This window comes from Furipterus horrens, unplaced genomic scaffold (assembly GCF_987537825.1).
Source record: "Furipterus horrens unplaced genomic scaffold, mFurHor1.1.pri manual_scaffold_7, whole genome shotgun sequence".
Lineage (NCBI taxonomy): Eukaryota > Metazoa > Chordata > Mammalia > Chiroptera > Furipteridae > Furipterus > Furipterus horrens.
In genome coordinates, this window is record NW_028327177.1 from 140,273,886 (window position 1) to 140,492,256 (window position 218,371).

General features: G+C 57.4%; 15 protein-coding genes, 1 long non-coding RNA gene and 1 pseudogene across 24 annotated transcripts; 5 read left to right on the forward strand and 12 right to left on the reverse strand.

Annotated features, from left to right (window-relative positions):
- The first annotated feature begins 417 nt into the window (after window positions 1–417).
- On the forward strand, window positions 418–26,602 carry BSN (bassoon presynaptic cytomatrix protein). The gene is made up of 10 exons (XM_090284753.1): window positions 418–1,302; window positions 8,842–9,288; window positions 9,704–16,366; window positions 18,536–20,612; window positions 20,899–21,719; window positions 21,852–21,951; window positions 22,398–22,529; window positions 22,745–22,799; window positions 23,165–23,257; window positions 25,255–26,602. The coding sequence occupies exons 1-8, from the start codon at window positions 448–450 to the stop codon at window positions 22,783–22,785; spliced, it is 11,136 nt and encodes a 3,711-aa protein (XP_090140879.1). The 5' UTR covers window positions 418–447; the 3' UTR covers window positions 22,786–22,799; window positions 23,165–23,257; window positions 25,255–26,602.
- Window positions 4,319–6,004, reverse strand: LOC150005457 (small ribosomal subunit protein uS2 pseudogene; annotated as a pseudogene).
- A 4,592-nt stretch (window positions 26,603–31,194) lies between the features above and the next one.
- On the forward strand, window positions 31,195–39,697 carry APEH (acylaminoacyl-peptide hydrolase). The gene is made up of 22 exons (XM_090284754.1): window positions 31,195–31,263; window positions 31,339–31,471; window positions 31,992–32,118; window positions 32,487–32,580; window positions 32,670–32,745; window positions 32,834–32,997; window positions 33,164–33,301; window positions 33,397–33,488; window positions 33,566–33,606; window positions 33,691–33,812; window positions 34,320–34,380; window positions 35,387–35,484; window positions 36,183–36,234; window positions 36,782–36,870; window positions 37,322–37,460; window positions 37,946–38,029; window positions 38,110–38,190; window positions 38,558–38,646; window positions 38,758–38,948; window positions 39,040–39,142; window positions 39,230–39,336; window positions 39,427–39,697. The coding sequence occupies exons 1-22, from the start codon at window positions 31,252–31,254 to the stop codon at window positions 39,530–39,532; spliced, it is 2,199 nt and encodes a 732-aa protein (XP_090140880.1). The 5' UTR covers window positions 31,195–31,251; the 3' UTR covers window positions 39,533–39,697.
- Window positions 39,698–40,097: 400 nt separating this feature from the next.
- On the reverse strand, window positions 40,098–45,149 carry MST1 (macrophage stimulating 1). 4 transcript variants are annotated; one of them, XM_090284756.1, is made up of 18 exons: window positions 44,669–45,149; window positions 43,858–44,005; window positions 43,668–43,780; window positions 43,473–43,587; window positions 43,255–43,391; window positions 43,062–43,178; window positions 42,800–42,918; window positions 42,445–42,613; window positions 42,160–42,290; window positions 41,977–42,079; window positions 41,723–41,859; window positions 41,603–41,638; window positions 41,358–41,515; window positions 41,149–41,226; window positions 40,873–41,019; window positions 40,686–40,792; window positions 40,447–40,586; window positions 40,098–40,331 (listed from the first exon to the last, which is right to left on the reverse strand). In XM_090284756.1, exons 1-18 carry the CDS (start codon window positions 44,760–44,762, stop codon window positions 40,170–40,172), a joined length of 2,211 nt encoding a protein of 736 aa, XP_090140882.1. In that variant the 5' UTR covers window positions 44,763–45,149; the 3' UTR covers window positions 40,098–40,169. The 4 variants fall into 4 exon arrangements, with proteins under 4 accessions (XP_090140882.1, XP_090140883.1, XP_090140881.1 ...); XM_090284757.1 differs by having other exon boundaries at window positions 41,395–41,515; window positions 42,796–42,918; window positions 44,669–45,148; XM_090284755.1 differs by having other exon boundaries at window positions 41,395–41,515; window positions 43,058–43,178; window positions 44,669–45,147.
- A 707-nt stretch (window positions 45,150–45,856) lies between these two features.
- On the forward strand, window positions 45,857–71,805 carry RNF123 (ring finger protein 123). 2 transcript variants are annotated; one of them, XM_090284760.1, is made up of 39 exons: window positions 45,857–45,937; window positions 47,426–47,703; window positions 47,948–48,062; window positions 50,753–50,832; window positions 50,964–51,058; window positions 51,414–51,468; window positions 51,576–51,661; window positions 51,911–51,997; window positions 52,213–52,280; window positions 52,435–52,560; window positions 52,918–53,032; window positions 53,118–53,222; window positions 53,641–53,766; window positions 53,892–53,984; window positions 54,055–54,128; window positions 54,875–54,992; window positions 55,153–55,252; window positions 55,455–55,516; window positions 55,657–55,728; window positions 55,943–56,063; window positions 56,651–56,752; window positions 57,904–58,010; window positions 58,269–58,467; window positions 58,794–58,939; window positions 59,239–59,322; window positions 60,001–60,108; window positions 63,501–63,678; window positions 64,500–64,574; window positions 64,726–64,813; window positions 64,913–65,000; window positions 65,086–65,170; window positions 66,386–66,525; window positions 66,632–66,820; window positions 66,900–66,975; window positions 67,181–67,265; window positions 70,763–70,905; window positions 71,054–71,148; window positions 71,282–71,367; window positions 71,470–71,805. In XM_090284760.1, exons 2-39 carry the CDS (start codon window positions 47,622–47,624, stop codon window positions 71,588–71,590), a joined length of 3,975 nt encoding a protein of 1,324 aa, XP_090140886.1. In that variant the 5' UTR covers window positions 45,857–45,937; window positions 47,426–47,621; the 3' UTR covers window positions 71,591–71,805. The 2 variants fall into 2 exon arrangements, with proteins under 2 accessions (XP_090140886.1, XP_090140887.1); XM_090284761.1 differs by having other exon boundaries at window positions 47,978–48,062.
- On the reverse strand, window positions 68,039–71,253 carry AMIGO3 (adhesion molecule with Ig like domain 3). Its single transcript, XM_090284762.1, has one exon. The coding sequence runs from the start codon at window positions 70,072–70,074 to the stop codon at window positions 68,557–68,559; it is 1,518 nt and encodes a 505-aa protein (XP_090140888.1). The 5' UTR covers window positions 70,075–71,253; the 3' UTR covers window positions 68,039–68,556.
- Window positions 71,775–74,147, reverse strand: GMPPB (GDP-mannose pyrophosphorylase B). Its single transcript, XM_090284763.1, has 10 exons — window positions 74,034–74,147; window positions 73,771–73,904; window positions 73,590–73,670; window positions 73,449–73,497; window positions 73,195–73,337; window positions 72,861–73,019; window positions 72,698–72,776; window positions 72,497–72,624; window positions 72,229–72,411; window positions 71,775–72,145 (listed from the first exon to the last, which is right to left on the reverse strand). The coding sequence occupies exons 2-10, from the start codon at window positions 73,897–73,899 to the stop codon at window positions 72,014–72,016; spliced, it is 1,083 nt and encodes a 360-aa protein (XP_090140889.1). The 5' UTR covers window positions 73,900–73,904; window positions 74,034–74,147; the 3' UTR covers window positions 71,775–72,013.
- Window positions 74,148–77,132: 2,985 nt separating this feature from the next.
- On the reverse strand, window positions 77,133–107,726 carry IP6K1 (inositol hexakisphosphate kinase 1). Its single transcript, XM_090284764.1, has 6 exons — window positions 107,532–107,726; window positions 90,278–90,626; window positions 85,149–85,359; window positions 80,717–80,898; window positions 78,549–78,724; window positions 77,133–77,809 (listed from the first exon to the last, which is right to left on the reverse strand). Exons 2-6 carry the CDS (start codon window positions 90,498–90,500, stop codon window positions 77,276–77,278), a joined length of 1,326 nt encoding a protein of 441 aa, XP_090140890.1. The 5' UTR covers window positions 90,501–90,626; window positions 107,532–107,726; the 3' UTR covers window positions 77,133–77,275.
- Window positions 107,727–108,668: 942 nt separating this feature from the next.
- On the reverse strand, window positions 108,669–117,108 carry CDHR4 (cadherin related family member 4). The gene is made up of 20 exons (XM_090284967.1): window positions 117,060–117,108; window positions 116,572–116,762; window positions 116,285–116,447; window positions 116,116–116,207; window positions 115,527–115,637; window positions 114,765–114,868; window positions 114,403–114,539; window positions 113,923–114,106; window positions 113,673–113,826; window positions 113,347–113,440; window positions 112,859–113,062; window positions 112,641–112,780; window positions 112,256–112,406; window positions 111,945–112,165; window positions 111,566–111,708; window positions 111,023–111,079; window positions 110,834–110,921; window positions 110,617–110,647; window positions 109,853–110,109; window positions 108,669–108,905 (listed from the first exon to the last, which is right to left on the reverse strand). Exons 1-19 carry the CDS (start codon window positions 117,106–117,108, stop codon window positions 110,054–110,056), a joined length of 2,370 nt encoding a protein of 789 aa, XP_090141093.1. The 3' UTR covers window positions 108,669–108,905; window positions 109,853–110,053.
- A 3,064-nt stretch (window positions 117,109–120,172) lies between these two features.
- Window positions 120,173–121,872, forward strand: INKA1 (inka box actin regulator 1). Its single transcript, XM_090284765.1, has 2 exons — window positions 120,173–120,257; window positions 121,037–121,872. Exons 1-2 carry the CDS (start codon window positions 120,207–120,209, stop codon window positions 121,829–121,831), a joined length of 846 nt encoding a protein of 281 aa, XP_090140891.1. The 5' UTR covers window positions 120,173–120,206; the 3' UTR covers window positions 121,832–121,872.
- Window positions 121,873–122,046: 174 nt separating this feature from the next.
- UBA7 (ubiquitin like modifier activating enzyme 7) lies at window positions 122,047–131,094 on the reverse strand. The gene is given in 25 exon segments (XM_090284766.1): window positions 122,047–122,254; window positions 122,723–122,823; window positions 122,898–122,990; window positions 124,589–124,780; window positions 124,873–124,965; window positions 125,227–125,309; window positions 125,822–125,978; window positions 126,214–126,288; window positions 126,361–126,541; window positions 126,633–126,697; window positions 126,777–126,976; window positions 127,056–127,221; window positions 127,315–127,470; window positions 127,550–127,630; window positions 127,786–127,908; window positions 127,911–128,045; window positions 128,047–128,250; window positions 128,626–128,772; window positions 128,854–128,951; window positions 129,149–129,278; window positions 129,368–129,458; window positions 130,014–130,120; window positions 130,231–130,365; window positions 130,461–130,629; window positions 130,712–131,094. Coding segments are annotated over 25 exon segments (3,219 nt in total). The 5' UTR covers window positions 130,768–131,094; the 3' UTR covers window positions 122,047–122,073.
- LOC150005467 (uncharacterized) lies at window positions 130,875–131,866 on the forward strand. The gene is made up of 3 exons (XR_016512454.1): window positions 130,875–131,033; window positions 131,218–131,336; window positions 131,744–131,866. It is a non-coding gene; the product is annotated as an uncharacterized LOC150005467 (long non-coding RNA).
- Window positions 131,867–139,011: 7,145 nt separating this feature from the next.
- On the reverse strand, window positions 139,012–158,881 carry TRAIP (TRAF interacting protein). Its single transcript, XM_090284767.1, has 15 exons — window positions 158,677–158,881; window positions 153,675–153,732; window positions 153,074–153,157; window positions 151,163–151,202; window positions 150,519–150,646; window positions 149,216–149,310; window positions 148,623–148,736; window positions 147,824–147,911; window positions 147,121–147,210; window positions 146,643–146,731; window positions 143,191–143,346; window positions 141,317–141,365; window positions 140,917–141,066; window positions 140,750–140,800; window positions 139,012–140,535 (listed from the first exon to the last, which is right to left on the reverse strand). The coding sequence occupies exons 1-15, from the start codon at window positions 158,772–158,774 to the stop codon at window positions 140,416–140,418; spliced, it is 1,410 nt and encodes a 469-aa protein (XP_090140893.1). The 5' UTR covers window positions 158,775–158,881; the 3' UTR covers window positions 139,012–140,415.
- A 2,040-nt stretch (window positions 158,882–160,921) lies between these two features.
- On the reverse strand, window positions 160,922–171,809 carry CAMKV (CaM kinase like vesicle associated). Its single transcript, XM_090284768.1, has 11 exons — window positions 171,626–171,809; window positions 164,405–164,513; window positions 164,191–164,322; window positions 163,924–163,998; window positions 163,597–163,735; window positions 163,329–163,449; window positions 163,111–163,186; window positions 162,880–163,016; window positions 162,641–162,719; window positions 162,377–162,464; window positions 160,922–162,104 (listed from the first exon to the last, which is right to left on the reverse strand). Exons 2-11 carry the CDS (start codon window positions 164,497–164,499, stop codon window positions 161,562–161,564), a joined length of 1,485 nt encoding a protein of 494 aa, XP_090140894.1. The 5' UTR covers window positions 164,500–164,513; window positions 171,626–171,809; the 3' UTR covers window positions 160,922–161,561.
- A 3,343-nt stretch (window positions 171,810–175,152) lies between these two features.
- Window positions 175,153–178,932, reverse strand: LOC150005470 (uncharacterized). The gene has a single exon (XM_090284770.1). It carries the CDS (start codon window positions 178,780–178,782, stop codon window positions 175,153–175,155), a length of 3,630 nt encoding a protein of 1,209 aa, XP_090140896.1. The 5' UTR covers window positions 178,783–178,932.
- Window positions 178,933–187,199: 8,267 nt separating this feature from the next.
- Window positions 187,200–200,131, reverse strand: MST1R (macrophage stimulating 1 receptor). Of its 5 annotated transcripts, none has more exons than XM_090284775.1 (20): window positions 198,607–200,131; window positions 195,367–195,552; window positions 195,158–195,286; window positions 194,796–194,966; window positions 194,340–194,500; window positions 193,814–193,979; window positions 193,564–193,700; window positions 193,002–193,163; window positions 192,815–192,908; window positions 192,462–192,671; window positions 192,215–192,361; window positions 191,974–192,136; window positions 191,703–191,804; window positions 191,423–191,629; window positions 190,993–191,073; window positions 190,659–190,840; window positions 190,451–190,560; window positions 190,019–190,184; window positions 189,482–189,618; window positions 187,200–187,763 (listed from the first exon to the last, which is right to left on the reverse strand). In XM_090284775.1, the coding sequence occupies exons 1-20, from the start codon at window positions 199,846–199,848 to the stop codon at window positions 187,508–187,510; spliced, it is 4,209 nt and encodes a 1,402-aa protein (XP_090140901.1). In that variant the 5' UTR covers window positions 199,849–200,131; the 3' UTR covers window positions 187,200–187,507. The 5 variants fall into 5 exon arrangements, with proteins under 5 accessions (XP_090140901.1, XP_090140900.1, XP_090140899.1 ...); XM_090284774.1 differs by having other exon boundaries at window positions 191,423–191,626; window positions 192,462–192,674; XM_090284773.1 differs by having other exon boundaries at window positions 192,462–192,674.
- A 3,693-nt stretch (window positions 200,132–203,824) lies between these two features.
- MON1A (MON1 vesicular trafficking associated A) lies at window positions 203,825–213,163 on the reverse strand. Its single transcript, XM_090284776.1, has 6 exons — window positions 212,891–213,163; window positions 208,139–208,278; window positions 206,440–206,925; window positions 205,083–205,848; window positions 204,209–204,356; window positions 203,825–204,109 (listed from the first exon to the last, which is right to left on the reverse strand). Exons 2-6 carry the CDS (start codon window positions 208,263–208,265, stop codon window positions 203,969–203,971), a joined length of 1,668 nt encoding a protein of 555 aa, XP_090140902.1. The 5' UTR covers window positions 208,266–208,278; window positions 212,891–213,163; the 3' UTR covers window positions 203,825–203,968.
- Between the last annotated feature and the right edge of the window lie 5,208 nt (window positions 213,164–218,371).

Consider the following 218,371-nt stretch of genomic DNA (forward strand, 5'->3'; position numbering starts at 1 on the left):
CTGAATACCTGTTGTACCGGGCACGGCTAGGGCTCCCTTCCGTCCAGCCAGTAGGACAGTGGCACGGGTTGGTGAGGCGGGCTCTGGGCTGCGACGCCGGGCACAGAGCTGAGCCATAGCCAGCGGGCAGCGGGGAGGGCTCCGGAGCGGGCAGGGGGGTGGCAGGCAGTGGGTTCATGGGTGTGGGAGGGAGCAGCGAGTGTGTGGCTGCCTCTTCCCGGCCCCACGCACCTGGCAGCTCCTAGCGGACGGGCGGTGTCCTCTGCCCTCTCAGCCCAGCCCCCGGGCGGCCCAGAAGCACCTGAGCAGGCCTTGGCGCTCGTGCCGGTGCTAGGGGCGGGCTCGGACTGCGGCGGGGGCTGCCGTGGCCCGCGCGTGGATGCCCCGGGCCGGCTGACCATGCTGCTTCCTCCCCAGGTGAAGGAGTGGCTCTGTCTGAACTGCCAGATGCAGAGGGCTCTGGGGATGGACATGACCACGGCGCCTCGCTCCAAGAGCCAGCAGCAGCTGCATTCCCCGGCCCTGTCCCCTGCCCACGCCCCAGCCAAACAGCCCCTGGGGAAGCCGGAGCAAGAGAGGTCACGGGGCCCAGGGGGACCGCAGCCTGGCCCTCGCCAGACTGAGACAGCCAAGGCCACCTCAGTGCCGGGGTCTGCCCCAGCAGCCGCCCCTCCAGAGGCGGGGAGGGTGTCTCCTCAGCCCCCTCACCCCATCAAGCCTTCCGCAGCTGAGCCCAGGCCACCCGTAGGAGCGACCCAGGCCAAAAGTGCCACCACAGCACCCTCCGGGCCTGGTGCTGCTGAGCAGACCCAGGAGGGCCTCACTGGGAAGCTCTTTGGCCTCGGGGCGTCGCTGCTGACCCAGGCGAGTACCCTCATGTCTGTGCAGCCTGAGGCAGAGCCCCAGGGCCAGCCTACGCCCAGCAAGGGGGCGCCCAAGATCGTCTTCAGTGACGCCAGCAAGGAGGCTGGCCGAGGACCCCCAGGCCCAGGGCCCAGGCCTGGGCCAGCACCTGGAGCCAAAACGGAGCCTGCAGCTAGAGCAGGTCCTGAATCAGGGCCTGGAGCCCTGGCAAGAACTGGGGGAACGACCAGTCCAAAGCATGGCAGAGGAGAACCCCAGGCCGTCTCCAAGGCTACTGCCAAGCCAAAGACCATGCCGAAGGAAAGGGCCACCTGCCCGCTGTGCCAAGCTGAGCTCAACGTGGGCAGCAAGGGCCCAGCCAACTACAACACCTGCACCACCTGCAAGCTCCAGGTGTGCAACCTATGTGGCTTCAACCCGACACCCCACCTGGTAGAGGTAAGAGAACCGGGGTCGGGCGAGGGGGGCACAAGGGGAACGGGAGCCAGAATGAGCAGCAGGGCTGGGCCCGCAGCGGCCGCACAGTTGCCCCTGCCCAGCTGATGCCGCAGAGCGCTCTTTCTTCTTGCCCTGCCCCAGGCCCGGCCTGCCACTCAGAGAACCAACGGGCACGGTGGGCGGGCTAATGGTGCCCACTGCCTCTGACTGGCTGGCGAGTGCCCTGAGGCTGGTCCCAGAGGCAGCCAGGCTCAGGAGGCCCTGACCTGGCCTCCCCATTCCCAGCCGTCATGGGCACTACCCTGATGAGAGATGCCCTTCTCCTCTGCTCAGGTGGGAAGAACTGAGGCCCCACCCTGCCTTTAGCCTGTGACCCTCACAGAACTTGAGGGCAGTGCCCCGTGCCCAGGGGAAGGCAGAAGGTTTTCTCACCATAGGGCAGGCTACGCCCCACTGCCAAGGCTCCAGCCCAGCCAGGTGGCATCCACCCTCCATCCCTTTCTGAGGGTGCTGATGTTTGCTGGTCAGAGCCACAGCTTTTGGGCCTGTGCTTCCCGTGGGTGGGCCTGGCTCTCCTTGGGACTGCTCATGGGGAAGCTCAAAGATGCTCTCCTTACCTGTAGGAAAGTTTGAGGGAGTGCTGGGGCTGGGGTCTGTCTCTCTGCAACCCCTGCTCCAGGGAAAGCGACTGAGCACTGTGCAGAGCTGGGTCGAAGGGAGTAGGAGGCCCGGTGTTCTCTCAAAGCTTGGAGCCCCACCTGGGAGGCTCAGCTGGTACAGAGGTACCCTGGCAGAGCTGGACCAGCCCCGGCCCTGGAGCCTGCTTCTGATCCTCCCCTTACCCATTCTGCCCTGCTCAGGACCGCCAGGTGAGGCCTTCCTTGGCTGCCTTGGACATACGTAGCTGGCTATGTCCCCTTCTGGCATGCCTTGGGGTCTGTGATTGGCTCACCCTGCTGCCATGTCAGGAGATGGCCTCGCCAAGGCCCCTCCTCCTGTACACAATCAGCCAGGAGAGCCTTTGGGGCTCCAGGGCTGAGCCATACATGGCTGATGGCAGGCAGGGGAGTGTGGAGCGCAGACCGCTGCTGGCCGAGGATGGGACAGTAGAGGAGAACATGGTGTGGCCCTGGTCTGTGTGGCACCTGTTCTGACTTGCCTTGGGCCAGGCCTCTGTGGGCGCCCCCCAGTGTGATGAAGAAGACGGCTTGGGCAACCATACTTTCCAACCTGCAGGGAGGGACAGCCGGAAGCAAGCCAAATGACAGCCTCATGTGATGCCCGTGTGACCCTCTAGTTCCCACACTGCCACTTTCCCAAGCCCTAGGCCCAGCAGCTCATTGGAGGACAGCTGGCCTGGCTGACCGGGGTTGGGAGGGACACCGGGGGATCACCACAGGCCAGGGGAGCTCCGGCAGAGGGACTGCCAGGCACTGGCTCACTGCCAGCCGGGTGGGCTGCCCCACACTGAGGGACTGTGAACACCCTTGATGGCTGAGCTGGTGCAGCTTAGAGGACCCTCATTGCCGAGAGGCCCCTGGCCTGCGTTCCCTCGTTAATCAGGATATGCACAGAGAGGAGGGGAAAACTGTTTCTGTCTTGGAGTGTAAGCGTTCCAACAGCCCCTTTCAGCAGCCCCAGGGCCAGGCCAGGGGAAGTGCTGATTCAGCCCGAACAGCAGTGTCTCAGTCACATGCTGGCTGCGGATGGGCGTCTGGACTCTGACCTAAATCTCTCATGAGCTGCATGGTTTTTGCCTCTGGAGCCCAGAGCACCGGCCTCTGGATGGCCGGCCTTGCCCCTGGCCCACCACCTCCACGTCCTGCTGTCTCCCTGTCCTGCTCCATGGCTGCCTCCTGGGCCAGGGCCACCCTCGCCTGCACAGGACCTGACGGCAACGTTGCTCAGCATCCCGGCCCCAGCTGCTCCCCACCCTGTGCCCTGTCTCCTGCTCACGACAGTCAGAGGGCTGCCCAGCGTCTCCTTCCTTCTCCTCATGACTCCGCCTGTTACTACCGCTTCCCCCAGGCTGTTCCTGGGGGACGTGTGGATGGGCAGTCGTGATGCCTGCTCCCGTGGTTCCCACCACGGAAACCGGAAACTGTGCCACCACCCGCCATCAGGGACACAAGCTAGCAGCCTGGGGTCATTTCCAGCTTCCTTTCTCTCACCAGCATCCAGTCGGCGGACCAAGGCCCGCTGGCTCCTCCTCCCCACTGTTACTAGAGCCTGGCCTCTCCCCTCCGTGCTCATGGCCACTGCCCTAGACCAAGCCCTCACCAGGCAGCGACCGAACCTTCCTGCAGCTCTGCCTGCCTTGGGCCCTGCCAGGGGCTGGCGGGGAGGGGCTGGCGCTTGATGTGTCTTCCCCCCCCCCCCCACCAGCCTTGTCGCTTTTCTCTGCTGAGGCCCTGACCAGACCTTGGGCTGTCTTTGACCTCACCTTAGCGCACTGCCACTTGGCGTTCGGAGCCAGTCGGTGCTTCCCCGTGACCTACTTGGTGTGTTCTTGGTGAGAGGCTCCTGATTTCTCAACAGGTGCCCCAGACACATCCTGCCTTGGGAGTGAGGTGGCAGGGCCAGCAGGTCCTTCTCCAGGTCCAAGCCTTAGGTCTGCCCTGGCTGTCCCTCCCAGACCTTGCCTGACCAAGGCCGGCCTGCTGTCTCTGCACAATGTGAGGGAGGGACAGTGCTTGCTCCCCTCGGGCCTCTTAGAGGCTTGAGCCCAACTGTCTGGGCTGCCAGGCTGGGGATTTTCAACATCTCTGAGCTTCAAAATCTTTTTATCTTCCCTCTAGACAAAAAACCAGAGCACACAATAGAAAAGGCAGTAAAGCTGGGTCCCTTTTCCCATTGACATACTCTCTGGAAAAAAAATAATGCTATTTAGTGAGTCATTTTATAATTAAGAGTTGTTCATTCCAAATGTTTTACCTGTCTATCTTTTTCAAGGATAATAGTACCCTCTGGCTTAATTTTTAATTGGCTTTCAGTTCAAAACAGAGTTGGTGAAGAAATTAGTGGAATTGGAATGGTTACAGTAACACTGCCAGGTTCTTATATTATTATAATTACCAAAATGCCAGCTGTGCCCTTGAGAAGCTTGGCCTTCCTGGGCAAAGGGCCTGGCGCCTGTGACATGTGGGGCTGGGCTGGGCTTATTTGGGGCAGGGGCTGTGACAGGAGCATCAGGAGAGAGGCCAGCAGTTGCCGCTACCCCACACCTGTCTCAGGCTGCCTCTGGGGGTAGTGACCTCATGGAGCCCCATCTCTTCTGCGTGGAGTGGGGCAGTCGCAGTCCTGTTTAGGTTTCTGGGAGAACCGGATCAGATGCTATCCTTCTGATACTTATCCAAGGTCCAACACACTGTCAGCTCTTGAGCCAAAGGATTGGGACCAGAGTGTCCTAAAAGAGAGAGTCTGTGTGGGGAAGAAAGGGTCCCCACCAGCCCCCGACTATCTGGATGTGAATTGACCCTCTGGTCAGTGAGGGATGTCCCACTGGGGATGAAACATGTGGTCCTGGAGCCAAGCCCAGCCCCAAAGGCACATGTCAGGGTTCAAGGGATGATTCCTCTCCTGGGATCCGAGGAGGCAGAGGCCCAGAAAGGAGGAGCTTAAGCGTGTCTGGGGACAAGGAGGGGCCACAGGGTCAGCACCAGCGATGGCCATGCCTGTGAGCCCTTTACTTCTGGGCTCCCTTTTCTTTCTCTCTTTTCTTTTTTTGGAAACTGTTCATTTTCCATCAAAGTTATTTCCATCCTGTTAAAGAGTTTGTGGAAGACCAGCTTAAGACCACTCAGTGGCCATTCCTACCCACTCAGTGGCCTTTGCACGTGGGCTGAGCGCTCCCATCTTCGGCAGGAAACTGCTGAACAGGCCCAGAGGGCACCCCCGCCTTCAGACCAGTCTGCAACCGCAGGCTGAGCAGCAGCAAACTCAGGAGCCAGGGCAGCGCATTCACCCAGAAGTGCCTCCTTGGTCACAGCCTTTGCAGCAGCGGCCAGCACTTCCTCTTCAGTCTCTTCAGGATCCCTGTAGAAGCAGAGATCAGGCCTGACCTCCCACGGGTGTTCACGGGAGACGGTGCCACGCACATGCAGAACTCCCCGGGCCAGCGTCCATGTCAGACCCGAGTGAGCCCCCTTGTTGCAGTGGCACAGAGGAGAGTGTGTGTCACACAGAGCGATGGTGGGCGGGTTAACATAAGATGCCCCGTGAGAGGCCCTGGGACCGGTAACCACCAGAGGTCTCGGCCCCCGGAGGCTGCCTGGATCTGGTTAGTGAAGGTCCCAGGAGTGGGGAATGAAGTGGCAGCAGTAGGAGTGGCCTCAGGGGCAGCAGCAGGCTCCAGCACAGCTCGCTGGCCCGGATTCCTGGACGATATGACACTGACATCAGCAGGGTTTTCAGTGGCAACAATGGCACGAGCTGCCAGCAGAAGCTTCTCCCGGGTTCTCTTCAGATTTCTGATGTAGCTGCCATCACTTTTCCCTTTGTAGATGTGCTGTTCCATTTGGAAGGCAAGGTTGGTGCCACATAGGTGGGTTCCTGCTGCAAGGACTCTGAGGACAAACTCCTCCTGCATTTGCAGGACATCAAGGGCTTGGGACAGTGTGAAAGTTTCCCTTGAAGTCACGTGGGAACCGAGAATAACGCCGTGTGAGACCCTCTCTGGGCAGCGTAGAAAGGACCCGGGCATCCTTTTTCCCGGAGTTCTTATCCACTGCCCCCCTGTCTGGCTGGGGGTACGCTGGGCCAGGCAGCCACAGGTGTCAGTCAGGCTGGTGTCACTGTAACGAGACTGACACCTCGGCCAGCTGCTCCTGTAAAGAGATTGCATCTGTGGGGTCATTCAGCCGATGGCGGACGGTGCGGGGAGGAAGCCAGCTTCCAGTGCGGCCCTGCCAGCTCTCCCAGGCCACTCATTCCCCTTCCCTCGCCCGCAGCTCAGCTAGCTCCGCCCCGTGGTGCACTCACCTACACCTCTCACCTTTGGTGCCGACTGCCCTTGGGGGTTCCTCTCTTCCTGCCCCCAGGGCAGAGGGAGGCAAAGCAGGAGTGGTCCCCGGAGCCTCCCATTATCCTTTCCCAGGTCCAAGATCATCCCATGCCTACTTGCGAAGGGGACAGGCGAAGGGTCAGCAGGCAGCAGCTCCCCGAGGGCTGGGGCTGGGTGCGGGAGGCTATGAGAGAGAGTGTGCAAGTGAATGGCCGAACCAGGGAAGGGGTGAGCAGTGCGGGGTGGGGGCGTGTTGGTGGGGGGGCAGAGATGAGAGCAGCGAATAAGGACATCGGGGGCCGCAGCAGCAGCGTGCAAGCCCCCAGGCACAGAGGTTCTGCGCGGCCTGCCTCCCACCCCATCCTCCTTCCCCAGGAGATTCGGGCCTGGGCCCGATCGCCCCTGGCTCCACCCCTACTAACCCCAATGCCCTATAGCCTTCTCCCCTTACCCCGAGAAGGCTGGAGAAGGGCCTTCTGCAGCCAGGTCAGGTGTTTATTTTTAGCTCTTACCTCACAGGCCTCCTCCTGCCTGTCTTCCCTCTCTCCCTTGCCGCCCGCTATGGCAGAGCCAGGAGCAAGGGGGCCGACTGGGCAGCCCCTCCCGCAGCCCCGCCCCCTCCATGAGTAAGAGCAAGAGGGAGCAGAGCCCTGGGGAGCATGTGACCATGGAGGCCATGCTCCGCTGAGGGCTCAGGCAAGCAGGCCGCCGCAGGGCCGGCTCTCGGCCCTTGGCATTGAGTCTGCCTCCTCCATCCAGGCCACCCTTCCGAGGTGCCCTTGCTTCATCTGGACTATTGCTTCCAGGGTGGGATCTGCAGACCAGAGGGAGGGGTCAGAGGTTTGCCATGCCACCAAGGTGAGCCAGGGAAGATGACCTAACCTTGAGAGGCCTAACCTGGGAAGGCTGTGTGCAGGGTCCAAGGTGGGGTCGGGGCAGGGCTGCCTTGGGCCAGCCCTGCTGTGGGCCCAGATCCTAACCCCATTGTGCTGATCCTGGGGCTGGGGAAGGGGCTGTTTGCTTATTTCCAGAACTCTCTCTTGCCCTCTGCCTACACTCCTCCCACCTGTTCAGGGTCTTTGTGATCTATCACACTTCTCTCTGACATGGGGGCATTTTCAGTCCTAAGGTGATGCTGGGGGCATGTGGGTGGGATTCTTAGCTAAAACTTTGTGCTTATATCCATCTCAGGGCTTGGTCTCAGTCTGTCCAGCACTCTCCCTGGGCCCCTCTAGGAGTGGACCCTGCCAGACCAACTAAGCCCAGGGCCCAGCAATAGCCAGCACCCACTGCCTCACTGGGTATGAAGCCTCAGATAAGGTCTGAGGGAGTCAGCAGCAGTGTTTGGGGCTGGGCACTGCAGGGAGCAGGGTGAGTTCATGGAGGACCTGTGGGCCCCTCGGCCCAGGACCTGGGTGTGGGATTGGGCCTCAGGGCAGAGAAGAGCTGCAGTCTCAGGGGAAGTGTCTCGAGGCCCTTGGTAACAAGCCCATGGAGCAGGCCTCCCCTTCCGTGTACACCAAGGCCCTGCCACCTGCCGGTCCTGGCCTCTGCTGGGACCCAGGGCAGAGACGTGGCATTGTCTCTGCTGGGACCCAGGGCAGAGACGTGGCATTGTCTCTGCTGGGACCCAGGGCAGAGACGTGGCATTGTCTCTGCTGGGACCCAGGGCAGAGACGTGGCATTGTCTCTGCTGGGACCCAGGGCAGAGACGTGGCATTGTCTCTGCTGGGACCCAGGGCAGAGACGTGGCATTGTCTCTGCTGGGACCCAGGACACAGACGTGGCATTGTCTCTGCTGGGACCCAGGGCAGAGACGTGGCATTGTCTCTGCTGGGACCCAGGGCAGAGACGTGGCATTGTCTCTGCTGGGACCCAGGGCAGAGACGTGGCATTGTCTCTGCTGGGACCCAGGGCAGAGACGTGGCATTGTCTCTGCTGGGACCCAGGACAGAGATGTGGCATTGTCCGTGGGGCTGTGGGCAGGAGAGACTGCTCAGCCCCAGCCTGCCCCCAAGCAGAGAGCCTCCGTGGGCCCCAGGACTCTGCACCCTCCTGCACAGTCCTCGGGAAGGGTGTGGGGCAGGAGAGTGTCTGAGGCCTGAGAACTAGGAGGTGGGGAGGGGGCCCTGCATCCAGGGGGTGCCCCCCTGTGATGCCATTCCTGGCCTACAGGGGCTCCCCACCACTGGGCTCCACACCAGCCTCCCACTCCCCGTCTTGTCGAGACCCTGTGCTGCTCGTAGCCTCCCCTCCCCCCAGTCTTCCTTGTCTGGCCAGGGAGAAAGCTTTCGGTGGGATGAGGAAGGGACCCTTCTTTTGGACTCCTCATTTTAATTCTTTATATGTGCATTTAAAGAATGGGGGAGTCTGTGATTGGGGGGCAACAAATCGGTCTGTCTTTTTCCCCCTGTGCCTTTGGTGTCATGCTCTGGAAGACTTTTCCCCCTTAAGGCTGCAGAAATAGTCGTGGAAATGCTCTGAGTACTTAAGTGTTTTCATGATTTCAACTCCCCTCCCCTCCCATCTCCTTACAGAAAACCGAGTGGCTCTGTCTGAACTGCCAAACTAAGCGACTGCTGGAGGGCAGCCTGGGAGAGCCGACCCCCCTACCGCTGCCCACCTCCCAGCAGCCCCCTGCAGGGGCCCCTCACCGTGCGGCCGGAACAACCCCTCCGAAGCAGAAAGGGCCACAGGGCGCGGGCCAGCCATCAGGCCCTCCGCCTGCCAAGGCCAGTCCCCTGCCCACCAAGGCCAGCCCCCAAGCAAAGCCCCTCAGGGCTTCTGAACCCAGCAGGACCCCGAGCAGTGCCCAGGAAAAGAAGACAGGAGTCCCAGCTAAAGCTGAGCCTGTGCCGAAGCCGCCTCCAGAGACCACCCTGCCCCATGGGACTCCTAAAGCAAAGACCGGGGTGCGGAGGACTGAGCCCGCCAGTCCTGTCGTCAGGGCTGTTCCAGAGGCCCCCAAGGGTGGGGAAGTGGAGGTCAGTCCCATTCACTCTGCAGCAACCCCAGCTCTCTGCTGCACCAATCTGGGGAAGGGCTTGGCTCCCTGGGGGCTGGGATGTAGGCCTGGGTCAGGCCCCTGGGGGCCACAGAGGAGGGCAGGGTTGCCTGGATGAGGCCCTGGTGGGTGTGGAGTCTGTGAGTTACAGGCTAGTCTTGGGTTTTGCTACCATTAGATCTAGTAAAGTTTCTCTTTGAGAACCTAGGGCTTCTTGGGGTTTGCCATGGAACCTGCAAGTCATTCAAGGTCAGAGAGATGGAGAGGGCAGTGGGCTCTGACCCCTGGGAGGTGGAGGGACCCTCCCCTAGGGCCCTGGGGTTGACAGAGAGGGCTGGGCTCCTGGGTCAACTGTCTGCCACAGAGAGTCAGGGTCCGCTTCTCCCCTGCTGCAGGAGCTGGTGGGCAAGCCTTACTCTCAGGACCTGTCTCGGAGCCCACAGAGCCTCAGCGACACCGGCTATTCTTCTGATGGCGTCTCCAGCTCCCAAAGTGAGATCACAGGTGTGGTACAGCAGGACGTGGAGCAGCTGGACACTGCGGGGGTGACAGGGCCACGCCCGCCCAGCCCCTCCCAGCTCCACAAGGTGGGTAGCATTCGGCCTTCGCTGCAGGCCCAGGGCGCAGCCCCCAGTGGCGAGCGGAGCAAGCCACCCTCCAGCAGTAGTGTCGAGGAGCAAAAGCCGCGGCCCCACTCCTTGTCCATCATGCCTGAGGCCTACGACTCTGATGAGGAGCTGGAGGACATCCTGGAAGAAGAAGACTCTCTGGAGTGGGGGCGCCAGAGGGAGCAGCAGGACACGGCTGAGTCCTCAGACGACTTTGGCAGCCAGCTGAGGCATGACTATGTGGAGGACAGCAGTGAGGGGGGCCTGTCCCCTCTCCCACCCCAGCCCCCGGCCCGGGCAGCAGAAATGACTGATGAAGAGTTCATGCGACGGCAGATCCTGGAGATGAGTGCTGAGGAAGACAACCTGGAAGAGGATGATGTGGCCCCCTCGAGGCACGGCCCAGCCAAACATGGCACCCAGAAGGGCGGCCCCAGGCCCAGGCCCGAGCCCAGCCAAGAGCCGGCAGCACTACCCAAGAGGCGCCTGCCCCACAACGCCACCACGGGCTACGAGGAGCTGCTTTCCGAGGGAGGCCCTGCTGAGGCCACCGATGGCACCGGGGCCCTGCAGGGAGGGCTCCGCCGCTTCAAGACCATTGAGCTCAACAGCACAGGCAGCTATGGCCACGAGCTGGACCTGGGCCAAGGCCCTGACCCCGGCCTGGACCGGGAGCCCGAGCTGGAGATGGAGAGCCTGACCGGCTCGCCCGAGGACCGCTCCCGCGGGGAGCACTCCTCCACATTGCCGGCCTCCACGCCCAGTTACACATCAGGCACCTCTCCCACCTCCCTGTCCTCGCTGGAGGAGGACAGCGACAGCAGCCCCAGCCGCCGGCAGCGGCTGGAAGAAGCAAAGCAGCAGCGCAAGGCCAGGCACCGCTCCCACGGGCCCCTGCTGCCCACCATTGAGGACTCCTCGGAGGAGGAGGAGCTGCGGGAGGAGGAGGAGCTGCTGCGTGAGCAGGAGAAGATGCGGGAGGTGGAGCAGCAGCGCATCCGCAGTACCGTCCGCAAGACCCGGCGTGACAAGGAGGAGCTGCGGGCCCAGCGGAGACGCGAGCGCTCCAAGACGCCCCCCAGCAACCTGTCACCCATCGAGGACGCCTCCCCCACAGAGGAGCTGCGGCAGGCAGCCGAGATGGAGGAGCTCCACCGCTCCTCCTGCTCGGAGTACTCGCCCTCGCCCTCCTTGGACTCCGAGGCCGAGGCCCTGGATGGCGGCCCCTCCCGACTCTACAAGTCGGGCAGTGAGTACAGCCTCCCTACTTTCATGTCCCTCTACTCGCCAACTGAGACACCCCTGGGCAGCTCGGGCGCGCCCAGCACCAGCCGGCCCCTCAAGAGCGCCGAGGAGGCCTACGAGGAGATGATGCGAAAGGCTGAGCTGCTCCAGCGGCAGCAGGGCCCGGCGGCGGGGGGCAGGGGGCCCCACGGTGGCCCCTCGCAGCCCTTGGGGACCCGCACCCAGGGTTCCTTTGAGTACCAGGACACCCCAGACCACCCCTATGGCCAGGCTGCCCCACCTGCCTCGGAGGGCGCACCCGCCGGCCTGGGAGCAGCTGTGTACGAGGAGATCCTGCAGACGTCCCAGAGCATTGCCCGCATGCGTCAGGCCTCCTCACGAGACCTGGCCTTCGCCGAGGACAAGAAGAAGGAGAAGCAGTTTCTCAATGCCGAGAGCGCATACGTGGACCCAATGAAGCAAAACGGCGGCCCGCTCACCCCTGGGACCAGCCCCACCCAGCTCGCTGCCCCTGTGCCCTTTTCCGCCTCCGCCTCCACCTCCTCGGACAGCAGTGGGGGCCGAGTCATTCCTGATGTCCGAGTGACTCAGCATTTTGCAAAGGAGCCTCAGGACCCCCTCAAGCTGCACAGCTCTCCTGCCTCCCCCAGCTCTGCCTCCAAGGAGGTCGGCACATCCTTTCCCCAGGGCCCTGGGGCCCCAGCCTCCACAGCCGTGGCTTCTGGTCCAGCTGGCTCGCCTCGAGGGCATGTGCCTCCGAAGTCCCCGGCAGGCTCCGAGCGCAGCCCGTCACCATCTTCCACAGCCCACAGCTATGGGCAGACCCCCACCACTGCCAACTATGGGTCCCAAACTGAGGAGCTGCCCCAGGCTCCCGGTGGCCCTGCTGCAGGTGGACGGGCCGCCAGAGAGAAGCCCCTGCGTGTGAGTGATGGCAAGAGCGGCATCCCCCAGCCCTCCCAGGGGTATTCCTACTTCACAGGCTCCAGCCCACCTCTCTCCCCATCTTCTCCCTCCGAGAGTCCCACATTCTCCCCTGGCAAGCTGGGTTCACGGGCCACAGCAGAGTTCTCCACACAGACACCAAGCCCAACCCCTGCCTCAGACATGCCACGGAGCCCTGGTGCCCCCACCCTGACCCCCATGGTGGCTCAGGGCACACAAACACCGCACCGACCCAGCACACCTCACCTGGTGTGGCGGCAGCCCTCTCAGGAGGCCCCCATTATGGTCATCACACTGGCATCAGATGCCTCCAGCCAGACCAGGATGGTACATGCCAGTGCCCCCAGCTCCCCAGTGTGTTCCCCCACTGACACCCAGCCCACCGCCCACAGCTACAGCCAGACCACCCCTCCGAGTGTGTCTCAGCTGCCCTCAGAGCCTCCTGGGCCACCTGGCTTCCCGCGGGCAGCCAGTGCTGGTGCAGATGCGCCCCTGGCCTTGTATGGCTGGGGCGCCCTCCCTGCCGAGAACATCTCCCTGTGTCGGATCTCCTCCGTCCCTGGAACGTCCAGGGTCGAGCCAGGCCCCCGGACCCCGGGCAGTGCCGTGGTGGACCTGCGCACGGCCTTCAAGCCCACTCCCATCATCCTCACTGACCAGGGCATGGACCTGACCTCTTTGGCTGCGGAAGCGAGGAAGTACGGTCTCGCCCTGGACCCAGTCCCAGGACGGCAGTCGACTACTGTGCAGCCTTTGGTCATCAACCTCAACGCCCAGGAGCAGACTCACGCCTTCCTCAGCACTGCCACCACCGTGAGCATCACCGTGGCCTCATCTGTGCTCATGGCGCAGCAAAAGCAGCCTGTGGTCTATGGAGACCCCTTTCAGAGCCGGCTTGACTTTGGCCAGGGTGCAGGTAGCCCCGTGTGCCTAGCCCAGGTCAAGCAGGTGGAGCAGGCCGTCCAGACAGCCCCGTACCGAGGTGGGCCCCGGGGACGACCCAGGGAGGCCAAGTTTGCCAGGTATAACCTACCCAACCAGGTAGTGCCTCTGGCCAGAAGGGACGTTTTGATCACTCAGATGGGCACTGCCCAGAGTGTTGGCCTCAAGGCAGGACCTGCGCCAGAGCCTGGTGTCGAACCCCACCGGGCCACCCCTGCAGAGCTGCGGCCTCACGCTCTGCCAGGTGCCAGGAAGCCCCACACAGTGCTGGTGCAGATGGGAGAGGGCACAGCAGGCACTGTGACCACACTGCTCCCCGAAGAGCCAGCGGGTGCCCTGGACCTCACTGGGATGAGGCCTGAGAGCCAGCTGGCGTGCTGTGACATGGTCTACAAGTTCCCCTTTGGCAGTAGCTGTACCGGCACCTTCCACCCTGCCCCCAGTGCTCCCGAGAAGAGTGTGGCAGATGTTGCCCCCCATGGTCAAAGCAGCGGCCCCTTTTACAATCCTCGGGACCCTGAACCTCCTGAGCCCCCCACCTACCGGGCGCAGGGGACAGTGGGGCTTGGGCCCCATGAGGAACAGCGGCCCTACGCACAGGGCCTCCCCGGCAGGCTGTATTCCTCCATGTCCGACACCAATTTGGCCGAGGCGGGCCTCAACTACCATGCCCACAGGATCGCACAGCTCTTCCAGGGCCCTGGGCGAGACTCAGCTGTGGACCTCAGCTCGCTGAAGCAATCCTACAGCCTGGGCTTTGCAGACGGACGCTCCCTTGGGCAGGGCTTGCAGTATGGCTCCTTCACGGACCTGCGTCATCCCACAGACCTTTTGACTCACCCACTTCCCATGCGGCGCTACAGCTCAGTGTCAAACATCTACTCAGACCACAGGTATGGGCCTCGGGGCGACGCAGGTGGCTTCCAGGAGGCCAGCCTGGCCCAGTACAGTGCCACCACGGCTCGCGAGATCAGCCGCATGTGCGCGGCGCTCGACTCCATGGACCAGTACGCAGGGCGGCACGTCAGCCGCAGCGGTGGCCCCGACCTCATACAGTACCAGCCCCAGCCCGGGCCCGGGCTCGGCGCCCCGCAGGGGCTGGCTCCCCTCAGACCTGGCCTCCTCGGGAACCCCACCTTCCCAGAGGGCCATGCAAATCCTGGTACCCTGGCCCAGTACAGGCCCACGGCAGCCCAGGCAGCAGCGGTCAGACAGCTGCTGCCGTCCACAGCCACCGTGCGTGCGGCCGACGGCATGATCTACTCCACTATCAACACCCCGATCGCTGCCACGCTGCCCATCACCACCCAGCCCGGCTCAGTCCTGCGACCCCTGGTGCGCGGTGGCGTGTACAGGCCTTATGCTTCTGGTGGGGTCACAGCTGTGCCACTCACCAGCCTGACACGAGTGCCCGTGATTGCCCCGCGGGTGCCTCTTGGGCCCACAGGGCTATACCGATATCCTGTACCGAGCAGATACCCCACGGCTTCCAATGTGCCGCCTGCCGAGGGTCCTGTCTACCTGGGGAAACCTGCTGCTGCCAAGGCACCAGGGGCTGGGGGCCCAGTGAGGCCAGAGCTGCCAGCAGGGGCTGCTCGCGAAGAGCCTCTTCCCACAGCCACCCCTGCTGCTGCTAAGGAGGCTCCAGCGGCCCCAGCTCCAGCCCCGCTGGCTGGCCAGAAGCCGCCAGTAGATGCTGCTCCTGGGGGTGGCAGCAGGGCGCCCAGCCAGCCAGGGCTTGAGAAGGAGGAAGCGTCGCAGGAGGAGAGGCAGCGGAAGCAGCAGGAGCAGCTGCTGCAGCTGGAGCGGGAACGGGTGGAGCTGGAGAAGCTGCGGCAGCTGCGGTTGCAGGAGGAGCTCGAACGGGAGCGTGTGGAGCTCCAGAGGCACCGGGAGGAGGAGCAGCTGCTGGTGCAGCGGGAGCTGCAGGAGCTGCAGACCATCAAGCACCATGTGCTGCAGCAGCAGCAGGAGGAACGGCAGGCGCAGTTCGCCCTGCAGCGGGAGCAGCTGGCACAGCAACGTCTGCAGCTGGAGCAGATCCAGCAGCTGCAACAGCAACTGCAGCAGCAGCTGGAGGAACAGAAGCAGAGGCAGAAGGCTCCCTTCCCTGTAGCCTGCGAGGGCCCCGGCCGAGGGCCTCCTGCCGCGGCCGCTGAGCTGGCTCAGAATGGCCAGTACTGGCCGCCCCTGACCCATGCAGCCTTCATCGCCGTGGCGGGCCCTGAGGGGCCAGGGCAGCCTCGGGAGCCCATGCTGCACCGCGGCCTCCCCAGCTCCGCCTCAGACATGTCACTGCAGACGGAGGAGCAGTGGGAGGCAGGCCGCGGTGGCCTCAAAAAGCGGCACTCGATGCCACGCCTGCGGGACATCTGTGAGCCGGAGCCGGTGCCTGAGCCCTGCATGGTCAAGAGGATTGCAGACAGCAGCGTGCAGACGGATGATGAGGATGGGGAGGGCCGCTACATCCAGACCCGGCGGCGCCGGGCCCGGCGGAGTGCGGACTGCAGCGTGCAGACAGACGACGAGGACAACGCCGAGTGGGAGCAGCCTGTGCGCCGCCGTCGGTCCCGTCTTTCCCGCCACTCAGACTCCGGCTCGGACAGCAAGCATGACGCTGCCGCCTCACCGTCCACCGCAACCACGGCCGTGAAGGCCATGAGCAGCGTGGGCATCCAGACCATCAGTGACTGCTCTGTGCAGACGGAGCCTGACCAGCCGCCCAGAGTCTCCCCAGCCATCCACATCACAGCTGCCGCTGACCCCAAGGTGGAGATCGTCAGGTACATATCGGCGCCAGAGAAGACCGGGCGCGGGGAGAGCCTGGCCTGCCAGACGGAGCCGGAGGGGCAGGCCCAGGGAGGAGCCGGGCCGCAGCTCGTAGGGCCGGCCACCATCAGCCCCTACCTGCCGGGCATCCAGATCGTCACCCCGGGGGCCCTGGGCAGATTCGAAAAAAAGAAGCCGGATCCCCTGGAGATTGGATACCAGGCCCACCTGCCCCCGGAGTCCCTTTCACAGCTTGTGAGCCGCCAGCCTCCCAAGTCCCCTCAGGTCCTCTACTCGCCAGTCTCACCCCTGTCCCCACACCGGCTCCTGGACGCCTCCTTTGCTTCCAGTGAGAGGCTGAACAAGGCTCACGTGAGTCCCCAGAAGCACTTCACAGCTGACAGCGCTCTCCACCAACAGACGCTGCCTCGCCCCATGAAGACCCTGCAGCGGTCCTTGTCTGACCCCAAGCCCCTCAGCCCCACCGCGGAAGAGTCTGCCAAAGAGAGGTTCTCCCTCTACCAGCACCAGGGGGGGCTGGGGAGCCAGGTATGGGCACAGGGGCTGGGCCAGGGTGGGACAGGGGTCTCTCTCTGCCTAGCCTGGGGGGCCCCACAGGGCAGGGCTTCTTCTGGGGTGGGCGTGGAGTCACCCCCAGCTCCCGAGGCCCAGAGGAAGGAGTGGAGGGCCGCACCTGCCCTGAGGCACATGTGTGGAGTCTGCAGCCTGGCAAGGACATCCTAGGCAAACACACTTGCACACGGGCCCCGCAGCCATCACCCAGGCACCACTAGAAACCTCCGCCTCTCCTTAGCACGGCTCCTCAGGGCTCATATCTCGTCCAGCCCCTGCCACCTCCCCTCTCAGCGCTCCTTAGGCTCCAGTCTGAGCCCTTCCCACTCCAAACGTCTACTGCGGATGTTTCCTGAGAAAATCAGTCTCACAGAGCTGTGACTGTCCCCTCTCCCTAGCCCTGGTCTAGCCTCCATTGCCCCACACGGAGCCCAAGCACATCGGCGTAGCACTGAGGGACCGTCCGATGGGCTGCAGCGTGCTCTGCCACTCCTGGAGCATACGCTCACCCTTGTCTCTGGCTTTAGTTGCCAATGATGTCCTGGGACTCAGAGGCGGCCTACCGTGGGCTGCTGTGGAGGGGAAGTGGGGGTGGTGAGGGCCTAACACCAAGGACTTTGGGTGCCAGGCTGAGGAGGGTGGGCTCTTTTTGAAGGCCCCCGAAACCTCTGGAGGTTTAGGCAGGTGAGACAGGCCAAGATGGGTATCTTAGAAAGCTTCCTGGGCAGAGAGTGGGCAGATGGGCTGAAGGAAGGGACTGCAGAGCGGCCCCAGGGAGGAGGGAGGAGCCAGAGGCATAGAGGCACACCTGCCGTTTTCTGGGTGCGGGGCAGAGAGGTGGGGCCTCGGGGTGGGGCTGTGGAGGTGAGGAGCTTAGGCAGTGGGGAGCCTGGGGGTGAGCAGGCCAGATGGGTGGTGTGGGACCAGGAATCTGGGCTGGCAGGGAGGGCCGGTCAGAGAAGCAGGTGGCCTGGCTCCAGGCTAGAGTGGACACAGAGGTCCCACGGGCTGGCCCTGTACGGCCAGGCCACAATGGGCACTCGTGGTGTGCAGTAAAAATACAAACGAAAACAAACAAGATAGACAACAGAGTGAGGCGTTCAGAAAGTGAAACATATTCCATTGAAAGCCTACCCTTCATTCTGAGGTTTTGGGGCACACTAGTTCATGATGTACAGTGAGAGTAGGTTTTTATGTCGTTTCTTGGCAAGCTGAAATGTACGAAGCCCATTGTCAGTCCCCAGTCAGTCCCTGGTGTATTTTTGGGATTTCTGTGGTCCATAAAAGTCCAAAAGCCTGGGGCTTTCCCGGAAGGCCATGAGCTATAGACAAAGGGAGGACCCAGGGCAAACCTTCCAGTAATGTGGACTTTCAGGTAATGGCACTGGGCCCGTAAGGGGGGCCCCATGGAGGGCAGCGTTCAGGAGCCTGGACCAGGGAGCCATGCAGCAGGAGACGGAGCTGGAGAGGCTCTAAAGGGGGGCTGGCAGCCCAGAGAGCGGTGGGCTGGTGGGGCTGTGGAGGGAGCTGGGGGCCAGGCCGAGGGCACAGCCCAGAGGGTTTGGCAGAGGGTGGTGCCGGGCAGCTGGAGGAGGTGGGCAGACAACGGAGTTGCGTGTCACTTTTAGAGAGGAGGAGGGCAGGAAGCAGAAAAGGACCCAGAGCCTGCAGCAACTGACATACAGTCAGCATGTGCCCCTTCCCATGATCCTCTAGGAAGCCTGGTAGGCCCAGGACCCACTCCACTCCGGTCCATGTCCCTCTACTGCCCTTGGTCCCCACCAGCTGCCAGGACCTCAGTACGCTCAGTGGGAGGTGGAGGATAGCAAGCCCATAGGCAGGGGTTCTCAGAACCACTGTGCACTAGAGGTTCTCAGGGTCAGGCCAGTATCAGACCAGCACAGACAGACATCTGCTTCTTCCCTCCCTCCCTGCGGCTCAGAGCACAGTGGGGGAGAAGGCCTGTAAAATGATCACAGGCTAGCGGGTGGGCCAGGCAGGCCTGAGGCTGCCTGGTGACCCAGGGCGCCGACAGTACAGAACCCAGCCTCTGCCCGAGATGCAGCCAGGGCTCTTCCACCCTGTGCCCTTCCAAGCCACCCACACCTTGGGTCTCAGTGCTGCCCACCCTTCCCTCTGTCTCAGGTGTCGGCGCTGCCACCCAACGGCCTGGTCCGCAAGGTGAAGCGGACACTGCCCAGCCCTCCTCCCGAGGAGGCTCATCTGCCCCTGGCTGGCCAGGCCCCCCCACAGCTGTACGCGGCCAGTCTGCTGCAGCGTGGGCTGGCGGGGCCCACCGCTATCCCTGCCACCAAGGCCAGTCTGCTCCGGGAGCTGGACCGGGACCTACGGCTGGTGGAGCATGAGTCCACCAAGCTGCGCAAGAAGCAGGCAGAGCTGGAAGAGGAGGAGAAGGAGATCGACGCCAGGCTCAAGTACCTGGAGCTGGGAATCACACAGCGCAAGGAGTCTTTGGCCAAGGACCGGGGTGGCCGTGACTGCCCACCCCTGCGTGGCCTCGGCGAGCATCGTGACTACCTGTCGGACAGTGAGCTCAACCAGCTGCGGCTCCAGGGCTATGCCACTCCGGCCGGCCAGTATACAGACTTCCCTGTCACTGCCGCTGCTCCCGCCACCCTCTCCGGCCCCACTGCCTTCCAGCAGCCACGATTCCCACCTCCGGCCCCACAGTACACTGTAGGCAGCAGTGGGCCAAGCCCAGCTGGATTCCCAGCCCACCAAGCACCCACGTACCCTGGCCCCAATGCGTACCCAGCGACTGCCTTTCCTCCTGGCACCAATTACCCTGCTGAGCCTGGCTTGCCAACCCAGCAGGCTTTCCGTCCCTCAGGCCATTATGCGGCCCAAGCACCCATGCCAGCCACACAGAGCGCCCTTTTCCCGGCCCCGGCCGACAGCCGTGCCTCCAACCAGAAGCCACGCCAGACCTCACTAGCTGACTTGGAGCAGAAGGCGCCCACCAACTATGAGGTGATCGCCAGCCCGGCTGTGGCCATGTCTTCGGCCCCGTCGGAAACCAGCTACGGTGGTCCGGCAGTGAGCGGCAGCTATGAGCAAAGCAAGGCCCCTGAGCTGCCCCGGGCCACGGACCGCAGCAGCGTGAGCCTGAGCCCAGCCCCCGCCTACCCCTCTGACTCACACTACACCAGCTTGGAGCAGAACGTCCCTCGGAACTATGTGATGATCGATGACATCAGTGAGCTGACCAAGGACAGCACCTCCACTGTCCCTGATAGCCAGCGCCTGGAGCCCCTGGGGCCGAGCAGCGGTGGGCGTCCAGGGAAAGAAGTGGGAGAGTCAGGTGTACTTGAGGGGCCCACACTGCCCTGCTGCTATGCCCGAGGGGAGGAAGAATCCGAGGAAGACTCTTACGACCCCCGTGGGAAGAGCGGCCATCACCGGAGCATGGAGGGTGATGGTCGACCGGCTAGCACCCACTACTACGGTGAGAGTGACTATCGCCACGGGGCTCGGGCCGAGAAGTACGGCCCAGGCCCAGTGGGGCCCAAGCATCCCTCCAAGAGTCTGGCCCCGGCTGCCATCTCCTCAAAGCGCAGCAAGCACCGGAAGCAAGGCATGGAGCAAAAGATCTCCAAGTTCTCGCCTATTGAAGAAGCCAAGGATGTGGAGTCAGACCTGGCCTCCTACCCCTCCCCTGCAGTCAGCAGCGGCCTGGCTGCTCGAGGCAGGAAGTTCCAGGAAGAAATCACCTACGGGCTTAAGAAGAACGTGTATGAGCAGCAGAGGTACTACGGGGTGTCCAGCCGGGACCCAGTGGAGGAGGATGACCGCATGTACAGCGGGAGCAGCCGGTCCCGGGTGGCAACGGCTTACAGTGGGGAGAAGCTGTCTAGCCATGACTTCAGTGGCCGGGGCAAGGGATACGAGCGGGAACGGGAGGCTGTGGAGCGACTTCAAAAAACAGGCCCCAAGCCCTCCTCCCTGAGCATGGCCCACGGTCGGGCCCGGCCCCCCATGCGAAGCCAGGCCTCTGAAGAGGAGAGCCCCGTCAGCCCCTTGGGACGGCCCCGCCCTCCTGGGGGTGCCCTTCCTCCTGGAGACACCTGCCCACAGTTCTGCTCCAGCCACTCCATGCCTGACGTCCAGGAACATGTCAAGGACGGCCCACGGGCCCATACTTATAAGCGAGAGGAAGGCTACATCCTGGACGATTCCCACTGCGTAGTTTCTGACAGCGAAGGTAATGGCAGCTGGGGGTGATTTCTGCAGATGCTCAGCACCTGGGGGCCGTCCTGCCCACGGGGCCCTGGGCCCTGAGATGTCCCGGTGCACCCTGGCGTGGTGCCGCATGCTGTGGGCTCTGCCTTCTCCACCCACACCCTGGTCCCGGTCATGGGAGGGTGGGTGGGGGCCTGGAGTCTTGCTTGTGGCTGTGGTGCCTCTGTGGCTTCCTTGCATGGCTTCAGCTGGGCCTCCCCCTGCGGCTGACCCGGAGGTTGATGGTGTTCTGTTTTTGGTCTCTGAAGCCTATCACCTGGGCCAGGAGGAGACAGACTGGTTCGATAAGCCCCGGGATGCCCGCTCTGACCGGCTCAGGCACCATGGGGGCCACGCAGTCTCCTCCTCCTCCTCCCAGAAGCGAGGCCCTGCCAGGCACAGCTACCATGACTACGATGAGCCTCCTGAAGAGGGCCTGTGGCCACATGATGAAGGTGGCCCTGGTCGCCACACCTCAGCCAAGGAACACCGACACCACAGTGACCATGGGCGGCACTCAGGCCGCCACGCTGGCGAGGACCCAGGCCGGCGTGCTGCCAAACCACACGTTCGGGACATGGGTCGCCATGAGGCCCGGCCTCACCCTCAGCCCAGCCCAGCCCCAGCTATGCAGAAGAAGGGCCAGCCTGGGTACCCCAGCCCGGCTGAGTACTCACAGCCACCCCGTGTCCCGTCAGCATATCATCATGCCTCTGACAGCAGGAAGGGCTCCCGGCAGGCCCACGCAGGGCCACCCACACTGCAGGCAAAGCCAGAACCCCAGCCGCAGCCACCACCACAGGGTCGGCAGGCGCCTCCAGGGCCACAGCAGTCACAGCTGCCACCATCCCGGCAGACGCCCTCAGCCACAGCATCGCGCCAGCCGCAGACACAGCAGCAGCAGCAGCAGCAGCAGCAGCAGCAGCAGCAGGGCCATGGGCTACAGCCCCCCCAGCAGACCCTGTCACAGGCTCGGCTGCAGCAGCAGGGCCAGCCAGCTGCCCGGGGCCCAGCTGCCGCTGCCAGCCAGCCAGCAGGGAAGCCTCAGCCAGGCCCGGCGACAGCCACAGGCCCCCTGCCAGCGGGACCGGTAAGTAGGGCACCAGTGCATGGATCCTCCCAGGGAGGATGCTGTGGCTGCAGCTGGGGCACCCCCTTAGTTCCAGACTGGGCACGGGCAGAGGTGACCAGCGGCATCTCAGCCATGGGTTCTGTGTTGCAGCCACGCACAGAGCAGACAAATGGCTCTAAAGGGACAGCCAAAGCACCCCAGCAGGGGAGGCCTCCTCAGGCTCAGCCGCCACCGGGACCTGGACCTGCAGGTGAGCCTGGCCTTTGGTGCCCTCCACTGAGACCCAGGGAACCTGGGCTGCTCTCCCTCCCCTCAGGCGCCCTGAGCGCCCCTGTGCTGTGTGCCCTCACTGCTCCCTAGGAGCGTGCCCATGGGCTGTAGACCTTCCAGGTGGCCCTCTGCAGGGAGGCTGGAAGGGACTGGTGAGCCTGGGGCTGGGACTGTGATTCACTCCCGCCTTCCTTCTCCTCTGCCCTTTTCCCCCTGTCTCTTTACCTCCTCCACCTTCCTTTGTTCTGTGTCTTCCCACTCCTTTTCTTCCTGTTCTTATCTTCCTCTCTTTATTCCTCTGTTCTCCTCCTCACCCTGCCCCCTCCCCGGGCACTTGTGTTCAGATACCCTCACAGGCTACTCTCCCACTCCGAGCCTGAAAAGCCCGGTTGAACTTGGCTCCTGAGGGTGCTTTCTTTCCCCCAGGCATGAAGGCTGGAGCCAGGCCTGGAGGGACCCCGGGGGCTCCTGCCGGCCAGCCAGGTGCCGATGGGGAGAGCATGTTCTCCAAGATCCTCCCTGGTGGGGCAGCAGAGCAGGCCGGCAAACTGACAGAAGGTGAGCCCTGTGCAAGGCCAGGTCCCCCGCCCAGGGGCTGGCTAGCCCAGGCCCCTGCTGTGGCAGAGACAGGTCTGGGAGCAACGCCAGGCTCGGTCACTCGGGTCCAGGCCGGGCTGGGGGTTCTCAGGCTGGGCTAGCGTCGCTGTGCCAGGGGCCCTGACAAGGAGGGTCTGGGGCAGTTTCCTGATGCCACTCTCCCTCTTCTGTCGTAGCTGTCTCTGCTTTTGGCAAAAAATTCTCCTCATTCTGGTGACCATGCCCTGCAGGGTGAGTATGAGCTGCCTGTCCCCAGCCCCCCCAGGAAAGGCTTGAAGTGCTCTTGTGAGCACTTAGTCCTGCGGGGTCCTCTGGGAGGCACCGGATTCCAGCGGCCTGTGATGTGGCCAGAGCTGCGGTGTCCTCCTGTGCGCGTGGCAGAAGGGGGTGGACAAGGAGGGGCCCTGTGCACAGAGGCCCCAAATGGGGCCAACGCAGTAGAGGTCCCCAGCAAAGGGACGCCAGGGTTCCCACCCCCTTGTCCTTCTCCAGCACCCCAGTCCCACACAGGGCTCTCACAGCTATGGGCTGGCACTAGGTTGGGGTGGGGGCTGGGATGCAGCTCCTCCCAGCCCTCCTCTGTACGTGCTCTACAGGCTCTTGAAGAGATGAAGGGAGATGGTACCATTGCTGTGGAAAAATCTCTGGAGTCAGAGGCCTGGGCGCAGCTCTGGACTCTGCGTATAACAGTGAGTGTCAGGGCCAGGGTGGGGTGGGGCAGAGCAAGGGGATGAAGGGCCACCCAGTCCCTGCAAGTGCAGACTAGGAGGGGCCTGTTGGGCTTCCTTCAGCTGTGATGGAGTCCCCTGGGCATGAGGTCAAGACACTGTTGGCTTCACAGGCTGAGCTCGTGACCCATAAGAAGGAAGAACAGAATGAGTACAGAGGCAGAGAAGAAAAGGACAGAGAGGAAAGGAAGGTCACTGGGACAGCGGGTCTCAGCCCCCAACCAGGTCAGCCAGGGAGAAAGTAGAAGGACGGCAGGACGGGAGCCCTGGCTCTGTCTGGGCTGCATCACCAAGGCAGGATGAGCTGCCTCCCACTGGAGCCTTCTCTGGCCTGGGCCCCTCATCTGTGGGGCCGGAGGAGGCATGTCGTCCAGGATGTCAGGGAGGGTGGCCTGGCAGTTGGTGCGGCTCTGCGCAAGCCAGGACCCCCCGAGGGCCTCTTCCTCCCTCCTCTGCTGCCTCTCAGGTTAAGGGGACAGAGGTTTGGGTGCTTCTCGTGGTGGGCAGGGATGTGTGGCAGGACCAGGAGGTCGACAAGCCAGTCAGAAGGAGCCCTGTGGCCAGGCCTGCTGGTGGCACAGAGCTGGGGGTAGTGGCGAAGGGCTGCCTGTCTCTGGAGGAACAGTAGGGGGACTGGGAGGGTCCCGTCTTCCATCCACTTACTCATTTATTCCATAAGTAGTTTGCCAAGCCCCGATCCAGGCACGGGGGATATAGCAGGGAGCAAAACCAAGTCCCTGTCCTCCGAAGCTGACAGTCCATTGAGTGGCACAAAGAATAAATAAGTTAAAAAATAAAAGTTAGATCAAAAAGGTCATTTCCGCAGGCGATAAGTGCTCTGAAGCCCGTAAAGTGGGGTTCTGGAGCGGAGGGGTCTGCGCGAGAGAAAGTGGGCAGGGTGCCGTAGGGCTCCAGGGGAGGAGGCGCTGCAGCCGTGCCAGGTGCGGGAACAGCGGCAACAGAGGCTCCGGTGGCAGCGGCCGCAGTGGGGCTTCAGGGACAGACAGAAGGTCAGCACAGCCAGAGCCACAGAGGAGGGGAGCGGCGGGCAGGGCCGAGGGCTGAGGCGCGGGAGCCAGCTGCCTGGGCACCGAGTGAAGAGCCCGGAATTTATTCTAATTACAGTAGCCACAGTGCAGCACCCCAGTGCTCTTCCTGCCTCCGCCCCCCGACAGCGGGCTCCCACCACTTTCCTGCTCAGCTGGATGTCTCCCGGAGTTGCCCTGGAACAGATGTGAAACCAGAAGTTGTGCTGAGGAGAGGGGCAGCCCGTGGCCAGTTTCCTGGCAGTGCCCACCTGGCTTTAGGGTCAGGGCGCCATCGCTGGGGAGGGAATGGAACCACGGGCATGGCTTTGTTCTGAGTCCTGCCAGACAACGTGGTGGGGGCGGGGGCGCACGGAGACAGTTCACTTCCGAGTTAACTCAACCTCCCTCCCGTGCTGGCACCTGGCTGGTGATCGGGCCAAGCGCGCAGCACTTGTGTGGGTGTCTGTGTGCTGGTGTCTTTCATGGCAATTTCCCGAGCCGGTCGGGAGAGGCTTGCCATTTTAAACCAAATCCCATCTCCCTCACTCTTAAGCAGGACAAAAACCAATCTGTTTTGTTAAAGAAATGTCCCTTCCTGGCCCACGTGATTCTTCTTTCCTTCCTGTCCTTCTCTGTGTGACATCACAGCTGCCAAGCACCCTCTCCCCAAGCCTCGTGGGTGGGATCCTGAGGGTGAGGAGGTCATCAGCATGTGGCAGACAGCTGAGAGGGTGCGGGGCAGGAAGCAGCTGCCCATGGCGTTTGACAAAATCCTTCTTCTTCCCTCCCTCCCTCTCTCCTTTCCTCCCTCCCTCCCTCCCTTCCATCCTTCCTTCCTTCCTTCCTTCCTTCCTTCCTTCCTTCCTTCCTTCCTTCCTTCCCTCCTCCCTTCCTTCCTTCCTTCCCACCTCCCTCCTTTTCTCCTTCAAGCATCTACAACCTGGCGACCCCTGGCCCACAGACTCACCAGGTGGGGCGCGGCGGGCGGCCTCAGCTGAGGCGGGATGTTTTCTAACAGCATCTGCCCAGCTGATGCAACTGCTGGACAAGTGGGACCACTGGCCGGGGACCTTTGTCTGTCTTTCCAGAAAAGACTCTGCTCTCCTCAGGGTGCCCCTTCCAGGCAGAGCCGTGGCTGGGAGGGTGGAGCTGTCTTTGGAAACCCTGCGGCCACACAGTCTTGCTGCTCCTCCCGCAGCCGCCTTCTGCGGCCTGGCCAGCCAGGCTTCCAATGCGTTATACACAGAGTTGGGGCACCTGCTGCCTGTTTTTGACGGACGCTGCCCTCCATGATGCCAGAAGTTTTTCCACAGCCTTGGAGAGGGGCTTTGACTGAGGGCTGGGGGCCCTGGGCTCCGTTTTCTTCACATTCCAGCTGGCCCGGATCCCTCTGCGGCCATAGGGTCCTGCTCCCCCTCACCCTGTCCTCCGGGTGCCGTGGGAGCAGACGGCCATGTGGCCAGCGCGGGGTTGGGAGAACTTTACAAACATTAGGACCTAACACTGTCTCATTGCTGAAATAAGAGGCCATAGCACCGAAGAGCAGCGTGGGCACCAGCTGAGGCTTCTCCCAGCCCACGGATGGCGGCGCGCTCGCACGCCGGCCACCCTCTCAAAGCCATCTCCCGAGCCATCGTGAGCATCCCAGCGGCACCGCCATTGTCTTGACCAGCTGGCTCCTCCTTCGTACACCTGGGGATTTCTTTTGATTTCAAGAACAGCCTTAATCATTTCAGTTTGATTTACATGTATACCTCATAAACATTTTTCTTTTGTTCCTCCTTCTCCCCTCTGCCTCTTCTCTCTTCACTCACCTCCTCGACTCTCCTGCCCCCCACCATCCCCTTGTGACTGATGGTTCGGCTTCCTCTCTGCTCTGCCCCTGCTCAGCACAGGAAGAATGTTGACTCAGAAGCAATAGTGGGCAGCAGACCACCAAGAGCACAACCCCAGGGCGAGGTCTAGGGTGGCCGCTCAGCCCACCTGTTTACTGTGCAATTCTAGTCCTTCTTAAGCCATCAGCAGTGGGAGAGCTCGGAGCAGGGGGGCCAGGGCTTCGGCCAGTGGCGGGAAGGACCCAGCGCCCTGGGGCGGGGAGTGCGACCCCATTCGTCCACCTGGTGGACTGGGCGGCCTTCCTCCCCAAGGCCCTTCCCTTTGGGACTTCTGTTTCCCTTGGGCACAGCCACAAGTCTCATCTCTAATGTTCTATGCAATGAAATATAAACCCTCAAAGAGAACTGTTCATATTTAATAAATCCCATGTTATGTATAAGGAGTTCATTGCAAACATGCAATTGAGAAACTGGGTAGATATGCTCATATCAAGCCCCCTACCCCAGCCCACCCCGCCCCCACCGTGTGTGTGAAATTCTCAGTCTGTGGCATGTTTGACCTGGGGCAGGACTCGCTGATGCAGGGCGAGTCGCCGCCTGTCCCGCAGTGGAGCACGCACAGCTCGCAGCCTCTTTGCACGACTTCATCCATTTTAAGTGCTTGACCCTCTTGCTTGGAGTTCTTTTTGCCTCAGAACCTCTCCTTCAGGGGCACTTCTGACGTCTGCACGAGCTAGTGAGGTCCTGCCAGACTTGTCGCCTGAGCATGCCGGGCTGTGGCAGGCAGTGTGAGGCCCCGCCCGCCTTGCAGGTGTTGTCTCTGACCAAGATGGCGGGTGAAAAGAAGTCTCTGGAGTGGACATGCTGGTGAGGCCTCCACAGGACGTGTGTGCGTGAGCATTCAGAAGGTTCGCTGTGACATTCTGAAGGTTTTCATCTGTAAATCACTCCCCCTCTTGCCCCAGCCTTGAGCCAGAGGCATGTGGCCGTCCCAACACAGTGGCGCCCTGCTTAAGGGCAGAGCTGGGCCACGTCTGTGGTCAGACCGGCCCATGGCAGGGCCTGACTACGTGCTCCATGCCTCTCCTCTGTGGCTGGGAGGCTCAAAAGCCTGTGAGCCAAGAGGTGGCTCCAGGGGGTCAAAGGGCGCTCAGGAAGAGCTAGACATCTGGCACTTGTGAGGACAACTGAAAATGTCACCTTGGCCCAGAGCAGGTGTTCACATAGACAATGGCTTCAAGTTAAATTTCTTGGGCGGCTTCTCAATAGCAAAACTTAAAAGGCCTGTTGTGATTATCTCTGCCTCTGTTCCCAGGATCGAAAACTCCCTGCCCACCCTCATCGCTGAAGCCCAAGCATCCTGCTGCTCATCAGCTTCTCTACGACTGAGCCAGGAGTGTGGCAGGCAGTGGCTGCCCGACCAAGGCCTGGCCTTCCTCTCTAGTGCTCTGGTTTGCACCATGCATTTCTCAGGGGCCACCTTTCCTTGCTTTCCTCTAAGGTCCACACAGCCCCTCAGAGAGAGATCCTGGCACACCGCTGGCAGCTTTGGCTCAGACAGGAGGCTATCAACCTGTGTTGGGCCTGAGACCCTGGTCCTATGGGATTTGAGCCTCACCCATCCCATGGGACACATGCCTCACTTGAGATCAGGCCTGGGCTACGTGAGGCTACCTGAGCAAGGGCTGACGGAGGCCACCCTCCACCACGCCTGACGACCCCGGGCCAGGTCTGTGTGGGGAGGTGTCTGGTGGCTGGATATGTGGGGGCCCAAGGCAGTAATCTTTCCCACTAAAAGCCAGAGGATGGGACAAGGAGCAGGAAACACAGGGTGGTGACAGTAGGTCAGTCTCTATCAGACTCAGCCCCAGACTCTAAAACACTAACTTCCCAGCAAATTTCCTTTCTGGCCAAGCCCTCCAAGTTGGAAATGTCTGACATCTGTCACTCTCCACCTCCCAGCGTGCCCAAAGGACCCATCTGTACCCATCACTCCTTGTGAAGGTGGTTGGAGCAGGCCTCCGGGCCGAGGGCGTCCTGGCCCTCGCCTGGGTGCAGCCGGAGGCTGAGGGGCCAGCATTCAGTGCTATGGGCAATGGGAGCGTTGGGCACATGTCCAAATAGGCAAGGGGTCTCTGGGCCGCAGGTCAGGACTTTTCCATACCTGCCTGCCCTGTATCACAAGCAAGGGCTTTGCCCCTTTGCCCAATCCAGGGCCCGATACACTCGTTCACAGGGATACCATCCCTTCCCCACCATCTGCTTGGTCCTTGGTTGGACTGCGGTCTCGGGGCCTATGCTGAGAGGCAGCAAGGACAGCAGCCGTGGCCTGTCTTCAGGAGCCTGTGGGGAGTTTTCTAGGCAGGTCCTCTGCCAGGGCAGCATGGTCCTGGCCTGCTGGCCCCTGCCTGCCCTTGTGCCCTCCTTCCCCCATTTTGTAAATACTTGTCATCATGGACTCCAACAGGGTCAGAGTGACAGTCCTGACCAACTGGCAGTCCTCAGAGACGTCACCTCTGTCTCCCTGGGTACCTGCAGCCCTGCGGCCATGGCCCTGGAGAGCCATGGAAGTCGTGACATATTGTGCGGATGCATGTGAACAAGCGTATGAGTGGGTCTGTGTGCGTGTCCGCCTCATTCCGCCTCTGGGATCAAATTGGCTCCCGTCTCCAGGGGCAGTGCCCTGGAGGGTGGGGCCGCCCAGCGCCTTTCCTCTGCTGGCTTCCATGTCTTGTTTTTGCTTTCCCTCCCTCCTCCCCTTCCTCCCTTTCTCTCCTTCCCTCCTTCTTTATCTGAGGGGGGAAGAGTGCTGTACAAAGTCAAACAAACAAGTTTACAGTTGTAAGTGCAATGACCCGAGTCCTCCACACGACCTTGTAAAATGTGTGCCGTCCTCCTGTGCTCCGTGAGAACTCGTGGTACTTCAGTGTCCCCCCCACCCTGTATTGTGACAAGGTAATTCTGTGGTATCAGAATAAAAGGACTTGATATAAACAACCTACAGACTGTCTCTGGGATGGTTTCTGAAATGGGAAGGCTTAGCCCGAGGACCAAATTCCCAAACTTGTGATAATCCAGCCTGTTGATAGTTATGAAGTTGCAGACGTGCTGGCAAAGCCAGGACCGCAGTGTCCACACCAAGCTGTCCAGACAATGGCCCCCTACACAGGCGCCCAGTGCTGGCCCAGGCTCGGCTGTGGAAGGAGCATCCATCCGTTCACTGTGCAGAGTGCTGAGGGCTGGTGCTGCCTTGGCCTTGTGAGTAGTGTCCAGGCTGCACCTTCTGGGAAAGAGGCGAGCAGGTGCTGCCCCCTGGTGCTGCCAATAAGCCCTGCACCTGTCTGCCTTGCTGTGTCTAAACCAACCCCTGAACTCGGGGGGCTGCCAGACCTTAGTCCTTCATCAGGATGGGATAACCTCCTTACTAACGTATCCCAGAGTTGCTAGATAATTTTTAAAACACAGATAAACAAAGAGAAGATCAGCCTTGCCTCTGGCCTTCCCCCAGAGTATCTTGAAGCATGTCCTTCCTGCTTGTGTTTTTCTACTCTTTTTCATTTTAAACAGAAGTTAGAAGGTGCGGTACCACGCATTTATTTCTACATGTTCATCCCGGGTACTTAGATGGTCATCCTCCAATGCCCAGCCTCCAGCGAGCTGCGCCATGAGTTTACCACCGGTCTACTGCACATGCCCTGAAGGACAGGCACCATGTTCCTGGCTTTCCTATTATAAACAACACCGGTGAACGTCCTAGTTCCCACCCTTTCCAGCCAGATTGGTGGCTGGGGCCCCTCTTGCTGCTCCCACTTCTGGCCTTCACATCTTGGACACGCTGGGTACTCACAATGTGAGGGCTGTTTTCACTTAACTTGCCCAATATGGTTGATGGGGAAAGGGAAGCTGCTGGCCAGACAAGTGGGATCTCGGTCAAAGGCCAGGCAGGGCGCGGGGAGCCAGGGCCCTGAGGTGTGGAAGACCAGCCAGTTTCAGGGTATATTGAGAAGGAGGACATCCATGCCTGTCCAGCCTCTCTGGCCCTCCTTTGCCATCAGAGCCCACTCAGTCCTGTGCCCCTGTGCTGAGGAAGCCTGCCTGCCTGCTCAGCTGCTTTCAACAGGAAGTGCTCTGGTTCTGGGTGGAGCCGGACCCCACCAGGCCCTCTGCACCCAAAGTCTTGCGCTGAGGCCTGGGGAAGCAGGCAGAGGCCCACCGGCTCAGGATCCCCAGCAAGGTGCCACTGAGCCGGGTGGGTGAGGGCTGCAAGGACAGATAGCTCTTGAGGTTGGCCTGGTAGCTGATAACCCCAGGCAACACCCTGAGAGCTCAGCAACCCGCCCTTTGCCCCCCACCCCAGCGCTCTGCGCGCTAAGCGGCGTAGATCTCGGTCCTTCTTTCTATCTGGCTGCGAGCCCCACCCAGGTCAGGGTCTGACACCGTCTGGTGAAGGTTTGCCCTGTATTGTACCAGAAGGGACCCGACAGTGAGCCTCAGAGCAGTGGTAGATTCCTGCTAGCACAGGGGCCGGCTCGCACCCCGCCTCTCCAGGCCGCGACCCTCCCCCGCGCCATTCCTCGCTCCTGACCCTCACCGGCTCAGCCCCGCCCCTCTCGCTGCTTGGGGCCCTCCCCGCCGGGCTTAGCTTTTGCCCCCAAGACTGGTCTGGACTCAAGCCTCACCCGCTTCTCACTTGGGCCCTGTCGTCACTCACCGGCCACGCCCCAGCCCGAAGACCCTCCCCTGTATTCCGTTTCCACAGCGCCACCTCCTCGGAGATCCCATTCTCTCAGGACTGCGGCTTGGCCCCCCAACCCCGCCTCTCACCAGCCTAGTGCGCCCCTCAAAGGCCTGCGCCTCCCCTCGAGGTCCCTGCCCCTCCCCAGCAGGACGCCCCAGGGTCCGAAGCTGCCGCGTCCTCCTCCCGGGCCCAGCACCTCCCCGCCGAGGCCACGCCCCTCTGCTAACGGTCCCCGCCCACTTGTCGGAGGTCCCGCCCCGAGGCCAGGCTGCGCGGAGACTCTGGGCTCCGCCCCTCAAGCCTCACTTCCGGGCGCCAGCACGCCCCGCCTCGCCCCGGCGGCCGACAGCGACCATGGAGCGGCAGGTGAGGGCTCGGCCCGCGGTTCCCGTGGTCCTTGCAACCCGGGCCGTGCCTGACCCTGGTGTGTCCCCTGCGCAGGTGCTGCTGAACGAGCCCGAGGAGGCGGCGGCGCTGTACCGGGGCCTTAGCCGCCAGCCCTCGCTGAGCGCCGCCTGCCTGGGCCCGGAGGTCACCACGCAGTATGGGGGCCGCTACCGGACGGTGCACGCTGGTGTGTGTATGAAGTGGACTCGGGCGGCGAGCCTACTCGGGTGGAGAGGAGGGGCCCGCTCGACAGTCCGCACGTGTGTGTGGAGGAAGACGGGGCTTGGAGGGTGTGGGGCGGACGGGTGCACCCCGCAGAGGCCCGTGCACACAGCGGCAGGTGGGGGCTGTTCGGGCGCTAGGGGACGGTGCCCAGGCGGGCGCGGGAGTAGAACTTAGACCCGGGCGCAGGGCGCAGGGTGCGGGCCTTGTGGGGCTCGTCCCATCACCCTGTCTCCGATGGGCCAGGACGCCCTCAGCTTGTGGGTCGCTGCTGGGAGCCGTAGTGGTTTCTCTCCGAGAGGCCGCCCTCGGCGCAGGCTCGCTCTGGAGGCCCAGATTTGAGTGGTGGCTTAGTTTGTCCATCTTGGTCCCAGAATTCCAGGGGATGGAGGGAGGGAGGCGGGCTGGGCCCTCTGGGCTGGAGGTGGGGGGGGGGGCCTGCGCGGGGGCGGGCGGGGAGAGCAGTCTCGTGCCTCTCCTCGCAGAGTGGACCCAGAGGGACCTGGAACGCATGGAGAGCATCCGATTCTGCCGCCAGTACCTGGTGTTCCATGACGGGGACTCAGTGGTGTTTGCGGGGCCTGCGGGCAACAGTGTGGAGACCCGGGGGGAGTAAGTGTGGGGGAGAAGCTTGTGGGCAAGGCCCCAGCGAGGCTTTCGTGAATGCCCACCACGTGCTTGTGTGTGGGGAGGGCTCGGAAGGGAGGCCAGGGGCCAGGTCTCTGCCCCTGGGAGGCTCATGCAGTCAGTCTCTGGTGACATGGCCTGATAAGCACTGGAGGTTTGCCCCAGACTTTGGCCTGGAGTGGAGCCCACGGGAGGCTCAAGGAGGCTGGGGAGAGTACAGCCTGTGCCCCAGGGAGGGGAAGCAAGGGCTAGAAGGGCTGCAGGTGCGGCTGTGGGGCCACCGTCTAGGGGGCGGGACGGGGTTATCCTTGTGCGGGAGGTGACCCTGACTTGCTACCCCGTGCCCTCCTCAGACTGCTGAGCAGAGAGTCTCCTTCGGGCGCCATGAAGGCTGTGCTGCGCAAGACTGGAAGCACAGGCTCGGGCGAGGAGAAGCAGTTCCTGGAGGTGTGTCTGCATGGGACCAGGTGGTGGGGCTCAGTCTGCAGATCAGGATCTGTCGGGGGGCAGGCAGCCTGACGCCCAGATGTCCTCAGGTCTGGGAGAAGAACCGGAAGCTCAAGAGCTTCAACCTGTCAGCGCTGGAGAAACACGGGCCTGTGTATGAGGACGGTGAGGCAGCTGGCTGGTGAGCAGGCCGGGTGGACAGAAGGGGCAGCTGTAGCCCGGGGCTCCCCCTGATTGGCCCTCCCTCACCCAGACTGCTTTGGCTGCCTGTCCTGGTCACACTCGGAAACACACTTGTTGTACGTGGCAGAGAAGAAGCGCCCCAAGGCTGAGTCCTTCTTTCAGACCAAAGCCTTGGAGACCAGTGGCAGTGATGACGAGATGGACAGGCCGAAGAAGCCAGACAAGGCCATCAAGGTGCTCAGGGCCGAGACCAGTTGGTGAAGGGCCCTGCAGGGCGGCCCTGGGCTCAGTGTGCTCCCTGCCCACACTGCGCCTGTCAGAACTGGGGAGGCAGTGGCTTCTAGGGGGCAGGGCCGGCTCTTGAAAGATGGGCTGGGCATGGAGTATCTTGTGTTCTCAGGGGCATCAGTTTGTGTTTTATGAAGACTGGGGAGAAAACATGGTTTCCAAAAGCACTCCGGTGCTCTGCGTGCTGGATATCGAGAGCGGCAACATCTCCGTGCTTGAGGGAGTCCCGGAGAATGTGTCCCCTGGACAGGTTAGCAGTGACTCTGCATACACACTCCTAGAGTCTGGGGGCCCTGCCTGAATTATTGCCCCTTGTTCACACCTGTCCTGGGCTCCTGTTCACAGGCGTTCTGGGCTCCTGGAGACACGGGCGTGGTGTTCGTAGGCTGGTGGCATGAGCCTTTCCGGCTGGGCGTCCGCTTCTGCACCAACCGCAGGTGAGGGAGTGGGGCCTGGCAGGGGGCCTTGTAGCTCAGGCTGGCCTCGAAGCTGAGTGTCTTTCTTGCGGTTCCAGGTCAGCTCTGTACTATGTGGACCTCAGTGGGGGGGAGTGTGGTAAGTGCTGGCGCCCACCTGTGCTTTGCTGACACGCACGAGCCCTGCCCGCATGCGCGATGCTCACGTTTTCGTCTGGTCCAGAGTTGCTGTCGGATGACTCTCTGGCTGTCTCTTCTCCCCGGCTGAGCCCGGACCAGTGTCGCATTGTCTACCTGCGGTACCCGTCTCTGGGTCCCCATCATCAGTGTAGCCAACTGTGCCTGGTGAGCTGGCGTGGGCAGGGGCAGCTGTGCAAGAGAAAGGGGTGGTGGGTGAGAGCTGAGGTCCAGCCGCGTCTCCCCGTGGGCCCCTCGGGACCTCCTGTCCCGGGTGCAGCGATGGCGTGAGTTCTGCCTGCCCTGGCAAGGCAGGACCTGGAGGCTGAGAGTGCTGCTGGCGGGGGAGCTCTGCTCTGTGGACGCTCCCGCCTTGAGCGCGTTCTCTGTTGCACGTGCAGGCTCTGCAAGGGGCTGGGATAGCGTGGGCAGTTACAGAGTCTTAGTTACAGGCTCCTCTCCCAAGAAGAGCTCTGGGCCCCTAGTGAAAGTTACAGGCCCCTCCAGACATCTGGCCCGGGTCACCAGAAAGGAGGTACATTAGGCTCATCGCAGGTACCCCCTCCCTTCCCTGAGGCTACCCAGAGTCATCCGAGAGGAGGGCTGGTACTGAATTCTGTGCCCTGAGCGCACTGCCCGACCCCTGGTGGGCCTGAGCATTGTGTTCTCCTGCAGTATGACTGGTACACCAAGGTCACCTCGGTGCAGGTGGACGTCGTTCCTCGGCAGCTGGGAGGTAAGGGGCATGTGGCTGGGGTAGGGGGTGGGGGGCCAGTGTAGCCTGCCGCTCTTTCCCTGCCACCTGTTACCCTTGTGCAGGGCCAGCCACCTCAGCTCTTCCTTCCTGGGTCCCCTCTGAAGTCTTTCTCCTTCCTGCTGGGCCAGTCCCATGTCCAGCCTTCCCCGGGCCTGGGATCATCACGTAGGAAAGGGTCAGCTGGCCCCAAGCGGAGACCAAAGTGGCCCAAGCTGGCTGAGGGTTTAGATACTTTTGTTCCGGTGCTGCAGCCCCTTCCAGGGTCTCAGAGCCTACGCTAGGTTGGAATGTCCTTCCAGAGAGGCTCTGAGCCCAAGGGTGCTGCTTTTTCCCTCTCCCAACCCTCACCCATCATCAGCGTAGTCCAAGCCCTTAAGTCAGCAGGGTGTCTGTGAGGGTGGCTCTGGGCGACAGGCCTGTCACGGTCTCAGTGCTCACAGCTCTGCTTGGGACCCTGGACCATCCCAAGGACGTGAGCAGGGACAGTCTCTTTTCTTAGGCCGCCTGGGCAGTTCTAGAGTCCAGTAGACAGGGGACGGCCTCTTTCTCTCCCCTCTGGGCTGCAAGGATGCAGCAGTGGGACCCAGCCCGGCCTCCCTGAGCTCCCATTTGTCCCACTGTGGTCGGGGTGGCTCTCCCTGCCTTCTGCGTGGGGTGGTGGTGAGGGTGGGACAAGTGATGATGACAAAGAGCAGGGTCTGTTCAGCCTCCTGTGCCACGCCCTGTGTTCAGCACGAGAACGGGCAGGCAGACACACGTTCGCCTGGTGCCAATAGGGCAGGTCACAGGGAAGCCAGAGCATTTCCTCTGCGCACCTGCGGTTCCGTCAGCAGCCCCTGGGCTCTGCCGCTCAGAGGCCCCTGCTCCTCAGCCCCCGCTTCGGGCAGCTCCGCACTGCCTAGCGCGTGTGCCCCTGTGTCCCGGCAATGTCTTGCCCCCCATACCTGCATCCTGGATGCAGCCCCCAGCCCTCTCGTCTTCGCAGAGAACTTTTCTGGGATCTACTGCAGCCTCCTGCCGCTGGGATGCTGGTCAGCCGACAGCCAGAGAGTGGTTTTGGACTCTGCGCAGCGCAGCCGGCAGGTAAGGGCCCCTGACCGCGTTGAAAGGCAGCCCCTGTGACCAACCCCCAGGGCCTGGGCCTAGGACATAGCTTATGCACGCCTCTGGGTGGGACACCCAGCTGCACGGTCTCACCAGCCCTTGAAGGCCCTGCCTACCGCTGCCCAGGATTCAGTTTTTCTTGGGGTGCAGGCAGCGCGGGGGGTGGGGGGGGTGGGCGGTGGTCTGGCTGCCCTGGCGGTCTCAGATGCCATCCTTGGTATCTGTAGTGTCCGCAACAGATTCGTTGGCCTTTTTTCCTGAGGCCTGGCCGCAACCCCTCCCCCAGGCATTTCTAGCTCAGGACAAGGGGGCTGGCACCGGGGTGAGTCCCTACATACTGTGTGGGGAGTGACAGAGATGGGGCAGAGGCCTTCTCCCAGGGATTGGGCGGGTACACCCACAGGGTGCCAGGCTGCTTTTTGGTGTGATAGCATGTCCTCATTCTGGCTCAGAGGGGCTCAAAGGCATTCCTTACCTTGCCCAGGGTCACTCAGCAAGTTGTGGCAGGGCTAGGATTTGAACCCAGGCCCTCAGGCCACTCCCTACTGGACTGAGTAGCCATCATCATAAGTGCTCACAGCTGTGGCCTGGCCCAGGGGTCCCTCAGAGGAGAGAGAGGAGTGGGACTCACAGGGCCTTTGGATATGACACCACACGTGGACTCCTTTCTGCTTCAGGACCTGTTCGTTGTGGACACCCAGGTGGGCAGCGTGACCTCCCTGACGGCTGGTGAGTGGCGCTGCCGAGCGAGCCACCCGGGGCCCAGGAGAAACCCTGTGTTGGCTCCTCCTTCTTCCTCTTACCCAGGCCTGGTGATTCTGCCCCTAAAATGTCCTTTGAGTCCTTCTTCCCTGACTATACTTACTGCTCCTCAGAGCTACCAAAGGATCGTTCCCAAGCTGCATCTCACCACATAGGTCCTGTTTAGGAACCTCCTTGGACCCTACTGCCCAGAATCAGCACCGCCCCCCCGCCCCCTGGACCTAACAGCCACCGCTGCAGGCTGCAGTCATCAAGTGGCGATGGCTGTGGCGTGGTGGTCTGGGGCGTCCCCAGATCTGGCAGTTCCCGGGCACAGCCAGTGTCTGCTGGCTGAACAGCGGGCTGACCAGGAGGCGCACCCAGGGCCGTGTACACTTGGGTGTTTGTGATGGTCCCTTCGTGGGCATCCCTTTGCTTCTCAGGGCGCCTCTGGCCTGGGACTCTGGCTCTGCAGGGAGTGGGTGGGAAAGGTGGTGGCCCCTGCCGGGTGCTTAGTGGCATCTGCCTTCTCCAGGGGCGTCAGGTGGAAGCTGGAAGCTGCTCACAATTGACCGGGACCTCATGGTGGCACAGTTCTCCACACCCAGCCTGCCCCCAAGCCTGGTGAGTGTCGGTGGTCGCCAGGCCAGGAAGCAGAGGTCCTGTGCAGGCAGAGCCCCCCAGGACAGAGAATTGACCCCAGAGTCTGACTGTGGCTGGTCAGCATGTGAGGGGCCAAGATGTGGGCCCAACTGAGCATGGTTCACGGGGGTCTGGCACCCATGGGAGGAACTACCAGGCCAAGGTCTGCTCTGTACAGAACAGAGTATCTGGGAAAGTGCCTAGTCCTCTGGCTTAACAGAGTCCCAGGAGAAAGCAGATCCTGGAAGCTGAGGAGGGAGGGGTGTGTGTGAGCACCTTAGTATATAACAGCACACAGTGGGAGTTCATACCATACCTCTTGGAGGGGCAGAAGGCCCAATGTTGTGAAAGCTGCTGCCCTCCCACTCTGGGCAGAGGTGGAAGGGCAGGGAGGCAGCCAGGGCCCCTGTGACACACTCTTTCCCCTTGGCAGAAAGTTGGGTTCCTGCCTCCTGCAGGGAAGGAACAGTCGGTGGTATGGGTGTCCCTGGAGGAGGCTGAGCCCATTCCCGACATCTCCTGGAGCATCCGGGTGCTACAGCCACCCCCAGAGCAGGAGAATGTGCAGTATGGTGAGCTGGGCCAGAGACCAGGGGTGCTTTCTCCAAGTCCCCCAGCACACAGCATCTGTGGTCCCCTTTCCTGCCTCCTGCCTCACACTTGGGGTTTCCTGGGATCACTTCCAAGAGGTTTTTTTCTTCCTCTTGTGGATGGTCATGGGGAGTGTAGTGTCCAGGCTCTGGCCGCCTGCTCTGGGTGTCAGAGCTTGGGATCACCAGGCCCAGTCGTCTGCGGTGGGACTCCAAGGCCCAGAGAAGACAGGCCCTATATGAGGCCTGTGACCACGCCTCACCCAGAATGCTGTCCTTGCAGAGTGGGGTTCCCTGGCTAGGGCAGGAGTGTGAGCGGGCTGGCGTCCGTGTGTCGCTGTGAGGGCTCCCTTGGCCAGGTCTCTGTTCTAGAGGTCAGCCCCAGGCTGCAGCTAACAGCTGAGGTCTCGGCTGGGGCAGCCCCTGGTGGTGGCACTGGCTCTACTGACTGCTGCCTTCTCCTGCAGCCGGCCTTGACTTCGAAGCGATCCTTCTGCAGCCCAGCGACCCTCCAGATAAGACCCAGGTGCCCATGGTGGTCATGCCCCACGGTAGGCATATAGCCTAAGAGCCCCTGCCCTCCCCACATCCCTCCTACCTGCCTCTTTCACCCTCTGCTCCCTGTCTGCAGGGGGACCCCACTCATCCTTCGTTACTGCCTGGATGCTGTTTCCAGCCATGCTCTGCAAGATGGGCTTTGCAGTACTGCTAGGTGAGCGAGCAGGTCCCCGCAGCTCTGGGAGGGCTGTAGGGCGTGACGGGTGGGCCTGGTGTGTGCAAGCACCACGAGTACCCCCCTGGTCTCCAGGCGTCTCTGTGGCCTGGACCTGGTCACCACTACCAGGCATTGCCAGGCGCTGTCACTGGCTCGATGACATGGTAGTAAGGGGAACTAATGCGGGCCTCCCACACAAAGGGTGCTGTGGACACTGAGCAGGAGCCTCAGATCTCTTGGCCCCTTCCCACTGGTAGTCTGCGTGCAGCTGGCCCCAAGGCCTACTTCACAGATGGGTGTAAAGGTGTCCGGGGGGCTGGGAATGTCACTTGACCACCCTGTCTGGTCCCTTCCTGGCCTCCAGTGAACTATCGTGGCTCCACGGGCTTTGGCCAGGACAGCATCCTCTCCCTCCCTGGCAATGTGGGCCACCAAGATGTGAAGGACGTCCAGGTAGCAGGGGCTGGGGCTTTGGCTACTGGACAGGCTGGAGGGTGGGGTTGAGGGTGTGGCTCCATCTGCTGGACAGGCAGCTGGTAGCGGTGTGCTCTGCCCCACCTACAGTTTGCAGTAGAGCAGGTGCTCCAGGAGGAACACTTTGACAAAAGCCGAGTGGCCCTTATGGGTGGTTCCCACGGTGGCTTCCTGTCCTGCCACCTGATCGGTCAGTATCCAGAGACATACAGGGCCTGCGTAGCACGAAACCCTGTGATCAACATCGCCTCCATGATGGGCTCCACTGATATCCCTGACTGGTGGGTGTGCCCTTCTCCTGTCCACCCCGAACCCCACGGAGCAGCCCCGGCCCCAGAGCTCCAGGGGCGGCATCAGCTTAGTCTCTTGCAGGTGCGTGGTGGAGGCTGGCTTCCCCTACAGCAGCGACCGCCTGCCAGACCTCAATATGTGGGCTGAGATGCTGGACAAGTCGCCCATCAAGTACACCCCTCAGGTACATAGTCCCCCTGCCCCGACCCAGTGTGTCATCAATCCACCCTGAGCCCAGACCTCTGCTCACCATCACTCCCTGTGCACCCAGGTGAAGACACCGCTCTTACTGATGCTGGGCCAGAAGGACCGACGTGTGCCCTTCAAGCAGGGCATAGAATACTACCGTGCCCTCAAGGCCCGGAACGTGCCTGTCCGGTGAGTGAGGCAGAACAGCCCTGGCAGCTGGCGGGCAGTTGAGCAGGGGAGGACCCTCCAACCTCAAACATGACTGCCCCACTCTTACAGGCTCCTGCTGTACCCCAAAAGCACCCATGCACTGTCAGAGGTGGAGGTGGAGTCAGACAGTCTCATGAACGCTGTGCTCTGGCTGCGCACACACTTGCAAATCTGAAGCCCCGCCTCTGTGTGAGCTGGTTGGCAGATGGCTCACTGGGCTCTTGGAGAGCCCCAGGGTCTGACAGGGCAGCTAGAGGCTTCCTGGGCTCTGGACTCCATGGATGGGTGAGCCAAGAAATGAGGACTATATGGTTATAATAAATGAGGACAGTGTCTGGTTCCTGCTGGTACTTTGTGCCCAGCCATGCCTAATCCCAGTCTTACCCTTGAGGTTCAGAGACCTTAGGCCCTGGGTCTACCTCCAGTGTGAGGGGCGGGGGGAAATAACAAGGAATTCAGCCACTGCTTGGCCTGGCCAGCTGGGATGCCACCAGGCTAGATCCCTCTGCTGCAACCCCTTTTGTTAGAAATTGCCCTTCACCACCCTTCTCCCAGCATTTTATGTAGGGGACCAGTGAGGCCCTGCTCTTTCACAGCCCCCACAGGCTGAGGTAGCCTTAAGGGTCAGATCACCCAGCCCAGGGTAGCAGGGCTCAGGCCACCCCCCACCCCCAGGCTGTAACAAGGAGTTGCTACCTCATTCCCTAGAAGCAGAGACCAAGAAGCACCCTGCACGGGCATAAAGGGGAAAGGTGGCTTTATGTCTGACAGGAAGCTTCATCCTTCCCAGGGTACATGGGGGTGAGGCCGGCCTAGCCCAGCCGCATGACCTTGTGAATCCAGTCCACAAACACAGAGACACGCATGAAGACGGCTGGCCAGCGGGGCCGTGCACACACTCGGTTGGGAATTATCATTCCCTCCAGGACCCAGCAGTCATGGGTAAAGCAGGCAAGGGGGCCTCCGTAGTCACCCTGGTCGGTGGGAGAACTGGTGAGGGGCCAGGGCCGTGGCAGAGACTAGTCCCCTGAAGTAATACACTGTCAGCTTCCCATACCCCTCTGGCTTGCCAGGGGCCCTACCACTGACCTCACAGGCACCCACGGGGGCCAGCAGTGCCTTAGTGCACATCTCACTCTCCCGTACGCGCCCACGGTGCTTGACGTTGCATTCCTGATTGGATATGACATGCAGCGAAGCCACATTGAGGACCATGTTGTTCCCTGTATCTACAGTAAGGGAATGAGAAAGAAGGGAGGGCCTGTGGGTAGGCCCGGAGCTGGGCCTCCTGGCCTGGGGCAGTCCATGCTCCTGCACGGAGCTCCTACCTCTGGTCTCACCCCAGCCTGCGATCTCACACTTGGTCCCTGGAGGCACCACATACTGCTCAGGGGGCAAGCAGATCAGGGCCACGCGCTGGTTCAGGGTCACAGGTCTTTAGCAGAAATGAGGGCGCTCAGGGCCTGAGGGCACAAGGTCCAGCCCCACCTCACACCCTCTAGACTTAGCACGTACCTCTCCAGCTTGAGCAGAATAAGCTGGGAGCCTGGGGGCCCGCACATCATTTTGGCTATCGGGACCCGCTGCAGGCCTGGGTCAGTGGGCTGTGGGTTCTGGAACATGGTGCCCAGCCATACCTCATAGCCCACGAGAGACACATGGCTGGGAGAGAAGCTCTGCTCAGTCATGACTTACAGTCTGCGGCCCCGAGGCTCACCTGCTGGCTTGCCTGGGGAAGATGAAGGCAGGAGGGGGGGACTGGGTGGGTCCCCAAACCCAAAGGAGGCTCACCAGGAAGGAAAGCACTGCTGGGCAGTCAGTACCCACTGCTCCTTCACTAGGGACCCGCCACAGAAGTGCTGGCCCTGCCTGGAGGAAAAGGGGTTAGTACAGCGAACAGGGAGTCCTGGCACACAGGCTGGACATGCCATCTCTCGGCCAGGACCCCTGGGGTGAGACAGGTTCATACCTTCCCCTGGCATAACCATCAAGGATACAGCCTCAGCCCCTCTTGGGAAGACGGGCAGTTTGCCTCACCGGTTGCGCACGCTGACTGTCCAGGGTGAGTTGCCCGGCTGGCCCCCCACCACACGCAGCTTGGAGAGATGCTGGTCCGGGCGAGGCACCCTCTTGCCACACTTCTCAAACAGAACCTGGTCTGGGGATAGGATGGGCCTGATGGGACCACCGCTGTGTGCAGATAGGAGGCAAAGAGCCCCCCACCCATACCGGCCTAAGTGTGTACCTGGGGGCTCCAGGATGGACGGTGGTTGATCGTCATCTGAAAAAGCCAAGCTCACCCAGTTTAGAAAGCCAGCCTTCTGCTGTGGAGTTGGGGGTGGGGCGGAGTGTCACAGGGACTCACCGCAGCGTCGCAGTGCACAGTAGTCGAACGGAGTCCTGGGGTCCATGGTGTAGCACCAGGGCCCGTGGCTGTCGCCGTCAGGGTTCCGGCAGAAGTTCTCCTCCAGGTGCGCGTGGGGTGCAGAGGCAGGCGTGAACCTAGTGGGAAGGGGGTGCGCATTCTAGCAGAGTAATCTCAAATCCCCGCCGGGCTCCAGGTTGAGAGGCCAGGGACTGTGGCGTTAGGGTTTGGGCCGGAGGCAACGACCAACTCACTGCGACTTGTGTGGCGTCTCCGCGGACCAGCGCTGGCACGCGACGCCCTTGCGGGTCTTGCTGACCGAGCCGCGGTACTGCTCCCCGATGCCGTAGTAGCAGTCTGCGTGGGCGGAGGCGGCTGTCAGCCGTTTCTCGCTGGAGTCCTGGGTTAGGTGCCTCCAGCCCCAGCTCAGGCCTTACCCTCAGGTCGCATGTCGTTGGTGCAGCGCCGGATCTGGTAGCAGAAGGCGACCCGCATGCCAGGCCGCGATGTGAAGCACCAGGGCGCCTCTGAGCCATCGGGATTTCGGCAGAAGTTCTCCCGAAGGTCCCTGGGCAGGAGGAGCTCCAATCAGTGTAGGCGGGTCCCAGCCCTGCCTCCGGCTGCAGCCCAGCCTCCGACTCCGCCCCAGGTCACGCCCTCCTCCAAGCCCCGACGCGGGATCTCCCGCCGGAGCGCGCCACAGGGACAGCCTGCCACCTCACTTGCACGGGTATTTCTCGGGCGCAAAGCGATGTGGATGCGGACTCTGTGCGTCCCAACGCTGGCAGGGCACGCCCGCGGCGGTGGTGTTGGCCGTGCCCCGGTAGCCCTCGCCCTTCCCACGGAAGCAGTTGAGCGTTGTGGCTTCTTGGTGCAGCTGTGCCTCGGGCCCTTGGATGAACCGAGGTCAGAAGGAGCCCGAGCCAGAGCTGAGATGGGGCTTGGACTGAGGTCGAACCCCACTACCCAAGGCCCCCCGCCAGGGCATGCCCAGCTTGGCCACACCCCCTTTCCCATATAGCCACGCCCCCACCCTTCCCAGGCACCTCTCAGGCCGGGCCCTTGCTGCCCACCTACCGCAGCTGGGGAGGTCGCAGAACTCTCGTTCCACCTGAGGGTCGGTCGTATAACACCAGGGCCGCTCCGAGCTGTCAGGATTCCGGCAATAGTTGTCGTCCAGGTTTTTGTCAATGAACCTAGGGACCAGGCGGGAACAAGGTCCTGGGACTTAGGCCATGTCTGGCCCCGTTCGACTGCCTTATAATCGAGACCCCTCCTGGAGTCCAGGGCCCTCCCCTAGCCTGGCCCTCAAGGCGCTGAGCCGCCCATACGTACTTGCCCGGCTCAAAGGGGTGCGGGTGCGGGCGCTGCAGGTCCCAGCGCTGACACTCGCGTCCTGACTCTGTGTGGTCCACTGAGCCGCGGTAATCCTCGCCATTGCACCAAACGCAAGCGGCTGGAGACAGGGCAGTGGGTTTGTGGTCGGGTGTGGGCCTGCTCCTCCCACCCTGGCTCTACCTGGAGCCGCTTACCCTCCCGGCACGACTTAATGCCACAGCTCTGAAAGCGCACAGCAGGGTCTGTCGTGTAGCACCAGGGACCCCCGGGGTCCCGGTCAGGATTGCGGCAGAAGTTCTCCTCCAAGCCATTCTGGAGTGTGGGCGTGTACCTGGGTGCAGAAAGCTGCAATACAGTGCGTGCTGGGGGCAGGCGCCCACCAGCAAGGACAGAGAGGAGGTGTCCCTCTCACTTGTGGTCATTGGGGACCCTGTGGCTCCAGTGCTGGCAGGTTAGGCCACCCACGGTGACGGCCACGGTGCCCCGGTACTTGATCCCATTGTCCACGATGCAGGTCCGCACATAGCCTGGGAGCGATAGACCCACGTCAACAAGGTCTGAGGCCCCAGCAACCCATCCCTGGCCGCTCTTCTTGGCAGCCACTCACCTTTCTTTTGGAAGAGATCGCAGCGCCCTGAACGCTGCAGCCGTGTGTGAGGTGAGTCCTGGGTCCATGGCAGCAGCTGGCACCCATGGCTGCTTACATTGTAGTGGAAGGCTCTGGGAAGAGGAGGCACAGCGTCACCCAACATCCAGGTTCCTCTGCCCAGTCTCACCTAGGTCTGATCGCCACTCACCTGCAATCCAGCAGGGGCCCGCAACGCCAAGCACATTCCTCAGCATCTGCCACGTCCTCTTGCCAAGGCCCTGGCCCTGCTGCATGTAGCAGGTGTCGCAGCTCTGTACCCCGAAGAACCTGGAAGTCATTCAAAGGCGAGCGCTGCCCTGAGGGGTGGGCATGCAAGTGAGTTCATGTGTATCAGCACATCCACACTTTGCTCATTCAGGGGATCAAAGCTACAAGGCTCTGGGATGGACTCTGTGGACACATTCAAGGGTGGGACCCCTGTCCAGGGTGGCTGAAGCAGGCCGACATAGTAGTTATCACCTGCACCCATTTTGTGGGCAAGACACCAGGCTCAGATCTAAACCACATTCTATGAGAGCAGTGGGAAATGTCACTTGCCCAATAGAACTTCTTACATCTCTCAGCTGAGAATGCCAGGCCCAGAGCTGTCATACTGCCCAGGCAGAGGCCCAACCCAGGCATTCTGACTCCAAGTCTGGTTGGTCTCTCACCGGCATGAGGGCATGTGCTAGGTTAGGGGGGTAGATCAGGCTGGTGAGGGATAACTGCCCGTATGTGAGCCTCTGCTCGGTCCCAACCCTGCCTCAGTGCTACAGCAGACATGCTAATGCAGGCCTGAGTAGGCAGTGTGTATCTGTATTCCTGGGGCCGCCCAGCTCTGTGCAAGAAGCCAAGGTCACTCAGTGTTCCAAGCCCAGTAGGAAAGGGAGCTCCCGGCTCAAATAGCAGGATGGGCCTGGGGCTGACCCCTTCCCGAAGGTATATGGGAATCAGTGAGGGGCAGGGGAGAGCACACTCACCAGGGGCCCATGAGCACTGACTCAGAAGGAGCAGGAGTGGAAGCCACCCCATCCTCCTAGTTAGAGGCTGCACTGTGACCCACCACAGCCCCATCCAGGAAATTGTGAAACCTGTCCCTATGGGATTGGGTGGCTCTGGCGCCACACCCCCACTCCAGGCCAGATGGGCCCTGACCTGAGACCCAGGGACAGGAATAGGGGTGGGGCCAGGCCTCAGGCCCCCTGAGGGAGGGGCAAGGGCCCTCACTCTGGCACAGCTAGCCCGTAAAGTTCCTTCCTATGTAGTGGGCAGGTGTTGAAAAGGTTCAGCGGGACTCCTGAGGTGTAGCCCCCCAGCAGCCTAGGCTGCCCTTAAGGGAAGGGCAGTGTAGACACCTTTGCTGCCAGAGGCCTGGGTTGCAGGCCCTGGGCGGTGACATTAAAACTTTTTGAGCCTGCCCGGCTGCTGTGGCTCAGTGGATTGAGCGTCGGCCTGCAAGCCAAGTGTCGCTGGTTCGATTCCCAGTCAGGGCACATGACTAGGTTGCACGTCAGGTGCCCAGTTGGGGGCGCGAGTGAGAGGCAACCACACAGTGGTGTTCTCTCCCTCTTTCTCCCTTCCCCTCTCTCTGAAAATAAATAGGTGAAATTTAAAATAAAATAAAGAAATTTAAGTCAGCAAAGTTGTCAGTCTTCACAAATGTGAAGCATTTAAAACAAAAACAAAAATCTTTTTGAGCCTGCTTCCCCTTGGAGAGCGGGAACGTTCCCCAAAGCAGCCTGCCCTTTCGGGGGCTTATCGGCCCCAGCTGCAGGCAGACGGGCCCACGCCCCTGGCAGCAGAGCCCGGAGAGCACACCCTTGCCCCACCGCAGCGGCTGCCGCAGGGCAGGTGAGCCAGGCCATCTGCCCGGACTGAAGGGGGGCGGGGGTAACACACAGTAGGGACCCGGCAGGGGCGGCCTGCTCGGGGGACGTTTGGGCCGGGCCCTCGAGTCCGGGTAGGAGTTGGGAGAGGCGGCCCGGGCGCCCGGCGAGGACGCTGCGGGCCCATCGGCTAGGCCAGGCGCTCTTCCTGCGCGGGCAGCGGCCGGGAGCAGCGGGGCGGGCGGGTGGCCGAGCGGCGCAGAGGCCCGGAACCAGCCCGCCGGGGGTGGCGGAAGGGCCTCCCGGCGACGGCCCCTCGCCGGCCGCTGCGCGTGCGCGCGGGCGCCTGGTTTGACCCCGGCCGCGCGCCGTAGCCGAGTCCGGGCGGATGTTGTGAGCCGGGCGCCGCGGCGGAGGCTGGGGGTGAGTGAGGGGCGGCCCGGCTCCGAGGCTCCGAGCCGGGCGGGTTCCCCCGGCTCCCCTCGCGGCCAGCGCGGGCTGGTGCGACAGTGTCCCGGGCTGTGGTGCGGGGCCCCGGGCCGGAGCTGGCCTGGAGGAGCGTCCCGATCTTGGGGCCGGGCGGACGCGACTTGGGGGAGACATGCACTGCCCTCCGCGCCCTTGGGCTCCGAGGTGCGGTCGGCTCTGTTCCGACCCGGGATCTCCCGGTGGGGCCCGGCAGGGCGCCCGTCGCCCCCCCTGCCGCCCCCCGCCCCTGCCCCCGAGTCAGGGTCCGCCTCTCACCTGGGTCCTTAGCACGTGACACACCCAGAGTGCAAGTCTGGAAGGTTTGCTGACCACATGACTGCCCGCATCTGATCTGTCCGGCTCCTGCTGTGGTGTGAGAGGGGCCGTGGTCATGGACACCTGTGGGGGGTCTGTGGGGGGCCCGTGGGGGGCGGGAGAGTTGCTTTCCCGAGGGGCAGGCGTGGTTCGGACCAGGAATGGGCAAGGGCGTGTGCTGGGCGCCGAGGAGCTGCTGGGGGTGAGAGAGGAGCTGGGCTGCAGAGAAGGGAGCGCTCGGGGAGTGCCGGCAGGCCGGGCTCTAAACCAGTGCCTGTCCGAAGAACTTTCTGGGATGAGGGACGTGTTCTGTATTTTCAGTGTGGAGTACAGTAACCACTAGCCACATGTGGCCACGGAATCCTTGAAATCTGGCTAATATAATGGAGAGATGGAATGTGAAAAAGTTTTAACTTTGCCCTGGCTGGTGTCTCAGTGGGTTGAGCGCCGTCCTGCGAACCAAAGGGTCGCCGGTTCGATTCCCAGTCAGGGCACAGGCCTGGGTTGCGGGCCAGGTCCCCAGTTGGGGGCGTGCGAGAGGCAACCACACAGTGATGTTTCTCTCCCTCTCTTTCTCCTTCCCTTCCCCTCTCTCCTAAAACAAAACTTTAAAAAAAATTTTAAACTTTAATTCAAATTAGAATGGCCACATGTGGCTGGTGGCTACTGTGTTGGACAGGGCAGCTTTAGGCAGTGAGGTGGCCCCGGTGAGGGATGGAAGGCAGTGGGGAGGCCAGCAGGGTCTGCCATGAGGACGGGGCGAGGGTGGCGCTCTGATGGGCAGCGAACAAGAAAACGAGCAGAACTTTGGACGAGAGAAGGGAGGGTCCTGGCCCTGGGTATCAGCAGGACTTGTAGCTGACGATGGCACCAAGCCCCGGGGGGTGGACTACACTTGGGGGAGTGTGGTGTAGGGTATGTCATAGCTTCTGGATATGAGCTGGACCCACTGTGGCTCAGGACTGAGAAGGATATAAAGGCTCTGCTCCTAGGCCACCTCACTTTGGACACTTTGGACTGATTTTCCCAGGGTTGAGGCATTTAGCTTGGTCCAACAAACATATATCTGGCACCTGTTCTGTGGGGCCCTGTCACGTGGGGTCCTACATACCCTCCCTCCCTGTGCAGGAAGCTGGGAGCCCCTGCTTTCCTCTGCCTCGCGTCAGTACGTGTGTGAGTGTACGTACACCTGGCCTTGCCCACTCCCAAGCCCTCCGGCCACCCTAGGACCGCGGTCAGTGTGGGAGCCCTCAGCTGACTTCGGAGACGGCCTCCGCCTCTGGCTCAGCCCCCAGGACCACTGGCTGCTCACAAGAGATGAAGAATGGCATCCAAGGGGGCCGGCGTGTCTTTCTCCCGCAAGAACTATAGGCTGACCTCAGACGCCGAGAAATCCAGGGTCACAGGTAAGCGCCGGCAGGCCTGGGAGGAGGCTCCTGATGTTGAGGGAAGGAGAAGGAAGAGACAGAGGCAGCAAAGTCCCCCGTCCAGTGAGTCTCAGGCTGAGCTGCACCCATGTGCCTGTCAGCCAGCTCCTCTCCACCAGGGGCCGTGGAGGGGTGCCCCCGATATCACTGCTCTTCTCACCCCGTGGCTGGCCTAGGACCAGGAGCCTTGGGGGCCAGCCGCTGAGATGCACTGACTGTGCAGCCCTTCTCTCCCCTCTGACCCGCGGCCCAGGCATTGTGCATGAAAAGCTACTGGATGACTACCTGCACCGTGTCTTTCCCTCTCCGGACCACGCACCCACCGCAGCCACCAGCAGGTATGGCCTGGGGCGTAGGAGACCAGAGGCTGGAGGCCGTGCGTGGGGAGGGAGGCCTGGGCTCTCAGTAGGCTGACCCGGTTCCGTTCTCACTCCTGCTCCTGGCTGTGACACCTTTGGCCAGAATGTCTGCCTCCTGGACCCCGATTCTTTCTCTCCTCTGGCAGTGCTAGTGCCTTCCTTCCGAGGGAGCTGTGGGGGTCAGAGGGGCTGTGCCCGGTCAGCACTCAGCGTAGCCTCAACACCACAGTCAGCACCTGGTCCTGTGGGCGTCTGCCCACGCCTCTCCCGGGCCTGGCCCTGTGGCCTTGGCCTGAATTTATAAAGTACAAACCTCACCATCCCCTTTTCCTTGCAAGTTTAATGCATTTAAGTTTAATTCATATCAAAGCTACAAGTGTGTTTTAGCAGAAGAAAAAGCACCTGTCATCTCATTCTTGCGTAACTATTTGGGCAGGACTTTTTTTTAATCTCACAACCTGTGTAGTTTGGATTATGCTGTGTAAAAATTTTTTTTAAAAAATTAAAAAAGTTTTTGTTACCATCAGTATAATAAAATGCATATATTTAAAGTGTTTTAATATCTGGTGAAACCACTATCATCAAGATAACAGACATATCCCTCACCTCCAAAACTATATAGAAGTTTAATTCCTATTTTTGTCATCAGACGGTATCCCCTGGGTGTTTTACTACATTCCAGATTGATCCTGGTGGGTGTCTCTTAGGGTCAGGAGTCAGCCCTTAGCCATGCCCTGGTTTGGAGGAGCGTTTGCCAACGCTGTGAGGGAGCCCAGGCTTGGACTCACGTGGCACAATATTTGAACTGCAATCACTTGCAAGATTGTTGCTAAATTACTTCTTGCAAATTCTACTCCCTTATGCTCAGGAGGCCCGGATGTCCCTACTGCTCAGCCTCTTGCTAGCCTGGGGTCTTCTGTCTTTCACAGTCCGTGCTCTCTGGGCAGGCACAAAGGACAGCATTGCCACCTGTTCCGTTTAAATGGCTGTGGTGGCCAAGGGGTTCCTACTTCTGGAGAGCTACTGCCCACCTCCACCCCAGCCCCAGTCCTGGCCTGTTCCCAGGGCCACCTGATCCCTACTTCATGTGATACCACAAATGGTCCTGCTGCCGCTGGTGCTATGGCTGCCAGGAGAAAGAGCAGGTGGCAGGGCCATCAGTCAGTGGCCGTGTGGATGGAGAACCATGGGCTAGGACCTGGGCAGGCAGTGCTAGCGTTGGCCAGATGGGCAGTGCTACAGGCACTTGGAGAAGCTGAGTCTCAGGTCGCCTGCCCACAGCTGCTCTGGCGAGCAGGCACAAGACCAGGGCAGCCCTCCCAAGTGTGGGCCAGGAAGAACTATTGAGGAAGCCTCCTTAATCCCTGGATCATTGACTGGGGTGCTCGGAGATGAGCCTGGCTGCAGCCTTGACCACTACTCTCAGAGCACCCTGTTATATGGCCACCCCCACATCGTTCTACAGAGAGGCAGCTTGGCTCGTCTCCGCATTCTGCAGCTCAGGGTCAGTCGTAGCTCCCAGCTGGGGGACCATGTGGTCTCTGAGCCTGAGCCTGGGTTGAAGCTGCCTTGCCAGAGAGCGGGTGCTTTGACCCATCTATGCCCCCTTCGAGACCCTGCTTTCTAGTCAGGTGAATGGGGTGGGAGCTGGGGTTGGAGGTGGAAGAGCAGGTGCCGGCCCTCTGTGGCCTGGATCCAGATGGGCACTGGGCCTCTTCTCTGCCCGAGACCTGCTAGTTTCCACCCCCTGTTCCCCGCTATTCTTAGCAGCTGAACTCAGGGCAGAGCTGGCCGACAGGAGACAGAGCCCTTTCTGCCCTGAGCATGGATGCTGGGCGGGTGACGGGGTCACTCAGACAGATTTTCCCAGCCCTTTGCCTGGACTGGGTGGCAGATAGGCAGGCCACATGCTCTACTGGCCTGTACAGGTTGGTACAGCACAGCCAGCCAGCAGCACAGAAGGCCGAGCCCTGCATACCCCCGGGACATGTCTGATTCATCACTCAGGCTTCCCTGGCGGGGCGGTGAGGCGACTGGGAGTCTGCTCCCAATGGAACCTCAGGGCTGGGGCCAAGGGCTGGACTCGCTGTCCTTGAGAGCAGCTGCCTCAGGGACCCGCGCTTCTCCTAGCCTGCCTTTCCCAGGCGTAACCAGCGCACCCCCTTCGAGAGCGGGGCGGGTTGTGGGCTCTGCGGGGAGCCTGACTCTCCCCGGGGCCTTCGCAGCGCTCCTGGCGTGCGGCTCTGCTCCTTTCTGCGGACGAGAGAATTAAGGCTTAGAGAGGGCTCTCTTTTTTTGTTTTTTTAATTGTTCTATTACAGTTGTCCCAGTTTTTCCCCCTTTGCCCTCCACTGCCCCGCCCACCCCCTCTCCCACAGTCTGTCCCCGCCCTGTCGTCCGTGTCCACGGGTCATTTGTACCTGTTCCTTGTCTTTTTTTAAACAGTCCAGAGGTGCACCAAATGGGACTGGTCATAATTTTTAGTTTAGCAGATAATCTGGCCTTCTGACCCCCAGCTTGCCAGAACCTAGGACTAGGCACAACCCTTTTTCTGGAGTCTAGGCAGCCACCCCCTGAGGCTCAGGGGACAGGGAATAGGCGAGGGGTTTAGTGACATCTGGCTGATTTCAAGGACTTTGGGGCCCCTCGCAACCTCTTGCTCTCCTCAGGAAGCCCCTGAACTTCCAGAACCTGCCAGAGCATCTGGACCAGCTGTTACAGGTGGACAGTGAGGATGAGGAGAGCCAGGGTATGTGGCAGCTTCTGGGCTGGGACTGGCGGGCCCTGGGGGCTGCCCTATGAGCTCACTCAGGGTGCTCTGTGCACGCCTGTCAGACCCCCTGCGCTGTCTGATCCCACCCCCGCCGCCCCTCTTTGCAGGGCAGGTGGAAGGGCGGCTTGGCCCCTCCACTGTGGTCCTGGACCACACAGGAGGCTTTGAAGGGCTTCTTCTGGTGGATGATGACCTCCTAGGGGTGAGTGAGGGCGATGCCTGGGGCCTCGGGGCTGAGCCCCTCTGACAGACCAAAGCTCCTCCTGATGTGGCCCGTTGAGTCCTCAGCCCCCAGACCCCCCTGACATAGCCCGGAAACCCTCTAGGAGGTGCTCCAGCCCCAGGCTCTTCCCAGCATAGCCAGGAGCCCCTCCCATCATGCTCCTGGCTCAGCATCCCTGCTGACACAGGCCCGGCTCCTGTTCAGGCCCAGTGCAGTGCTGGCCATGACAGGCCCACAGCCCACGCCTCCGCGGTGGCTGGGTTGGGGGCGGGCTGTCGCCCCTCAGAGGGCCCTCTGCCCATGCGGAGGCTCACCACCCCTGCCCATCACGCAGGTTATTGGGCACAGCAACTTCGGGACCATCCGCTCTACCACGTGCGTGTACAAAGGTGAGACCCTGCCCCCGTGGCCCAGGGAGTCAGGAGGAAGTTGGGGGCCCAGGCCTGAGGTGGGAGGCAGTTTGTCTACCTGCTGGGCCTGACTTGGCTTTTTTCAGGGAAGTGGCTCTACGAGGTGCTCATCTCCTCCCAGGGGCTCATGCAGATTGGCTGGTGCACCATCAACTGCCGCTTCAATCAGGAGGTACGTGCAGGAGGGGGCCTCCCAGGGAAGTCTCGCCCTGCTGCAGCCCCCAGGCCCTCACCTGACGGCCCTCTGGAGGAGGAACGTGTCCCACCCACTGCAGGGCAATCCAGCCCCAAAGCAGCCCTCACTCCTTGCCTCAGAGCATCAGCTGCCTTCTCTAGTGGTGCGGGTCCCAGGTTGGTGGCTGGTGGGCTCTGGCCCCGCCCTGGCCCACCTCCGCTGGACCTCACAGACCTGCCTCCCTAGGAGGGGGTCGGAGATACACATAACTCCTATGCCTATGATGGCAACCGGGTGCGCAAGTGGAATGTGACCACGACAAACTACGGCAAGGTGAGGGCCAAGCCACCCCCAGCCCACCTGCCCCACGTCCTTTTCCACAGCTTGTCAGGAGCCACTGGGCAGCTGGGGGGGACTCTAGGGCCCCAGGAGAGGGCAGGGACTCAGGTCTCTTCTGGGTGGTGGTGGAGACGCAGCGCAAGGGGCAGAGTGGGCAGGTCGCCGGGCTCCCGCGCGCCGCGCATCAGTAAGGCCTCCTCCCCTGGCAGGCGTGGGCCGCGGGGGACATCGTGAGCTGCCTGATCGACCTGGACGATGGCACTCTGTCCTTCTACCTGTGAGTCTCCTGCCCCTCTCTACAGACCTGGCCTTGGGCCCCCCCCCCCCCCCGGCTGCCCTCAGTTTCCCAGGCCCTGTAAGGGGCGGCCCAAGGGTGGATGGCCCCAACAGGGACCTTAGCACTGGCTCACAGGCCCTCCCTTCTGCTCCAGGAATGGCGTGTCGCTGGGCACTGCCTTTGAGAACTTATCCCGGGGCCCGGGCATGGCCTACTTCCCAGCCATCAGCCTCTCCTTCAAGGAGTCCGTGGCCTTCAACTTCGGCAGCCGTCCTCTGCGATATCCTTTTGGGAAGAAGCCTGTGGAGCTGCTTGGAAGGGCCTGGGGAAGCCGAGAGGGGGCTCCCTGCCCAGGAGTGAGCGCGGTACTGCTCTGGTGGGGGCCGGGGACAGCAGTTCTGGTAGCCACCTTGGGAGGGGGCACCATTATCGTCCCAGTTGAACTGACGAAGAGTGCAGAGTAGCAAAGGAAGTGTCACGCTGCAGAGAGTGCGTGGAAGAGCGATCCACACAGGCCGTCGGACTGCACAGCCGTGCCCTGGAGTCCAGGCCCCCCTCAGGGCCTCAGTGGCGGGGGTGGGGGCCACAGCGGTGCCCGAGCCACAGATGCAGTAGTGTTGGCTTAACTCTGGGACACCTACCCGGTCGTGGGCTACCGGCCCCTGCAGGACCCGCCGCATGCTGACCTGGCGCGCGCCCAGAAGCTGCTGGGCTGCTTCCGGGCGGTGCTCAGCGTGGAGCTGGACCCCGTGGTGAGCCAGGGTCTGGTCTGGGGGAGCCGGGGGCCTCGGCCGCCCTCTGCCCTCACAGTCCTCTCCTCCCCCCCACCCCCCACAGGAGGGGCGGCTGGTGGAGAAGGACAGCTCTGAGTGGCAGTTGCAGGGCCAGCCCACTGCCCTGCTCACGCTGGCCCACATCTTCCATCGCTTGGCTCCCCTGCTGGTGAGGGGGCCTGTGGGAGCGGAAGAGGCAGGCCGTGGTAGAGGTGTCTGTGCTGGGGGCGGGGGGGTGCCCAGGTGGGTGAGCTCTGCCCCTTCGCGTGTGACCAGAACCCTCAGGCCTCGAGGCTGTCACCCAGCAAAGGAGGAGACGCTTCCAGCTGAGCGTCTCAGGGGATGTCCTAGGAAGAAGGTTGGGGGGAAAGGCCAGGGGAACTGCATGGGCACAGTGCAGGTGCCGTGACAGGTCCACGCCAGCAGGGCTGTGGGGCGGTTGCCCTTGTGTCTCAGTCAGACCCCAGAAGGCGCGTCTGTGTCTTGAGGTTGCTTAAGGGGGCCCGAGGGCCCATCTCTGCCTGTGGCCTTGGCCACGTGCCACGGCCCGGGCGCCACCACCTCACCAGTGCCCGCCCTTGGAGCAGCGCAAGGTGTACCTGGTGGAGGCCGTGCTCACGAACTACCTGCTGGGCGTCATGGAGGTGGGCACCCCCGCAAAGGCGCAGGCCGTGGTGCGCCAGGTCCTGGACCTCCTGTGGCTCTTCATGGAGGTGAGGCTCCTGGGCTTGGGCCTCAGGCAGGGTGTCGGGCTCCCCTGGGATGGAGGGTCTAGGAAACGGCTGTCCGGGGGCCTGCCCTGGGCCCGGTGGGTGTGCAGCCTGGCGTCTCTCCCCAGGACTACGAGGTGCACGACTGCCTCAAGCAGCTGATGATGTCCCTGCTGCGGCTGTACCGGTTCTCGCCCATCGTCCCGGACCTGAGCCTGCAGGTGGGGGCTCGTGTCGCTGCCCTGAGCCCCTGGGCCTCACCTGCCCATTCTGAGCACCCCCTCCCCACAGATCCGCTACCTGCGGCTCACCATCGCCATCCTGAGGCATGAGAAGTCCCGCAAGTTTCTGCTTAACCACGTTCTGTATCCTCCCCCTTGCTGCCCGGTGGGCCAGACGTGGCCTCTGCGGTCAGCAGAGGCCGGGGGGCAGTGTGCCTCTGGCCAGGGGTCCCCAGGGAGGCTCAGGAGGACCAGAGCCATCCAGTATGTGAGTCCTTGGTCCAGGACAAGCCCTCCCACACCTCTACAAAGCAGGGAGGGCAGGGCAAAGGCCCCGGCTGGCCGGCCAGCCCCAGCAGGGGCCTCCAGATGGCTGGAGACCGGGGCTACACAGAGGTGTCGGGCACCACCAGGGCCTGCCCCTTCAGCCCCTGGGGCACACTGCATTTCTGTCTGCGTCCCAGGTCAGGGGTGCCCCGAGATCTTCTAGAAATCAGCTCTTCCTGTTTCCCCAGAATGTTGAGAATGCTCGAATAGAACAGGAGGGAGAGAGGAGTTTGGGGCCCCTGGCTGGGCAGCCTGTGCTAGCAGCTGCCTTTTCTCTGGGGTCTTCTGCCTCCAGGAGACAGAAACAAAGCTGGGCGACAGGGAGGCCACCAGGCCCTATCTCCAGACTCCCCGCACTTGCTGGGGGTCGGGTTTGGGAGGCTTGACAGCCACAGCCCTTGCGGGGCTCACGGAGAGACAGGCGCAGAGCGGCAGTGGTACCCGAGGGGTGGGCGCGCTGTGGTGAGCCTGTCGGAGGCAGGCAGATTTTGGGCTCCCCGGGAGGACTCGTGGTGGTGGGGTGCCCTTGGGTGAGCAGAGCTCTGCCTTGACTAGCTATATAGCTTCGACGTGCTCCGGTCCGCGGTCTTCTTCCACATCAAGAGCCCCCTGCGCGTGGAGGAGGCTGGCCTGCAGGAGCTCATCCCCACCACCTGGTGGCCCCAGCGCTCCGGCAGGGAGGTGGGCGGGCCCGGAGGGGTGGCGGGGTCCAAGGGAGGCCGGCCCAGGGTTTCTGAGCCCCCGGCACTCCCACTCCGCAGGTTGGCCGGGTCCTCAGCCCTGGCCCAAGGTTGGGGACGGCGGGCTAGCCCTGCTCTCTTCCCTCCCTGCACCTGCCCAGGGCAAGGACGGCCAGGAGGCCAAGGATGAGACAGCCGAGGAGCGGCTGCGGAGGCGAGCCTATGAGCGGGGCTGCCAAAGGCTCAAGAAACGCATCGAAGGTCGGGCCTGCCTGGGCTTGGGTGGGCTGGTGGGTGTGTGCGCATGTGTACTTGGGGGCACTTGGTAGTGACCGTGCCCAGGCTGGGCTCAGGGTCCCTGGTGGTAGAGCCCCATCCAAGCCTGCTCCCCCCTCCTACCCCTGGGAGCCCGAGGGCAGGGCCCTGCTGAGGGCTCACTTCCTGTTCCCCACTTCACCCCCAGTGGTGGAAGAGCTGCAGGTCCAGATCCTGAAGCTGCTGTTGAACAATAAAGATGACAATGGGGTGAGTGGCTCTCAGGCACCTGTGTGGGTCCCTGGCTCAGGTTCCCATGGCAGATCCGGGCTCAGGCATGGCATTGAGCTAGTCCAGTCTGGGGCCTCGGTCCTAAGCTCACCACAGCTTCCTTTTTCCTTCTCCTGAAGGGTGAAGCTTCTAGGTACATCTTCCTGACAAAGTTCCGAAAGTTTCTGCAGGAGAATGCCAGCAGCCGGGGGGTAGGTGTCCACCAGCCCCTCCCACCACGGGCCCCTGGCTGCGTTGCAGGGTCTGCATCGTGGGCTGCCGCTGCCTCTCTGCCTGCCTCGTTCCTACCTGGCGCTGGCCCTCCGCCCTCCCTGCACAGCGCCTGACCCTGGGGCAGGCCTTGGGTGAGGAATGGGCAGGGCTCTGGGCTGAATCAGCCGCGTGTTTTCCGCCCTGTGCCCACAGAATATACCCCTGCTCTGTCCGCCTGAGTACATGGTCTGCTTCTTGCACCGGCTCATCTCTGCCCTGCGTTACTACTGGGATGAGTACAAGGCTTCCAACCCCCATGCCTCCTTCAGTGAAGGTGAGTGGGGCCAGGGCCTCGAGTCTTAGAGCCTGGGCAGAGCCAGGCACAGGGCAAGCTCTCGTGTTGGTGCGGGGTGCTGAGCTGAGGGTGGGGGCGGGGGACTGCTGTCCCAGGCCTTCTGCCTAGTGAGTCCTACCCCACCTACAGGTGGCTTCTCCGCTGCGGCAGCAGGAGCCCTGCACTCTAGGACTGCCGGGCCCATGTTTGTGCTGACTGTCCCCACGGGCTCCTTTCATCGGTCCCAGCCTGCCCAGCCCTCTGTGCAGTCCTTTGTAGGGGATGCCTTGGTTGGGCTCGGAGATGCCAGGGCCCTGTGATTTTGTGGGACATGGTCCTCAAAGGTCAGGGGAAGCCCTATGTTGGGAGATACCCCACAGGGATGGCCCAGGGCTCACTCATTTTCCTTGGAGCGACCCACAACCGAGAACGCCCCCTTCATCCCAAGCTGTGTAGTTGCTGGTGGCGGGCAGAGGAGGCAGGAGGCCAGGCTGTGTGCCTGCGTGGGTGGGTGACCGGCGCCGGGGGGCGGCCTCTGCGAGGCCTTCCTGCCGGGCTCTAACTGCCGGCTTCCCAACTTCTCGCAGAGGCTTACGTCCCGCCCCAGGTCTTCTATAACGGCAAAGTGGACTACTTCGACCAGCAGCGCCTCGGAGGCCTCCTTTCCCACCTTCGAAAGACCCTTAAAGGTGAGTGCAGGCCTGTGGGCAGTGAGCAGGTCCGGCCGGGTGGGGGCCGCTCTCTGAGCCAGCCCTGCCGAGTGTGCGCAGCTGTCCTGTGTCCACTGGAGGGCGCACGAGTCTGGACCCGCTGGGGCCGTGAGATGCTGATGGGCCCACTCCGCCTCTGGTCTTGGGTCCAGCTCTCCCTTCCCATGAGCACCCACCCCCGGGGACGCCTGGGAGCCCTGTAATGAAGTGGGGGCGGGTGTGCTGATAGAGAGGGGACCACTGAATCTTGGCGAGGTCACCAGGACGGGAGGGTACGTGTGCCGTTGCTGCTGAGCTGCTTCTTGGGGTGAGCGCAGGCGGCTGCAGTGCGCAGGGCTGAGAGCACAGCCCCGCACAGGTGGGCAGCAGCTGGTGCGCGGAGAGGCAGGGCCAGGCCGGGCGCAGGGGGAGTGAGGTCTGAGGGCGGGGGTGGGCCTCTCACTCGGCAGGAGCGGGGGGTCGGGGGTCTGCGTTGTAAGACGCTCCCTCGGGCTGCTGCGGTGCTTAGAATGGGGTGCAAAGGCCAAGAAAGGAGACAGGGTGGCTGGTTGTCTGGGCAACAGAGGAGGTGTGGAGGGGGGCATGGGTGAAGGGGAGGAGTTAAGGAGGACCCCAGGTCCCTAGGCTTCTTGCCAGACACCATCGGGGAGAGGGGCTGCAGGAGGGGGCTGATGACAGGCTGGGTGTGTTTGAGGTGCCCAGGGATATAGCCAGGACCAAGGCCTGGCCTGGAGGCGGAGACGGTGCAGTCGGTTGTCAGCACAGAGGTGGGAGCAATCGGCAGTGAGGCCTGGGCCCCTAGGGAATGTGCCAAGTGAGGGGAGCAGAGGCATGGGCAGCCGTAGGGCAGAAGGAGGAAGGAAAAGTCAGAGAGGTCGGGGGCCAGGGACTGAGGCCCCAGGAGGCAGAGACAGAAGGACTGACAAGGAGGGTGTGATGGGGGTGCCTCCTGCTGCCAAGTCTACATGACGAAGGTCCCAGGGATTCACAGGAAGGCAGGCGCAAGTGTGGCGGGTGGGGCCTGCCAGGCCTCCTGCCCAGCCGGCGGGGCTCTCCCCCAGTCCTGGGCAGCCCCGTGGCGACCCTTCGCCCCTCCACTGCACTGAGCACCCTCCTGCCATTCCTCCCAGATGACCTTGCCTCCAAGGCCAACATCCTCATCGACCCACTGGAGCTCCAGGCAGCCACCATGGATGACCTGGATGAGGACGAGGAGCCGTCCCCGGCTGCGGCCCAGGTGCCGCGGTAGGGGCAGGCAGGGGGCCTCGAGCCGGGCTGTCCCTGTCTCCTTCTCCTAAGGGCAGGGGTGTCACACAGGGCCACCCCTGCATGTAGGCAAGGGGCTACCCAGAGGGCAGGGACCCTTGCCATGGGTGGAGGCACAACCCTCCCTTCCCAGCCCCAGCCCCAGCCCTAGCCCCGCGGAGTCACGGGAGCCCAGAGGAGCTGGGTCCCAGGGAAATGAGTGGCGCCTGGCCTCCTCTCTCCGCCACAGCGCCCCGTGCAGGCCCTGGCCATTGGGGGCGCGCTGCCCCTGCCCCGGCCCGGCTGGCTCAGCTCCCCAACTCTGGGCCGGGCCAACCGCTTCCTCAGCACCGCAGCCGTGAGCCTGATGACCCCCCGGCGGCCTCTGAGCGCCTCGGAGAAAGTGAAGGTCCGCACGCTGAGCGCAGAGCAGAGGACCCGTGAGGACAGTAGGTGTCGGGCAGGGCCGGGCATGGCTCCGAAGGGTCCTCTGTCATGTACAGCTCCCCACTCCGGGCAAAGCCAGGGTACACACCCCTCCCCTGCCGGTCCTCTGGCAGCCTCTCAAGGGCACGGGAAGTACATTCTGAGGCAGAAAATCGATGCCACAGACATCATCCCGGAGCTGCAGGACCTTCCCCTGCCCCTCCCCCAGGCTCTCCTAGGAGAGGAGAGGGCCTCCTCCTCCTGCTGTGAGGCTTGTCCTGGCTCCACAGGCTTAGGAGACCACGGGAGTGGCCCTGCTCCTGACTCTGTCCCCTGCTCCCCCCCCCAGTTGAGGGCAGCCACTGGAACGAGGGCCTGCTTCTGGGGCGGCCCCCCGAGGAGCCTGAGCAGCCTCTCACGGAGAACTCCCTGCTGGAAGTCCTGGACGGCGCCGTCATGATGTACAACCTCAGCGTCCACCAGCAGCTGGGCAAGGTCTCGCCCCGTGGGTCCAAGTGCATGGCATGTGGCTCTGCATGTTTGGATGCATGTGTGTGCATGTGCGTGTGCACTCACACGGGCCCCGGGTCTGCAGGGGTGGCTGGGCATGCCTGCACAGGGGGCATGTGCCACGGCAAGACTGGTTCCTGCCAGTGCTGTTTAGGCCCGACCTGGTTGGCTTCGGGGGGCGGGGGCGGTCTTGGGCCTCACCAGGGCTTCCCCGGGCTGGTCCAGGCTGGGTCTGGAGAAAGCTGGGTGAGGTCACCATAGACATGCGGCGTCCACTGTTCCAGATGGTGGGTGTGTCGGACGATGTCAACGAGTATGCGATGGCTCTGAGGAACACAGAGGACAAGCTCCACCGGTGCCCTAAGCGGGTAAGGCCTGGGGGGAGGGGTGGGGCAGAGAGGCAGCTTGCCCACTTGGGGTCCCCAGGGTAGTCTGCAGAGAAAATCTGGCCCGGCCTTGCCCCTGCGGGTGACCTCAGTAGTTGTTCTCGTCCCCACCCCCACCCTGACCATAGCGGGCCAGTGAGGCGGGGCTGGCACCAGAGCTGGGCATGGCCTGTGCCAAGGTGCCCCCGCCCGGCCGGCTGAGTGCCGAGCACGCCCACTCTGCTCATCAATTATGGATCTGACACTGAGCGCTTCCTCGGCTGCGTGCGGAGTCAGCAGGAAGTGGGCCCCGGCTCCCCCAGGCCCCGGGAGCCCCTCCTGTAGCTCACCCAGCCCGGGGAGCAGGGCCAAGCATGCCCAGGCGGGGCCGCCCTGGCAGGCCACCTGCCTCCAGATGTCTGCAGTTCATCAGAGTCCCTGGGGTGTCCAGCCAGGGACTCCCAGACCCCCAGCTGCATCTCACTTCTGCGTTCCAAGGGGCCGACCGTGGCCTGCTCCGAGGCTCGCTCAGGCTGACCAGTGGGTCAGAGGCAGGGGAGGGTTTGGAGAGAGGAGCTGGGGCTGCCCAGCCCTCTGCCGGCCCCGGGCACCAGGGGGGCCCCTACAGGGCTGCCTGGCCGTGAGGCCATGTCCCGATCATCCTTTCTCCTTGGGTGGCAGAGAAAGGACATCCTTGCAGAGTTGACCAAGAGCCAGAAAGTTTTCTCAGAAAAGCTGGACCACTTGAGCCGCCGTCTCGCCTGGGTTCACGCTACCATCTACTCCCAGGTGAGCAGCGTGGCTTTGGCCAGCAGCAGCTGCCCTCCCCAGCCTCACTGACTAGTCACGGGTCAGGCAGCCCCCGCTGCCCCCCGCTGCCCTGGGCCTCTAGCACACAGATACTCCCTCCCCACCCTCACCCTCCTTCCTCCCACCCCACGCCACGTCCCCTGAGCCTCTCATGAGCCGTGAACTTGAGTAGATATCATTTTAGACCAACCCCGAGTCCCATCCAGCTCATAAACCATGGGGTTTAATAGAGTCTGTCTCTACCTGCCTCTCCTCCCTGCTCCTCCTCTCAGATTCCTGAGTTCCCCTTGCCTCCAAGGGGCTCTGTGGCCTCTCCCGAGCCGCACCCCCTTCCTTCCTGGTGCATCGGGGGCTGTGTGGCCTCTCCTGAGCCCCACCTCTGCTCTTTGCACCTCCTTCTCTCAGAATCTTCCCGCCCTTGAAGCCACTGGCTTGTTATCTATTCATTCACCGGCTCACTTACTCAATAACACGTGCCCAGAGGCTGGAGAGTGCCAGGTGCCATCCTGACACTAGGGACACTCAGAAGTGAGTCGGAAAGACTAGGCTGTGCCCGCTCCCTCTGACCGTGCTCAGACCCCCTAGATCCCGACCCTCCAGACTTGTTTTCTCTTCCTCCCTGTCCCGGCCCCTCCTCCATGAGTGAGTGCCCTGGGACACTCCCCAGCCACATCAGCATCTGTTTTCCTCCCTGGGCAGGTCCCTCCCCTAACCCGGTGATCAAGGCCCTTGGTGTCCCCATCCCCACCCTGCCATCTCTACTTGCTTTTTCTTCTGGTGGCTCCTCCCCCATCCTTCAGCTCCTCCTCTCTCTCCTGCTCAGACCCCCTTGTCTTCAAGCCTGAAAAGATAACACTTGGGGGGGGTGGGGAACATGCCTCCCGCCACCATGATTCCGAGCTTGTCCACGTCTGTCTGCAGGAGTCGGGCCACTCCCTCCCGCAGCCTCCTTGGAGCCTCGCCTCCCCAGCTTCACGCCTTCTTCTTTTTAAATTGTGATAAAGCATCCATAGCATAAAGTGTACCATCTCGGCCCTTTTTTACAATTGCAGTAAAACACAACATACAACTTACCCTCTTAACCGTTTAAAACGTACAGTTCAGTAATGTATTCACGTCGCTGTAAAACAGAGCTCCAGAACACTTTCCTCTTCCCAAACTGGAAGTTACACTCACTAACCCTTCATTCCCCTCGCCGTGGTGTCCGCCCTTCTGCTTTCTATGAACTTGACTGCGCTAGGACCTCATTTAAGTGGCATCATGCACAGTATGAGCTTTTTGTCACGGCCTTACTCGACTTAGCATGACTTTCTCATGGTTTACCCATGTTGGTGTCCTTCCTAAGGCTGAGTAATGTCCCGTCGTACGTGCCCTCGAGGCCACCGATGGGCCCATGGGTAGCTGCCACCTTTTGGCTGTTGTGAATAACGCCGCTGTGGACGTGGGGGTGCAGCTATCTCCTCACGGTCCTGTATTCCATGCTTTGGGGTATGTGCTCAGAAGCAGAATCGCTGGGTTGGTTGGTCGTGCTATTTAAAATGTTTGAGGAACTGCCATGTCCCATACATACCGGCCGCGCTGGAGCCGCTGCGTGGAGCCAGGCCCAGGATATGGGCCTGTAAGCCTTAACCAGCTGGCAGATGTGCCCCACTGTCACATTGTCATCCCAGTGGCTGTGCCATTTTTCATGCCCACCCGCAGGACATAGAGTTCCGGTCTCTTTCCATCCTTGCCAACACTTGTCACTCTTTTTAATTTTTATCTTTTATAAGGGACACTCTGATCGTGTAAGGCAGCGTCTCGCCTGGTTTGGGTCTCTGTGACAGTTAATGACGCTGAGCGCCTGTCCACGTCCCTGCTGGCCTGTACCAGTCCACCTGCCCACTTTTAAATCAGGCTGCTTGTTTTGTTGTTGCTGACTTGCAGACGTTCTTTATGTGTTCCGGATATTAACCCTGTATCAGGTTATGATTTACAAGTATTTTCTCCCTTTCTGGGGTTGCCTTTGCACTCTGTGGATAGTGTCCCTCGGTGCAGAGATCATTTTATTCCCTCCTTTCCAACCTGAATGCCGCTTACTTCCTACTCCTGATGCTCGGCTCTGGCTGGAGCCCCGAGGACGCCTCTGCGGCACAGGTGCTGAGCGCGGGCGCCCCCGCCTGGTCCCCACTGTTAGAGGCGCAGCTTCGCTCTTTTCCGCCGAGTCTGACATCATCCGCGGTGGGCCTGTCACAACACCGCCCTCCCGCTGAGGGACCCTCCTCCCTGCCGCTCGGAGCTCACGCTCCTGCCTCCTTTCACGCGCTTTATCCCCACAGCGGAGGAGAAGGCCCGCGATGCCCGGCCTTGACTCTGCACCCCCTTAGAGCCCCCACTCTCCCTCCTGCTGCGTCTTAGCACCTCCTCTTCCCTTAACTCTTGGCCCAGCACAGGCCCCTCCACTTCTCCGAAACAGTCCTGCAAGGTCTCTCTCGAGCTTCCACCCCTTCGCGGACACAGCTCCACCCCCGGGACAGCAGCCCTGCAGCCCCGCACCGGTGCCGCTGCCGTCCCCCCTCAGACGCGGCCCCCACTGGCCTCTGGCCCGCTGCCACGTGTGCGCCCAGGCCCGGGCCTACCGCCTGACCTCTTGCTCCCCCTTCTCCTCGGGTTCTCCGGTCTCAGGGCGCCTCAGGGAGCTGCAGTACAGCCCAGATGCTCCGGCTCCTCCCCAGCAGATGTGGGTGCTCTGGGTCTGGGTGGGACATGGGGCCTAGTTCTGGTCCCCTTTGTGGGATCCTGACAGACTGGGAACCATGCTGTGGGCAACGTGGCTCTTGATGGTTTTGTCTGCTTCCTGGGGCCTCTGTCCCACCAGCTTCCCCTTTGGGCTCCAGACCACACTTCTTCGCCCTCAATGCCGCCCTCCAGTTCCTGTGACCTGCATGGAGGCTCCATCACCCCCAGGAATGTTGCCCCATTGGTGCGACTGTCCCCTTACCCCACAGTCTGTCGGTGTGTCCCCATTCCCAGCCACCCAGTCCTTTGTCTGCTGCCTTGGGCGTGGACGAGGCTGTGGCTTCCTCGCTGCCCCTGCAGCCCCTTCTGCACTGAGCGGTGCTCCAGACAGACCTGCGGTCACACAACACCCTCTCACTCAAAACCTTCAGCGCCTTTAAAAAGAAAGCAGGCCAGAGTTCTCCAGGCCAGCGGTGCCCCTCTTGCGTGCCGAGTACTCATTCATCTCTGCCCGAGCCACTACTGGGCTCCCGGGGGTCAGCTCTCAGTTCTCACGTCACGTGACGAGGAGGCCTTTCCTGACCCCCAGACTGAGCTATGCCCACAGTGACCCTTACTGTGGCCAGCCCGGCAGCCCTGTGTGCCTCCCACAGGAGAAGATGCTGGACATCTACTGGCTGCTGCGCGTCTGTCTGCGGACCATTGAGCATGGCGACCGCACGGGCCCTCTCTTCGCCTTCATGCCCGAGTTCTACCTGAGCGTGGCCATCAACAGCTACAGTGCTCTCAAGAACTACTTTGGCCCAGTGCACAGCATGGAGGAGCTCCCAGGTGAGGGGCCCACTCAGGCTGGGAGGGGGCAGAAAAGGGCCTTCAGTGCGGGCCCACGGAGTCCTGTTCTGAGCCATCGTGGGCCAGCAGCACGCATGCATTTGGGGAGGAGGCAGGGCAGCTCCCGCTCCGCGCTGCCCGCATCAGACAAGCATTCGCTAATGCCCACGTGGCGCAGAGCCCTGCCCGGTGCCGGCACCGCAGAACCAGACACAACGGGTCCCTGCTTTCACTTCCCACTGGGTACTTTCTGTGGCCAGGAGCCATCTGGCCTCTCACCCTGCCGCCCTGGCACTGCCACAGGGTGTGGCAGCTGTGCGGGGCAGTGGTTTGTCTCCGAAGATCACAGCAGTGGGTGGGGCTCTGCTGGGTGTCACACAAGAGCCCCGACTCCTCGCAGACCCCCCAGGTTCCGGGCTGGGCTGGGTGGTTTATGTCTGGATCACGCTGTGGGCTATCAAGCTTCTGGCCCACCTCTGCCCTGCCCCGGACCTAGGTGTAGGCTCTGTGCTCAGAGGGGCGCTGTGGGTGCCCAGGGGCTTTAGCTGCTGAGCCAGCAGGTGTGTGTGCTCAGCTGGGTTTGGGCCCGGCCAGAACTGTTGTCAGGACGCCCTGACCCCCCACAGCGAGTCTGTGCCTTAGCCTCTCACCAGCTGTCAGTGAATGCTGTGCCTGAAGTCCCCAGACACCAGCTCAGGCCCAGACTGACCCTCAGAGCCAGCTCTGGCGCCCACTACCCAAGTCCACCCGCTCTGACAAGGGACGTGCCTACCTCTGCAGCCCCCACTCCCAGCCAGCAGCTCTTACTCCCCACCCTGCAGGCTATGAAGAGACCCTGACCCGCCTGGCTGCGATCCTGGCCAAACACTTTGCCGACACTCGCATCGTGGGCACTGGTAAGCTGCCCTACAGAGGACTCTGGGGGGTGGGGACAGGATGGCATCTCTGGCTGCCTGTTTTCTGCACAAAATGCTGGCCAGGTGGCCATGAGGCATGGGGGCCAGGGCTCATGCTGGGCACCAGCTGAGGCCTGGCCTGTCCCGGCAGACATCCGTGACTCGCTGATGCAGGCCCTGGCCAGCTACGTCTGCTACCCACACTCCCTGCGGGCCGTGGAGCGGATTCCTGAGGAGCAGTGAGTGGGGGCTGCGGGGGGGGGGGGGGGGGGCATGCACCCTGCCCTTCACAGCACCATGCCCAGCCTTACCCTGTATTTGCCACCCTTGCCTTGCAGGCGCATTGCCATGGTGAGGAGCCTCCTGGCTCCCTATGAGCAGCGGCCCTGGGCCCAGACCAACTGGATCCTGGTGCGGCTCTGGAAGGTAAGCCTGGCTGGAGGGGAGGTGGCTGTGGCTGGCGGAACAAAGGCTTGCCCTACTCCATTGACTTCCACTGACCCTACCCCAGGGCTGTGGGTTCGGGTACCGCTATACACGGCTGCCACACCTGCTGAAAATCAAACCTGAGGACACCAATTTGCCCAGCCTCCAGAGTGAGTATCCAGCTCGGGCAAGCAGTGGCCTTTGCCCGCTGCCCTCTGGCCTCAGGCTTTTCCACTTCTTCCAGCCCTTCTCTGGGACTTGTGTTGGGCCCCAAACTCCCTGTCTGTCCCGTGGAGTTTTCATTCTCCGTTGTCCTTCCAGCCCAAGGACACTCTGGGACCCTTTGTTCCCCAGTCCCTCGTGTGCCCTTTGGGCCTGGAGCTCTGCATGGGTCACAGTGACAAGGGGCAGCATTTTTACAGGCTGCTGACAGCTTATGCAGAGCGAGGACCCTGACCTCCATCCTTGTCCCAGCACCATGTCCCTCTGCCCCTTCTTTGCCATCTGCTTGGAAACCTGGGGCACAGACTCGGGGTTGGACAGGGCTCCAAAGGGCATTCACGGGGCTTCCTGGAAGCAGGGGCTGTATTCCTGTGTTCCATGGTCCAGCACAGCCTGCGGACCAAGGACCTTCCCAAACCTAGCCCAGGGTCGTGGGTAGTCCTGCTTACAGTCTGCCTGCAACACACTGTACTCACCCCACCTGGTCGCTCTCCTTGGGCCACACAATGAGTTTCTGCCTTTGTGGGCAGTGTTTTGGCCTGAAGGGTGTCCCCAGAGGCCAGTGAGTGCCTTGTGCAAAGTCACACAGCGAGTCCTTGCCAGTTGCCTTGGTCCTGTCTCCAGGGTGGAACTGAGCCGCAAGTGCAGAGCGGCAGTGGGGCCGACCTGCGTCCTGCTGCTGCGGGAGCTATTGATTTACACGGGGAGTGGGAGGTCTGCCCAGCCAGGCTGCGGCTGAGGGCTCTAGTTACTGCTGCCTGTCAGCCCAGACTTGGCGCCCACCAACTCGGCCGCATGCCAAGGCCAGGCCAAGGGCAGCAGAGGACAGCAGAGGACGGCAGGGCTCAGAGGAAGCTGGCCTTGAGATGAGCAAGGAGGGGTCTAGGTCATCTTGTCAAGGTCTAGCCCTCCCTGAAGGGCCTGTAACTGAGGACTTGCTGAGGCTCAGGCTGGGGGCGGGGGGGTGGGGGACTGTGGGGCTGGAAACAAGTTTGACCTGTAGCTTGCTCAGCAGAGGCAGGGGACAGATTTAGCTCTGCCCCTTTGCCTTCATGATCTGAGCTTTCCCAGAGCCACCTTTCTGTCCTTACACCAATGGCCCAACAAGTGAAGACAGAACAGACTGGCGGGGCCCCTGACTAGAGTCCCCGATGCCCCCGCAGAGCCCTGTCCCTCCACGCTGCTGCAGCAGCATATGGCGGACCTGCTGCGCCAGGACCCTGACTTGGCACCCAGCTTCCTCAACAGCGTCCTCAACCAGCTCAACTGGGCCTTCTCGGAGTTCATCGGCATGATCCAGGAGGTGGGTCGTGGTGGGACTTGGCGGGCCAGCGTGTTGCAGAGGGCGAGGCATGGTCTGCGGTGTGGCCAGGCCACTGACCACTGTCTGTCCCCCGTCGGTGGCTCAGATCCAGCAGGCCGCTGAACGCCTGGAGAGGAACTTTGTGGACACCCGGCAACTCAAGGTGTGTGCCACCTGCTTTGACCTCTCGGTCAGCCTGCTGCGGGTCCTGGAGATGACCATCACACTGGTGCCCGAGGTGTTCCTCGACTGGACCCAGCCTACCTCTGAGATGCTGCTGCGACGTCTAGCACAGGTATGTCCCCAGGGCAAGGAGAGCGGGTGGGACCCTGGGGTGAGCCCACCCAGCCACCAACGGTCTACTGCCCTCACAGCTGCTGAACCAGGTGCTGAACCGGGTGACGGCTGAGAGGAACCTCTTTGACCGTGTGGTCACCCTGTGGCTGCCTGGTGAGGACCTAGGTGCCCAGCACCCAACACCCCAGGTCTCTGCTCCTCTGTCAGGGGCAGTGATTCCTGGTTCTCCACTCTGTCCTGGCGCAGCCGGGCTCAGCTCCTCCAGCCTTAGCGTGCCCCTCTGTGGGGAGGACAGTGGGGAGGATGGCCCCAGCCAGGAGGCTGCAGGCAGCTCATGTCCCTCCCACCCTCCCTGTAGGTCTGGAGAGCGTGGACCACTACCCTATTCTGGTGGCAGTGACAGGCATCCTGGTGCGGCTCCTGGTGCAGGGCCCAGCCTCAGCGTGAGTGTCAGGGACTATGGGCCCCTGGGGGAGCTGGACGAGTCTCCGGGGGCTGGGGATGGGCAGGGCCTCCCTGCAGCTCACTTTCCTCATCTCTACAATGGACCGCAGGATCTGGTTTTGAGGCACAGGGAAGGCAGAGGTCTGAGGTGCGGCAGTAGCAGCAGCTGAGGAGGGGAATCAGGGATTCCAGCAGCACAGGGTGCCCCGGCCCACGGTCAGAGCCTCAGGCAGGGGCAGGGGAGCCGAGACTCTGGGCCTATTGTGCGAGGTCCAGGGCAGCACTGCACGGACCAAGGGCTGAGCGCACACACACTGCTGCCTGGTCTGCGGAGGTTCCTGCAGTGAGCACGTCCTGCCTTTATTAAGAAGCTGCGTGACAACCAGGTTCAGGACCCTCAGGGGGCCCCAGCTTAGCCCCCGTGCAGGAGGGGTTCCCAGCCCCCCTTCCGTGCCTCCCTGCATGGGAGGGGTGAGATCCATATGAAGTCATTAGGCTGAGACCAGTGCCAGCCCTTAAGAGGCTTCTACCCTCTAGGGACAGCGAGTCCTGGCTCCGCCCTCCCATCTTGGCCATTGCTCAGCAGGCTTTTTACTGCTGAAAAGCTGGGGGCGTACAGCCGCGGTGCCCCTTACTGCTGTCTTATGAGCCCATGGGAGAGGCTCTGCCGTCAGAGGGGCCTGTGATGCGCCTGGCCTCAGAGGGAGCAGGGCCACCCAGGCTGGGCCCAGGACAGGCCCCCAGGGGTCTCCAGAGGAGCCTCATGTATGGATTTGGGAAACTGGAAGTAGGTCGGTTGTTGGTTTGTGGAGAATCCTTTCCCCAGAGGAGGGCTCATTTCCTCCTTCCAGCCGGGGGTAGGGGCTGGGTCTTCCTCTGGAGCCCTCCCCCTGCCCCGACGCCCAGTCCCTTGCCGTTTCCTTGGGAAGGGAAAGCGGTTATGCCTCCGCGCTTCACCACCACTCCTGGTTAGCAGCCGCAGCCCCTGAGGGTGGCCGGGCTCTAAGGCACGGGCTTGTCCCAGATGGGGCTCGGTTCCCATCCTCACATCCCAAGGGACAAGGGCACAGGCAGGCCCTGTGCTGAGGTGAGGCAGGAGAGCGGTCGGGGGACACCGAGCCCTGTACCAGCCCCTGTGAGTGGGGCTGCTGTGGTGCAGGTGGAGGCCCACGCTGGGCTCCGGAGGGCCCAGCCCCGTGCTTCCCACCCGCATCTGGCAGTACTCTGCACGGCAACGGGAAGCAGGGCAAGCAGCAGGCGGGCAGGGGCCTGGGAGGGGGCCCGAGCAGCCTAGGTCACCACGAGCGCCTCAGAGCCTGTGGAGCTGGTGGACTCGGAGCCAACCTTGAGCTGCAGGCCCACGGGGTTGTACAGATCAAAGTCCTCAGCTACTGCCAGCTGCACACGACCGTTGAGGCCGCTCCTGCCTGGCTCCAAAAAGACCACATGCTTGTGGACACTGGCCTTGCGGCTGGGTGCGTCAGGCGGCGTGGTGCTGAGCACCGAGGACTGCGCGCTCAGCTCCTGGAGCGGGCTGGGTGCTCGGGGCCGGCAGGGGCAAGTGCGGTGGTAGCAGCGGCGGCAGCCAGGACAGGGCGGTGCGAACAGGTAGAGCAGCACCAGCACCAGGCCCACGGCGCAGCCCAGCAGCGTGGTGTACCCGGTGTTGAAAGCCTCAGGCTCAGGCTGCGGGAAATGCACGCTTACGTTGTACTCATATGTTTGGTTGTGATGCAGGTGGGGGCCGGTGGCCAGGCACACAAAGACACCCTCGTGCCATGGCTGCACATTGCTGATGGCCAAGCTGCCATCGCCCATCACTGCAATGCTGCCATTGGGGGATCCTGGCGCCACCAGCAGCTCCCGCTGTGGGGAGACCCAGGCAACGTGCAGGGCGGGGGCACTGGTGTTGCAGTGTAGCCTCAGGGACCGACCCACCTGCACTTGAAGCTGCTCTTCGGGCCGTTCTAGGCCCTGAGCCAGGGTAACCGAGCAGTTCTCAAAGATGCGGCTGTACTCAAAAAAGCGCACGCCAGATGTGGGTACCTTGAAAGCCAGGCACGTGTACTCGTGTGCAAAGTCGCTCACAGCCCTCAGTCCCCGCTGGTACCACCGCCGCAGCAGGTAGTAGAGGTGGCAGTCGCAGGGCAATGGGTTGTTGTGCAAGTAAAGGCCATTCTTGAGAAAGGCTGGCAGCGCGGCCAGGTCAGGGGCGCGGATTTGTCCCAGGTGGTTGGAGGAGAGATCCAGAGTATGGAGGTGGGTTGGGCTTAGACCGTGCAGGTGGTCGAAAGAGAAGGAAGCAAGTTCGTTGCAGCCCAGGTAGAGCCGGCGGAGCGCGCCCAGGCCCTGGAAGGCAAGCTGGTCCAAGTGTGCCAGGCGGTTATTGAACAGCAGCAGCATCTCAAGCGCCCCCAGTCCGTCGAGGTCATGGCGGCCAAGCCTCCGCAGCGCGTTCGATGATAAATCGAGCAACCGCAGGCTGCTGGCATTGATAAAGACCCCGCGACCCAGCACCTCCAGCTCGTTGTGTCCTAGGTGCAGGGCACGCAGCCGGGAGAGGGGCGTTAGCCAGCCAGGCTGCAGGCGGTGGAGTGCATTGTGGCTCAGGTCGAGGTCGGCAGCCGTCGCCGGTAACGCGGCCGGCACGTCCTGCAGCCCAAGGCCCGCGCAGCTCAGCAGGTCGGCAGTGCAGATGCATTTGTAGGGGCAGTTTTGCGCCGCCAGGGGCAAGCCCTCGGAGTCCAGGGCGCTTGATCCGACGCGCAGCGTGCTCAGCAGTGCACTCAGCAGCACCAGCCAGCCCATGGCAGTGATGACCCCGGGTGGGACCGGGAGCTCTGAGGGGCGCAGCTCGGGGACTCTCCCTCTCCGCTCTGGCTCAACGTGTGTGGTGCTGAAAGGCCGATGCGGGGGGAGGCAGGATGCGAGCTCTGCCCCGCACTGCCGGCCGCTCCCCAGGTGCAGATCGTGAGCCGGGGCCGTGCTCCGCTCAGCAATCCCTTCTTGTGTCTGCCCAGCTCTCCGAGTGCTTTCCTGAACGCTCAGCTCCTGAAGCCTCTGGGACGCGATTACTCAGGGGCGGAGCCTCGGGCTCCCATTGGCTCCTGCTGGACGGGGCGGGACGGCCACGCCCCCAGCAAACAAGGGCCCCCGCGCTGCGGCCAGAGGCGGTGCAGCTCTGGCCCGAAAGCCCCAGCCTGTGCCTGGCATGCAGGTTCCCGCTGCGCCCACCTCCCTGAACAGTAGCAGGGAAAGCTGGGAAGCAAGCCCTTAAGCTGCTAATGCTTCTTTTGAAGGATTCATGTGTATTAGAGGGCAGGTGGACTTGCACGGTCTTCTGGTGGCGCCCCTGAGCCCCCTAAAACTGGTACCTGGGCTGAGTCCTTACTGGGATTTAGGCCTTTTGAGAGGTGAGAAACGGGGATACGGGGCAGGCTGGATCGTCACTCCTCCCCTTCCCCAATAATTATGCTCTTGCCCCCTCCCCCACTAGGACAGAGCGAGCCACATCAGTGCTCCTGGCAGATCCCTGCTTCCAGCTCCGCTCTATATGCTATCTCCTGGGGCAGCCGGAACCCCCCGTCCCTGGCACTGCCCTGCCTGTTCCTGACCGGAAGCGCTTTTCCTTACAGAGCTGTGAGTTGGCCAGGGTGGGTCAGGGAAGAGGGATTCGGGGCTGGGTCAGGCCATGAGTCTCGAAGAGAGTGAATTCCTAGGCTGGGGGCACTCAAGAGGTACTTGGTTCTAGGGCCACATTCGGCCTGACACCTCTTACCGTCCCCAGACCCGGATTACATCAGTGCTGAGGAGCTGGCCCAGGTGGAACAGATGCTGGCACACCTGACCTCTGCATCTGCCCAGGCAGCAGCTGCCTCGCTGGTGAGTGGGGCCACCGCATACAGGGCCACACCTGTCACCTGAATGCCCAACTGTGTGTACATTACATACACTAGTGCTCATTCACTTGCCCGGGCCACCAACCCCCGCCCACCCTGCACTCTGCTCCCTGCAGCCCACCAGTGAGGAGGACCTCTGCCCCATCTGCTATGCTCACCCCATTTCTGCTGTGTTCCAGCCCTGTGGCCACAAATCCTGCAAGTAAGGGGACCCCGGAGATGTAGGGGCGAGGCAGGGGTGGGGTGGGTCTGGGCAGGGGAACGGCAGGGATGCACTGGCCACCCTCCTCCCCTCCTGGCGTAGAGCCTGCATCAACCAGCACCTGATGAACAACAAGGACTGCTTCTTCTGCAAAGCCACCATCGTGTCTGTGGAGGACTGGGACAAGGCGGCCAATGCGAGTGCCACTTCCTCAGCCGCCTAGTCTGCCTCGTCCACACCACGGGAGCCTCCACCCTTGAACCCAGACCCAGGCTGGGCCCTATTCATGAGCTCCCTTGCCAGCCTCCACCCCTCCCACCACATCCAGCCTTCTTCCTGTGTGTAGCCTCAGTGGTGGGTGCCCAGCCATGCCCTAATTGTGCCTGAGCTTGACTTTCAGTCAGGGCCACAGTGAGCATTAAATTATTATTCCATACAGCCCTGACCCGGCCCTTCTTGAGGGAGTGGGTTTTATGGGGTGTGCCCAGCCAGGGTCCTGCCAGACTGTCCAGAGGAGAAGGCAGGTGTCCAACAGTTTCAGCCTTGTTCCAGCCCCCCAAAAGGATGAGTCCAGGGCCTTCCGACACATCGAGCTGGTGCTCCCCTTGCCAATGACGGGGACTCAAGCCAGCCCCACGGCAGCCCGTCACATGATGATTCGAGGTTCCGGCACAGACTCCCCAATGGACTTGTGGGGCAGCACACTGGCCCCGTTGAGGTAGAGCTCGTCGTTAACTATGACGTCCTCACCCAGCACCGTCACATTCTCCATTCGAACCTTGGGGGGGAAGGGCAGGTCTTGTCAGTGAGGCAGGCACAGTCCCTGTCCCTCTGCCCATCTGCCCCAGCCCAGAGGCTCACCCACTGGCCCACGCGGCAGCGCCAGCCCACAATGCAGGACTCGAGCCAGGAATGGGAGCGAATGTGGGCATCTCGCAGCACTGTGCACCGCCGGATGCACACACCGTCCTCCACCACCACGCCAGGGCCCAGGCTCACATTGGGGCCAATGCTACAGTTCTGGCCAATGCGGGCACTTGGATCCTGGGGACAGTGGGAAAAACACAAGTGGGCCACCTGTACCCCCAGACAGGGGATTAATGACGGGCGGGCTGGGCAAGGGCCTCACCACCAGCACGTTGCCCACAATGCCAGGGCCTGAGCACAGCTGCTCAGGCTGCTTCTGTCGCAGCGACTGTAAGAAGAGGCACATGCCAGTGAGGAAATCCTTGGGCTGCCCAATATCCATCCAGAAGCCTGTAGGGAGGGAATGCATCAGGGGCTCAGCCCAGCCACAGACCGCCCCCACCCTGTGGCCTTCCTGCCTCACCCTGCAACTCCATAGCATATAGCTGCCCCTCCTTGGCCATGACAGGGAAGACCTCCTTCTCAATGGACGTAGGCTGTAGCTGTGGGAGTGGGCGGCTTGTGAGCACGGTCACGGGGGTGGCAGCCTGCCCCACCCAGCCCACGCGAGAGCTGCTTCCACACACCTGGATGCGCCGCAGCACAGCCGGGCTCAGGATGTACATGCCTGCATTGATCTTGTTGGACACGAACACCTGCGGCTTCTCCACGAACCGGTGAATGCGGCCTGTGTCGGCCTCACACACCACCACACCGTATTTGGAGGGCTCCTCCACTCTGGTCACCTGAGTGCAGGGGGACCCCAGGCCTAGTCCAGGGCTCCTGCACCTGGATATGCATGCTGTCCTAAACCTCAGGGGCTCTGCACCCTCAACACAAGGGTCAGCGGTTCCAGGCTGGAGGGGCGGGGGGAGGCTGGACACGGGAGGTGGGAGTGTCAGAGGAAGAGCTGGTCCTTACCAAAATGGAGCCCTCCTGGCCATGGTGCCGGTGGAACTGCACCATAGCTTGGAAAGGGAAATCGCAGATCACGTCACTGTTGAGGACGAAGAAAGGGTCTGCCGTCTCAGAGAGCAGGTCACGGGCCAGTGCCAGGGGCCCAGCTGCGGGAGGGGGACAGGTCATCTTCCTGGGGGGTCTGAGCCCTGAATCCAGGCTGGGTCTTCATTTCTAGCCCTGAATCCTCCCCAAGGGACCTTCCTATCTCTACTGACCTGTCCCCAAAGGCTCCTCTTCGTGGGACATGGAGATTCTAATTCCTAGCTGCAAGGGAGAAGCCCCGGTTAGGTTCCTCCCTCCAGGGTGGGAGGCCGAGGGAGGGCCGAGGGAAGGGCCGAGGGCCGACCCAGACTCACCCTCTGCTCCTGCGCCTTCATTTCCTTCTCCAGCACCTGAGACATGTAGCTCACGGCCAGAATCACGTGGTCCACGCCTGCCTGTCGGGCAGAGCAGCGCCGGCGGGCGGGCGGGCTTAGTCAGGGACGTGGGGGTCCCCCACCCCGACCCGGTCGCCGTCCCGCCGACCCCGGGCCTTACCGCGGCCAGCGCCTCCACCTGGTGCAGCAGGATGGGCTTGTTGCAGAAGTCCACCAGGGGCTTCGGGGTGCTCAGCGTCAGCGGGCGCAGGCGCGTCCCGTAGCCGCCCACCAAAATCAGTGCCTTCATCGCGCCTGCGGGCGGGCGGCCGGGCGGCCGGAGACTGAGCCCCGGCTCCGCGGCGTCCGCAGCCCGCCTGACCAACCCCTGCGCTCACTCCCGCCGCCGGGCCCGGCCCCGCGCCCTTCACCTGCCAGACTGACCAGCTCTGCACCTGTCCTGTCCGCGCGGGAGCCCTGACGCCGAAACGCGGGGCGCCACAAACCAGGACGCGACGCCGGAAGAAGGGCCCTGGGCCCCACACTCAGGCCGCCCCGACCGGCGGTGACGTGGGCCCGGGCGGGCCAATCGGCTGCCGTGTACGTGGCACGGCCGCCGGCGACGGGGCGCTGGGGCGCGGCTCCGGCAGACGTAGCCAATGAGAGGCCGAGCGCGCCCGGCTGCGTCCGGCTGCCATGGGGACCGCGACCGGGCCCGCGGGTCAGCGGGCCATTGGCCGATCCAAAGGCGGAACTGGCGCCAAGGGCGAGGCTGTATTCTCCCCGGGCGCCGGCAGAGCCCGCTGCCGGCCCGTTCCCGCCCGTCCCGGGAGGAGCCAGCGGGGGCCGAGGCTCCTTTTTGTCCGGAAGCCGCAGGACCTTCACAGAGACGGCCACGCCTGATTTTCTAGCAACTTTATTTTGACATACACGACCGCAAACACAAGCGGGGCGGGCAGCGCTAGGTGTACAGAAAGGGGCGGCTCGGCCCGAGCCCGCAAACCGCTTCCCGGCACGCAACGTCCCGAGAACACGCGACTGCCTCGGGACGGATCCCGGAGCAGGCTTCGGGTGGCGAGCACATGAAATGGAACAAGAAATTAATTCCCAGAGGCGAAGCCTTACAGTTCCGGGAGAAGCAAAGGATTCTCCCAGGGTTCTCCAAAACTTTTTCCACATTAAACCATTTTTAAAGTCGGCACAAAGAAAACCAAACTTAACAGCTTTCAAGTTCAAAGCAATCTATCTAGGGCGTGTGCATGTGGGCAGGTGTGAGTGAGCAGCGGCTACGGAACGAGCCTAGGCCTTTGGCCCCTTGGGAGTCCTCAGGCCCACTGCACAGACCCCAATGTGAGGGGGGGGGGGTCCCTGGCAAATTGCTATACTGGTCCCCTTCCTCCTTAAGCACCGCCCGATCCCACCCCTCAGGGGGCTGGTGTCACTTGGCCCAAGGAAGCACTATAGAGAGGGGTCACTTGAGTGCCCCAGCTGTGATCCCACGTTGCACTTTGGTCCCAAGTTGGGGACGGGAAGACAGGGCCTGGCAGGGACAGGGCTCTGGCAGAGCAGTGGGCACGAGTGGTGGCGGAAAGCATGTGCACACACACATGCCCACCACCCGCCAGGTAACAGGGCTGGGTCTCTAAGTGTCAAAAGTGCTGAAGGGACGGGACCCACCCTGGGGAGAAGCAGCAAAATCCCAAGCCCTCTGCTCTTTTCAGGGCCAGGAAAACAGCCTTTCGCTAGGAAGAGCAGAAGGGCGTGACATCTGCTCCCAAAATAGAAGGACTCGGGAGACACAGCACACCTCTGGGCTGGAGAGGTTCACTCAAAGGTATCCCTTCGTCTCAGCCTCTGCCCTGCCAGGAAATGGCTACGCTAAGGGAGAGCCACGGTTCCAGTGGCTGAGGCCACAGGATGGTGCAGGACAGAGGTCCTTACTGACCAGAAACCGGCAAGCTGTCCCACCCAGCCCCAAGGAATGGGAACCTGCCCACCACAGGCACCAGGGTCAGAGGGCTGAGAGATGGGATCCATCAAGGAGCCCATTTAAGACATGTGAGGCTCCATCTAAGGACCAGGAAATGAGTCCATCAGTCACCAAGGCGTCTCACAGACACAGGCTAGCAAGCTTCACCTTTAATGCCCACACAGGGACATGCCCAAGGTGACAAGGACAGTGGCCCTAGGCTCAGAGGTGAGGGCACTAACTTCGGCAATGGTTAGGTGAGAGCAGTGTCACCTCCTGGCCACATGTGTTAGAGGTGGCAGGTCTTTGTGCCATGAAGGGTTGGCAGCAAAAATTAAAACCATGGGAAAGGAAGGGGCACTTCTTGGGCCTTCCCTGTCCCAGTGTCAGTGCTGGGGGCCACGCTCCAGGCTGCAGACAGGGAGCTGGGCCAGAGGGGAACACCTCCTGCAGTTCGTTTTGCTACCAGTTCTTTGTAAAAAGGCAACACCTGCTGAAGGGCACAAGGGCCAAAGCTCACCTCGGAAATGGGAGAGTATTTTGCTGAGGGAAGGATGAAGGAAGTCAGTATTTACTAATGAACAAGGCTATCCCCCAGGGAAAGGATGCCAAGAGACAGGGCTGGCAGATGGACAAAAGGACAGACTGACAGACCCCAGGACTGGTAAGACAAAATTCTCATTAGCAGAACCCGGGCACCTGCACCCAGGACACAGTGCCCCATGTGCAGACAAGCTTCAAGTTCTCCCTCGGAAGCCGGGAGTGCCTCACAGCGGGCCGCTGCCTTGAGCTTGGCCTGGGATAAGGTGAGACCCTGAGTGGACCACAGCTCCGGAGCCCTGGGAGGAGCGGCCCAGCCAGAGGCAGCACAGCTGCCCACACTAGAGGAGGAGGTTTCCCACCCACAGCACAAGAACTGCAAATACTGCCTTGGCCAGAGTCACCAGCGGCCCTGGGGCCTGCTGGGGCACTAACTCTCCTTGGCAACTAGAGCAGGGCCCCCTTCAGTGGGGTAAGAAGGGCAGACTCTTTAGGCAAGGGATCTTGGTGACAAAGGCTGATGGGTGTGCAGGCAGGAGGAGCACGTTCAAGTGCCAGAGGGCCCGGGAATCCCGACGCCTGCCCTCTGCCATGAGCTGCCTTCGCCCAGCTTCACGAATCCAGCCTCATACCAAGATCAGAACTGAGAAGGATGGATCCAGCCGTGTGCAGCTGGCCTTGTAGTGCCCTGGGGCAACATCCAAAGAGCAGCTGACACCCGTAACACTAGAACATGTCCTCCTAGAGATGGGCATCCAGGCCTCTACTTCTGAGCAACCAGGGATGAGCAGGCATGGAGGGGTCCCGTGCAAGCCCAGGGCTTTACTCTACAATGGGCAGGGCCCTGCAGCCACAGACCCCAGCAATCTAGGCGAGAAAATCAGTGTCCAAGGGCACCCTGTCCCTGCTGCCAAGCCCACCAGGGGCCCCTCTTCTACGTCAGCCTGGACACCACAGTCAGAGCCGTGAAGCTCTGGAGCCTGGCCGAGAGGATGTGTTCTGCCCTCCTTCTCTTATGTATATGAATTCCAGGCTACAGCTAAAAAATTTCTTTTAGTTTTCACCCAAGAGAAATATAACCTTTAAAAGCAAGTCTGTGTGTCCTCGTGGCGAGTTCATATCAATGGTCCCTGCCTGCGGGTGGAGAGGAAGGGGTTCTGGGGACCCAGAGCTGGGCCTACTGGTTCTCGTCCCGCATCTGCTCCATGATGCTGATGAGGTTCTCCAAGCCAAACACATAGCCTCGGTCTGGCCCATCATGCACGGTGGGGTCATCCCGGAAGCCCTTGAACGTGCTGTGTGCAAAGTCGATCATGCGGACATCCACCTTGGGTTGAGACGAGGAGCCCACCTCGGGGCTGGTGCTGCTGGGGCTGGTGCTAGGGCCACAGGGTGATGCCACCTCAGGCAGCCCTGTGTCCAGGTGCTTGAGACGCAGCTCGGACCGGCGGTCCAGGCAGGACTCAGCCCGACATTCCTTGCCGTCATAGATGACCAGCAGGGAACTGGAGTAGAAGCGGTAGGAGGCCTGCCGCTCGAGCACCGCTTTCAGGCCCCGCAGTTTGCTCAGGACAGGCTCAAAAAGGTCACGCCGCAGGTCCAAGCCGTTGTGCAGGTACTGATAGAGGGCATTGCGGAAGCCTTCGATGGAGAGCCCACGGCCATAGTACTTGTTCCTGCAGAGGTAATGCCCTGTGTCCAGCTGGTACACCTGAAACCCCAAGAGACAAACAAAGGTGAGTGCCAGGTCATCAGATGGCCTTACAGTGCCCCGAGAAAGCAGAGTCTGGAGAGGACTTCTGATAGCCTGAGCTTTGCTGCTCACCCTACACAACTGAGGGGGCAGCCGGGTTCACCCTAAGTTTTCCTGCAGTGAGGCCAGGAGAGCAGACTAGGCCTGCAGGGCCTCTGCCATCACCTCTATTTTTGTTGTTGTTGTTTTCTAAGATTTTATGTATTTTTAGAGAGAGGGGAAGGAAGAGGGAGGGAAACGTCAATGTGAGAGACACTGACCGGCTGCCTTTTGCACACGTCCCAACCAGGGACTGAACCCACAACCCAGGCATGTGCCCTGACCGGGAATCGAACTGGTGACCTTTCTCTTTGCAGGGTAACACCCAACCCACTGAGCCACACCAGCCAAGGCTGCCATCTCCTTTGAAGTCCTTTTCCAAGCTTCCCTGTGGCCCAGCTGGACTCAAGCTAAGAACATCTTAACTGCCAGAAAAGTCTTACATACCCAGTGTTAGGTAACAGGCCTTCGCAGCAGCTCTGCACCTGGCGCCCTCACCAAAGTCACCAGGTGAGGACAAGAGGGCTCAAGGAACATACTTACAAGGACGCACTCCCGCATCCTGGGGGGACACAGCCTCTCGGAGGAGATTCCGGACCAGCACAGCCGAGGAGAGCCCCGCCCCGCCCCGCCCCGCCCGCCCACGGCCCGGGCGCACCTGCATGCCGCACACCCGGACCCCCAGCGTGGCCGACGTGCTCTGCTCGCACTTCCGCATCTGCCGGGCCGCCTTCTCGGCCGACGCGTCGTCGCCGTGCTGCCGGGTGCCCATCTTCAGGTCCAGCACACAGGGGTACTTAAAGTGGTGCACCACGTTCTCGAGCAGGAGGAACTCTGGGCCTCGGTCAAGGCCAACGACAGCCACCCCCGCCACGGCCGCAGCCAGGAAGGTGCAAGCAGGTTCTACAAAGGGGCGTCCTCGTCCAATGAAACCCACAGGCGCCTCCCCCAAACTCTCAGACGTGGATTTCACACCGCTGGCTTATTACTACTTTTAAAATTTTTATTACGGTAAAATATAAGTATCATAAAACTTGCCATTTTAAATATTTTTTAAGAGCGCAGCTCAGTGGCATCAGTAGACTCGCCCTGCTGGGGAGCCGTCACCGCGCCCCCTTCTAGGCCTCCGTCGTCCCCGCCGCGGCCGCAGCTGTGCCCATGCAGCGCCGGCCCCCGGTAACCGCTGTTCTCCTTTCTGTCCCTGCGACTCTGCCGGGTCTAGGTCCTTCCTGTAAGCGGAGTCACAGACTATATGCTCTTCTGTGTCTGGCTATTCCACTTAGCAAAATGTTCTCGAGGTCCCTCCATATTGTAGTGTGGCAAAATTCCATTTCTTTCTAAGGCTGAATAAGATTCCATTGCGTGTATATAGACCACCTCTGTTGAAGCCATCAAATTTTTATTCTTTAAATCTGTTTTGCAGGCATATAAACTAAAGATGGTTCTGGCAGATTCGTATACAGCAAACCAAGGCCCCACTCCAGCCAGTGCCTCACCCAGGCCTGAGAAATAAGGAAGGCGTCTTTGTAGCACTACTATAAAAATGAAAAAGCAGATTTAACATTCCCAAATCGGGATCCTTAGAAGAAGCTGGTTTAAATTTCTCTTTCCATTTTCTGACTTAAATTCAAATCAGCAGACTATATATTTAAAACTTATCCCTTGGTACTTCTAGGACCTTCTGCTCAGAACAGCTCCATGGTCCTGGCTTCCGGTCATTCATATCCATGTCTTCATCTAAAGCTACTGTCTGCAACAATCTTGGGTAAAGGTAGAGGCACTTCACATGTTTCTCAATTCCATATCTGGGACAATGACATGATCATAGTCTCGGAGGAAAAGACACTCGGCATCACTCTGATGAACACTCTAGCATCTCCCAATTCTTTAAAGAATAACACAGAAAGCCATTAAATTTGGCCTTTAATTAATCTACCACCTGCTATCACCTATAAATAAGCGACAATAAATTTTAAGCAAGGCTGCAGAAACATCTCACGGTGCAGGCACCCGAGCGCATGGGCTCTCGAATCCCGCTCTGGCCACTCACTGGCTCTGGGCACAACACTTACCCTGTGCTTCCATTTCTCCATCTGAAGAGGGAATCCTAACAGTTCCTACCTCACAGACTTTTAGGAAAACCGAGTCACTGCGTATGAAATGCTCAGCCCATCTCCCCTTGGTTCCTCAGTGTGAGTTACTCGCTGTCTGCTGCTGCTGCAAAACACTGAACGATTATAAGGTTCCCACTTCCTAATTAATACCTTTTAACATCTTAAAACTATTTTACATTGATTATAAAGGTATACTGTTCATCTTCAGACAAAACAAAAACATCAAAAGCAAACATAATTTAAAAATTATTATCTTTTGGGAGGGGAAAGATACACACGTGTGCATATGCGTGCGCGCGCGCACACACACAAACCTCCGATTGTAGACATGCACTGAGAAATATCGGAGCTACTAGGCACATTTGGTGATTTACATTGTAATTAAGATAAATTTAAAAATTCAGTAACTCAAGTCACAGCAGCCAAGTCGTGTCTGCCACGCGAATAAAACGCACAGGCACAGAACACGTGCATCGTCCGCAAGTTCCACCAGACAGCACGCAGTCAGATGGCCAAGTTTATTAACAGCACCAAACGGCAGAAAACGCCTGTTGGTGTCAGTAAGGACAAAGAGGAGCCTATGAAAAGGGAGCGGGAACCAAAGAGGGAGCCCTGAGCAGAGAGGGTCCTGGCACTGGCAATGGCGGGCGCGCCGTCCCAGGACCCGGCAGCCCAGGCGCAGGGGCCGCTCACGCAGCAGTGACAAGGATACTGTAGAGCTTCCGGTCCTTGGACTCGGAGCGCATGCGGCTCAGCTGCTGCTTGTGGCAGCGCAGGCTCCAGGGATTGTGGCTGATCTTCTCCGAACTCAGACCACTATTGCCGTCCAACATCTGAAAAGGGACGTCTGAGTGGCTGTGCAGCTCCGCCTTCGGACTCTTTGCCTCCTGGGAGCTAAGGAGAAAGAACATACCCAAGTCACCCTCCGGGTCTCACTGCACAGGGTGGCTCGGGCCTCATCGGCCACACACAGACCCTGCTGGGAGGTGGCATGGGGCCTCAGATGCATGAGCACATCCAAGCAAGTAAATGGCTCTCAGTGATCTTCCTGTGTCTCTGAAAAATAATTCTTTGCATGAAACTATGTGGTGAAGTTACCACTTCCCATCCATCAGGAAGGCTATTATACTACTGGATGGAACGTAAAATGATGCAGCCACTGTGAAGAAGTTTGACGGTTCCCCAAAAAGTTAAACACAATTATCAGAGGATCCAATAATTTCACTCCTAGGCATATACCTACAAAACAAAAAAACAAAAATTCAAACACGTACTTTGGCGAATGTTCAGAGTAGCCTTACAGTAAACAAGAGCTGGAAACAATCCAAGTACCTATCATCAGTGGGTGGACGGGTCAACAAACCATGGGACAGCTGTATAGTGGAGTATTATTGGGCTATAAAAAGGAATGAAATTCTGATACATGTTACATCCTGAATGAACCCTGAAAATATTTTGCTGAGTGAAAGAAATAAGCCGCACACAAAAGGAGAAATATTGTAAGACCCACTCATATGCAGTAACACAATTCAGAGAGGACGCTGAGTGGTAGCTGCCAGGGACGGGGGTGGGGAGTGGGGGGAGAATGAAGTCACTTTTTAATGCGCATGAAGTTGCTTTTGAGGACAATGAAGGGTCCTGGAGACAGACGGTGGCAGCCCCATAACAACGTGACTGTGCTCAGTGCCACTGAGCTGTGCACGGGGAAAAGGGGAGGATGGTAAATTTTGTCATGTGTATTTTACCAGTTTTTAAAAACACAAAACTCAAGGAGCATATGGTTTTACTTTCACAGAGTGGAGCACAGGATGCTACCATCAGGGACATGAGCAACTGTCCTTTCAGACAGAGTGCGGCATCCACAGCGTCTCAGATGGACCCTTCCTTTAGTAAGACTGAGATGAAGCAGATGCTGACATGACGCTTATGAATGTCTGCCTGCCTCTGTATCAGGCCTGAAAACAAGAGAAAAACAAAGGAAAGACAAGCAGGGCCCTGGCTGGTGTGGCTCAGGGGACTGAGCACCAGCCTGTGAACCAAAGGGTCGTCAGTTTGATTCCCAGTCGGGCCATATGCCTGGGTTGTGGGCCGGGTTCCCAGTTGGGGGCGCGCAAGAGGCAACCACACATCGATGTTTTTCTCCCTCCCCCTCTCTTTAAAAATAAAATCCTTTACAAAATAAATAAACCTGTAGAAGTTCTTTACAATAATAAATAAATAAGTCAAAGCACAAAGGGATCGTGGTGGGACGATGACTCCAATTGGGAATATCAGAATCCTGGCCCTGGCTGGGTGGCTCAGTCAGTTAGGCCAAGGTTGCGGGTTTGATCCCCGGTCAGGGCACGTACAAGAGACAACCAGTGAATGCATGAACAAGTGGAACAACATATCAATGGGTCTCTGTCTCACTCTCCGATATCAATTTCTTTAAAAGAAAAAACAGTGCCCTGGCCAGGTTGCAGAGTTGGTTCTCGTTGTCCCAGTATGCCAAGGTTGCAGGTTTGATCCCTGGTCAGGGCACATATAAGAATCAATCAACCAGTGCCCTGGCTAGTATGGCTCCGTGGAGTGCGCACCACTGGCCTGTGAACCAGAAGGTCACTGGCTTAGTTCCCGGTCAGGGCCCTGGATGGAGGTGTGCAGACGCAACCATACATCAGTGTTTCCCTTGCACATGTGTTTCTCTCCCTCCCTTCCCCACTCTCTAAAAATAATAATAATAATAATAAATCAGCCAATGAATGCACAAATAAGTAAAACAATAAATCAATGTTGTTCTCTTTCTCTCCCTTCCTCACTCTAAAAAATCAGAACTTCACCACAACCTCATTTTTTCCCAACATCAAAGTCTTTGCTTGAAGTAACTTGTGAGGCTGTGCATCCCTCTGCCCAGCAAAGCTAAACGCAGGCCAAGCCCTGGGCCCTGAACATGGCAGAGCGAGGCCGAGGCTCAGAGCAGAGGTGGCCGCTGCAGTGATGTCATCGCTGCTGTCCTCTCCAGAACTGCTGATGCTCCCCAGCAGGGGGGCACTGGCGGAGGTGCCGTGTCCCTTTAACTGGCAGAGAAATAGCCTGCCAGTGCCACTCAGCCTGACAAAAGCCCCACTTGCTGCGGGTGAGGACACTGCCGAGGCCACTCTCGGGTGCCTTTTGCGATCCCCTTTAAGAAACTGCAGGACTGACTTGTCTGAGCCCCAGTCAGTCAGCTGGTCAGTCAACTCTGTGCCTGGACGAGGCCCCGTGGCCCTTGGCTTCGCCCTCGGTTATAGACCTGTCCCTGGGGAAGACACAAGCTCCCCTCCTGGGAGTGACTTAGAGACTCTGCTAACAAGCCAAAAGAAGTCTGGTCACTGCAGACACAGCTGTCACCTTCAGAGCAGGGCCCTGAACCTGACACAGGCAGACCTCGATGGATTCTGTGTTCACTGGCTTTTCACCAGATGATGCATGAAATCACCTCTGTACCTGTGGAGGGGACAAGAGAGCCCACTCCCAAGAGCTGCTGAGAGGGGCACAAACTGCCAGCTATGACGTGGGAACAATCCTTGTCACCTGAATGACCAAGATTAGGTCCCACAATCGTCAGTCACGAGAGAGCCCTTGGGGAATGAATAAAGGGGGCCCGTGGAGCTGTGCTTCTGTGCCCTCGCCCCATGGGTCTCCTCAACACCCAGAGCCCTGCTTACTATGCAGCGCAGGTGAAGCCCTCTCTTGGCATCAGAGACGCAGACTTGGCCACAGGGGACCCCCATGGAGGACACGAGAAATGACACATCACACACCCAGAGTCCTGTGGGGTTCCGCGCTCCTCAATGTGAGTGTGTCCCCTTCCATCACGGAGCGAGGAGATGGGGACGTCCTGGGCCCCTGAGCTCCGGAGCCCGATGTGCAGCACGTGTTGCTTAACTGACCTGGTGTCAGAGGTAAACTACACGCTGCCACGGCCAAGTCCAATTCCAACTAATCGAGTCACGGGGCATCCTGTTCACAGAAACTTATTTTTGAATGAAATTAAATATAAAGTAATTTAATGCAATTTTGATTTCACTTTGTTTCAGGAAGCTCACATTATTTTTAGTTTACATTAGTTTTATTACTTTGATTTTTTTTTTTCTTTTTTACAATTTAGTGATTGTTTTAGTATATTCACAAGGTTGTAGAACATCACCACTATTTAATTTTTTAGGGCACTTTCATCACCCCAAGATCAAAACCAGTCACCTCGAGCTGTCACTCCCATCCTCCCCACCCCCCAGTCTCTGGCATCCACTAACATGCTTTCTGTCTCTATGAATTTGCTTATTCTAAACGTTTTACATACACAGAATCATAAAACGTGTGTTGTTTTGTGACTGGCTTCTTTTGCTGAGCAGAATGTTTTCAAGGTTCCTCCTTGTTGCAGCACGTAGACGTGCTCCATTCTTTTTTATTGCTGAGTAATAGCCTGTTGTATAGAATGTCACATTTTATTTATCCATTCATCAGTTAACGGACACTTGAGCTGTTTCCACTTTTTGCCTATTAGAGATAATGCGGTTGTGAACATCTGCTCACAAGTTTTGTGTGTTACATTTCTTCAGTTCTCTTGGGTATACACTTAGGAATGGAACTGGTGGGTTTAACTTTTTGACGAATTAATTGTTTTCCAGAGTGGCTGCACTATTTCACATTTCCATCAGCAATGTAGCTTCCAATTTCTCATCAACCCTTCCATTGTCTGTTCTTCTGATTATTGCCACCATAGTGGGAGCTCACATTTTTTGCATAAAATAACAAGAAACAGAAGTCTTTGTATGCTGTCTTCCTAACCCAAAAGGAAACCCATGTCTGATGCAATGAACAAAACTGCAAATGCAGGGAAACGTTACCGGCTGCTGTCGGGCCTCAGAGAGAGAACGAAGCCGGAGGGCAAGGACGCTCTTCCTTCCCAAGGGCTGCCAGAGCTCCATTCTCTCTCAAACAGCTACAGCTACTCTCAGACGCTGTCACTGGGGTGATGTGACAAACAGGGGACAGGCTGTTCCTAGTGGGCGGCCTCAGAGCACCAGCCACCTTCCCCACCCCGGGCCCGACCTCCCCACCCGAACCGTGGCAGGGCTCTGGCGCGGCAGCCAGGCGCCCTCGGCCCCGCTCGGCGCGCTCACCTCTCAGAGGCCTCCAAGGACAGGCTGGCTTTCTCCTCCTTGTGGTCGCTGCCGCTGCCCGCCCGATGCAGGCTCCGGCGGGAGTGCTTGCGCCGGGGCTGCTCCCGCTCCGGCGTGTCATCCTGGTCCACTGGCTCACTTTCCACATAAGGATAGGCCACCAAGTTGATGTAACCATCACTGTCCCCCTCAAAACAGACGGACACCACGCCTGTTGGAAAAAAAGCAGCCAGTCAACACACGTCTCCACAGGCTGGGTCCGCACAGCACAGCCGGCTGGCACTGCGGCCCCGGAGCGCACCGACGTCACCTGCTCCCACGCACGGGTCTCTCAGCACGGGAACAGTGACCAGCAGACATCGTTCCAGAAGACAGCTGGCTGCTCCTGCCCCGTCTGAGCCTGCCACTCACCTGACCTTATATAAATCTGTATTTACTTCCCCTCTTGGCACTCTCACCTGCAGTTAATGACTTCCGTCCCACTCGGGAGCGCTCTGTGGTAACCAGAAGTACAAAATGCGGGCGTATAGTCACAAGCACATACGAGCCCACGTAAAGGTGCCCCAGAGGCCAAATCCAGACAAATGTGAGAAATAAAATATCCCTAAGCCCATAATAAAAGTAAACGGCTGAGAAGAAATGGTGGAAATGTCAGTCACCTTTAGCACGCAGCAGTGATGCAACCTAAAATTAGTGAGCTCAAATGTGAGAGAGACAGGATCTTTAATCTCAAAGCATTGTTCCTAAGACACTCATTAATTACAATGGGAAAAAAAGAGCTTTACCAAGTGATCCAAGTTAAACTATCAGTAACAAGACATGTCCCTCCTGGCATGAGGAACTGAGGACACAGGGCCATTTCTGCTGCTCAAAACACAGAACCTCTACCTAATCAGGAGGGAACATAAGACTACCCAAACTGAGGGACCTCCTACAGAATGACTGCTAGCAGCACTCTTCGCAAGTGTTGAGGTCATGAAAGACAAAGAAAACCTGAGAATCAGCCCTGGACTGGGAGAAACTAAGGTGCACTAAATAGAATATGAAATCCCAGACCAGAAGGACGACGGAGGGAGAACCCGCCAATGCCCCAACAGTGCGCAGATTAATCAGAGTGCTAATCAACATTCGTTTTCTGGTTCGAGTAATTACAAACTGTACTGGTTACTTTTGTAACATGATGCTTTTATTGATACTTGAAAAGTGGCCTAAACGGCGACTCTGATTTTAGTATAAGGCTCTTTACCAACAACAGGCATGAAACAGCACCATTCTTAAAATCGAAACCCTTTAGTGTCAGTTACTGCAATTCACGCAAGGAGCTTGGAGGGGCCAGGGGCTCCCGGGCCCGCACCCGCTCTGCCCGCCGGCCGGCCCCGTCACGCCGTAGCCCCCTCTGCAGGGGCAAGGACCCTAGCACCCCTGCCACGGTGAGTTCAGGCACGAGCGGGGGCTCCTCCCAGGGCAGAGTTCACGGCGCTCGGGGGCTTCTCCTTGACTGCTTCTCTCTCTCGGCTGAGGAACAGCTGTATCTGCCACCCGGCCATTGATGAGGGCTGAATTTACAGCATCGTGCATCTGGCCAAACTGGGAGAACAAAAAACATGCTATGTTTCCTTCTCCTTTGATGGGACACATCGTCTGGACACTGAACATCATGTGAGTCTTTGGCACGTTCTTCCAAATGAAAATAAAGCCCAGCTGACGTTCATGAAGGGGCCGTTCTTTCGTCTGCTCGCCTGAGAACTCGAGACGGTTTTCCGGCGCGCCCGACTGCTGACTGCACGCTCACAGTGGCCAGGACCTTGCAGTGGTCACAGCGCAGGCGGTGCAGCGAGAGGGGAGAAGACGCAGGTCTTTCAGTGCCCTGAGGGCCTTTCCAAACACTGAATTTATTTATCTATTTTCAAGATCTTATTTATTTACTTTTCAGAGAGGGGCAGAACGGAAGAGCAACATTAATCGGCTGCCCCTCACACGCATCCCACTGGGGACCCAACCAGCAACCCAGACGTGTGCCCTGACCGGGCACTGAACGCAGGACAAGGCCCCACAGCGGCCAGGGCACTCAGCATGCACTTAAGCCCAAGGGCACTCGGCAACGCAGCGGCGGCTCATCAGCTGGGCTATGCCGGTTACATCCAGCAGCATCTGGCATCTGTATCACCTTGGCAAGACCATCACCCACAGCTTTCAATTCATACACGTTTTAAAATATCTCAGCAGAACTCAAGAGCCTGGAGAGATGGAACAGGTTCTTCCTACATGGGGCTGCAGGTCCTGCTGTGAACGTGGGGAGCCAGTACAGGCGGGGGGTGGATGTGGGCGAGAGGACTCTTCATGGACAGATATGCCGCCCAGTAATGGGCTTTACCTGGTCCATTGGAATCGTGGCGCACAGAGGAAGCTGGGTATATGAGAACTCTCTTATTTTTGCATTTTTTTCCTGTAGTTTTAAATTTATTTCAAAATAAAAGGTGAAAACGCTATGCTTTGGCCTTTGAAATAGTAAATTGAACCAATAATATCTTTCATTTTCTTTGAAGAAACTGGGCTTCATTTGACTTTTAAAAAGGGATCAATTTTCAATTAATTGAATTATATTTTCGAGAAAGTAAATTCTTTTCTAGTGAAGATGCAGCTGGAGGGAAGAACATCGAGTGGTTACTAAAGACCCGCTATGGCTTTTAAAGACTCGTGTTCCCCAGTCCGAGAGAAAGCTGGCGGGAGGGCGGAACCAGCGCTCTGGCTGTGGCACCTGAGATCCCGGCGTGTCCTGGTTCTGGGGGCTGTGACTTGGAGACATTTCCCTGGAGCTGGGCTCCATGGCCTTTTCGGGACCTTTGCTTTAGCAGCAGCAGGACCCAATGTACTAACAGGGCCTGGGGTTCTTGTTCTGGGTTTGGCATATTTACAGCAAAAGGTTTGGCCGTGGATACGTTGAATGTGGACAAGTGGCTGAAGTCGCATTTATCAAGCATTTGCAACGCTTGTTTCTTAGCCAGGTAGAGACAGCAGCACATCTGATTCTGGTTTCCCTCTAATTTTACAGCCTTAGAATATTTATTCCTCCAAATTCAATACTCTTCTGATTCTGTTTTGAAGACAACAGCAAACAAACCATCCAATTCAAAACTTCACAAAGGATTTGAATGGACATTTCTCCAGAGAATATGTACAAATGGCCGATAAACATATCAACATCATCAGTCACTAAGAAAATGCAAATCAAAACCACAATGAGATACCTGCTAGGATGGCTATAGTAATTTTTTTAAATGAAAAATAAGTGTTGGCAAGGAACACTGCTGGTAAGAATGTCAAATGGTACAGTTACTATAAAAAAGTTCCTCAAAGAAGTAAAACACAGAATTACCATATAACCCAGCAATTCCAGTCCCAAGTATATACCCAGAAGTGAAAACAGACTCAAACAGAGCCTTGTATGCTGGTATTCACAGACGCATTGCCCACAGCAGCCACAAGGTGGAAGTGACCTACGTGTCCACCAAGGGACGAGCGGATAAACAAGACGTGCTGTACATTTGCAATGGAACCGTGTTCAGCCTTAAGAAGAAATGAAGCTCTGACTCGTGCTACAAGATGGTTGGACCTTGAAAACATTACGCTAAGTGAAATAAGCCAGACACAAAAGGACAAGGGTTACATGGTTCCACTTACATGAAATGCCTGTGGTGGGCAAATGTGTGGAGACAGAAAACAGATTAGAGGTTACGTGGTGTCTGGGCAAGGAAGAAATGAGGAGTTACTATTTAATGGGTACAGAGTTTTTGTTTGAGGTGATGAATAAGTTCTGGAAATAGATAATGATAATGGTTACACAACACTGTGAATTTACTCAATGCCACTAAATTATATATTTAAAAATGGCAAATTTTATATTATGTATATTTACCACAATAAAAAATAAGAGTAAAGAAGCAAAAGTCAATACTGATTTGAATTAGTTTTTCTAAATTGAGGTTTCCCTAAGAAAAGGATGGTGTAAACATGACTGAATTCATACAGCTTTAGAAATGTTAAAATTTAGCCCTGGCTGGTGGGGTTCAGTGGACTGAGAACTGGCCTGCAAACCAAAACATCACCAGTTCGATTCCCAGTCAGGGCACATGCCTGGGCTGTGGGCCAGGCCCCCAGGTGGGGGCACTCAAGAGGCAGCCACACATTGGTTTCTCTCCCTCTTTCTCCCTCCCTTCCCCTCTCTCTAAAAATATAAATCTTTTTTTTAAAATGTTAAAAATCAGAGCACAAAAAATACATAAGTTACACATGATGAACAATCATAAAATTGTATAAACACAATGACAAAAATCAGACTTTAAAATGACTTAATTCTGGTATGTATTCATGGAGTTCTATAAAGTTAATTTACATTTTAAACATATTGTTCTTCCTTCAAAAGTCAGGACCGCCAGACCTCAGTCCTGTAAATTTCTTACCCCGATTCACTCCCGCAGCGCACAGCCCCGCTCCACAGCCCCGCTCCACAGCCTCCGCGCCAGCTGCCTCCCCGCCTCAGCCTGGCAGCACCCACTCCCTCCTCCTGCGGGACCAGAGACCCCTTTGGGGGTCAAACGACCCTTTCACAGGGGTCGCCTAAGACCATCGGAAAACACATATATAATTTCATATTGTTTTTGTGATTAATCACTATGCTTTAATTATGTTCAGTTTGTAACAATGAAAATACATCCTGCATACTAGATATTTACATTATGATTCATAACAGTAGCAAAATTACAGTTATGAAGTAGCAACGGAAGTAATTTTATGGTTGGGGGTCACCACAACATGAGGAGCTGTATTAAAGGGTCGCAGCATTAGGGGGGTTGAGACCCACTGCCCTAGACCATCCGTCCCAGCACACAGGACACCTCGACACCAGCATGGTCTTCACCAATGGGACTCAATGCTGTGAATTCTTCCGGGCTTCCCTATCAGTAAATTCACTTTCCAAGGCCTACACTCCTCACCGATGCCTTCGGGTCACCTTTTGCATAACCAAATGCCTGGGCTGCTTTGAGACAACGGGGACCCACAACCACATGGCAGGGCCAAGAAAACAAGGAACCCCGCGCTGGGCTTCCTGGCCCAGGCCCGTGACCGACCTTTGTACTCCGGGGTGAACTCCTTCATCTCGGGCGGGAGGGACTCATAGAAGCGCTGCTCCCGGGAGATGAGGGGCTTGCACACGGTGTGGTCGTCGTAGCGCATCATGCTGCTGTGGCCGCCCACCTGGTGGATGAAGGGCTCCAGGAGGACTCCCCGGTCGCCGGCCCGACTCGCGTTCTTGCCATACTGCCCCACTTCCATGGTTTGACAAACACACATTGCGTTGGGGGCCGGCTGCACACTGAGGGCAGAGGATGCAGCACATGGGCCACAGAGGAGCGCAAGGCAGAGGTCCTGGCAAGCTGAGAGCCAACGCTCAGGGTCCAGTCGGCTGGTTCTTCTTTCCTAACAGGAAGGAAGAGAGGAAAACAGGAGATCAAGACACCTGAGGAGCTACAACTTCCCCAGAGTTCAGAGAACACCTGCTCCAGAAGTAATGTGAGAAACACTCACAATAAAACACTAGGACACGGGACCTCAGCGGCAAAGCGAGGCGTTCATTCACGAGTCTGCAGAGTCCGCGCCCAGCCAGCCAGGAGCACAAGAGACAGCGAAGTAGACAAAGTAAACTGGTTTTATACTAACGCGATTAGCTCCCCTCCCCAACACGATTAACGCAATTATCTCCCCCTCTTGGAAAGTGATTAACGCGATTAGCTCCCCTCTCAAATGCGATTAACGCGATTAGCTCCCCCTTCCCTCTACTTCTCCCCTGGTTCTCCATTACTGGTTAATCCAGGCTCACAACCTCACTCGATGAACTATTAACTCAGGGTGTGATTAACTAAAGGTAGGTCTATCTCCAACTTATTTGCAAAGTTATCTAGCTACATCTTCCCATTTCTGTGTTTGGTGACAACAATCTTCCTCCTTTTGACCCCAGAGATAGTGTGAGGAGCTGCAGAATGTCACTTCTTGCCCCTTTTCCATGATTCATCTGCTAATTATCTCCCACCGGCTTCTTTACCCCTTACCATAAGACCAGGGGTTCTGTTTGGTTCCCCGCCATGGGCTGTGCTCCCCCAGCATGACACGTGAGAGGCAGCTGGTGAATTTTTACTTAATGATGCCACTTTGGTCCCCTCCATCTATCTTTTTATGCACAAAAGCCCACATTCTCTGCCTTTCCTAGTTCTCATACCCCTTTTAAGTTCTCTAAAGGGTTTGATTTTAAAGCTATGGTGTGCGACAGCCATCATGACGGCAACGAACTGTCCCTGCTCACATCACATTCAAAGACGAAGAGTTCAGGGAGAAACAAAGGCAGCACGAACTCATTCTGTTCAGACTTCTCATGATACCCAGTACTGGTCAGGGCCTCTTCTGCCTGAAAAATCAGGTCACGCTAGGTTCCCAACTGTTCTGCTGAAGGTGCCAAGGAGCAGGCAGGGGAAGGCATTCCTTGCTGAGTTGCAGATCATAAATGCTAAATCTACGGCCACTGAGTCTGACCATGGCTAGCACCTCAGGGCCTCCTTCTGACTCTACACCAACCAGTAGGACAAGGAAAAGCTGTCTGTCTGCAAATACCCTCCTTGAAATGTCCATTTCCTCTCAAGAAAGTTAAAGTGGTGGGCACCTTTCTCAGTACTGAATATGTTTTTGAAACTAGAAATGTATTGGCAAGGATACATCTAAAAATTCAAGACTAAAGAAAATACAGTATTTGCAGAGCAGAAATATGGTTTTACCTGCTACAGACAACTATTACTTTTGTTCCGAGGCGGAAAGGGCTATACAAAAACACTGCTGCAAAACTGCAAAACTGTCTCAACCCGCGGCTGCCCAGGAAACTGCTCTATTTCACGGCTACCAACAAAAACGAAGTGTTCTCCACTCCCACTCCCCCAAGCAGATCAGCACTGCTTTAAGGCCCACGTTTCTGCTCCGCCATCTCCCTCCTCGTCCTCCTGCGGGACAAGGCTCCCGGCCCCGGGAGGTTTCCCAGGCCCCATGGTCTCTTAAATGAGTTCGGTACACACCTCTCTGGTCCCTACGGTAGCCTGTGCTGACTCTATCACAATGGATCGCTGTACTGCTGTCTAGTTACTTCTCTGTCGCCACCACCGAACGGTTCTCTTTCACCTCCATCCAGATCCAAGGCAGTTCCCGGCACACAGGAACTGCTCTAAATAAGTAACTAAACGAAGAAGTTTGTTGGATGAATTAAATTATTCCGGAAGAGGAGTCGCACAGCGGCAGCGTCTACAGCAGGAAGCAAACACTCCTGGAGGTGCCCACGGTGGCACTGCCAATCAGCTCCTGCCCTGGCTCCGCTACACCCTAGCAGGGCTGCTGACTTCGCAGGGGCCGTCAACCCTAACCCTAAACAGGACATGTGGTGTGATTCTATTTACGTGAAATTAAAGACACTAGCGGCGATTACAATGACAGTGACTCTGGGAAAATGCTAACAGAGAAGGGGCACAGAGGTGGAGGCGCTACAAGGTGGCAGGTGCCAGGATGCTCATTGTAGCATTGTTGTCACCCAAAACGGGAAACCACCCAAATGTCCGTTAAGTGGGAAACAGATAACCAATGAGTATATTCACAGACTGTACGGTATTGATGATGATCAATATGTCAGCATGAATATATTTCAAAACCAAATTAGAAAAAGCAAATTTGGAAATATTTCTAGTATGATGATGCTGTAACTTTTTAATACATAAAACAATACATGAATTTGTGAACACATATATGTACTTATTAACAGGAACAATGATATGTAACAGAAGGATGTGCATCAACTTTAGAGAAAGAAAGGAAAGGAGGGTCTTGGTATCTAGGAAGAAAGGGAACTTCCTTCTCCTCTATCTATGATTTTTTATTTCTTTTTTTTTAACCCCCACCTGAGGATATGCTTTTATTGACTTTAGAGAGGGTGGGAGGGGACATCAATGTGAGAGAGAAACGTTGATCGGCTGCCTCCCATACACTCCCTGACGGGAGATCAAACCTGCACCTTAGGTATGTGCCCTGACCGGGAATCAAACCCGCAACCTTCTGGTGTACAGGACAACGCTTCAATCAACTGAGCCACCCAGCCAGGGCAAAATTTTTATTTTTTAAAAAAATTTGAAGTAAATATGGTAAAATGTTAACCTTTTAAAATCTATGTGTCAAGTACATTAATACTGTACTGTTCTCTGACCTCAGATTTCATTAAAAAACAAAAAGCAGGAGGGAGGGGGGTACTAGGCAGAGGAAAACAAAGGGAAAAGAAATTGGGACAACTGTAACAGCATAATCGATAAAGCATGTATTTTTAACAAGGGCCTTCCCAGTGCGAAAAGCTGGTGTCAATACCCAGTCACTGAGAGAACACACGACACCAGTGTTCCCGAGTGAATACCAGCACAGCCCCTGCAGTGGGAAGAAAACGCTGATCCGTGTTCTCCACTTGGCTTTCAGACATGAAGCTCTCCCCTTCCCGTTACTCAGTGTCCTTCACTGGTTCTTTGTCTCTGGCCCTTTCTTGTCCAGCGACACTTCCAGTTCAACCCTCTCCTGACCACCAAATTCACAGATACACCCACCTGCCTAGCTGATCTGAAACAGCAACCGTCAACCTTTTCATCTCACGGCACACATAATTCCGAGAATTCGCAGTGCACCAGAAATATATCTTTTGCTGCTCAGACAAAACACAGGCGACACTTTGGATTCACTCACTGTGGACGGCCACTGTTGCACAGCTGCTGCCATCTTTTTACTTGACAATCCGAGGGAAAAGAGCTCAGTGCCCCTGACTCAACAGTTACTGCATGTTTTAAAAATTCTTGTGGCTCATCAGCTGAAAATCGCTGATCTAGGAAGTTTAAACACAACTGGCTAAAACGAACTCCTCTCCCCCTGACCAAAAACACTCTACTTGCAGTCTCCCCCATCCCGAACTGTGTTTTACTGCTGTTCTCACCAAAAACCTGGCCGTCGGTCCTGACTCCTCTCTTCCTCTCACACCATGTATCATGGAACCCTGCTGACTCTACTGTCTTCAGGACACACCCAGACCCAACCACGTCTCACGGCCACCAAAGCCAGCACCCTGGGGCGACCACGGCATCTCCCTCACCTCCTGACACCCCGTTTCCACCAGGGCCTTCCGACAGTCTCAACGCAGCAGCCACACGAACTCTGTTAAGAGTGAGAGTCAGAGCACGTGACTTTTCCATTCAAAATCCCGCAGTCTCACCCCATCACCCCCAAAGTAAAAATCCAACTCCCTTACCGGAGCCTACAAGATCCCACGAGATCTGTATTCCTCCCACCTCTCTCCTCTCCGACTTGCCAGCCCTCTCCCCACTGCTCAGTACCTCAATCTGCTCACGCTAGCGAGACGCGCAGGCGTGTTTTGCCACTCCGTGGCCTCTGCACCCGCCGTCTGCTCTGCCTGCACCGTCCTTCCCTGCCCCCAGGTAGCCACACGGCTAACTCAGTCACTGCCTTCAAAAGTACCAGCTCAAATGTCTCCTTCTCACTGAGACCTGTCTAACCTCCCTAAATGAAACTGCAAACCCATCTGGATTCTCCATCCCCCCCTTAATCTGCTCTACTTTTCTTCATGGCACTTACCCCCTTTGGATATATTATGTATTTTACTTATCGATAATATCTGTTGCTTATTTTTATTATGTCAGCTCCATGAAGGAAAGGCTCTTTGTCTGTTTAGTTCACTATACATTATCCTAAGTGCCCGGAGCAGTGTCTGGCACATGGCAGCCACACAATAAAAACAGCTCAGTAAATAAATGTATGTAGGTACGTATATGATGTTTATAGCAGATGTGTACAGTAGGATAAGTATAACATATAAAAAATGTTTATGAAGAACAAGTTCTTTTTTTCTTTTTTTTAACTACTAGGGCTGTGAATCAAAAAAGTTTACAGATTAATCTAGGGCTATCAAAACCAGAACAAAGAGCAGCTTTACAGAGAACAAAGCATGCTGGCCACAGGACAGAATACCAAATCAACAAATAAAGAAAATGCAGAATTCTGTTTTCAACTCTAAAAAGACATACATGAAAGAAAAATGGTTTGAAATATTCTTGGATATGAATAGCAACAGAAACTAAACAAGATGTTGGAGGGAAAACAAGACAGCCTGTGAGGAGAAGGATTAGACAGGTTTTATTAATAATACAAAAGAGAAACAAGGGAAAGGGAATCAGGCAAACATACAAATAAGCTCCATAACAAGGGATGAACGATATAAAAAACTCCAACTAAGTTCAGAAAATACAGCATGAGTCTGTTTGTTTTAATTCAACAACAGAGGAAGCCTAGAAAGTGGCAATGAACAAAAGCCCTGGCAAAGAAGAGAAACTGCAATCAGATACAGCAGTGAACAAGGTCAGGACTATTTTAAGAACTAGGAAGGCACTGTCACCACAGCAAGAGCAAGACAACACCTGATCACCAACTTCCTCGGCTGGGCAGGCTCAGACACACACTCAAAATGCACACCGGCAGCCATGCACTCTAAGAAGCCTGGTTAGAATTCCAAATTCTGTGGTCAACGCTTTTATAGCCTCAGGTTAACCACTTGAGTTGGATATGCAAGTTTTTTATAAAGAGAAGTGTCCTTGGTGCCTTCACGTTCCATAGGTATGCTTGCAAATTTCCTTAGGTAGTCTTTAAAAAGTTTACAAATTCAGCCCTGGCTGGCGTGGCTCAGTGGACTGAGTGCCGGCCTGTGAAGTGGAAGGTTGCCAGTTCAATTCCCAGTCAGGGCACATGCCTGGGTTGCGGGCCAGGTCGCCAGCTGGGGACTTGCAATCAATATATTTCTCACATATCAATGTTTCCCTCCCTCTCTCTAAAAATAAATAAATAAATAAAATCTTTTTTAAAAAGTTTACAAATTCAGTATTTCTACTACCTCTTCTAAAATTAAACATATCCATTAAGCGCTAAAAGCATAACAATGAAGTATCTTGTCCTTTAAAACTCATATGAAATTTATTTAGTTTTTAAAAATTAAACAAACTTGGTAAGGCCCAGGAATGCTAAGTAAAATTCTGACAATAATTATCTTTAGTTTGTTTTTTACTCTCTGATATAATCCAAGGTCAAAATAGCAAAATCACTCAACTAAAAAGAACATCACGGACTGATAAGTCATTCTAATAGAAAAGAACACCACACAAAGCTTGGGTTGTATAGCTCTGAACTTTATGAAAACTATTTTCTAACTAATTTTAGAAATAATAAGCTGTTACAGACTCCGACAGGAAAAAGATACTGAGATACCCTCAAATTCATGGACAGAAAAACAACACTCTAGCAGAAAACTAACATGAAAGCTTGTTTGTTCTCTAAAGCACATGACCAAGGGAACAGAATGCCTCCTGGAAGTCAAGTCCATTCTTGCGTTCACGTACGAGACCAGAGGCACTGATACAGATGCGGACGGGAGGGTGCGAGAGAACAGTCCTCCTGTCCCCACGTCCACGGACTGGACTGCTTCAAGCAGGTGCTCACAAAACTCTCCTTTGAGGAGGGAATTAGAAGCAATGTTTTTGACCTAAGTAGGGCTGCCAACCTGAGCCTGCCCTTCCAGTCCACCAGGCACTGGGCACATCCTTCACCCAGAAACCAGAAGTGCGTGCAGAGGCCTAGAGCCATCTGGGAGGTCTGAAACCAGGAGAAGGGAAAAAGGCTTAAAGGTATCTGTTTTGTTGTTTGTCCTCAGAGAAGAGATGAAGAATTGTTTAGACTCCTGGGTCCTATCCCAGGATCAAGGGATACAGTGGCATCCTCCTTAGAACACCAGGCTGAGAGTACACAGGTAGCAAGGAGGAATGGAAACTTGGCAGGGGGCCTGAGATGTGCCAGCCCATCAAGAAACAACCAGAATAGAATTAATTTAGGACAAAGAGAAAAGCTGGAATCCAATGAACCCCTTTCCTGTTTTTACTGAGTTTCTAAAGATCAGTAACCCATGCGTCCCCGTATTACGTGTGTGTGTATAAAAGCAAAGATGCTTTCGAAAATCTCTCTCTCGACTGTGCTGAAATGAATGAAAAAAGGGGAACTGAGGACAGGATTTTAAACACAGGTTCCAAGCGACAGAGGAAATCAAAATGAGACCAAAAGAAAGTAGGAACCAAGGTGTGTGTTCTGACTGCGGCGCAGGCTGCGGCGAGCACAGCCACTGCCTATTTCAGCACCCCAGGCTGGAGTGGCTTCCCGGGGACTTAGGAGAACAGCACTTGTTTTTAGTTTTTCTCCTTCTGGGGGCCAGATGTGTAAGGAAGTCTTTACCAGGTCACTGGCTAACAGCAGAGGCAGCTGAACAGAAACTTCCATGACCACATACACATAACAGGAGTAAACGTTTTCAAAGTCAGTTAGTTTGGAAAAGTCACAAATAGAAAGCTCTAGCAATCAATGAGCAAAACCCAGCAACACCTGAGGAGTGGGAGAATCAGATTTCTAGTTACCAGAACACCGTACGCAAATGTCCAGTTTTAACAACAACAACAAAATCACAAAATATCCAACGAAAAATAAAATAAATGCCCATTTTATAGGAGAAAGGCACTCTGACCCAAAGAGCGAAAAAATCCCTGAAGAAGCAAAGACATTGGAATTATTATGAGTCAAAGATGTTAAATCAACTGTCCTAAATATGTTCAATGGGCTAAAGGAAACCACAAAGGAAATCAGGAAACTGATATATGAACAAAATGAAAATTTCAACGAACAACAGAAATTCTAAAAAGGAACCAAACAAATTCTGCAGCTGCAAAGTACCGTAACTGAGTGCAAAAAATCACCAGAGGTGTCCACCAGCCGACCTGAGCGCACCTAAGGATACCAGTGACCCTTAGGGTAAGGCAACCAAAAGTGCTCAGCCTGAGATGCAAAGGTAAAAAGAGTGAGGAAAAGAGCCTCAGGGGTTTGGGGGGCACCCCCAAATGTCATATATGCATTATAGGAATTTCCAAAGGCGATGAGAGCAGAAAATATACTTAAAGAAATAACGGCCAAAACCTTTCCAAATCTGAGGAAAGATATGAACATACATGTCCAAGAAATACATTTTCTCAGACAGGGGAAACAAAAGGAAAAATAAACAAATAATGGGACTACATCAAAATAAAAGGTTTTTGTGCAGTGAAGGAAGCCATCAACAGAATGAAAAGACAACCTATTGTATTGGGGAAGATGTTTACCAAAAATACATTCAATAAGGGGTTAAAATCTAAAATATTTATAAAGAATTCAAACAGCTTAGACCAAAAAACAATCTAATTAAAAGTGGGCAGAGGACCTGAACAGACATTTCTCCAGAGGACATACAGGTGACCAAAAGACATACAAAAAGATGCTCAACATTACTAATTATCAGAGAGATGCAAATTAAAACCACAATAAGGTATCAGCTCACACCAGTCAGAATGGCCATCATTAATCAATCAACAAACAATTGCTGGTGAGGATGTGGAAAAAGGGGAACCCCTGTGCACTGTTGGTGGGAATGCAAATTGGTGCAGCCACTATAGGAAACCAGAATGGAGTTCCTTAAAAAATTAAAAATAGAACTACCCTATGACCCAGCTATTCCACTTCTGGGTATTTATTTATCAAAGAAATCCAAAACACTGATTTGAAAAGACATACACAGTTCTATGTTCACTGCAGCACTATTTACAGCAGACGAGATGGGGAAGCAACCTAGGTGTCCATCAACAGATGGGTGCATAAAGATGTGGTACATATACACGATGGAGTATTACTCAGCCATAAACAAGAATAAAATCTTACCATTTGTGAAGCGTGGACGGCCCTAGAGGGTATTATACTAAGTGAAATAAGTCAGACAGAGAAAGACAAAATACCACATGATTTCACTAATATGGGGAACCCAAAAATCAAAACAAACAAAACAGAAACAAACTCACAGACAGAGAGCTGCCAGCTGCCAGATGGGAGAGGGGTTGCTGGGGAGCCGAGTGAAAAGGTCAAAGGATTAAAATGTACAAACTGGCAGCTAGAAAACAGTCACGGGGATGCAAGTGCTGCACAGGAGGATAGTAACATCGTAGTAACTATGTGTGGTGTCAGGTGGTACTAGACATACTGGGGGGAATTACTTTTTACGTACATAAATGTGTAACCACTATGCTGTACACCTGAAACTACTATAATATTGATTGTCCCTCTGGCCAGTGTCACTCAGTCGGCTGGAGCGTCATACTGTGGTCTGAGGGGTTGCGGGTTCAGTCTTGGTCGGGGGGCATGTGGGAGGCAACCAGTTGATGTTTCTTTCTCTCTCCCTCTTCCTTCCTCTCTCCCTAAAAAGCAATGAAAAGGTGTCCTTAAAAAACCTGGCTGCTGTGGCTCAGTGGATTGAGCGTCGACCTGCGAGCCAAGTGTCGCTGGTTCGATTCCCAGTCAGGGCACATGACTCAGTTGCAAATCAGGTCCCCAGTTGGGGGCACAAGTGAGAGGCAACCACACAGTGAGGTTTCTCCCCCTCTTTCTCCTTTCCCCTCTCTAAAAATAAATAAACAAAACAACAAGCAAATAAATAGAGAGAAAAAATGTCCTTGGATGAGGATTTTAAAACATTTTAATACTGAATGTCAACTGTAATTGAAAAAATAATTAATCTTTTAAAAGAAAATATTGATAAATCAGACTTCAACAAAACTGAAAACCTCTGATCTTTAAATACAATAAGAAATTAAATAGGCAAGCTGCTATGGACTGAGAGAAAATATTCACAAAACAAGTATCTAACTGGTATCCAAAATACACAATCTCCTAAAACTCAATAATAAAAATAAATGAACAGTTCCACCTTTTAAAATGGGCAAAATATTTAAAGAAGTACTTCACAATGAAAGCTAAGCAAATGACTAATAAAGATTGAAAAAAAGTGCCCAAAAGTGCCAGGTAAATGCAAATTAAAACCCCAGTGAGGTAGTTATACTTTGACAAAAATGGCTACAATTAAAAACACAGACAACACACTACATGGTGCTGAGAATTCTCACAGATTGTTGGTGGGATTGTAAAGTGGTACAACTATTTTGAAAAATGTGTTAAAGTCTCTTATAAAACTAGACATACATCTACCTTATGATCCCACAATTCTACTCCCTTCAAGAGAAACGAATGTACATGTTCACCAAAACACTTGTACAAAAATGTTCGCAGAAGCTTTATTCGTAAGAGCAACACTGGGAACAGTCCAGATTCCCACGCACAGAACAGTAAACGAACCGGAATGTTCACATAATGAAATACACAGCAAAAAAGCAACGGACTGCTACTGACACGGACGGCAGCATGGACAGTCTCCAAAGCCGCACTGTGAAAGACGTCTTATACAGGTGCACACATAGCATGATTCTGTTAGTATGAAATTTTAAAACAGACCAATCTATGATAAAGAGAAAAAGAGACGTCATCTCTGGCTAGAACAGGAAGCAGTTTAATCCTATATTAAAGGAAACAAATTTTAAAAATAAAGTGGTAGTAATGAGTATTCTGTTGAAAAAATGTGATTAATCTGTTAATAACTTGTTCATATAACTCTGACAAATAGCTTGGCAGTTACCGATGTATTACCTCTTGGCTCCGAACCCACACACTATGACCTGCGCTGCAAAAGGGAGCTGAACCCACTAAATATTTCCTTCACCAGCTGAGGTTACTGTCATCGGTAAGGACATTACGGAAAGGAGAGCCTCTCGCCCAACAAGGGCTAGAGGGTAAATGTCCAGCATGCCCTGCAGGGGCGGCACCTCAGGGACTCCCTCTGTCATCCAGTCAGGCCTGGCCACCCTCTCAGCCCTGGGGCGGTGTCCTCCTTGAGTGCCACTATCAGCCCCAGGGGCAGTAGCCGCTCCCGCATATGCTGTTTCTGTTACTTAGAATTCCTTCTACTTCATTACCCCAATATCCTGTAGACAGTTAATAACTCTTTCTATTAAACTTAACCCATTCAAATTACTGTCTGGCTTCAGTTTCCCCAAATGTAAAATGAATGTATCACTACTTGTCTCATAGGGCTGGTAAAAAAGAAATTCCTGCCCTGGCTGGTGTGGCATCATTGGTTGGAGCGTCATCCCATAGCCGAAAGGCTGTGGGTTTGGTCCCTGATCCAGGCACAAAAAATTATTTTAGCAGCTTCATAGGAATCAAGCTAATTCTTTAAGAGATTTGGAAAGCTTTAAAAGAGAATTCTGATAACCAAGTTCTTGACTACAAAGAACTCAGTAGTCACCGAACACTGGTCCAAGAAGTCAATGGTGAAACAGAATGCATGTAATATGCCAAACAGCTATAAATAGGCAAAGTGTGCAGATGACTTTTACTGGGAGGGGGGATTTAAGGAATGAATACCCATCACCAAAACCAATGCACGCTGCTCCCAGAAATTAAAATCTAGACTACCAGCAAGGACCCTCTTGTTCGTGCTGCTTTCAAATACCACACGTAAAAGATCATCACACAAGGAAGGCTCACGCTTTAAAAAGTTAAACATGAGTTAAAATTAAAATGTAAAAGCCCCGAAATATGTTCCACATGTCCAACAGGCTAAAGAGGCAGCTGCCACCATGGTAACTGGTCCTGGACACTGCAGAGGCACAGTCACCACGGCCAGGCTCCACAGAGGGAAGGGGTGAATCCTGTGACCCTGCGGATGGCCAAGAAGCCTCCTGGCCTGCATCAATGAACAGAATTCTAGAAACGTGACAAATTCAGAAGTAAATTCTAAAGCAAATAGACCCCTCAACTGAGAAGCTTGTGAGTACTTGCAACAGTTCCTGGTCACTTAAGTTCCAACCTCAAGGGAGCAGCCACTAGTTCTTGATTCAGCGTGGACAGACCTGGAAACCCGGCAGAACGGAAGGGGAGGCTTGGCGCGGAGGGCGGCGAGGGGAGAGCCACAACAAAGCTGGCCCGGAGCCCACAGGACCGCTCTTCAGCGTCTCCTGGACCAGCGAGCGTGGCTCTGACACAGTCTGGGAGTCCCAGCAATTCCACTCTTAGGTACCGGTTTGAAGAGAAATGAAAATGTATGTATGCACGCAGACTCGTACGAGAACATTTAGTGCAGCTTTATTAAGAGCTAAACACTAGAAGCAACGCTGATCCCATCAGCAAATGGCACAGCGACAGAGCAGACCACCACTCAGCAGTAAAAGAGAGCAAATACAACAAAATGGATGAACCTTGAAAAAGAAGCCAGATACAAAGACTACATAATCCATTCTCGTTATTTACAGGAGGTACGTTTTATAAAACTGCTGCAAACCCCGAGTTAGCAAACACTGACCCCAGCTCCCCGGGGAAATATACAGGGTTAGTTTCTGTGAGCCTCTAGTCACATTTTTGCCAACCAATCACTACGTGACTGGCCACAACTACATACACACTGTACAAGACATAGCCTCTCATGTGTATTTCTGTTTACAGACACTCGATGTTACATTGTCAGCTCATGAACCCGCAGCCAACAGCCCTGTAACTCATGCCTGACCAAACTCCACAGACACGTCCCTTCTTCAGAAGGCACGTCTTGTGCTTAGGAAGATTGGAGAGCACTTCAGTGCCACTCCCGGAAGCCACTTTAGGCAGCAAATTCACCAACAAAAAGCACGAAAATATGAAAAACCGTGACACTTAGTACCCTGCTGAAAAGGACACCTGTTTATAGCATGAAGGCCAAAACAGGAGAGCAGAACATCACCCTGTCCCACCTCAGGTGGAACAAGAACATCAGGCAATTCAAAATTTTTACCATTTCCAGCCGTCAAACGACCGGCTTCCTTTGACCAGTGAAATGGCTCAAGTTTTCTTAACTCGCTAGCAAATTAAAAAATCAGGAAATTTCACATAAAAATCCCAATTTCTGGTTTTCTTTAAAAAAAAAAGTCCCAAGGTTTGCTAACACAACTGCGGGCTGGAACTGGGCGACAGCGACCTTTCAGAGGGCCTGTGCCGGCTCGCTCACCCAAGTGCGCCCACGTCCCTCACGTGCCGCCAGCTGGCCCCTGTCGGCACACGTTACTTACCAACCCAGATGTTTATCCCACATCGGTGACTGCACAAAGGTACCAGTCAGGAGGTAGAACATAATCCCATTTTTGTAAAAGTTGTAAGTTGGGGAGGAGGGGTCTGATTATACACTAACAGTGAAGCTATGGGTGACCTTTACTTTTATTGCTTCTTGTTGCTCATAATTATCTCTTTTTTTAACTAGTGAATATATATTACTTAGATAAAAGCTGTTTACTTATATAAAAGCTGTTTTTATAACTGCTTTGAGATATAATTCACACACACAATTCACCCATGTAAAGTACAATTTAATGGTTTTTAGTAAATTTGCAAATAGGTTCAACCATCACTACAATTTTCGAACACGCGCGTCACCTCAGAAGAAACCCCATACCCTTCAGCTATCACTCCCCTACCCTCTCCCCCACCCCCAAGCCACCAATGAGCTACTTCCTATCTCTATAAATTTGCCTCTTCTGGACATGTCATACAAGCAGGACCATATAATATGTGATCCTGTGTGTTTGGTGTCTTTCACCTCAGCATAATTTCCTCCAGGTTCATTCATATTGTAGCATTCTTTTTCACTGTTGTGTAATATTCCGTTTTATGTCCATATTACATTTCATTCGTCCATTATCAGTTGATAAGACATTCAGGTTTCTTCTCCCTTTGGCTATCATGAATAATGCTGCTATAAACATTCATATACATGTTTTTGTGTGGACATATTTTCATTTCTCTTGAGGAAGTAATTAGGAGTGGGACTATGTTTAACCATTTAAAGGACTGCCAGACTGTTTTCCAAGCAGCTGCATCATTTTACATCCTCACCAGCTGTGCACAAGGGCTCAGATGTGACTCCTCCACGCCCTCACCAACACTCGTCATTATCTGACTTTCTGATTACACAATAAGTTGGTTATCAGTGCCCACACTTTTATGGACTTTAAAGTGCTCTTCTTCATTGACATCAAATTTTAGACTTGAAAAGAGTCCAGTCCTAGACCTGCTCCCCAGGCTGCTCACCTTCAGTAAAATGAGGGAACAAGAATAAGCAAGCTACACGCCCACCAAGAAATAAAACTTTTCTATAAGAGATCAGAAGCAGACTTTCACTCCACAAAAGTCCCTAACAGAATCCAGCACGGAAGTGAACACGTGACCCCATCAGAATGCGTATGTAATGACTCCTACATCAACATAACTCCAAGCTATAACAGCAAACATGAGAGTTCTGACCACCTCTCATATGAGAGTCAAGATGCCTTAGGTTTTCTCAGTCAGAACCCACTGCTCAAATCCTGCTGTAGTAGAAGATAAATAAAATCTGATTTAAAATTGGGGCAAAAGCACAGGTCCACTGGTACAAGCACACAAAATGCCTGACTGAGCCCTGGCCGGGTAGCTCAGTTGGTTAGAGCCCCGTCCCAATACACCAAGGTTGCGGGCTCGAGCTCCAGCCAGGGCACATGCAAGAAGCACCCGATGATGCATCAGTGCCCGACTGCTCCCTCGCCCCAGGCCAGAGACAGCGCGCACCGCGCACCGCATCCCCGCTATGCCCACCACTGCTCCTGACACTCAGGGCAGGAGAGAGAGGAGAGCAGGCAGCAACCTGCGCTGACACTTTACAGCGCCCCAGGGGGCCGCGAGACCGGGCAGAGGACCTCAGCCTCTCAGCACCCAGTGCCATGCCCACCCAGCACATGTTATCCAAGAGTCAAACCTGGCATCTCAGGAAGGGGGTGGGCCCCACAGCCACTTCTGAGGTGCAGAATTGCTGTTTCTGGGGCTCCGTTCTGCAGCACTGAGGATGGGCCTCCACGGGCGCTCCAGTCCACCTGTGCTGTCATTGGGGGGGGCCCTCTGCAGCCACCAAACCCCCATTTCCACTCGCCCACTCCCTCCATTTCCCTCCACCCTGTTTAATTACAGAGGGTGTTTCCAACTCAGACAAATTTAGCACATTTTGGTAAACATTTAGTCCTCATCTATACACAGGTGCACGAAGACACAAAAATACAGTCTCTGTAGAAAAGGGGTTAAGTCTTATCAGAAGAAACAAACCATTATTTTTAAAAGAGCAAAGACTATCTTGTTTTTGTGTAAGGGCAACGATGCTACTGCAGTTCAGAGGGAGCGGCACATCCCTGGGGGCGGGAGGTCTGGGGCGTGTTTCCCCAGGCGGGAGGGACCTGCGCTGGGCTCGGGAGAGAAGTAGAGCCTTGGGGGGGGGGGGTGCTCCAGAGGGGGCAGAGCCCGCGGAGTCAGCGAGCAGGTGACTGGTGTAGGGAAATGCCTAACGTGTGTAGAATGTCTAGTAAACCGCTTGGTTAGCAGGGATTAGGACCAGCCACGTTAGGAAACCAGAGCGCCCCCCACAAACCCGCAGCAGGCTCTGACTTCGGTGTAGGCTCTCCGACTGGGAAGTGTGTCTGCTGCGCGCAGGCATTCAAAGGGCTGACATTTACAGGTGAATTACATAGAGACAGACAAGTTTTAGTGGATGGAGGGTCCGTCCCCAGCGTAACGACATTCTTACTTATTTGCATTTAGAAATGCCCCACACAGCCTTACTGCTATTAGCTGCTTTGGGGTAACACCACGCAGAATCAAGCGCCATCTACTATTCATAATACCGCTCATGAGGTTGTGAAAGCATTAAACAAAGGCAGTGAAAGTTACTGGCTATTCTCTCATGTCCTTGGGGCAGCAAAAGTTAGTGCTTGGAACCAAGGAGCGGGTCTGTCACTTTCTGTATCTCAGCAGGTCCTCAACAGGCTGGGGGCCTACCCTGGGTGATTTTAACAGGAACCAGCAAGAATTTAACCCTGTGGCTGCCTGAACTTTGTAAAGAAAGCGTTAATCAAAGGGTGGGGGCTTGAGGCAAAATGCTTCTAAATAGTTTAGTATCTCCTTCCTTTCTCATCAGGCACTGCCGAAGGACCTGGTCTTACCAAGGTCAAAATTCATTCAAGATTCAAAACAAAAAAGGCCAGCAGGCAGGCAGGGAAATATACACCTCGACTACCCAAGCTCTCTCCCTTCTCACAGGAAGGCCACGGCAGCAGGCCGGCAGCCTTCTCCGGTTTCAGCATCTGTGCTCCAGTGGGACCTCCTGTCCAAGGAGCTGGTTTCTTTCAAAATGAAACATTCGGAAGTTGACAAGATCCTGACCCAAGGGCACAAATATACTGTTGCTTGACTTCTCGGTGGTCTCAGGGAGGCTTTTTATAGGACAGTATGCAACGAGCCTGGGCGGGGAAGCCCAGGGACCATCGGGGGCACGTGGGGCTCCCTCGCACACCCACCCAGGCCAGGGTCCCTACCCGGCCCGCCCGCAGGGAGAGGGCCTGGGCCGTCTGTTCCCACTGGGCAAGATGCATTTGGTCTGTTAAAAGTTAATTTGGTAGTTCCCCACCACCGCCAAGGACCTAAAAAAAAAAAAAAAAGTTTCATCTCTTTCTCCGATTCTCACACATTCCTACGTCTCCTTTGTCTCTTTACACTAGAGAATCTCTTCAGCAGGTAAATTCAACCGAGCCACTGCCGTAGTACTTTCTCCTGGAGCCGGACGGGGAAGAGCTTACCACGGCTCCAGACACGGGTGCTAGAGAACCGAGGAAACTACGTCCCGAAACGTAATTCGGGCACCACGGACATCTAACCAGGCCCTTCGGGGAGAAGCCAACGGAGCGCCCGAGCACGGAGGCAGGCGCCGGGCAGAGGGCCTTCGCCCTTCCGGGATCAAGGGGCCGCGTCCCCTGCCCGCGCGGTTCGCGTGCCTTTCGCCCGTTACGTCCCGTCCCAGCCTCGAGCCGCCTGAAAACCACTCGCGGGAGCGGCAGCTAAGAAAGCGGCGCGGACAGCTCGCGCGCGGGAGCAACACGCCGCCCAGGAGAGCACCAGGCCGGCACGGACAGGGCTCAGCGCTGCGGACCAGCGGGGCCCAGGGCTTCGCTCAGGGACACTACTTGCCCGCTGCCCCGCGGGCCGTCCCTCGGGAGCGGGACTCTCGGACCTCCACCCCGAGGCCGTCCCCGCGGCCCGGGCGCCAGCACCTGGGAGGCTCCACGGGCGGCCGGCCGGGACACTCGGACGATGTTCAAGTGATGCTCCGGGGATCCTCCGCTCCCGCGCGCAGCCGCTGCCACCCCGCGCCCGCCGCCGCCCACCCCGCGGCCGTCAGGCCGATCTAGCGGCCAGAGTCCTGTCACTCACCGGCCCGGCCCGGGCAGCGGGCGCCCACGGCTCCCCACGGGAGCTGGGCCCCCCGGGCCTCCAGGTTTCGGCCCGCCCCTGGCAGGCAACGCAGATGGCTGAGTCCCGCAGCAGCGGCCCCGCACCGGCCGCTCGGTCCAGCTCCTGGCGCGGCCCACTGGGTAGGATCAACAACAAGATGGCGGCTAGCCGAGGGGGCGGGGGCCGGGCGTCATAGTAACCGGGGCGGCAAAGAGCCCGCCCCCGAACGAGACTGTCCCCAGTTAACAACCCCTTTGCCCGATGTCTGGGGACTGCTTTCCGATGACAGGTGGACCTGCCTGTCAATCAGAGCCAACCTCTCCAGGCTAGTGCCGATCGCTTCGGCACGTGACTGTGACGGCACGGGCTGGCGCATGCGTGCGCTTTCCAGAGTTGCTGGCGGCAGAGCTTCTGCGGGTGACTCTTAGGCCGAGGCGCCCTTGGCGTCTGTGCGCGCGCGACTCCGGCGGGGTCCCGGCCGCGTCTGCATACGCACACGAGCACAGACTCAGGGGCTGTCTGCTGTGTGCTCTTTGCTCTTTTTGCTGTTGTTGTTACCCACTCGGGCAGGGAGGGGTTGCTGTCCCCAGTTCACTGGTGAGGAAACTGAGGCGCAGAGCGGGAAGCAGGGCCAAGGTCACGCCACCTCTGGAGGTGGAGGCACCCGATCTTGTACCTCCTCCTCCTGGCTTCAGGGTCGAGTGCCCTCTTCCCAGCGGCTTTCCCAGCGTTGCCTCTCAGCGGTCCCAGAGTGCGGCCGTCTGTGCCGACACAAGCAGCCCCGCGCCCATTGCCCACGTTTGTCCCTCTGTCCGGAGTTCCGTTCCCAGCACAGCCCCTGGCACGCAGCGGGCACTCTTTTCCCATCCTAGAGTATCTTATCTTGAGTTTCCTATGACAATATATTTTGCCCTGGACTGTCAGGATGCGCCTCCCAGGCCAACTATGCATCCTGGTCCCCCCGTACAGAGCACCTGACCCTGGGCTCGGCTTCAGGGTTAGGCCAGGTGCGGTCACACGGTCTACACTCACGCCGAGTGTCAGGACTAGCTAGCGCTGTGACTTTTGAGCCATGGTTTCTCCATCTATAAAATGAGGTTAACAGTCTGGCTCTTTAGACATAAAGATTTAATGAGCCCTTAGAGCAGGGAAAGTGCCTGCAACCACTTCCGGTAGCAGCCTGCTCTCGCCGTTCCGTCCCCGAGGCCAGCTCTAACACCCTCGCTTTACTGGGAGCACCGTGCGGTGTGTTTTTCCCGCAGAAGGCCCTCAGCATCTGTGCCCACCCGGGACTTCATAACTGTCAGGAAGGGAGATTCTTCCAGATCTCTGAGAGGATTCGGGTCCATGGACCTGGCAGAGGAGAGAAGATTGAGAGAACTTGGGGATACCACAGAAAAGATAGCCTCCACCAGCCCTGGCTGGGTGCTCAGCTGGTCAGAGCATCATTCCCATATGCCAAGGTTGCAGGTTTGATCCCAGGGCAGGGCACATGCAAGAATCAACCAATGAGTGCATCAGGAAGGGAGACAACAATTCAATGTTTCTCTTTCTCTCTCTCTCTCAAATCAATAAATTTTAAAACACAGTAAAATAGCCTCCACCAGACAGCAGGTCCTTTTGGAGAGCTGGCAGTGCCTGTGATCTGACGCCAGGCTGGGCATGGAAGTAGGCTAGTGCAGCCCCCAGCAGAGCCTGCCCTCCTGACGGCCGCCTGGCCATGTGCAGCGGCTGAGCTCAGCACAGGGAGGGCTGAGCACCAAGGAGCCAGAAGAAACATCAGGAAGAGATGGGAACAGCCCCTCAGAAGAGGGGCTACCGTCAATCCCTCCATGGCCACCCACGCCATAGGATTCTCAAGTCTGCACCAACCCTCAGTGCAAAACTCCAGATCCTTCCCAAGAAAATCTCCACACACAGTGGGCAAACTGCCCCCCCAACGTCCTCCTCTCAGTGGAAAAAGGAAGCTCCTGGGCCCTCTCCACCTGCCGGAGCTAATAAGCTCTTGCCTCAGCAGAGCATTAATCACTGTCAATCAGAGCATTGGACAGTGCCTTCTTAAAAATAAGATTGCCAGCCCTGACGCGTGTGGCTCAGTGGGTTGGGTGTCCTCACACAAACTGAAAGTTTGCTGGTTGGGGCACGTGCCTAGGTTTTGGGCCTAGTCCCTGGTTGGGGGCACATGAGAGGCAACCCATGGATGTTTCTCTTGCACATCAAAGTTTCTCTCCTTCTCTTTCTCCCTCCCTTCCCTTTTCTCTAAAGATAAATAAATAAAATCTTTTTAAAAATAACCTTACCGCTCCCTAGAGTATTCCCTCAAGGTAGCGAGTTCTCCCAGTGAGAACAAGGGAGCACAGCTCTCAGAGGTTCCCCCGCACGTGGGTTACAAGGCTAGGGCTTTTCCATTTGCAATTTTGTTTATTATTGAGTCATCTTGAAGACACAGCCCATGGTCATGTGAAGAAGACATTCCCACGTAGTGAAGCAGCTTCTTGGCCTCAGAGCCAGCGGCGGGCTCCTGTGCGTGTGTTGAACAGGTAATCTCTGCCTGTACCTGGGCTCAGATGGTCAGGAGAGAGAGAGGGGGCGCTGCTGGCCTCAGTGGAACTGCCTCCCTCAGCTCAGGGTAGGAGATGTCCCAGGAACCTTGATGTGACACCCTCTTCTGCTTAATCCAACCCGTCCCCTCCCTCCTTTCTCAGAAAATCTTTAGGGTCTGGCTCAAAACACAGATGCTCCAAAACGGACGCCAGCTCCCGTGCACCCAGTGCCAGATTACTCTTCCATCGTTCATTGGCGACAACGGAGTGTCTGGGGGCCTCTCCCCTCACTACCGTGGCCCCTGCTCCCGAGGTCAGGAACCAGACCAGCTCTGAGTCATTTCCTGATCCCACAGGTGTTTGACAAACATTGTCTGAAAGGTGAGTGGGAGTGAGGACTGTCCCCATCCAGGGAAGGAGTAACGTGGATGGTGGGTGCCTGGTGGTAGGAAGGGATACGAGGTAGAGAAAGGAGAGAAAGTGGGTCCAGGTGGAAAATGGTTTGGGAAAAGGGGACTCACGGGAGTCCTGTGCTCTGCCATCAAAATACCGCTGAGGGGAAAAATGAGAGGGTGCTATTAGTTGAACCCTGTCCACGGGGTCAGGAGACCACCTGCCTCCTGCATCCTGATGGCGCTGGGGTGGGCGCTCTCACAGGGGTAGGTAGCCCTCCATAGGGAAGGGGGCAGGTTTGGCAGCCTCGGTGGCCCCCCGACACAGGACGGAGGATTGACATACCGGGCTCATGATGCTGCTGGATGCCTGGGGCATCTCCATCCTCGGTGCCTCCATGAACCCCTCAATGGACCCCTCGGTTCCTGGGATACTGGGCCAAAGTAGGAGGAGGAGAACAGGATGAGGCTCTGGGCCGCAGCCTGAGTTTAGGCAGTGGACTTCCAGGTGTAGAGGTGGGCAAAGGAGGCTGACCTGTTTAGCAGCAGAGCCTGGGCTGGTTTGCGTGGCGCCGGGGGCACCTGGGCCCACCTAAAATGCCAGGGGAGGAGCCAAGCATGAGGGCAGCAAGCACACCTGCCGGCTCCAGGACCCGGCACTGTTCACCTGCCCCTTTGTATCGGAGGTAGCCAGAGCCTGTATCCAATGTCCGCACTGTTACCCCCACCACCTCCTGGGTTCGGTCCTGTGCCTACAAGAACTCAAAACCCCAGGGGCAGGGCAGTTTTCAGTGGAGGGCAGGGGTAAGGAACCGGGTAAATGCCCCGATGTACAGCACACTCTGTCTCAAGCCCTGGGCCTCACACACCCCCATCCCATTCCAAGACTGGGCTCTGCCAAGGATGGAGACAGCTTCCTTCGGTGTTTCTTTGCCTCCAACCAGACAACCTCTGGAGGGAGGACAGCACTCCTTAATGGTAGTTTGCCTGCTCATCACCGTGAGCATTGTTATCAAATCTTGGCTGAGACCACCTCTCACAGATGGGGTCCATGTGGGGGCTATGGGAGGCACCCTACCCCCGGAGGAGCCTGCTGAGGAGCCAGCCCAGAGCCAAGAGGAGAAGGGCACCGGTCACTGTCAGCACCACCACAAACCAGGGCTCTGGCTGCCAGAAAGCTTCTGTGTCTGTCACGAGCAGGGGTGTCATCACTGAAAGCACCTGAAATAGGGGCCACAACCTCACCACGGCCCTGCCAAAATGCCCTGATCGTCCAGTCGTCAAAGCCCTCTGAGGACTTGGACACCCCACACCCCAGATTTGCTCTCTTGTATTGTTCTTTGCACTCAATGATTCCCTCTGGAGTGCCCTCCCCCATCACCCACCTGGAAAACTGGGTCTCCTCACCCTCCAAGACCCTCTCTCCCCACCCCTCAGGGGCCCAAGGACCCCCTCACTGTGGTTCTATGGGTGCCGGTGGCCACTGTGCTGGCCCTCCTGGGAACTAGATGCACAGTGACAGTAGCTGTGGTGCTCAAGTGGGGGATGGAGGGACCTGCATCAACCACACGGATCAACAGCTCATAAGTCTGGGGCTGCTCTGGCCAGGGGGGCCCCAACATGAGGTCGTTGTGCATCAGGACGGCTCCTTGCAGGCTGAATCGGCTCTGACTATTCCCTGAAAGCAGAGTGGCAGAAGAAGGGGACCGTTGCTGGCCTTGCCTGCTCCTCTCCTCTCCCACAGCCTGGTGGCCCCCATGGCCCTCACCCCCCACGATGCTATAGGAGAAGGCACGGCGCTGTGGCTCCTGAGGGATCCGACAAGACACCGTGGTCACCTCCATGCTACGGCCCGGGGAGATGTGGATGGTGAGTTCCTGAAATGGGGGTTCACACTCGGGAGCATGGTCATTCACATCCTGTAGGAAGGTAGCCAGGTCATCTAGTTGCCAAGTCCCCAGGCTGTCCCCTCAGCCTCCCCCCACCACAGCTAGAGCCTAGGTGTCTGGGAACAGGCTAAAGTTTTCCATATGAGACCCCACCCCCTCCAGCCAACCAGTGGAAGAAACTGAGGCATGGAGGGAAAAAATCAGAATGCTAGAGGGAGATCTGAACTCCTTCCAATCCTTTCCAAGGCCTCGGGGCTCAATTACCTCAACCTCAATGGTAATGGTGCAAGAGCCTGAGCGGTGGTGGGTGGGGTCCTGGTCTTGGCCATGGTCAGTCACCAGGACAGTGAGCCTGTACAGCCTCTGCTGCTCATAGTCCAAAGGCCCCAGGAGGAGAACCTCTCCTAGAAGGCGGAACCACAGCCTCAGCCTGCAGTCAACTCTGGCTCCACCTCTCCGTCCCAGCCCTGGGCAGGAAGTACCCCTGAGACGGTCCACAGCAAAGGTGGCAGACCCGCCAGAGGCGTAGTACTCAACGCTGTTGTGTGGGTAATCCATGTCGGTGCCCACCACAGAGCCCAGTAGGGTGCGGGGCCCTGCATCCTCGCGAACACGGAACGTGCGTGGAATACAAGCTGGGGAGAACTCGTTGACAGGTGTCACCGTCACCAGTACTGGCACTTCAGCTGCAGGCCATTAGGCAGTCAGGAAGCTGGGCTGGGGTGCCCAGCCCCGCCCTAAGGGTCTGAGGAGGGAGACCTGTCTCTGCCCTGGGGGCCCAAGGAGGGAGAGGGTCTGGCGGCAGGGGTTGTCTTGGAGAGGAGAGATGTGCCCCACCCTAGGCGTATGAAATGGAGACCAGCAGCCCTATCGGTTTTTGTGGGAGAAGGGATGACCCTGTCCTGAGAATGGGGACAGGGGAACAGAACAGCCCTGTCGGGAACGTCCAGGACTGGACATAGTCACTCACTGGTCATGAGGGGCTGACCACCATCGAACACCAGGATGGAGGCTGTGTGCTGAAAGCAGGCCCCAGGGGTGTCACAGTCCAGTGTGGCATTCACCTGGCCAGAGGGGCCAGAGAGTGAGGCCGTGGAGCCTGGAGCCACACTGGGCTGCCTCAGGCCAGGCCGTCCACGGAGAACCCACGCGGACCCCACGTTTTCCCAGCTGCAAAGCAGGTAGGCCCCACCACCGTCTCCTTCACCACTCCCACCCCCTGTCTGGCTCTCACAGACCCTTGCCACCTCCCCCTCCAAGCACCCTGCAGTGGGCCTGGGAGCGGGTGCTGGGCACCTCCAGAACCCTGTCGTTAAGGCAGAGGCTGGGCAGGCCAGGAGGGCTGTGGAACCGCAGCTGGTAGTCCAGGGTGGAGGCAGGAGAGTCCAGGTCAGCGCAAGTGAAGGTGCTCAGCACGGTGCCCACAGGCGCGGTCTCTGGGATTTGAGTCCTGGGAGCAGAGAGCGGGCGGCAGGGCAGAAGTCAGGGGCAGGCCAGAGCCGTGGCTGGCATCCCAATGGCCTAGGTGAGGCTCGGGTGTACTCACACCAGCAGTGCTGGGAGGCAGTGCGGGGGCCAACGGTTGACAGGAGTCACGTTCACGGTGAGATCGAGCTGGACGCTGGCCCAGGGCCGGAGCCGCTCAAAGGCCTTCACCTGCAGTGCAGTGACTGCCGCGCCTGCCACCCACGCCGAGTCCAGGGGCGCAATGGTCCGAATCACGCCATCCGCTGCGCGGGGTGGGAGGGTGGGGGACGCAGAGTTCGGCCCCCCGCCAAGCTCAGGGAGGTTCCCAACCTCCCACCCGATCCCCTGGCCCAGGAGGTCGCTCAGTCCGGCCACCCGAGTTGCCTCTTCCAAGGCTCGCCTCTTTCAAGGCTCATCTCTTTCAGCCGGGCCCCCAGATGCAACCTCGCCGCAGCTTCTGCCTGGCCTCCAGCCTTTTTTCTCAGGGAGGCGAGGAGGTAGTGCGAGTCACCTCTGAACCACCTGTAGGGGCATCCCGTACCCCCTCCACGCCCCTCACCCGGTCCGATGGAGAAGAGCGGGCTGGGCACCGGAGAGAGGATTTCGTAGCGCACGTCAGAGCCCCGGGCCTGAACCTGAACCACAGTACTCCCAGGGACCAGGTCCTCGGGGATGGTGATATTCTGGTTCTGCTCCCTAAACCGAAAGGCGCTCTGGCTCCAGCAGCATCCTGACCCCACCCTGCCCCCTCCATCTAGGTCCCCAGGCCCCTCCTCGGGGATTCCCGCCCCCCCCCCCGTCCCCCTTACCGGAGTTAGCTGGGACACTCCAGCAGCCTCACCTTCACCTACTCCCACTTCCCCATGTGGGGGGTGTGCTGGGCCCTGCCTCCCCTACTGTCCCAGGGTAGGGGAACCTTACAGGAAGGAGACCTGGCTGGAAGGAACAGGCAAAACTTTCACCGTCAGCGTCCCCCGGCAGCTTCGGCTTGCTCCAAAGTTCACCAGGATCTGAAGCTGGAAGGTCTGGGTGCAGACCGCACAGGAAGGGAACCAGGTGTGCCTCTGCTGGCATGTCTGTGCCCAGCCTTCTCTTCAAGGAGGTAGACCCCCTTCAGGAGCTCACCAAGAGCCCCAACATTCACTCCTCCCCAAGACGGGTCACCCTGCCTGCAGACGGTCCTCTGAGTCCCATTCTTGGGCCAATAATCCTTCCATTAGGATGCAAACAGCCCCCGCAATGAGTAACATGTGAGTCATTCGGTATGTGACTTACCACCCTAGAGTGGCTAAGAGCCAGTTACTAAGATGGAATTTCTAAAGAAGAAACTTCTCTAATCCCCTTCAGCCTGCACTAGCCCCTTTACCCAGAACCTTCTCTTCCTGTGTGACTGCTCTGAATACTCTCCTTCCTATTCCGGGCACCATGAATCCCAGAGCCAAGGATCCCTCCTCTTTCTGGAATCCAGAGCCCAGCACTGAACCAGCCCCGGGAGGGGGTGGGGGGGTGGGGGGGCGGGCACTGCCGGCCTGAGGCAGAAGATGCAGGTGTGGGCTGTGTCTGGGAGTGGCAGCAGAACTGAGAAGACCCAGGAGGCCAAGCACAAGCGAACTTCCAGGAGGTGGTGGCTCCGCCCATGGATGCCCAGTCTGAGGATATCCCCAGGCCCCAAGTCGTGCTCACCTTCCGAGCCTGGCCTTCGAGGCCCTGGGGTGGCGCCTGCAGCCAACCCTGCCCATTGATGGAGAAAGGTCCAGGGAAGTGTGGAGGGTCCTGGGCACTGGTGATGTTTATCTGACGGGACAGAGATGCTGGAGGCCCCGGCCCCCCGCCCCAGTGCCCCAAGCACCCCTGTCAAAATTCCTCAACAGCCCAGCAGGTACCCACCCACACCCAACTATCCCATAACCCAGCACTGACACCCTAGCTTGGGCCCCCTTAGCCCTGATCCTTAATCCTTTCTGCTTTTAAACCATTTACTTGTTTGTTTTTAAACTACATTTCTTTTTTGCATTACAGAAGTGAAACAGAATTTTCATGGAGAATCCAGAACATACAGGAGAAGTTGAAAGAACTCAGCCCCCTGAGAGGTTCCTGTAGGAATAGCCATGGTCACTGAAGGGTGGGAGGCCTCAGTGGCTCTCTCCAAAAACATGTATCATGTAGAGGCTCAGCTGCACACTAAAAGGCTCCCTGCAGACTGTGTTTGGCCAGGCAGGGGCTGGGCGTGGTCTCCCCTTTGTGTCCCCCACTGCCTAGGTGCTGGGCTCACCTGGGCTCCCTGGAGTTCCAGGCCTGGGAGCAGCAAAGTGTACAGTCGGGCCCCAGGTGTGACTGTTTCCGGCACCTGGATGACTTCCCCAGCTGGCCAAAGGGGCAGTCAGGGAGGCTCTGCTCAGGCCATGCCTGCCCCCCACCCCACCTGCTGCCCCTGGCCTCACCTGAGCTGACAAATCGGCCAGCACATTGGATACGGTCAGGGTCCCGCTGCACATCCACAGAGAGTGGTCCTTCCGTCACTTGGTTGCCACACGTGACCCGCAGCTGTAGCTCATAGTGGTTCACTGCCAGGGCGTCTAGCCGGGCCGAGCTGCTCAAGGTCAACTGTGGCAGGTGGGCAGTGCCGTGTGGGGCCCGGGCTCTCCCTGCCCCTGCACCACCTCTGGCCTCGCGAATTTAGGGTCTGCCCTTGTTTCCCCCCAGTCCCCAGCTGTGCCCACAGCCCCACCTTTCCCGTATAGATCCCCGGCCACCTGGTCAGGCCGAGGCTGGGCGTGTTGAAGAAGGTGGTGGGGGGCTGCACGTGGACCAGCTTCAGGGTGGGCGTGTGAGAAGAGCAGTTCATGGAGAAAGCCTGCAGGGTGGCGCCCGGCCCCTGGCTCTCAGAGATATTTATGGACCAGGGCAGGCCTCGGAGGGCTGTGGGGAAGAGGAGCTCAGGCGGGAGGGCCCCATGCACATGGCACCACACACACGAGGGTAGGCCTGCCCTTCCGCCGCAGGGCCCTTCCTGTCCCCCCACATCCAGCCATAGGTCAGCTCATTTCACAAACTGGGAGTGAGGACTTGATTGAGGAGGAAGCCAAGAGAGGAATGAGGATCAGGGGTTCAGATCTTTGCCCTTTCCTGGCTCTCCCCCAGCTCCTGCCCTCCATGATAGTTGATCTGAGAAAAGTCAGGTCTGTCCAGGGGTTCCCCCACCCACCAGCTCCTCACCAGGGACAACCAGAGCAAGAAGGAGTGCCAGGGACCTGAACAGCACCATAGCGTCCTGAGGATACAGACAGCAGAGGAAACGCTGGAAAACCAGACTGCATCAGGCCCACCTGTTGCCAGGTGAGTTGCTCAAACACACTGGGTGGGCGGGCCTCCCGGGCCTCCCAGCCTGCAGCCAGCCCCACCCTGTCCTGGTGACTGAGCTCTAGACTCCAGACCGGCATCCAGAGGCCTGTAAAACCCCCACATTTTCACTGCCCCAAGTGAATTCCTCCATTCATTTCTACAACCCGAAGGAGATGTGTGGGGAGAAGGATCAAGCTTCAGATGGGGAAACTGAGACTCGGGGAAGTCTTGGTCCTGCAGTCCTTGGAGACAAAGCAAGACAGTACCCAGGAAAATTTGACCCAAGACTTGCTACCCCACAGAGTCTGAATTCCAGCTGTCCACCCCCTGTTGGAACATTATCTGCCTACAAAATCTGAGGCCAACCACCAACAAGATCTCTCAAAGATTGTTTATCTTCATCAAGCAAAGGGATCCCATGGTGATAGAAATCAGATAGTGGTTATCTTAGGGGATATAAACTGGAGAGGGCACAACATGGCCTCCTGGAATGGCTGGAGATATCCTATATCTTGATCTGGGTGACAGTTGCACCAGTGTCTACAGATTTTAATATTTATTGAGCTGTACCTTTGAGAGTTGTCCATTTGTTGTATTTACATGTCAATTTTTTAAAAGTTGTCTGTCCACGACTGGTGCGGCTCAGCAGATTGAGTGCCAGCCTGTGAAACAAAAGGTCGCTGGTTTGGTTCTGTCAGGGCACATGCCTGGGTTGCGGGCCAGGTCCCCAGTTGGGGGCGTGGGAGAGGCAACCCATCTGTGTTGCCTCTACACATCGGTGTTTCCTTCCCTCTCTGTCTCCCTCCCCTCTCCTCTCTCTGGAAATAAATAAATAAAATCTTGTAAAAAAAAGTTGTCTCCATTTGCTCTCTTCAGTTCTTTACCTCTCACTCTCTCTTCTACTCACTGTAGTCCAGCTTGTCCCTCTTCCCATGAAACCACCCTAGTTGGGGTCCTCAGCAGTTCTTTCTCCAGTCTTACCTCCTTGGCGGCATTTGATGCTTGCTCTCCTAGCTCCTAAGTGCCCACACTCTATTTCCTTCCACCTCCCTGGCTGTTCCTGCTTCCCTCCTTTGCTGGTTCTGTTTCATCTTCCCTACCTCCACCGGGTTGGGTGTTCCAGGGCTCAGTCCTGACTGCTGAACTCACTCACCTTTGTCATCACTTCCGGGCACATGCCTTATGCACCATCCGCTTGCTCTGCCTCCTAGATCCAAGGCTTCAGTGCTGATCTCTCTCCCAAACTCCAGGGTCACAACCCAGTGGTTGACCCCCCACTGCCCCCTGGATGTCTAACAGACACCTCAAGGGTCACACGTCCGCAAATGATCATTTGGTTTTCCAACCCCAAACCCACTCTTCTCCAGTCTTTCCTGGATCAGTTCATGACAATCCCATGCAACCAGACGTTCGGGGAAGAAATCCAGAGTCATGCCTGACGCTCCCTTTCCCTACCCACATTCATGCATCAGCAAGGCTTGGTTTTAGCGCCAAAACATACCCCAAAGTGACCTCCTTTTGTGCATCAGCCCCACCGAGGCCCAGACCCTCCCCTTCTGTGCTGGATCAGGGCAGGAGCTCCATCCACTCTGATGACAGAGTGGCTCTCCCAAAACAGCTGGGGCTACGTAAGCAGGACCCAGCCCAGGTCATTCCCTGCTCAAAAGCCCTCAGTGCTCCCCACCGCACAAGAACAAGACCTCCCATTTCTAAGACTGCTAGGAGCCTAGTTTTGCTGACCTCTTCACTCCCCCAACTACCACTGTCATAGACATCTTGGACCTTTTTTTTTCCAAACCCTTCACCTGAGAACATGTTTTCATTGCTTTTAGAGAGAGAGAAGCACTGATTGGTTACATCTGGAACCCACCCAGGCAGTTGGGGGATAGAACCTGTAACCTTTCTATTACATAACCACATTCACGCCAGCCGAGCAACGGCCAGGGCAACGCTGTCCGCCTCCTGTCCTCGCAGGGCCTTTCACTGGCAGACTCCTCTGCCTAGAATGCCCCTCTTCTTGACCTCTCCCTGATGGCTCACCCAGATCCCATACAAAATGCTACTTCATCTGCGAGTCCCCTCTCCCGAACTAGCCTCGCCCTCATTACTGGTATTTTTCTATCTACTGACTGGTCTGTCCTCTCCAGTTAGACAGTATCCTTGAACTTGGCCTGTGATCACGGAGCGCCCCGGGGAACAGGCTCTCGGACCATTCCTGCCAGGGAGCGCCGTCCTAACTCCCCTGCACTCCCTCTCGTTCCGCAGGTGACCCCCCGCCGTCCGAGGGGGTGCGGATGTCCCCGCAGGAATCGCCGCCAAGCGCGCGCTCCCCACTAGGGGGCGGCCCGACCTAGCACGGCCCAGACTCCGGGTGGAGAGGGCCTTGGTTGAGGTTAGACGTCCGGCGCTCCCGGAGTCCTCAGAGGGGCCAGACCTTCCCATCACTTCCAGGGATTGTCACGGCCACTCCGGGAGCGGGTCCAGTGGGTTGGGCCCTGAGGTCCGGCGACTGGGGGCGCACTGCCCGCACAAGGGCGCTGCCGGGAAGCCCGCGCTCGGGGGGCCTCCGAGGGAGGAATCGCAGCTCTGTCCTGTTTAAAATGGGGAAACTGAGGCTACCGTGGGGAAGTGACTTGTTCTGGGTCACTCCGCAAACTGGAGTCAGCTCAGCCTCTGGGACGTTGGGGAGTCCCGGGCTGCACCCCGCCCGGCTTCTAGAGGGAGTCCCGCCCCTCTCCCCAGAGCTGGAGCGAAGTGGGGCGGGCTTGGGGCTCGCCCCCCGGCCGGCCCGAGAGGCGGGGCCACTTCAGCCCCGCCCCGGCCCCATTGGCTGCGGCGCCAGGGGCGGGCGCAGCTGCCAGATGTTGGGGCGGCGGCGGCTGCGGGAGCTTCGCAGAGCGAGGAGCCGCGGCGCTGGGTAGAGGGCGAGGGCGCCGCTGGCCGGCCCGCCCGGCCTGTCCACGCTGCGCCCGCTGGCGTTCTCAGAGGAACCCGCAGGCCCGGCGGGAGCTTCGCAGCGGCATGCACAGCACTCGGCTTGACAGCTTCCTGGGCCAGCTCCGCTGGGAACTGGTGAGGCTTGGGATCGGTGTGACTCTTAAGGACATTGTGTAGGGTGCTCGGCTGCCGAGGGCCCGAACGACACTCGGGTGGGGGGGCTGTCCCGAGTGCTCATTCTAGGCAGGATGGGGGTGGAGCGGCCCAGATGGCCCAGATGGCCCGCGTCGGGTTTCGGACGGTTGGGAGCTCCGCTGGGCATCAAGTAACAGCCGCCCAGCTGGCCTTGCTGCCGGGCCTGCGGAGGGAGCTGGGAGGGAGGGGGTGGGAGAAACTTCTTTTGGGGTGTAACAGTGGGCTTCAAGGGACTAAAGAGGTGCTGGCTGGCTGTGGATGCCCCCCTATCCCAGGTTGGCCTGAAACTCCTTCCTCTAACCCGCACCTCGCAAGTGCTCTGTCCTTCTCTGAAAGAGGAAAGACAATGTGGGGTTTGGGGAGCTGAATCCCCCAAGAGGAACGGGATGCCTCACCCTCCCACCCACCCCCAGCCCTCAGCAGGACCTACTTCCCGATTCAGGCCGGCAACCCTGCCTCCCGCCCTGGGCCCTGGTGGCGGGTGCCGACTTGCCCAAGTCTGCGTGCTGCAGCCTGCCGGACTGCCACCAGGTCGGCTTAGGGGAGCCACACGAGCTCCGTGTGCCAGCGCCCCCAGAGCCTGTGCTCACGAGAGGCCTTGCTGCCCGGGCCTGCAGGCCTGTCCAGCCCTCCTGAGCCTTCTGTTCTGGGATTGGCCTGGCCAGGCAGGCAGGAGTGACAAGCACTGCCTCTGACTTCTGTCCTCTCTCCCTCCACAGCCCTGTCGCCGGGACACAGGCTCACCCTCGATGCCTGGTCCCCTTCTGCCACCCCCCAAACCTGGCCCAGGTGCCCAGCACCGGCTCAGGGCCTCAGGTGCCTTGGAAGAGGATTCCGTCTGCTGCGTGGAGGAAGAGGAGGAAGATGTGGTGACAGGAGACAGGAGCACAGCCTTGGAGGGCCCCAGGGAGCATAACTTGGACTGGGACTCCGGCTTTTCTGAGGTGTCAGGCAGCACGTGGAGAGAGGAAGAGCTGCCTGTACTCCAGCGCGCAGCACCCCCAGTGTGGCATCCCCATAGACAGCGACTCTCGGCCAGTGGCAGCCCCGTGTCTAGCGAAGCCCCTGGGGCTGGGGCACCACCACCTGCCCACCGGCCACGACCCAAGTCCACCCCGGACGCCTGCCTGGAGCATTGGCGGGGCCTGGAAGCCGAGGACTGGACAGCGGCCCTGCTGAGCAGAGGTCGGAGTCGCCAGCCCCTGGTGCTGGGGGACAACTGCTTCGCTGACTTGGTGCACAACTGGATGGAGCTGCCCGAGGCAGCAGGTGAGGGGGACAGCGGGGGTGGGTCGCGTGCCCGTGCTCGGCCCCCCCAGTTCCTGCTCGGTCTCTCGGAGCAGCTGCGGCGCCAGCTGGCCAGGGCCCGGCGGGCGGCCGTGGCGGGAAAGCGGCTGTCATGCCCACCACGAGCAGAACCCGAACTGCCTGCAGACGTCTCGCGCTTTGCAGCCCTCATGAGCTGCCGCAGCCGCCAGCCCATCATCTGTAATGATGTCGTCAGCTACCTCTGACCCTGCCCTGCAGCCCGGGACAATAAAGGCCTTTCTCTGGACTGGCTCCCTCCGCCTGAGTGTCTGGGAGGCAGCCCCAGCCCCGTGAGGCACAGCCTGGGGAGGCGAATCTAGAGCCTTTTCCCTCCCCCCAGGGGTCTGTCCCTGTGTGCCCTTGTCACGCCCCGTGTGCGTTACAACCCAGTGTCCCGTCATCCAGCCTCTCCACGCACGCCTTCCTCCAACAAGCATTTATTGAGCGCCTACTGTGGGCTTGGGGTGCAGAGCTCCGTAGAGGGGGTGCTGCTGCCTTGCCACGGTTCGTAGTGCAGAGGTGGGAAGGTAGTGTCGTCTTCCTCGCCCTCACAGCTGATTTCCAGCACCAGTACCCGCTGCCAAGGCGTAGGCACCCAGCCTGTGACCTGCTGCACCCATTGGGTCACCCTGGTGGCGTGCGGGGTGGGGGCGGGGGAGATTAGGTGGTTGAGCAGTGTCAGGCATAGCGTGACCATGGACTAGGGGGGTGCGAATGGACCATCAGGAGCCTGAGCCAGCAGCAGGAGCAGGAGCAGCTCAAGACAGGAAACATCTGAAACTATTTTCAGAGCTGCTGGCGGGGCAGGCGGGAGGCAGGAAGCTGCTAGTCCCCTGGGAGGGGGCTACGAGGGGAGGCGCCAAGCCGGGTGTGGAGGAGCTGGTGGGGCTAGCCAAGCAGGCAGCTCTGGAGGCCCCTCCTCGGGCTCTGGGCCCTCGCCCCACCCCCAGCCCATTTGCTGGCTCCATTTGGCTAAAGAAAGCTTCAGTAAGGTGTGAGGGGCCCAAATGGGGCTGGGAAGAAGAAAGGCTTCGTGTACCCCACCTGCAACCTGCAGGGACAGAATAAGGCCTGGCGAAAGACAAGTGTGGGCTCACCTGAGGGGCAGGGACTGGGCCTGCTTTTCAGGGGGCCATCCTGCTGAGTAGAGCACTGCCTGGCCGTGCAGCAGCATCGTCACCCTCAGCCCATACTGTTCCTACAGGGAGACAGGTCAGAGGCCAGCTGGGCCAGGCGGGGCCAGGCCTGGGGGTGGGGAGAAACAAGGCGTACCTGGAGATGGTCCAGGAGTGACTTCAGGGTCCTCTCGGGGTGCCCAGCAGTCACCTTCAGGCGATCCCAACAGGTCCAGGTCAGGTGGTGGAACTGGGGGTGGTGAGAGGGAGTGAGAAGCTTCCCACACAGACCCTCCCCCTACCCGTTACCAACAGCTGATGGCCCCTTCCCTAGGGGAGGAGCTGGACTACAGGCAGGAAGCAAAAGCCAGGGGGTGGGGATGGAAGGTGGGATCTGGGCCCAGAGTCTCAGCACCCTCCCCGCCCATACTAGGGCCGGCACAGGAAATGGGGCTCTGGGGCCCACACAGGGAAACAAGCAATCCATCACACAGGCTGGTTGGATGGGGGGCTGGTTGGTGGGGGCTTCCTGAGGAAGTAGGAGTCGGGACCCTGAACTGAAGTCTCCAATAAAGCAGCTTATTCTTCAAATGCAAGGCTGGGAACTGGTCAAGGTGGGGGGGGTGGGGGTTGGGTACATCCTCTCCTCTCATCTTGTACTGCCAGGGCCTTGGACTACTCATGGGCACAAAAGGACAAGGGGCGTAGTGACCCCTGGGATCTCACTGGGCTGGAGACCCCAGCAGGGACTCGCTCAACAGAGGCCTCCTCTTCCTGTCCCTTCTTTCCCTCCTTATTTCAAGAGTCTTGACATTCTGGTGCCCAAAACTGAAGGAAGAAGGGTGGCAGGCAGCCAGGCACCAGGACAGAGGTCCTGCCAACCCTCCCAGAAAATATAGTGGGGTCAAGCTGAGACAAGATCAGGGGTGAGATGGGGGGGACCCTTTCCCCTCCCGCTCCACCATGGACAAAGGCAGCCTATGTGCTAACTAGAGGTGGGGCCCCTCACAAAGGGGCTCTGTATGCTCTGCCCTCAGGGACCCAGGACCACTCAGCGAAAGCTCAGTGCTAGCCCATGACCTCTCCCTCCTCCGCGGGCGAGGACATTCTCCCCACCCCCTCTTCTGTGCCCCAAGGAAATGCTAACTACTGCAGAGCCTGGGCACACTGCCAGGGCCATTCACAGCCCTGCACGCGAAGGAACACACGCACACAAGCCCAGGAACACCCACGCGTGTGATCACATGCACACCGTGAGGGCCCACACCGAAGAAGAGCCCTGCACTCCCATCTGGTACCCAGATGTGCAAGCGTGCACCCTCCATGCCCACACAACGCAGAGCCAGGGATGCCCAAGCCCCGGCACATTCACACCTATGACACAAACACACAGCATCCCCAAAGGGCTGCCGACCCCACCCCCGTGGCAACATGCTCTTTAATTCAGACTGGACAGGGCAGGTCTGACCCCTCGCCATGCAAGCAGGCGATGTTAGGTTCTGTTTGGGGCTAGAGCCCTCGCCCCCTCTCCCGCGCCTTCAGCCCCTCCTCAGGGGCACTCCTGGGAGGGAGGAGGCTGTGGGGGATGTCTGGCTCACTAATGAGTTAAAGCTGCAGCTCCCCCAGACCCAGGGCAGCAGAGGGTTGGGCGGTCGGGGTGGCTGATGGCTGCTTCCTGTGTCTGACAGGTCCCAGCCTGGCTTCACAGCAGCAGGAAGGGGGCCGAAGGGAGTCTTAAGGACCCCCCGAGGATCTGGGTCTTGGTGCACGCCCGAAGCCAGAGTTGGGCCTGTTCGGGAAGGCACGGGGAAAACCCAGGCGTGGTGCGGGTGGGGTATGGGGGCTCACCTTCTGGGTGGCTGGGGTGCAGGGCACGTAGCGGCGGAAGCTGTTTTCAGCCAGGTACAGATAGCTGTGGCGGAAGGCCCTGAGGGGCCGTGGCCCGCCCACCACCTTAAATAGTTCCAGGCCCACCAAGCCCGCCACAGCCGCTGTAGTGGTGGCAATGGCTGGGATGATCTGGCCCGCAATGCGCTTGCTCTGCCAAGGACAAGAGGTTGGGTTTGGGACCCGGGTGCAGGGCTGGAGTTTGACCCCTACCTCCATGCTGGAGTCCCAAGAGGCAGGGTTACCTGGGTGCGGTTGGCCGGGGGGATCCCATAGTTCTGAGCTCGGAGGCTGGCTGCCGCAGTCACGAAGTCCACGTGGAAGTTGCTGTCATTGTCCTGTGAGGTTCAAGTCCCAGCAGCATTAACACTGCCGCGTGCCCCTCACCATGGCCGACCGTGTGTGCAGCTCTCCCCACAGTTCTGTCCGGTGGGTGATCACGTTTCCCCACTTATCAGATAAGGGAAGGGGAACTGCTTCTGGAGTCCCGCTGAGTGCAGAACTCAGGCCAGGAAGCTCCAAAGCTACTTTTTAGCTCCTGACCTTCCTTCCGCCGCCACCTCCCCAGCCTGGCCCTTCACCCCCACTTGTGCTCCCACCTTCTCAAACCTCAGGGGTTCCAGTGGGGAGCCCTCGCTCCAGTCTTGCAGGGCTTCATGCAGTCTCTCCGCCTGCCCAGGGTCTGTCAGGGAAGGGACATGGGGACCGTCCTTCGCCCCCATCTCTGGCACTCTTCCTGCAACCTGGGGCCTCTTCTTGGTCTCTGCCAAGCCCAAGGTCTCCACCGCTTCCAGGAAGACCTCTGATTGATGTCACAACATCTTCCTCAGCAGCTCCAGCCCCCCACCCCGTGTTTATGTGTGTCTGTGCATGTGTGTGTTTGTGTCTGCCTCATGTGTGTGTGCTGTGTGACTCTGTCCTCACCTGGGGGCCGCAGATAAGTGCTCCCCAGGGCCCAATAGTTTATACTTGTTTGGCTAAACACCTGCCAAGGGATTGGGGTGGCGCTGGGGTGGGCAGCAGGGACAGGGCCTTCCCAGGGGCCAGAGGATGAAAAAGAAGCAAGGTCAGAGGGCCTGAGAGGTAGTGAGCTGGCTGCACAGCCCCCAGGCCCCCTCTTTCTTCTACACAGGCTGAGGGCGAGGTCAGGCTTCTGGGTGGCAGCGTGGGGGAGGGCAGGGCCAGGGACCTCACCAAGCTCAGTGGAAGCCAGGTCACCAGCGTGCTGGGGATCAGGCAGGGGCAGCAGCTGCAGCATCTCTCTGAGCGCAGGCTGGTCCTGGGAGCCAGGCAGCCCGTGCATCTGGGCGTACAGGTTCGCAGCCGCCAGCACATACAGGAGGTGCGTGTCCTGAGTCAGACCCAGGGCGGGCCGTGCGCAGGGGTGAGTGGGCAGGCAGGGCGCGTCAGGCTGCGGGCTGCCCGTTTGTGCCTGCGCTTGAGTGCCTGTCTCTGCCTCGCACGAGGACACCCCCGTGTGCCCAAACATGCCTCTGTCTTGCCCTCTGTGCAGAAGGCAGAGGTGCCTGCTGTTGTCCCCAGGGGCCACACTGCCTTCTCAGGACTCCCAAGGGGACCCTACTCACTTGACTGGCGTCAAACTCCAAGGGCTGAGGACACTGTCTGGGGCGCGACCAGAAGAGGGTTTTATCCGGAAGCACCTAAGGAAACGAAGGCTGCTGGACTTGGTCTGGTCCCTCTGAGCCCTCAGCCTCCGGCCCCTCGCCACGCACTTCATCTGCTGGGTGGAGCCTGAGAAGCTGCTCGATGCTGTGACGAAAGCACAGCTGCCAGCGGCCAAGGGCCCACACCACGCAGTCGCGCCAGCCCCGTGGACGCTGTCTCAGGACTCCCACCACCGCCTGCAGCAGGGGCAGCGACTGTGGTCCCCTGTCTGCCAGAGAAGTAAGCGCCCTGCGGAGAGGAGAGGAAGTTTGAGGCCCAGCCCTGAAGACTCTGGTGCTAGGAGCCCTGGACTCACATCCACCCCCGTCGGTGGCCTCACTGTTGGTGGCAGTTGATGGCCTCGGCAGACCGATGGAAGAGCCCCTCAAACTCATCCCGGGCCCACTGTTGGGGAGAAAGGGACCATAAGGTGTCGGCTGAGAACCGAGCCGGGTGGGACAGGAGTCTCTGGGGTGCGTCCTACCTGCAAGGTGTGCTCAACTGTGCTGGGGAAGTGCCGCACGCTGCAGAGAGGGTGGGGGGCATCCTCAGGGTCTGCAGCGGGGCCTCCGTAGCCCTCAGTCACGTGTGGCACAAACACGGAGGCGCTGCCCCGGATGCCCTGAGTGCCTGCCTCCAGCAGTGGCTTCAGATAGTGGGTGCAGCGAGCAGCCACGTAATGCCCTGGCAAAGGGGCCCAGGGTCAGGACGGGGGCAGGCACAGCCGCAGAGGGGGTGCTGGGTTCCAAGGTCGAGCACTCACGGGCCTGGAAACTGTCCAGAGCCGCAGCCACGCCATCCACCTCGGGGAAGAAGCTGTCCCCATAGATGTGTTCAGTAGAGGCATCCAGAGGGTGGGTGAACGGGATCACCTGCAGGTCTGAGTTTAGTCGGCGAATGGCCTCCGCAGCCACCTCTGCCTTGGGCCTCTGAGAAGAAAGCAGGAAGGCGCTGGGTGGGGAGCAGGGGCATTGTGGGAGCGCAGTCCAGGAAAGGGGGTATGGGGAGGGGCAGGCACTCACACCAATGTCCTGGGGCCTGAAGAGGAGCTGCCGGCTGAGGTTGGAGCGCTCGATGTGGTCCATGTCAGCAACGGCCACGCTCCCTTTGCCCCGGAGCCCCAGGCCTATGAGCGCAAAACCTTTGAGCAGTTCGCAGCCGATAGCGCCAGCACCCACCTGCGGGCAGGAAGAGCCTTAGCCAGAGGACCAGGCCTGGCCGCCCCACAAACACACCCCACCTCACCACACAGCTCACCAGGAGATAACGCTGGCGACTCAGCTTCTCTTGAAAACCAGCCCCAAACACCGCAATTTGCCCGTCATAGCGGCAGCGTCTCTAGGGAACACGGGCCCAGGTCAGGAACGGCCGCTGGTCCGTGCTGCATGTCCCTCTTACACCGGGTTTTCCGGGTCAGGACCTTGGGACTGGTCCTCCTATTTCTCCCCTGGTCCTGAGTGTGGAGAAGGTGTGCACCACACCCAGGTTCTCACCGATTCGCAGTGCTCAGGCTTGGGAAGCAACTCCTCATCGTCCGGGAGGCAATCGAGGGCATCAAAATACAGCCACTGGTCCAGGGGCATGAACTTCCTGGAGACCGCCTAGAGGCCAGCGCTTTAGGGACCCCGCCACCTCCTAACGCCTCCGAGCCAGGCTGGGGGCTGCGCCCAGGCTGGTGAAGTCTCCAGAGCCACTGTCGGGTGTTGGGCACCCTCTGGCACTGACAGTGACCTCTGTATCCCTCCCAGCACCCCTCTGCCTGGGCCTGCTCCCACCTTCAGCACTTCCTGGGCGGCCACTGCACCCAGCAGGGCTGCCATGGGGCTCAAGACACCAGCACTGCTCAGGGCGACTGTCCGCACGAGCGCTTCATCCAGCGGCCCCTCCAAAGGCTCTCCGTTGGGCCCCCTCAGCGGTGTCAGGGCCCGGGCCAGGCCCACCACCGTCTCTGCGTCAGCCTGTGGGGCAGAGCTCTGTGGGCACAGCAGCCCCGGCCTGAGCGCCACCCCCACTCATACCCTCCAGGCTGCCGTGCGCCCAGTTCCACAGAGTGGGCCCGGGGGGACACAGTGCAGCCCCACCAGAGGACGCCCAGTGCCAGACAAGGGCGTGGAGGCTTCACCAACCTGGGTACAGCCCCCAGCCTGGCTCTGAGGGGTTGGGGGGTGGCAGGGGTGCCCAGGCTCTCAGGGCCCCGGCTCTTCTTTATATGAAAGGGAAAGCGCCTCTGGGATTCAAACTTAGATCCGTGAGATGGTCCTTGTTGCCTCCCAGCAGCTGAGACTCCGAAAACACAGAGGCCAGGGGGAAGGGCAATGGGGTGGGCCACTCACAGGGTCCCAGGGCTGGGGTGGACGGCCACTGAGACGCTGGAACTCGTGCAGGGCACGGAAGGCCTGATGCAGGCAGTGGGCACGGTCAACTTTCTGGTGGCTCTGGACCACCACACGCGGCTGGAGCAGGGCTGCGTACAGGGGCTCCTGCAGGGGGCACTAGACTCAGGGGCAGGTCCAGTCTCAAGGTCCCCTCAAGCCTCCCAAGGTCCCCCACCTTGCACTCACATGCCTCACTGTCTTGGGTCTCTTGACCTCAATGAGAGCTCCACCTCGTAAGTAAGAGGAGAAGGTCGTGGTGTCCCCAATCTCCAAGGTCCCGTCCTCTGGGGGAGATCCGGCCTAGTTAGTGCGACCTCTGAACCTGAGTAGTTCCCCAAAGCCCGTGCCGCCTTGCATCTGTGTCCTTGCTGTTGCCCATCTTGAGGAAGGCAGAAGGAGCGCCTGTCCCCGAGGGCTGGGCTATGTCTGCCCCCGACAGGGGCCCGGGTGCAGGCCTGGACCTGGAGTAGGGCGGGCTCACCCTGCACACGGATGGGCCTGGAAGTACAGCCATTGAGCTCGACCATGCCCTCAATGCCGGAGAAAGTCACCAAGTCCACATCACGGAAGTTGTGGGCATCTTCTCGCAGAGTGACAATGCCAGGGGAGCCCTGGGTAAGAGGCGGCTTGCTCAGGGCTGCCTGTCCCTGCTTTCCACAGGCAGTGGCAGCGCACCCTCCACCCACACCTAAGCGCCCACCTGGGAGATGTGCTGAATGGCAGCTGTCAGGGGTTCTTCCTCTGTGGGGTCCTGAACAGTGAAGTCCTCACCAAAGTCACAGAACACCTGCCTGTGGTGGGGCAGTAGGGGTCGCTGAGATGGCGCAGTGGTGAACCACACGACCGTGGCAAAGCATGGGAGACACTAGAGGGCCAGAGCCAGGAAGGAATGCTAGGAGAGGCTCGGGAGCTGGAGCTGGAGGGCGTTACTGGAGCACGTCTGGAGGCTGGGGTGGAGGAAGCAGAGGGGTGGGACTGGACACCAGAATCAGAGGGGACACTGAGGCCCTGGCTGGTGTGGCTCAGTGGATTGAGCACCAGCCTGCAAACCAAAGGGTCACAGGTTTGATTCCCAGTCAGGACACATGCCTGGGTTGCGGGCCAGGTCCCCAGCTGGGGGCACACAAGTGGCAACCACACATTGATGTTTCTCTCCCTCTCTTTCTCCTTCCCTTCCCCTCTTTCTAAAAATAAATAAATAATTAATTTAAAAAAAAAAAAAAAGGAGACGCTGAGACAGGCCTAGGGCTGTGAGCATGGGCCCTCGAGCAAGCCCAGAGCCAGGGAAAGCTCTGGGACCAGTCGCTGTCTGGGATGTGGCAGGCTAGGCAGGCAGTCTCACTCACCCCACAAGGCCCCGGGTGTCAGCCACCAGAAAGCAGACTCCATGCTTGCGGCATAAGGTGCCCACCCTCAGCTGCTCCTCTAGGCTCGAGACAGTCAGCACCACCACCTGGGTGGGCCTCATGGTCAGCAGGGCCAGAGCCAGGGCCCAGCCCACCCTGCGGCCCGGGGCTGGAGGCGGGGGCTGGGCTGGCCTGGGAAGTGGGGCTGGGAGGGCACCTGGAAGTCCCGCAGTAGGTCCTCCGTGATGTCACCTGTGTGGACGCACACCTGGACAGCCCCATTGAGCTTGGCCACAAGTTCTTGAGATGCCTCCGCCCTGCCCTTTCCCAAGTCCTTCTCCGAGAGGAAAAACTAGGGAGAGACCCAGTCCAGCTTGAGCAAGGAGGTATCTCTTGGGCTCTACCCCCACCCTGGCCTGTGAACCCACAGCCACCCAGGGCCCTCACCTGGGCAGCCAGGTCGGACCAGCAGGCAGGGTGGGGATCATGCAGAGTGAGGCTGCCCACGCCCATCAGGACCAGGTTTTTGGCCACCTCAGCCCCCAGGCCCTGAAGGCCTGACAGCAGGACCTTAGCCTCTTGAAGCCTCTGCATGGCCGGCAAGCCCAGTACATACCTGCGATGGAAGGTAAGAGGGCAGGCAATGGGAGATCAGAGGTCAGAGGGCCACCCCGCTCCCCACCTGACCTCTGCCTCACAGCTGCCGAGAGTACAGCTCCTCATCCAGTGACTTGGAGGTGTCCGGTACCCCCATCCTGAGGCCTGGGGCTAGAGGACAGGCTGCAGTGCCTACGGAGAGGGTGTCTGTGGGGGCGGTGCCAGCAGAGGCCAGCGCCCAACCGTGGCTAGAGCGACACTGGCACTGAGGCCCCTGGAGTGAATGGGAGACGCTGCTGGTCACAGCTTTCTCCCGGCTCCTCTGTCATTGCAGGGAAAGCAAAAATGAAAGTGAAACCGGACTCTGATCTCGTTCCTGGTCCTGCCTCCAGCCTGTACTGAGAGCAGCCTGTGCTGGCAAAAGTGAGTCCGGCAGCCCTAGGGGGCAGGCAAGGTGCGACCGGCGTCTGGGTCTGTTTGGCCCCTGGGAGAGCAGGAAGGGGCCAGGCCGTGGAAGGAACTCATAGGGGCTGGATGCAGTCACCTCCCAAACCTCAGGCCCCATTCCCCTCAGGTGCTCCCACCTGAATGGGCCTTCTGTCCACAGAATGCTGATGGGAATGCCCTGTCCTGACGTCTCGCCAGGCTTGCTGTCCACCACACAGAGGATCAGAGACACCTGAGGTCGGAGCCAGTCCTGGCCCAGAGGCGGTGGGAGCTCAGGAGGTAATGTGCCACCCCCAGGGCCCAAACCCCAGATCTGGGTGGAGCCTGCTTGCTATCTTTGGGAGTGCCTGCTGGGCCCTGAGCTGTATCCTCAGAGAATGAGGTTCCTCCCTGCCCGCAGCTTCCAGCCCAGAACAGACAGCAGGACCGTTCCCGGCGGCCAGCCAGGGATGAGTCCCAGGACTCAAAGGGGATGGTCAGTCTCTGAGCGCCAGAGGCAGGTGCCCTGGCTGGGAATTGAACCTGCGACCCTTTGGTTTGCAGAGCAGCACTCAATTCATTGAGCCACACCAGCCAGGACAAAACTTTTATTTTGAAATATTTATAGACTCAAAGGAAGTTGCAAAAACAGTACAGAGCGGTCCTATGTAACTTTTACCCACAGATGTGTTCTTTTGCCTTCTTAGGAACCTGGGGCCAGTACTCTGAAGGACAGACCACAGATCTCATGAAACTCCACAATAGCTAAACCATGTGCTATCATACGTTCTTTAAAAAATTGAAGTAAAATTCGTATGACATGAAAATAACCATTCAAAATGTACAATTCAGTGAAATCCAGTATATTCACAACGTTGTGCAAGCACTATCCCTTTCAAAACTTTTTTCTAACCCACTGAAGAGCACTTATCACAGTAAGTCATCAGTCCCCACCCCCACCCCCACCTCCTGGCAAACACTTATATTCTTTCTGTCTCTGGGGATTCGCCTGTTCTGGATACTTCATATAAAAGGAATCCTACAGCCCTGGATGGCGTGACTCTGGGTTGAACGTTGGGCTGCGCGCGAACTGAAAGGTTGCTGGTTTGGTTCCTGGTTGGGCACGTGCCCACATTGTGGCCCAGGTCACCAGTTGGGGGCATGCAGGAAGCAACTGATCAACGTCTCTCTCACAACCATGTTTCTCTCCCTCTCTCTCCCTCCCTTCCTCGCTCTCTAAAAAAATAAATAAAAATCTAAAGAAAAGGGAGTCATACCAAATGTGACCTTTGGTATGTGCTTTCACTTAGCATGGTGTTTTTGAGGTTTACCAAACTGTAGCATGTATCGGTATTTCATTTCTTTTCACTGCTGAATAATACTCCATCGTATACATGTATCACAGCTTGTTTCTCCAGTCACCTGTTGATGGGCCTTTGAATTGTTTCTACCTTTTGGATATGATGAACAGTGAATGTTGCCGTGATCATGCATGAACATGTCCTTGAGTCCCTGTTTTCAGTCCTTTGGGGGTATATACGTAGGAGTAAAATTGCTGGGTCACATGGTAATTCTATGTTTAATTTTTTGAGGGACCAACAAAATGTTTTCCACCAGCTGTGAACAAAATTCCTATCTTTCAACATTGTGGCCAACATTCGTTTTTCCTTTTTTTTTTTTATAAAAAGTATATCCACCTAGTAGAAGTCAAGTGGTAGGGGGATTTTGTGAGCGCGCATGTGTGTGCATGCATGTGTGTGCGTGTGTGTTCATTCAATAAACATGTATTGGACGTATTATATGTACTAGGCACTGAAACCAGAGCCAGGTTGTCTTTTTATGGCTAGCTTTTCAGCTGGCAAATGCTCTCAAGGTGCTGTCATGGTGTAGCACTTTACAAAGCTTCCTGCCTTTTTCGAGGCCACGTAATATTTTATTGCATATGTATACACTACCTTCTGCTCGTCCTTTCATCTGTCAGTGGAGACTGGGTGTCGTCCATGTTTTGGCTATCGTGAATAATGCTGCTATGAATCTGGATGTACAGATGTCTTTTTGAGATCCTGCTTCTACGATTTTGAATGTGTACCCAGGAGTGAAACGGCTAGATAAAGTAATTATATTTTTAATTGTTTTGAAGAACTGCCCCGCTATTTTTCATAGCAGCTGTACCATTTTACATTCCCAATAGTACACAAGGGTTCCAATTTATCCAAATCCTCTCTGACACTTGTTTTCTGTTTGTTTGTTTTTTAGTAGCCATTTAATGAGTGTGAGATGGTTTCTCCTGGTAGTTTTGAAGTGCATTCCTCTAATGATTAGTGATATGAGCATCTTTTAATATGCTTATTGGCCATTTGGATGACATTTATGTGTTTGTCGGCCATTCTTTGGAGAAATATCTTTTCAGTTTTGAATTGGGTTGTTTTTGTGTTTTGGAATTTTAGAAGTTCTCTCTATATTCTGGATATTGTCCCTTATCAGATATATGATTTGCAAATACCTTCTCCCATTCTGTGGGCTGCCTTTCCACTATGTGGGTAGTGTCTTTGTGGTGTTAGTATTCTTTTGAGTGTTTGGTAGTATAACAGTGGGAAGTTGTAACAGCGGAGAATTGTAACCCGCCCCACCGTTCTTTTGACATCGTTTCAGTGCTGGCTCTGACGAATATGTAGCTCGTAGATGAACAGCATGTTTGTATAAGACTCCTAGGAACTAACTTCAGAATGTACCTGCTCTGACCTTCAGGCACCCCAGCTCTGGGAGGTGTGCTGACCTTCAGCCGTGGAGCCGGGGAGACGTGAAGTCGGGATGACGAACCGGGATGACGCACCCCGGACCATCCACCGCTGGCCTCATCAGAACGGATCGGGCTCATCTGCATGTGGAGAGCTTTGCAGCCCCCTCCGGTGAGCTCTTTGTTCTGTCCCCTTCCCTCGTTAGAACAGCCTCTGCCTCCACTGAGAGGGGGAGACTGGCTTTGAGACGCGAGTCACCCATCTTCCCAGGAGATGGGCTTTGAGACATGAGTCCCCTTCCTCCAGGTGGCCAGCATCTGAGTAAAGCCACCTTCCTCTCCATCAGCACCTGCCTCTCAAGTATTGGTTTCCACCACAGGCAGCTGGATCTGCATTCCATTACAATAGAATCACCAGTGAGGCTGGCCCCGGGCCTTATTTAGGGGGAGTTCATCAAATGCATGTTTCCTGTACTAGTTATAAATCTATTAAGACTTTGTATATTCTTCTTGAGTCAGTTTTGCTAGTTTTTGTGTTTCTAGAAATTTTTCCATTTCAGTTAGGTTATTCAGAGTGTTGATGTACTATTGGTCATAATACTCCCTTATAATTCTTTTTACTTCTCTAAAATTGGCAGAAATATCCCCACTTTTCACTCCTGAGTTTGATCACTGGAGTCTTCTCTCTCTTTTTCTTAGTCAATTTATTTAGAAGTTTGTCAATATTGTTGATGTTTTCAAAGAACCAGCTTTGGGTTTTGTTGATTTTCCCTGTTGTTTTTAAGGGTTCTGACGCCAGGTCTGATGTGTGTATTTGTCCACACCACCAGGCCATTCAACACTAACCGAGTGTCCTCTGAGTCAAGTGAATTCTGATGCAGACAGCTTCAGACCCCACAGGTTAGGGACTCAGTCCTACAAGACCGCCCTCCATCCCCAACTTCAGATGTCAATCACAAGTCCAGGCTGTCTGTCACCTGTGCTACCCAGTGGCTGGCTATAGATTAGAGGTTCCCACAACCCCCTGAGGCCTCAGGTTCAATGCATCAGCTCACAGGACTCAGGGAGACTGTTTACTTACGAACTTGCCAGTTTATTGTAAAAGGCTGTAACTCAGGAATGGCCAGAAGGAAGCAATGAGGAAAAGGGTAGGGCACGCTCTCCCTGGGTGCCTCCATGTGTCCTCCAAACTGGGCCCGCTCCGAACCCCATCCTTTTGGGTTATTATGAAGGCTCCATTACACAGGTGTGATTGACTAAACCATTGGCTGTTGGTAGTGATCGAACGCACGCTCCAGCCCCTCTCCCCTTCCAAGAGGTGTGAGGTGGGGCGTGAGACTGAAAGTTCCACCCCTCTAATCACAGGGTTGGCTCCACCGGCCACCAGCCCCCAACCAGCCCCTACCCTTTCCTAAAGTCACCTCTTAACACAACAAAAGACCTAAGTTTCATCCCAAAAAATTCCAAGGGTTTTAGGAGCTCTGTGCCAAGACAAAGACCAAACACTGTATATAGGGATTATAACTCACAATATCACATTTTTCTATTTAATGTATATCTAATCTTTTTAAATAAAGATTTCATATTATTTTCAGAGAGAAGGGAAGAAAGAGTGAAAGAGAGGGAAAGGAACAGCAATGTGTGGTTGCCTCTCATGCACCCCCAACTGGGGCCTGGCCTGCAGCCCAGGCATGTGCCTTGCCTGGGAATCGAACCAGAGACCTTTTGGTTTGCAGGCCGGTGCTCAATCCACTGAGCCACACCAGCCAGGGCCATCTATATCTAATCTTTATTATTTCCTTCCTTCTGCTAGTTTTGGGTTTAGTTTTCTCTTTTTGTCTAGATCCTTAAAGTGTGCAGTGAGGCCCTAGCCAGGTAGCTCAGTTGGTTACAGCATCATCCTGATACGCCAAGGTTCTGGGTTCAATCCCTGGTCAGGGCACGTACAAGAATCAACCAGTGATGCATAAATAAGTGGAACAACAAATCTCTCTCCCTCTAGAATCAATAAATTAAAAATATTTTTTAAAAGAGGTATACAGTGAGGTCATTGGTTTTAGATATTTCTTTTCTTACATGTAGGTGTTTATAGCTATAAATTTCCCTGTTGGTACAATTTTTGCAGCATCCCATAAATTTTGGTATGTTTTCATTTTCGATTATCTCAAGGTATTTCCTAATTTCCCTGTGATTTCTTCTTTGACACATTGTTGTTGTTGTTTTAAGATTTTATTTCTAGAGAGGGGTAGGAAGGGAGAAAGAGAGGGAGAGAAGCATTGATGTGAGAGACCGACCAGCTGCCTCTTGCACCTGCCCCTGTAAGGGATCAGACAGAACCCGCAACCCAGGCACGTGCCCTGACTGGGACTCTAACCACCAACCCTTTGCTTTTGGTACAACACCCAACCAACTGAGCTGCACCGGTGAGGGCTGACCCATTGGTTGTTTAAGATGGTTTGCAAGTCATGTCAGGGAAGATGGCAGAGGAGAAAACTCCAAAATTCTGCCCCTCCGTTCCAACAACTGAGCTGGCCGTGACTGTCTGAAGCAACTGTTTTGGAAATTTGGAGTGGAAATTGATGAAGAGACGGGCACATTTCAGTAAATTTTGGTGAATTTCTACTTTTCTCGTAACTGCTACTTCCCAGAGTCCCATGCCAGGGAGCTACGTGGATGGAAAGTTTCCATACACCCTCTCACACCTCACATATAGTTTCCCCTGTTTAAGGGACATCCTGGCTGCTCCCAATTTTTTTGGCAATTATGAATAAAACTGCTACAACTGTTTGTGTGCAGAGTTTTGTGTGGCCCTACATTTCTAACTCATTAGGTATTAAATACCTAGAAGCATGGTTGCTGGGTTATATTTAGCTTCATCAGAAACTGCCAAAGCATACCATTTGGCGTTCCCACCAGCAATGAATGAGCGCTGCTGTTGCTCCCCAGCCTCACCTGCATTGGGTATTGTCAGTGTTCTGCATTTTGGCCATTCTAATAGGTGTGTAGTGGTATCTCCTTATTTTAATTTATGCTCCTCTGATTACATGATGTTCAACGTCTTTTCATACGCTTACCTGCCATCTGTATATCTCCTTTGGTGAGGTGTGTGTTTGGAGTTTTCCCCATTTTTAAGCTGAGTTGTTAAATTATGAGTTGTTTTTATATTTTGGATACCAGTCCTCAATCAGATGTCTCTGCAAAGCTTTTCTCCCAATCTGTGGCTTGTATTTTCATTTTTTTAACAGCACCTTTCACAGAGCAGAGGTTTTATTTTTGAAAGAGACAGAGAGAGACATCGACCTGTTGTTCCACCTGTTCATACATTCACCAGCTGATTCCTGTATGTGCCCTGACCAGAGATCGAACTGTCAACTCCAGCAGATCAGGATGACGCTCCAACTGAGCCACTTGGCCAGGGCCAGACATTTTAAATTTTAATGAAGTCCAAGTTATATAACTTTTTCTTTCATGGATTATGCTTTTAGTATTGTGTTTAAAGTCATCACCAAACACAAGGTCACTAGATTTTCTCCTGTTACTGTTATCTTCTAGTTTTATTATCTAGTGTTATAGAGTCGATTTTATGACCCATCTCGAGTTAATTTCTGTGAAGGTGTAAGAACTGTCTAAATCCTTTTTTTTTTCTTTGCATGTGGATGTCCAGTTTTTCCAGCACCGTTTGTTGGAAAGATGACCCTTTTCCCACTGAATCACCTTTGCTCCTTGGTCAAAGATCAATTAACTGTACTTATGAGGGTCTATTTCTGGGCTCTATTCCGTTCCATTGCTCTATTTTTCTATTCATTTGACAATACCATACTGTGTTGGTTACTGTAGCTCTATAATAAATCTTGAAGTTGGGTAGTGTCAGTCCTTGACTTTGTTCTTCTCCAGTATTGTGTTGGCTGTTGGTCTTTAGCTTTTCCATATAAACTTTTGAATCAGTTTGTTGATAACAAAATAACTTCCTGCAGACCTCCGGCCAAGATGAAGGCATAGGTAGACACGCTGCTTCTCCCTCCACAACCAAGAAGGAACACAACTACCTCAAAACTGGAGACAACCAGAAGTTCCAGGAAATCGAGCTGTACGGAAGTCCAGCAAACAAAGATATAAAGAAGAAATACTCATCCAGACAGGTAGGAGGGACTAAGCCTGGGCAGAAGCGGCAGGTGTGACAGCAGCTGTGGCTGGCTGACAGAAAGCACAGTCACACATTTAAAAAAGTAGGAAGGGACACCTGGGGAGCTCTCCCAGCACCAGACCAGACCTCACAGCTCACGGTCCCAGTGCTGGGGAAAATAAAGCCTCATTGCTTCTGGCTGTGAAAACCAGTGGGGGTTGGGGCGGAGGAAGAAACTGCCAGTCTCTCAGCAGAGTCCATTTGTTTAGAGGGCAACCAAGGTCCTAGATTGTTTGCAAACCCACCCACTCTGGGAACCACAACCAGGGCAACAGCTAGAGGGGCTCTAGTCACATATGGGAAGCAGGAGAAGTGCCTGGAAAAGGGGCGAGTGCTGAGCAAGCTGCATTGTTGCCTCTCAGACCCTTCCCCTACATACAGCTTCACAATGTGGTGAAACAGGCCCCTGTACTGACCAATCCCTAAGGCTCTGCCCCTCAGAGTGTAACAGGTGCAACAGCTCTACCTAAGACATAGAGGCAAACACAGGAGCCTGTGAAGATGAGGAGACAGAGAAGTATGGCCCAAAAGGGGGAACAGATCAAGGTTCCAGTGGGAGAACTAAGCAATGAGATAGCTAACCTCACAGCCAACCTAACAGACAAGGAGACAGCCAATCTAACAGACACAGAGTTCAAAACACTAGTGATAAAGATGCTCACAGAATTGACAGATATGCTTGAATATGGCAAATGCATAAGGGAAGAAGTGAAGGTTATGCTAAATGAAAGGAAAATCCACATGAAACCAATGGTGAAGGGAAGGAAATTGGGGTTCAAATCAATGATTTGGAATACAAGGAAGAAATAAACAGTTAACCAGTGCAGAATGAGGAAACAAGAATTGAAAAAAATGAGGAGAGGCTTAGGAACCTCTGGGACAACTTTAAATGTGCCAACATCTGAATCATAGCGGTGCAACCCATGGACATGAACTAAGCGGGGGTGGGACTGCTGGAGGGAAGGGGAGTGCTGGGCGGAGGGGAGCAAAGGGAAAAAAATGGGACAATTGTAACAGCATAATCAATAAAATATACTTCACAAAAATAACTTGCTTGGATTTTTATTTGAATTTTATTGATTCTGTAGATCAAGTTGGGAAGAACTGACATCTTGACAATATTGTGCCTTCCTATCCATGTACCTGGAATATAGCTCCATTTTGTGTTCATGTCTTTTTAAAACTGCATCAAAGTTTCAATGCCTTCCTCACAAAGATCTTGTACATATTTTGTTAGATTTATACCTACACTTTTTTTCCTCCTCCTCCTTCTTCTTGGTACTGCTAATGATAATGTGTTTCTAATTTCAATTATTCACTAATGACATATAAGAAAGCAATAGACTTGTGACTCTAGTGATAGTGAATCTTTCATTTCAATTATACTTTTCAGTTTCAAAATCTGTCAGCAACTTTCTACGAAGTTCTTTTTCCTGTGAAGGAACCATACTCTCCTGTTTATTTATATGCTTTGTAATATTTTGTTGAGAATTAGCTTCTGAGTAGTATGTTATAGTAAGTCTAGAGAATGAATCCCTCTACACCTCAGGAACTGCTAAATTTTGCTTCTTGAGGGCTGAAGCTGTCCACTTGTGACTTCTTCAAACTGTTTTTGCAAAACATGTGTCCCTTGTGTATGGTCACCGAAGCTTCTGTTCTACTACCTCTGCTGCCAGCTAACGACCTAACAAAGACTTCCCGGCTAAAAGAAAAGAAAGGCACCGTCACTACACTGTCTCTTGAAATCTTCTGATAGATGTCATCACCAGGCATCGATTACGAGGCCTATGGTCTTTGGGCAGTGCCCAGGTGGGAGTCTGTGGACAAAGCTGCAGCAGTGTCATTCTTGCTAGAGTCTCTCTGTGCCCTAAGAAGCCACATGCCTAAGTGTCTGAGTTTAGGTGAAGTTTCTGCTTTAGAAAGTCACGCCGAACAGTCTTCCAAAGGACAAATTTATATTCCCAGGCCCAGGAAGAAGTCTTATCTTTTTTTTATTTTCAACACAGAACTCTTGCCCCCATCCTCTCCCCACCACCAGCCCCCACTCCCTATTCTGCTTGGCCCAGGTGATGCCTAGCAGGAAGTCAGAGGCAAGCAGAAGGCCCGGGCAGGCTGAAGCTGCCTGCAAAGCCTCAAGCACTTTAGTCCGTACAGCCAACAAAGGCCCTCGTCTGTAGGATCAGAGCAGCCCAATACCTGGTCCTGGCTATACACAGGAGCCTGCGACAAAGAGCGAGCCCTGCAGGCAGCAAGGGTGACCTGGTCCCAGCTCCCACAGCTAGGCCCAGCGTGGTGGGGATGGGGCAAGGCCTCGCCCTTGGCCCCATCTTCTTGTCTACCACTGCCCCCAAGGCTGGGCCTGGAAGAGCGGCCGTGCCCCACAAACACCCTGCTGAGCCAGTCTTGAGCCTACAAGTCAGAGGCACCTACATGGCCATTGATCAGACACACTGTTTTCTCTACCACAGGAAGGTGTCCAGCTTGGCCTGGGAGGGAGGGGGCACTTTCCCGGCCCCTACTTTCTGCTTGGCCTTGGCCTTGGGCCTCACAGGCAGCGGGCGGATCATAGTTGTGTCAGTCTGAAGGAGATGTCAAGGAAAAGGCTGAAAGAGGGGATTGGGGTACAGGGCAGGAGAGGCTGAAGGTTGGGGGTGGGCTGCCCTGCTATACTCAGTGAGGTCTGGCTTTGCACACGAGGCTGCAGCCGCTGGCTGGCTGGGGTCTGGGGGTACAGGCGAGGGATGGTGTGGGCTCCATAGCTCAGCTCAGCCCAGTGCCACAGAACAAGGATACAGGTTGGATGAATTTTGTCCGGCCTCCAAGACCATCGAAGCCTGTCCTTACCTAAAGTAAAAGGGAGAGGTGAGTGGACCAGGCTAATGAGCAGGGGGTGGTGGTGGTGGCCACGGTGTCCTCTCCTGCGAGGGCTGACACTTGCCACTATGGGAAGCCACACTCACTGCGTCTGTGCTGCGACAGGGCTCTGCCCTGGCTTTCTTGGGCTGCTTCTGGCCCAGGACGGCGTTCCGGATGAAGAGAGGGAAGGCGCTCACCAGCTCGTCATCTGGGTCTCCCACACAGTTCTGGCCGCCCAGTGAGAGCTGGGCCTCCTGCAGAGGACACCCCAGAGCCAGACCTGATGAGCCGAATGGCAGCACAGGAGGGGGACAGTGGTGGTGGGACAGGACCAGGAGGCAGAAAGGACAGCGAGCAGGGCGCCCAGGGTGGCTCCGAAGTGCCTCAGTCCCGGGCCGGGACCGGGAGGGCTCAGGCAAGACCCTGCCCTCTCAGAAGGGCAGCTTCACACTCCGTCCCGGCCCGGGCTGGATGGCGCCTGGCAGCTCCTCTGGGAAGCCTTACCTGCCTGGAGTCTTTGGGCGTCTTCTTCGGAACGTCCCGAATGGGAGAGCTGTGAGGTACAGAGGCAAGAGGCATGTGAGCGAGGCGCAGGGACAGGGAGGTCATGCTCAGGACACATCCCTTGCAGAGCCCCGTGTGGCAGGGCTGCTGTCGTGGCCGTGTGCTGGGCCAGGCAGCTCAGCGGTCCCCACTCCAAGGTCAGATCCGTGAATCGCTGCACGGCCACAGCTGCCACAGTGGGGAGGCAGGCGAGGTTGGACCATGCCCCAATCTTGTGGCTTCCACTCAGGGATAAGCTAATTCCAAAGCTCCGCAAACCCTCAGGCATCTCACCAAGTCCCAGGCTCTGTGTGGGGCAGGAGAGCCCAACTGATCCACCAGCCACAGGAGAAACGCCAGTCATGCCCTGAGAGGCAGACACGTCTCACGAGCTCAGGCCTCGTCCTGTCTGCCCAGAGAGGGGCTACCACCTCGGTAAGGCCAATAGCCTATAAAGTGCTCTCAGAAGACAGGGCTAGGCCATCTCCCTAGATAATCTAGATATTCTTTACAGGCAGGGTTTGGAGCAGAACAGATCATGGCCCCAGGCCCTGGCCTCCCATTCTAGCTCCAGAGCTGGATGCAGCATTTCCGTCCAATTCCTGGGGACCCTAGCAGCTGGATACCCTCTCTCCTGACGTTTTCCTAGATGAGTGGAAGGATGGTGACGTGAGGCGGACCCCGTGGCTTCTCAAAGCCACGAGGACAGGGGCAGGCGCAGGGTCTGCGCACTCCGGACCCTCTACTCCTGTCCCTATAGCCTGTGGTGAGGCCACAGGAAGACCATGGGAAGACTCTCCATTTACTGCAAGTTGAGTCTGGGGAGAATAATCCAAGTTTGGGGCATCCCAGGCTCCCCCACATGCCCTAAAGATGGTAGAAACGTCTCTACAAGGCCTGGCAGCCTGTAGGCCCCAGGTACCTACTTTCCAACTTTTCAGCTAGAGAAAAGGCAACCCGAGGGGGCCGAGTGTGGACCAGGCAGTGCCAGGGCCCCCCGCGGCAGCGCCCGCGCCCGGGCTGCGCTGCTCCCTGCCCTGTGCAGCACAGGGGCCCCCGCCCCTGCGGCGGGGAGGGCAGCAGCCCAGCCGGCTTCCCCTTTTGCCCTCCCCCTGGGCCTCCTCCGTCCCCAGTGCCCAACACCTCAATTCCTTTCTCGCGTGCCCTAAGTCTCTGACTGAGAGGAAGCGTGCTCAGCCCCTGACCGGCCTTACCCGAGCAGCACAGACCTACGTGAGTGTTCGGGAGCAGTTCTAGTCTCCGTGATGAACCACGCTCGGCCTGAGCGGCCAAGGAGACAGCCTCCCCGCTCCCAGTGCCACCGCATCCTTAGTGTCGGTCCCGCGCATCCCACACAGCCTCTCGCACCTGCCCCCGAGGGCCGCCCACCTAGGTGGGGCGTGGGGGCCTGAGCCCCGCGGCTGAGACGGTTCCACCTCGAACGTGACTCTGAGAGGCACAGACAGGGCGCAGGGGGGCAGAGCCCCTGGCTCAGGACTCCGGTGGGCAGGCATTCAGAATATGGGGAGCGCAGACCACCCCCACCACCAGCCAATACTCGCCCCCACTGGGACCTCTGCGTTCTCTCCAATGCACACCCCAACACCCCTGCCTGAAGGGTGACAGCGACGATTAACGAGACAAGCAGGAGAGAAGCTTTGCACAGAGGGAGTACTCGGGAGAGGGAAGAGGAGGTGGCCAGAACCGAAGCCACAGTCAAGCCCAGGTGACCCTCACTGCCCCTCAGCCACTCAGGGCTGTGAGGGCAGGGCCTACAGAGCCCTCTCAGCCATCCCTCCTCCAGGCCGCAGACAGGGCCAGGGACTGTTACTTACTGTGCCTTCTCCAGGCAGGGCTTCTTGGCGTGGCCACGCTGAGTGCTGGAGGGCCGGGCGGGGGGCGTATCCACATCAAAGGTGGCATTGAGGTCAATGTCATCACTGAAGGCTGGCCTGCGAAGCTTCAGGTTCAGCATCTCTATGGGGGCTGGGCTAGAGGCATACACAGACTGGTAACTGAGCATCACAGTGGCAGCCCGGGACAAAAGCCCCTCGAGCATCAGACAGGACTTGGCTCCAGGGGCCTGGAGCCCACACCCAGCTCAGGGCCCTGCAAGGAAGCCCTAATCTCTATGGAAAAAACCACGTGGCACCGTCCTCCACAGTCACAGGACCAGTGAAAGTCTGGAAGACGTGAAAGGAAGCAAGCAAAAATCCACACGAAACCCAAATGCACGAAGGCTACTACCGCCTTTTAACCAAGAAGCCTCGTTTCTCAGATGCAGCGCAAGGAGCCAGAGATGTGACCACAGGCTGGGATAACTGGATGTCCCCTCCAGGACTACTTATGGCAAGGGCACGTTATTTGAAATTGTCCAAATGACTCCCCTCAGGGGCTGGTACTTTCGTGGCTTGAATATGATAGACACTAAAGTAGGGTTTCCAGCCATGGCTGGGTGGCTCCGTGGGTTGGAGTGTCGTCCCGGACACCAAAAAGTTGCGGTGCGATTCCCAGTCACAGCACATACCTAGGTCGCGGGTTGGGTCCCTGGTCAGGGCCCATATGGGAGGCAACAGATAGACCACACTGATGTTTCTCTCTCCCTTCCTCTCTCTCTAAAAGCAATAAACATATCCTCAGGTGAGGACTGAAAAAATAAAAAAATTTTTTAAAGTAGGGTTTCCAGAGAGTCAACTTAATAATACAGGAAAATGCCCATATATTAAATTTCAAAAGCAACACAAAGCTCTATGTATAATAGGCAGCAAAAGAAAATACAGAAAAATTAGACATCACAAAAATTAAAAAATTTGTTCATCAAAAGATACTACCACAGAGTAAAAAGGCAATCCACAGAATGGGAGAAAATACTTGCAAATCATATCTCTGATAAAAGATTAAAATCTATAGAGAGCTAAAACTCAATAATGAGAAAACAAACAACCTGATTCAAAAATGGGCAAAGGTCTTAAATAGATATTTCTTCCAAGATTTACAAATGGCCAATAAGCCCATAAAAAGATGCTCAATGTCACTAATCATTAGGGAAATGAAAACCAAAATTACCATGAGATACCACCTCACACCCATCAGGATGTTACTATAAAAAAAAAAAAAAAATCCATAAGAAACAAAAAACAAAACAATACAAAACAAAAAACAAAACCACCCAGAACATAACAAGTGTTGGTTAAGGACTGGGGAAAACTGGAATGGGTGCGCACGGCCGGTGGGAGTGTGAAATGGCGCAGCTACCATGGGAAACAGAAAGGCCGTTCCTCGAGAAGTTAAAAAATAGAATTTCATATGACCCAGCCACCCCACTTTGGGTATATACCCCAAAGAATTGGAAGCAGGATCTCAAAGAGACAGTTGTATACCCATGTTCACAGCAATATTATTTACAACGGCCAAACAAATGGGGTATCAGACATGGCCAGGAGCCCAGTGGGATGTGCTGACCAGAGGAGAGGGAGCAGCCTGCACTGCTTTGGGCAGGTAAGCATGTGGGAAGGCTTGACCTGTCACTTCCTTCCCCTGCCCTGGTCCCTGGAAGCGCTCCCACTCCCTCATCTGCATGAACCCACCTCAAACCAACTCTATGCCGGTCACCTTGCTTCCCTCTTTATGCTGAGAACCACAGCAGAAAGCAGCAGCCAGAACCACTCATGCCCACCTTTCTCTAGTATCTGTCATCCTGCCACAGTGAGCCAACCCTAGCAAGTCCAGCCCCAGGTTAGAAGAGGCACATCACCAGGCAGGCAGGGTCTGGCTGGGGACAGCCACTTTGCCCTCCAGGGGTCTCACAGCAGGGCTTCCTGCTGCCATCCCCTCATACCCCGCCCAGATGTACCCACAGCACATGCCCAGCTTTGGCTCAATCTTCTTCACGTGCACCTCCTGGCCAAGCACAGCACTAACCTCAAGACCCAGAAGGTTCCCACAGTGGCCTCCCCTTACACCCCCACAGCCACATCCGGCTCATGTGGACACAGTTGCTGTTCCCTCAGACCGCTCCCAGTATACCCTCCTTTCAGGAAGCTCGAACTCTGTTTCCCTTCCTGCCAAGGGTCTTTCCTTCTTTCCCAACAAGGATGAAGAGTCTAGAGCCTCAGAGCCTTCCCTCACTGGCTGAGGTGCTGGCTTGAGGCCCTGCTGGCTGATAGTGTCACCTTCGGGACACTCACCCATAACCTGTATGCAAGGCTTCATGCCAGGGGCCTCAGCAGGTGCTACGGGATACTCAAAGCCCGCCTTTCCAACACAGAACCAAGGGCCCGCATCGCCCATGTGGCACGGAGACAGTCAATGCCTCCTCTATGAACTCATGGCACCTGGCAGGCCTTCCTGAAGCGAAGGCCTCCCTGACTCCCTTCAGCCTGGAGGTCGGGGGCCTTTGGGGTCTTTGAGAGAGGTCTTCCAAACACCCCCTCTGCAGTTAGGGGTGATAGTTACCTCCTGAGGCCACCCTAAAATGATAGGAGTGAAGGATAATCCTACTGTGACAAATGGAACAGGCAACCACCATCAGTACCCAGAGACATCCCCAAAATTCTGGGCAAGAGCATGGCCAGGGGACAGCAGACCCACATGGATCAGTAAGAGGATGGGCCACAGACCATAAGGGGAGGTGGCGGCAAGGAAAAGGGGCAGGAAGCACCAGAAGTTAGACGGGCAGGCTCCAGCCACTGGCTGGATGCGGGGAAGAGGGTGCAGAATGGTTTTCCAAAGGACACTGAGAGCAGCCCAAGTCAAGGGGCGGCAGGTCACCGGGCAGCGTGGTGTCTGTCTGGGCCCCAGCTGGCAGTCAGGTGAGCGACCGCCCTAAGGGTGCCCAGGCCAGCAGGCTCAGGCTGCAGGGGAACACTCAGGAGCAGGCGGGTGCCGTCCACGCTCGACCAGCATCGCCCTGCCTCTGGCTCCCTCTGCTGGGAGCTTCCAGCTCACTCTCCCAGAACCAGAGGGGAATTATTTTAGTGAAGGTTTCCTATTTGTTTCAGAATCTGGGGCAGACACCGTTGCACTGGTGAGCCATCCCATAAACAGGCTGCCCAGAGAGAGCCAACGCTCCTGCCCCTTCTCCGACCATCCTTCGGTCCTCTCCGGCCGTCCCTGGCCTCTCCTTGTCTGAGCCCAGAACTTGCCTCAAAGCTGCTTTCCAGTTAAATCCTTGCCATCTCCCAGGGCAAGACAGCCACCGCCTTCATGCCCACATAGACCACCCACCCACCAAAGCCAAAGAGCTCTTCCAGCTTGAGGCCCCGCACCATCCCGAAGGTTGACCAACCTCTCTAAAACCAGGCGGTTCACGGCCTCACTGTCCACTGGTGGCAGGTTCAGGGTTTCTTGCAGCATCGTTAGCTTTTTTTTCAGGCTCTGGGGGAAGGAAAGAAAAAAGCATGAAAGAAAGGCTGAGGCATCGAGTCTAGACAGACTGCCGAGGACGTGAACAACACGCAAAAGGGCAAAGCCTCTGGGAACAGGACAAGGCCTGAAACCCCGCCATCGGGCTCTGGAGGCCAACCCCTCCCTCTGGTGACCCCAGATCTGTAGGGACAGGACAGACTTTGGGGGGAGACCCATGATGCTGTCTACCCAGGCTCCAGACCAGGGTCGAGGCCCCGACCCGGCCGGACCCAGGGGGATGCAGGGAGCCCGGAAGCACCACCAACTGCAGCACAGGTTCCCGGCACAGCTAGCCCAGCTCTGCCCTCAGAGGGCCCACAAACCACCCCTCAACCCCACGGGGCCGGGGGAACCCGCACCGCGATTTCCTTATCAGCACTCTGCAGATCATTCTGGGCTGCCCTCAGCTCCAACTTGGTCTGGTCCAGTTCAGAATAGACTGTCTGCAACTACAAGAAAGTGTAGAGGGTAAAGGATGAGCCACAGGGCGGGGGGCGGGGGAGGTTGTGCCCTGCTCCCATCGGCTGCCGCCCAGTGTGTGCTCACGGTAGACCAGGGACCAGAAGAGTATGGAGACACACGAGGGTGACCCCAGCTCTAGGGAGCTGGGCCGTCGTCCGGCAATGTCCTGGAGCTGCCCATGAGCAAGGGCTTTCTTACACCCTGCAGCTCATGGATGCACCAGGCCCAGAGATAAAAGCAGCTGTGCTGAGTCTGGTCCCACGAGCCTTGCTATTCTGGACCTGGCACAAAAACAGACCCCTGCACCTGTCACATTCGGGACCTGTGCTCTCCTGCCTGCTGAGAGGTGCCCAGGAGCCAGGAAGAGCAGAGGGGAGCACACGTTAGGAGAGTACCTGCAGGCCCTGCCACCCTAAATGGACAAGCCACAGAGCCGGGGCCAATGCCAGTGAAGGCCAGCGACCAGTCTCTGGGAGTCACCCAACAGCCCCACGGGGTCAGCGGCACCGTCAGGCCCCGTGGTCTCGCTCAGGGGACATGGGCGAGCGTGGGAAAGGAACAGCCCCCTCTCCCTTCGCCCTCTGCTCCCCACTAAGTTACCTTGCTTCTGGAAGAAAATAAGTCCTTCTTCAGCTTGTCAGCGAGCTCCCCTGAGGCCTTCCGTGCCTCTTTTAGATTCTCATACTCTCTACACCGGGACCAAGAAAGAGATGTCAGAACGAGACACCCGCTGGTCAGACTGAGCACCAGCCAAACACAAAGCCAGCTCAGCCCCTCTCCTGCTCTCATTCCTACCCGCCACCTGAGCCCAGCAGGCTGGCGCGGTGGAGGGCCCCCCAGCCCACGCAAGGGCAGCTGCACCCCGCCGGTCCTGCAGGCACTGGTGGTTTGAGAAGGGGTGCAGGAAGCCCCCACTCCACCTGGCCCCCACATGAGGCGTCTGGGATCCTCTGTGCCCGTCAGCCACGTGGCCCTTTCCCCAGCCTACTGCCCACAGGACCGGAGGATCTGGGCACAGTTTCTGACGCAAGCCAGGCAAGGTCAGTGACAACGCCGCTGGGGAACAGGCGGCAGCGGTCCCGACGGGGCTCACACTCACAGCGCTGTGCCAGCCTCCTTAGAAATAACGCTTAGAATCTCTCAGCTCCCTCAGTAACCCGAAGAGGCTAGTTAGTACTATCTCCATTCAGTAGGCTGAGCGTCACAGAGGCTAAGAGACCGGCTCCCGGCCACATGGCGAGAGGTCGGGTCAGGGCTCAAACAGAGGCAGCGTGGCTGCGGCGCGCTCCCCGTCACTCCACCTGTTCTGCCTTGTACGGGAGGGGCAGCAGATGGAGAGGCCCGGCTGGGGTGCCACGGCTCAGCTCTCGGGCGTGGACAGAGGGGCCAGAGTACGCACTTCTTGAGGGACACGCAGTACACAGCCAGCTGCTCCACCGCCGACTGGCCCACACCCATGTCTCGGATCATCTCCTCCACTTCAGGCCGCTGGCTCTTGAGTAGGAGTTCAATCCTGAAAAACACCCGGCCCACAGCATTTAAAATCTGGAGGCCGATGGGTAGGTACCCAGTGCAGCTCTGCCTCCATTTGCTACTGTTGCTATGGAGACAGCCTGGCCTACCAGGGTGTTCCAGCAGGCGGATCTGCCTAAGGAAGGGCCCCGCAGCAGAGCTGAGCACAGCTGTAGGGTTGCTGCTGGGGAGGACGGGGTCTGGCAGAGCTTCCCAAGGTCAGGGGTCCCCGGAGAGAGGTTCCTGGAGCAAAAGACCTGACAGACCATCTGGCCACAGGCAGCAGGGACAGGGAAGAGCTCACAGAGGCCGAGCAAAGAGACCCAGCTGGCCTGAGCCCCTCGCCCCACGGCCTATGGAGACTAGAGTCCAGAGGTGACCCAACTCCCACTTCAGTCCCGCAAGCTGTGCCACCCAGGGGCCCTGGGGGCCCTGGGAGCGAGAGCACGGGCGCAGGGCAGGCCCCGGCTCCCAGCTCACCGCTCCATGGTGTGCATCTTGCTCCTGAGTCGGCGGGCCTCCTCCCGTGCCAGTTTGCTCTCATCCTGCTGCTGCTCCAAGAACTTCATCTGCTTCTGAAGAGCAAACACACCCACACACACCTGTTGTCTGGAGGACCCCAGGGGCCATGGCTAAAGTCACTGGGAAGACTCTACCCTAGGATTAAAAATGCTGGTAACCACGTGTCCCCCAACCCTCAGGAGGTAAGGCTCCTGGACCCCCCTCTAGTTGGTGTTTCTTCTGCTAAGGGGCTCTAGGCCTGCCTGCATGCTCCCCCTGAGATATGTCTACCACAGGTGCAGCCCCCTGCTAGGACCCTCAGGCCCCCTGCGGGCCGCCACACTCCCGTGCCTGGGCCGCACGGCGCACACTGTGCAGAAGCCGAAGAAGGCCGACACACACCCGGCCCTCACTATCCGCCATCCGGATCACGGGCAGCTGCCAGGATGGCAGAGCGGAGCCCGAGGCAGCTGGCCAGGCGGCCCTCAGCACAAGACCACCCCATCTCTGAGCATGCCACCAGGGACTCCTGCTCTGCAGCCCGGCGCTGGCTTGCTCCTTCCCTTCTGCCGGCCAGGCCATGTGACCCAGACCAGCCACCAAGCGGGAACATAGACAATGAACAACCTGGGGCCCTGTCTGTCCACAAGGATGCCTCCTTTCCCCTTTCAAATGGCATCCAGCAATGACTGCTCCCTGCTACAAGGCCAGACTATCAATTGCGGGTTCAGATCAATCGCCTCATGTCCCTGGGAGAGCAAGAGGCTCACCACCCTAGGCTGATACAAAATTCATCTGGATCTAGAACGGCTGGCTCTGCAGGCTTTGATCTGCCTGGTCAGCTCAGCACCACCAACTTCAAAGGCCTCTGCTCCTCCCTGGGGCGCTGTTTGATCTGCCTCAGAGAGCAGCCCCACCAAAGACTGGAGTGCGGAGGGAAGTTTCTTCTGGCTGGCCTCGCGGCGGAGTACAGACCACTTTGGAAACGTGGCCCAGCCTCACCAAGGCCTTGGCTAAGCAGCCCCGCCCCCATGAAGTGCTGGGAAGGCCTCACCTCCTCAAACTACCTGGAATGGAATTTGTAAGTGTGACCAACGGGGCCCTCTCCGCACGAGCTGGGTGGGTGCAGTGTGGGAGGCCTGGGGACAAGGGGACACGCCTCCATTTCACAACTGCGCACACGAAGCTGCTGACTGAGGCCCAACCAGGTAAGCCTGGCATGGCGAGCCCAGGGCTGGGGCTGCATCTCCCATCACCTGTGCCCACAGGGCCCGGGACCCACCTTGAGGGTGGAGCACAGCATTTCGGCCTCATCTAAGGCCTTCTGCAGGGACCCCACAGTGGCGTTGCGTTCTTCCAGTGTGGCACGCAGCGTGTCGATGATGGCCTGGCTGTCCCGTTTCTCCCTCTCTGGAGTGGGGTGGGGGACAGGCCCACCCAACTATCAGCATGAGAACCTGGGCTTCTGGACTCCAGCACCCCAACCCGGAGACAGGTGAAGAGTGAGCCGCAGGACAGAAAACTGGGGCCAGGCTCCCCTCTCTGGCAGGCACCACAGCAGGGGAGCTGAGCTAGGGTCTCTTCATTCAGCGGACGAGACCCTCTGCACTGCTCCCCACTCCCGCGGCCAGTTAGCGCATCACCCCAGTAGTCAGGTGGGTCCCTGGCAAACTCTGCGGCTAAAACCTCTCCCACAAACACTCCAGTGCGTCAGGCAGTGGCCTCCCAGCCTGAGTCCTGGGCGAGGTGGGCAGCCTCAGTCACCCCCCTTTCCTCTCTTTTTCAGTCACAAGAGCTGGCAAGACTCGGGCGCACAGAGCAGGGTGAGGCCCAGGCTCCCCCAGCAGCCGAAGACCTTCCCCCCAGGGCGTCCCCGCCAGCGCCCAAGTCAGAGGGTTCCCACAGCCCCGTCTCTTGCTAACTCACCTTTCTGGGAAAGCTGGGCTCTGACATTATCCAGTTCATTCTGTAAGGCAATGTGCACAGTTAGCAGCAGCTCGGCCCCACAGCCGGCCCCATCGGCCTCCCACAGGCTGTGGGGGGGCCCAGGTTGGGGGGAGGAAGCCTGTCAGTCTCTGCTGTGCCTCAAGGCCAGGCAAGGCCAACAATGGGGAGCAGGCCTTGCTTCATCTCTGTGTGCCTAAGAAGTAGATGAGATGGGGGACATGACCTCAGGGACACGACCCCAACACAGGGGAAGACGCAGGACAGAGGTAAGAGATGTGAAGTTGGGTCTACGTGCTCAGTCTCACGGCAGAGGCTTCCACCGCGTCCCCGGCCCTGCGCGGGCCCTCACCCTCTCTGGGCATCAGCTGCACTCAGTGGGGACACGAGGTAGGCAGGGCCACCGCTCCTTCCCTCTGCCTGGGGTCCTGCCTGCTTCCCAGTCTACCTCTCCTCGCTGCTCTAAGCTGGCTCTGTGCACCACGACTCTTCCAGCCCCAGAACCTGATATGGTCAGTGAGCCAGGACCGCTGAGCTCCTGCCTGAAACCTCACACGTGCGAGGTTCTAAGAAGACTGTGTGAGCCTTTTGGAGCCTGTGTACACTGCAGAGCCACTGAGAGGCTGGGGCGGAACTGAGCCCGGCTCCCATCCAGGGGTCCACAGGAGTCAATATCCCCGTGGGCGAGGGAGGTACCTAGTCCATAAGCAGGGGAACCAGCCTCTACAGAAGCGAAAGGCTTGGTCAAGGGCCCACGATGGTAGCTGGATGGAATCCAGACCAGTCCTCTTCCAGATCACTCTTTCAAGGTCAACCCAAGACTCAGAATCTCACATGTGACCCAGTAGGTGGATAAACCCCACGTGGTCAAATACTCCACTCAGGACCCCGGGGCAGGTGCTTCGGGATGCCGGGTTGGTCAGTGTAGGTGGAACATCTCGAGGTGGAAGTGGTGGGTTGAAGAGGGTGTGCAAGGGCTGCCTCAGAAGGAAAGCTCCCCACAGCCCCCTGGCTCCCGCCACGCCCCAGCAGGATGCCTTCCACGCCCCATCCTCCCTGTCCCCTAGATCTGGCTTCGAGAGCCGGAAAGAATGAGGCTGCCTTTGTTGACTGTATCACAGGGAAAACAGGGCTTAAATCTCGGAGCGGTTACCATGACAATGAACATGCTGGCTGTAAGCACGGAAGCTCCACGTTCTTGAAGCAGTGAGGGTCCAAGGACATCATGGCGCCAAATGAGCCCTGACCTGACACATGCCCAGCGAACTAACCCTCAGAGTCCAGGTTCACTTGCAAACCCCAATCCTACTTCCTCAAGAGGTTTCTGCCAATGCAGCCCCCTTGGGCACAAGGAAAGCTCAATCTTGACTTGGAAGAAAAGCAGTAGAAGTAAAGGAGGGAACCCACCCATCCTCACCTGGAGTGTGGGTTTCTACCCCGGCTGCACATCTTGATTCCAGGGGCTCTGCCCTCCACCCCTGGCCTGGGAAAGACCCTGGCATCTGGTATATGCCAAGCTTCCCGGGCAGTTTTGAGACACAGCCAGGTTTATGAACAGAGGGTCCACACATCTTCCCTGGCTGAGGACAAGAAGGGTTTTCTCATCTGTCCCTAATTGTCCCAGCAGCAAAGTGGCTGGGGAGAATGGTCGCAGATCCTCAGCAAGGTGAGGGGTACTCTGACTCTGGGTCGGAATTGCTTTGAAATCCCAAAGGGAAGGCTCGCAGTGGGTTTCTCCAATGACCGTCTCATCTCTACTTTTGCCTCTGCCTTGAACTCTGCAAAGTCTCCCCTGCAGAACGCCACCTGCTACTCTCAGTATTCTCCCTGGGTGGGAGCAGAAGGAACTCTCAGAGTGCTTGGGTTCAATACAGAGAGATAAATTCTGGGTACCTTTAAGAATTCTGCATCTAAGACACCCTCCTCCTCCTGGGCAAGGTCAAAGAAGAGCTTATTGATAATGGTTCTTTTGCCAACCTGGATGGGAGAACAAGAAGAGCATGACTGCATAGTTGGGTCACAGACCGGGGGGGAGGGGTGGACACACAGCCTAACAGGTAGCCAGGCCTGGCCTTTCACACCACAGCCCTTGGAGGCAGACCAGCTCTGCCACCCTGTTGGTGCCCCAAGCTGGTGCCGCTGGGTTGGTGGTTACTAAAGCCATCTCTCTGCAGACCCATATGGTGACCACTCAAAAGCCCCCCCAACTCTAGGCACTGGGTATTGAGAAGAAGGGGAAAGGCAGGGAAGGGGGCCAAACCCGCCCAGGGAGAGAATGACCCAGGCAACGGGGCATAAGCAGGCCTGCCACCTGTGGGCATAAGCAGGCCTCCTGAACCACTCAAAGGCACAAGTGAGGGTCAGCCAGCCTCAAACCGTGAGGGTCCAAAAAGGGTCAAAGAAAGCTGTCAGCTTCAGAGACCTTTCCTTGGGTCTGCTCCCCGGTGAGGAGAAGACGCCCCAAGCTGAGGTGTTTCCACCCCACCGCCCTCACCTGGATTCGGCACTGCGGGCAGGTCCGACTTGGCGCTGTATCGAACCACTGGAAAAGGCTGCAATGAAACACAGAAAAGCAGACCGGTAAGCCACGGCGTGGCTGGGGACGCACAGGCCAGGCAGCCACCCTGAGCACAGAAAGGTCTGTCCTGCCCCTCCCCGCCCCTCGCCCGGCCACCCGGGAGGGCCGCGCCCCAAGTGGGGACAGCACACCCCACAGGGCACGCTGGTGCAAGCACGCCAACCGCCTGGCCCTTTTTTTTGGCTGTGTTGGCTGCTCTGTTGTGAACCTGCTGGGCTTTGACAGGGAGCAACCGTCAAAACCCAGGATCCCTCAGAGATGAGGATTCTAAGAACACCCCCTTCTTTAGCTGGGACTCCAGAGGCTATATTTTTAAAGGAAGGGTAAACTAGAAGTAAAAGAAGAAGCAGCAAAAGCGAAACACAGCCCAGCTTTGCGTCATCTATCTGTCTGGGTGGCCCACAAAACATCAAGCCTTAAACCTGAAAGCAGTCCCCCACTAGTCAATTCTCCCACCCCCAGGGACAAGGGAGCAACAGTCCTCTCTGAAAGATGATACCATCGTCTGAGGTGCCAACATGTTTTCTATAAATAATTTTTCAGATGCTACATACAACATATAATCAAAGCTACCCATGCACAACAGAATACTACACCGCAATGAGAACGACCGGGTCTACACCTAAGAAGAACGTTATAAACGAGGCACATAAACATGAGATGGAGGCAGAAAAGCCAGATACCAGGAAAAGCTATACTGTGTACGACTTCATTTACATAAAGGAAAACAGCAGGCAAAACTCATCCACGCTGTTGGAAGTCAAGACACTGGGTGTCCTTCCGTGTGTCGGGGAGGCGGGTGACGGGAGTAACTGGAAGAGCGCGCAAGGAGGGTTCTGGGGTGCTGACCTCCTGTTTCCCATCTCCTTCAATTTGTGAGAATGGTGCAAGCCATACATTTACTATGTGCATGCTGTTATGTAATGTTATATTTCAATTAGAAAACTTTTTTTAAAGTAAACAGTCACACAAGGAAAATAACACTACAAGTGCCAGCCAGAGCATATCCACAAAGACTTCAGCACTGGAAGTGTCGGACACAGATCATAACACACTAGGCTAAATAAATCAAAATCAAGATTGAAAATATCAGTAGAGAATTAGAAAATAAAAGATAACCAAACAGAAATTCTGAAACTGAGAAAATGGGCAAAATTAAGAATTCTGTGCAGTTTAATGGCAGTTTAGACACAGTTGAAGAACTAGTAAACTGAACAATAGGTCAAAGGAAACACTGAGAATTAAAAAGATGAGCCCTGGCCAGTGTGGCTCAGTGGATTGAGTGCCATCCTGTGAACCAAGGGGTCGCCAGTTCAATTCCCAGTCAGGGCACATGCCTGGGTTATGGGCCAAGTCCCCAATTGAGGGTATGCGAGAGGTACCACACACTGATGTTTCTCTCCCTCTCTTCTCCTCTCTCTAAACTAAATAAATTTAAAATTTTTTTAAATTAAAAAGATGATAAGCAACACAGAAGATACTGTGAGACAGTCTAGCGTACATATAATTAGGACTTCCAGAAAGAATGTCAGGGAGAATAAGGTCCTCCCCCAAGAAATCTACATCCTAATTTCTAAAAGCTGTGAATACCTTACCTTATATGACAAGAGTGATTCTGCAGATGGGGTTAATTAAGGGTCTTCAGATGGTGGATTATCCAACCAGGTGTGCCCTATGTGATCACAAAGCTACTTATAAGTGGGGCAGGAGTATCAGCGTTGTACAGAGATGTCTGAAGATGTCACACCGCTGGCTTTGGAGAGGGAGAGAGGTGCCGTGGGCCCAGGAAAGCCCCGCCTATAAACCTGGATTGTAACCCAGTACGACCCATTGTGGACTTCTGACCTCTGGAACTATAAGATAACATATTTGTGTTGTTGTAAGTCACTAATTTGCTATAGCAGAAATGAAAAACTAATATAGAAGAAAAGACATAATGAAATAGAAGCAATACATGAAGAGATAATTGCTGATGATCTTCCAAAAGTAATTAAAGAAATCATTCCACAAATTGAAGAAATTTAAATCCCAATCAGGATAAGAAAAACAGTAACAAAAAGAGATGAAGTGCCTACTTGTCAGACAAAATAGACTTAAAGGCAAAAAAAAAAAAAAAATAGAATAAAAGAAAAGGTTACAAGAGACAAAGGACTTTATATATTGATAAGTTTCAACCTAAGAAGCAATAACATTTATAAACACTTATGTCCCACATTCATGTGTGGTGGCTAAAAATCAGGAGGGATAACCTGGGAGCAAGCAGTCCTGTCCCAGGCCAGACCACAGAGCCCAGCGTTCCAGCACTGGGAAGATAAACCCCCATTACTTCTGTCTGTAAAAACCAGTGGGGGGTTGGAGTGGTGGAAGAAACTGCTGAATTTTCACCACTGAAAGCGCCCGCATGGTCTTAGAACATTCACAAACCCCAGGGCAGCAACTGGAAGGGAACCAATCACATGTGGGAAGTGGGTAAAGTGACTGGAAATGGGATGGTTGCTGGACAAATTGCCAGAAGCCAGGCAGTGGTACTGTCCCCTCTTCAAGCCCTCCCACCACATGCAGAGCCACAAAGTGATGAAGTGGGTGGCCTCACCCTGGGAATTACCTAAGGCTCTGCCCCACACAATTTACAGGTGCCTTCGCTACACAGGCCACGCTAATAAGACAGGGAGTAAAGGTAGCTCTACCTACACAGAAACAAACACAAGGAGGCAAAGAAACCTGGCCTAAATGAAAAAACAAAACAAAACCCCAGAACAAGAACTAAATGAAATGGAGAGAGTCAACCTATCAGATGCAGAGTCCAAACCACTGGCGATATGGGTGCTCAGAGAACTCACCAAGTACAGCAAAAAAAAAGAAATGAGAAAGAAATGAAGGTTGTACAAAATGAAATAAAATATATATATACCGGGAAACAACAGTGAAAGGAAAGGAGCTGGGATTCAAATCAAGGATTTGGAACAAAAGGAAGAAATAAACATTCAACCAGAACAAAAAGAAAAAACAAGAATGCAAAATAAGGAGGAGAGGCTTAGGAACCTCTGGGACAACTTCAAATGTGCCAACATCCGAATTATAGGGGTGTCAGAAGGAGAAGAGGGAGAGCAAGAAATTGAAAAGTTATTTGAAAAAATAATGAAAGAAAACCTCCCTAATTTGGCAAAGGAAACAGACATAACGTTCAGAAAGCACAGAGAGTCCCAACCAAGATGGACCCAAACAGGACCACACCAAGACACGTTATAATTAAAATGCCAAAGGTTAAAGATAAAGAGAGAATCTTAAAAGCAGCAAGAGAAAAGCAGAGTTACCTACAAAGGGGTTCCCATAAGACTGTCAGCTGATTTCTCAAAAGAAACTTTGCAGGTAAGAAGGGGCTGGCAAGAAGTATTCAAAGTGATGAAAAGCAAGGACCTACAACCTATCATTTACAATGGAAGGGCATTCCCAGACAAGGTAAAGCTAAAGGAGTTCATCATCACCAAGCCCTTATTATATGAACTGTTAAAGGATTTATTTAAGAAAAGGATAAAAACTATGAACATTAAAATGAAAACGAACTCACAACTATCAACAACTGAATGTAAAAAATAAAAACAAATGAAGCAAACAACCAGAACAGGAACAGAATCAAAGGTATGGGGCTCGTTTGGAGGGCTATCAGCTGGGAGGGGGAAGGGGGAGAATGGGGAAAATGGTGCAGGGATTAGGAATCATAATTGGTAGAAATGAAATAGCACAAGGGGATGTCAAGAATGGTATAGGAAATGGAGAAGCCAAAGAACTTATGCACACGACCCATGGACATGAACTAAGGGGAATATTGCTGGAGGGAACAGGGGTACCAAACAGGGGGGGGGGGGCAGAGGGGGAAAACTGGGACAATTGTAACAGCATAATCAATAAAATATACTTAAAAATTATGGACAAAAAGTTATTGAAATTAGATGGTGGCAGACATGTCCAAGGAATATAGCAGGAATTTGATTCCTTTATGAGTCTTGTGACAGATACCATGTGGATAGATAATGGCAACTGGTGGGCAACAGAACAATACTGAAATGGTGGCAAAGGGGGAAAAACCATCATGTTAGAAGCCTTTGATAGAGTATAAACAATGGCTATGTTCACCCCTCTCCAAAGGGTCTATTTTAAAATTGGGTTGTGTACTTTTTCATATGGAATTTTTGTTGTTGTTTGTTAAATACGCTCTGTAAACAATCCAAAAATGATTAAAATGGTCAACTTTATGTTATATATTTTTACTACAATAAAAAATGTATAGTAAAAAAAGGAAAAGAGAAAAATGGTAAAGTTTGGCATGCATATTTTCCCACGCTAATTAAAGGAGCAGAGGAGCTCTGAACCAGCCCGTCCGCAGCTGCCAGAGGAATCTTTTCCCACCACCTGTACTCAATACGATGGTCCTACAGGGTCAGCAGCACAGCTGATCAGGGAGCACCTCCTTGTCCCCAGACGTTAACTGAGTTTTGCTGGCGTCCGTGAATACATTGCGGTGTCTGACCAAAGAGGTGACTCTGGATAGAAGCATTCCAAACCATCAAGCAAACCCCAACAGACCGGGTAGCCAGAGGCCTACCAGGTCTCTACCTCGAAAAAACAAAAGAGCTCGTCAGTTTGGTGAAAGCTCACTTCCGCCCGAGCCAACAGTTTTGAAGTCACATCTCTTCGCAGGCCCATCATGAAAGTCCCTGGACTCAGTGCAGCTGTCACCTCCTGCGGAAAGCCCGCCCTGCCCTGCCTCTGCCCAAGTCGGAAACCTCCTGTGGGGTTCCGTCTAGTGCCATCCTTACCACCCGTCTGGGCTCCGCGGATTGGCAGCCCAGGGGCTGACACCCCAAGTCCCGTAACGGCGCCGGAGCGAGCGCCCAGCCCCGTAACAGCAGGCACTCACCACTGCAGGTGGAAGGTGTGTCCGCAGTGGATGGCGGCCACGTCGCGCGAGTGGTCGAAGAAGTCGGAGCAGATGGTGCATAGCGCCCGGATAGGCATGATCACGACTCAGGGGGCTCCGGTAGCCAAGGAAACTGCGACAGATCCAGCTTCTTGGCCGCGCCCCCCCGTCTCAGCTCCTTCAAATTTGGCTCTACAGCTCGACATCCGGGGCAGGACCGGAAGCGGCTACACGAAACGTGCGGGCAGAACCTGAAGGTTGAGTCCGGATTGGATGAACCCTCAGGGGCGGGGCTTAGAAGGCCATGCGACCAATTAGAATCACGGGGTGGAGCGGGGGCCGGAACCGGTAGGCTGTATGGCTCCGGGGGCTCCGGGGAAGATAGCCACCGCCCTAGGAGCTCACCGCTGGGCCGGGAGCGGGGTTGGGAGCCGCTGCACTGCTGGCTCGGATGCTTCCGGGGGCAAACCAGAGCTGAGGCGAGGCTTGCCGAGCACGGGCTTTTCAACCCTGTTCTCTCAGGGCAGCATTCTGCCAACCTCGGGAGGGGCAAGACCGCGGCCGATGATCCCGATGGAGAACGAGTCCCCTGCGCTCTGGGCAGTGGCGGACCGTAAGCTGGAAGCCCACAGTTTCCACAGACCACCCTCCCAGCCCTCGGCTGTTGAGTCATCTTAGAAAGATGGCCACAGGTCCTAACTCCTCAGGACATCCTAAGCTCACTCTGGCTTTATCCAAGCAAGGCATGACGGACGATCCCCAAGTTTAGAGGCTGCAGGGCCAGTACCCCGACTTTAGCCCTTAGCTCCCAGTAGGATCCGTTATGCCTCTGAACTGTAATAGGGCTGGAATTTTGGATGCCCAGATGTTTCATAGACCAGTAACTAGCAAACCCTTTTTTCTTATTCCCGCGCCACAGAAGTTATCTTTGGGTCTTCCCTGAGAAAGAGGGGCATCCCTGGTGCGTTCACCTGGGCAGGTAGGGGCTGGAACAAGTCTTCCTAGGAGTTACCACTCAACTATTTGTAGCAGTGTTACGCCCCTCTCCCCAGAAGAAACCTTAATAGAAAGCCGGTCTGTTCCCCCTAAAGTAGGCACTGAGTGAATCCTCTGGGCCTATGGAAAGCACAGGTGTTGTTTCCAGGAAGAAGGATTAACAAAAGGCAGCGTAGAACCTTCGTGCAATGCCCACCCTGCACCCTCTCCCCAACACAGGGAAGCCTACTTTGGCTCTAGGCAAGGTCTCTGTATAGTGGCTGGGTTTGGGGGGGTCCTAGTTCTATGCCCAGGTTAAGACAAGGACTCTGTGAAACAGGACTTGTCAGAACAGCCGCCCAGAGGTTATTCCTTGGCACGGGTTCATCACAGGACCCACCGTCCACATGGATTACTACAGTCCAAAGGAACCTGTCACCGCCATCAAGGAACACACTGTGGCGAGGATGATCTGCATTCTCAGCCCAAGCCAGCCGCATGGCACTGAGCACAGGCCACTATATGTGAACCTGCTTCCAGCCTCTCCCCTCCCGCCTGCCTTCCAGGAGCCCCTCCCCAGTGAGACAGAGGAAGCAAAGGCGAGAGGGCGGCCAGAGGCTTTGGCAACGGTGACATTTATTTGCCAGGTTCAGCAGGCACAGTTAGCCCACTGATCTTCATACACCAGAGCAGACCCACAGGCATGCAGGAAGAAGGGCAGGACCAGTGTGGCTGCCTGCCCAGGCTGTGGTGGGCTCTGACAAAGGGCACCTGCCAGGAGCCTCCATCAGGAAACCGGGAGCCTTATTCCACTTCGTCATCCCAGCAAAGGAACTCAACATGACTCAGAGGCACCTGGGCCTCTCTCTGAGTCCTGATAGAAGGGGAAGTGGGTCAGACATAAAGGGGGTTCCTCCCTTTTGTTGTTGGAGTGGGAGAGAGAAAATCTACCCATGAAGGGTACACCCCCAAGTCAGACTATGGGACACTGCCAGGCAGCAGGCCCTCTGGGAGGGAGTAGACTGTAAACTCATCCGGAAGGTGGCCATATGGGAAGATATCAGCCCTTCCTGTTCAGCTCATGGTAAGGACCCAGCTAGGCCAGTGCGCTAGGTGTCGGGCCTGCACTCTGTCCTCCCAGTTCTCATAGCCACATCCTAATTGCTCCTCCTTCCCCGTACAGGCTCGTGGGCTCAGGGCACAGGGAAACCCACTGCAGGACCCAGGAGGGCAGGGATAGCACAAGGGTCTTGGGAGGGGCTTCCGATGGAAGCTTCTACCCTCCACATTCTCTTTCACTTCTGAGGACCCCCACAGCTCCCAAGCAGTGCCCCCAACCATACGACCAGTCTTGTCTTAAAGCATACTGCCCTAGATGTCTGCATTCTCCATTCCAGCCCGTGCCCACTCCTAGAGCAGCCCTCATAGCACAGGCACATACCTCCAGATGTAGAAGCCTAGGACCGCTGACAGGGCCTCGCCAGAGGACCAGCTCTCAGGGCAAGGCCACCCAAGTTTAGGGCCTGGGAGAGGATGGGTCCTGCAGGGCCTGCCTGGGGGAGTTATGAGGCAAAAGGGGAAGGGGAGCAGGGACCTCCTGAGTATCCCTAGAGCAGCATCCCACAAAGAACAAAACTGGTGAAGCTAGCAAAAGACAAAAGCCACGAGGAATCCATGCAGGGGCTGGGGCTGGTCCTGCCTCTGGCTTGCCCACCACTCACACACGCACACACACGCACACACACAGGAGACATGAGACTGCTCTCCTGTGGCCCCCAGATGTGCCCCACACTGAGAGACAGGGGCTGGGGGGCAGCGAGGGCATCATGCCAGTGACTATGTACAGCGAAAAGCCCCTCATCCACTCTCCCACCCTCCTGCCCACCCTGTCCCCCCCATAGCCTGCCCACTCAGCTGGTCTCCTCGCTTTGAGACTCGGCAGAGCCAGCAGCCTCGTCCCCTTTACTAGAGGGTACAGCCTGGCCTGCTGCGCCTCCTGGGGCTACGCTGTCCGGCTGGGCCGAAGCCGGCTCAGGGGTGGCACTGCTTTGGCTGGTGGGCACAGTGCTCTCTTCCGCAGCTGGCGTGGCTCTCCCATCAGTGGCTGGAGTAGCACTCCTGTCAGTGGCTGGGGTGACGCTCCCATCGGTGGCTGGGGTGACGCTCCCATCAGTGGCTGGGGTGACGCTCCCATCGGTGGCTGGGGTGGCACTGCCATCTGTGGCTGGGGTGGCACTACGGTCTGCAGGGACTACATTATCGCTCTTTGCAGCAAGAGCAGCATCCCCTGCTGTGACCGAGGTGGCGCTGCCCCCAGGAGCTGGGGCAGCCCCACTTGCAGCTGCAGCCCCAGGAGTGGCAGTGTCTGTGGCAGGGGCAGCCGAGGCTGCAGCTGTGCTGGACTGCTCTGGTGCCCGGAGCCGCTTCATGAGAGTGGTCACTCGGACAGCTTTCTGAAAGGGGGACAGTGAGAGGGGCCAGAATTAGGTGCTTACAGAAGCTGAATCCATTCCTTGGCAAAGGCCAGACCCGGGCCCTCCCCATGGTGCCCTTGGCTGCCCCTGATCACCCCGGGACAAGGCACTCAGCTGCTCAGCACACACACTTAGGACAGTGGCCACAGCTGCACCGTGGGTGGAGAAAAGCCTCTATGTGTGCAGGCGAGAAACTGGGCATCCGAAAGAGCACTTGGGATCATTCCAGGAGAGAGCCTTCCAGGCCTTACCTTCCACTTAGCCCTGGCAAAGTTCTTTTCGATCTGGGCACAGACACCATCCTTGATGTTCTTATCAGAAGCAGCATTGCCAGAAATCCTAGAAAGGGTATAGATGTATCTGGATCAGAAATGTGGCCTTTTAAGATCCAGGGTTTACCAGGCAGAACTTCCAGGCTCTGGCTGCTTCCTAACTCTCCACCCAAGGCCTCAAAGGTGGGGGCCACTAGGTATGAGGCCTGGCCTCTCCTCTCCTCTCCCTGGGGCCCCGCTCACCACTCATGGGAGATGGCCTCTTCTGCAGTGATCCGCTGGTCTTGCTCCACCTCCATCAGCCTTGTGACCAGGTCTTTGGCTGGGGACAAACCCAGGGAAAGGCTAGGCATGGCACCCCATCTCACTGTCTAGAGGTGATGGATGGGCTGGGGGGTAGGAGCAGAATCCAGCAGAGGAGGCTGAGAACAGGTCCCCCACACCAACCCTTCACTCTACCCAAATCCTGGGCACCTCCTCACCCGCCTGTGAAATGTCATCCCAGTATGGAGAATCAAATTCATAGTCGCCAGCCAGGATCTTGCGGAAGAGATTCTTGTCATGGTTCTCATAGTCATCTTCCTCCACCTCCTCATAGAAAGGTGGGTTCCCTGAAAGCCTGTATGAGGGCCAAAGGGCAAGGTCACCCAGGAAGGCCATGGGCATAGGCCCCCACGCCAACTGGCTGTAAGCCTGTTTGCCCATCCACTCACAGGATGTACATGATGACTCCGATGGCCCAGCAGTCCACAGGGCGTCCATACCGCTGCCGGCCTACCACCTCCGGGGCTGCCAATATAGTTCCAGTCGGCTGGTCAGTATCAGGCTTGCCAGGCCTGCTACTGTTCACACCCACTTCCTGCCTCCCCCCCATCCAGAGCCACTCCTTGAGGGGTGTTTCCCACCCTGCCCCTGCCCCTCCTCTGCTTGCCCAGGTACTCCGGGGTCCCACAGGGCTCCTTGATGAGGCCATTCTCTAGCTTAGCCAGATGGAAGTCACTGATGACAATCTTTGAGTTCTTCAGCCTGTTGTAATAAACCAGGTTCTCCAGCTGCTCCGGCCCGGGATGGCATGTGGGTGGGCAGAGAAAGACGCCATGAGGAGAGGACCTCAGAGGCTGGACCAAGACCCCAAAGGACTGCCCAGACCAACCCCAGGCTGGCTGCCAACTGACCCTCTGACCAGATTCTGGCCTTACCTTGAGGTTCCTGTGCACGATCTTGAGTGAGTGCAGGTAGGCCACGGCCTCCAGGACCTGCCGCACCACGTTGCTCGTGTCTCGTTCCGAGTAGTAGCCCTGGTCCAGGATCCAGTCAAACACCTCCCTCCCCGTGGCCCTGAGGGACACCAGCCCCTGAGCCCGGCGTGGGCAGGATCGGGGGTGGGGCAGGAGCACTTGGGCAGGCTGCCCACACCGGGTGGCTGGCTGGGCAAGGCACAGGCACTGGGACCCCAAGGTCCAAGAAGGGGGCTTTCCCTGGCTGTAGAGGGCGGAGGACTCCTGGGACCCCAGGCCCACACTCACAGCTCCAGGAAGATGAAGTACTCCTTGCGGGTTACAAACACGTCCACCAGTTGCAAGATGTTGGGATGTTTCACCCTGGCAGCAGGGAGAAGAGCGAGTAGCTAGGGCTGGGTGAGCCCCTAAGAGAGCGCGGTTGCCACTGTGGGCCCTGGCGGACTAGGTTTGCACTGCTTGAGGCCTCGGCCCTCAAAGCCCCGCCCTGCTGCCTCCCGCCCCACCCCACCCCACTGCACCCCACCGCACCCCACCCCCAGGCCTCACACTTACATCTTGAGGATGCCTATCTCGTTCTTGGCCGCCTTCCGCACCTTGCGGCCGTCCCGCTTCTGGAACTTCTTGCAGGTGTGAAGCTTGCCCGTTGTCTTGTCCTTGGCCCGGAAGATCTCACAGAACTCCTCACTGCAGCGAGAGGCACCCCACTCAGCCCTGGCCTCAGCATGGGCTGCGCCCCGCTCCCCTTGCCCACCAGGCCGGCACTCACGTTTTGATGACCTGTCCCAAATCATATCTGTCAGTCACCTCCGATGGCTGGTTATAGTTCTTCTTGTCCCCCAGAGTCACACACCCAAACGGCATTGCCAGGCTATGAGCTGTGGGCAGGATGGGGTCTGGCTCAGCTGTACCACTCCCCACTTATCCCCACAACATAGAGGTCGCTTCTGGGAGACCCCAGACTGACTCAGGCCAAACCAGGGGCAGAGTCTTGGGAAGGACAGGCCAGATGGTGGCCAGACTCGGGTCCTACCCGTGCTGTTCTGGCCATACCTCCAGCCACTCAACTTGGCTACCTGAACTACAAAGCTCCCGCTTATAAAAAATGTATTAAACTGACATACCAGAGAATCACTTTATAATCTGTACACTAACAAGATTGATCAAATGATTTCTTTACACTTCAGCCATTTGACAAAGGGGGCTGTAACTACCCACCCATCAGTCAGTCATCTCTGAAAGTCTGAAGAAAACAATTGTTGGCAGAGATGAGAAGAACAGAGCGCTGCTGGTCAAGAGCAAGTCTTCCCTTCGGAAACCAGTTTGCTAAAACTATAGACGTCAAACATATCCTATGAATCAGCAATGGCACTGCTAAATATATGCCCTGCAGAAATACATATAAATATATGCATCAGGGTACTCACACAAGAATCCTCATAGTTGGTGATATTCATAATTGCCAGAAACCGGAGACAGCCCAAATAGCCATCAACCCTGTGATACTGTGCACATATTACCATCCAGTCGCACAATGAATGTTACACAACAATGGAAATGATGTAGCTACAGCTCTAGCCAACCACAAGGTGAAGTTCACAGCACCGAGTGAAAGAGACACCACTGAATACATCCACAGTGTGATTAAATAATCTATAATCAGTATACAGAATCGATATAATGTTCAAAACAGGCAGGACTAACCTGTGCTGTTTAAGGATATAAACATACTGGCAAAACTACAAAGAAAACTAGGAAATAAACACCATGAGTCCTTCTAAGAGAAAGAAAGGGGTTGTGATTGAGTCAGGACACCTGGAGGGATTCTGTAGGGCCGATTTCTGAATCAAAGTGATGGTTTTACAGCTTTATAATAATTTGTAAAAATGTACATACAAGTTTTGGCACATTCCTAAATTTTTGTTATATTTCACAATAAAAAACTGATAATAAAAATATGATCACCCAAACTAAAGAATACTTGGTAATTATAAAAAAATTAAAATAAAGTAAGTTGAGCCGTGGCTGATGTGGCTCAGTTGGTTGGAATGTTGTCCCTACACCAAAAGATTGTGGGTTCAATCCCTGGTCAGGGCACGCACCTAGGTTGCGGGTTTGATCCCCAGTCAGGGCACGTATGGGAGACAACCAATCAGTGCCCCCACCCCTGCTCTCTCTCTAAAATCACTAAAATGTTTAAGAAATAAAGTAGATTAAAATATGCTGCTGTGGACAGTCTCTGAGACACATCGTGAAGTGAAAAAGCAAGGGATAGAACAATGGGTAAAGGGTGATGCTATTTGGTTAAATTTTTAAAAATTTATATGCCACCTTATAATCCTGTTTTGGAAGGACAACTAAGAAATTAAGAGTTCTCTTTGGGCCCAAGAATTGGTGTCAGAGGAACCGGTTTATATCTTTTGTTTAACTTTGTTAGGATTTTTACTATGACTATGTGTGTTGATTTAATAAATACTACATTCAGGCACAGTGCTTGGGGGGATTCCTCAGAAGGAGAACCCCCATGAGGTAGAGGAGCGAGAAAAGGCTGAGGAAGACGGAGCTTAGGGCAGGGCCGTAGAGCAGGAGGATTTGCCAGGAGGCACGCAGGGGTAACGGTCTGGAAAAGGTCAGGAAACGTTGCAGAAGCCTGCCCAGTGCCCCCCTGCCAGTGTCCACAGGAGACCTGGGCAGTCGGGTCCAGGGGAGAGGGCCCCTGCCAGGGGTGGGTGTTCTGGGCACAAGGGTGACCACGTGCAGCTGACTGTCATGGGCTCCAGGCACTCTGGCGGGCTGGCCCCATCACCAAAGGAAAGGCACTCATAGTCCTTGCGCAGAGGCAAACTTGGGGAGGAGAGCGACAGTGCTGGGACCTTTGCACACCTGACCCAGAGTCCGGCTCCATAATACCTGCTCACTGGGACATCGGGTGTCCAGCAAGCTCTGCACCGGGGCTGCACTCAACCTGCTCTGGCCCTGCTGGCTGCATGTAACTGTCCCTTCGCAGCGATTAGCACGTGCTGTTCACTGGGCCTGGGCTGGGGCCCTGATGACCTAGGTGCTCCCCTACCTGGAGTCACTCCCAGCCACTGGGTAGTGGAGAAGGGGGGAAGCCACCACCAGAGGGAGGGGCCTGGGTCAGAGGGACTCTGCCAGCCGGGATCCCAAGCCAGCGCCCTGGCTGCAGCTCACTCCCTCTGAGGCAGAGGCCACCCACTTCCCGGGGGTCACAATCTGGAAAGTTGTCCCTCAGATCTGCCGTCAGCATCAGGGGACAAATTCCATTGTTCCTGCATCTGCGTTGTTCAGGCTCAGAGACTGTAAACGCATTTCATCGGTGTGATTCAAGCCGGGCGTAAGCCATCTTGGGAGGCACCGCAGAGACGAACAAGAGGAGCTTTGAAGATCATCCCCGACCGTGTGTCTTTGCCACTGTGGTCACAGCCCTGCTCCTGCGTCTGCCTGCAGGGAGCCTGTGGCTGGAATCGCACTCTTACAACTGGTGGCAGAGGCACAGCCACCCACCCCTGCCGGCCACCCATCTCTATGCCCTAAATCCAGGGAGGGTCTGTATCAGTCCCTCTGCTGTGCAGCGATCCCCTCCCTTGGCTGGAACCCAACACCTTGTACTGGGTCCCGCAGGAGCGCTGGGAGGGACCCGTGTCCGAGCTCTGTGACTTTGCCTCTACCATTCCTTCTGGCAGGAATGCCCTTCCTCCCAGTCTCCCATCAGTATCCTATCTGTCACGTGAGAGGTATTTATAACATGAAAAAAGCCAGCAGCTCCCTAAACATCCAACCACAGGTGACTCGCCAGCTCAACAGTGTCACTCAAAGGCGAGAAGTGTGGGCACTGCCCATGTCGCCTCCCCGAGGAGCAGTCTCCACCCAAACTAGGCGCCGGCGCCAGGGCTGAAGCTCTTCTTTCACTGCGATTTCTGACGTTATAGAGTTGTTTGTGCAACAGATTGTCTGGAACAATCCTGATGCTCCAGACTCAAAATGGCCCTTCTGAATACCTTCCACAACCTCCCCTTCCCCCCACCCCACCCCAGAGCTCCCTGCTCTGACGCACGCGCACGACGTGGGAGGTTTTGTGTATGCCGGTGCCTGATCTTGGCCCGGCTTTTGGCCATGCATTTGTGCTTGTGCCCACGGGGACCCAGGGCTGCTCTTGAGGTCTGTCTCCACCACAGAAATCTGGCCCTCTGCTCACAGTCACATCAGCCTGAAGCCATGTCCTAAAGCCTCATGGGCAGAGCAGGGACCGATCCGCTTGCCCCTAACCAAGGCGCTGCCTTGATCTCAGACCAATGGAGGACTTCTCCTCACCAGTCTAGCTGTGCTCACGTGCTTCCACTCCCAACCTGGCCCCCAGGATGAAGAGACAAGAAAGGGGACCCGGAGGATTAGTGCCTTTGTCCCCTCCACCCCCACCACTCTGCCATCTGCCACCCACTGCTGCTGCCTGGGAGGCTGCTAAGCGCACAGAGCCCCTGGCACCTGTCTGCCACAAGGTGGGGGGAGGGGCTGGCCCCGAAGCTGGGAGGAACAGCCAAGAGAGAGCTTCAAGAACTGAAAGGCCTGGCAGAAAGGGATTTGCATCTCTCACCCCTATGGCCCAGACAGCCCAGACCAAGCGCACAACAGTGGGGAGCTTGCCTTCCAGCAACACCGAACTGGGGCTCTGCTTTGGGTCCACATTGGGACATGGGAGGGCGCAGAAGCCCCAGCAGCCGTTTTCCCTAGACACGTGGCCTCCCCATTCTCTGCAGGGAAATTGCATGGTGCGCACAGGGGGCTGTCCAAAGGGAGTGTAGAGCCTGGCACTGCCACGGCGCTCCAGCTGGCTCCGAGGGAGCCTGAGGGCCAGGCACTGCTCAGCTGACCCCTGCGCTCAGGCCACCAAGCCTTAGGCAACCCTGAGGAAGCCTCTGCCTGTAGGTGCCCCGTCATAAAATGCCCTCTGGGGCCCTACTGCAGCCCAAGGCAGGTCTGGCCTAGGGGAAACCTGAGTGGGACAGAGCCTAGCTCTTGGAGGCCCAGAAGTCCTGCAAAGGAGTCCTGTCCTCTCCTTTCCATTAGGGTCAGCCTGGTTCAGGCCCCACCTTTCTTAACCATACGCAGGAGTTTCCTGCCACCCTGATCCCCTGCCATGTGGGGTTCCACAGCTTACAACAGACCTAGGGAGGCTCGGAGGGGCACAGGAGGCCTCGGCCGCCTCCCAACGGCTGTGGGCAACACCTCCCGATTTAGTGGCGGCTGTGAACACCAGCCTGCAGACATCAGCTTCCTTTCCCTGCTCTCCTCGCTCAGGCGCTGAGGCTACGTTTCCTCATGCAACGGAGATGCCTACCTAGGCCCAAGTTCTGCCTGGCCCACCGCTGAGTCCTCGCCGGAAGGACGAGGGGCACAAGGGACCTCACCCTCAGGATCTGGTCTCAGGAGGCAGAGCCACGCTTCCAGCCCACCTCAAAGCTGCTTCAGGGGATGGACAAGGAGATGTCCTAGCTGTGCCTCATGCTCTAGCTAAACCACTGTCCGTAGTCCCTGCTGCGGACTCTCTCCCATCTAATGAGGGAGTGTAGAGTAGGGGCCTCAGGGGTGGGCATACAATCCAGCACCGCCTCTAGAAAGTTCAGTCCTCACCTTTGGCAGAGCCAAGAGTCAACAGACCCTTCCCAGGTGCCTGGAGTCCCAATCTTTGAACCCCTGAAGGAAAATCCACTGGGGACCCTGCTTCCTTGTGGGTGGAGGAGGGGAAATGCAGGGGAAGGCTCAGAGAGCAAAGGGTTGCTATGGTGACGGAAGTTTTAAAACAAGGGGAGGGGGAGGAGGGAGGCGCTGGCCAAACCCTTTCTGCAAGAATTCCCTGAGGCTTTTGCCAGGTTCCTTCCGCATGTGTTCTGTGACCCTGGTTCCTATCAAGGAGAGGGAGGTGGGGGGACTGAGGGACTTCAAAAAAGAGAGAATGGGGCAAGGACGGGAGAGACAAAGGCATAATCTGTGACAGAAGGGGAGCAAAGAGGTGACAAAAGGAAGCAGCCCCAAGGACACAGGAGGGGAAGGTGGGCAGGGGGTTCCGAAGGGGCCTTTGGGTGTCCAGCAGAGCCCTGAGGCCTCCATGGCCATGTGCTCTGAACACCTGGCTAGGAGCTGCCACGGTGCCTGGACCTTTGAGACTGAACCCCCCTGTACCCCCCAGACATGCCCCTCACTTCGTGTGGGAGGCGCAGCCTTAGCCCCCGGGGAAAAGGCCAACTGTTGCAGTCCCCCAAGTCAAAGCAATTCCTCAGCCCCCTCCCTGCCGTCACCCCAGCTTAGGTCAGGCAGGTCCCACGTGTGGAAGGTGCAAGCGCGGGGGATGGAAATGAAGCTGGGAGACCTGGCTGCTTCCCTTTCCTCTCAGCCAGCCCAGCTCTGCCAGGGCTCCTCCACCACTCACCTCCCCCTTCTGCTATCCTTTCCAGGCCTGGGGTCCCCAGGGCTCTTCTAGCATCTGAGCCTAATTCCCTGCCACCACTGGCCCCTTCCCAACAGTGCATCCTCTCAGGAGAGCCAGAAACAGCATCCTAGGCGACCTAGAAACGGGATGACAAGCCCCGCCTCCCCGTGCCTCTGTTTCCCTGGATAGAAATCACAGACTCTGTGGCCTTCCAGGGCAATGACTGACCGCCTACTAGTGAGTGGTGGCTAGGACATGGGCTGGAGAGGAGGGCTGGCAGCAGATACGGGGAAGACAGCGTATGGCACCTGGGGGTCCACACCAAATGCTATAAAAAAAAAGGAGAGCCTGCTCCACCCCAGGGCCCAGCCTGACGCTGAGAAGTGGAGTCACGGATATCCCAGTTGAGGAAACTGGGGCCCAGCAAGTGGCTAAAGCTGACAGGAATCAGCTGGGAATGGGGGAGGGGGGAAGCCAGGTCTTCGCAGGTGGTGGGGGGGCGGAGGGCTCAAAGCCTGGGCCTTGGAGACGGTGGCAGTACAGGGACTAACGAGACTGCTGCAGACTGAGCTTTTGGTGAGGGACAGAGGGCCTGCTCCCTAACAGGGAGGCTGGTGGAGCAGCCTCTGCCGAAGGGGTGCGGACAAAAGCGGTTTGCAGAGCTATGGGGGGCTGGGAGAGCCTGGGGTCTCTGCCAGATGCTACAGGCTAGGGCAGGAAGACCCTCACTCCTTCATCGTCCACCTCTCCTCAGCCTGGCGCCCCGCTTCCCACAGCGGTGCCGCCCTGACCCCCTCCCCGGTGCTGCTGACTCGCCCCCGCTGGCACGGCAATACACATGCGGGAGGCACACGTGTGAGCACCAAGCCCCGCACCTCCCAGCTGACACATGTGCATCCCCCACCCCCACCGCCCAGCGCTGGGTCGGTGCCCTGGACCCCTGGCTAAGCCCCCCATTAAGGCTTGGAAGCTAGATCGTGCCTAGGGGGCTGCTGGTCCCCAGGGACTTGGAGCCCCTTCCCCGCTTTCGGCAGCCCCGCCCAGCCCCCTCCGGGTTGTCCTCCATAAAAAACTCTCTGTTGTCATGGAAATTAGTGACTGCTTTGCGCGGGAGGGAGGGAGCCGGGGGCCTTTGGGAGGGCTGGAGGCTCTGGGAGTCAGGAGGGACCGCTCAGCCCTCGGCCCCTACCCCAGTGGGCACCACGAGTGTCTGAGGGTTAACGTTTTCACAATTAGGGGCTTAGCGAGATGGGGGAGCGGGGAGAGCATAAGGGGGGTGGGGGACAGGTAGAGGAGGTTCTCCTGGACCTGGCCCAGAGGCTTCCCCTGGGGTCTCCCCAGCCGTCAGAGGTGACAGGGAACTTCAGCCCAACCCCACACGCCGACCCCCGGATCCGCAGAGCCCGCGTGCTCTGCCCCCGCCGAAGCCCCAAGCCTCGCGGGTCCCGCCGCACACTCGGTGATCCGAACCTCGAACCAGAGACCCAGTCCCCCAAGACCACCAGGTGCGTTCGGGGGGCGCCCCCCGCCCGGCCCGCTCCGCACCTGCAGCGCCGGTCGATCACAGGGAGAAAGGGATCGTGGTTCAGCGGGGGCGCCGAGGGCTCCAGGGGCGGCGGGCAGAATCCGCTCCGAGCACGCGGGGCAGACCCGGCGCCAGCTGCAGCCGCTTCGGCTCGCGAGCCTCCAGCATCTCCCGCCGCTCGCCCGCAACAGATTCGCACCCCGGGCCGGGGGCGGGCTGGGGGCGGGGCTTCCCTCATCTGGCTCCGCCCCGACCCTGGCGAAGCCTGTGGCCCGAACCCCACTCGAAGGCGAGCCGACAGGGGTGGCACTGGACTACCACCCCTTAGGCTCCCTTAGGCCCTCCAACCGACTCGGCAACAGGGGTCGGAGGGAGACTTCCTATGCGCATTGTAGGAGCCTTCCAATGCGCATTGTAGGGGCCTTCCTATGCGCATTGTAGGAGGTATAGGGAAAGCCTGAGTCCCAGAGCTGCTCAGGCCCCCAAGGGTGGAACCCGCTTGGAAGAACGAAGTGGGCAGTCGTTAAGGCAAGCGGCACTACAGACTAGCATCCCCTAGCTAGGAATAGTAAACAAATGGGGGGCGTGTTTGTGCGCGTGCTCGTGCTAGCAAGGGGCCAGTGAGGGCTCCAGACCACGGAGGCAAAATCTCCTTCCTACCCCAACCTCCACTCCCGCCATCCTCAAGTCTGGGCCAGGGTGGCTGGCCCAGTCTGCCCTTCCCTTGTGGCACTGAATTTCCCAAACTATGAAAGTCCCCTATGGCATGGTGTGGAATCTGCTTTCTTCTCTGTTTTATCACCTGCGAACACTTCATGAGCAGAATCATTGGTGAGTGGCCTGGGCTGGGATATGGGGGTGCAGACCTAGCCCCTGCCCGGAGGGCAGCTGGAGATACTGCATGTGCTTCTCTGGTTGGGGGCTGACCAGACCTAGCTCCTCAGTGAGGGAGGCTGAAAACTGCCAGGCAGAAGCTCTAAAGAAAGTCCTTGGCCACTTCTCTGTCCCTTGTCAGGGAGGCAGATGGACCCAATGCTCGCCTCTGTCTCTTCACAAGCCCTGAGGCTGGTATCTGAAGGGCAGACTTAGGCTTCTTGATGCCCGAAGCTGGGTTTCAGCCACCCAACCCTCCCTGTGAGCCTTCTGAACCCCCATCCTGGGAGGGGTCATCCCCAACCCTTCGCCATGTTGCGTCTCCCCTGCAGGCTCCTCTTGGTGGCTGACAGGAGTGACTTCCAAGTGAGGAAGTTAGGGCTGGGACGGGAAGGCTAGCCTGGGAAATGCCTGCTCCAACAAGGCCCCTCCATATCTTCCTCCGGAGGTGGTGTTGAGGAGCCCTTCACATCCTTCTCTCACTTTGGGTCACCTCTTCCAGGCCCGGCTGATGTCACACCCAGGTGGTCTCAGTCGTGGCACCTACCCCACCACTGAGTAAGAATCTCCTGGTGAGCTGGGTACGTGAAGCACTGAGGCTGTGTATCACCTCCTCGGGACGCTCAGCTCATATCTGTAGAATGAATGAATGGCTTGGCACTCAGTCCTGCCTGCCGTCTGCCCACTGTCCCTGAAACAATGGTGCAGCCGAGCAATGGCTTGCTGACCCCACACATCCCACACATCACACACGTTTTCCATCTTTCCCGAAGGTTATGCACTTCCACGCATGGAGAAGTTGAGCTAAGGAGAGGCTGGAACGGGGAGGTTAGAGGCAGGGGAAGAGGTGCCTTGCAAGAGCCCTGCCTGCTGCTGGCAGGGCTCTACCTCTTCTCGGTCCTGTGCACACTCCATGTGCCTGTGGGTGAGAGCACGTGGCAGGGTGTGTGCGCACACATATGAGTATGTCTGTGTGTGTGTGTGCTCTTCTGCTACAGGAGAAGGCGACAGCACTGTGTGTGCAGTGGTGCCCAGGGGCACGTGTGTCTGCATTCTGTGTGCACCCAGGCGTGCCTGCTTGCACGTGCACAGGGATGCAGTAGCTAGTCCCTGAAGACACTGGTCCCTGGAGACACTGGTGCCCTTCCTGCATGACCCAAGCGTCAGGATCGTGGAGACTGAATCAGGGTGTGAAGGCAGGACATGGGAAGAGGCTGGACCCTGCCCCGGGGTGGGCAGGGGTTGGGATGACCCTATGTTATTGGCTATTTCTAGTCTCTACACCTAGAGCAGCCCCTTACTTGCAGGGGTGTGTGTGCGCACGTGCGTGCATGTCAGGGAGATGCACCCAGGTTTTTGTCCTTTGTGGAGAGAGCAACCTAAAGACAGAACCCAGGGTTAGGATTGGTCCATGGTTTATCCCTCCAGCCTCCAGCCAGAGAAGAACAGGCAGGGTAAGGCTTCATTGCCTTGGTTTTGATCTTTAGGTGCCCTCTGGGCAGGAAGTAGCAACACCAGCTTAGTGCCATCCTTTCAGCTCTATCACACCATGAACTGGGACGACAGACCTTCATTTCTACTCCCACTTTCAGAGCCAGACAAGGTCAGGAGTGTGGCTTCTAGCCAATCCCCTGGCCAGAGGGATGACAGGAGGCCCCAGCACAAGGCAGTTTGGGGCAAGAGCAGGGGCAGTTGGCACTGACATTGGCAGTTGGGGCAAGAGCAGTTGGCAGTTGGCATTGCCCGGTAGCCTCTCTGAGGATCTCCGAGGAGGTGTGTACCCTGGCCGCCCTGTAGGCAGGGGCTGCCTCCAGTGGGAGGCTGAGGAGAAGGGAGCCCAAAGCTGACTGTTCTGGACAGTCAGGGAGGCAGGGTAAAGTGCAAGTCTACAAACCAAGCCAGAGTCCCACCCGCCAGTTCCGGGGTACTGCCGCCTACTGCCCGGGAGCCAGGACTTCTCTGCCCTGCTTCCCCAATTTCCTGCCCCAGGGAACTGAAGGCCAGCACTCCCATACCTTCCATTCTGACCGGTGGACAGAGTCTCTGCCAACCCAGAAGAGTTTCAGCCAAGGTTCAGACTTCAGGAAGTAACTGCGCTACCAGGCTAGCTCCCCCAAGAAGCCCAGGCTCTGACAGGGATTGTCCTTTGAGGGCAACAAATGCTCCAGGTCCCCAGCCATCTTTGGAACTATATGGCTGTCATCTGTGTTGCTGCCCTCAGCTCCCTGTGTAAGGCCCAAGATGAGAGAGGGCAAGTAGTCTTTTCCTGTGCAGCTAGGGGAGGGGGCTGCCCCCCCCCCATGACTCACTCCAGGCTGTGTGGGTTATTACATTATGTTTGAAATTACCATGGCAACCAGCTGGCAATCAAGTGTAATTGCACTTGTCACCAGGGCAACGGGGCAAAACTCACAGCAGCCACTCTCTGTTTGCCCTTGGGGTGCAGTAAAGGTTAGGTTAGACCAGGGCCAATTCTAAGAGGCTCTGGGGCACTCTAGAAAGGATAGAATTGCCAGGACCTGTGTAGCTCCAGTGTTCAGAGGCAGGGTGTGCCTCAGGTGTGCCAAGGGCCCCATCCCTGACCCGATACTGGGACCTCTGTCCTTTCCACACCGCCCTGGGCCTAAAACATGCCACAGTGCTCAAAGTAAGGAGAGCCAGAACTTTTATATGCTCACAGGTGGTACTTGTAGATGGCCCATGGGCCCTCCTCCTCGTACTCACGGCGGCTGAGCCACAGGTTCTGGAAGGAGTCCCGGGAAGCCATGATGGAGCCTCCAAGCCAAGCGGCAACCGCACGGTGGGGAGAGCCCAGCACAGTCGCTCCAGGGCCCAGCTCCTGTCTCAGGCGCTCAGGAAAGCCGCTCACCAGGGTGCTGCCACCATCCAGCACCACGTTAGCCAGCAGCTGCTCCTGCTGCTTGGCCTCCAGCCGGCTGATGCTCAGGAGGGCCAGCTGTGGGAGGCCTGGCTGCGTGAGGCCCAGCAGGCTGGGCTGGAAGAGGGCCTCAGGGCAGCGGTACCGCTCAGAGCCCAGCGTGACCACCTGCTTGTCTGGAAGCACCAAGTTCACCCGGGCCCGGGCCTGGGCGCGGGCCATCTCGGCTTTCACGTCCAAAGCCACATAGCAGCAGGACTCTTTCATCTGGTTGACCAGCCCTTTCTCGGGTGGTGAGTGGCCGCCCGCCAGCAATAGCTGAGCCAGGTGCTCAGTGAGGTCAGCACCGGCCACATCCAGCCGGTAGGTGTCAAGTGGGTCCAGGTCCCCGGCGAGGATGGGTGCCACATAGGAGGTGCCGTGGCCACTGCCGAGCACCAGCCCGGTGGTGCGCCCGTAAGCATAGAGTGCCAGCAGGGCCTGGTGCGCCGCCTGCATGGCTGGCACGTGGAAGCGCTCGAAGAGGATCTCAGCCACCTTTTCTCGGTTGGTGCGCGGTGAGACGGGTGAGTCAGCCACAAGGACAGCCAGCTCCTCGGGCTGCACACCCAGCTTGCAGTAGAACAGGTGCTGCCACAGCGCCTCCAGTGCGTCCCAGTCGGAGACCACTCCTCGATTCAGCACCGTGTGGGAGCCCTCTCGGTCCTTGGGCATCGCACACCTGGGCTGGCGCTGGGCGGGCTGCTGCAGCAGCTGGACGCAGGTGGGTACCACGCTGAGGATGCGGTCCTCTCCAGTCAGCCCGCATTTGGTGAAGCCTGCGCCTGTGTCAATCACTACAGCCGCCATGTCCTGGTAGGGACCCAGGGAGTGGCAGCAGAGCACTGGGGACCACACTGGCAGAGAATCTGTGGAGGACACCAGCTCACCGAAGGCCCCACGGAACAGGTCAACTTTTGTGACCCCTGATGGGTCTGTAGTGTCCTCAGCTGTCAGCTGGAGCTGGGGACCCTGGGGCTCAGTGCCCACCATGGCCACAGGCAAGGCCTTGCAGCCTGTGTCAGGTGCAGCGAACGTGACAAAGGAGAGCTGCTCCTCCTGGGCCCTGGGGGAGCTGCCGGGGTGCCCGGGTGAGAGCCGATGTGTTCTGGAGCTTAGAGCGGCACCGACGCCCGCCTTTTCTCTGCTCACGTAGACAGAGGCCTTTTCAGGGTCCAGGGGCACCTGAAGCACCTCCCCATGGGTGGGCAGACCCAAGGCCTCCCCTTCCTGGCACAGGGTGGAGGACTGGCCAGCCTCCTTGGTGGTGGTGGGGCCTCCTGAGAGGATGGGCTCTTTGGAGAAGGGGAGCTCTTGGGAAGAGGGAGGCTGCCCAGTGAGAGGGGGCTGGCCTAAAAGGGGGTGCTGCTTGGTTGAGGGGGGCTGCTCAGCACAGGGAGGTTGGGCAGGTGGAGGAGGCTCTCCAGAGAGGGGATGCTGCTCTGCTAGTGGGGGCCAGCCACTGAGGGGGTCCTGCCTAGCACCTTCAGCCCAAAGGTTGTCAGGGTGACTAGTATTGACCGCTTTCCAGCTGTGGCTGCCTGTCTCCTCCTGGAGCAGGGATCTGGGTGCCTCCTGGGGCGTGGCTGGAGGAGCAGGCTCTGGGCTTGGCTCTGAGTTCACCCACTGCACTTTCTTGGCCTGGACCACAGAGGTGTCCTGCGTCTCGGAAGCATCCGGCGTCCAGATGGTGTGATTAGATTCATATTTTTCAGCATCAATTTGGGAGCAGCTAGGATCACAGACCCAGTTCAATGTCCTCTCACCAAACTGAAGGGGTGTCCCCAACGGAATGGGCCCAGTGAGCATCCCCACCCTGATGGGTGTCTCAGTACCAGGGGAGTCCAGGTTGAGCCTGGCCTCCTTGGGAACCAGGGCCACCTCTCGGTAGCTGCCAGAAGAGAGGCTGGAGGGCACGGGACTAGACAGCACTGATGAGATGGGCCAGAAGCTGGGGTGATTGCTGTCAGGGGGATCGGTGGGCATGCCCAGTGGCTGGGGCGACGGCATACTTTCAGGGGCACAAATGGATGGGTGTTTGGGCATGAGGCCCACCAGTACTGCTCGGGAACCCGCGGGGTCATGGCACAGCAGTCCCATCCTGGCGGTGCCCGTGGCCATATCAAACACCAGCACGTGGTCTTCCACAGCGTCCCGGAGCTGGCAGGTAGGAGCAGTGGCCGGGGGGCTCTGCATGGCTTCTTTGGGAGGCTGGCCTGGGGACTGCTTGTGGAAGGCTACTTGGCAGGCAGAGAGTGGCACGCTGGAGCAGGCGCTGTTGCGGACTTTGAGGGGCTGCTGGTCTGACTGAGAGCTGCTCCTCGGGAATGTGGGGGTGCCCGGCGTTCCTGAGACTGGTGTTGGGTTGCCTGGCCTGGACGTATAAACCAGCGGCTTCTCTGCTGGCTTCTCAGGCTGCTTGGGTAACACTTGCCTTCCTGGCACCTGGAGCTCCTGGGCATGGTCTGGAGGCTCTTTCTGAGTGGTTCTCAGGGTGGGAAGCTTCTCCTGAGAATCGCAGTTCACTTTGTCCGGGCAAGATGTGACCACGTTGGAAGACTCCAAGAGGACTGACAACTGGTTGCCGCACTTCCTGACCAAAGGTTCTTGGGACAAGCCCTTGGTAATGGCAGTGCTATCGGGCAGGTGGTTGGGTTTGCAGGTGTACGGTCCAGCTGCTGCTGACATCGGCGTTGTCTCCAGAGCTGGAGGGTTTGTCTGAGTTGGAGTTGGAGGAGCTTGAGCCAGACACGGGCACTTGCCCTGGCCCTGATCTTGGGCTGGAGGCAGAAGAGGACTTTGGGCTAGAGCTGAGCCCTCCTCCCCTGAAAGGAAACGCGGTAGCCACTGGCTCACCCTAATGCCCAGGGGAGCTGTGTGGTCGGCGCTGCAGGGCCCTTTCCCCCAGCCGACCAGGACTTTTGCTGGGGCCTTGCTCGCCCTCGCGCCCTGCACCTGAAGCCAGGAGCTGCCGAGTCCGTGCTGGACCACGTCACTGGTGTTGTCACTGTGCGCGCACAGGGGCACAGCCAGGTTCCCATTCTCCATGATGAGATACACCTGGGCTCCCGCGATGGGGCTTGGAAATGGGCTAGCGGAGGGGAGTCTCAAGACATCCTGGGAGGCCTGCTCATAGCCACACTGTGTGCTAATGTCAGCAGGGCCCAGGAGTAGCTGGTGAATGGGCTCAGGGGCATGGGCCTGGTAGGCCAGGCCGGTGATGGCCTCGGTGGGCAAGGACAAGCCCTGCCTAAGGCACATGGACCCTGAGTTTGTCCATGGCCCCTGGAACCCTCTGAGGCCACCCCCCAGCTGCTGGCTACAGACTGAGGGGTGGCCCTGGGGACCCAATGGGTCAGGGTCCCCTACCTTCTTGGTGACTTCCATAGTCCTGCTCCATGCCCTAGGTGCCCTGCCCCCACTGCATTGCCATGACGACCCCACACATCACAACCCCCAGTGACCTGGGTGCGGTTGACAGCATGTGGAAAACCAGGGGCCCCACCCAGGGAACCTTGGGAGACAGAAAGGCCCAGTTAGCCCAGTAGAGCCTGCAAGTCCTAGGCTGGCCTTCTGTCCCCTTACCACCCAGGTGACCACTCTGCTCAGGCCAGCCCTGAAGTGAGGGCAGTGCCTTGGGAGTGGGGCGGGGGCAGGGGAGACAGTGTAAGGCCAAGGGAGAAAGGTAGACAGGGGAGATGCTGGGGAAGCCCCTGGGTCCCCAGTCTACCTCAGATGCCAGACGAGCTCTCTCTCTTCATTTCCCATGTGGCAACTTGAGACTAGGCCCTGACCCAGGGATGCAGTTCCAAGTATGTGACATGAGGCCCTTTGCGGGGCCAAAGCCCCCTCACCGCTCAGTCCTGGGAGGAAGAGGAGGATGAGGGGCCCAGGCTCAGACCCAAGCTCCCCTCCCCCAGGTTCTTTGGCTCCCGCTCCAGGGACAGAAGCTCCTTGGCAATCCTTCTGCTCCAGATGGCTCTTCTCTGCCTGTGCCTCACAGAGCCCCCTCCCCAGAGTCACATGTCCTTGAAACCTAGGGCTGGTATCCCACAGAGGTGGGGATGGGGACCCCAGGGGTTGGGGTAGGGCCTCGGCTCAGAATTCTCAAGTCAGAATGTTCTAGCTCTCGTCACATTGTGACCAGAAGTGGGGTAGAACACTGGGCACAGGGCTAGGCCACAGTGAACATGGGCCAGCCACATGGCAATCACAAGCTGGGGCACAGAGGGACATAGTGTCTGCAGGGCTGTCCACACAGGGAGCACAGGGCTGGTGCACAGTGGGGGTGTGCTGGGCGCAGGACCAGACACACGTGGGCACAGCTGCATAGACAGTGAGGACAGGTGAGATGAAGGGCTGGACACAGGGTGGGCTCCTAGGAAATGAAAGCTATTAGACCGGTGGGCAGCTCCTCTCCCCATTTCTTAGATGGGCAAACAGAGGGACAGGGAGGAGTGAAACCTGCCTAGACCACCAGCCCAGGCCCAGATGTGCCCTGCACCACAGAGGACAGGCCTAGGCAGCCATCTGGGGACTTGCTCGATGCCCAAGGCCTGGACCTGGAGGTTCTGACCTGGCGTGGGTCAGGCCCTCCTCCGCCCCCCAGCTCTGAGCTCTGATCTCTGAGCTCTGGGCCTCCTCGCTCTGCCCTCCAGTGCCGGGTCCTTCGGGCCTCAGTCTTTCTGCCCAGGAAACAGGTTTGTAGAGAATGCAGCTGTAGGCTTGTCCTCTGAAGCTGTGAGTTTTCACAGAGGTTAAAAATAGTGCTTACAGTTGGCCGTGGGGTGTGAAGAGATGTGAGCAGGGACCAAGGCTAGCACCGAGCTGCGTTGGTACCTTCCCACTGGGCACTGGGCACTGGGCAGAGCCTGACTCAGCCGGGTCTCAGGCCCCCTGGGCCCCTCCCCCTTCCCTAGATGCTACCTTCAGTTGTGAATGGTGACAAATGTCTTTGGACACTGCTGCTCAACATACAACATAGCACAGGAAGGTAGCAGAGCCCAAGTGCCTGTGGCCGGCACTTGTGCTGAACACTATTGACTTCGCTAATCTCTGCCCCCCGGAAAATTGCTTTCGGGGGATTATCCCCCCGCCCCACAAGAGATCCGAGATCCTGTGCAGCCCTTAAGCTGGGCTGCACCTGAGGGGCTGCGGAGACATGGAGGGAGGCCTTCGGAGCTCCCTGATTGTCTAAGTACTGAGCCATCCCCTAATTCCCGCAGAAGAGTAGCACCATCCCCTGTTCAGGTCTGGGTCTTTGTGAACAACTGACCTGAGGTGCCCTGGGGGAGGGAGCAGAGCCAGTTGAAGGGTGTAGCCCACAAAGGAAGGCTGAAGAAGGCAGTCTGGAGAGAGGAGAGGTCCTTGCCACCTGGGGAGCACACATTCCTCAAGCAGTAAGAACAATGACTGTTATTGATTGGGTCCTTCTTCTGCGCCAGGCAGTGCTGAGCACACGGAACCCAGCCTCGCAGCGACGCAGTGAGCCTGGCACTATGGTCCTTATTTGAAAAACGAGGAAATCAAGGCACGGAGAGGAGAGAGAATTCCCAGAGGTCTCAGCTAGTAAGCAGTAGAGCCAGAATCTGAAGTCAGGCCACCAGGCTCTGGACCCACGCTTCTTCCGGACCCACGGCGCTACCACTGGAGCCGTGCCCAGGGCCAAGTAGGCATGGGCCTGCCGGAGGGAAGCCAACATGCGTCTCCTCTGAGAGCCGCGGCCCCACCCAAGCTGGTGTCCTTCATGGCTGCTCCTCCTCCCGGTAGCTTAGCAGGTGGCCCAGGCCTGGGAGGGGGCGTTTTCCGTTCATGCCATGAACCTGGCAGTGCTGAGTAGGGCCAGCGACACACCCTGAGGGACCAGGCGGAGGCCTTTGTACTCGGAATTCTTGGCTGGCCAAAGCCCATTCTGTGGCATCCCTCTGAGGGAAGGGGCAGCAGGGCAGCTAGAGAGGCTCCCAGGCAGGGGCCCTTCTGCCCAGCCCCCAGGAATCAAGTAGGAACATTGCCCCCTGTACCCCACCCCCCATGTTTTTAAATAGTCTTTCACCAGGAAGAAGGGCATCCAATTCTATTTCTGATTCTGGAAAGTGAGGAGGGCCAACATGTTGCCATGGCAACCTGAGAGCACCCCCCCCCACCCCGAGACTGAGCCCATTCCCCAGGCTGAGGGCTATCTGGGATGCAGGGGCCAAGGAGGAACTGGAAGGAGCTCAGTCTGAGGGCCAGGCCATACAGAGTGTCCTCTGTGAGGGCAGGTCCTGGCATTGCCTCCTCTCATACCTCACCTGACTCCCACCTGTCAGGTTTGAGGGGAAGGCCCAGCCCTTTTGGAGAGGGTGAGACTTCTGGAGACGGGGGTCAGTCACTCTAAGGGACCCTTCTTTCCTGTGGGTCAGGCCGAAATCTCCCTCACCTAGGAGGCCCCGAGGAGAATGGGCAGGAAGTCATGAAGGGAAAGGGGGACAGAAGGCTCCATTGTAGGCCCTGGCTGGTGTGACGCAGTGGGTTGAGCACCAGCCTGCGAACCAAAGGGTTGCCGGTTTGATTCCCAGTCAGAGCACAGGCCTGGGTTGCAGGCCAGGTCCCCGGTTGGGGGTGTGAGAGGCAACCACACGTTGATGTTTCTCTCCCTCTCTTTCTCCCTCCCCTCCCCTTTCTCTAAAAATAGATAAATAAAAACGTAAAAGAAAGAAGGCTCCATTGTACTGGGAGCTCCCTGACCAGCCAAGTCTCCCACACCTGCAGACGGACTCAGGGTTTACACTCTCCCAGCGCTCCAGCCTGTTCCTCCCATGCTCTGGGAAGACTTTGGACACCTTCAAAAGTCTAGGATCAGGAAGAGCCTGAGAGGAAACAAACAAACAAAAACCAGACAGAGGGAGCCTGAAGGGGTCCCTGGGTAGCCAGCCCCTGATACTGGGGTGAACAGCAGGCGTGTTCCGTAGAGGTGCACCCCTATCTACTGTCCAGGGGCTCAGACACCAGCCTTTCAGCCAGAGGCTGCAGACGGGCAGCATTTCAATCTGTGGAGGAGTGGGGGACACTCCAGGTAGGCGCACAGCCCAGGCAAAGGCTGGCTCCTGAAAAGACCCAAATGGATCTTTTGTGTCAGCCCTCTCTGGGTACTGATGGGAAACTGAGGGGGGCCTCCCAGCTCCACACCCAGTGCTCTGTCTGAGGCTTCCTCTTCTGACCCTCCTCCCTGGAGCCATCCAAGTGGCCTGTGAGCCCTAACCCCTGTCTCCCCCGGAGTCACCTGGCCAGGGTGCCTCCATTCCATGTTAAAGGAACTGGCACCTCCTCTTCCTCCGTAGCCTCCCGCCTGACCCAAGAGGAAGATGGCCAGGGTGCAGAGGCCCCCAGTCCTTGGGGAACCTACAGTGGGGTGAGGGGTGATAATCCACTCCTAATCTGGGCTGTGGAAGGCAGAACCCAAGAGGCTGAGAGGATGTGGCTTTGAAGCTCTAAGGCATAAAGAAATTTAAATAACAGATGTTTAAACAATCTTCCCTGCAAGCCTTGGTGCAGTGACCCCTCTGCTGTGATGTGTTACAGCTTAAAAATAGCCCACAATGAACCGCTCTGAGCTCCAATTGACTCAGGCTTACGTAACTCTGTGTGAAAGATGGCCAGCCGCACCAGCCCGCAGGGAGGGAGACAGCACAGCCACCCTGACTGCTGCCCCAGCCGCCTTAGGGGCTGCGGTGGACTTCCCACCCTCCCTGGGAGTCGTCCCCCATCCAGCAGCCCGCAGGAGTGCGGGGAAAGCCAGTGCCACCAAAGCACGCGTGCTTTCACGGTTGCTGAGAAGAGACCTCCACCCGTGCCTGCAGAGGGCACGTGACCTGAGGCCCCCAGGCCTAATGCAGGGTGGGGGCGACTTTAAGAACAGGCACCAGGATGCCAAGGCAGGAGCCCATGTGGGCAGGGTGACGGGCCGCCCAAAGGATTCCTTTTCCCCTCTGAAGAGGGGTTCTCCCGCTTGGGAGAACATGTCAGCAGGAGGGATGCCTGGCTGACACTGTCACTACCATGGAGCCCAGGGGAGCAGCGGCCTCCTTCGCTGAGTCTAAGGGCCCACGGTCCAGGCTGCACAGGTGGGATGTGGCATGGGGGAGGGCACTGGTTTCCAAGCTGATTGAATTCTGTGACCCCGGCCACCAGCTGCTTTCAGTCCCCTGCCTTCCCTGATGCAGATCCCAAGTGCCCAGTCCAAGGCTGACCACAAGTGTGCAGGTAGCCAAACCAATGTGAAAGCCAGCAGAGAGGAGAAGGGAGGGTGTCCTGGCATCGGGAGCCTCTTGTGCCCCCTCTGCCACAGCCCATGCTGAGCCCTAGGGATTCAGTGGCTTCCCTCAGCTCCCAGCAGCTGAGCCCAAGCCTGACCCCTGAGCTCCTGCGAAGCAACGGTGAGACTGGTGGCGACCCAACATGAAGTCCTCTTCCCATCTCCCCAGCACAGGGCAGGCCGCTGGGCGCTTTAGTGCTTCCCTTTCAAGGTCAGGGCCGCCAGATGGGAGGAGGGGGCATGGGTGGCCATAGAAGGCCAGCAGCTGGCTCTGGGCTCCTCATCCTGCCAAGTAAGGGGAAACTTGCTTTTGAACCTCCCTCTCCAGGGCAGCCTGACAGTCCCTGCTGCACATCCAGGGATGCACATCTGGGGATCAGAAACAGAGGATGCTCAGGGCGCGGAAAGAACAGAGAACAAGATGCAGAGGCCATGGGCAGCTCAGGAGCAGAGCCGCTCTTCCGTGTAGAGGCTGGGGTGTGAGCTTCTGCCTGGGATAAACTGATAGGGTTGGGGGTTCAGGAGAAACAGTCATTTCGGAGAGTGTCCGAGGGTGGTCAGTAGGGGGCAGCTGGGATTCAGGTGCCACACCTCTGGACTGAGCTGGGTCAGGTAGGCTCTGCTACCCGATGGACACCTGCTGCCTACATTTGGGCCAAAGAAGCCTGCCAAGAGAGGACCAAGTTTGAAGACCATGCTCCAGGTCACCATCCTTAGGCATAAAGGACCCACCCAGGGCACCATCGGAGCCAGAGGTGAACATGGCAGCTGCCCAGGCTCTCCTGGCATCTGTGCTCATTGGGTTAAAGCCCCCGTCCACTGGAACACACCCCAAAAGACTGAGGCTCAGTTGGCCCCACTGTGCTGGATGAGGAATGTCGGGAGTGCTTCTCTGAGTCGTTCCCCATCCCCCCAGCTGGTGTAGCCCCACCTCTGGGCTGGTTGGACTCGCTCATGGGCAGAGCAGAGGCTATGGGTGAAGGATGCCCCGTTCCTGAGGTCTTCACCTAGGGCAGTTCCTCAGCTCCAACGTCTTTTTCATCAGGGCCTGGTGGGCGGGGGCTCAGTGCTCAGCTACTGATCCCCAGGCAGAGGGGACACATTCGAGAGCTGCAGCCTGGGCCTCCATGGCCTCAGACCCTCCCCACAGCGCCCACGTCCCCGACCCCGGCCCCCGAGAGCCCTGCTCTCTCCTACAGGTGAAGGGACCTAGTTCATGGAATGGTACCAGGGACAGACCTGGGACCTCATGGGCTGCATGACGGAGTCACTGATGAAGCCATTGTCCAGGAAGGTCCCAGGGTTTGAAATGGGACTATATATCTGGAGCCCTCTGGTGTGACCCTCAAAGAGGTTTCGGACCCCTGGGAAAATTCTCTGCAGGGCTGGGGCTGAGGCATAAGGGGAATTTCAGACCAGGCTCAGGGTCCCCATCAAAGCAGATCGGTGCACTCCAGGCCCGCCTCCAGGTGCAAGAAGAGTGACAGCAGTGGGTGCTCAGGTGGGTGTGAGTCATCTGCTGCTTCCTCAGCCCCAGCTCCCAGCCTGGCCTCCCTCTGGTCTTCACTGGCACCTGCTTGTCCCCAGCCCCACCAAGGCAGAGGAGCTGGCAGCTCTCCACAGCTCACGGTGGCATCCCAAAGCCCTGGGAGAAAGCTCTGCTCCTGCCGCCCCATCCCTGCGGCAGGCGCAGGCCTGCCAAGGCCACCAGCAAGCTTCCCTGTGCCCAGGTCACCACCACACCTGAGACAGTGTTCAGGCCAGCCTTCACTAGCCCGGGAGGTCACTCAGAGTCTCCTAGACCCCCAGCCCATCTGGGGGCCTAGAACTAACCGTCCCTTCCTCACCTCCCTGGTGGCATAGGCAGGAATTGAAAACGCTGACGCAGTTCTAGCTCCTGACACTCCAGGGGGACTTGGCGGGTTGCGGCACTGCGGGCAGGCGGTACGGCTGTGCCGTGACCCAGGGGCCCCTCCCCGAGAACCCTGGCCCTGGAGGCCCTCGGCCCAGAAACAGGCCCAAAGCACCCCATTCTGGAAACCTGACACCCCTTGGAGCTCTCTCCCATCTCCCTTCCCTGGGGCCCCTCTCCTTGCCCAGCTCCCCTGCCAGCCAGAGCCCCTCTTCCTCCCTGAGTCCCTCTCTTATGAACACACCAGCCAGTGGTCCATGAGCTGCAGAGGCTCGGTGGGGAAGAAGCCTCAGTGCAGCTTCAGAGACGCCCCTGGGCCTGCTCCTCACTCCCCACCCAGGGCTGGGTGCTCTGGGTGTCCCTTAGGTCCCCAGGACAAGGTCGAGGAATGAGGACTGTGAGTCAGAGGGACTGAGACAGTCCTTTCCAACTGGTATGGATGGGGAATACAGCTGTGGGGGGTACCCCAGGACGTTCCACTCACCTCGGCCCCAGCCGCAGGGGCAACACAGCTGTCTCCCCCACACAGAGACATGGGGTCTCTGGCTGAGCAGGGAAGGCTACAACCTCCTCTGCAGCTGCACCAAGGGGGTAGCACAGGTGCAGTGGTGAACAGGCAGTCTGCCTCTAGGGCCCCTCATTGTTGGACCCCTGTACTTGAGCAGAAGAGCCCCCTTTTAAGCTTTGTCTACCTACCCTCAGGGTCCTTAGGCTCCCTGGCTGGGCACCCCCCTGGCCTGAGGTGGTCGAGTGGACGGCAGTATGGGAAGAGACTCCCCCTCTGCTTTCCAGGGTTCCATGAGACAGGACAGAGCTGGGGACTCCCAGGAGAGGGAACGTGCTCCCCTTAGGGTGAGCTAGGGTCCCCCAAACTGGCAGGATAGGGACTGGGGGCATCCTGAGCAAGAGAGAGGAGCCACTCTGGTACTCCGGCTGCACCCTCAGCATCGAGGGGGCCGCCAGGGCTAGTGCGCGGAGGAAGCTGTTCTGTTCTCCCTCTCCAGGGGGGCCTGGGCCTTGAGTGGCTCATGCAGAGTGGCCTTGACAGGTATGAATAGCCTGAGCAACCAGCACCTCGAACTTGGGGCGTGGAGAGCGTGGCGCTGAGGCCTTGCGGCTGGCTCACTGTTCTCAAGGCTGCAGGCACGATGCTGGTGGCGGGGGAGGGGGGTAGAAGGGGGAGCAAGTGTCCCTGCCCTGACTGTGTACATGTGCTGCAGGTGGAGCAGGGAGCCCTGGAGGACTAGAGCCCAGGGGAGGGGACAGCAGACTGGGCAGCAGGGAAGCCACCCTGGCTGCTGTAGCCCTGGGTCCCCAGCAGCCCTCTTGGCTCCGTCCAGAAGTCCCCAGGGCCTTGTAACCTGCATCTGGGGCCTGCCTACCTTCCTGCTCTCTGGAGCCTTCTTGCTGACCCAACTCCTTTCCAGCCTCAGGGCCTCTCTTCCAACTCGGTTCTGGCACAGCTCCCACCTGACAGGGTCTCAGCAAAAATGCCACCTCCTGGGGCGCCTCCTTCGCCTCTGCGTTCACCTTTCTATCCAGTGGTGCCCTCCGCCCCCCAAAGCCGCCAGCCCTTTTCTTCCACAGCACTGACCACAGTTTGTGCTTAAACAGTCATTTGTTCATTTACTGGTTCATGGGCCGGTGGCCGGTCACGGCTGAGTCCCTGTGCCCGGCAGGCCAGGCACACAGCAACTCCGTAGGTACCCATTACCTCAAGGGCCACCCTCCCTGGCTCCCTCTGTGCAGTGAGGGGCCAATGTGCCTTGTTCCCCTCCTATAGCCTGAAGGTTAAAGGGACAGGGCAGAGGGCAAGTCAGGCCACCCCCTGGCATGGAACAGCCCAGAGGTTAGCTCCCAGGAGTGGCTGTGCAGGTCCAGCCCCTTGGGGCTGCCTAGGGCTAAGGTCACGTGGGCCTTGGTGGCTCTGAGAGGGGCCGCGGCCGCCCGGGGCTCCTGTGCCCAGGCGAGGACAGTGAGTGTTCTGGGGGCAAGTTTGCCTCCTTGGAGGTATCTAGGCCCAGGTTCATGTAGGCCGCAGGCAGCTGCACGTAGTGGTCCCCACGCAGAGCCACCGCCACGTGCTCCACTTCCCTTGCTAGTGTGCCAAAGGTGGGCCGTGCTGCGGGGTCCGCTGCCCAGCAGCGCAGCATTACTGCGTACCTGCGGGGGGAGGAGAATGTCAGGGGCAGGCCACACCCCCACCCGGAGGTTCTGGGCTGCCCAGCCTGTTAACCCCCTGGCAGGCCACATAGGGATGGGGACAGGTGGCAGCATCTAACACCTAGCATCACCCGATCAGGGACAGCTCTCCTCGTGGTTGTGATTGCTGTTCCAGTCCTGCCTCCCTGCCCGTGGCAAAGGTCGAAGTGCCATAGGGGTGAGAGCTTGGGCTCCTGTGCCCTCGTGCCTCGGGGCTGTGGGATTTCGGCAAATTCCTTAACCTGTCTGTGCTTGTGGATCCTCGTCTGAGCCCACAGCCCCTGGTGCATGATGACAGGGTGCCTGTGAAGGGCCCAGTTCATAAGCTGTCACAGTTATCATCACTCATCTAGGAAAGACACCCAGGCCCGGTGACGTGGGGATGAAAAGCCTGGGGACAAGGAGGTGTGAGCAGAACTGCTCGCACCCTCATTCCCAACTGGAGTTTCTCTGGTTTGCCTGGTGGGGCTAATACTTGCCCCTGGAGTTTGGGAACGTCATCCCTGCCTTAAGTGATCCCCTAAGTGCCCTACAAACAATAATCTCACACAATCCTCAGACTCTCTGAGGGTGGTCCTGTTATCTTTTCGGATGAGGAAACAGGCCCGGAGAGGAGAAGGGGCTGACCCTGGGACAGTGGGGGCCACCAGATCCCCCTTCACTCTCGCCTGGCTGCTGACCACTCTATTCAGGCTGAGATTCTCTCTAAGAACAGCCCCAGGCAGAAAAGAATTGCCTCTCCCAAGCTCACAGTCCCCTTCAGGGACAGCGGGGGCCAGTGGCTGCTTAACATCTGGTTCAAAGACCTGGCCCATTGATCTTAATTTCCTAAAACTCCGAAGGGCCACCATCTCCAGCGGTCCCCATGGGACGGGCTGAGGCCTCTGCTGCATCTGCAACTGCTCCGCCCACCCGGTCCTGCTTCCCTAGTCCCCAGCCCCCCAATAAGCCTCCTGCACGTAAGTGTCCATCTCAGAGTCTGTTTCAGGAAGCCTCCTGTGGAGGCAGATAGGCAGTGAATTTAACTTCTCTCATGAGTGACGTGAATAATGGAGATCAGACGCAGGGCAGGCAGGGCTGTGCAGGAGGGTTACTTGTCCCCTCTGGAGCACAGCCTGAGGCTGCACCTGTGACCTGGCTCTTCTGTCCTAACCACAGAGACCTGGGCACAGCTGAGGTGCTCGCTGCTTACGAAGATGAGCCTCGGCACCAAACCCACTTTGCAGGCAGCGAGGACAACGCAGCTGTCGCCAGGCCTCCGAGAACGGGAAATCTGAAGCTAGATCCCGTGAAAAAAACATCTGATCTGGAGACGCGGAGGGGGCTAGTGTGGGAGCTAATGGAAGCTTTCCTTGACATTAAGTGAGTGGAAAAGATGGAAAACAGCCCCCCTTGGCAGGGGTGGGGGGAGAGGAGTGCTGGGAAATCAAATCACTGGCCTCAACCCAGACTCGAAGATGGGAATGCTGTTACCATGGCGACCATGATATCCTCCCAGCACCCAGCTCTGGAGAGGGGCAAAACCAGTCCTCGGATGAGGAAACTAAGGCCTAGAGAGGGTCCCTTTCCAGGTCAACCAAAGGATCAGTCCAAAAGTGAGGCAAGAACTCTGTCCCCTATCCCTCTCTCCTTGTCTCTGGGGCCCAGCTCCCTCCCCATTACCACCTGTACATACTCACAGAGAATTGGGGCAATACTCAGGCTGAGGCAGGCGACGCCCCTGGGCCAGGAGGTGAGTGAGGTCAAAAGGGTCGACGTGAGGGTACGGTGGGGCACCTCGAGTCAACAGCTCCCACAGCAGCACCCCAAATGACCACTATGGGAAGGGAAAGGTGAGGGGACTCAATTGTCACCCCAGATTTGGGGGCAGGTGAGCCCCACAGGTCTTCTACCTCCCAGATTCCTCTCGCTGGAAATGGGGGCTCCACCCCCCCATCAGAGTCTGGTCCTCAATACCTCGCAAGCACCTTCCCTATGTCTCCTCCCACCGCCTGAGCCAGGTCAGAGGTGGGGCTGGCAGGGCCTGCAGTGTGGAGGAGCCAGTGAGGTCACGGCCACCGCCTCCTCCTGTCCAGGAGGTGGGCAAGTGGGCTGAGGGGGCTGCCCAGCGTGGCAACTCCCTGAGCTTGGGTCATCACCTGGAGCTCGAGGGGCAAGGCCAAGTGTTGTCCCAGTTCACTGGGGCCGCGTGGACTCGGGGGCGAGTGGGGTCTCACCACATCAGACTTGCTGGTGAACCTGTAGGTCTGCAGACTCTCCAGCGCCATCCATTTGACAGGCAGGCGGGCGTGACGGTGCTGTTGAACGGTGTAGTACTCCTTGTCCAGGACGCCTCGGGCCAGGCCGAAGTCAGCCACCTTGACTGTGAAGGACTCGTCCAGCCTGGAAGAGGGGAATCCCACTCAGGACTGGCCCCCACCAGGCCCTGAATCCACCTGTTGCAGGTCTTCACTCAGGTTCAGAGCCACAGGGTCCCATGTAAGCCTGAACTGGACAGACAGGAAAACTGAGGCCCAGAGAGGGGAGGATGTGCCCAGGGCTGCACAGCAAGAGCAGGAACGTGGCATCTTCTCTGAGGCACCCTTAGGGCAGCCATACACCCTGGTACCCTGCCGCCTCGCCTCACCCCAACTGCCCTGGCCCCTCACATGCAGTTCCGAGCAGCCAGGTCCCTGTGCACAAACTTCTGCTCTGCCAGGTACTCCATGCCGCGGGCTACCTGCAGGCCGAAGCTGACGAGGTCCTTCACAGTGGGGTTCTGGGGACACACACAGGTGGGTCAGTATGCGAGGGCCGAGCGGCTCCAGCCCCGGCTGCTGCCCGAGCCTCCCGACCCAGGGCCAGATGAGCACCGACCCGCTGGGGGGAGCGGATGAACTGCAGCAGGTCCCCGTGGCGCATGTAGGGCAGCAGCACACAGGGAAGCCCTTCCGGCGGCAGCACGATCCCGATGAGGGCCAGCACGTTTGGGTGGTGCAGGCCGCGCATGAGCAGCCCCTCGCGCAGGAAGGCCTCCACCTCCTGCACCTCCGTGATGCCTGCAGAGCAGCGTGCGTCAGGCCTGGGGCAGGGAGGCCCTTGACCCGGGTCGGAGGGGGAAATGGAGAAGCAGGGTCTCCTGCTCAGGGTCGCTCAGCAAGACGGTAACACAGCCGGGATGAGGCCCCGCCCCACCTTCTGCCCCACTTACGACTCAGGGACTTGATGGCACAGTGAGTTCGATTCTGGGCCTCGTCTGTGTATTCTCCGTGGTAGACAACCCCAAAGTGGCCTGGCGAGAGGAGACAGTGAGCGGGACCCCAGCACCTAGTGCTTGGACCACGCCGTCTCCTTGACAACCAGACCCCAGAGCCCCGGCTGGCCCATCTGACGTTAAACACAAGCAGTAGCTTGTAGCCCTTCCAGGCCCACCTAATCTGCACCCGAAGTGGAACAAATTCCCACTTCACAGATGCGCAGCCTGAGGCTCAGAGAGGTTACTTGTTATGACCAAGGTCACGCATGTTGGTGAGAGGGCCAGAGTAGGACGGTTGGTGACAGTCCTGCCCAACTGTTCCTTGAGCCCGTGTCATCTCAGGACTCCACCTCTGCCCCAGCCCCACCTGGCCTGGCCCCCATACCTTTGCCGATGACTCGGTCACTGTGGGTGACCACCCGCTCGTGGGGAACCAGCACGTCCTTGACCTCGGCCAGGAGCGCAGAGTCCAGATCCTCAAGCTGGATGGACTTTGTCCGAAGCAGTGGGACACGGGACCCGTCCCCACTGTCTGAGAAGGATTTTTCGTGCACCTGAGTGGTGGAATCCAGACGGCCCAGGGCAGGAGCTGCTGTGGGGGGGAGAGTGAGCAGCTAGTGGAGCAGAGGGCGCGGCCCCAGCTTCCAGCACCTCCGCCCTCTCACCAAGGCCGCTGCTGCAGTCAGAGCCTGACTGGAGGAGAGGCAGATGCGTGGCTCCAGTGCTTTGATCCAAGGATCCTGGGTCGTGCAGGTTTGGAGAAAAGACTGTGGGAAGAAGGCCCCGCATAGACAGCCTCTCCAAGCGCCTAGAGGCCGACCCCTCCCCAGGAGGGGCGGGCAGACCCCCAAGGCCTGGGCAGAGAGAGGATACAGGGACTGGGAGACCCCATGGTTTGGGGGGAGGGGCCGAGTCGGATGGGCGTGGAGAGCTGACCTAGCTGCTTCCTCCGCCGGTAGCTGAAGATCAGCGCGGCGGCCAACAGGAGCACAAGCAGGGTCAGGGCCAGCAGGACACCGAGCAGTGTCCTCTGTGGGGCGCCTTCCGAGCCTGGCCGCACCACGCTGCCCAGGGTGTGGCATGCACCATCCACGCAGACCTGGGGCAGGTGGCAGCTCAGGCCCAGCCTGCAGACCCCCACCCATGTCTCCTGTGAAGAGCCCGCTGAGCTGCCTACCTGCAGTGGGGTGCCATCCTTGCCCAGTTGCAGGGAGGGGGGCAGGGGACAAATGACCACATCCCCTCGGAGCTCGTGCTTGCAGCTCTTACCACCCACGGTCACGTTCACCTCCACACAGTCAGCCACAGCTCCTAGCCCGATGTACTGCAGAGACAGCCGTGAGGACGGGCCAGAGCTCCCGACCCCTCTGGGCAGGCTTCAGCCCTGACCCCCACTGAGCCCGCCCTCCCACACTCGCACTTACCTCGAACTTAATGGCATGCTCCTCAGGCTTCAGTGGGGCCAGGTCAGCGCTGGGTAGGCGGGGTGGGGGCAGGAAGCGAAAGCCCGGCAGTGTGAAGCGAGCAGCTCCATCCCCCCAGGCACTCAGGTTCCCTGTCACCCACCCCTGGGGGCCTCGGACCACGTATGCGGGCAGGCGGCACCGACGCTTCTCCGGCAGCTGCCCCTCACACTGCTGGGGCCCATCGAGAGTGATTAGCCAGGTACCCCCAGTCTCCTCGGCCCAGCACGGGGTGGGGCAGGGGCTCAGGGGACTGGTCCCGCCTCCCTCCCTCCAGGCCAGGGCCCATCGGGCTGCCGTCAGGGCCCGCTCACTGTATTCTCTGCTGCCTTAAGGCCATCGTGGAATGACAGCACTAGGTGCCACACCGAAGTCAGATGCTGGCCACGGATGGTGACGTGGGAGCCGCTGTGGAGGAGAGCAGGTGGTGGGCTTGGGGTGCTCTCTGATGGTGGATCCCTCATTCCCAGGAGACCAGATGGGGAAAGAGGTAGCACCTACGTGTAGCCACAGTTGGGGCTGATGCCCAGCACGGTGGGGTCTTCCTGGTAGTCAAAGGTCCAGGAGCCAGGCACCTCGGCGCCCCCCACCTGCAGGCGAATGGGTACACTGGCCGAAGCCACACTGGGTGGCGTGGTACATAAAAGCTGCCCCTCGCTGACCCTGCAGAACAGGGGGATTGGGCTCAGGGTCGCCATGCAGGTGACACTTAGGCCCACTTCCACTACCAATCCTTCCCAGTTCCTCTATTGGTTCCCTCGCCACCTGCTCATACTACACGGGTCTGTATAAAGACAGGCTGATCCCAGTAAGACCCCCCAAGAGGGAAGGGAGGGAACAGATTCCCCACAGCCTCAGCTGAAAGGAAGCAATGGACTGTGATGGTCTCCCACGCCATTCCCAAACCACCTCTGGACTGAAGGGGGCAACAGACCCTTCCTGGACCTGACTATGTGACTGAGCCCTCTTCCCTCTGCCTTGGCAGTGATCCAAGTCCTACCTGGTGAGGGCTTCCCTAGGTAGGGCCCTATGGCTTCCCATCCCCTTACCTGCTAGCACTTACCATTCCAGAAGGCACTCGGTCCCATTGACCAGCACAGCCCGGCTGCTGCCTATGGACAGACTCTGGCCTTTAAGGGTCAGGCGGGTGCCCCCAGCCCGTGGGCCAAAGAGGGGTTGCACGTCTTTCAGCACTGGCTCCTGAGAGGGTATAGAGGTGGCTTAGCTTGGTGCAGGAGACCCTCCACTCCAAGCCCTTCCCTCCCCATATTGCCCAGCTGGCCAAGGGCACAGACAAGGCAAGATGGCCTCACCATAAAAGAGAAGCCTTGTAGCGTGGAGGTGCCGTTGACCCGGAAGCGCTTGCCCGGTGGCATGTTGGTCACAGTGAGGCTAATGTTGGCAGGCCCAGCTGCCTGTGTGTCCAAGGGCTCCAGTTCACACTCAAACTCTTCTATAAAATCCTTCCGGGACCTTGGGCTAGAGCACCGGGGAACTCAAAGTCAGCCAGGGGTCACACAGGCCTGGTTGCTTGCCCACCACAAATCACAGGTCTCCTCTGAGCCTGAGGCGGGGGTCTCTCTCCATCCATGCCTTCCTCCAGGGCAGGCAGGATCTGGCAGGGCAGAGACTAGCCTTGCCTGGTCCATGATTCAAGAGACAGGTAAGGCCTATGCAGGCTCAAGGAGGGACAGAGATGTCTCCACATACACGAAGCAGCCAGAGTCACTGCAGCTTGCCTCAGATCTCCTTGCCCCCAATAAGCAGAGGATAGAGTCACAGGGAAGGAACTGCTTGGTTGCCCCCATCATGGATAGGAAGGGCAAGGGACAGTTGTACCTGAAGTTTGAGCTGTCCTTGGGCAGCAGTCGGCAGGGACTTTGGCCCACGGTGACCTCATGGGTGCCCTCAGGCACCAGACCGGTAGGGTACGAATAGAAGTTGGAGCCACACAAGGTCAGCCTCGTGCTGCCCCTTAGGGGTCCACTGTGGGGATAGAACTGGAACGGGAGCAGAGAGCCGTTGTGGGCCAGGACTCTCTACCCTGTCTGCTCCCCCCAAACTTTTCTGTTATGCCCCTTGCCCGCCCCACACTTCCTTCATTCTAAGTCACTCGCTAGTCCTCACTCAAGCACTTTTCTGCCTCCAAATCTTTGCATACACCACCTCCTCTGCCAAGAACGCCTTCCTTGAGAACATCGCAGGCCTGATTATGATCATGGTCAAGACCTGCTGTTCCACACCCCAGACCCAGCTTGTGTTACCCTTACCTATGCCTGGCCAGGCAAGCCATACCTCAGTAAGCTCAGGTGGGCAATGGTCCTGCTGCCAGGAGTCAGGACACTCCTTCTGTCTGCCACAGGTGCCCCCACACCAGCCACAGCCCATGAAACGCTGTGTCCGCAGACAACGCCCGCAGGTGAGGAAGTGACGGCAGCCAGGGCCCTGGATAGGTACCTGGAAGACCTTGGAATGGCAGAAAGGTGGCTCGGGGGTGGCTGGGGGGGGGAGGTTGGGGGGCCTAGACCCCATAGACTCCCCACCCCGGTTCCATTCTAGATCAGGTGGTAAGACCTGTGTGTCAGTGCCCCCCTGGATTGGATGGGAAGCTGTGCTCCCACAGCCCTGGCCCCAGGCCCTGCCCCTGCCCCCCTTACCTGGTTCCCAGAGGCAAAGAACAGGTGGTCGCCAAGGCGACTGACATCCCGCTGCACAGGCTGCTTACTGTTGCTCAGTGAGAAGTTGGACACATATAGCAGGTAGCTGAGCGACCTGGCCAGCTCCACCTGGGACAGGTCAGCCGTGAGCATAATGGGGATGGGAATGGGGACCCAGGGACAAAGGACTGTGGGGGTGAGGGGCCTACCTGCACGATGCGCCCATCAGTCGTGCCCATGTGGGCCACCGTGACATTGTCGAGGCGTGTCACGTGCAGTGCAGTGATCTGCACTGGCCCTAACAGCCCGTTGAACAGGTCCGCACGTAAGAGGCTGCTGCTGACCAGCAGAGGGTAGTGGTAGCAGCTGGTGTTGGGGCTGAGAGACAGGCCAGGCTGGGGAAAAATCAGGGAAGGAGTCAGGGCTCATCCCATACAGTGACCCCCTGGGGCCTCTAGCAGTGACCACAGCAGCCCAGACTCCCACCCCTCCCCTGGCCTGCCTGGTGAAGGCCCCAGTCCTGCCAGGTACCGCATCCTCCCACCCCACAAAGGCACTCTCAGAGGTAGCAAGGCCTGAAAAGGCCCAGGCTGGAAGGCCCGGTCTCCCTACGCCTTGCCCTACCCCATCATGTCCATTCTGATAATGAGTTACTGCGTCTCACACCCCCACCCCCATTCTGTCCTCACAACCACTCACCATCTCCATCTTACAGACGAGGAAACAGGCTCAGAGAGGTTTGGTCCTTTGTCAAAGGCTGCAGAGCCCCTCGGCGAGAGGAGCCAGGTTGGACGTCTGAGCGCTTGACTAGAGCCCTCTCCTGCCCTCTGCTGGCTCTGCCCTGAACTTCAGCAAACCCTGTCCCCTCTTAGGGCTTCAGTTTCTCCACCAGTGTCAGGGGCCTGAACTCTGAGGTTAATTTGTCATCACAGAATTGGTAAGAGGATCCTTCTCCCTGAGACTTCAACATCTTCCCGCACCTCTAACGGCTACCTGTACCTCCTACGAGGTACAAAAGGGGTAAACCAAGGTCTGAAGGCCTGGGTGCCAAGCTAGGCCCCAGGGGCCCAGAGATGCTAGCCACTCCCTTGTTCTTTTTTTTGTTTTGTTTTGTTTTTTTAAGATTTTATTTATTTATTTTTAGAGAGACGGGAAAGGATGGGGAAAGAAAAGGAGAGAAACATCAATGTGTGGTTGTCTCTTGCACACCCCCAACTGGGGACCTGGCCCACAACCCAGGCACTTGCCCTGGCTGGGAATTGAACTGGCAACCCTTTGCTTTGCAGGTTGGCACTCAATCCACTGAGCCACACCAGCTAGGACTCCCCTGCTCTTAATGGGAGGGTGTTTGGGGGCTGCACTCAGTGCTCCACGGAAGGGCTATGGAAGCTTCTGGAAATCAAGAAGCTAGGGTGTAATGCAAGGTATTGGATGGAGCTGGGTGGAAAGTGCTGGCAGGGCTCGATAGTCCTAGTTGCTTAGGACACTCCCTCGTTAGCTCTGAGGACAACCCTCAAGGCTGCAGCCTGAGGCCACCATCAGATCAAGTATGCGAAACTCAGTCATTTGACCTAAGCGCTGATCAGGAGCCCTGGGGGCAAGAGCAGGTGCAGAGCTGGGCCCAGAAGCCACACACACTCTGAGTCTGTGGCCTGGGTAGGCAGGGACTGGGACTCTGTCCTCTCTTGAGGAAAGAAAGGGGCCGATTCTAAGCCAGAAGCCAGCCGGGCGTTTTCAGCATGACTCAGGGACAGGTGGGGCTGCGGTGTGGAAAAGAGGCCCTGCTCCAGTCAGGGTCACGCCCTTGCCTGCTTGCCCTGAGTTCCAGAGTCTTAGCTCTGGCTTCCCAGGCTTGTCTAGGGGCCCATGGCTCCTGAACACTTTAATGTTCAATGCCCCAGACGCAAACCCTACTGGAACCCATGGAAGGCAGGTAGCAGCCCTGAGCCTCTCAGGCTTCCTGAGGCCAGCACAAGGAGCGCAGGGCGGATGTCACCCTGGAGGGTGCATGCCCAGTCACTGAACAAACAGAACGAGCCGGTTCACACACCTCCCAGGGCTTGAGATTAGTCTCCCTAGAGCCTGGCACTACCAAGTCTTGCTGGGTGTCTTCTGACCCACTGACCGCTAGCCAAGTTGGGGAGAGGTTCTGACGTCCCAGAGGGAAGAAGAGGAGGACAGGCAGGGCTGCCAGACCCAACCCTGGGGTCTTCTCAACCTAGGTGGCCCCAGCTGAGGGAGGGAGGCTGAAGACCCCCCATCCTCATGCATACAACTGCTCCTACCTCTGGTCCATCAACAAGAGCCGGAAAGGAATTGATGGCGAATGTCACAGCAGGGCCACGGCCACAGAGCAGCCAAAGACTCTGCGAGCAGTGACTATAGGTCAGCTTGCTGAAAGGCCACTCGTTCAGTGCCATTCAGCCCATTTCCTTGGTTTAATTTCTTGTGATCTAAGGTAAGACTGTTTCAATTGCTTCAAGAAATCAGTTTTGGTTTTGTCCTCAGCATTTTAAGGAACGTCGTGTTTGTCTCTGCTCCAGCTCCCTGACACCGCGGCCTGGGAGAACCAGGGTGGGGTCTGCTGGAAGGAGCCCCCAGTTCAGCACGGGCTGGGAGACCTGCCTAGGATGAGAAGGGAGACTTGGGCAGGGCCCCAACTATAATGGGAAAAAATCCGGGACTCTTGTGTGGCGAACCAGTTCCAACCAGCCTCTACTTATCCCCAGATGTTTACAGTTGTCTGCACAGGACTGAGGGGAGCCTCCTGGAATCTACGAGAGCCAAGCCATCTTCCCACTGTGTCCTGGGGCCTCTTACAATCGCATCACAGAGGACAATCAATCAGGGATGAGTGGGTCTGTAAAACCCAAGCCATGTAACCCACCCCCACCCCTCAACACCTCCCAGGCCCAGGAAGCTCCCTGGAACAGGGGTGGGGGGCATTCCCCACCACTCCTGCCCTACCCTCTTTGGACAGCGGAACAAAACAAGTGCTCCCAGAGAGAAAGTGAAACTGGTGGTGAGCAGCTGTGAGTCTGTGTGAATCTATGGGTGTTGAGGGGACGGTTTCTGGGTCTGTCCCTGAGGGTCTGTGTAGTGTAGTGGGCAGGTAGGAGGGATGCCCATCATTCTCCACAGATTTTGGTAGTGTGTCTGGCAGAGAGACCGTTATGATGCAATCCAGTTCTCACATAACCAGGGAAGCTGCCTTAAAAATCAGAGGCCATGATAGGTGAGAGAGGGAGAGAGAAAACACGGCAGCACCAGGGGTGAGCCTGGCTGGGAGATGAGCCTGCAGTGCGGCCTCAGTTTGGCTGATTGCCTCACACCACCGAGCACTCAGCAACTGGGTGGAAGAGAAAACCCCTCTCAGTGGTGGAAGGAAAGCAGCCCGGATTCAGCCACGGGCACACTGCACACACACAAGGGCCCCTTTTGCTGCTTACCGGGTTGGGGCACAAACTGGGAGCCTGGAAGAAGTCGAGGTTTCTCCGGAGGCCGGGGTGGACGGGTGGCTTACAACAGCGATCCTCTCCCTCCTCGATGAGCTTGTCTATCAGGTCGATGGGGAAGGCACAGACGACAGAGCTGGGACCCCCACCGTGGCTGCTGTCTCTGCTGGCCACGAAGACCCCAAACAGCACTTCCTGGCCCTCGGCTGTGCTCAGCTCAGTGGCCAGCTGGCTGCCTACCGGGGCGGTGTGGGCTGCCCGCAGCACGGGGTAGGGCTGTCCGACCCCAGACACCCCGCGTCGCCGGCGTTTGGGCTCAAAACGGCAGTCAAGGACCAGCTCGCGGTAGTTGCCCAGGTCGGTGTCGCGTGCGCTGAGCCGGGCCAGGCGCGTGTGCAGGGCGCCAGGGGCGGCGGCCACGCTGGCCGGCTGCACCGTCAGGAAGTAGACAAAGGCTCCCGCGTGGAAGCTGTACACGTACTCGATGCGGTAGGAAGCGAGGTGCGCGGGCAGCACTGACAGCGCCTCGAAGTCTGGTGCGAATCCCGAGGCGTCGGCCTTGAGGCGCCGGATGGACACGGAGCGTGGGCTGAAGCTCGCGGCCACCTCCTTGTCCAGCGAAGATGCCACATAGAGGTAAGCGGCATGGCCCTGCTCAACCACGGTCACGAGGGTGCCCAGGGGGCTGGCCACGCAGTCGGGGCAGTCTTCCGGCCGGTTGCCGTGGGCGGAGAAGAGGCAGGCAGGCGGCACCAGGCGCAGGGCGGTCGGGCCGGGCTCCAGCTCGTGCAGGAAGCAGCGGCCGTGCAGGCTCGAGCCACAGCTGATCAGCGCCGGCCGTCCCGGGTCCAGCACCAGCACCTTTGCGTCTGTGTCCTCCCGCGGGCTGCGGGGGCCCGGGGCACAGGCCGCACACGTCTGGCAGCGACGGTCCCCAGCAGGGCCCGTGGCCAGGCTCTCGAGGGATTGCAGGTCCGGCCCAAGCATGTCCAGGCGGTTGCGCGTGCCCACGAACACCGCACTTCCGTCCCCGCCGCCGTCGTAGGTCGCCAGGGCCTGGATCGGCCCGCGGGCCGAGAAGCTGGGCACCGTGTACTCCACGTCAAAGTCGCGGGAGGCGGCGTAGGGGATGCGCCGGCACTGCCAGGACCTGCCAGCCGCGGGCGCCGCGGGCAGCAGCAGCAGCAACGGCAGCAGCAACTGGAAGGGCTGCAAGGGCGGCGGGACTTGCTCCATCGAGGCCCGTCTGGGGCCCCGCGAGGATTCCCACAGGCCAAGGACCTGGCTGAGAGCCGCCTCGAGGGCTGGGACCAGCGTCCAGCGCGGATCCTGAGAGCTCTGGGGAGCAGATCCCCGCCTGGAGCTCCTGGGATGCTCCCCTCTCCTCCCCTGCCCTCGGGTCTGAGCACCTGGCGCGGGCGGACACACACCCCCCGCCGGAACCGGAGAGGCCGACTCACCTGCCGGCGGCCGCAGCTGCCGCTCCCAGCCTTCGCTCAGAGCAAAGTCGGCGGCCAGGCGGCGGGAGGGGCCCGGGTTGGGGGCGGAGCGGCGGGAGGGGCCTGTTGAAGGTTTGGCCTGGCCCAGCCCGGCCCTGCAGACTCTCCCGGCCCTGGGATGTCCTACTCCTTCTTCTTCCTTGCCTTTCTCTCGGTGGCCTGGGGCTGGGTGTGCTTTGAGTGGCCTGGAGAGAAGTAAGTAGGCTCGAACCATCCCATCCAGGCCCCCACGACGCACTGGGCCGAGGTGAGGGGGGGCAGGGCTGCCCCAGTGCCAGGGAGGGTTTGAGGACCACTTGGCTCATTTCTTGATATGTGGATCCATTGCCTCTCTCATGCCCCCAACTGGGGACCTGGTCCGCAGCCCAGGCGTATACCCTGACTGGGAATCGAACTGGGGACCCTTCGGTTCGCAGGGCAGCACTCAACCCACTGAGCCTCACCAGCCAGGGTCAGAGTATTTTTTCAACCCATTGAGATTTTGCTTCCCGGCAACTGTTGTTAGTTTGGCTCAAATAAACTCAAAAAATTATCTACAGGCATTGACACTGGTCCCCCCCTAACATTGAAGAGGGGCCTTGGGGGACATGCTCAACCTGAGCACACCTCAGCCAGGTGGGCCTGGACTCTGGAGGGAGGGAAAGCGTTGCAGGGTGGCCTTGGTCTGAGGACCTGTGAATCAATCGTGGGTCCCAGGGCTTTGGAGAGTAAGGGGAGTGGGAGAGAGAGAAGCCCACAGCCCAACAGCTCCCAGCCTGGCCCTAGAAGCTGTATCACCCAGCCCATAATCCTTGTACCTCTTTCCAGGAGCACCCTTTCCTCTTCCTCCTCTTGCAGCTTAGGTGGCACCTACTCCAGGAAGCCCTCCTGATCCAGGCAGTGCCAGGTTCATTTTCTTTTATGGCGGGTGGGGGGGGGGGTGTCTCACAGACCCTGTACTACATCCACCCCAGTATAGTTCATTCTGGATCCCTGACTCCCCCACTTCCCCCACTCCCAGTGCTGGACTCCTGCCCCCCTCAAGGCTGAGCACCTGGTGATAAGAGAGAGGAAAGAGCACCGGTGGGGGCACACCCAGTGCTGGGAGGACACAGTGCCTGGGGTAATGTGAAAGACACTCCCTTCTCTAACCAGAATTGGCCCGGAAATGAATAAACTAGCAAGGAAAATCACAGCATGGTGCCTGTGTTCCACACTGACATGTCTAAAGACAGTCATGCAAGGGCAGACTGAAATGAAACATTCGCCGCCTGGAGCAAAGGCATGGGTTCTTGTGGCCTGTATCCTGCCTCGGGACTCTCAGGGGCCCTCCTTAATCACCCTGTCCACCCCTTTGGGGGGTCGGTCGGCAGCCGTCCGTCTCGAGAGACGATGGTGTAGCTTCTTAAGAGTCTATCTGCACCGCCGAGAATGGCTGTGCAGTCCGACTCGGGAGTGACACGGTATCTGTCTCCTCCCGTGTTGAATCGACATCTTGCGATGACGCTGGAGTGTCCTCTCCAGTGGAGCTGAAGCTACAGAGCCTGGGCAGGGTGATATGGAGGGTCTGCTGTTGCCCATGCAGCAGACCCCCCCTCTCTTCGCAGCTGAAGGGCCCAAGGGAAAGACGGAGTCAATACAGCTTGGCTTCAGGTGCGCCGCAGGAGTTGCCGGTGTTGACTACAACGTCGAACCGCCTTAGGGACTCCGGCTCCGGATTTTCTGTCGGGGTTTACTCCCTTAGCCTTTCCCCTGAAGAGGTATGCCGCAAGGCAGCGGAGGTTTTTTGGAGTCAGAGTTTTCCTTCTCTGATGTACCCTGACTGGAAGATCGAACCAGCGACACTTAGCTCGCAGGCCGACGCTCAATCACTGAGCCAAACCAGCCAGGGCACTTTGGGGGGTAGGATGCAGCAATTAACAGTTGGTTCTCTGCCGCCGCCAAGTGGCCAAGCTGTTGGCTGCCTCCAGGCCAGCGTCTTCTTGCAGGCAGCTTAGGGCACTGACAGCAGGTGTCCACAGGAAGGCGTGTCCCCCGCTCCCCATCTGCTTGCTCTGCAGGAGGGGGAGCAGGCATGCCCTGTGCAGGGAAGTCAGCTCATGGGGCCTTGCAGTGCCCAGTACAAGTCTCCACCAAGGTGAACTCACAAAGTCTGGCCCATATTTGGCTTATGACCTGCCCGACTGTGTGTCATTGGTCACCTTGAAGGAGTACTAGCCACTTTGCCTTCTTAGGGCTCTCATTCCCCTCTGAAAAATACTCCAGGGAACTAGTGTGAGCCTTTTTGTCCAACCCAAAGAGATCATCTTAGCGGCAGCAGGAGGCTTCTCTATCCACAATAGAACCCCATCACTGCAGCTTGAACACATTCACTGGCTCCCCACTGCCAGACTTTCACCCGGAGTTTGAGGACTCCAGGACTGAAAGACTCCTCCAGCTTCACCGTAAACCAGTCATACCAGATTCTTTACCAGGTCCTTTCCTTTGCACATGCTGGTTCCTCCACTAGGAACACTGTCCCCGTCTGTTGTCCCTACCTTGATCCTCAGATAAATCCCACTCCTAGCTGCCTACTCTCCTAGATAAACACACTGATCTGATTGTGACCGCCCTCCTCACGCCAGCCCAGAACAGGTGCTGAACTGCAGGGAAGCTGAAAGCCCTACAGGGATCAGGACAGCCAACGGCGGTACCTCAGGGCTGACCGCTGACCAGAACCCCAGTAGCAGTCAGGGACAGTTGGCCTGGCGTCACCCTGGCCCCAGAGGCAGTGGTTGGAGCCCTGGTCAGGATCAAGCGGAAGAACAGACACAGAAAACAGGCAGAAAAGAAACCCAGACATTGTGTGCAGCGGGGGTAAGCACCCACCAAGCCTGTGGCTGCTCCTGGGGGCTTTAGGAGTCTGGGCAGCTGACCTGCTGCCATTTCCTGGGACAGTAGGTGGAACCATTCCAGGGAACCCTTGGCCCAGGCCACCCACACAGTCATGTTCTCCAGCATGGGCAGAGCATCTTACCTAGCTCTCAGAGACGGCGTGAGTGTGATTCATTCTACAGTCTGAAGACCATTTTCAGTGGATGCTGTACTCTGACAAACACTTCCTAGGTCTTTCGCTCCCCCTGCCAATGAGTTGGTTAAGTTGTGGCAGAATTGGCAGATGCCCCCTAGCAGCAGGGTAGGGGCTTTCTGAACTGTGCCTTGAGATCTGCCCAAAGAGGGTCCAGTGACAGCGTGAATGAGGCTGGGACATCATTGCGGAGCCTCCTGGGGATTCCAGCTGTACCAGGGCTCAGACTCTCCCCAGCTGACAGTCCCCATCTTACTCAGCTCTGCCCCTGCTGAGCTACAGCAACCTGCTGAGCAGAGCCACAGCCAGGGCTCCCAGAGTGGTTGGGTGGTCCTTTGGGACACATGGTTGGGGATCCTGCCTAGGAGAGGGGAGGCACCAGGGGCTCAGACTGAGTATGGGGGTGGGGTTATGGGGGGCAAAGCCAGTGGGGTGCTAGAGAAATCTTTACATGTGGCAGGACTTCAGTGAATGAAAACAGCCCATCTCCAGCTTCCAACTCTGAGCTGGTGTGGGCTGATGTTGTTCGCGGGAGGGGGCAGAGGGGCTTAAGTGTGCGTGTGCCCCTGTGCATGGGGAAGCAGGGCAGGGGCCAGGGAGGAGGACCCAGTGTCTGCCTGTGAGTGAAAGTGGGTGAGCCAAGGAACCAGTGACGAGGCCCGACACGTGTCTTCCCCAAAGCACTTTAATACACGCACCAACCCACAGTCCCTGCCTGCTGCCCGGGCAAGAGAAGCCAGCCCCGCCTGGAGGTTCCGATGGCTTCCAGGGCCCAGTGGGCTCAGGACGGCTGAGCCCACACACATTCCCATCAATACGTGAGGGGCGTCAGGATGAAGAGGCGGTCTTCTTCCTTGCGGATCCAGCGCATCAGCTTATGGATGGCACTAACGGCTGACGCCTTGGTCCCCAGGGGGCTGTAGCACATGTAGAGCTCAAAGGCACCTGTCACCTGAAGGAGGGGGCACAGGGTGATCATCCAGGTTAGACACCCCTTGTGGGCCCTGCCTGGAACCCCGGTGAAGCCCAACTCATCCCAGGGCCGCCTTACCCAGGCCAGGAGGTTCTCGTTGGGGCCTGTGTAGTAGATGGTCTTGAGTGGGCGGGAGGCATTGTGGGCACGGCTGTGCAGGTACTGGTAGAGGCCCAGTAGCCGCTCCTGCTCCTCTTCAGTGGTGTATGGCGCCTCAATCTCTGGGCTGGAGAGGGGGAGTGAGTTTGCCAAGGCATGACTTTCACTGACTTCTCTGGAGACCTAGAAACACCTATTCCTAACCAAGGAGACCTCCGCCATGTATCTTACCTTCCAAACGCTCCCCCAGGATAGGGCACTGTCTCCCCACTGCAGAAGACTCCCCAGGACAGGACAGGGGCAGGGCCCACCCAGACTGGAAGCCTGTGCTCCCTCCCCCAAGTTCATGGCATGTTTGGTGATCCTCCTTTAGAGGCCAATCCGAGTTGAGGAGTCTAAGACAGAGTGACAGGTCTGAAGAGGAGGAAAGCTGAGCTGGGAACCCTCTGGACCCTAAATGGGTAGAGAGGACAGAAGCTGCCACATTTGGGCCCAGCGCCTCTGTTGGAGGAGGAAGTGGAGGAGTTCTGCCTCCTGGACTGGAGAAAATGACCCCTAAGGCAGAGTTGCTCCAGGGCAAGGGACCCAGGAGACTTCTGTTCAAGCGTCATTCCCTGGGTGTATTTGGGCATTTCCAGGTTGTTTGAGTAACGAAGTAGAGAGGTGTATGGCCGTGGAGAGCAGGGTGATAGGGAGTCTGGGTCCCTGTATCAGAGTAAAGCAACCCCGCCTGCCGCCTGTTCCTGGCCCCTGGCGGGTCCTCAGCTCCAGCAATGCATCAGGTCTCGGACTCAACAAGCTCCCCTCCCCAGTCCCGTCTCCCTCAAGCAGTGTCCCCCAGGCCCTCGCTCACCTGGTGAAGAGTCCCGAGCTCTTTGACTTGTAGAGGAAATGGCGCAGGTCAGGGATGCCCACTTGGGCAACACTGTAGTAGGGCGTGCGCAGTGCTTCCCGCAGCGCCACGTGGGCTCCGCGCTTCCGCAGGCGCTCCTGGAAGCGGCGGCGGCAGTCAGAGACTGCAAAGAAGTCCTCGCGGTCGGTGGAGATGAGCAGCAGGCAGAGATCGGTGTCAGGCTCCAGGTAAGAGATGTGCGCGTGGAAGAAGCCGGCTGCGTTGAATTTGGGCAGGCACACGGGCGTCCAGGCCTCGCCTTCGCGGAAGGACGAGGAGGAACTTATGAGGTTGAAGAGCAAGTGCAAGTCGATGGGGTGCAGGAACTGGTCCTTGCGGCGCACGAGTGCCACGAGCTGGTTGCGCGCCAGCAGGATAGAGAAGACCAGGCTGCGCGCGCGCGCCTGCTGCAGGCTGGCACTCACGGCGTCACGCACGGTGGCCGCCAGGGGCAGGCAGCGCGCAGCCCCCATCAGGAAACTGGGGTCTCGCGCCATGAGCTGCAGCAGGTTGTCAGTGATGCGCTCCGAGCCCGAGAGCAGGCGCCGCAAGTCATAGTTCTGCTTCTGCTGGAAGATGTGGCTCAGCTGCGCGCCCGTAAGAAGGCTCAGGATCTGGTAGTAGATGTAGAGCAGCTCCTGCGCCAGCTCCTGCGCTGACTGCCGCGTGCGGGCCACTGCCACCAGCACCAGTGGGCTCCGGCGAACGAACACTACCTTGTAGCCATCTGGGGGCGGGGTGGGGGAGTGGAGGTGGAATATCAGCTTCAGCCCCCCCTCTCCAGGAAGCCCTCCCAGATTGGCCTTACCCAGATCTCTCGGAGCCCCGCCTCCTGGCAGCTTGTCGCCTTCCATATCCTCTCCACCCTCCCTCACAGCTCTGCACACAGTAGGGGCTTCAGGATGATGAGAAAAACAGCAGCTCACGGCTCCCTTTCCCTGAGGGATCTGGGTCTGTCCCTGCACCTTGCTTCACAGACTGGCATCGGCTGAAACGCGGGAAGCACTTCAGAAAAACACACATTCTTGCGCTAAATGGCAAGAGCTGGGTGGGGCTCAGGACCTGGGATCTCCTGGTCACCTCCCCAGGCTTCTCACCCTCTCCAAGTGCAAAGCCCATACCTTTGGCTCTTACAACAGCCCAGTGAGGCAGTCAGTGTTAGTATTCCCTGCTGAGATGAGGACCTAAGTCCAGTGAGTGGCGGGACTGCCTTGGCCCCACAGCACAGCCCATCTCTCTTAGGCCCTGGGAGTCCAAAACCTGCTATGAACGAATCCTTGCCCAGGGAGCCCTTCCAGCCCCTCTCCAGGTGGCTCACCTGCATGGATGGAACGGATGGCGTTCTTGTCAGCCTCCAGGAAGGACACCAGGGCCACCATGACACCCATGGTGCTGGAGAGTGCCTCCTCTGACCCGTAGCGGGAGTACACAGGCTTCCCTGCCTCGCTTAGCACGAAGACATGCTTCTGGTGCAGTCGCCAGGCCTCAGCAGCCTCCTCCTCATCCTCCTCACCTGTGCCCTCCCCGGGCGGCTCTGCAGCTGGTCTCCCAGATGCCCTGAGGGGCTCTGCCCAGTCCTCAGAGCTTCCTGGCAGCATCTCCTCCTGGAGGTCTCGGGCCACACCCGTCAGCTGGGTGCTCAGCTCACTGAAGTCCTGGCTGATCTGGCGCATGTCTGCAGGCAGTGGTGGCGGACCCCCAGCACCCTCCTTGGGACTCTCTCCAGGAGCCGCCCCATCCTCTGACTCAGTCAGGTCCTCGTAGGAACGGGCGTGGACGAACATGGCGCCCTCCTGCCCAGCACCTGCAGCCAAAAGCACTTGTGCTTAGAGCAGAAGCCGCTGGCAGGCCACCTCCCCAGCGAGGTGCCTCAGTGACACCCTAGCTTGACTGCCTGTCCCAATGAGGCAAGTCACTCTTCCCTCCTGCTACTGTCTGTGACGAGTCCTGCCTCCCTGAAACGTATAGGCCACCAGGCTCCACCTTATCACACTGGGAATAAGACCCCAGCCCCTCATGGCTATGGTGGCAGCTGGTATCTGCCCGCCTCTCCCACTCTCAGCTCACAGCCCTGTTCACCCCAGTCACACTGGCCTTCAGTCACACTCAACACCCCCGCCTACCTCCTAGCCTCTGTACCTGCTGTCCCCTCTGCCTGACAGCACTCCCACCTCCTTGCGTGGCTTGCTCCTCGTCAGCTCCCACCTCCTCACCTGACCACCAGCTCCAGGCACTCCATCATGTCTCCCTCTTGAATTTCCCCTGTGACACTTGTCAGTTATTGTCCTTCTTCCTAATCAAGGGCAGGAACCTGACTGTTCACCGCTGTGTGCCCTGCACCTGGCCCATGCCTGGAATGCCTCCCATGCTCAGTGACCCCCTCCCTGGGAGAAGGCGCCTCGGCCACTCTGGCCACAGCTCCTGACCCACTCCGCTGTCAGGGCCCCACTGGCCGTGACTTCCCCAGGGATCATGTCCGTCTTCCTCCCCTGATGTGTTTTTTGACAGAATAGTTCAATGGATATATTTGGGGTCTCTATTATGAGCTTGGCACTGGCCCAGGCACTGCAGATACAAGGATACAACTGCTCTGTGCTCAGAGCCTACAGTCTGTGCATGAGCGAGATGGGCAATACTTACACACACACACACAAATTAAAATTACAAAATACTGCTGTTCTGTACAGAGTATGGTCAGACCAGGCCTCACTCATGAGGAGATGCTATTTACACTGAGAGCTGAGCGGGGAGAAGCCAGGGAGGTGTAGTGCAGACACAGGGTCTAGGAGGAGAGCCCAGGCTGGCAGCCAGACCACTCAGGGCGAGTGGCCCCACATGGAGGGCAGAGGAAGGCTGGAAGCAGACGGACTCAGTTACCTGCAGTACCCACAGCATCTGACAAATACCCAGGAAGTAGCTGAACACACCCGTGAATGAGCGGGAGGGAAAGAGTGGCTGGGAATTCGCATGGCCCCGAAGGCTGCTCCAGCTGTCCAACCAGCATGCCCTGCCCATACCTGGCTCCATTCCCTGGGCCAGTCCTGGCGTGGGGCTCTCGGCTCTCTCCACACTCTGCCCATTGGAAGGGGCCAACGTGCCATCAGGGCACTCATTGCTTCTCTTCCTCTGCATGTCGGCAGCCATTCCTTGCGCTCGCCTGTGGGACAAACAAAGGCATCATCCGAGGCAAGAGGGAAGGTGCTCTTGGAAGGGAACACTGGCATAATTAACGGCGGTTAAGTATAGGACAGTGTCCCTCACCAGGACCCAACTGACTCAGACCTCTGGGGAATGGGCTTCAAGTGTCCCCCTCTGAAAAGTAGAGTATGTTGCTCTTCTTCTGATCATAAAAAGGAAGAATTCATGGTATCTATTCATTGTAGAAAACTTGGAAATACAAAAAAGCATTTTAAAAAAGTCATTTTCCCACCACACATAATCTTTCACTATTCACATTGGAGTCTATTTCCTTCTAGTATTTTTTTTTTTCATAAGTGGATTTTTTTAAAGATTTTAAAATTTATTTTTAGAGAGAGGGGAAGGGAAGGAGAAAAAGAGGGAGAGAAACATCAATGTGTGGTTGCCTCTCACACGCCCCCAACTGGGGACCTGTTCTGCAACCCAGGCCTGTGCCCTGACTGGGAATCGAACTGGAGACCCTTTGTTCGCAGGCCTGTGCTCAATCCACTGAGCCACACCAGAGAGGGCTGCTCTTTTAAAAAATTGTATATAAAATGTAATTTTTTTTTTTTTTACAAACTAATCTCATCAACTAACACTTACTGATTACCAAGACAGCACGCTAAGAAGTTGATGTGGACTGAGTTGTCTACTCGTAATCACTGCTCTCTGAGGCAGGTGCTCCTATCAGGCCAGCTTTAAATGAAGGAACGAGGCTGGGAGAGTGGAAGGACCCACCCGATGTCAGCCCAGGAAGGAGGCACTAGAGCTGGGAATTCAAACAATTCTCTGTCCTGACACCTTTCAACGCACATCCTACCAGGAACACTACTCCATTCAAAACTGAGTTGAGTTGTACGTAGTTCTTTTTGGCTATTTGGGCACTTGTGAAGGAAGAGGTGAGGCAGAGGAGAGGGGCTAGTCTTCAGGCTGGAGCCTGGCTTTCCTCGGGATGTACTTCCGCACCTTTTGAATCTGGCACCAGGGCGTGGCTTACCAATGACAAACAACTGTCAACAATTTCTGTTTCCAGCCCTGATCTCTCTTGTGACTTTTAGAGGCACACACACTTACTTGGATGTCTTACAGGATCTCAGAGTCTTATGTCCAAAGCTGAGTTCCTGAGTCTTCCCCAGAAGCAGTTGTTCTGCCCAGGGTTTTCTCCATGTTGGTGGGAGACGATTTCACCTTTTCAGTTGTTCAGTGAAAAATCCTGGCATCATCCCGTAAGCCTCTCTTTTCCCTGCACCTCACATACCACGCCAGCAGCAAGTCCTGTCGGCTGTACTCCAGAACACAGGTACACTCGGCCAAATATCTCTCTGGTTAGCATTTTCCCACAGAATGCCTCTTGATTTTTAATACCCAACCCTGGTAGCCAGCTTTTATTTGGTCCCCAGGGAGCCTCTGCCCCTGGCATTCATGCCTTTGTATCCTCCCCTCTCACGCTGAGCAGGGCAAACCTATGTAACCAGTAGGATGATGGGAAAATGACACGTGACTTCTGAGACTAGGTCATAAAGGACAGAGTGGCTTCCACCTGGCTCTCTTAGATCACCCTCTCTGATGCCACCATCAGCCACGTTGTGAGGATAAAAGCAGCCCTACAGAAAGAAACTCACGGCCGAACACTGAGACTTGCCAAAAGCCAGTCCCAATGTGCCAGTCATGTGAGTGAGCAAACTTGGAAGCAGGGCGTCTCGTCCCAGTCATGCCTCCCCATGACGGCAACCTCATGAAGCCCTGAGCCTGAACCAGCCAGCTGAGCTGCTCCCAAATTCCTGACCTACAGGAATTGTAGTAGAGGGTATGTATTTATTGTTGTTTGAAACTGCTGTGTTTTGGGGTAATTTGTTATGCAGCAATAGACGAATAATGCAACAAACAGGTTATTGATTCAGCTTCTGTTTATATGGAAAAATGTATAGTCACAGCACTCAAATTTGATCTGCATTTTTAACAGAGTATGTGCATTTACAACTTCAAATTACATTCCAAACAGAACTAATGGAAGATCGCTGCCTGCTGATAAAAGGGGCTTACTTGCCTCATGTCTGAGGCAGGTACTGAAATAGGCTGTGGAATTGGATCAAAGCAACGAATGCTGCCTGGATCAGGAGGAAACATTTTAAGTAATTCCTATCCTAACACTAAAATTTGTTGGGCATATATCAGGTATCTATTTCCCCTGTGTTTTAGTGCCATTTTGGAAAATTGAGGATCTGGGGTTGATGAGGAAAGCATTATATTTTTTCCCATTTAAAATAATGGGAAACACAGTAAGTCAGTGATTGCAGACAGAATGTCCAACTTTCGTGGAATGGATTACTGATGCTAAGTGGGAAGTGTCCAAATCAAGAATCTGCCCTGACAGGTGTGGCTCAGTGGGTTGGGTGTCGTCCTGCAGACTGAAAGGTCGCTGGTTGATTCCCAGTCAGGGCACAGGCCTGGGTTGCGGGCCAGGTCCCCAGTTGGGGGCGCACGAGAGGCAACCACACATTGATGTCTCTCTCCCGCTCTTTCTCCCTCCCTTCCCCTCTCTCTAAAAATAAATACATAAAGTCTTTTTAAAAAAATTAAAATAAAGACCTTGTTTCTTGATAGCTTGACCAATCCCCAAACTGGCCTGTTCAAGGTGGTGTTTATGTTCTTAACGAAGGTAAGATCCTGAAAGAACACCCAGCTACAATGTAACCTCTGGAGACTCCTGCCTGTTGGGAAGATTTGTTTAGCAGTCAAGTGTTTAGGAACAATGTTTCTGAAAAGGAACCTGGATCAACAAGGTCTGGTTTTATAAATCTCAGTTTTCTCATCCATAAATTGGGACAATGATGGTACAGATTCATTAGATTGTGGAGGATTAAATGAAATAAGCCATGTAATCTGGTTATCCTGGTGCAGAATAGGCACTGTAGACTCAGCTCCTGCCATTCACACATTGTGATTATTCTTACTTAGCATTCAGTCCCTGTGTAGCTGTATTTACACACGGATCCATCCAGTGGTCTCTGCCATGTAAATTGGTCCTTTGAGAGTTTGCTAACCCTGAGTCAGGTCCAGAGTGAACTAGCCTGGGAAAATGTGCTTGTGAGCCTGTGAAGCCAGGTGGGCTTTGGCCTGAAGTGACCCACCTTGATAGTAGGCCAAAGAACTGTCTATGGGACTAGAACTGGGAGTCCCTTCAGGTTAACTGGCTATTCATTAGCCCTGAATTTGCAAGAACAGACCGTTACTTCTCTGCTGCTCCTTAAAGTCGCTCCCAAGTTGAACTCCTTGGTCTGCCACATGTTCCTGCTCTGCAGACTTGACCTCTGGCTCAAAGATCCAAACAAGGTCTACAGCAGCCAACCCTATCTCCCGAGGACCCACTACCCACTGATCCCTTGTGGGTTTCAGGTAACTGAATCAAGCCTGGCTGAGTGGTACCCACACGGAGTGGAGGCAAGGTCAGCTGACCGGGGCCAGTGGAGGTCTCCTTCACTACAGTTCCCCTGCCATGTGAGAACATGAAACATCTCAGCATCTCCAAGGTCAATCTGGGGATCCAGCAAGAAGCCCGGATGAAGCAAACAGTCTTCTGGACGCTTACCCTGGAAACTAGACAGGGAGCTAAGTGATTAACAACAAAACTCACCCCAACCCCCACTGGAGCCATATCACCTGTGTAGCTGAAGCTCTGGAGGCTCAGCCTGAATCAGTTAATTAAGCAAGAGAGGTCTCTTGGAAGCAGTCCCAGATGCTCCCTTGAGGCTCCTCCTCAGGCAGCTTCTCTAGAAGCCCCCAGGGCTTACTACTTTGCCTAAAAGTGCTCTGCTGTGACACCAGCAATGCCACTGAGCAGGTTGACTCAATCAGCCCTTCTAGTGTGCCTCTGTCCCTCAGGTGCAAAAGGCCCTTCCTACTGACTCCCTTTCCCAGCTTAGACAATGCTCCATCCAACCTTGACCCTTTGAGGAGTGGCCTCCTGGGAGGATGGTGCCAGGATCTACGGGTGGGTGGCAGACAGGGCCCAAGTGAGGCTGTGCTGCAGGTGCTTCAGCAGGATGCCTACTCCATACTGAGAGCACGGCCGGCCGGGTCCTAGTCACTGCTGGCAGCCACTCCCCTCTCTGACAAAGGCTGTTCACCCTCCACTAGCAAACCCGAGCCCAGAAAGGTTGGCTCACCCAGTCCGCGGGGCAGCCCAGTTATCTGAGCCAGAGCACCCTTGTGAGCAAAGTCCCAAGCCCCAAGACACTTTCAGGAGCTGCTCCGCTCAGCTCAGAGTCACCTCTGCCGATCTTAAGAGAGGATTCTGCGGGCAGAATGTGTGCTTTGGGGGGCGGGTCCTCCTTGACCACTGCCCCCTACAGGACTTCGCCCTCCAGCCAAAGGATGGGTTCCAGGCCTCGCCTTTTGTATTCCCCAGCTGGGGGACAACCGGCTAAGGGACCCCGGAGAGAAAAAGTCCTCCTAGAGCAAATGGCAGCGTGGACGGCAGGACACCCCCAGCTGCCTCCCCGACCTCCGTCTTCAAGCCCCTCCTTCCAAGGATGACAGCTCTGCAGTCTCGGCGCCCCCAGGCCACGTGGGTTGGCAGTGGGACTCACCTGCTTTTCCGGGGGATCCAGAACGCACAGAGATTGTCGGTCACTTCCCTCTGCCGGACCCCCGGGAGGGCACTGGTGTCTGGCTGGGCCCGGACTGAAGGCGCAGGTTCGCGGGGCCACGACACCCTGTGGACACAGACATGGCCACAGCGCGGACCACCTACCCCTTCCACTGCCCCTCGCCAGGCCGCCGGTCCAGGAAGACCGCCCTTGCTCGCCTCTCCCGGCAGAGGCCCGGCTCCAGCCGCCGGGCCCGGCACTGCCCTTCCCCAGGCTGCATTATGGGAAATGTAGTCCTCAGCGCACGGCCGCCGGCAGAGCCTTGGGTGGGGAGGCGGGGCGTCGGGTCGCCGCAGAACTCCGGGGCGGGGCATAACCTGGGCAGGGGCTGTCTCACCCCACACCGCCTTCTCCTGCGTCCTGCCCTGGACCAGCGCCTCTTCCGAGCCCCAAGCCCGAGTGGACCAGAGACCCAGACACTCCGGCCCCTCTGCCCCAGACAACTAGAGGTTTATTTCAAGGGAGAGAGAGAGACGTTGGTGGTGTTTCCGTCACCGATTGTGGAAGGACAGTGCAAGTTTGGGGAGCTTTTTATATGTCATTAGTGGGTCCAGCCACGCTGGCTGTAAAGGATGTAGGCACGTCAATTGTTGCTAAAAAGAAAAAAGAAAAAAGAAAAATCCTTTTAGCCACGTTTTTAAATTTTTTTGTTCTTTTGGCTATGTCTTAATATATGTAATACTATGAGGCTCCAGAACAGTAATTCTCAAATCTAACTGCACATAGAATGACCTGGGAAACTTAAAAAAAAAACAGTTGCCTGGACAGCACCCCTAGAGAATTCGACTTAATTACATTGGGATGGGACTCAAGCAACAGTATTTTTTAAAAATATTTTTTAAATTTATTTTTAGAAAGAGGCGAAGGGGAGAAGAAAGAGAGGGAGAGAAGCATCAATGTGTGGTTGCCTCTCACTCACCCCTAACTGGAGACCTGGCCCACAACCCAGGCATGTGCCCTGACTGGGAATCGAACTGGTGACCCTTTGGTTCGCAGGCCTACACTCGATCCACTGAGTCACGCCAGCCAGGGCCAATTAAGTCATTTTATAGCCTCGTGGTTAATTCACCCAAGGGTTCTGGGATGAAGGAAAAGTCTGAAATCACGCCTTTGATTTTCCTTCCTGTTTCAAGCACCCCAATGCAATGTTTTGTCCCATCTCAGCCCTGCCCTGGAATTGGGGGAGAGCTCGGCCCCTGGGCTGTTTTCATGGTCTCAGGCAACTGCCACCTGGCACCTCCCTCCACCACACTGGCCTGTGATGATGTGGTGACAAAGCTGTGGCCTTTTAGCAGAGATGACTTTGCACAGGGCTATTGGACCCTTGCACATATTTCAAAGGATGATTTTGCCTCCCTTTTTGGGAAGAATGTGTGAGAAAATGCTCAATTCCTTAACTGTTCTCCTGGAAAGGAGAGAGGAGGAGGGAGAAAGGGTCTCTGCAGGTCTCCACAAGTCATTCATTATTTTCTCTCCTCACTAGCTCAGGTGTCTGGACTCCCTCCCTTAGAGTAAATATCCTTTATATAGGTTTGCTCTCATTAATCCCACCATATTACATTATAAGAATGGAACCCAAGATCTCACATCCTCTGGTTAGTATAGAAGTGTCCTGGTTATCTGCCATTGATCAAAAATTGTACCCCAGAGAACTGATCCCCATAGAAAACAAACTTATGGTTTTCTAAAATATCTAATCAGCCCCCTTGACGGTCTCCACATTGCCCTCAGGGTTTCTTTGAGTCTCACTCTTACTTTTAAGCACTTCAGCGCCACCAGAAAGCACCACTGTCATTTAGAAGTATTGCATCTATTTAGCCAAGCAAGTGGCCATATATACACCCCATGTGCCTCTGGCTAAGACTTGTGCCTGGGACATGCTCACAGAACTGCTGACATAGGAAACACCCAACCCTGCAGAGACTCTATCAGAGTTTGATAGACTGTTGCCAGGAAGCGAGATGCCAAATACTCCAGTTTTGCAGTTTTGCAGTTTCATTTGTGCGTTTTGGAATTAAGGAGGGAAGGTCATATAAGAGGCAAGAAAACCGGTGACTCCCAAACCAGTAGAAAATAATTAGCAGCGAAGGGCAAATGTAATAAGAGGGTCTCTGAGCCAGAGTTAACAGTATTAGCATATTTACAAATCAGAAAAGGGGCATTCTGCAGCTCAGCACAAATGCTTCTGAGGACAAAGGATATCTGAGATCAAAGTCGGGGAGATAGTCATCACCAAACTCCGGGAGGGAAAATGTAGCTAGACAGCCCAGCAAACGAGATAGAGAAATTTCAAAGAAAAGCCGGAGACAAACCTATAACCAGATCACCCTCAGTTAATGATCACCCTCAGTTAATTTAGTTAATCGCGTTAGATTGTAACTCCGGAGTATCCAGCATGGAAAAACGGAGGAGGGGGAGAGGGGAGAGGAAAAGGGGTGGGGCTTTACTCGCGTTAGGATAAAAACAGCCAGCTCCGTCCTTTCAGCGCGCACCTTGATTTGGCTTGTAGGCTGCGCCCAGAGTTGCAGATCTGTGAATAAACAACCGCCTCAGTTACTGCTCAAGCCCTGTGTCCCAGTGTTTTATTGTGAGCGTTTCTCACAGTAAGGAAGATTACACGAAGGTGGGAGAAAGCAAGGTGGGTATTGGTTTGACAAGATAGTTCAGATTTCGTGCTCTCTTGAGGGTGATTAACGCTCATTTCAAAGGTGTGTTAATCTAGATGCACAAAAACAACGGACAGGGCTTGCCTAAGACAAAGATAAATCTTTTACTAGAAAAGTTATATGCCTCAGACATGACAACCCACCATGACCTGCCTGATTAGGAATTTATAATCAGATCACCCTGTGAGGTTACTTTTTTTTTTACTTAGACTTTATTTATTTATTCTTAGAGAGAGAGAAAGGGAGGGAGATGGAGAGGGAGAGAAACATTGTTGTGTGAGAGACTGTTTGCCTCTCACAAGCCCCCAGCCAGGAACCCGGTCCGCAACCCAGGCATGTGCCCTGACTGGGCATCAAACCAGTGACCCTTCGGTTCACAGGCCTGTGCTCAATCGACTGAGCCACACTAGCCAGGACTAAGGTTACTTTTTATAGAACCCCTTTTTCATCCATAGAACAAACCATTGTGGCTACTTACTAAAACATTTTAAGGTTGTTATTTGAAACTTCACTTTTTAAAAAAGATTTTATTTATTTATTTTGAGAGAGAGAGGAGGGGAGGAAGGAAGAAAGGGAGAGAAAATATTGATGTGCAAGGGGAACATCAATCGTTTGCCTCTCACACGCCCCCAACTGGGGACCTAGCCTGCAACCCAGGCATGCGCCCTGACTGGGAATCAAACCAGCAACCCTTTGTCTCAACCTCTTGTTCTTCCCCGCATTTCTTCTGTTTCATAGCTTTAATGGACATTTCAGACCCAGAAAAGACCTGGTTGTAGCCTGAGGCTTCGATTTGTCTCCAACCGAGTTGCTGTCTTGCTGTATGACCCTGGGGCAAATCTTTTAATGACTCTTCCAGTATCTTCAGCTGTTTCCCCCTCATACAAATACAAGATATCTAATGTGGAGTATTCTGAGCTAGTTATAATGGTTAGTCCTTCCCTTAAAATTCTGAAGAGGTTTTCCTTCCTGCCTTTATTATTCTGCAACTTGGCAGATGGTTTTCCTGCTTTGCTGGAAAAGTTCACTTGCGGTCTTGTATCATCTTTCTCCCCCTCCTGGTTCCTGTCTCTCATTTTAACATTTGATCAAAGCCCTACTTTCAGCGCTGAAGAGCCATGACCCCAAATGAGACTGAGACAACAGGAAACAATAGAACAATGTCCTTCTCTCTGAGAAGGAGGTAGGGACTGAAAGAGAGCCCACCTACCTGATTGGGCCCTGTACTTCTCATTCCAGGTGAGGATCAGTCCTTTTAAATAGCTCATACTTCCTGGTCTTAGGCAGTAAATACAACCTTATGGGTACTATGGGCCCATGTAATAAAAAAACAACAACAACAAAAAAAACCCTCCAGATGCATTCTCTGAAAATCCTCGACAATTACCTTAATAAAAAGGGGAAAGTAGTCAGGAACATGAGTCTTGGAGTAGCACTGACATGGGGTGGAATCCCCCTGCCCTCTACTTTCCAGCTGTGGGCACACTAGGTTTTCTGAGCTTTGGTTTCCCTAACTACAAAAGGGTTATTGTGGAAGATTCAATGAGATAATGAAATGCTAGCACAACACCAAACATATAGTATGATAAAGAGTAGCAATTATTACTACCCAAGGACATAGGCTTAGGCAAAAATAATTAGTTCCTTAATATGCTTTACTTCTTTAGAGGATAAAGTACTATCTGATAAGGGAGCAATGCATCACTAATGGCCCAGTTTGGGGAAGCAAAGTCAAAGTACCCACAGTTCTTTGTAGCTGTTCCTCTTCTTCCCTGGAAACTCTTAGTGCTGGTGCGCCTGGGCCGCAGGGCTCAGGGCTGGAGCTCTGATCTGTCGATACACACTCAGTCCTTTGTCCAAGCAGAAGGCTTTAGATACCAGCACTAGAGACAGGCTGCTGCCTCTCAGATTTGCATCTCTTGCTCTGACCTTTACCCTGCACTCCAGACTGATGTGTCCAACTGCTAACTCCAGGGAAAACTCAACCTACCCCAAACTGCCAAAACTGCTCTTCCCACATTCTTCCCTCACTTCCCTCATCCCAGTCCATCTCCTGTTTCCACTGCGACACACAAGTACAAGTACAGTCCTTCTGTGGTTGCATTACTCCCTGTTTCTGCCCTTCCCACCTTCAGCCTATCCTCCACACAGCAGCCAGAGGGATACTATTAACATGGAAGGCAAGTCATATTATTCTACTTAGAGTCCTCCAACAGTTTTCCATCTCCCTCCTTAAAGACTCAAAGGTTGGAAATTTTTAGTTTCAGGTAACAGCTAATAAGCTTAGTAATCAATGTATGTGAAAAGCTATTGTTTCAGCAACTGGAGGTATGACCCACTGTGACTCCAGGAAACCAGAAGTAGTTCCACATTTGTGCCTTAGAAGGACTGCAAGCAATCAAGAAGTATCTGAGCCATTGTGCTCCAGGGTGAGATGACACCGCCCAGGGCACAAGGACCAGATGAAAGAATGCTGCAGCTTTTATCCGAGTAACCTTTTCCCTGAATTCCAAACCCCTTACCTACACTTTTCTTAGAAAAAGGGCCTGTTTATAATAGAACTTAAGAGTCTGTTAGGGTACAAACCCGCTGTCTTCTCAGATCACCAGCCATCTGAATAAAGTGCCCTAAAGATTCAATCCCTATTTCTGCTTATTGGGTCTGGTAGATGGCAGGCAGCATGAACACCAGCTTTCTCAGTTTCATTTACAGAAACCAAACTTATTTCAGCAGAGATTGTATATCTTGTTTAATT

Bases quoted from the DNA above. Each gene is read 5' to 3' on its own strand.
- TRAIP (XM_090284767.1), bottom strand. From the start codon at position 158,774: ATGCCTATCCGGGCGCTATGCACCATCTGCTCCGACTTCTTCGACCAC. The intron at 146,732-147,120 runs GTGCGGGTTCCC...TCCTTCCCCCAG, and splicing joins GTGCTGATAAGGAAATCGCG to AGCCTGAAAAAAAAGCTAAC. The intron at 140,536-140,749 runs GTATCCTTGTTC...CATCTCCTTCAG, and splicing joins GGACAAAATTCATCCAACCT to ACTGACACAACTATGATCCG.
- APEH (XM_090284754.1), top strand. The intron at 34,381-35,386 runs GTAAGGGGCATG...TCGTCTTCGCAG, and splicing joins CGTTCCTCGGCAGCTGGGAG to AGAACTTTTCTGGGATCTAC. The intron at 39,143-39,229 runs GTACATAGTCCC...CTGTGCACCCAG, and splicing joins CCATCAAGTACACCCCTCAG to GTGAAGACACCGCTCTTACT.
- CDHR4 (XM_090284967.1), bottom strand. From the start codon at position 117,108: ATGGTGCTGTTCAGGTCCCTGGCACTCCTTCTTGCTCTGGTTGTCCCT. The intron at 116,208-116,284 runs GTGAGGCCAGGG...CCCTTTGGCCAG, and splicing joins TGGCCGATTTGTCAGCTCAG to CTGGGGAAGTCATCCAGGTG. The intron at 113,063-113,346 runs GTGAGTGACTAT...AATGGCCTGCAG, and splicing joins TGGTCAGCCCCTCATGACCA to CTGAAGTGCCAGTACTGGTG.
- MST1 (XM_090284756.1), bottom strand. From the start codon at position 44,762: ATGGGGCTGTGGTGGGTCACAGTGCAGCCTCTAACTAGGAGGATGGGG. The intron at 42,614-42,799 runs GTAGGTGGGCAG...GGTTCATCCAAG, and splicing joins CTGCGACCTCCCCAGCTGCG to GGCCCGAGGCACAGCTGCAC. The intron at 40,587-40,685 runs GTAGGAGCTCCG...CCCTTACTGTAG, and splicing joins AGGCTGGGGTGAGACCAGAG to ATACAGGGAACAACATGGTC.
- AMIGO3 (XM_090284762.1), bottom strand. From the start codon at position 70,074: ATGGGCTGGCTGGTGCTGCTGAGTGCACTGCTGAGCACGCTGCGCGTC.
- INKA1 (XM_090284765.1), top strand. From the start codon at position 120,207: ATGCACAGCACTCGGCTTGACAGCTTCCTGGGCCAGCTCCGCTGGGAA. The intron at 120,258-121,036 runs GTGAGGCTTGGG...CTCCCTCCACAG, and splicing joins GCCAGCTCCGCTGGGAACTG to CCCTGTCGCCGGGACACAGG.
- MON1A (XM_090284776.1), bottom strand. From the start codon at position 208,265: ATGGCTGCCGACATGCAGAGGAAGAGAAGCAATGAGTGCCCTGATGGC. The intron at 205,849-206,439 runs GTGAGCCACCTG...CCCCGCCCCCAG, and splicing joins CATCCGTTCCATCCATGCAG to ATGGCTACAAGGTAGTGTTC. The intron at 204,110-204,208 runs GTAAGGCGGCCC...CCCCTCCTTCAG, and splicing joins ACGAGAACCTCCTGGCCTGG to GTGACAGGTGCCTTTGAGCT.
- BSN (XM_090284753.1), top strand. From the start codon at position 448: ATGCAGAGGGCTCTGGGGATGGACATGACCACGGCGCCTCGCTCCAAG. The intron at 16,367-18,535 runs GTATGGGCACAG...CCTCTGTCTCAG, and splicing joins AGGGGGGGCTGGGGAGCCAG to GTGTCGGCGCTGCCACCCAA. The intron at 22,530-22,744 runs GTGAGCCCTGTG...CTTCTGTCGTAG, and splicing joins GGCCGGCAAACTGACAGAAG to CTGTCTCTGCTTTTGGCAAA.
- CAMKV (XM_090284768.1), bottom strand. From the start codon at position 164,499: ATGCCGTTTGGGTGTGTGACTCTGGGGGACAAGAAGAACTATAACCAG. The intron at 163,736-163,923 runs GTGAGTGTGGGC...GGTGTCCCTCAG, and splicing joins TACTTCATCTTCCTGGAGCT to GGCCACGGGGAGGGAGGTGT. The intron at 162,105-162,376 runs GTAAGGCCTGGA...TCCCCCTTTCAG, and splicing joins TTGCCAGGGCTAAGTGGAAG to AAAGCTGTCCGAGTGACCAC.
- LOC150005470 (XM_090284770.1), bottom strand. From the start codon at position 178,782: ATGGAAGTCACCAAGAAGGTAGGGGACCCTGACCCATTGGGTCCCCAG.
- MST1R (XM_090284771.1), bottom strand. From the start codon at position 199,848: ATGGAGCAAGTCCCGCCGCCCTTGCAGCCCTTCCAGTTGCTGCTGCCG. The intron at 193,164-193,563 runs GTAAGTGCTAGC...CCTGTTCTGCAG, and splicing joins ACCGAGTGCCTTCTGGAATG to GGTCAGCGAGGGGCAGCTTT. The intron at 192,909-193,001 runs GTAGGTGCTACC...TCTCCTCCACAG, and splicing joins AGCCCCAACTGTGGCTACAC to CGGCTCCCACGTCACCATCC.
- RNF123 (XM_090284760.1), top strand. From the start codon at position 47,622: ATGGCATCCAAGGGGGCCGGCGTGTCTTTCTCCCGCAAGAACTATAGG. The intron at 51,469-51,575 runs GTGAGACCCTGC...GGCTTTTTTCAG, and splicing joins TACCACGTGCGTGTACAAAG to GGAAGTGGCTCTACGAGGTG. The intron at 52,281-52,434 runs GTGAGTCTCCTG...CTTCTGCTCCAG, and splicing joins GGCACTCTGTCCTTCTACCT to GAATGGCGTGTCGCTGGGCA.
- GMPPB (XM_090284763.1), bottom strand. From the start codon at position 73,899: ATGAAGGCACTGATTTTGGTGGGCGGCTACGGGACGCGCCTGCGCCCG. The intron at 73,338-73,448 runs GTCAGTAGAGAT...CCCCTCCCGCAG, and splicing joins AGAGGAGCCTTTGGGGACAG to CTGGGCCCCTGGCACTGGCC. The intron at 72,625-72,697 runs GTGAGGCAGGAA...CCCTCCCTACAG, and splicing joins ATATGCTATGGAGTTGCAGG to GCTTCTGGATGGATATTGGG.
- IP6K1 (XM_090284764.1), bottom strand. From the start codon at position 90,500: ATGTGTGTTTGTCAAACCATGGAAGTGGGGCAGTATGGCAAGAACGCG. The intron at 78,725-80,716 runs GTATCCTTGTCA...ACCGAGGCCCAG, and splicing joins CAAGGACCGGAAGCTCTACA to AGTTCCTCCTGCTCGAGAAC. The intron at 77,810-78,548 runs GTGCGCCCGGGC...TTGGGGTTTCAG, and splicing joins TCCGGGTGTGCGGCATGCAG to GTGTACCAGCTGGACACAGG.